General features: G+C 44.2%; 7 protein-coding genes across 12 annotated transcripts in view; 4 read left to right on the top strand and 3 right to left on the bottom strand.

The window, feature by feature from the left end:
- Nucleotides 1–8,567, bottom strand: part of aspa (aspartoacylase) — a 10,137-nt gene extending 1,570 nt beyond the window's left edge. The window contains exons 1-5 of the mRNA XM_007900718.2: nt 7,852–8,567; nt 5,022–5,217; nt 3,344–3,437; nt 1,438–1,545; nt 701–810 (exon numbers count right to left, since the gene is read on the bottom strand). Coding sequence (XP_007898909.2) covers nt 701–810; nt 1,438–1,545; nt 3,344–3,437; nt 5,022–5,217; nt 7,852–8,267 — 924 coding nt within the window. The 5' untranslated portion in view covers nt 8,268–8,567. The remainder of the gene's footprint in view (nt 1–700; nt 811–1,437; nt 1,546–3,343; nt 3,438–5,021; nt 5,218–7,851) is intronic.
- Nucleotides 1–26,585, top strand: part of LOC103183307 (spermatogenesis-associated protein 22) — a 37,519-nt gene extending 10,934 nt beyond the window's left edge. Inside the window, exons 1-10 of one of the 5 annotated variants that reach the window (XM_007900714.2) lie at nt 11,367–11,423; nt 11,953–12,003; nt 15,177–15,308; nt 16,126–16,276; nt 16,642–16,743; nt 17,847–17,948; nt 18,910–19,219; nt 21,242–21,371; nt 24,130–24,227; nt 25,671–26,585. In XM_007900714.2, coding sequence (XP_007898905.2) covers nt 11,961–12,003; nt 15,177–15,308; nt 16,126–16,276; nt 16,642–16,743; nt 17,847–17,948; nt 18,910–19,219; nt 21,242–21,371; nt 24,130–24,227; nt 25,671–25,862 — 1,260 coding nt within the window. In that variant the 5' untranslated portion in view covers nt 11,367–11,423; nt 11,953–11,960 and the 3' untranslated portion in view covers nt 25,863–26,585. The other 4 variants (XM_007900716.2, XM_007900715.2, XM_007900713.2 and 1 more) reach the window with 4 other exon arrangements.
- Nucleotides 26,586–32,398: 5,813 nt separating this feature from the next.
- Nucleotides 32,399–135,408, bottom strand: LOC103183310 (transmembrane protein 211). The gene is made up of 3 exons (XM_007900720.2): nt 134,886–135,408; nt 83,054–83,192; nt 32,399–33,851 (listed from the first exon to the last, which is right to left on the bottom strand). The coding sequence occupies exons 1-3, from the start codon at nt 135,198–135,200 to the stop codon at nt 33,625–33,627; spliced, it is 681 nt and encodes a 226-aa protein (XP_007898911.1). The 5' UTR covers nt 135,201–135,408; the 3' UTR covers nt 32,399–33,624.
- A 7,982-nt stretch (nt 135,409–143,390) lies between these two features.
- Nucleotides 143,391–186,746, top strand: akap10 (A kinase (PRKA) anchor protein 10). 2 transcript variants are annotated; one of them, XM_042338658.1, is made up of 16 exons: nt 143,391–143,532; nt 152,815–152,865; nt 158,509–158,694; nt 161,390–161,959; nt 166,215–166,313; nt 168,592–168,676; nt 174,144–174,267; nt 177,765–177,901; nt 178,198–178,342; nt 179,277–179,453; nt 180,335–180,444; nt 181,228–181,310; nt 182,067–182,119; nt 182,770–182,865; nt 182,951–182,995; nt 185,986–186,746. In XM_042338658.1, the coding sequence occupies exons 1-15, from the start codon at nt 143,478–143,480 to the stop codon at nt 182,963–182,965; spliced, it is 1,986 nt and encodes a 661-aa protein (XP_042194592.1). In that variant the 5' UTR covers nt 143,391–143,477; the 3' UTR covers nt 182,966–182,995; nt 185,986–186,746. The 2 variants fall into 2 exon arrangements, with proteins under 2 accessions (XP_042194592.1, XP_042194593.1); XM_042338659.1 differs by lacking the exon at nt 182,951–182,995.
- Nucleotides 186,747–194,924: 8,178 nt separating this feature from the next.
- On the top strand, nt 194,925–199,604 carry LOC103183312 (zona pellucida sperm-binding protein 4). Its single transcript, XM_042338556.1, has 8 exons — nt 194,925–195,024; nt 195,865–196,005; nt 196,352–196,536; nt 196,673–196,770; nt 197,237–197,364; nt 197,441–197,630; nt 198,325–198,472; nt 199,545–199,604. The coding sequence occupies exons 1-8, from the start codon at nt 194,925–194,927 to the stop codon at nt 199,602–199,604; spliced, it is 1,050 nt and encodes a 349-aa protein (XP_042194490.1).
- Nucleotides 199,605–205,225: 5,621 nt separating this feature from the next.
- On the bottom strand, nt 205,226–227,161 carry si:dkey-54n8.4 (coiled-coil domain-containing protein 92). Its single transcript, XM_007900800.1, has 4 exons — nt 226,984–227,161; nt 220,408–220,553; nt 209,562–209,609; nt 205,226–205,935 (listed from the first exon to the last, which is right to left on the bottom strand). The coding sequence occupies exons 2-4, from the start codon at nt 220,535–220,537 to the stop codon at nt 205,226–205,228; spliced, it is 888 nt and encodes a 295-aa protein (XP_007898991.1). The 5' UTR covers nt 220,538–220,553; nt 226,984–227,161.
- Nucleotides 227,162–260,198: 33,037 nt separating this feature from the next.
- LOC103183313 (rap1 GTPase-activating protein 2) overlaps nt 260,199–288,358 on the top strand; it is a 107,759-nt gene continuing 79,599 nt past the window's right edge. The window contains exons 1-2 of the mRNA XM_007900723.2: nt 260,199–260,300; nt 267,912–267,947. Of these exons, the coding sequence (XP_007898914.1) occupies nt 260,257–260,300; nt 267,912–267,947 (80 nt within the window). The 5' untranslated portion in view covers nt 260,199–260,256. The remainder of the gene's footprint in view (nt 260,301–267,911; nt 267,948–288,358) is intronic.

The following is a 288,358-nucleotide window of genomic DNA, read 5'->3' on the forward strand; positions in this document are numbered from 1 at the left end:
ATTTCCAAATACACAATTTATAACTTTACTTATTGATGAATACAACAACAAATTACATTCATACAGTGTCTTTCATGTCGGGAGGACGTCCCAAGGCGCTGTACAGTCAGGTAATTGGACCCAAGCTGGGGGTTGGGATCAAGAGTGGTGGAGGGCAGGCAGCGTGGGGGTAGGAGGATGACCGAAGGCGTGGTCAAAGAGGAGGGTCTTGAGATGTGCCTTGAAGGAGGCAAGGGAAAGAGCAAGGTGAAGGGAGCAGGACTGTCTACCCGGGGACTGTGGGATGGAGTTCCAAAAGATGGGGCTAGAGAGACTGAAGGCCCAACTGCTGATGGAGTAAATATCCTCTAAAGAAAACATCAGTCACAGGATTATCAGACAGCAGCAATGAAAAAGTAGAAGAAAGCAATAAAAGAAGATTCCTGCTCATAGTTAACTGCTTAACAGTTCAGATGAGATTATTAACTCAGTGTGTGGGGAATCACGGGTACATATCTAAATTCTGGAGCTCTTTGGCACAGTGCATTATCGCACAAACAATTCCAGTATGGTGCTACGTTGAAAGTGGACCAAAAATTAATTCATTTGCAGACTCAAATCCACAGCCTTCTGAGAGGAGCATAAAAATACTTTTTTTATTACTGAGCAACCAAAACCGCAGCTAAAAAACAAACCCCCGTAACCCCAAATAATACCTCACCTGCAGCTGAGGATGAATCATAGCAGTAATCTGTCCTTCTGAATCCCTGGGGTAATTGATTTTCTCAAAAGCTCTATAAACATCAATGGTGCAGGGAGGGAATTCTTTACCTAGATAACAATAAATATTGCATGAGAAGACTCGTGAATCGCTCAAATTATTAAATATTGCATCACTGTGAGCTGACCTTTTTGTTCCACCACAGATGACAAATTCAGTGAAAATATTGGTGCTGTATTTCACTGATGAACTCCTCTGAAGTGGAGATGGACACATATCTGTTTAAGAATAGGACTGAAAGTTATAGTACTGAGTATAGCAGAACAAGCGTTGCAATTTTAGGACACCAGGAAATATTTCTTTACCCAGACGGTAATTTCCTACTGGAACAGATTATCAGTAAACATGGTTTAGACCAGGACATTGGACTAATTTTTTTAAAGAAATGGTCTGATGCTATAATAGGAATGGTTTTTTTTGGAAACATGAGATCGAATGGACTGAAGGGCATTCTTCATCTGAATCTTTCTCGTGATCTTGTGATAACAATACTGAAACATTGTGGTTTCAGTCTGTTTGTAACTATGCAGATATTATGTATGGAATGCAATCAGACAAATAATGCAAGCTGTAATATCAGATTGATATCCTGGAGCACTTACCCCATACCCGAGTGATAAAGACAGTGTTATAATGTTTGAGTAAACAATATATCAGTGTGTTATTGAGATTCCCACCTTCATTATAGAAATGTGTGAAATCCAACGCGCTGTTGATTAGCTTCCGCATGTTTTCCAGGATATTCGCCTTGATCACTCCTTGAGGTTGAGGACCTATTTCCAAACCTGGGTGAAAAAACAAGAAAAAATGGAACTTATCTTCTGCAATTGTAATTGTCACAAGATGGTTCTGGGAGTGTAAAACTTGGATATTTAAAACATATTTAGTTTGCACAAAGGCAAAGTAGAGATTTGCACACAATAAATATAGAAATTCCATGCAAACTCAATGAATACCCTAGCTCCAAACTATGTTAGTATTTTCTTAAAATGACACTTGATCAATCTTGACAGAGATAATAGACTTGCTATCTCTTGATGGTGGCACTACTGTATTAAAATTTGAATGGGGAATTCATCAGTAGCTTTCTTCCCTAGGTAAATCTTTCTGAGGATCCAATGCATAATTGGAAAATACAATTTAAAATTTGCTCTCTCTTTCTATTCTTGCATCTCAGTTATGGAATAGAATTTTTTAAACTGCTCCAAATTTTACGGTTGAATAGCCTAGGTTGTAAGTTTAGAAAAATGAGTGTCAATTATTATGCACTTCCTTCCTCTCACCCCGTCTAACCCACTTTCCTGTCTGAGAAGGAAGGCAGGAAACCTGATTCCAGGCCTCGTCCATTGTCCTCTAAATAGGAACAGACAATGACTCAGGTTAACTAGATTTCAGTTTTCTTCTCCCTGAGGAAGTCTTCACAAGTAAGTCCTCCTCATTGTGAGTTCACCATGTTTTGACATCACAAGGGAAGATGTGTCCTACCACTGTAATGTGCATTGTGTTAATCCATCAACATATTGCAGCACTGAGTTGTCAACTATTGGTTTTAATTATTTATATCTTTATCTTTTAATGCAATACATCCCGGGCATGTGTGCTATCTTGGTGAAGCTTATAATCAATAAGGCCCTGAATCTAAATAATTGCTAGCAGAGCCCAGAAAAAGGCTGCAAATGTATAAAAATACCTGACATCATCTCCATAGAAGTCATACTCCTGGTATCCTCACAGGGATAGTGTAAACTCAGCAATGGATGTCTTGATAGGAAATATTTTACACAGTAATCTACTGTAGTTATCAGCAAGCACTATTTATGATAGGTGCTTTAAGATAGACATGGAAAAAACATAGGCAGTGTTGCATGGAAAAAAAATGCCTGACCTTAATGTCATGTTTATATTCTATTCAGGGGTACTGTTGAGCTGGCTCAAATAGGAGGAAGGCTGCAGTATCCTGAGGTTACAGTTGCCCTGCAAAGCATAAAAAACTCTTGGATAATTGTTTCCAAGTTGGAAATTACTAGTTTATTTTCTGGCCTCAAACCTGAACTACTTGGGAAGACTAGATTGGCCAGCAAATCAAATAGTTGGGCCACAGTATTCCTGACTCATACGAATAGCTTCGGGGGAACAGGAACAAGAATGCAAAACATTCCTCATGAGATAGAGTGGGTAGAGAGTCCACCACTAAAGGATAGAATTTTCAGCCTGCAGAAGGAATGAGATTGACGTGCCTTGAAATGCATTGCATGCTTTATGTTCTTAACATGTAATAAAATGCTTCATCTTACTGAAACGTTATTTGTGAAATGTTCTCTATTAAAATGGTCCATTGAGGGTCTACAATGGATACGAATGTTCACAAATGAATACGTTGTTAAGCAATACATTTGTTTCTTCCAATCTTACGTTCTTTAGAATTCTGGCCACAAGATTATGAAGTGACTGGTTATATGTAACCTGAAGAATGAAGAATAAAATGATTACATTTCTTCTACCAATTAAGGGCAGTTTTCAAAACTGTAATCATTACCTTTATTACTGAGTTGTTTTGACACTCATCTTTGGCTTGATGCTTACCAATAGAGTGCTTAGCAACAGTTCGTATTGCACCATATTTTACTGTAGAGTTTTCGAGAACCAGCACGTGGCAAGTACTAGGTGACAAAGTATTCTAGGAAACAGGAAGAAAGTTCATAGAAATTTTCAAAATTGTGCACATTTTAAGAACACTAAATCGTTGCACAAATATATTTTATTTACACACCAGAACAATCTCATCACTCCCTTTTTAGAAGCACATTCCTCTGAGCAAAGATCAATGACTTTGAATAGTTGTAGAGTAGTTACTTATTACCAGGTCTTGTTAATGCCTCTCTGTACCTTGTCACTGACCAGAGAAGATGAAATGTGCAAGTCAGTTACCCCTTCATCAATGATCTGGACGAGGACATTGAATGTAATGTGTCTAAATTCGTGGATGATACTAAACTCGGCGGCAGAGTGAGCTCTCAGGATGATGCAAAAAGATTGCAACAAGATAGAGATAGGCGAGGGGAGTGGGCGAGTAGGTGGCAGATGGAATTCAATGTTAGCAAGTGTGAAATTATTCACCTCGGTAGCAAGAATAAAAGAACAGGTTATTTTCTGGAAGGGGAGAAGTTAGATAGTGTTAGTATTCAAAGGGATTTGGGTGTCCTTGTACACCAGTCCCAAAAAGTTAGTTTGCAGGTGCAGCAGCAACTAAGAAGGCGAACGGCTGTTAGCGTTCATTTCAAAAGGTTTAGAATATAAGAGTAGGGAAGTCTTGCTGCAACTGTATAGGGCTTTGGTGAGACCGCACCGAGAGTATTGTGTGCAGTTTTGGTTTCCTTATTTAAAAAAGGACATACTTGCCCTCGAGGGGGTGCAGCGTAGATTCACTCGGTTAGTGCCTGGGATGAGGGGACTGACCTATGAGGATAGGCTGAATAAACTGGGGCTGTATTCTCTAGAGTACAGAAGAATTAGGGGGGATCTTATTGAAACTTATAAGATTCTTAAAGGGCTGATAAAGTAGACACTGAGGGTCTGTTTCCCCGGTAGGAGAATCTATAACCAGGGGTCACAGGCTTAAAATTAAGGGTCAGCCTCTTAGAACAGAGTTGAGGAAACATTTCTTCACTCAGAGGGTAGTGAACTTATGGAATTCACTACCCCAGAAGGCTGTCGATGCTCAGTCCTTGAACATTTTCAAGGCTGAGACTGATATATTCTTGAAAAATAGAGGGATTAGGGGATATGGGGACAGGCAGGTAATCAGAGTTAGGTGAGAAGATCAGCCATGATCTTATTGAATGGTGGAGCAGGCACGAAGGGCCGAATAGCCTACTCCTGCTCCTAATCCTTATGTTCTTATGTTCTGCTTTTCCCATCTGAAAAGAAAATCTGTTTCCCAAAAAAACAGAAGCTTCCCCAAAGGGGGAACAGAAAACTAGAGGGAGGAACAGTTGTACCTGGGAGACTCTTGTGTATCTCCTGTGAATGGCACAGGCAGTCTTATAGAAGGCCATCCACCCCCATTCTCTGCCATAGATAGTGCATATCCAGAGAAAACAGGGTAGAATTTCCCCTTAAAGAGATTAAAAATTAGATTTAAATGTCTGAAACCTTTGACATGTCCCTGGGATTCAGAGCACAGATTAATAGGCTACAATCTTATCTGATACCCCTGTTTCTCCATATCTTTGTTATTTACAATGAGCTGAATAGTACCTACCTTAATATAATGAATCATCTGGATGGTAAAGTCATCCTTGGAATTCTTCACAATTAGACAGTTTCCCATATTGGAGGTAGTGTTGTGGAGATCTAAAGCTAAGTCATAAGCATTCTTGCTGTCCTTTGGTCCAAACAAATTATTTATTTCTTGGGCTATTTTGACTTCATAAGGCATTGACTCATTCTGTGGCATGCTGTTGTGTGCAAAATTGAAAAGAAAGTTTCATAAAATATATTTTTTTGGTCAGCTGGGTGTCTAACACATGCGGAAACCTATCATCATGCTTTAGAGTATTCAAACCAGACTGAGTGTTCCACATATATATTCCACCTACACAACGACATTTCCTTATGATTGACATTGAATATATCTTGTATTAGTAGATAAAGCTCATATAAACAAATTTAGTATTATTATCCATTAACCTTTAAAAGAACAAAACTAATTTAGTTAACAGTACTGATGAAAATACTCTTCAAGTATCTCTCTTATCTTTTTTATACAATGAAGTCTCACTGGAAAGCTGCTGCATGTGTTTTGGAGTTCTCTGTTCTCTTGCACAAAGCTTAAGTCAATATTTGTTGTATTTTTACTTTGGTTTAAGTGTATTTGACAAATAGGTTTTGCTTTAATCTGTACTTTCTGATATCAATGGATAATACTGTTGTATGTTTTACTGGTGACTGCACATTGTTAGTAACATTGTTAGTAACTGAAGACAAGTTTAGGATTTTTGGCCTGAATGACCTTCTCCGCTGTAATTCCTATGACTATTATAAGAATCCATTAAACTTACAAACTTGCCTGAATATCTCTGGGATTCAAATGTATGAGTCAGGAATACTGTGGCCCAACTATCTTTACATTGCTATTGGAGTTTCAAATGTGCTATTCACCAGTGCTCCTGAATCCTAATGTGTTTCCTATGCGCATCTATCGTTGAGTGTATATCCAATTGCTTATTCCCATAACACATTTTGATTTCAATAAATAAACTCTTAAAAAGCAAAGAAACAGATTTAGCAGAACAAATACTGTACTATATAGAACACAACAAATTCTGATCTTTTGGGAGAAGGGGACTAAGTTGCCTGTGAAGGGAGGAGGCCAGGGTTCAATATTGGTGATGGATACTTTCTCCAGGGGATCAAGTGGTTGGGGTGAAGTTGATCATGAATAGGTTTTCTGCGATGCACTTGAAAGGCATTAGACAAATATAATTTGTTGTTGTTGACTGTAGGCCGAATGTTTTTCCCATGTTTTCTTATTTTTCTTGTGCTGTACTAAACCCAAAAATAATAAGCAGAGTGGTAGGAGGGCGGCTGGAGGCACGGTCGAAAAAGAAGCTCTTGAGTTGTGCCTTGAAGGAGGCAAGGGAGGGCGCAAGGCGAAGGGATTGTGGGATGGAGTACCAAAGGGTGGAAGCAGAGAGGCTGAAAGATGGTGGGGCGAGCCGGGCAGGAGACATGGAGCAGGCCAGGGCCTGCTGAATAAATGGAGCAGACAGGTTGATAGGGAGTCAACAGGTCAGAGAGGTAGGAGGGGGGGGGAAGGCCGTGGAGGGCCTTGAAAGTGAGGATGAGGATTTTATCCTTTGAGGGATGGGGAGTCAGTGGAGCCGGGTGGTGGCGATGGGGTCAAGGAGTCTGGTGCAGGAGAGGACATGAGCTGCAAAGTTCTGGATGATTTGCAACTAGTGGAGGGAAGAGTTGGGGAGGCTGACAAGGAGGGAGTTTCCGTAGTCAAGCCTTGAGGTGATGAATGTGTGTTTTGAGGGTTTCGGCAGCTTGAGGGGTGAGGCAGTGGTGGAGATGGGCAACGTTGCAGAGGTAGGGAAGGCAGAGCGCGTCATGGTATGGATATGGAGGAGAAAGGACAGTTGAGGGTCGAACCAGATGACCATGTTCCTGACTGACTTGGTGAGGTGGAGTGTGCATCCATGGATGCTGATGCTACCAGTGCCTGAGGTGCAGAGGTGCTGGCGCGAGCCCATCAGGAGGACAACGGTCTTGCTGACATTCAGCTGTAGAATGTGAGCTCTCATCCAGGCCTTGATGTCTGACAGACAGTTTGTCAGGACATCAGTTGTCCTGGAATCGAGGGTGGAGGCAGAGAGATAGAGTTGGGTGTTGTCCATTACATGTGGAAGGTGACCCCATGACTGCGGATGATGTCACCAAGGGGGAGCATGTAGAGGTTATTTCCCCTGGAAAAGCGATCTGCCAATCGACTTAACAACTGGGTTCCTACTTATTGCTAAGTAAACAGAGGAGTGTGGAGTAAGGAAATTTGTCTAACGTTTCCCCCTGCCCAGGAATCGAACCCCGGTCCTCTCACTTGCGAGATGAGCGCTCTCACCACTGAGCTACAGACTGCACCGTGAAGAGGAAGATGCGAGTAGGAGAAATATACACATTGAGCTTAACCAAAAGAGGAAAATAAAAAAGCAGATTGCAAACAATACTCAATTGCACGGTGCATGCTGTGCGACAACACTCCCACCCAAAAAAAAAAACCAAGTGTCACAAAACTGCCAACTTGACAATAAAAATTGATGTGGAAATAACAGATCACGAGGCAACGATTATCTCTGGGGCAGTAATTTCATGTTAGATTACAAACTAGTGATGATTAGCATTTGCATCTTGCTGCTTGATGACCATTTGGTGATGTGCCTGTTCAGTGACATTACTATCTTCTAAATCGTAGCCCCTGGTGAACCCAGATTTGCATGGGGTGGGTGGGGTGGTTTGGGTGTGTGTCTCTTGTCCACTTTCCTTCGCCAATTCAGTAATAACGCCGCGCACTCCACAGTAATTCTTCTTACCTGAGATTTTCCTCGGTAAAGGTGCGGTTCAGGTCACAGTCCACGTACCGGACACACTTCTCTACAGCGGCCGGATTGCTCAGGTAGGGCTGCACCTCCAAGCTTGGGCGCTGGATCTCCGATCTGTCCTTAAGCCAATGTTTGACCAAGAACACCCCGGTCAACTCGTTACCGTGAGTGCCACCGAACACAGCGATCCTCCTGACTGCGGGCAGACACGCAACGCCAGCAGAAGCCATGGCTGGTGGTGGTGGTGGTGGTGGTGGTGTGGGGGGAGGTGGGTGGAACGAAAGTCTTGCAAAATCAACACTTCCAACAAACTTTTGGACAGAGCTGTGCAACTTCCAGTGGCGACAAGTCGATTGAGTTGCAGAAGCTGGGCTTGCTGTGGATTCTGACAACAAGCCAGCTTTCATCTGTGTGTAACCTCAGTGTGTGTGAGTGAGTGAGTGAGTGTGTGTGTGTGAGTGTGTGTGTTAAATAAAAACGTTCTGCACTTGTCCCCACAGCCTTCTTAAATATTTGGGCGTTTCTTGGCACGCCTTGGTAATGAATATGGATAGATTTTGACTTCCTGCATCGTCGCTGCTAACTAACTAACTAACTAACTAACTGACTCACTCACTCACTCACTGACTGCAACGTGCAAACCACGCAAAGACTTATTGCAAACCCCACTGGGGAAACCCCGCTCACTCACCGCAAAGCTAATCCAGTTGCCCAAAGGAAGAAGGGGGTTTGCAATAAGTCGTGTGTTTGCAGTGGGTCGGTCGTAACCAGTGCCAGTCCCACGTTTAGTTCGGGTCAGCAAGGCACGGCTGAAACCTGCATATGTATATATATGTATATATATGTATATATATGTATATATGTGTATTTAACGCAGTCGTTGCATTAGGGGAAAATATATATGTATATATATATATATATATATATAACGCAGTCGTTGCATTAGGGGGAAATATATATGTATATATATATATATGTATTTATATATATATATATATGACTGCGTTAAATCCCATTCGAATAGCGACCGCCTGTGCAGTGGCTTCAATGACCCCTTTTCGAAACGATCGCCATCGGGAATTGCGGAGCAGCTCCGAAGCGACACACACGTTCGGAGTTGCGCCACTGCGACCGACCAAAGGGGATTTAAAAAGGAACCTTTTTTTTTCCCCCCTTCAAAAGCGTGGCACGTACTTTATTTAAGTTATCATTTAGTTTTTATTTTATTTAGTTCACCGAATGCACACGATCCCGACGGTCGGGTAATCCCATCTTTGTCGCCTTTAATAGCTCACAAAGCCTCAAGTAGTTGCACTGACCCGCACTTCCTTCCCTGTTTTGCCATCGAAACAATTCCGGACACTGATTTCTTTTTGCAAAACTTTTTTTGTTAATCAGAGAACGAGGGGTGTGGGGGGGGGGGGAGGGGGAGGGGGGAGGGAGCGAGTGCTTCCTTTTCAGCATTTTACAATACAATAACATCACTGTTCAGTGCTTTAGCTCTGTGAAATATTTCCCCACTGTTGTCGGGATCCAAGTTATAAAAAAGGCTCACGCGGTGCAGAAATATTTTATACATTGTGCATTATTTCAGAGACGTGGACAGACAGAAAAAAGTTTGCACGTTGCACCTCGACTGCTTAATGGAGCCATTGCGCAAATTTAGGCTGTGTTCATCTGGTAATTTCGCTCCATTTTACCACAAATAAACTGCCCATCTCACCATTTCATTTTCGTTTGACATGAATCGGAACCACCAGGAGGTTTCATTCTGGTGCCAATGATTTCTCACATGGTGATGCCTTGGACACAAGGACCTGCCTGGAGTATCAATCAGTACATGGGTTCATGACCACAATCTCTAAATGGTGAGTGTTCACTTGTCAATTTTCTATGTTACTGCATAAAAAGCCGAGTGGAGGTCTCAGAGCGGAAGACAAACTCAGTGGAAAATTTGTAGTTACAATTCTCTTGGTCTGTGTCCTTCCCGATGAAGGTGAGCGGTGTGAGGAAATGTTGGAGGAGGAGGAAAGGAGGAAGAATTTTTTTTAAAAATGCATTATTGCTAAGTTATATGCAAGTTATATAAGTTAAGTCTCGACCTTGCGTGCAAAACTGAGTAGGTTTTTAGAAAGAGACATTTAGACTCATAAAATTATATAGCACAGAAGGAGGCCATTCGGCCCATCGTGTCTGTGCCCACTCTTCGAAAAGAGCTGTCCAAATCAATCCCACTCCCCCGCGCTTTCCCTATAGCCCTGCAAACTTGTCCTCCCCAAATAATTATCTATACTCTTAAAAGTTGTTATCGAATCGGCTTCCACCACCCTTTCTGGCATTTTGATTAACCAAAAGGGCCTAAGAATCAGCATATTCTGTTAATAATTGTTTGAAGCGTACAATTAAAGCTGGATAATCCTTTCCTTAACAGATTGATTAAATTGCCTACATACTTTCCTATTTGCTTTGAACTCAGTGACCTGTTGGCAAAGCATTCCACATCTGTTACCATGACACATCTGTCTGCTTTTTGGGGAGTAATGAAAAATTAAAAAAAGAAATACTGTACTTCCATACATCAAATTTCATCTGCTGTGTGAATTGGCGTGCTTTGCTCTGCTTTGGTGAGCTCGTTCTCCTGCGGCCATCAGGAATCATTCCTTTGAGATCGAGTCTTTATAACTTACAAATTTACCACTTTCTTTGGTTTAAGTACAAGGGATACTGCTGTGCGCAATTGGCTGCCGCGTTTCGCCCGCGAATTTACAGTCAGTATATTCTGTGACGCGCTTTAAGACGTCTCGAAGTCACGAGAAGGCTACATCAAATGCAAGGATTATTATATTGTTATTATTATTATTAAGACCCGGTTGCTGTGCCAGGTCGCGGCAGTCACGTTGGACTTTGTCAAACAATGGGGCTCCTTTGTTGGGAGCATTCCAGGTCGCATTGAATGCCGCTCGACGCGGTCGTAACTTTTATTAATCAAATCTTGCTTCATCGCACTGCGGGCCGTGTCGGTCTGGGTTTTGGCTAATACTTTAAGTGGATTAGCTGATCTGGGGTCGGGCCACAGTGAGGGAGATGGGCAATGCCTGACTTGCTTTGGTTACACAGTGCTTTGGTTACAGCGTCCAGTCAGACCTGTGGGCGGGGTTTAGGATGAGATTGGATGACGTCAGGCTCACGCCCCGCCCCGCTCACGGTCGGGTGACGTCAGGCTCACGCCCCGCCCCTCCCTCCCCAGCGGTCGGGCGACGTTAGGCTCACGCCCCGCCCCTCCCTCCCCAACGGTCGGGTGACGTCAGGCTCACGCCCCGTCCCCCCCGAACGGTCGGGTGACGTCAGACTCACGCCCCGCCCCTCCCTCACCAACGGTCGGGTGACGTCAGGTTCACGCCCCGCCCCTCCCTCCCCAACGGTCGGGTGGCGTCAGGCTCGCGCCCCGCCCCTCCCTCCCCAACGGTCGGGTGACGTCAACTTCACGCCCCTTCCCCCCCAACGGTCGGGTGACGTCGTGGTCCATCGCCAACGGTCTCAAAAAAAACCTCCCGACCTCGACGGTGGGAAAACGTGTCGTCGTTCCTGCCCCTCCCTCCCCGCCCTCCCTCCTTGTCGGTCGGGTCACGTTGCTCCCCTGCTCTCCCCTCACCAGCATCGACAGCGCCGTCGCCGAGCCTCACCCGCCTGACCCCGCAGGCCCGGAGAGCGGGCCTGGCACGTGAGGGCCGCTCGGCGGCGGCGACAGCAGGTTTGGGCGGGAGGTGATCCCTTCGGGGTTGTTTTTTTTTTGGCTTTTCAGCCGCTGTGTAAGTAATTACCGAGTGGCCGGTGTGGCGTGAGGTGTCAGCCGGAGGCCTCAGCTGGTGAAGTCCCGGTCACCTTGGCGTCCGGAGGCTGTGGGTTTGAAGCCCCGGCATTGGCCCCGACGGCTTCACAGTGCAGCCCTGACGACCCCCCCCCCCCCCCACACACATACACAGTCGCTACGCTGTACAGAAAAAAACATCGCCAAACATCAGTGTTTCGACGTGATAGATACTGTCATCAAATGCAATTATTATTTTATTATGTATTTGTGACAAAACGTAGATTGGATCATGAAGAGGAATAACACAGAAAATACAACGAGGACAACGGCGGGTAATTTATCTATGTTGACTGTGCTGTATTTGAAGGACTTACAATGTTCTTAACGTTAATTTCTCCTAATTTTAAACATTTAAATTGTTTTCCATTTCACTGTGAATTCCTGCACCATTCTTCAGAGTAGATATTCAAACTGTATTAAGGTCCGTTTACAACAACCACAACAACTTGCATTTATGCAGCATCCTTCATTCGGGGTTGCATCTCGGAGCACTTATTCAATGATACAGTCTATACTTAACACATTGATTATACTTGGATGTGTGGGTAGTGAACCTCCTGATGGGATTCTCAATGATGAAGCTGATGAGCAAGCTGTAATCTGGCTTCTCAGTGCCACAGACCGAGCTTCGTGGGCTTTGCCATTGAAAATAATGTTGAATGTCTTCCTTTCATAAACCTGGTTACATTTGATGCACTACACTGCAGAAAGCATCAGTGGATAGTGATGAGAAGTGATTTAGGCCTCCATTGTTCAGGGGCGCTGAGCTCAATTGAAGTATTTCTTCGGTTGTGATTGTCTAATTCAAATAAACCAGAGATTGAATCAGAAATCATCCAGAATTATATAAGTCAGTTCACACAAGCCAGTGGCTTTACCAACTAAGCCATCAGGAGATCATTTTGAGCTTATACTTTGATCAGTCATGTTTCTGTGTTTCTTATTAAAATATAGGAAGCATAGTCACTGCGTGACCTGTAATCAGGTTCTCTTAGATCTGCAGAAATCACCTAACTACTATCTAGACATAATAACTTACCAAACTTTAATTGTTTGGCAATGATTGGGAAATGTGTACATTGTACTAGGTTGCGAAACATGAGTGATTTAAACTTTAACTGTGCAGCTCAGCAAAACCATAGCTAATTTAAAGTTAACATCTTCAATTCTTCCAGAATTTTCAAAAGTGAGAGGGTAGACAGAGAGACAACAATAACTTGCATTTATATAGTGCCCCTCACTCAAGGTATTGTCCCAGACCACTTGACAGTTGCGAAGAATGACGCTGAGCCAGGGGGAAAGGAAGGTGATGGTAGGCATGGTTGAAGAGGAAGGTCTTCAGGCGGAACCTGAACGTAAGGAAGGGTCAAGACGGCGGGATAGAGGAAGAGTGACCAGAGTTTCGGGGCGTAGTGATTGAAAGCGCAGCACCAATAATGGAGGGAACGGGGGACATACAGGAGGCTGGAGCCAGTCGAGTGGAGGCCGCGGGTGGTGGGCTGGGGAAGAAGCAGGTTGTAGAGGTATGCTGGGCATGAAGGGATTTTTAAAATGAGTGAGGAGCTTGAAATCGATCCGATCGGCAACAGGGAGCCAATGGAGCCTGGCTAGAACTGGTATGGGGGTACGTACAGTTGAGTATGGTGACGGCAGTGTTTTGGATCAGCTGGATTTTTTGGATAAGACTAGAGGACATTTGGTACTTTAAACTTATCAGTTAAGTAACCAATCAAATGGGTAGGCAGAAAGACCTGTTATTTTCAAATTGCCTTTGACATCACCAAATAGTGCTCAACTAACTTGGTTTTGTGGAGTATCCCCTGCATTATGTGTCACCATCAGTAGCCAAATGTTCAATTCCTGTACCATTAACCTCTGGAACTCCCTCCCACAACCAGTTTATAGTACTCAACAACAACAACTTGCATTTATGTAGCGCTCTCCATGCCAGGTGGCGTCCCAGAGCACGTAACAATGGCGGAGCCCGATGCTGAACCAGGGGGAGGGGGAAGGTGACCATAGACATGATTGAAGAGGAAGGTCTTCAGGCACACCCTGAAAATAGGGGAAGAGAGGGCATGGTAAAGGTATTGAGGGAGGGAATTCCATAGCTTCAGGGTGTAGTGACTGAAGGCATGGTTGCTGATGGTGGAGCGGAGGATTCGAGGGACAAGGAGGCAGTGCTGTGAGGAGAGATGAGGTTGAAGAGATGGGGGCGTGCCAAAGAGTGGAGGGATTTAAACACTAGATTGAGGATTTTGAAGTCGATCTGCTCTGACAAGGAGCCAGTGGAGTTTGGCAAGGACTGGGGTAATCAGGGTGTGGAGTTTAGTGCGGGTATTGTATAGTACTATATATTCAGTTATCTTCGCAATGTACAAAAATATTGTCATTTTATGGCTAATATCAGGTGTCAGATTTCCCCCATTGTTGTGGAGATTAACACCAAGATTTAGGGAAAGGTTACAGTGAGGACAATGAAGACAAACAAAATGCAAATAGAAATGTCTTTCATCACCAGAATTTCCAGTATTTGCAATTGTAATATGTGCTCATTCCCTTTCTGTTAAACTGTATGCTTTCTATTCTGAAACCAAAAAACAGGTTTGGACCTTGGACCAATGTGGCTTCCAACCTTTGGTCACAGAACCTGCAATCTGAATTTAAAAAAAAGTGGTAATCTATATCTACTGATTAATGATTTGTCACATTAAAGAAAATGATTTTAAATAGTCTTAAATGGTTCATTGGAGATACAGCATGTTTATTCATTGAATAGCAGATAGGTTCAGACAGTCTAAGAGGGTTTCAGGTTTGTGCTGAGTGAGCTGATCTTAGTGGCATGGCGCTAAAAGCACGGAATTGGCGAGTTAGGGAGATAAAAACATCAAACCAGGGTGGTTGCCTGTGATTCAGTACTACCCACTGACCCCTGCTGGAGGTCTGTGGATGTCGATGTTGGGTGAGAACAGGGTAAGATTTGGCTGTAATGCCTCCCCATGGTCAAAGAGTCTGTTGCAATCACTGATGAGGCTCATACATTATTAATACCCTCTTGAGTGAGATACATATTAAATTTGTGTTAGCTTTTAAAAATAACTGTTTTGAAGTGGTTGTTTTTTGTTGCTGTTTATTTGCTTTTTAGTGATCTTTACTTGGTATTTATTTTGTTAACACAACATACAATTAAACATGAACAGCATTATATTGTCTCCATAACCCTTAATCAATTTCTTTAAATAAGTCTTTTTTAAAATAATTTTTTTGAGTGGTGTGGCCCTTCTCAACAAGAGGTAGTTGAGATTGGAGTGGAGGTTGAATTAGAACAGCTGGAAAGAGATGCAGAGTTAATGCAGCAATTTTCCAGTCTGTTTGATCATTTGAAAATTCTAGATAAATAAATTAAGTCTTGATTATCAATTGTGATTCGAATTGTATCTTTCAGGATGTCTTCCTGTTCTGCTGTTCAATCAAAAGAAAAGAGCCCGACTACCACTGACTTCCAATCCTACAGAGCATGAATCAAGCTCAAGTAGCTTTTTCCTTACACCTCAGAGTTTTGATTCTGCACCAGCAGGTAATTAAAGTGATTGATTTCCCCAAATCTATTAACAGCAAAAAAAAAGCAACAATTTTGCCACAAAATTTTATGTGGAGAATTTTCTCCATTCACTTCCTCCTGTGTTGAAGCATTTTGATTTGCTTTCCCTTCGCTGCAATACAGCTACATGGGGCAGCACACAAGCTGTGTGATCGAATAAGCCTTCCGGAGAATTTTGAGGACACGTTTGATGGTCATGTCTAATGAGCACCTTAGGGTATTGAGCTGTGTGTTTATAACAGTTACGTTTTTTTTAAAGTTCATTCCCGGTATTCACTACTCTTGATGCTTTATTTTTCAGTGTTTGGGATTTTGTTTTCCCTTTATGTTTTTCACTGTTCTTTACATTTTCCTCTTTTTGGCTTCAAGGCAACTTCTTTAAATGTGGAGTACATTTTTATCCAATACTGTTAATTCTCTTACTCTCTAGCCTCTACTAATTCCCTTATGATTTGGGTTTGTGACTTTGGTCTAGGGTGACCCTGTGGGCAAAAAGGCAGCTTACACTTGATGTCTTGGCTGCCTTCCACTTCATTATACCATTTTGAGTATATTTCTTTGTTCTCGCTCAGAAAATGCACTATTTTGCATTCTTTACATTCAATTTGATGAGTTTGAATTCCATGCCAACTGAACTGAATTCCAGTTTGTCATGCACCTAATTTGATATTATCAGCACATTTCATATCACATTTGCCTATGTCCATATTACTTCTATAGATTTTACTTTATGATTTTGCATATACAAATTGAATATTTACATTTTTATTGGTTAAACATTACGGAAACAAAGGATTGACAGAAACAAGAGGAATAACAAATCAGACTGCAGTACAGAACAGCCCTCGGAACCAGTTCCAATTTTCCAATTTTAGACCCAGTATGGATAATGGAGGCTGTGGTGCATCACCACAATCTCACCGTTCACAAAGCTTAAACAGTGGGTAGGTTGTATAATTGACTATAATTTGTATATTTTGTGCACGTCTTTATTTTTTAAAATTCTTCTGTTCTATCTTTTCCTTCTGTATCTTGTTATCTCGACTTTCTACCCCCTCCTCGCTCCCTCCCTTCCCTCCCCTCACCCTGACCATTTCCCCCCTGCTCGGGTCCCGACCCAACTGTCCAGCGCCTTGGGACATCCTCCCGACGTGAAAGGTGCTCTATAAATGTAATCTTGTTGTTGTTTTCTTCATTAATGTCCATCTCTAGATTTTCTCTAAAAGTTCCTTGGTTGAATTGCCATTTCTTGTTCATACATTTTAATGTTTTACATGTTAATTGCTATATATAAAATGCTAATTTTTAGCCAACTTCAGCAACAAGCACCACAAAATTACCGAAGTCAAGAATACAAGAAGTTTTCCAGTGACCTGAGTACTGTGGGGCAAAATAGTAAAACCAGCTGGAAGTAAGTGGGTTATATATTAGTGATATAATTTGAGAACAATGGGACTTTTTCAGATTTTGTAGTTCAAAGATCAAAATTACTATGCTCTATTGTGCATTTTTATAGTTTGTTTTTTAAGATGAGGGGATCTGCAATGCTAAATATGATGCACTTTAACAGCAACTAGATAAAGTCTGAGTCCTTTGTGGATGGAATTTCCTTCCAACACAGGAATGTAATTCCTCTCTGAGACTGCTCTAACTGGCCTGGTTCAGAACCCAAAACCTGCTCTATTCCTTTTGGAAAGTGATAGGAAGTTTACTACAATCAAGGCTTCAGATGAAATGCAAAAGAGATTGTGCTGCAAATTTGTAACATGATTCAAACCAGCTACTGCTTACAATGATGCAATTTATTTTGTATTTGAAAACTCATTAAGATTACTTGCAATTCCCTGGTGGGGTTAGCAATACTTGTGGTAACATTAGTGATATTCTGTAACTTGTTAAAATGGAACAATTTATTTGATACAAATATGTGACAGAAAGAGGTTTTGTAATAGGTGTATTGGTCTACATGCAATATCAAGCAATAGGAAAGCAGTGTTATACTAAAAAAAATCCTCCACTTAAGTTAAATTTAGATTATAACCTTTGTATATTTGTGATGTTCTATGATTTGAAACACCAGATTGTACTGTATTATAAAATGCTAACAACATACATGCATAAGTAATTTACAGTTTTGTTTTCTTCGTTGGTAGTGGTGTCATAGTGGGAGGGCAGGTTTCTGCATTTAAATCACGTGATTTATCAAGCAGTGGTATCAGGATTAGCTGTTATAGGTGAAGATCATAACTTAGACATGTTTCCATCATTTTAAGATGATTTAAAGGGAAAGTTAGTCTTGAGAGAATACCTATAACACAACACTTTCCGCAAGTAAGGAAACCTTGTAACGCAATATCTGGTACTTGGTCTGTTGCATTAGGTGACTTATGTTAAATTTAATGAATGTCGGAATTTGAGAACCAATCTAAGTCTAGTAGGAGTAATTTGAACAAAAAGTAGTCCTTTTAGACTTTATTTCTTCTTTGTTTTAGTTATTAAATTGCTCCTTTCTAGTCAGTTCCAGCAACAAGTATCTCAACAGCAGCAAAGTCAAGAACAGAAGCAATTTAATAGTGCACCCAGCACCATGGCGCAAAGCTGTAAAACAAATTGGAAGTAAGTGATTACATCTTAGTGATGATATATGCCTTTGAAGTAGATTTAATTGATAAGGTTGATTGGTTTGTTCACAAAGTATGACTGTTTCTTGCTCAACATAAATTTTTTATTTTGGGCAGCCGGTGTCCGACACATTTGTCATCACCATGTGTATCCAAACCAAACTGAGAGTCCATGCATCCGATCTATCCATGGAAATTCCAGAGATAGATTGTTGGATTGGAATGCACATTCTCTCCCTGGAGGGGCGCATTCTGCTTACCTGATTGCGGAGAGTATTACGTGCAGGATGGCAAGAATCAAGGCTTGTGGACCCCAGAGTGCAGTTGGGATGCACCTGAAGTCTAACCAGCTAAAACCTCATAGCTTGCCATTGATAGCACTGTCTGAATAAAATATTGTGCCACAGTTCCAGGATGTGAGTTTGATATCTGAACTCGTTTGCGGCAAGTTCCAAATTTTGGTAGGGAGGCAAACCACTTTCCAATGTGGAAGTGAGGGGTGGGGAGAATGAAACTTGATTCTTCTATTGTTCCAGTTCACTTGTGGCTGTTTATCGAACAGAAATGTATTCCCACTTCCAAAATGAACAAAGGGAATCAGAAAGAAGACAGAAAAGTAAAAGATTTTAAAGATAATTGGGAAAATTAGAGGCAGAGCATATAGAGGTGATCGGGGAAAAAAAAGTAAATTGAAGTTTAAAAAAAATAGAATTAGAACAGTGAGGGAATGGGAACAACAGAGTAGGAGCTTTACTAAAATGTTTATTAATGTTTGTTTGAATGCACAAACTATTTTGCATGAGTTAAGAAATGTGCACAAGTGGTCGATCTAAGAAAGTAAAAATTTCACTGCATCAGATCACTTTTTGGCATATGTATATATGAAAATATTTAAATGTAAAATGTTTTTCTGAAATTTGTATTAGGTTGTACTAACTTACATTTTTCAACTTCAGCACAGGTCTTGGGCCACAGTCTGCAAATACTTGGAAAGAAAATACTAAGCCTATGAGTAATCAGAGGAAAGAATTTGGTTCAATGAGAGGAAATAATTACACGCAGAGTTCTACTACAAGTAATTTCAGGTCACACGTGGCACCTGAATCTAATATAGAACATACAAAATCTGCTGAGCAAATGTATCAGGTTAAGCCACAATGGCCCAAGAATACACCGCAGAATGCAGCAAGGTGCAGACCAATCGTTCAACCAAATCAATTTGCTGAAAAGCGGTTTGATTCTAAACCTGGTGATGGTACAAATCAGGTACATTTTTATATATTCTGTTTAAATAAATTGAGCTTTGTTGAATTTGGGCATTTGAGATTTTCTTATCCCTTAGACCACTGATGGGCCCAATTTTGAAAACTTGGACTGGATAGTTTTTTTTTCACCTCATTCAAATATAAGGGCAGCTTTATGCTGAGCAGGTCTCTATCTACAGAAAATCAGGGCCAGTGACTGCATTGTGTACCTTCTCATGTCTTGTTATTGGATGTTTTTGCCAGTGGCCTGGAAAAACAACTGCAACCCTTCCTGTTATCCTAGGATTGAATAAAGTATGGGATGATTTCTATACTTTATTTGCTGTTCCTATATTTTGTAGCTTTAAAGGATTAATGTACAGTAAATACACTACCATAGGTTGTTTTCCCCAAATTCAAAATGTTTGCTTTAAATTGTAAAACAAGTTTGATTTATGGTCATTCTGATTTTTGTGCTATGAGTTTCAGTTGTATTCTGTATTCACTTCATAAATGCTTGATGCAAAGGATTTTACCAGTGACATTTCTCCATTAATATGGGATTCTTTAAAATGTTAATGCTGATTTGTCTAAGTCAAGCCATTAGTTTCCTTTTTTCCTGTTCTATTTTCCTACATGTACTTCTATAAAACCCCACAACATTTAAACTTGCTTTCAAGATTTGGCAATTAATTCTGTTTTCTTATCCCAGCTTCTCAATGCCTACTTTTCTTTTTTTAAAAAAAACAACATTCTCTCTTTGCTTCCTTTTAATTTGTGTTAATGGGAGTCTTTTCAAAAACTCTTGCTTTGCACTCCTTCTTTCAAATCCCTTCCTGTTTTTCTCAAATAGTTCTACTTTCTTTTTGTTAATATCTTCAATACCGTTACTTCTCATTGTTTTGAAATCAAGTCTTGTATTGAGGTTAAATTGAAACACAAATAAGATGCACAAAGAGGCTAAAGATTTAACTTAGCAAATCAACCATTAGTATTCATTACGTTCACTGAAGATTTTTAATAAAATAATAATGATTCAAAATGCAGAATCTAATTACTTTGAAACAATATTTAGTTATAGAACACCTGACTTTTTTGAGAATAAAATGAAAATAATTTACATTGGTGTAGACCACTGGGCACACACTAGTTCTTATCAAAGTTTCATTTTATCAAATTCAAATATTTTTAAGAACATGAGTCGGCTATTCAGCCTCCGAGCCTGTTCCACCATCCTATTAGGTCATGGCTGATATGCATCTCAAGTCTAATTAGAGTCCTGTAGTCCTGTAGCTCAGTGGTTAGAGCACTCGCCTTGCAAGCGAGTCACCTGGGTTTAATTCCAGGCAGGTCAGGGCGAAACCTTGGGCAAGTTTCCTTACTCCACACAGAGCCTAATAATAATCCTTCCAAAACAATAATAAATTGGTCATTTTCAATCCACGACTGTTTGTGTGACGCTGCTGTGCGCAATTGGCTGCCGCGTTTCGCCCACAAATATACGGTCAAATTCACTTTACAGTCTATTCTGTGAAGCGCTTTGAGACGTCGAGAAGACGTGAAATGCGCTATATCAAATGCAAGGATTATTATTATTACCTGCCTTTTTTCCATATCCCTTCATACCCATAGATATTTATCGACCTCAGTCTTGTACATTCCAATTGAATTTTTGGCAATTATAATGGACTTCAGATGGGATTACAGAAAAAAGCTTCTATTAAATTTGTTACAAGGCACTTTATGCACTCCACCACATTTTCTAATCAACTATAATCCAAATACTATATCAGTTTCTGTATTTTATTTTTATTATTAGATTTTAACTGCCAACATAGGTCAGTAGATATGGATTACCATTAATTATACTGAACATAATTTAACAATAATATTACATTTTGTTACTTTTCTAACATTATAAAACTAATTTACAATTATAAATAATAACGCATTAACTGCAATTGCAATACCTTAATTTTTTATAGTTCCCACTAGTAAGTCCTCCTGTACTTGCGGATATGTTTAACTTTTTTTTTACAAACAGAAGCATCAGTCAGTTCAAGTGAAAGTTACACAACCGGATAATTCATTGCGTGTTATAACTACAACCATAGAAGGCATGAAGCAATGGAGTCAGTATAGCCACAGAGTTACAATGCTCTTTGAGGTCTTTGGTATGTCCCTGAATAGTGATTTACAGTTTCATCGTTTTTTTTAAATAACAGAAGTTTGGATTTTTTCCCAGTAATTCTGTGTGTTGCATACGATAACAGCATCTTGTATGGCATGTAGTGCTTTATCTCATTTATTTTCTAGGACTATGAATATGTGATTTTGCAAGCAATAATTTGAATATTATTTTAAAGTCCCATGTTTGACTCCTTGTCTGTGCTGTTAAATTGACATCAGCCAAAATGGACATTTCCCAAATGGGGGAGCGTTACAAGTGGCTCAAAAAGAGTTAAGGATGGAGGGAAAAATCAACCAGGATTCCTCCTCTTGATTAGTGTACCAGAGGCTACTGCTGGAGGGTGCATATATGAGAAGAGGACAAGTTCGGCCACAGTTGTGATGTAGCTGCTGACACTGACCCCTTTGGGTGAAATACTAGAGATCAATTCCTGCAGTCTGATCGTATTCAGATCACCAAGACCCTCATCTAAGCTTTCATCACGTCCTCTTTTAAAGCCCTACACGGTCTTGCTCCTCCCTACTTCTGCGACCTACTAAAGCCATATCAACCTGGCCACTCCCTCTGCTCGGTGGGCACTGGCCTGCTCCATATCCCCTGCCTACCCCACCATTGGCAGTCAGATCTTCAGCCTTTCTGTTTCCACCCTCTGGAACTCCTCCCAGAATCCCTTTGCCATGCCCCCTCCCTTGCCTCCTTCAAGGCCTGTGTCAAGACCTTGCTTTTTAACCATGCCTTCAGTCATCCTTCCACCCTCATCCCCTTGCCCTCCCCCCTCTTGATTCCAACCCTTGGTGCAAACCCTTGACTGTCCAGTGCCTTGGCATGGCCTCCCGATGTGAAAGGCGTTATACAAACGCAATTTTTGTTGTTGTACTAGCTGGAGGTGGCTGAGCTAATGACTAGGTTATTTGTACTTTGTTAGTAGGTAATTAGACTCGCTCTCGTCAATGACCCAGTTTTACATATTGAAGATAAATGGAAGAAATTAAGTAAAATGATAATTGGCTGTTAACAATACTCCGTTAAAATTGTTGAAAGAAAAAATATACTCAGAGAAGTGATGAATAAAAATGTAATCAGTCGGTGGAACACTTGGGGCTTTTTAAAAACGTACAGATGGTGATATTTTTAATGAGAGAAAACAAGAGAATGGTGAAAATGTGATTCATGGTCAATCATCAAATCAGGTTAATTATGTCCCAAGATGATGCTGTCAACCATGGTTATTTGCATTTACTGTCACAATATAGAGTGGAGCCCTGTTATAATGAGGTAATTGGGGGGTTCACAAAATCCCAATCAGTGCTATAATAGGAAGTGATTGCCAGTCAGATCTTCCATGTTCTGCTGGTCAGATTTTCCACCTTCCTAAAACTGCCATATATGTGCTTGCACAGGAAGTGACATTGCTGATGACTTGATGACCTGGAAATTAGCCTTTTTATTTCTTTATGCTGGCTGGTGTTTCGTTTTTCGGTGTACTTGTGCGCAGCAGGCCCTTGTGCTTGGATGTTTTGGGTAGATAATTTCAGGATTTAAACCCCAACCGTGCAATAAGTGAACTCACATTCTAATGAAGTGTTTTGTAATGGGTTTCCACTATATAATGACCTTGGTGATTGGAGAGAGACCAATTTCTTCACGTAGGGTGTGAAATTAATTACTTTTTAAGTATATAGTACCACAGTAAATCATTGGGGTCATTATTTTAGCAATCCTTTCATTTCATGTTTGTTCAGGACAATTCTACTATTAACAAGTTTTAAAAAAGCTGCTTTTTGTAATTAGTTCATGATTACTTTCTTGTAACTACCTCTCTAATAGAGAAATTATATACTGTAATACAGTTCGTCTCATCTCGGGTAGCTCAGTCAGTTGACCTGATGAATTTACAATGTATAAAATGAGTAAATAACCAGTGGATTGTGGGATAAGTAAATGGAATCTCTGTGGATGAACTGCTTCTAGATCTGCAGTAATATTGTTGATGTCCACCTGACTCAAAGGCTGGTTCACAGTGGACAAGCACTATTCTGACAGTAAGCACTATATGACAGTAATACAGCTCATGCTTTGACATACTTTTAGAGTATCTTCCAAATAAATCAATTTGGAACTGATCTAGTGTACTGCATTGAGAATTCCCAAGGGTTTCAGGCTATACCTTTGAAAGATACAGTATATAAATGGTTCGGCACAATTGTTGCTGGTGAGCAGGCACTTCATGTTTTTCCCTCTATCTTGTTTGCCTCTAACATTAGCCAGTTTTTTTAAAATGTTGGTGTCTCTTGCTGTTGTGTATTCTTATTTCCTGGTTGGTTTGATTTACAACAGTATAGTATTGAGAAGGAAATGATTGATTGTACAGTAATTAGACCTGTTTCATTTCTAGGATGTTTATTACTCCAGAATGATGTCAGTAATACTCAGGAAGAATAACATATTGCCTGTGGTTACTGACCAACAATGCCCTAACAAGATGTGACAGACTCTCAATGTTGAGTTTTGTGATTATACATCTCATTAATAATAACTCGTGTCACATAACAGTGAAGATGAAATGTTACGATACAGCATTTGGAATGTTAGTCTGTATTAAGCAAGCGTAATGTAGGATTCATTACACAGTTGATTGCTGAATTCTGAAAGCCTTATCACAGGAATTTATCTATTTGCACAACAATAATAAAATGAGGAATGGTCTGAATCCTCATCAACATTTTGGATTATTTTCACAGCTACTCTAGATTCTGCAGTTGTAGCTGGAGATCAGTGTGCTAAACATTTTCTTCTCAGAGATAGAAAGGATTCAGTACCATGTGTGTTCTACGAAATAGTAAGTTTATTGCTTTATAATTTTAAGACTACTGTGAAACATGTCACGACTGAATTTCTTAAGCTAAAATTGTATTGTATGCTATATACATGGAAACATTGCAATTTATCCACTGGGCCACATGGTGGGGCACACTGCCTTAGAAAAAATCACTTTCTGTACAGAGAATTTAGCTCCTTTACACCATATATGATGCTGGGGAAAGATATTTGGAGTCCTGTAGCTCAGTGGTTAGAGCACTCGCTTTGCATGTGAGAGACGTGGGTTCAATTCCAGGCAGAGGGCAAAACCTCGGGCAAGTTTCCTTACTCCACACAGAGCCTAATAATAATCCCTCCTAAACCAAAAATAATAATAAATTGGTCATTTTCAATCTACGACTGTTTGTGGAACATTGCTGTGCGCAATTGGCTGCCGCGTTCGCCCACAAATATATAGTCAATTCACTTCACAGTGTGTTCTGTGAAGCCCTTTGGGACGTCCTCCCGACGTGAAAAGCGCTATATCAAATGCAAGGATTATTATTATTATTTACTTCTCATTCTAAATCAATGGGGGAGAATAGTCTCCTTATCTTTCGAAAGAAAAATGGAATATGTCTAGATCTATTTGATTAACTCCAGTAGCTTTTACAATAGCTTTGCCTTATTTAAGTGAGGAATAATTATACTGGGCGTTGAATCTGTGTTTGTGGAGAGTAAAATACCATTTTGTAGTTTTTCTGGAGTGTCGCTGTACAGCCCAAGTCAATAGGGACCAGAAGAATGTCGGTTCAAATCCTGGAGAACCTCCTCACCCCTTCCTTTGCTCTATTAAGGCTAATGAACTTGATAGGCGGGGTCTCTCTGGCTCTGAAGACATTCAGTTTACTCACGGGTCTTTGTCACTGTGTCTCCTGTGCCAAACAGGTGGAGGTGCTGGAGAATGTTCCTATGATTTTCTCTCTCTCCCTAAGGAGCACCACAAGACTTAAATTCAATGCCTTTTCTTCAAGTCACGATTGAGGTTGAGAGTTGACTCGTGCAGAGTTGTATCCTACCACTCTGTGGCAGTGTGGTGTTGCAGCACTGCATCATATCTTCACTGCTCCATTTATTTATTCTTGTGCAGTGACAACACAGTCCTTTAAGATATTTGTTACTTTAATTTTAGACACTGCACAATAAGGTGCTAAAATCTATATGTTCTGAATGTTATGGTTATTTAATTTTATATGATCAACAGAGGCTTCATTTTTATTTTAATCTATGCCTTGACTTTTGTTCCAGTGAATAAATTATGGTACTTGGCAGTAATTTATTTTAGTATTTGATCACTCCTCTTGCTATTATAATAGGATGTAGTGCTGGTAAGATTGTAGCATACAAAACATAATGAAAACATTTTCAACAGATACTAATGTGGTAGCAGATGTGTCAGATCTTTATTTGCTGTTCCCAACAGGACCGTGACCTTCCCAGACTAATCAGAGGACAAGTGCACAGATGCATGGGGAACTATGACAAGAAAAGAAACCTCTTCAAATGCGTGTCTGTCAGACCTGCTTCAGTTCTAGAACAGAAGAACTTTGTTGAATTTGTCAGGGTAGCAGATGATGAAATGAGACAGGTTGTTCAGACACTAAGTGAAGTCTGAATGTTTTTTTGTTAGCACAACATTAATATTTTGTCTGTTCTCATTATTGGACTCATGTTATGTAGGTAGTACACAGAAAGCGTATTGTGCGAATCCAGTTTGCTGTTTTGTTATAAAAATCTTAATTTTGAATTACAATTGCACAGTGGGTTTGTTAATGTATTTCATATTTTGAAACCTCTGTATAATTCAACAGTATTTGTACCTTTATTTTTACATTTAAACTATGCAATGTAAGTGAGTTTCAGTCAAACACCATGAGATTTGAAGGGATGCTGCGATACAAAAACGTCATTGTGGGGTTCTTTAAACTTTAGGATCACTTTACATGTATAATCATATTTAATTTATATGGAAACATTTTTTAAATAGTACACTTTCAGGTTTTCTTGTCTGTTATTCAATTCTTTAAAGTTGAATTCTTTAAACCCTTATAACATTTAAATCACACCTTGGAAGCATGTTATTCATCTATTTATCTGTGTTTATTGTGCAGGGAATTTGTTTAATTTTTAGTGAATTTTGTGTGCCAACTCGCTGCGTCTCCATATCCTTGAGATGTAATAATTTTACACAAGACAATTGAAAGATTGTGACATAATTGGTACAAGGTTATTGAGAACTAATCTGCAGTTAATTGTAAGGAAATTCTATTGTCAAGTGTATTTATGACGCTAAAATCAATAACAATATAGGATACTATACCAAAGTCCAGTATTTTCATTTTTCTTTTCACTCACGTCTACATAGTTGAACTATTGTAACAAAATACTTTTCACAAATAGGGCTCGTGATATGTAAAAAAATGTGTATAGGATCAGACGCGTGTATTCCCAACCTTCTGTCAGAATTAACCAAAGTTTTAATGAAACTGCATTTTTCTGATAGGAATTAACTGTTGACCCACAATTGTCCTATTTAGCAAGTTCACAATTTCAGCTGAATTCTCTATACAGAGAGGAAGGTGAATCTAAGAGGAAGTGAAAACAATGTAGTTTGTAGCTATTTTAGAAGCAAGATAAGCAGAATCCTAAATACACCCTGCTTAAGCAATAACTGTTTTTGAGAAAACATGGGATGTTTTAAGATAAAAGAATAAAAAGTATATGTGGGCTTTTTCAACACAATTTTATTTGATAACTAGTAAGATACATACATTTATTAACATTGTGAAAGGTGTAGACAATTCAACTAAAAACACATAACAAGTTTGGTAAAATATTTTCAAATTCATTTTGTACTTGCCAACATAAAATGTTACATTTAGAAGGAGGAATGAACCCTAACAATTAGTTTATTTACAACAAAATCACTGTACAAAATTGAATTCACAACAAACACCAGAAAGAGGACCAAATAGAGTGGTTGACCAGTCTTCTAGTTCAAGATAAGAGTTTGAAAGTAATTTTTATTTTAAATTGCTTTATTCTCTTAGCCTTTCTTGGGATGGATCAAGGCATCCACAAACTTGATTTATCACAACACTAGCAAATTGCATTTACATAGTGCCCTTCACGTCGAAAGGATGTCCCAAGGCCCTGGAAACACATACTGGCAGTAGAAGCATAATAAGGAAGATCTTTGGCAAACACAAATTCCATAACATAACTGAAGAGTGATTCTTGTCTCTTACAATATCTTTATGTCGGCTCAGTTCAGTTTGGAATTCACACACATTTTGAATCTGATGCTGATGAATCTGATGTAAAATTGTCGAAGAGAACTTAAATGATTATTTGAGGGTTTTGACAAATGTGGCCGGGTGACTGACTAACATTTAGTTGAGAGCAGCAGGTAATGAGCTAGTGAAATCTCTCTTAAATGTTTTTATAACCCATCTGGCAGGGATGTTTTGAACGGATGAGTAATCTATTTCTGTTTCTTTGTATTTTGTGTAGGTGGGACGGAAACATTGTTTTAGCTGATTAGGATGCAGAAATAGCTCACGCAGTTTTCTGGTATTTAAAACGGTGGGAAAGAGCACATATAAATCTAGTTTTACCCAGGGCAATATGCATTTTCCTGCCCGCTTGCTTGTTTGTCTGTCAGAGCCCCTGCTGGGCTCAGTTATAAATAGATTATTTATGATGCCTGCACATTAGAGTTGGCCAACAAATCTTTTATGACTTGATGCAACCAGAATAATATCGAGGCAGGAAAATGTTCTAAATAGCAATTGTGAGTGAGTGTGTTCTACGTGAAGTCTGTTGTATAGTGCTTCTCTGCTGACGGCATTTGATTCCAGTTACCCTCCAGCACTATACCTGAGTGGCTTTTATTCCTGTGGAAGCCTCGAGAATGAGTGTTATTTGATGTGGGGGGTGCGGAGGGAATCGGAATCACACTGAGTTTTTTTGGGGTCAGCCGGGTGTTTGCTATGCAAAAAAACAAAACAATGATTAAGAGTGTCCAAACCAAACTACTAAGAGTTCCACATGGATATGAAAATTTCCATTCGTCTGGAATTGAGTGCGGCCATAAGGACTCCCTGGATGGACACACCGTGCTTACCTAATCCAGGAAGGTATTTTAGCAGGTTGGCAAGAACCAAGTCTTGGAGGAGCCCCCAGTGGGCATTGGTGTGCTGCTGGAGTTTAACCAACTAAAATTGTTCAGCTTGCCATTGTGAGCAATTATCACACAGAAAATAATAGAACGCAATTAAATTATTCTCAAGGTATATTGGTGAAACAGTGACCAACTAAATGTCATTACTGTTTGAAAACCGCCGATATGGTTTACTTTAGGCCTTGACATTTGGTGACTTTTGTTGTCTGTATTACAGCGTCTTGCCTTAAGCAGCCAATTTAGTTGAGACCCAAATGTGACTGCTACATTTTCAAATATTTTAGTGGATCATATTTGTGAGGTGTTTGCCGCAATGCCCCCCCCCCCCAATCTTAAAGCAGAAACACTGGTGTTTGATCACCACTCTTGTTCAGCTGCAGAACTTTCTGAGCAAAACGAACAATCACTTTTTGCACCAAAACATTTAGAAATCAGTTCACAAAAAGAAAAACAGATTTCAAACATAGAACATATACTTTTTTGTACACAATGTACAAAACCACTTATAGTAATTGTTAAGACGAAAACCTGGTTATCTCATGGTTGAATTTTCTTACTGTTAGATAATAAAAGGCACGAATTGGTTACGTAAGAACAAGGTGTAAGACAGAGGAATAGGATCAGTTTGTAAATATTACACAATATGTTCATACAGTAAAATGCATTGAAAACGATTTTACTTGAGGGTTTAGCTAAAGTTCTGCACTTTATACTGCACACACTGGCAGTAGGACTTGATTCCTCTTCAAATACAATGTGGAAAAGCATTGGGCTCCTACAGTGAACCTTGAAATATTTGCATTAAACAGAATAAGAGTTTACTTCACCACCAACGGTTGTGGATTTAAATCCCAGGATTGTTTGACGTAGTTCTGGCAACCTCACGTAGTGTTTGTGGTTTTGCTGAACTTATTCAGTTGGGGGTGTTATCCACGAGCTGAATATCTCACCTAGGCTTCTGAGGGTATGGAGGTGAAGACAGAAAAAAAAAATTGCAAAACCTCCCACCTCCACAATGAAACTTGCAGAGAAAACTTCAGAATGTTCTGTCCACCCTGTCTAAGAAGGATGTTTACTGAGGTAAATAAAGCATAACCATGATGGAAGATATCCAATGTAATGAATGCTATTCATTGCCACTGATCCAATGGTTGTCAATAGTGAGGTTTGAAAGCAGACTAGAACTAATATCATGCATTATAATTCAGATCGCCTCTGAGCACTAAAAATAACAATCTTTTGTTACTTGTTCACAATGATATTTGCCACTATAAATAAGCAACCAAGACACCACACCATTTTTGGTGGTGATCGGCGCACATTATAACGTGGTGACAGAAGAGTCCATTCATTGTTAAGTGCTAAAATTAGTTTCGTTTGTCGAGTAAACATGATGTTTGCAACCTCAAATTTACCTTGCTTTGATTGTATTGATCACATGATAGCACTGTGAAAAGCAATACGATTGCATGACCTTCCTTCAACAATAACTTGGTACATATCTGCCAGGAAACAGTATTGGACAATACAGTGGTAGATACAGATCAGCAAATACTACATGGACACAAGGGTTTCCTTCTGCAGCTAGTGATTGTGCAGGGCAGAGGGAGGGGTGGAAGCAATTGTGCGGATGGCAGTACGTTAGAATTAAATTAGGGTTGAATGAGTACTCTGTCGGCTTTGCTCGGTTGCATTTGGGGATTTGAAAGTATGTGGTGTTTTTCCCCAGAAGATTGGTGGGACAGAGGGAGTAGGTTTGATGGGAAGACCTGTGAAAATGGGTTTAATTGGCTGAATGACCACTTCTTGTAATAGTAATAACCCTTGCATTTGATATTGCGCTTATCATGTTGAGACGTTTCAAAGCGCTGCACAGAATATACTGAAAGTATAGTGACTGTTATTTTGTGGGCAAAACTAGGCAGCCCATTGCACTCAGCAATGTCCCGCAAACAGTTGTGGATTGAGTGACCAGATTTTTTTGTTTCGGAGGGATTATTATCCCCGGAAAGCGATCCGTCAATTGACTAAAAAAAACAGGTTCCTACTTACTGTTAGGTAAACAGAAGCATGTGGAGTAAGGAGACCTGCCTAAGGTTTCGCACCGGCCGGAAAACCATCTTTATGTTCAAATTTCACTGCTGAAACAAGAATCGGTCCTGATTTTTTATTTCTATTGCTCTAAAGGTGCATCAAATATGCTTAATATAGGTGCAATATTACAACTGCTATGTACAGACATTACAGAAACAAAAGTACCCATAAAGATGGCTGCTGAAAGCTTAGTATAAAATTCAGAATTCAGTATTTATATGTAACCGATATTGATTGACCCTGTGTAAAATGTTTTTTTTTTTAAACGAGTGTATACTATGGTAAACCTGTAGCTCTGAAATGAACTGAATGTTCACAGGATGACATTATCTACATGTGCAGTAATTCATAATGGTGGTGCTTGAATGCATTTTGGCAGCACAGTAGACAGAAAGGTCTTAATTATACCTCTAATTTGGTCGAATCTAATTCCATAACTCAGAATAATGTAAAATGTAAAGGATTATTATTTTGCAGCTCAGAGAACTGCTTGGCTTTGGAAACGTTAATTTGAGATTTTAAAAAAAATAATAATACGCATAGGTCTTTTTCAGTGAATATATTGATTGCAAAATAATCAAAACCAACCTCATGGAACAGTCACAGAACCTATCCGGCTGGACCTAAATAGGCTATTTGTGGATCAAATTGGTTAAATTATGTTTCGGTGTGAAAAATTTGAACCATTCAGCTTTTGGAAAAATGGGGCGGGGAATCACAAATCGCTACCAATGATATGTACTTCACTACTGTGAATGATAAAATTAATGTCCTGCTATTGTGGAGGCTTGTGTCCCGAGCTGATGTCATTAAAAGCTATAGATTTTTCACAAATCATTTCAGAGTTACAAGGAAGCAGAGGGATGGAGGAAGCCTTGCAAATTTAAGATGACAGTTTAATCAGTGCTTGATCAATACAGGTGTAAAAGGAGCGGAGCGTTTCATGTATAAAGTGTTTGGTTCCAGATTAGACCAGCACCATGATGGCAAGTTTGAAACATGAAACATTTGGTTAAAGAATAGCTTATCACCATCAGGTATTGAATTAAGTTATCACTTATAACACTGATTATAGTAAAACAAATTTGAGGGATTTTTTTTTCCTTTACAAATCCTCTAAAAATTAATTGCCCACAGTTAAGTTATGGCATAACCATTTCAATTAAAAAAATAATGAAATAGATAGCTTCAGTACAAAGAATTGTAAAAAAAAATCAATGAAGCTTCAAAAATCTTATATCTAGCACGGGCACGATAAATTTCAATCTTTTGTAAAAATCAAATTAATTTTGCAGAAATTGTGAACACGTTATTGAGCGGAAATATATCTTACTAAGGAATGAAACTAATGAGCATAATAGATTGAGAGGAGTCTTTTGGAAAAAAAAAAGAATGATCTCAATTCATGTTGGTTTGGTTTGGCAACATTTCCACTGTAGTTCCTTGTCCCAGAGGGATACGCAATCATTATTGCAGCTGTGCAGAGTGGACGTGGGTTATAACAACACACATCACAATGGTAATGTACAGTGAATGAGTCAAGAGGTAAGTGACCGACCTCATTGTATGTTTAAAGGGCACCATTGTATTAAGTATTGGGAAATAATGAATGATAATAGCTGAACCATATGGAGCAAACTGTTTATCCAGATGTCTATTAAATGTGTTTCATAATGGCCTCTACCGCACTAGACGTTCAGGTGTATTTTTATGAGCTCATTTTGAGATCCTTTATAATAATAATCCTTCATTTGACGTAGCGCCGTATCACGTCTTTGAGACATCTCAAAGCGCTTCACCGAATATACTGCAAAGTGTAGTGACTGTATATTTTGTGGGCGAAAAGCCAATTGCGCACAGCAGTGTCTCCCACAGACAGTAGTGGACTGAGTGACCAAATTATTCTTTTTATTTTTCGACAGAATTTACTGGACCCATGCCCACTCACACGGACTCCTCGACATCATAAAACGACATTAAAGTCATCTCCAATGTAACATCCATCAATGGAGATTCCAGTCTTATCATAAGGTTTAAAGATACTATGTATGCATGATTACCGTCACCGGATAGGATTGCATTGGTATGAGATATCAAACATACCACACTCAAGATTTTAGTCTGTCCAAGCCCCATCAGAACTCTAAACTCAATATTAAACCTCTTTAACATATGTTGTCTGTTCTCCTTGCCATTCATCTTGATCCTTTTTTATTAGTCTGCCTACTAATGCCTTGTTAAATGTTCATGTCAAGGTCTGCCACTGGAGCGCTCCTCTCACTGCATGGAATAAGCCTTCATCTCCAAGCATTAGGTGGGATGCTTTGTGTTTAAAATGGAGACAAGTTGCATTTTCCAGCATTGTTGTCGTGGCCACTGAGTAATTCTGATTGGTAACATTGCGATGTCTCTAAACATTATTAGTCACATAACAGTTGTGTGTGCTAGTAACGTTTTACAGCTCTTGTTCTGATGCAGGTGTTGAAGAAAGCAATATCGTTAAAGAAAGAACTCTATAAACACAGCACTACTGTTCAATTTCTATCCTGTTCCCAGTTCCTTGCCCTAAGGCTGCATTGAATGGCACAAGGTTTTGTTGCCTTGTTATTAACTGGAGCAAGCACAAATCATGTTTTGTTCTTTAACTGTGATATCCTCACTGAGCCCATTCCTGTTGTTCACAATAGCTGAAATACTTCAGCGCGCAGAAATTATATCTGACTATTGCCCAACCCAACCCAGTTGCTTTCTTAAACCCATAGATGACCTGGTAGATAGTAAGAATCTTCTCAAATTAGTAGTTATATTGGGTCAGGATAAAATTGGCTGTTATACATTTAGCGCAGCAGAAATACTGCACGTAGGACATATTACTTTCCTGATATCATTGTTAGTTATATAAATTGCTCATCTCAACTGCTTTGTTGAGGAAATCGGGAAGACGTCATGTAATGCACTTTGGGCCACTTCAATAAAAATGACCTTTATTTTCCAGCCATTTTGTAGCTTCTTAAAAAAAAATTGCATTTTTTTTACCTTGTGTTAGTTTCTGAAATTGTAAAAACGGGATGTCATTTGATTGTCCCTTCTCTTACAAGTACTATAAGATTGTGGGGATGGGAGTTGGTGAGACGGATTCTTTAGGTGCATATCTTGAAAAAAAAGGCAGAAAAACTGCAAGCATGACTCCAACTATGGCCAACATGTAGCCCCATCCGATCTGGCAATCACCAGCATTGTAGATGCTGGAATTTCCACAATTCTTCTTCACAATGGGGGAATTCAGACCAAACGGGTAGACCAGAAGTCCAGAAGCCATGATGAATACTGCAACAACAAAAAAACATTTTGATTAAGTTAGGGAATCATTTTACGTTACAATAACATTATATTGGCTATTAGTGTTTTTTTGGAATGCATTTATTTTCCATTCACGGGGGAGGCAATAAAGAAGAATATTCTATCACTAAAGCTGTGAAAGTTACTCAGTGCACAGAAGCTACTAGTAACTGGAATGGTTACAGTTATACTTCCCACGCACTTTATCACAGGTGAACTTGACCTTATGTTTTTGTTTGGGATGCTTTTGTGTTATAAGCGTTGCATAGGGAAATGAACAATAAAAGCACTTTACTGCCACTTGTGATGATGGTGTCGAACAATCCCTGGGTGTTTTAAACATTTTCTCAGTTAGCTAACAGCAAATCATAACCTTTATTAAATTCAGTGCCATCTAAACCTGCAGTCTGCGGAATCCAGAAGCACGCAGTAATAATAATAATCTTGCATTTGATATAGCGCCTTATCATGTCTTTGAGACGTCTCAAAGCGCTTCACAGAATATACTGTAAAGTCCATTGACTGTATTTTGTGTGAGAAATGCGGCAGCTAATTGCGCACAGCAGTGTTCAACAAACAGTTGTGGATTGAATGCAGTACTCTGCTAATCCTTAGAAGACAATATTTACCAACACATGTAGTTAGCCTTAGGTGCTCTGGGACACTGCCCTGCGTGAGGGGCACTATATAAATTGCAAGTTGTTGTTATGGAAAAACAACTTTTGAAACTCTATTGGGCTGCAATCCAACTTCTTGATCAGATTCAGTTTCCAGCGCTCTTTAATGGGTAAATCTTTCTGTCACAGTGGGATGAGCTTGATAATTTCATGGCCAGGTAACAACACTCCATGGTAGTGTTCTAGTGTTTGATGGTGGTGGTGAGGAAATGGGTGTCACTTCATGCAGAAAGACATTCCATTGGCTGATGTTCGAAAGGCATTGGTGAAATTTGCGATGGGTAATGTTTATGATTTCAAGGGGAGATTGAATAGCTTTTTGATGGTGGTGTGGATTGGGGATATGGGAAATCGAGAGTTGTGATCTTCAGCAGATGGACTGAATGTCCAGATATGCCATAATGTTCTTTTTCTGGTCTAATTCTTGTGCACTGTGCTGGCGTCCTGTAGCTCAGTTAGAGTACTCGCCTCGAAATGAGAGAACCATCTTCCTTCTCCCCATCTTCCCCCTTAAGAAGATCACTTATTTAACTCGTACAGTATTATAAATTTAGTTATTTTTAAATGGAGGAAATTAGAACAATAAGCAACTGTAGAAATCTGATTTGATAAGCACATGCAAAAACCTTCAAAATCATTCTGGAGATCATGTTTGTCACTTTATCACCTGTGGTACCGTCAGACATTTAATCACTTATCTGGGATCTCCACACGGCTCAATTGTGTAACAAAATAGACTTTAGCACCAAGATTTGAAAGTTGGATGAATATTAATTTGCAAAGAGGGTATTCCTCCTTCCTATGCTGACAGCTGCTGCAAAATTCAAGCAGCACTGTTTAATGGTGAGTCAGCCCATTGCGCCGCATCGCTACAGCTGACCAGAGGCCAGGCAGTGTCAGAGGCACGGGTATGAGATTGAAGTCCGTGACTCGTCCCTGAAGGCATCAGAATCAGATGCCATTGTGCAAACGCAGGGCTGGGCTGGCGTGATGTAAATAATAATATAATAATAATCCTTGCATGTGATATTGCGCCTCATCAGGCAGTTGAGACGTCTCAAAGCGCCTCACAGGATTTATATATATAAAGTGTGGTGACTGTGTGTTTTGCAGGCGAAAATTGCGAACGGTTATCTCCCAAATTCCGCAGTCACTACACTTCATGGTACAGTGTATCCGGCGAAGGGTTTTGTGACATCCTGACGTGAAAGGCTCCATATCAAATCTATGGATTATTGTTATTATTTTTCCTGCAGCAAAAGCGTCCTCAATATCTGGAGGAAGGCCTATCCAAGCCTGCGATGGAGAAACCTGATTGATGGCTTGACGGGGAGGGACGAGAGCTCAGGATGTCCTTGAACAGAGAAGCATCAGTGAGGTACTGCTGCCTCTGGAGGATTCCAATAAACCACTCTTCGAGGTGGGCTGTAGCCCCTGCAGAGGGGACAGTAACATTCCCTTTATTGTGTGCCCACCTCACTAAAGCCAGGCAAGGGCGGGCGAGATCAGTGACAGGTTAAAGCAAAGAGGGTCATTAATATGGATACACTATTCTGATGCAGTCTTTCTCCTCCCACGTGTTTGCTTTACGCCTCCCCTAACACCCCCACCCCCCCTCTCCGTCCTATTTACGCTCTGAATGCATATGCACTTAGAACAGTCAGTCGCTGAATGAACCCGTGATTGATATGCTTCTTACAAACTCAATTTCAGCTCCGCAAAAAGGAAGGACCCAGCAGCTATTAAATGTGAATCTAAAGCAGTGCATTTTTCTTAATGTACTTAACTGAATTACTGATGTTGCGAAGGGTGAAACCATGTTCCTATGTATATTCTTTCCAAAGAGAGAAAAATAACGTTTGCTGTCACTACAGGAGATTGCAATTCAATTGCTAGAAATCAAGGAAGTATTATCTCTTCCAGTACTTTTATTTGTGTTTTTCAATTTTCCAGTATGTTGCCTTGCAAAGGACAAAAAAATCATTAAAGTGTGTCTCACAAAGATATTTTCATGATGACTATTTAATTGTTCTAATTTTCTTACAATTTGAAACTGCTCACGATGGGAGTTAGCGTCATATTGCATCAATTTTACCAAAGTCCTCTCTTGCCTCTTGTTATAATAATGCTTGCATTTTTATAGCACTTTTATCACGTCTTTTTGAGATGTCTCAAAGCGCTACAGAGAATATACTGTAAAGTGAATTGACTGTATATTTTGTGGGCGAAACGCGGCAGCCAATTGCGCACAGCAGCGTCCCCGCAAACAGTCGTGGATTGAAGTGACAATTTTTTTTTTAATTTAAGCAATTATTACCCCCGAAAAAGCGATCTGCCAGTCGACTAACAATCGGGCTCCTCCTTACTGCTCAGCAAACAGAGGCGTGTGGAGTAAGGAAACTTGCCTAACGTTTTGCCCTGACTGGGACTTGAACCCAGGTCCTCTCGGTTGTGAGGTGAATGCTCTACAGAACGCCACGAACATTTAAACCAATTGCAAGTTGCAGTTGCAAGTGAATCATTCAGCCTTCCTGAAGAACAGTAGGCTTTACTGTGACAGTAAAGGGCACAGAATATTAAGCTTTGCAGTATATTCTAATCCACTGGATATATATCTGAGAATGGAGAGCAGTCAGGCCTGAAAGTCCACCGAGCCTAAGCCTCTAAGACCATTTTGTCTTAAAATAATTTAAGTTTGTGGAAAATTCCCCCAAAACAAAGCCAAAATGAAACCAGCTTCCAAATCAATATAATAATACAATAATAATCCTTGCATTTGATATAGCGCTTTTCACGTCTTCTAGACGTCTCAAATCAAGACTATTTAAGAGTTTTCTGCAATTCTGTGCGATCTTACAGTTTAAGACAAAAATGATGTTGCAGAGTCGGACTGAGTGGGATTTCAGGTCTGCATCGTTTACAAGCAAAGCCGAGCCAGTGTGCAAGGACTCAGTTGTTCATGTGTTTGAGGTGTCAGCTAAGGATACCACTTAAGCATATCGAATGACTCATTGACCTGCACTTGTACAGAGAGCTCTCCAGGTGCGAGTGTTTGGGAGAGGGCAATATAAATGCTCTTTCCCCGCCCTGGATTGCAGCACCGATGGACCCAATGACAAATAACTCAGAAGTACAAATGAACCAGTGGGCTGTTATAGACGATACTTATAAAAGCTGCTTTGCATTTTGAAAGCACTCCAGAATATTGGTCTTCACTGAAAGGAATCTGAGTTGAAGTATATTACAAAGCCATCGCTGTGCCTTTTTGCTCTCGTTTACTATATCTAATGGATTTTCAGAGGTGCAGGTAGGCTTTTTGTTTCTTATTCTGAGCATGTGACTTTTGACAGCTAAAAGAATGTTTCAGCGACAGGTTCAGCGTTTTCATTCACTTGAAATCAATTCAATTTAGGCCACCTGTGCAGAATTTTACCCCCACGCAATTAAAAAGCGCTGTTTCTGCAACCGGCCACAGAATAACCTGACTGTTGGATCTATATTCAGGTTTCCCTCTATTTTGTGTGGTTGTCCCCCTTCAAAATCCATTGGTGAAGTGAAACTTAGCCTTTGAGACGTCTTGACATTATGATGAGGCGCTATATCAAACGCAAGGATTATTATTCCAGGTGTTCAATAGTGATCTGTTCTGAGTCAGCTGATCTCAGCCAGGGCAACACTAGAGATCAACTAACTCGGAACACATCGGAATTAAACCTTAGAGGTGCCATCATTTGCTTCAGTGCTTCTGGGCTGCAGAGAGGAAAATAAAATCAGCAAAAAAATGTTCCCAAGTGGAGTTTTGTTACAGACTCGGCTGTGATGCTCGTCGACGGTTGGGTAACCTGTCACCGTCCACTGGAAAAAATTCAGTCGCGCATTCTTTGAGCGTTGAGACGAGACCAAAAATGAGTGAGCAAGGATCCGTTTTATTTTTCCATGTTGATAATTTAAGCACACGACTTACATTGTTTATTGCTTCAAGTCCGCAGTGATGCTTTCCTATTGAATTCCGAGATGGATCTCGGTCAAACTAGGTGCATGGTACATGCATGGACATGCAATCCTCAAAAAAACAATTGCACAGAATCCACAGCCATTAATAATCCCAACATCAATCTCCATCAAACACCCCGCCTCCCCCCCACACCTTTCATGCCACCCCCATTCCCGGCTTGAACGCAATCCAGGAATAACATCGGGGGTGGTGGTGGGGGGGGAAAGGCTCGAACGGGAACAGTCATTTGACCATCAATTGCAGTCACAAAAATGCATTTTACCTGAAGAAGGATGTTGTTTCGATATCTATGACATTTTGTTTGATAAATACAGTACCAGACAAATAGAGAGAGAGAGAGAGAGAGATTGGCACTGTTTCTAATTAAAATTCACAAATCACAAGGAAGATGAAACTAAGGCTCAGCTGCATTTCAATAGCATTTGCTGGTTATCATGTGTATGTGATGAATGCCGGTTAAACAAATGAATGTGCCTGGTAATTCAGGCTTGGGCTATTGTGCTCTAAATGATTGCTGGTTGTTCTGAAAATGTACCTATGATAACAGGAACATCGCAACAGCTGTTTGCAATGGATAGGGGTCTAGTTGTTCCCATCGGACTGATCTACCCTTAATGTTATCTGCTGTGTCTCATGCATAAAAGGTTTTCCTTCCAGTCAGTCTCTTTCCCCTCCCTGCATAATAACCATCGCTTATGCAAAGTGAGAACACCAATAATAATAATAATCCTTGCATTTGATATAGCGCTTTTCACGTTTTCAAGACATCTCAAAGCGCTTCACCGAATATACTGTGAAGTGAATTGATTGTATGTTTTGTGGGCAAATCTCAGTGCACTGCGCATTATGCATGATGGTTAATTGGATTTCAGTAGCAGTGTCCCACAAACAGTCGTGGATTCAAGTGACCAATTTTATTTTTTTTTCTTGAGGGATTATTATCAGGCGAGTGGAGTAAGGAAACTTGCCCAAAGTTTCTCCCTGGCCGGGAATCGAACCCAGGTCTCTCGCTTGCGAGGCGAGTGCTCTAACCACTGAGCTACAGGACTCCGGTACATGATGGTTAATGAGAAAACATGAAGTCTGTGACTACCTGAGCTGCTTCTGTGCAGTGGAATTGAAGAACGCTTGGCACCCAAATGGATTGGAGGTTGCACAGATAAGCAATGCAATACCAAGTAATGTAATACTAGAAATTGCAGCTATGGAGAAAGTGGGGAGTGGGGGGAAGAGAGGGAGGAAGGATTTATGATTTTTATTTGCAGGCATCTTCTTGGCAGCTTAACAATAGATCAGGGCAATGCATCACCCTTGTTACAAACGTTGCACCAATGAATCTTTTTTTATGTGTATGAGTGACCCAGCTGAGAATAGTTTCTGGAAGATAGATCTTTGACAAGGGATGGGTGGAACGTGTATCCGAACTAAACTAATAGCTCAATGGGAGATGGACGTTTTAAAACCTACCTCTTCAACCGCACTTATGGTCAGCTCCCCCCTCCCCCTTTGCTCTGCATCCAACCAGTTTAGACATTATAGGTACTAACTAAATGACAACCGTTGTAACGAGAGTGGAGATTTTCATGTACAAAGGAAATGGTAACCTGCTTCTTGGTGTGACTTACAAAATACTGTCTCAGGGAGTTTCAGATGACTGTCTATCTATGACTATTTTGCATTAGACACGCTGGGTAGGTTTAACAACTCCACGGTGTTGGCAAGTCTTTTTTCATCAAATGTTAATCTTGCTCAGGTTCTGTCAGGTCTGTGATTGATTACTTTATCTCTAAATAGTGGTCTTCAAAATCCTGACAGGTTATGATGTACTCGGCTGTCAGAAGCTCTGCGGGAGATTTCAAAACAAAAAATCTCGTCGGTGGGTAGATTTGTTGAGTTGAGGATTTCCCGTTTCCACTGTTGCTAAATTGCTGCACGACTGATCCATTCTGATCAGCCGGTGCTCAAACGTCCACGCCAGAAGCCCCTCGAAATTAGTGCTATCTGGGGGTAATAGTTCCTTCAAAATAGACAACGACAAAAAATTGGAATTGTGCCATTTGAACGAAAGAAAAAAAACTGGCTTTTTGAAACTGTACAAGTGGTGAAATTATTTGATTTTTAAAAACGTGCTTAAGAAAGAAACCGCTTGCGAGTGAAGTGAAGTAAGCCGAAGCAATATTTCCTGGTAATCTGCTGACAGAAAACAAGCAATGCAGGGTATTGTGGTGTAAGAACAGAAGGTGCCTTCCAGCTGTGATTGCTGCTGGGCCGTTTTGTTGCCCTTTTACTTGTGCTCCCGCGTGCCTCCGCTAAGCTTGGAGAACGTGCAGCATTACCACTATCGCACTAACAACAGATTACAAAGAACGGGAAACGTTTGCGTTTATTATAATAATTCCGTCATTGATATTGCGCTTATAACGCCTAAACGCCTCAAAGGATGTCTGACTGGCTCAGTCGGTAGCACTCTAGCCTCTGGGTCAGAAGGTTGTGGGTTCAAGCCCCGCGCTGTGACTTTGAGCTCATAGTCAAGGCTGACATTCCAGTGCAGTGCTGGGGGGGGGGGGTGCCCTGCCTTATTGGAGGGGCCGTCCTTCGGGCGAGAAGACCGAGTTCCTGTCTGCCAGTTTAGGTGGATGTTAAAGATCCTGTGCCGAAAAGGAAAGCAATATTCTTACAATATCCGGGTCAAAAATATCCTGGTCAATTCGCTTTGTAGCAGTTTGTGGGACATTGCAAATCGGCTTCCGTGTTCGCCTACAAATGCTTTACATGAAGTATATGGAAATTTGTGAATTTCCTTTGGGACCTTCTTGATGTTACAGGCCCTTTACCAAATGCAATAGAGTGTTTTACAGTAGTTACTCTTAAGTGAAGTTGCTGTGTATTTGTAGGCAATCACAGCAACTGATTTGCAACACCAGTATCCCCCAAAACAGCCAATATTTTGGGAGAACAAGCAGGATATGGGGAAGGGGGCGCCGTGGGGGTGGGGGGGAGATCCCTTCTGTTTCAGAATAATCTTTGCAGTTGATATAGCGCCTTATCGCGTCTTCGAGCCACCTCAAAGCGCTTCGCAGAACATGAAGTGAATTGACTGTGTATTTTGTGGGCGAAATATCTTCCGGGAGGTTGCTTATTTTTTTTTTAGAAACTACAGTTTCTGCTGCTGCTTGTGACATAGTCAGTGCCTCTTGATTGAATTACAATGTTGTAACTTACTGTTCAGTGTCCATTATCCCACATTTGTGCATGTTCAGGGCTGTTGCGTTGGTAGCTGAGCAATGCCTGTTCTATCAGATTACTGTGAAAGATCTTGTGAGAGACTCTCCTTTGTCTCTGACACAATTGGGCTGACTGGACAGAAATCTGCATTTTGTTGGGAGAGCTCATGTGGGACCTGATGCTGAATGGTTTATTGGATTCTAATCAAGAAGACTGTGAGGCAGATCGTGTCATTATTGACTTGAATGACACGGGCTAAACAAATCTATTATAATCCATCGCTGTGTGGACAATTTAGCCGGGGGGGAGAAAGGCGGCAAGAGCAGTTCTGGGCTATTCCCATGGATCGAAGGGCACATCCCATTTAATCACGGCCGTATTTTGCACATTGACAAAGAAATAAAACTGTTCTATTGTTTATGTCCTACTTGAGAGGCGTCCAGACAGAGCGAGAAAGCACATGAAGCTGAAGGAAGACAGAGGTGGGCGATAGCAATGTGAACATCGACAGTTTATATAATATAAACCTTGCATTTGATATAGTGCCTTATCACGTCTTCGAGATGTCTCAAAGCGCTTCACAGAATATACTGTAAAGTGAATTGACTATGTATTTTGCGGGCAAATCTCAGTGCACTGCGCATTATACATGATGGTTAATTGGATTTCTAACTTGTTCCTGGCATCCGCGCTGTTATGTGTGCAGCACATGGTACAAAAGAACAATCCACACTTAATTCAACATCTAACTCCGAACCACAGGCATCGATCCCAAGGGAACCTGTGCAGAAATTCTCATTACCTAATCCAGGAATAGGAGCCAGCAGAGCATACATACTCACTCGCGCAGTTAAAAAAAAACAAATGTCAAAGGTATGATGCAGACATTAACACCTCATTACTGAAGAGCACTAATGTACAGTCTGGGAAACTTTTAATGCCGCATTTTATATTCACAGTTTGGTGCTGCCTGCATTCCTAAAGCAGTTAGCAAACGTACATTCAATGTAAATATAAAAAGTAGACACAGGGTATTTTTGTAGATGAAAGACAATATCTGACGGGTATGAAAACAATATCTGACGGGTATGAAAACCCAGAGCAGGTCTGGGTGACTTAATGAGCTATTGGAGAATTCATAATAATATTATTATATTTGATATAGCGCCTTATTATGTCTCCGAGATAATAATAATAATAATTGCATTTGATATAGCGCTTTTCACGTCAGGAGGACGTCCCAAAGCGCTTCACAGAACACACTGTAAAGTGAATTGACTGTATATTTGTGGGCGAACGCGGCAGCCAATTGCGCACAGCAATGTCCCACAAACAGTCGTGGATTGAGTGACCAAATTATTATTATTTCTTTATTTTGTTTTTTGACGGGACTATTACTCACGGAAAAGTGACACGCTAATCGACTAACAACCGGGTTCCTACTTACTGCTCGGGCTTGGTAAACAGAGGCTTGTGGAGTACGGAAACTTGGCTAACATTTCGCCCTGCCCGAGAATCGAACCCAGGTCCTCTCGCTTGCGAGGCAAATGCTCTAACCACTGAGCTACAGGACTCCACGTGAATGGACTTGTGGACCTGTCCACTCCCTCAGCTCAACCCGCTCCATCCTGCTTCACCCCACCATCGGCAGTCAGGCCTTCCGCCTCTCTGCCCCCCACCGTAGCCAATTTTCCCTACAGTCGACAAACCTGCTTGGTGTTGTCTACCCAATTATTTCCTCAGAGAACTCATCTTTAATCCACAAGTTTTTCAACCAAAGGGCCTTGGCCTTTGATCACTCACCAGCTCCAAGATAGCTGATAGTCAGTGGATCAAAACTTTGGATGAAATGAGGCAGTTTTATTTTTATTTTTCCCCTTAGTCAACAGCTTGGCTGACATTACGGTGCTAGTCTGTCTGCCTGGTCCATTAACCCCCAAAGCACCAGGGGACACGGACGGCAGCACACAGCAAGACCCAGAGCATCTCTTGGCAGGCTGGTCTCTCTCGCTCTCTTGATTCAACTGCTCCAATGCAATAAACGAAGGGAGATCAAGATGGCATGTATCACAGTCGATAATAAAATTCCCTGACAGGGTCAAAGTCAGAGGGCTGCATTCATTAAATGTACTGCGTGAATGCCAGCATTCAGGAGAGAGTGTGCGTGGGAGTACTGTCACTTTATTATGAAACCCCCTCGGTATAGAAGCCTCATTTCACAGCACTTGTGCTTTGAAAACTATAAATCTGTGTACTGACTGTCATTTTCTAAGAGTTATTGTCAAGCCTAAAGGAGTGTGACCCCTGCACACTGACTGGTGGAACTTGGTATGACATTATCTTTATTTGTTTTAGTGAAACGACCCCGTGAAGCAGTTGGTACTTATTTTATTAAAAAAAAACTGCAAAGAAAGAGTAAAATGTTAAAGACGTACATGTTGCTTTTCTGTAGCTTTTCGTTAATATTTTATCCAGTAATGCAAAATCTTTGGTTGTCTCCTAAGATCTGTTTTGCCCACAGAACACAGTCAATTCACTTTACTATATTCTGTGAAGCGCTTTGAGATGTCTTGAAGACTTGATGAGGCGCTGTATCAAATGCAAGGATTATTATTATTATTATCTGTGGCTAACAGATTAGTTCATACTGTTTAATTCAGTATAGACAGAACTCTGAGCTCTATTGTTGTTGAAAGACCTGAGGTTTGCCCGTGGCCTTAGCCTATATTTGGGACTATTTTGCATTTAACTTACAGAATCTCGGAAACATTTTTAATTCCGCCTTAATCTGGAAGCCTTAAAGAATGATTCTTCTGAACCAAGGCAGGAACCAACAATTCTTTTCATGAGCTAACAGCATTACGCCAAAGTGGTCGGGCAGGCAAAGTCCGGGATGAATTCAGTTCCTTTCCAAACTAACTAAATTCATAGCCCTGCGCTGCCATTAGCATTCTGGCACAATGCTAAATCACTCTGAGTAGCACAATCTTCAGGTCAATTTCTTTTTGTTTTGTATTCTTAACCTGCAATCAGTCAACATTTTGCTGGTGGTATGGAGAGCGATGGTGGTTCTGTTAAGGTAGAATAGAGCTATTTATTTACTTACACGCGCATTACCAGCTGTGGCAAGGAAATCAATTTTCAATATATCACGGGCTTATCTGCTTGGTATGCATTGGTACTGTGTGCCTTTCCAGGCAGCAGTGGCTCTGATCATTTCTCTAATGTATTCCTGAAACTGAAATAATGACATTTTCTGGCAGAGTGCCTTTATTGTCACAGGGTAGAGTTTTAAAGTAGATAAATTCTTTCTCGAAATTATTATTTTTTTAAGTAAAAGATCTCCCCACTGATACACTCTCAGGTATTACACGCCCGCTATGTATTTTTTTTTTGATTTTTTTATTTGATGCAGTGTCTGTGCAAAGTGAATTTTCTTTTTTGTTCTCTCTCTCTCTCTCTCTCTCTCTCTGTTACATTTTCTACTTTGGTGCTTTACGCCGTGCGAGGGAGGGTTTTCCTTGACTGATCAATTTGTACCTTGGTGATTGAGGTTAAAACGCGCTGGAATTATACCAACTCATTTAAGCCTTTTGTTTTCTTTTACAGAATAAAAACAAATCTCGTTTCAGCTCCGTGCATTGTATCTTCCCCACCCCACCCCCTTCCACATCCCTGAGGGCCCATTGTATAAATGTACCTCGTGGGACCCAACTAATGCGCCATTCTTTGTCAGACCTTCGCTGAAACATTCTGATATTAAAAAAAACAGTATCTCTGAACCAAATAAGCATTATTTGTGGCTCCCTCGTTAACCTTTGAATCGTGTCAAGCCAACCTCAAAATCACGTCACATATGGCTTTCAAACCAGGGTTACAGCACTAACAATTTTATATTTTTGTGTTTCGCCCATAAAATACACAGTCATTTCACTTTACAGTATATCCTGTGAAGCGCTTTGAGACGTCTCGAATGCGATGTCAAATGCAAGGATTATTATTATTTTGTATAGTGTAGCATGTTTCACGCCAGGAGGATGTCTCAAAGGATCACTAAGGCGATCTAGCATCAACTATAAGGTTAGAAAACCTATTCTACTGTAGTCTAGGAAAGAGTGATAATAAATGAACTTGTGTCCTGTCATATTGATTTAAGAGCAGGTGTGCAGATAGACCTCAAGCAAGTTATTCCAGTAAACCTCACCTAAGTCATATCATTTGGGACCATCCATTTAGTATGATTCAGGTAAAGAATGCGTTATGTGAAACCTATAAAGAATAGGGGATTCAACGGACAGATGTATGACTTAGGCGATGATACGATTTATACAGATCAGACTTATGTGAGTTTTACTTTACCGTTGCTTTCAGTGGCTGAAGGGGAAAAACATTTTTTCCATAAGGTAAAATGAACACGTGTACTAAGGTAGTGCTGGTTTCAGCCAATGGTGAATTGAAAGGCACATTGTGACAGCCTGTTGTTTGTGGCTTCGCTTAATCATGTCATGGGGATCCTAATTGTTTCTTCAATTGCGTCAAGATATTTTCAGTCAGCACCTGACAACTGGCGCTCAATCAGAATCTGGAATAGTTCACCGGAGCAGTCACAATGACTGAGTATTGTACTCGATGAACGTAGCGAAGCCAGGATTTTCTCAGTAAGAACGAAAGCTCTCTGCCTTCGGAAGCCATAAAAGGCTCGGCATTCTCTATAACGACAAACACACTGCATTCCAGCTGCTGCTTCGATTTACTTTGAGCCTTTGAGCCCTGGAGACCCCAAATGTCTTGTGTTCTCAGCATTCAGATCGAAGTGTTAAAAATGAAAGATGACGCAGACATTTCAGAAAATTCTTGAATTACTCACTGGCTTCTAAATGAAGATTGGATAAGATATTGTGGGAATTGCTCTCTCGCTATGTCTCTGGCTCTTCCCCATCCTCCACCGTCTGAAAATGCAGCACTTGCCACATTTAGAGCAACTGCAAAATCGTGCTCGAGATTCACTTGTATATTGACATGACTAATGATTTTAGTGGTCTGTACCTCCAGCTAAAAAAAAACACACCATGTACAGACCTCACCGTATTATTGAGCGTTTGCCGTTAGGTCACTGGAGAATTTGGATAGATGTGGCTCAGAAAAACAAATTAATTCTGTCTGTCTTTCTGGATGATGTATTAGTTGGTGACTAACTGTGATCCTTTTGTATCTATCTATCTGTCAGTGATAGGACCTCAGCCAAAATCCTCTGCGTAAATTACAGGCAGCCTGAAGCAATACTGAACTGACGGCAATGCAACAGCTCAGCTTACCCCTTCTCATAGCATTTTCCTAAACAAAGTGACGCATTCTTGTTTCAGGAAGAAAAATAGCTTGCGTCTATCTATATAGCTGCGTCCAACTTAGGGTGTCTTGGAGTGCTTCACAGAGTCACAGGTGAAGAGAATACAAAATTACATTTGTACAGCGCCTTTCACGTCGGGAGGATGGCGCAAGGCGCTGGACAGACAAGGATTTGGACTTGAGCAAGGCGGGCGTTGGGATGGGAAGGCAGGGGGGTAGAGGGCAGGAAGGGTAGGAGGGTGGCTGATGGTGTGGTCTCAGAGCAAGGTCTTAAGACGTGCCTTGAAGAAGGCAGGGGAGTGAGCGAGGTGAAGGGTCTGTGGGATGAAGTTCCAAAGGGTGGTGGGGACGGAGAGGCTGAAGGCCTGACCGCTGATGGTGGGGCAGGCCGGGCGGGGCTCATAGAGCAGGTTACAGCCTGCTGAGCGGATGGGTTGATATGGGGTTAGCAGGTCACAGAGGTAGGAAGAAGGGAAAGATGGAAGAAGAGTGGGGTAGGAGAAGATCACAGAGATTGGAAGGCACTAGGGTATTGAAGGCATTCATAGGTGAGGACCTCGAAATCGGAGCGTAAGGAGCTTGTGGAGCCTGGCGAGGACCGAGGTGATGGGCATGCGGACTTTGATGAGGGATGGGGACGTGGGCAGCAGACTTGAACTCGACACTCCAGCGTTCCACACAGAACAGTTTCAGAGCAATTGTTTGAAGTACCTTTTTTAAGATAAAAATAATAAAATGGCTAATAATGGCATGCGGAGTCTCAAAATAGGGAGGATTAGAACAGGCCATGTAATCCCTCTCTCTCTCTTTCGCTCACTCTCTCGTCTTTCCTCTTTATAGACAATTTTAACCGACATGTTTCAAAATCGCTTCAGAGCGAAGTATTCAGGTGCCAATCAATTTCTGCTGGGAAGCCAGAAGAAAAATATTTGCTTGAACAACAGCAATTTGTACAGCTTGCCCTTCCGTGTAGGATGAAAGTCTCGGAAGTTTCCAAAGAGAGGGGAGATATTCTACCTGCAAAACCAGATTTATTCTGTTTTCTGAGCGTTTTGATAGCGTGCAGAAGATGGCAAATTGTTGGTTGCAGTCTTAATGCTGAAAAGGGGGCGAGGGAAGCTTTCCTTAAAGGTGAGAGTTGCTGTCGCACGTCAGTTTCTTACAGAAAACTCATCGACCTCTCCCACATTCCTGCTCGCTGGTAATGTGCCATTGTGGACTCCTTTGCCAACTCCGCACATGCGTCAAATGTATTTTAAGTTTCCTGGGCACCTGTTGGCTATACATTAAGAATTTATTGCCACTTAGGCTTGCCAGCAGTTCAGTCTCTCTGCTGGGTACAATGCCAAACTCACAGATCCACAGATGGCAGCAACTATTCGAGCTGAACAAGTCGAGGAAATTTTTTTTTTTCCTCTCCTCCCACCCCAAAAATAATGGAGTTGGAGCTCTACAATTCGGGAGAGAATAATTTCCTCCTGCAATCGTGTGTGAAAATGGGAGAGGACTTGATAGATCACAGGGCCTTTTTTTTACCTCTCCTTCCTGTCGCTGTAACTCTATAATTATATAATAAAAATGGCAGCCAATTGAGCACATCAGTGTCCTACTAACAGTCGTGAAGTGAGCGTCCACATTTTTTTTGAGGGATTGTTACCCCTGGAGAGTGATCCACCAATCGATTAACAACCAGGTTTCTACCTGTTGCTAGTCAGACAGAGGTGTGTGGAGTAACTAAACTTGCCTAAGGTTTCGCCCTGCCCGGGAATCGAACCTGGGTCCTCTCACTTGCGAGGCTACGCTACAGAACTCCACATCCTGCTTGGCCACACCTTGTCAGATGAACTGAGGGGAAAAAAATGGACCAATATTGTAAGTAGCAGCAATAATTATGAACGAACTGTGCAAACGTGGCTTGTGATTGCTTCGGAGTCTGCGACTCTTACAAAGCAAGACTCGACTGAGCAGGTCAACCCGCTGAAGAGATGCAACGGGTTACAGGAGCAATTACTGTGCTTTGTGAGTGGAAGGGATTCAGAGGAGAGAGAGAAACTAAACCTTATGGTGAACTGATACGTTCTTGATAAGATTGAGAAAGGCAGGTTGGAAATCAGTCACACATACACACTTTTAAGATTCACCAAACCACTCCCCTCCCCCTCTGAGGAATTACTGACCACAAACCCCTCCATAACACCCCCTCCCCCCCCACCCCATCCCCAGCATTCACTCTTTCTCTGACTTTACCACGAATATTGGTTCTTGTAGCTTTTATGCCGAATCAGTACGTAACAGGTTAGCAAACTGCAAACCATACTGACTGTTCAGAAATAATCAGCGAGAGAATGGCTGCGTTAAGCATGAAGAACCATGTCAAGAGTCCAGATCCAAGTGGCATTAATCCTCAATTTACTAACAGTGCCTAATGACACAGTATAATGGGTAATTTAACATGTTTTTTTTTCTGTCGTGTTCCATTTTGCAGTAACTGGAATTGGCCATGTTTCGTGCATACTTTGGGGCTGTTTTTAAGAGTGATTTTTCTTTCTCCCCCACCTCCCCCCCATACAAAGAAAGCTATATTTACTTCTCGGAATATGTTAATGTCCTTCTGATATTGTTGGCTTCCAAGTTTATATTTAGTTGACCTTTTTAATCAATTTTATTTCAAGGGACTGTATTCATTCATCGTGATTAAGGCACAGCCAATTGTATAAATCGCTAACAATCGTGGAGGTAGAGGAATGCACGGATGTTTTATAAGTATCCTTGGAGGGTGGGGGTGGGGAAAGAGTGTGGGTCAGCCTTCCACCTCGCACAAGCTCAGTAACGGACTGCGTCTCTGCTTCAAGAAGTTGTAGGAGTGAGTATCAAGAGTAGTTGCGTTCTGCAAGTGATTACAGTACAACGGTGCAAAGCACCACAGAAAGCAAACTCGCACAACATTGGGCTTGCAGGACCATGGACAGCTCTAGGACAGATGACTGCTCACCTACGGGATGAAGGCCTAACATTAAACTACGAACGATCCTTGCATTGGATGTACCGCTTTTTCAAGTTGTCGAGACCTCTCAAAGCACTTCTCCGTGCTGTTAAGTGTTAAGGATATCTCGAGGTGCTGGACAATTGAGAGCTCACACCGTGAACCGGGCTCCCTCTTCCATGAAGTACATTTGAGACGTCTCGAAGGCGCGATAAGACGCTTTATCAAATGCAAGGATTATTATCATTATTATTCTTGCATCCAAATAAATCAGCGTCTCCAAGGGAGAGGAGTGGAGGAGATTGTTCATCCTCTTTTGCATTCGTTTGTTTTTTTCCCTACAATCACGATTCAGAAATTGGCAGTTATCATACGACCTGTGGGAAAGGGGATAATGAGCCTGGGTGAAACGAGCCGTTGAAGATGCCAGGCTGCAGCCTGCACAGAATAGCAGTAATGGTATTAATTAGCGCTGGGGTGACTAAGAGAGAACGACGGGCTGTGCAGTGTGCAAAAACACATCATAAGGTCCTTGTAAAAATGTGACCTTCACAGACTGGCCATCCAAAGGAACCTTCAGCACCCATTTCTCATTAGGGTTGGCACACGACTCTTTGCGTCCTCGTGAGGTGTCCAGGATTGGCACGACTCTGTGGGTTTTTTTTGCAAACGAGTGTCGAGATCCAAGTGATGCGTTTATCTCTGAATCTCTGGATGTTTTTATCTTGTGGTTTTCCCTCCCTCTCCCAGAATTGACCAAACGAGCGCAATGATTTATTGGGAAGATGAGAAAGTAATGAATTTAAAAAAACTGGCTGGTTTGAGGTTGTGTGCAGCACCTTTGGGATGTCAGCTGCTAATGGGATTTCCCCCGTTATAACCGCACCTCACCTAAAGCGTAACACCAACCGGGATTTCAGTTCTGTGCATCCTCAAACTGCATCCTCATCCTCTCCGCCTCTCTATCTTTGTGTCTCTCCGTGTGTCTGATTCCACTGACTGCTCTCGCTTTGACTATTTTCCACTCCCAGCTGTGGTTTCACCTCGCACCCAGTGTGAGTGGGATCGCTTAATTAACACATCTGGGCACGAGACCGTGTTGCCTCTGTCTGTCATGAAACATGAACTCGCATTATATTAAAAAAAATCTATTGTTGAGTGAGAATAAAGTGTGGCAGAAATAAAAAAAAACCTCGGGGGAGGGTTCTCCGTCCCACCGTGCCTCGGCACAGAGCTTGAGTGCATCAACACGCTATCATCTGGGTTAAGGAGATTAATTATAATCCTGATACAGTGCCCTTTCATATCAGGAGGACGTCTCAAAGCGCATCACGGAATTTCTACAAAGTGGAACAACTGCGAGCACTTTGTAGATGACAATAGGGATCCAATTTGCGCAAAGGGAAGTCCCACAAACCACAAACATCTGGAGGATGGCCCCTCTGACAATGCGGTGCTCCTCCAAGACTGTACTGGAGTCTATGCCCTGGTTTGTGAGCTCTGAAATCCTCGATCCAACTATCTGACTCGGAGGTGAAATTTGCAACCAGCTGAGTCAGGCTTACACCTCCAGGCTTCTAATCATTAGCAAAAACAGAGAGCTGGTGTGTGTTTTTTTATTGCGTTTCTGTTTAACAACAAAAACAACACCCTGCGATTTTACATAGCAGCCTTTGGGTAAGATAAAGACTTGACTTGCTTCAAAGAGGCTGACAAGCAGGTGGGGGGAAGGTGGGGAGATGAAATGGGGAGGTGATAGTTGTCGTGATTGAAGAGGTAGGTTGATTGTCATGATTTGAAGGGGGGGAATGAAGGCGCGAGATGCAGGATGATAATAATCTTGCATTTGATATAGCGCCTTATCACGTCTTGGAGACGTCTCAAAGCGCTTCACAGAATATACTGAAATGTTCATATTTTGTGGGCAAACACAGCAGCCAATTGCGCACAGCAATAGAAAAGCGATCCGCCAATCGACTAACAACCGGGTTCCTACTTACTACTAGGTAAACAGAGGCGTGTGGAGTAAAGAAAGTTGCCCAACATTTCGCCCTGCCCAGGAATATAACCCAGGTCCTCTCGCTTGCGAGGCGAGTGCTCTAACCACTGAGCTACAGGATCCACGATAGACTTGAACCAATATGATCGAGAACAACATCTTATCCGGAGTCTGTTCTCTACATCAGGGCCTTCGTTGTCGGATTGATGAAAAGAATATTTTATATTCACTTAATTTTTTTTAATGTTTGGTTTTAGAAAAAAATCAATCGACATCTTATATGATCGATGGAACAGAAGAAAAGCAAATGGATCTTTCAGTGATTTTTGGACTGAGATTCTGATTGAGAAATGCTGTCTTGACATCGACCTGATTCTGACGTAATTGATTGAGCGGGTGATAAACGATGTTAAATAAATAAAAGTGGTTTTAGCTCAGGTGAGATGAGTTAAAACGACAAGGAACTTGCATTTATCTCATAGTTTATAATATCAAAACCTGCCAACGTGTGCATCTACTGTCAAGTGTAGTGGCTGTCGTTTATACTCAAATTCACAGGGGTTCCTTCAGCTACTGTGCCGCTAATCTCTGGAACTCCTGAGCTCAATCCATCCTCCTCGTCTACCTCTCTATCTCTCTATCTATCTTTAAATCTCATCTAAAAGCCTGCCTCTTCGACTGCGCCTATGGTCACCTCCCTCCCTCAGTATCCTGCGTGAAAGATGCTATCCTGCATGAGAGACACTCTGTAACTCTAAGTCGTTGTTAAAAAGCAGTCAATTTGGACTCTACTCTAATTGGTTATCAGGCAAATGGACCAATTGATTCAGGGAACTGTTGACCAGGAAGTTTTTGCATAGCGTCAATGGCATCTTCAACATCTTTGCCCGTGCAAGCAAGCGACTCACCCAAAAGTTAGGAAGCGCAGTTTGAACACATAATAATTTGAAGTTCACGGAGATAACAGTACGTATTCAAGGCCTTCAAGTGTATGTTCGCCTTCATGGCCCTTCACGGGCTTTCCCCCTCCTATCTCTGTGACCTGCTAACGCCTTATAAACTTGTCCGTTCCCTCTGCTCAGCAGGCTCCGGCCTGCTCCACGTCCCCCGCCCGGCCCGCCCCGCCCCACCCCAGCGTCGGCGGTCAGGCCTTTAGCCTCTCCGTCCCCACCCTTTGGAACTCCATCCCACATTCCCTTTGCCTCGCTTCCTCCCTTTGCCTCCTTCAAGGGCTCTCTCGAGTCCCTCCTCTTCGACCGTGCCTTTGGCTACCCTCCTTGCCCTCCACCCTCCGCTCCCAGCTCGTTTCCAAATCCCTGACTGGCCAGCGCCTTGGGATGTCCTCCTGACGTGAAAGGCGCTATACAAATGTAATTTTATATGGTATATACTTTGGAAGGAAGCAGGAACTAAGAACTCCAACCTTAAATGTTAAATTTCCAATTTTTTTTTGCAACTTCTAAATAAAAGATAGAAGGAAAATATCCATTTTATATTCATGCTCAAAGTATGTCTTTCCAAACCACAAGCTCTTTGGTGGGCTGTCGGGGCGGGAATTAAAAACGAAGGTTAGGATTCACATTAAGCGTGTGAGCGAAGCCAGGCTGTGAATCTTAGAACGGTGCTTAAGATTTAAACGCTGATAAAATAAATGTTGTCGCACGACTGTCTGTTGCTGTTATGGAAACATGTCTCATTGCCCCTGTTCGGGGGGAGAGGGAGAGAGCGCCCCATGGAGATTTAATAATGGGTTTTGCCACTGACTTAACGCTTGAAACTGATGCATTCAACAAACTAATTCCCATTTCCCCACATCCTTCCCTCCTCTCTTGCCCCCCCACCTCTCTTCACCCCACCACCACCCCATCCTCCCCCCCCCACCCCCACCCACCAACAGCTTGTCATGTAATCCACACCAGGGCATCAATGACCAACACTGACATCTGACGGGACGAGAGATGATGAATGAATTTAATTAAGTTTTGATTGAGCAAAATGCAAAAGAGTAAAATGCAAATATACTAATTGAATGACTATCAAAAATGCAAACACAGGGGAAACAGTATGAAGTTTTAATTTGCTGTGCACCCCTCTTTCCCCACCCCACTCACCCACCCACCCAAACTCCCCCCTACTGTCTAGATGCCTTCAGCAACATGAACAATGCAATCCTAAATGCATTCACAGCAGCTCAATGAGCTGAAGAACACGGTTTCGGATCTCTTCAGCTTGTATGTGTCTGTGTGTGTCTATCCGACCAAGGAAAGTTCAACTAAGCATGAATAAACAAAGGACTTATGGAGCCAGTCGTTCGATCCGTGTGGATACATGGTGGGAGTGGAATCTTATGGAGAGGCTTTAAATGTCAATTGTTCTGACCTTCCATGTGTCAAAGGTGTTGACTCTTTTAGTGTTTTTTTTGATGTTACGAAGTATGACTTGGTGATTATCAGACCCCAGGGTTTTCTCCTCTGCAATTTGTGCTCCGGGTTTGACCTTGATCAATGCACCTTGAGCACGTGAATGATTACTGTACGTTCTACAAGACCAGCTCATTACGAGCTTATTTGCTCCTAATGATAGCTCGGTGGTTTGATGTAATGCTCTCCCCGTGTAGCATTGACTGCTGACTGATAGCATCGCACACTATTAACAAGAGTGGGTCTTATCTAAAATGAAATAAAATATCCTCTCCCGACCATTCTGCTATGTCGGCTCGAATCCAACTCTACTCCCGCTGAACAAGTAGGAGCTTTGTACGGCCACAAAACACAGTCACTCCACTTTACAACATTGTCCTGTGAAGCGCTTTGGGAGGAATTCCTGGTAAGGTGCTGCACAAAGTGTAAGGATTATTGTTAGACGATTAATTTTGTCCAACAAAGTAAGTGTAACTTTAAGGATTGAAACCAGTCGATATATAAACTCTCCAGTAACATCTCAATTTATCTCAACGTAAAGTATAATTAAAGAAGAGAATGATAATACAGCAACAAATCAGGCCCTGTTCATTTTACTTGATCGCTGCAGACTGGTGGGATATTAGTGGAACATTATGTCTGGACTCATGTAAACATCCCTCAAGTCATCACAAAGACTGGGCGTAGGAAATATTGACCGTCAGTCATTGGCCACAATTCGTGAATAATAATTTCCTCCCATTTTTTTTAAAAATGACACAGTCTGACACTACAACATCCAGGCAATTAATTTATTTGCTTCTCTTTGGCCAGCTACAATTATTTATTGTATCCAAAAGCAGATTTGCTTTGTTTCAGCAAACTCCCAAAGAAAAATCCACCGGACAAATCTGCCATAAATATCAAGAGCACGAATAAAGGCAAAATACACACACACACACACACACACACACGCGTGCACAATGACTAAGAAATTGCCATTCCCTGAGAGTGTTCATAAAAGGTGCTTGCTACCAATTCATTATTACATCTATAAACGAGAAGACCGTTGCAGGCAGCTACAGCTATCTGAATTGATGATATAAATGACTTTCAGTCCCCTCTAAGATGGATTGCTGCATTCAGCTATGTGAGGCTAATGCTTACTTCGCAAGATCCCTTCGTTTTGGGAGCTTGTAGAGGCGGCGGATGGCGGGAGGGGGTGAGGAAAGACTGTCATGGAGATGAACAAAGCACCAGTTTAGTAATCCATTTCTCTCCTTGGCCTTTTGCTTCTTTCTGCCTCCTCCATTCCGCAGCTCTCTAAAGCTCTCATTTAATCTGAGTCTGTTCGCGCTGAGATTAGGGAAACACTTTGCATTTCAAGTCTCTTTCATTCTTCGTCCGGTGATGGATTTGGAAGGAAATGTTCCGTGGCTCTTGTAGAGGGAAACGGGGGCGAGTTCTCAATACCAGCACAAGACATGGTTTTCTTTCCTTAATGGGTTAGAGTGAAGATACCAACCTTGTTGGCCTTGTCAGTATGATCTATTTTTTGTGCTCAACATCTGGAGTTTTATGCATGACAGTTTGGTGCCGAAATGCAGGAAGGTTTTCAACCACATATCAACGCACATCAGACATCGGTAGGACTTGAATTTCCAGCTCTGCAGTGCATGTAATTCGGTATTTAGCGTGTAATCCTCACCAGGGAAATATATGGATTGCAGGTGTTAGGCAGTGGAACCCGCATTTTGATTTCATAAATGAGAGAGATAGGTTCCTGTAAGTCAGTCGTGAACCTAAACCCAGCTTCAATCCTGACCCAAGTGTCCTGGCCAACAATTCCCCCGCAAAATAAAAATTGGTTACGCACTTCACGCCTGTTTGGGGAACATTGCTGTGCGCACATTGGGAGCTGTGTTTGCACTCAAAACACACAGTCACTGCAGTTTATAGTAAATCCTGTGAAGCGCTTTGTCCTCCTGACAGGAAAAGCGCCGTGTCAAATGCAAGGCAGATGGATTCGAAGGACTCAAACCTCCAATGATACATTGCATTGGAGCATCAGCTTAGATGATATGAATTGCAAGTCCCGGCATGGGGCTCGAACCCACAACCTTCTGACTCGGAGGCGAGAGAGAGGGCTACCGACTGAGCCATGCGGACACATTGAAAGACTAAAGCTGAGTTGGTGAGAATGCGTATGGAGAGACCCGAAAGAGGAAGAGTGAGTATGGGTGAGCTCGCAGAAGGGCAGAGGGCGAATGGAGAGCCCTTGTGTCATCTACAGCTCGTCTGGTTACTCGTCGCGACTGACTAAATCAAGCACTTTGTGGTACATTAAGCATTTATTCATCATCCTGGGGTGAGGCGGAGGAGAGAGATAGAGAAAGAAGCTGCTGGCAGTTCTGAGCAGCTAATTGGAAATATCCAACAGCACGAGTGATCGAAAAATAAGACATTTGCATGAAATTCAACACGTTATGGCTTTCCTGATGTTATCACGCTGTTTAATTCCTTTAAAAGCTCAGATGTTTGAGCCCGGCGCTATTTATTTCTTCAAATAAAAATCACTTGAGCACCAGCCTGGTCAGTCATTGTCTCCAGCAGTTTCAATGTCTGGGCCTCTTTCTCTCCAGCAAAGTCTTCATAAATAAACCATCGCAACTACCACACATGGGTAGTTTCGCTCGTATAAATCATGCAAATGGATTCTAAATGCAATCCTGTCCATTCTTCCACCGGGCCGGGGAGATGACATTTAATTGGATTTCTGATATGATTCATCCTGTTGAACATTGTTTCGCTATCATTCCTGTACTAAGTGACTGGCCACAGCTTACTTTCTTCTCTCCCACACACGCAGAATTGTCACGCAAAGCCTTTTGTTTTTCTTTCTTACCTTCTTTCTTCACTACCCCCTCCACCCGCCCGCCGGCCCGCCTTCGCCTTAGTTCTCTTCTCGACACACTGAATAATAATAATAATCATAAATAATTTGATATTGCGCCTTATCACGTCTTCGAGCCTCACGGTTCAAAGTGCTTCACAGAAATGACCGTAAAGTGAATTGACCGTACGTTTGTGGGCGAAACGAATGTTGCCCAAAAAAAGCTTTGATCAAATGCTGGTGTTTAATTTCAGGTAACGTGTAGAATCGGCCTTTGTTTTTCCAAAGGCATGTGTTAAAACTCGACAGCAGTGTTGCTCTCTTTCTGTAGTGCATCCGGTAATGGCTGTCATGCACTATAGAACTGTCAAGCGCTTTGGGACATCCCGCCGTCGTGAAAGGTGCTATATAAATGTAAATCGCATTGTATCGCTGATTTACTGGATTACCCGCACTTTTCTGAGTCGCTAAGGCTCACAGTAGATCCTGCCAAGCGCTTTGAGACGTCCTCCCGACGTGAAAGGCCCTGTATGAAACGCGCAGATTATTATAGTAATAATATTATTGGAAACAGAAGATTTTAAATTGGATTTGCCACCGACGCCTGGGGCTGTGACAGCAGGAGCTCCCTGATCAAAGTCACTCGCACTGCGGTGGGTAGGTCAAGAGGGGAGCTGGCGAGGAAGACGACCTGTGAGGATGAAATGAAATGCAAGGGCATTTTCTTTGTTCGGATGTGAATTGCTTTTTTTTTATATAAAAGTCACTCAGGGGCTCAGTTCCTGGTGAGTGCGGGCTCACTAATTGATAGTGTCATTCGGAGTGTCAGGGTTAGGAAATGTCACGCTGATACCGTAAAGGGAGGGAGAGAGAGATAGAGAGAGGAAGCTTTCGCCATTTGGATTTCAGACTTATTGTTAGCAGAGTTGGCGGGCGCTTCAGTCTGCGCTAGACAATAATAAGTTCCCACGCGGGAACATCTCACGTTGACAATAGTCGTTTCATATGGGAAAGCGTTATAATTCCCTACTACGACAATTTGAAGAGCGTAAAATTCAGCCTGACAACCGAGTGCAAATCATTGTCATCCCAGGATTTAACGGCAATCGCATCCCATTCAGATATTAATTATTAATAATCATGATCATAATCATTCTTGTACAAGGGTGACCAAAGAGCCGTGATATCCACCCTATTATCTAAAAAAAATTGTTTGCTTAAGACTTATTAAACATTGTAATGGTATCACGACTTTTTGGTGACCCTGTATTTGATAATAATGCCTTTCACGCATGGAGAGGAGGTCTCAAAGCGTTTCGAAGGATTTATAGTAAAGTGTAGTGCCTGCGTACTGTGTAAGTGAATGCAGCAGCCTCTTGCACGCAGCAAGGTCCCACCAACAGACATGAAGTTGACCAATTTTATCTGGGGGATTGTTAGCCAGGAGACCGGGAGAGAAACTCTCTTCTCGTTTCAAATAGCGCCATGGGATCTTTAACGTGCAGGCAGACGGGACCTCAGTTTGAGTGCATTGGGGTGTCAGCGTAGACTCGGAGCTCAAAGTCCTGACTTGGGGCTTGAAACCTTCGGAGGTGAGGATGCTACAGACTGAGCCAGACTGGATTTGTGTCTAATGCGCAGTCCAATAACCAAGTTGAACGATTGACCCAGGAAGGCAACAAACAAAAGGGAATACCACAGGGGAAAAATCTTTAGTTTTAATAAAGTCTGTCATAATACGCTTAGAAATATGTTACCATTTCTCTTCCCAATAGAAGCTGTGCTCCATTTATTTATATTATTAAAGACTCATCACATGAAGTCACTGGTCTGGAGACGACCTGCTCTGTGTAGATCTGATTGATTTCATTGCTTGCCGCCATCTGTTTAAATGGTAGTTTAAATGCATTCTCAGGTACAGTCACGTTTGACCATCCCCACAATGATATTAATCATAAGGATAGCGTTTCACGAGAGCTATCCGGGCTCCAGAGACGAGGGAGCATCTTTTAGTTAATAACGAGGAGAATTTATTAAGGCAAAGCTCAACCTTTCTCCGAGTGCGTTCTTCGAATGCACAGAGGACAGAGTTTGATCATTGCATTCCTTCAGTAACCTGGACAGCCACACAATGAGCAGCTACACTTATTAATCTGATGGTTTTAATGATCTCTCAAGCGCGTCAGCCGAGCAGTGTCAATCTGCCCATGTCTGTCTCTGAAAGGATTAGATATTGCAGGGAGGTGCCAATATAATAACAATCCTTGCATTTGATACGGTGTCTTATGTCATTGAAGCATCTCAAAGCGTGTTACAGGATTTACTGTGATGTGCAGTGACTGTATTTTTAACACAGACCGCAACGTCCCACAAACAGCCATGAAGCTAAAGGCCAATTTTATCTGGGGGATTGTCGGCCTGGTGTCTGGGAGAGAGAAACTCCCTTCTCCTTTTGAGTGGTACCTAATCTTTAACCCCCACCTGAACAGGCACCCGGGACCTGGGTTTAGCGTCTCATTCAAAGGACGGCTACCCCGACAATGCAGTGATCCTCCAAGCATTATATTTGTCGTCTCAGCTTAGCCTGTGAGCTCAGAGTCCCCTGGCTGTGGGGGGGCTTGTGTGTGTGTGGGTGAGTGAGTGTGTGTGTAGGTGAGTGAGTGAGCTTGTGTGGGTGTGTATGTAGGTGAGTGAGTGAGTGAGTGAGCTTGTGAGTGTGTGCATTGGTGAGTGAGTGTGTGTGGGTGAGGGAGTGTGTGAGTGTGTATGTGGGTGAGTGAGTGAGTGTGTGTGTCGGCTTAAACCTGCAGCCCCAGACCTTAGCTGGATGACAGGAAATTAGTGTGAGCTGGCGGAGAGCATCCCTTTCCCAGCTCCACATGCCACAGCGTTTCAAACCAATGGCTCAGCATGCCTTCTTTCCAAGGACAGCTGGCACAATAAGGATCAGCTGCGTCGGGAAGATGGAAGGAGCTTGTGGGGTGGGTGCCAGGTCAGGCCAGGCCGGGGAGCCCTGGCAGTAAGCCAGGGGGTGAGGCTATGCCTTTGGCGTGCGAGAGAATGGGACGTGGCTTTAATTTAGTGGAACTGTGGTGAGAATGGATGGAGCCCAGGCCTGTGAGGAGAGCTGTCGTGATGCTGACAGAAGCTCTCCCTCCTTACTCGCACACACAGGGCAGCTGAGGAGTGTGTGGGAACCAGCTACGTTCAGGTCAAATGAGTCAATGATTTCCAACCCCAGCCCACCGCCTTATTCCCCCTCTTCTCCCTCCCTCCCCACTCCTCTCCCTCCCCCCCATTCCTCCAGCAAAGCATTGGGTGTGAGCTGGGGGAAAAAAGACTCTTTCATTCACACTCTAATGCAGCAGAGCCAAGTTTTGGTGGGGGGGGGGGGGGGGGAGTGGGAGAAAACGGAGCGGGGGAAGAAAAGGGAGGGGGCGAGGGGGAAGAAAATGGTGGGGGAGAACAGGGAGGGGGAGGAAAGAGAGGGGGAGGAAAGGGAGGGGGAGGAGAGGGAAGGGGGTAAAATAAACTGATGCAGCACGATCGGCGTGTCATCCTCGAGTACGTGAGTTCAATCTCGGACATGGGACTTGAATTCATAACCTTTTGACTCAGAAGCGAGAGGGCTACCCACCCAAGTTAGGCTGACACCTATGGAATCCACAGGCCATACATACATTCAAGATGCTCATTGAGTGAGTGGAAGATCCTTGACTGAGCAACGAGAAAAATCCAAAGTGGCTGGAATTCATTCAGTTCCATTGGGTGTGGAGTAACGCTCCATTGAACATAAGCAGAATGCGGTTTCATCATGCACTGTTTACGAGCTGCGGCGAGTATTTTTTTTAGTTGTTGTGTGTACATCAAGGGAATATGTGTCAGCTTTGGTTCAGTCGATGCCATACTTGCCTCCGGGTCAGAAGGTTGCGAGGGTTTGAGTCTCGCATCAAAGCCTGAGCTTGTGATGTCGGGTGACAACTCAGTACGGTACTGGATGAGCGCTGCATGGTTGAACCTGCTGGCATTCGAGTGAGATGTTAAACCGAGGTCACCTCTGCTTTTCAGGTGGATGTTAAAGACTCCCCTGATGCTGTTTAAGTCGAGCAGATGTTCTGACCGATGTTCCTCCCTCGTCTGTATTGCAATCTGGTCCAGTTATTATCTTTTATGTTCCAGTCTATTCAAAACGCTTCTTGGGGGGAAGGGAGATGAGAGGGGAGCTCATGGGATTGATTTCAACTGAGAAGCAGAGGTTCTAGCGTCTAGCAGAGCCAAGTATCTCCATTGTAACCCAAGGCAAGCATGCGTAGACAAATGCTGCCGCTTTTCGCCCACAAAATATACAGTCAATTCACTTTACAGCGTATTCTGTGAAGCACTTTGAGGCGTCTCGAAGACGTGATAAGGCGCGATATCAAATGCAAGGATTATTATTATTTATACAGACCCTTATCTCGTCCTCGAGACGTCTCAAAGCGCTTCACAGGGTTCTTTTTCAACTGTGGAGTGACCGACTATTGATTTATAGGCAAACACGGCAGCCAATTTGCTCACACGGCAACGTCCCACAAACAGCCATGATGGGAATGACCGATTCAATCTGGGTTCCTAACTGGACAAATAGTGTGCTGTGGAGTTGCCTTTTTTAAAAAAAAAAATTATTTTGATTCACGCTGGAGTCAAAATGTACTTTTGCAAACCCAACATCTCCTTCAATTCATCAATATTGGCTTTACCTCCAAGGCTGGCAGGGACATGCCTACTCTATGGATTTTCAAATGATATGGTGAATGCCCGAGACAATAAATTTTCAGTGACTGCAGGGCTGGAAACTGTACACTGATCTGCTGAGCTGCTGCTATGCTTTGCCGATAGATCAAATGTCTCCGTGTGTCTCGCTGATCTGGGCGCACGGGCACATTCCTGTTGCAGTCTGTGCCTGTGATTAAAGGGGATGAAATGGTGGGCGCGTTTTGCCAAATCAACATCCTTTTTTTTTTACCCTTAATTAATAAGAGAGGGGGATCCAGAAATGAACCGTCTTCTGTTTACATTTGCCGTCCCTGCTCCACAGGCCACTTCCCACTCGCAAATTGGATAAGGGTTTTTCTAAATGATTGGGATATGAAGAGGCTTGCTTGCTTGCTTGCTGGGTTGAAGGGGTGGGGAGGAGGAGGAGGAGGAGGAGGGGGGGGGTTGGGGTTGGGGGGGCAAAAAGCTGCTTGAGAAAGTAGCTGCTCTCTATTCCCCTCTCCAAAGCTCTCAAATTTCCATTGAATCTCAGCCTGTGAGATTGCGTTGGTCTTAAACGTTTAAGATTTCGCAGGCAGGAGCGTGAAAAATGTCTTCATTTAGATGCCGTTTCTTTTCAGCTCTTAAAAGAAATGGGTCCAAATTAGCAGCAACAACAACAGCAACAAATGACATTTGTATGGCGCCTTTCGTGTCGGGAGGACACATCCCAACGGGCTGGGCGATCAAGGTTTCTTCACCCGAGCTGGGGTTGGGATCAGGAGGCGTGGAGGGCAGGGAGGGTGGGGGTAGGAGGGTGACCGAAGGAGTGGTCGACGCGGAGGGTCTTGAGAGACTAATTGAGAAATTAAGGCTGAAATGACAGGCCTGCGCGATTTAAAATTGTAAGCACAAAGTTTCTAGAGGCCAAGACTAGGTAGAATTTGGGGCTTCAGGTCGGTGACACAATCCATGACCACTTTATTATAGGTGCCCTTCTCACAGGATAAGGTACAGAGAGGGAAGGCAAGCAGAAACACAAGACAAACAGTTAGCGAAAGGATAAATAATTGCAGCACTTGTGAAGACATTCTGAAGGAAGAATTATAGTACATCACTGACAAGATACAAAGCTAGTGGCTTGAGTGTGACTGTGCATTCATTACGAAACTCCACGTGCACTATATATAACTCCGAACCTCTGTCTTCATGAGTCTAATTGCTGAATGAATAAGTTATAGTAATATTCTTCATCAACTCTATTGATCAACCGAACTCCTCAAATGAAAATGGAACGGACTAATCTTGATTAAACCTAATAAATTGAAAGGAGACGATGGACTTAATGCCTTAGCGGTTCGCTAGGTTGAATGAATGATTTACCAATGACATGATTGCGGGTAGGTGCGAGAGTTGTTGATGGGTAGGACCAGAGTTCAGCGTGATGCAGTGAGTTTAGTCTAGGTCAGGAGGTGTGTGTGTGTGTGTGTGTGTGTGTGGTGGGGGTGGGGGTGTGTTTGTGTGGGTGTGTGGTGGGGGTGTGTGTGTGTGGTGTGTGTGTGGTTTGTGCGTGTGGTGTGTGTGTGTGTGGTGGGGTTGTGAGTGTCACTATGGTTGTGGCCAGGGATTGATGGTGTGAGTACAGCGCGAGGCCAGGTAATCACTGCATTCACAGCCGGGGATCAGCCACTAAACCAAGCTGTCATCACACGGCCATTGAATCACTAAAGGCCATCACCTCGGAAGCTCGACACTAACGCACAGAAATTTACTCAAATATTAAGTCAGGGTCACTTAATAGTGTTAGGAGCACCATTAAGAACAGCTACAAAGACTTGTGACTGAAACACTCATTGTTTTTCAAGTTAGTTTATGAGTCAGAAGGTTGTGAGTTCAAGCCCCACATTGGGAATTCTAATGGGATTCCGCATTAAGGAAACTCATTAATACTGCAAAATTAGATCCGAATGTGGGCAACGATATGAAGAAAAACAAGCTGGTTGGAAGTGTATGACAAGCCCTTTGTTAATAAATTCCTTTTAAAAGCAGACTGATTTTTTAATAAAAAAACACCCAGATCTGGGAGTGTGGTGAGAACCCAGATCTGTTCTAATCTTCCTGCACCCTGGGACCTCCTCTTCGACCGCGCCTTCGGTCACATTCCCACACCTACGCTCCCTGCCCTCCATCCCCTCTGATCCCAAACCCCGATCGGATCCAAATCCCTGACTGTCCTGCGCCCTAGGACGTCCTCCCGACATGAAATGCGATATATAAATGCAATTTGTTGTTGTCGTTAATCTTAACCTTTTGATCTTTTGGTGTTTGACGAATTGCGGAAATTCCCAAATTGAGTCTCAATCTGGAGGTCGGTTTTCCGCAGGACCTAAATAGGAACCTGCTCCCAAACTGACACAGAATTTGAGATGTTTTCCGCAACTGTTCAAAGTTTAAGCCAAAAAAGTCTTGCAGGCTAAGACTGGGTGGAATTTTGGAGCCTCACGGAGGTAGGGAATTAAAGGCAAACTGCCTGGTGCATGAGATAGTGCTTGGAATTATCCGTGATGGAATGAAGTAATTCAAGTTTGTCCGTTCTTTGTAGTCACAAGCCCCAAGTCTTGCTTTTTGAGAGATCCTTTGTACTCCACAGCAAATGTCAAGCCCACACACGTTAAAAGCTGCTAAATAGTGTGGTGGGTGTTATCGGCAGTGTATGTCACCTGCTATTACTCATGTTGTATAGAGAACCATTTGGAATGAAACCTCTGGGATTTGCAGCTACTTGGGAGTGGGAGGCAAAATTATTCATTGTAATTTTGTCTTTTTTGCAGATAAGAGACTTTCTGCGAAATAGATCGACTTAAACAATGGTTTAGAATAAAGGCGTGTTTCAGAAAAGAAGCCACCACCTTTAACGGGGAGCTTAGGAGGTTCTTCTTCATACAGAGGGAGGTAAGAATGTGGAACTTGCTGCCGGGAGCTATGGTTGAAGCAAAAAGGATCAAAGTATTTAATAGGAAACTTGATGCGTGAACAAGGTATTAGAGGGATAGGGAAGAGGAGAATGTAGTAATAATATTTGATATAGAGGCTTTCACACTGGGAGGATGTCTCAAAGCGCTTCACGGAATATGGTGGATATGGTGCAAAGTGCAGGGCCAATTTGCCCACAGCGATGTCTCGCAACCAGTCATACAGTGAATGACCAATTCGATTTGGGAGATTGTTGCTCGGGACACCAGGAGTAATTCCCTTCTCTCTGTATACAATCGTGGGGGCTTGTGTGGTGAATACAAACTGGGACAGAAGTGTCGAGCCAAATGGCCTGTCTCCGTGCTGCATCTTTCTTTCTGTGTAATTCTATGTAAATCTTGCATTTCAAGGATTTCTTGTGTCATTGTGAAGACATGAAAGGCGCTCTATCAATGTAATTTTGTTGTTGTTGTTGTTGGAACTGTGCACGGCAGATTAAAGTGAAACCAATTCAACCTGTTTTTTCCCCGCCTCTCCTCCTCTGAAGTAAATTGTTCCGAACAATTTCAGCCACTGTCATCCAGATGTCTCCTCACAGATATGGAATTTGTTTCTCAGTACCCAGAGGAAAACAAAGGGATTTTCTGTGACTACTTGTGAATAAGCACAATTTACACAGAAATCCCATTAATCCAACAGAAAGTGTAAAACTCAAGCATTGCATCTACAATAAACGTTCATGCGTATGGAAATGGCTTCGAGATAAGGAGGGTGACTTCAAAGTATTCACCAATGCTGGTCTCAACAATATCCAAATGCATTCATTCTCTGAGCCCCAGCCCCACGCACTGGTTTGTAGTTTGGGTTCTGCGTTAACCCTTCTCTTGCTGCTGCCCAAAGCTTTCTATTGAGAATAATGAAAGCAACAAGTGCAATAATTACCGAGAGATTCTCCCTCTGATGAGAGGTTCTCATCAGCAAAGCCCTTTTTTTTTTACACACAGCTTTCGCTCTATTATGGCCCCGCTCTTATCACCACTGAACCAAGCCACACAAACTGAGGCTGGCGTTTCTGTCCCAGTCCGTGCTGAGTTGGCTGACCTCAGCCAGGGCAGCAGTTTATAGGAGGACGCAATAGGTTTGGATGAAGAAGGCCCTTTGGCCCGTCTGATCTCATCCCTCCAGAACACCCACCCTACTGTCCCCCCGCCATCACAGCATCAAGTTGCTTGATAAGTGGGTCCAGTGCGCTTAGGGATTCTACATTTGGCCTCATTGTCCCTTTGCTCTTTGAAGACGGGTGAAGATATCATTGGCCCCAGTGTTGGAACATTCCACTGTCTCAACACGCTGCCAGAACGTGCATCGACGTTGGCACAAAATTTCACCTATTCTTAGCCATCAAGCTAATTCAATTCAGCATCGAATTCAATTTGGCCTCGTTGAAGTGGGAGCTGGAGATCTGGAGCTCTTAGGAGTAACCAGCTTGCTAATCAAGGCGGAATCGAAGAATTCCATCCTTCAACATTATGTGTAGCAGCTCAAGTGTAACAGAATGAGGTCCTTAATCAAAACGGCCTTCAGGTCAGCATGTCAACAATTTTTTTCTCCATACATATCCAACATCAGTTGGGTTTAACCAGAGTCCCTGGAATAATACCCCAGAATGTGATTTTTGTTTTATATATAAAAAAGTCACCCTCCAAATTTCTTCCCATATATATATATAATCACATATGTAAACATATAATACATATACTGTAGATAAGTATTTTCTTTACACACACACATACATACACATATATATGTAAAGAAAATGCTAACTTTCAGAGGGATGCGGTGTATTGCGTACCTGCATCTTAACCGAATGCACACAGTGCAAAAGAATCAGCAAGGCCTGTAGTGAAATAATTTAACAGCCACTTCCTTCGTTGCTCCGCAAAGTGAGCTAACAACACCCTATCGACGGGCGTTAACATGCGGCCAGGAATGAGCTGAACTGTGTCGAGAGCTCTAATGTCTCCCGTCAGGTTCAATAAACTTCAGGAGGTTCAGGACTGTCACAGAGAGTCTCCCAGGGCTGGTGAATGAAAACCCACTGTAGCAAAGGCAGCCATGAAATCAATAGTTTCCACCTGAGAGATAGCGACAGAAGGATCACTCCTGTAATCAGTGAAGCTCCAGGACTTACAAATGCCTGCAGTGTTGTGGCTTTCCATAAAGTACACAAACCTACCCTGTTTGACATGTCTCAGTCAATGAGATCTCACCCATCCCCTCTAGCATTTGCTTACAGCTGCTTTGTTTCCACTCAGGCATTGTGGACACACACGACACAGAGCTTTGCAAATTCCCATTGATCTTAGCCTTAGGACTGTAGGATGTTAGCAATTTACAGCGCAGAAGGAGGCCATTTGGTCCATCCAGTCTGCATAGGCTCTCAGAGCAAGATGTATTTTTCAATTCCACTGCCCTGCCTCATTTCAGGCCTCGTTTAATAAATAGTAATTATCATAATAATAATATTAATAATAATTCTGTGTCATTTGATATAAGCGCCTTATCACCCTTGTCATGTATGTGGTGATGGGTTTTTGCGTGTGTTTAAAAATAAATGCCCGGAAAAATAAAGCTTGAATTCGTCATGAATTCCTGCCGTGGATATACAACGATGTAATTTGTGCAGACTCTTATATGTCATATGTACCGCTAACAAGGAACCAGTAATGGGGCAGCGGTGTATAACCTTAACCCCGTCAGCACGATTGGTTCCAGTTAAACTTGTTGGAAGACGAGAAGTGTGTCCATAATCTCATGGTCAAAATAACTGTCTCACATGACTTTTAAGCAGGGCGGAATGCGTTCCGATCAACGCACTGCAAAGTGCTTTGGGATTTAAGGGAGATCCCAGAAGGACCTTGATTCACTCGATCCTAAACCTCTGCTCTGCCCCTTAGTCCCAAAACAGTGCAAAATGCGTCAATCTATTATAAATGACCTCGCTGCTGCACACTGTGTCAGTTTGCTATCAAATGGATACCGTGGATTTTCCTTCCGGGTGTGGGGCGAACGGAACGGAAAGAACATAAAATAACCATAATAATCTTTAAGTTTGATACGGCACCGTTCACGTCGTGAAGACGTCTCAAAGCGCTTCACGGGATTCACTGTGACGTGCGCTGTGATTGTGAGACAGCCAACTTACGCACAGCAATATCCCCCAAAATTTTCCCCGGGTGAGTTGATGGCCAGGACACTGGCTCGGTTGGAAGCACTCTCGCCTCTTGTGGGTTCAAGCTCCAGGTCGGTAGAAGCAGAGGACACGCCGTGCGATCGAAGTGGGATAAATTCAAAACAAATCTGTGAAAACACTATTTCAGTGAGCGAGCGGTACATATACGGAACAGGCTCCCTAGGGAGACGGTGGAAGCAGAAAGTGTTGATTCTTTCAAAGATGGATTGCTTTTAGGAAATAATATTTTGGATACAGTATATGAGTAGTTCAGGACCTGACATGTACATGCGAGTGCCAGGATGGTGGATGGCGAACTGGACGGTCTTTGGTTCGTCTAGCATTGCCTGCCTTCCAATGTAACCTGGAAAGAGAGTGGAATGCACGTTTCCACCATTAAATCTGAACCTGTCAGTTTGTCTGAACTCATCCAAGATAATGCAGTACCTCAGACCCTGCTCCCATCCCCCATTGATTTTCCGTTAGATAAGGGCTTTTGTAAAGAGCGCAACAGCCCTCTAGCATTAAATATCACCACCCTTGATACTTTGGGAATAACTGATACACCTTAATACATCATGATGTTTGTTTCACCAAAGCATTTTTTTTGGAGGGATGGGCAGGGGGGGAATTGAGTATTTTTAGTCGAATTTAATAGACAAAAAGAATGTAACGTGCAGGTTATAAATCTTATCGGCGTATAATCTGTGGTCGAAACATTTGGTAAATAATAGTCAGCTGTGCAATAAATTCTTCAGAGGGCAAAGAGAGTGGCGGCAAAGTTCAGCCAACACACGCGCACACACATGCACTCTCTCGGTCCGAGGATTCTACCTTCCGCTCCGAGATACAAAAGGAAAAAATGCTCTGAAATTCTCTACATTTTTTCATCAACCTTTGGTAATTCTCACAGTTCCACTTTGACCGACAGTTGGTAATGGTCAGAAGAGGTCTACAGGCACTCAGTGCTCCGAAGAGGGTTAGTGCAGCCAACAAGGACCCTTCACTAAACCAACTTGGCCAATGTTTTCTAAAAGGAAGAATGAGCATTGTGCTATCGAGAAGAGTGTTACATTGAGGGTAGGGATATACAGGAGAATGTTGCAGTAACGGGTCTGATATAGTGAATAATGTGTTTCTTTGAGGAAAGGTTTGGGGGTATAAAGAGAAGTGGTTTTAATGGCATTTAATTTTTAATATGATCAAATCGGACACATTTTGGGGCAATTTGGTGCTGGTTTGTTCGGGCCTGGAGTGCGTTAATCTTCCATGTTTTTACTCATCGTAATCGTCATAGTTTCACATCGAGAAAATGTTTTTCCCTCGGTAATGGGGGTGGGGGGAATTTCATCTGTTCTAATCTCACGGAAGGTCATTGCGCGCCTCGGGAGAACTGGGGCATTATAGAATTTGTTGAAACTTCATTAATCTTCGGGGTTTTCAGCCGCGTGAGTAATGAGAAGCCCTGAATTAAGAGTGTGATCTGTTCCTCAGCTCCACAGGCATCGAAGGCAGGACTTTATAAGACGCTCAGGAAAGCCCTCAGACGCAATCCGAATGTTAAAGGTCGGTGTGCAACCTATCAGCCCTCTCCCACCACCCCAAACACCCCCCCCCGCCCCCCCCCCGATTCCCCCACCCTCACCACCTTATAATAGTAACAATCCTTACATTTGGTTTCACGTCGGGAGGACATCCCAAAGCACTACACATGATACACCGTACAGTGTAGTGAGTGACTGTATATCTTGTAGGCAAACGTGGCAGTTAATTTGCGCACAGTCAAGTCCCGCTAACAGCTATTAAGTGAGCGACCCATTTTATTTGGGGGATTGTTGGCCAGGACACCGAAAGAAACTCCATTCTCATTTTGAGTAATGCCATGGGATCTTTAACGTCCACCTGAACAGTCAGACAAGGCCTCGGCTTAACGTCTAATCCGAAGGACGGCACCTCTGACAATTCAGCCTCCCCCACCCAGTGCTCCATCAGACCGTACGAGTTCCAAATCCTGAGACCATACGGATCTCCCCTGTAAAATAAGTCGAAACCCCCATTTTGGAATTCAAGCCAGCAAGTAGCTAAGCTATCCCATTAGGTCTGAATGTAAATTGTTGTTGTGTTTGGCTCCAGATCTATTTACTGTTAAAACAATTTTACAATTACTGATGAAATGGGTACTTGGCTGTGGAGAGTGCAAAGGGCAAGATGTCTATTGATTCCCACGCTCAAAAAAAAGCCTTAGTTAGGCTGTATTTATGGCTGCTATAACCCTGCCTGGAGATTATTGGCACAATTGCGTTCTTTGTATGATCCTGGGAGTGACAGGACATCTATGTTAGACACCAGACACTCGACAGCAAAAGGTCATTCTTTCAATATTAAAGGTCACTTTTTGAAATTACATCCCGTTTCCCTGCAGTCCAGCAGCAGATGGGTTCCGGTGGCTCACGCACACGCACGCACGCACGCACACACACGTCTGTAAAATACATGTCCGTGCTTTCATCTTCCCCACCTCCCCACCCACCCTCTTCACAGCCACCCCCTCCTCCCCCCCACATTTTGGGTGCCAGGCCAGCAGTGGTAATGACACACTGCCCGGCGTGAAGGGCGCTATATAATGTAAATTCTATTGCATTGCATACGCAATACGCACACACACAGACACACAAAGGCACAGAACTGCTGGGGCTAATGTTCCTCTGCGATTATCTTTAAATGGAGGTGATTTTTGGCCTGGCGCAAGGGAAAAAATGTCTTTTGTAAACATCTTTATTATTGCGCGGTTTAGTGCCAGGCGTCTGGTCTGGCGAGACGGCAGAGACCCCTCCTGTAAATCACCCCACATCGCGAGGAGGGGCAATGGGTGAGGCTGGTGTCTCCTCACATTCCTCCCAGTAGCTCGCTGTTCAGGGGTCTTCAACTGGTCCATCACCGCTAGTTGGGGTGCTCTCATGCATGATGCACACAATATATAGTCACTAGGCTTTACAGAGAACCCTGTGAAGCGCTTTGAGATGCCTCGAAGACGTGATAAGGCTCTATATCGAATGCAAGGATTATTATTATTATGATCGAAACGAAAAGAGGAAGGAACGATCGAACTGGGTGTTCATTCAGTCCAATTGAAAAGGAAGCCAGACGCACAAAGTTTTCATGCATCTCGAGATACGAATATACATTTTATTGTGTAAACTGCGGTAAATATCGCTCCTCTTGTTTTTATTGAGCGTGTGTGAGCTGCCAACTAACACTTGGACGGATTGGAATCCCTGGTCTACTGGGTGGCTTGCTCTCCTCTCTCTCTCTCTCTCTCTCTCTCTCTCTCCCTCACTCTCTCTCTCTTTCTGCTAAAGCATCTTTTATCCATTCAGGGCTGGCGTTGTCACACTTCCTAGAAACGTACAAGTTTTGTTTGGTCAGTAAAGTCTTTGTTTGGTCAGCTTTGTAAGCTCCAGTAATTCAATTTAGGAGAATTTATGGTTATCAATTTAAAATTAGTGTAAAAGCAGACTCTGGAATGAGACTCCGCTACAAAATTCCCCCAAATCCTATAACTGCTTAATGGGCTAAAAGCATTCCTGGCTTCAAAATTGATCCGAGTGTCTATTCTCTCTACGATGGTTACAACAGGTTATGTACAACCATCAACTGAGGCTAAAACTGTTGAGCATCAATCTGCTACTTTCATACACAGTATATTCTCTTTTCCAACGTATTGCATTGAAAGTTTCAATGCAGTTTCAGAGCTTCCCAATACACCTCACGACATTGTATACTGAACTCCTGAAGTGTATTGGTTAGAACGCTTGCCTCGAAGGGAGGTTTTCAGCATCAGTATTCATAAGTTTCATTACTCCACATGGGTCTGTTTACCAAGCAGTAAGCAGGAACCCGGTTGTTTGTCGATTGGCAGATCGCTTTTCTTGGGGTAATAATCCCTTCCGACTTTTTAAAATAATAATAATTTGGTCACTCAATCCACGATTGTTAGTGTGCGTTCTGTGAAGTGCTTCGAGACGTCTCGAAAATGCGATAAAGCGCTATATCAAATGCAAGAATTATTATTATTATTATTATTGCTGGTGTTGTTTAAAAAGGCCTCTGGTTGCGAAGAGGTTCCGTGATGGGATTGGGAAAAAGGGGATAAGATTCAGGAGAAGACAATGGGAATAGAGAGAGTAATAGGATTATATAGTATATGTATTGGGTTTCCTATAGGGTTGCTTAGTAACATAGCTGCGTTCACCATCAATAAATCCTGTGGCAGGTTTCAGCTTCAGAGCTGAGCAGTGCTGATGGTCAGGTCAGGCTCTGCGCGGGACGTAACATTTTACTGAACTGGTGTAATTGATTTATGGGGCATTCGCTAATGCATTAACCTTTCGAAGAGTGAGTTTCCCTCGGCCACTGCGACGCAAAGCAAACAAGTTTACTCGATGGCGGTTCTGGCCGCAGGATTGACATGGTGCAAAAAAGCAAAATAAATAAATTAACCCGGCAGGGGCGAGTTTCTGAAATACTCCGAATAAAAGGAAAAAGGTTAACCTCGCGTATTCCTGACACGGAGCCGCGAGCAGCGAGAGGACTTTGTTCCAATGTATGCGTTTGATACGGGTGGCGCCTTTCGTATCGGGAGGACGCCTCAAAGAGCTCCACAGGGTTTAGCGCACAGTGTAGTGACTGTGCGGTGATAGGCGAATGGGGAGCAAGTTGAGTTGGTCGATGGAATCTGGAAACGTGGTTCCGCACTCAAGTTACCATTCTTCACGTGATTATCTGGACCACAAGGGCCCTCCGTATTTGTGACCTTCTCCACTCGCGCTCTCCTGCTTGCCCCCTCCGCTCGGCAATCTCACACCTGCCACGTCTTCCTCTCCCGCTCTGCCCCACCATCAGTGGCCGAACCTTTGGCCCTACCTGTGGGGCTCCTCAATCCCTCCATCTCACCCCCTCTCTAACTTACTCACATAGTCTAGGATGATATTCCAGTGCAGTGTACACCGCTGCATTGGTGGGGTGCCATTCATAAGATGTGACCTTAAACTGAGGTCCCGCCTGCCTGTTCAGGTAGACATAAAGATCCCCCAGCGCTGTCTGATGTCCTGTCCAACAATCATTTAGTTCACCGCTGTCTGCGTGACTTGACCTTACGCATCTTGGCTGTTGGGTTCCCCTACAAAAATACACAGTCACTCCACTTCACAGTAAAACCCTTTGAAATTTCCATCTGATGTGAAAGGCGCTGCATCAAATGACAGGATTATCATAATTAATTTTAATCCCCTGCTCGTTGATAAATTGTGGAAATTATTCAAATCTGCAGAAGTGGACTGAGTGTAAGCCGGGCCGATAAAATATGTAATTCAGGCAATAAATAATTAATTAAAGAGGATATTACGGTTCCAGAGCTTTAGTTGAGAGGGATAAATACAATGGAAGGAGATAGATAGATGACTGGAAACCCAAATGCACTAAGAATATTTTCACAAGGAATTTAGCCTAAGGGAGGACCGTTGTCATGGCAAAGTGTTTTTGAGGACTGTTTTTAACACCTCTGGCAAAACTAATGGTGCTCCAACAACTGGGTGTTTATATCAACCTATTTGGCGTGCAATTGGCCGCCGCCTTTCACCCACAAAATATACAGTCAATTCACTTTACAGTATATTCTGTGAAGCGCTTTGAGTCGTCTCACCGCTGTGACGTGATAAGGTGCTATTATCAAATGCAAGGATTATGATGATTATTATTATTATTGGATAAACCCGGGCGCTCTGATAGTGGTCAGCCAGAGAAGAGGGCCATTGCATTGATTCCCAGCACCCAGATGTGGTCCGGACACAAATGGACCACAAGATGGAGCTCTTTCCAGCTCGGGAATGGCAAGGAGGGGAGAAAACTCAATTGGCCTGTGATGTGGACGTGGTCCATTCAGACATTGGTCGTTTGATTCACAGTAAAATCCCCCCAAACGAGACATTGCAGTGATGTGATAAGGCCCTCTGTCAAAGAATAATACCAATAATAATCCTTGCGTTTGATATAGCGCCTTATCACGTCTTCGAGACGTCTCAAAGCGCTTCACAGGATGTACTGTAAAGTGTAGTGACTGTACATTTTGTGGGCGAAATGGAATAAATAAAATACCAGGATTATTATTAGTATTATTTCTATTATACCTAGCAACGAAGGAACATGACAGCAGAAGGACATTAATCCCAATCCAGTTTGTTCCACCATTAGTTCAAGCACTTTGAGAAGTCCTCTTGACACGAAAGGCGCTATTTAAACGTAAATTGCATTGTATTGTGTTAAGATCCTTCAAATTCCCATTTTCCCTCTTTCTTTCCATTCACTATAAAACCCTCATTTTCCATCAGGTGCATCCATCTATTTGGAGAGATCAACTTGGACTAAATTAACCGTAACCATAGCGCCAACGCAATTACCAAACCCCACCCCCCCCTTCCCCCACCTCTTCCCCACCATCACAAAGAACAAAAGACAATTTTTCATTCCAAAGGCAATTTATCTTCACTGAAAGCACGTTAAAAAATCCCATCAAAGCCGCCTGTCACTTCTGGCGATTGTTTTAAACAGTCGCAAGGTTTATTAATCATTTGTAATTAAGTTTTCTTTTTGCTGACTTCGTTTCGAAACCCCAAATAGGATCGCGGGGGAAATCGATCACGGTGATTTATCTCCGTGGCGACGTGCAGTGGTACCTTGCGTCTTTAATTCGGACCACAAAAACGTGGAGTTGAGGGAGGGCGAGGTGAGGTGGCAGAGATGATGTACACTGCTTTACGTGCAGCTTTTGTAGATTAATCAGCACTTGCTGTTTTTTCTCAGTGATGTTTACAGGGCAGAGCAAGGCTCTTTCCTGCCATTGCTAATCCCTTGGTATATCAACAACAACAACTTGCATTTAAATAGCACCCTTTATGCAGGGCTGGGTCTTGGAGTGCTAGTTTTAATGTAAGTCGGTAATTCACTTAAGTGCATCGAGAGGTGGGGGGGGAGAACTCAATTCTATAGGCATTATTTAATTGCCAGCCATTTAGTAGGTTGAAGTAAGTCGTTTGTGAAAGTCAGACAGTGGAACATAGCAAATTACTGTTCCTCTGAGACCTTATATACGTCTCCTGCTCATAGAGAGAGTGAAAAAGATTCAAAACCGGTTAATGATTCTTTTGGCAGGTGTAAACTGAACCCAAACTTCTCCTAACCTTTTAACATTCCAGGTATATTACACTTGTGTTGAATTAGGGAAGTGATACCCAAGTCCGTATTTATTTGCCGAAGTTGCTGATGAAATGATAGGAAGTGTGTGTAGTGTGTGTGTGTGCGTGCGTGCGTGCGTGTGTGTGTGAGTGAGAGGTTCTTGTGCAAAGTCTCATCATCAAGGGAGATAACAGGGCTTGGGAAATGAAGCATATTTCCTCATTTGAATCATTAATAATAATAATTAATTATCCTTGCATTTGATATAGTACCTATCACCACGGGTAGAAGTCGCAAAGCTCCTCACAGGATTTACGGTAAGGTGTGTTTTCTAGGCAAACGCGGCAGCCAATTTGCTCATTGCAAATCCTTCCCCCATGTCAACATCCCATCGTTTAGGATGAATAAAGTCGTTGCAATCCTTTCGGAAAGTCAACACTACTCTCTTCCCGTCTTAAATGAATCCAATTTGCTTGTCTCAGTCGTTCTCCAAGTTAGTCCCTTCCGACGACTGACAATAAAAATACTTCCTGGACCTGTCCTGAAATTGCCCTTTGCAACCCTGAACCTGTTTTCCTGCTTTATGGAGTCTCTGAAAATGTTGTTCCGGGTTTATTTTCCGTCTCCCGTTTAACACCCAACGGAAGCTGGAAAGTCAGAACAGTTTTTACAGGAGTGGGGGCACAGTGACTGGGAAGCACACTGGGCTACATTGTTTAGAGAGCGTAGGTCGAAATTTTAATGATGACAATTAATAACCCTTGCATTGGGTATAGCGCCTTTCACGCCAAATTCCTTACGATGTAAAGTGTAGCGACTGTGTAATTTACAACAATAATAACCATAATCCTTGCATTTGATATAGAGCCTTATCACGTCGTTGAGACGTCTCAAAGCGCTTCACAGAATATACTGTATTGTAAGCGAACAACAACATCTAACCTGCCCCATCCGTTACCCAACTTAGGAGTTGATAACAATCCTGGTTGCAAAATAGAGGAATTAGGATTTCTGCACCATCAACGTGTTATTTTGTGTAATATCCGAACATAATATTTGTTTTCAATATATCAGTTCCACTTGGCGGAAGATAACAAGGGGTGCCTCATGGAAACGTGGCTGGTTTTAACAAAAAAGCACACGACCGGTCGAATAACACGTCCGAGAACAATGGGAGCATTAATGTTCAAGACGTGAGCGCTTGAAGAGAAAAATGAATCCTTCACAACCGAGCGTGCAATTGACACTGTCTACCTTTACGGCTTCCCTGGCATATTTTAACGAGATGTAGTCTTGAGTAGCTACAGGGGTTACTCTTAAATGGATTAGATTTTACCCACACACCTGTCTCCTGACCATGTAATACTTTGATCCTGATGGTTGCTGGAATTATCTGAGAAATGGTCCACGGCTAGGGATCATTTTTTTNGATCACTGTGGCTAAATAGGTGGTGTGTCGCAGGTTTGATGCTCGCACTTTCATAGGCCAGGGATTCTTCCCACTTGGTTCCTGATAACCTTGCAAGCCAAAGCCCTCGTGGGTAAGGTGGTCCCAGCTGGACAAGCAGTGGGGAGTCAGACGGTGCTCTCAATGGCAAGTTGTGCTGTTTTAGCTTTTAAACTCCAGACGTTACCCCAACTCAACCTCGTGACCCCTCGTCCTTTCGGCTCTTGCCAACCTTAGCCAGCGTAATACTGTCTCAGTCCATACCTTTAAGCCTGGTGACAGGTGAACTCTCAGTCCATACCTTTAAGCCTGGTGACAGGTTTCCACGTGAGAACCCTCACACTTTTAAAAGCGGTGATAAGCTTCCGCTTGTGTAAGACTCCTTCCTGGCTGACCAAGACCAAATTGGGTAGGTTTAGAATGCTTTCCTGCTAGTTGGCTCGTTAGCATAAGTTAGCGTAAAGTCCTCAACATTGATCAGTGAGAGAGTTTTTAGAGGCTTAATGTCTTTCTCTTCTCCATTGTCCAGTCTCCCAATGCCTACGAGTGTCTCCTCCATCCCTCTCTGAATGTTGCATTTGTATGCGAGAGCACTGATCTACATTTACTGAAGAGAGACTCGCAAAAATACACACACAGCCCATCATCTGAGGCTCTTACCCTCATTAAAATTTCATATCTTGTAAATGTTTGTGTGGATTTAAATATCCTGATTACAGTACGTGCCAGAAAACAGTGGCTTCAGAGATGCAGGAAACAGCTGCTGCCGTATGATAAAACAAACCAAACAGAATCTTCCCATAACAAATAGCCACATCTGCTCATTAACAGATGTTCCCTTGGCGTGATTGGGCTCTTAGCCAGTAGCTTTATGTCCAAACCAAAGGTGACCCCTACACCCCCACTCCTCCTCCCATTCATTATTTAAGGTGGATTTCAGCAAATGGGGTCAACTATACACGAGACCCAAAACAAGATCAAATGACACGTCGAGAAGGGTTGCAGTTATGGTGGGGCGTGTGTGTACGCTGGTCACATCACTCATTCAGTCAAGAAAGTGGAAAACCAGGGGATTATAAATGGAGATACCTAAAGAAAGCGTTTAGAAAAGACACCGGGGAAATTTCCTTTGGTCCATAGAGTGATAAATATCTGGAGTAATCTAACAAGCAAGGTCATTGAGGCATGAAAGAAACTGAAATTACAATTAGACCCCGTGCTGGGAGGCTTAAAGCGATGAGCTAGAGAGTCGGATTTTGCTGGGTTGAATGACCTTTTCTTCCCCCTGACTTAAATGTGCTCCGGGACGCTATATAAATGCAAGTTATTGTTGTTGTTCTTAATGTGCGTGCTGAAATACAGGCAACCATCTTAATCTTAATCTTGGCCCATCGAGGTCCTGACAAAACTGTGGAACGTCCACTTTAAGATTAATGGTGTTTTAATGAGCCTCTCAAATTAGTGAAGCCTCGATTAACTTCGAAAAGGACGTTGATCACAGGGGAGGCAGAGACCCGAAATCCCACCTAGTCTCAGACCGTAAAACCATTTTCGTCTTAAAATTCAAGACCGGGCAGAATTGCGGAACTGTCTTCAACTCATTCTAAAATTCCGAAGTCGTTATTTTCAGCAGTTCTTTTAAAAAAACAAAGTGAAAATAGTTTCTCTCCCGGTCGGGGTCTTGGCTGACAATCCCCCCTCCCCTCCCCCACACCCTGCACCCCCCCCCTCCCCCACCCCCACCCCAGGATAAAAACTGGTCATTCACATTGTGGGACATTGCTGTGCTCCAGAGTGTTACAAAGATCCACGTTTTACTGTAAATCCTGTGCAGCAGTTTCGAGACATCAATCCTGCCGACGGAAGAAATGCGACATCAAACAACAGGATTATTTTGTTGTTACTTTGGGAGGCTGAGAGGAAACCAGCTTGAATCCGCCTGTTGTGCTATTATTGATTTCAAACGAGTTTCCACGCCTGAAACGCTACAGGAAGTCCATTCATTGAGGTGACACGCATCTTTTGAAATATGTTTCAGAGAAGCTGCCAAGTAAATTACTGGCTATTGTTCCTGCAGAAAATGGAGGTTTGGATGTCGAATATGTGTGTGTCTGTCTCTCTGTCACTGATTTCAGGCTGCTTAGCAGCTCTGGGGAGGAAACGCCCAACAAACGAGGGATATTTTTTCATCCGAACCTATCTTTGTGACCTCCTCAAGCCCTGCTGACCCAGATGCACCCTTCTTCTCTCAGTTTAAGGTCCGCCTCAAGACTCATCTCTTTGACCGTGCTTTCGGTCACCTTTCCCCTCCCCAGCTCTCCTCGGTTCCCACTCTCAGCTCATGTGCCAAGCCAGGATTGCTAAGCGTCTTCCCGACATGTAAGACTCTGTATAAATGTAAATTTGTCCCGTGCGGTGATCTATTCTCGTTCTGTGACTAGGAAGAGATGGGAAGGACTCGAGATTACCAGCAGTGTTGTGTCTCTTCTCCAGCTCACGGGAATTTCAATGCGATGTAATGGCACATTCCCATTGACAGGGAATTCAGACTAACCCTCACGAGACCACTGTGGAACATGAAGCATGACAGATCTTGTTGCTGTCTGGAAAATCAATATTTGTGTTAATAATTAATCCATTTTGAGGTGATGTACCTGGGACGCCTAAGAAGATTTATGAGGATGAAAGAAGCAGGCTGTGTTTTCTTTTTGCAGGATGTGAAATGTCTCCTCTCATATGCACACACGCTCCATTTTATCTTTACTTATCCAGCGTTAGTCTGTCGGTCATTAAACACACACTTTATCAGCTAATGTTGGACTGCTCGTATGACAGAGACGGAAGGGGACCAAGTGTTTATTTAATATTTACTTAATATTTAAATACACAGACAATCCACTTTAAGTCAAAAGGCACTATATTATCATTATTATAATGACTAAGTGCTGCAGATGAAATTGGGAAGAAGTTTGTTCAGTAATTCTGTGGCCAAACTTGAGAACAAGGTACAGGTGGCAATCTCAAATGGATCTGTGACTGGGAGGGAAAAGTAGAGTTCAAAGCGCAGAAAATAATACCATGAAACTAACCAGAAACTGACTTATTATGATTATATTTGTTGCAGCGCCTTATCACCTTGGCTGCAGATTTGCGCATAGCAATGTCCCACAAACAGCCACGGAATGAATGATCAATTTCATTTAACATCCATCGTACAACGTCCACGTGAGCAGACAGGCAGATGGGACCCGATTGAATGTTTCGCTGACCACCCCCCCACCACGTTTCTCAAGTAGTACCTCCAAAGCACTCGCATGTCAGGACGGCATTTGGATTCACGTGAAAATCCTCCCGAGAAACAGTTCAAAAGTCTTCAAACCCCGACCAACCCACCCGTCCGTCAGGACACAAGCGACAGAAGGGAATTAGCGTTCAAATATCCCGTCTACGATAAAACGCAGGAAGCTCGCTGCAGATTAAAGCGGGATTAAAGAGGCTCAATACTTGGCGAAAACGAAATATATGTATATTTTTAAAAGAAGGCACCGTCGCAGAGATAGAAAGTGGATTAAGATACTGCTGTTGGCTTTTGCACAGTCTCACCGTGGCTGCAAGTCACGGATTCAGTTTGACTGACGTGACTGCAGACTGACCACTGCTTAGCCCGGATGAACACAACAGTATCCTTGAATGGGAAGGTATCGCTGGCAAGTGCCCAGCCTCTGCCCAAAAAAGGATTGTCTGCCTGTCACCAGATGACGATGCTGTGCATTCCGCCCCCAAATAATAATCCTGGCATTTAATAATAATCCTTACATTTGATACAGCGCCTTGTCACATCTTCAAGACTTCTTCAAGAGCTTCATAGAATATACTGCAAAGCGAATTGACCGTGGATTTTGTGGCCGAAAAAACGCACGATACACCATCGCTACACGTTGCGGTAAAAATTCCCGTGCCGCACGTTAAGACGTCCACCTGATGCGAAAGGCAGCCAATCTGCCCGTGACGTTGTCCCACAAACAACCACGGAGCGAGTGACTCATTTTATTTGGGGGATTGTCGGCCAGGACACCGGGAGAGAGAGAAAAACTCCCTTCGCTTTTCGAATAGCGCTGCGGGATCTCTAACGTCCGCCTGAACAGGCAGACGGGACCTCGGTTTAATGTCTCCTCCGAAGGACGGCATCTCGGACAATGCAGGAAAGTGTTGCAACGCACTGTGCGAGACAGCTGAATCTGAAGCCGCCTCTGCAAATACTGAGCAGGTGAATCCTTGCACCTGAGTGCTTACTGCATTCCAGCATATGTTGACGTGCTGTTAATACAAACGAGGAACAGTTGTGGAAGGTCACAAGTCGCCGAATCTTTATGTCAGCACCTCGCGTTCTGTGTAAGAGGCGAAGTAATAGTAATCATAATAATCTTTGCGTTCGGTACAAGGCGTTGTGTCAAAACATCTCAAAGCGCTTCACCGAAATCATCTGTAAAGTGTGGATTTGTAGGCAAACACAGGGGCCAATTTGCACACAGCAATGGCCCACAAACAGTTGTGAAGTGAATGAGATTTTTTTTTAACCTGGAGGTAAAAAACACCCTTCCTTCTTATAAATAATAGCATTGGGATGGTTAAACATCTGTCTGAACAGGTTTGAAAGCCTCGGTACCTCAGACAATGCAGTACAACCACCGCCCCCCCTCGGCCCAGCCTTGTGCATGATTGTCAGCCTAGACTCTGTGAGTTTGAAATCCTGACGTGGGGCTTGAACCCACAGCCTTCTGACTCGGGTGGCGAGAAGGCTACCATCTGAGCCGGGCTGAGACCAAGTGAGCAGAACCTATCATTCTGCTGTTGTTTTGAGACGAGTTACAGCTCGACTCTTCAGTCCCTCACAATAAGCGGAGGCGTACAATGCGGTTTACCCTCAGAGGAAATCTACTGTTTCCAAAATACAGCGTCAGTGTCAGCCATGTGATTGCTTCCCCTCCTCACAATAACACTGAACCAGCGCAGGAGGATTTGGGTCAATGGGTTTTCTGTCTCATCCAGATGCGCAGTCACTGCCCCTGACAGTAATTCCCTTTGTGAGCGCTTTGAAATATCTAATAATAATAATTCTTGCATTCGATACAGCGCCTTATCATATCTTCAAGATGTCCAAAGCGCTTCGCAGAATTATACTGCAAAGTGGAGTGACTGTATATTTTGTGGGTGAAACACGGCAGCACAGCAGCGTCCCCACAAGCAGTCGTGGATTGAGTCACCGATTTATTATTTTTTTTTGATGGATTATTACCCCCGAAAAGCGATCCGCCAATCGACTAACAAGCAGGTTTCTGCTTACTGCTAGGTAAACAGAGGAGTGTGGAGTAAGGAAATTTGCCTAAGGTTTCGCTTTGCCCGGGAATCAAACCCAGGTCCTCTCACTTACGAGACGAGTGCTCTAACCACTGAGCTACAGGAATCCACAACGGAGTGGGGAAAGCAGAGTGGGAGATAGCTGGATATTCTGAGAGGGGAGGGGGGGGAGGGAGAAGGGGAAAGAGGAGGAAATGCTTCAACGTTAAATGTGCTAAATCAGATGTGTGAATTAACACCATAATTATCACTGTATTATTTATCGTGGTTTTGATTGCATTTATCTACAAAAAGGCAAAATGCTGCCGACGCCGGAAATCTGAAAATAAAAACAGACGTCGCCGGGAAAACTCACCAGGTCAGGCAGCATCTATGGAGAGGAAGGTGAGTTATCGTTTCAGGTTGATGACCTTTCGTCAGGTTCTGAGACGTTAACTCACTTTCCTCTCTCCGTAGGGGCTGCCTGACCGGCTGAGTGTTCCCAGCCACTTCTGTTTTATTCCCTCTACCTCTATAGATGACTTCCTGCCCATTCCTCTCCCCAAACCCCAACAGTGCATCAAACAAACCACCGTTCCTCAGTGAAATATCGCTCATGTGGAAATCTAACCCGGTGCTCTCGCGAGACGCTGTTCCATGTACAACACAGACACTGATTATTGAAGCAAAATTCACTCACCCGCCGTGGTCTGCATGTAGCCGGCCAGCGTGCAGACCCTCCTCTCGCACACTCCGCTGGGCAGAAAGACGGTAACGATGGCAAGTAGAGCGCTGATAGCCAGCAGCACACAGCCTCCGGAACACAGCACGGCGCTGGTCTGTAACGTCAACAGAGACAGGCACAGGGTTCAGTCGTGTCCCGCACAAACCCCTCGACCGCTCAACCAGGTGCTTACGGTCACCTCCTCCTTTCCCCCTCCCACCACCACACCTCCCCCAGCTTCAGCTTCAGGTTCTGCCACTGTTAAGCGCTCCGAGACTCTGCCCCGCGTGGAAGAGCACGATATAAATGCAGGTTATTGTTGTTTGTTGCTGTTGTTCCCCCTGGAGAGGACCCAGGTTCGATCCCTGGTCAGGGCAAAACCTTCCTCAGGTTTCTTTACCCCACACACCTCTGTTTACCCAACGGTAAATATAAACCTGGTTGTAAGTTGATTGGTGGATCGCTTTCTGGGGGTGGGGGGAATAATCCCTTCCCCTCCCCCAAAATTGGTCACTCAATGTATGTGGGACACTGCTGTGCGCAATTGGTCTGTCGCGTTTCGTCCGCAAAATACCCAGTCAATTCACGTACAACAAAATCTTTGAGACGTCTCAACAACCTGATAAGGTGCTATATCAGTGCAAGGGTTATTATTAATATAACTTGCAGGGGTTGCGAGTTCTGCTCGTGTCTCTATGTTGCGATGGAAATGGCCTTTCCTGCAACGGTGACTTAACTGTTTTTTAAAAAAAAAAACCACGGCTGATTCTCCACCTTAATCGCAAGGTTAATGCTTCGATTAAATTTATTCCGCAACTGGGAAATCTCCTCCGAAAAAAAAAAATCAATATTAAGTTAGCAGTAACCATTTATCTTGCGATTACAGCCCTGCATTTAGTTTGAAGGAGACATTAACTGGCTTTTACATGGGATTTCTTCCTCTAAATCTCGAAGCGTGCACGGAATTCGGAAGCTAAAGACTCACAGACTGGAAGTAGTCTTGCAGAGATCAGCTGAAAACCTCCTGTACAGGGAGCTAGCGGGCAGCCGCCTGTTATCAATTCATGTTGCTACAGATGCCCCGCACGGGTCGAGATTTACTGCATTGGTAGAGCACTTTGGAGTATCCGGAGAATGGGCAAATTGTTTTGGGCAACGCGAAGTTCGAAGCTGGTGTTCTCTTGAGTTCGATCGAGTAACTGCGGAAAACAGCTTTCAAAACGAAGGCTGAATTCAACAGTTTCTCCCGATGGGCTGAGATGTTACGTTCGTCAAGTAAACCTCGACCCAGGTCGGATTTGTCCCCACGTGTGCCAGTGCGGATCGCAAAGCTCGGTAAAAAACGATTCTACCCCGCTCCCCACCTTTGCGATGGTTTAGTCAGGACAGTAGTGCCCAGAATACTAACTCAAATAGGAATAGTAACAATGAAATTCCTTCTCCAGTCTACAGCAAGCACATTTTCTGCTTTATTTATTGGAAGGGATGGAAATCGCAGGCCAAGAAGTCCCAAAGAAACAATAATAATACTTGCATTTGACACAGCGTCTTATCACGTCGCCGAGGTGTCTCAAAGCGCTTCACAGAATATATCGCAAAGTGGCTTTATTCGTGAGTGGGTGAAAAGCGGCTGCCAATCAGTGAAAAAATAAAAATGATTCTTTTACAAAACCAAAGTAAGCTAATCACCTCTCGTGTGTCTGCTGGCCACACGTGCCTATCGAGCTACGCCTAATTCACCCAGGTTGATAGTTAATTTGTGATATTGTCAAAGCTTATTCTTTCAATAAAAGATTATTTGGAGCGTGTTGGCTCCGACCGACCCCAGAACTGGATCCTGTTGCTTCCTCATTGCCAAACAGCTTTTCCGTCTGAGTACATTTTAATTAAGCAGCTGTCAGGCGTATTTGGTACGAAGGTGCGTTTTCGCTCATAAGCAGAGCTGCTGAAACACTCTGAAGCTTAATGACACGTGTATTAGTTACATAATCTCCTCATGCATGTAATACATTTGCTATTAACAGTGCTGTATGAATACTAATAACTCCGGGGATTACCAGGAGGCTGGGTGACAGTGAGAACAGCAAGCAGAAAGTTATCTCTCTCACATAACACTGGAAATATGAAAGGACAAAGTGGAAATATTCCTCTCACTTAGGCCAATGAAAGCACCATTGGCAACGACTCAATCATTCTCAAGACTATTGCGTTCCATTCCTCGTTCACTTTTGTGCCCACCCACCCACGCGGTGGATAGCAGACTTGAAGGGTAGAATGCATCTGCCTAGTATGTGTGTCAAGCTGGCTCAGTCGGTAGCGCTCTCGCCTCTGAGTCAGAAGGTTCACACCCCATGTCGGGACTTTGAGCTCATAAGAGTCCAGGCCTGTTCAGATGAATGTTAAAGATCCCACGAAGCAGTTCCACACGAGAAGCGAGTTTCTCCCAGCGTCCTGGCCAACAATCCTCCAGAAAAAAAAACATTTGTGGGACAGTACTGTGCGCAAACTGGCTGCTGTGTTGGCAAATACACTTTAGAGTGAATCCCGTGACGCAATTGCAGAAATTTTGACGAGGCGTTCTACAAGAAAAATGCAAAGATTATTATAATTATTTATTATCCCTGATATAGTTCTGGGAGGTAGATGCAATAATAGTAATAATTCTTGTATTCAATCGGCGGCGATCTATTGAGAGTGGGGTGTGCTTGCTGTACTGTATATATATGTAGCAAGAGACGAATGTTACTGTGGATTTAGCGGACTCCCTAATGTGTAGTGGAGGCTTTCATTCTCAGGCTTAGGTGGTGGTGTAGTTGAGTTCTATGGTTCTAGGTCAGTAGGGTTCAGCCCCAAAGCCCAGGGAAAACCTTTCCTTTGTCCTTTACTGTTCGCTAGACTTACAACAAGCAGCTTTAACGCAACGATATGCAACATCCAATCTGCAAACAGAATGGCCTTTTATTTAATTTAACACAAAGCCTATCCATGTGTACAGCGCGCGATAAAATATGATCCCAGTGGAAAAACTGGACCATTTGTCACGAGAAAATTTGCGGTGGTTAAAGGATTCTCCCTCAGGCAATAAATAGGGCTATTGATCATGACTAAATGATCAGGAGAGCTCGATTTCTGTAGCATTTATGCACAGAGAAGACAGGATTCATCTTTATTCCCTCTCCCACCCCCAACGCCACCCTCCCCCCCCCCATCCCCGCCGCTTGACAAGAGGAACAAGACAGTTGGAAAATGCCAAGACAACACAGTGCTTAATGTGAAGCAACGCAAAGAGCACAGGCAGCTTAAAAGTCACATACTTGATCAGCCCAGAACAGACAAGGACACTCGGCAGATTCATTACAATTAATGGCAGTCTGTTTGATGAAGTAAGAAGCCTGCAATAGAACGTACAGCAGAAGAACACTTAGCAATCACTTAAGGTATTTCCTACCTAATACAAACCCACTCTAACATAAGAGAAAGTGATGGTGATGTATTCGCTCTCTAACTAACACAAGTACATAAGAAATTGCCAGGCGAAAGAAGACCAAGGTCCATTTCAGTTAGCTTCCACCATCCTGGCAGTCACACGTACATGTCAGGTTCCACACCATATATTGTATCCCGAGATATTATTTCCTAACTTCTCCTTTAATTCCCTCTCGCCTGATGAGCGTTATTGCCACTTGTTTCTAACCGGTGCAGTTTTGCTTGGCTTCGGGTTGGTTGGTTGTAAGCTTTGCTAAATATATTGAACCCGCTGCCTCTCTCTCTCTCTCTCTGGTTCAAGATCCTCACACCCGTTTTCAAAATCCCTTCATGCCCTCGTACCTCCCTACCGATCCGAACTGCTTACCCCCCACTCCTCTACCGCCCGGTGCCTCCCCTCGGCTGGCTCCAGCCTCCCGTTTGCCCCTCGTGCCCTCCGCTCCACCATCGCTGGCCGTGCCTTCAGCCACTAAACCCCTGAAACTCTGGAACTCTCTCCCTCGATCCATCTGCCTTGTCCCCACCTTCGAATCCCGCCTAAAGACCTTCCTTTTTGATTGTGCTGACGGTCATCTCCCCCTTTCCCTCTCCCCCTTGGCTCAGTGTCACTTTCAAGCGCTCCGGAACTCTACCCCCAGTTGAAGGGAGTTATATAACCGCGAGTCGTTGCTGGAAACAAGCGCGGGCCTGGCTGGGTAACAAGTAAAACATTTGTCTGTGCAACGTCTGTGAGTTAGAATTTCAGCAGCCAGCTGGTGTGTTGTAACAGAACGTTCAGCATCCGCATTGACATGGATTACGCTAATTTCCTTTGCTCTGGCACCATAGCCCCGTGCCCTCCGGAACTCCCTCCTTCGACCCGCTCCATCTGCTCGGTCTTCATGTTTAAGACGCGGCACGGTTTAGGATGAGGAGGAATTAGGGGCCTCCTGTGCCAGGAGCACGGGTTTGGGATTAATCCTGCCCCAGTCGCTATTCATACTGTATTCTGCACTTGCTATCACAGTGGCTTTGGACACTCACCAAGGATATTCAAGCTCAAACCCACCTGTTTCATTTTGGGGATCGTTGGCCTGGACACCAGGAATAAACTAACTCACTTCTCTTTTTGCTCCGTGCCACAGGAATCTTTAACATCCACTCGTACAGGCAGATGGGACACGGTTTAACATCTCATCAGAAGGACAACTCACTGGTAAGTCACCTTGGACTATGAGTTCAGAGTCCAGACGTGGGGCTTGAACCCATAACCTTCTGACTCCGAGGAGAGAGCGCTACCAACTGAGCCAGGCTCACGCACAAGGGTCTTTCATTGCCTTCAGATCTTTGAGGTGCAACATCTGCTATTGGATTTTACCTTGCCACGGGCTACAACAACAACAACTTGCATTTACACAGCGTCCCTCAGGCAGGGCAGCGTCCCAGAACGCTTGACAGTGGCGGAGCACGAGGTAACTGTAGGTATGGTCGAAGAGGAAGGTCAGTGCTCCAAAGTTTCGGGGCGTAGTGGTTGAAAGCACGGCCACTGAATGGTGGAACAGAGGGCAAGAGGGACATGCCGGAGGCTGGAACCAGTCGAGCTGAGGCAGCGGGTAGTGAGAGTAAGCAGGTCGGAGAGGTAGGAAGGTGCCAAGGCATTCAGCTAAGTAAACACTGATGTACCTTGGCGACAAACACTAGAATTCACCCAATTTCTATTACTGTTCTGGCCGAGAAATCACTTCAGCATTCCTCTCGGGTTGCCTCTCTGACAGAGAGAGAGCAGAAGGTGGAAGGAGCGTAGCTCGAACGAGATTGAAAAGGCAGCCAGACTTAAGAGTAAGATGCCCGAACCAAATAGCCTCATTTCTAATGAAGCTGTCAGCCTGGTTTGTGAAGAAATGAGTTACTTTGGTATACAGTCAATTACATACAGGATAATGGGAGGCTGGCAGCGAGTTAGAAGGCAATAATTCAATTGAGGTGCTCTGGTGATATCATAAACCCCAAGAGTGACCCTCAAGTGGTTTGTGAATGTCAGCTGGATGCTGCAGATTGAATTACAGCCTTGAGCAAAACTATCAGATGTTTGTTACCCCTCACCAGACACGGGCTCCAAGCTTATTGTGTTACTTTGATTTTCTTTGTAGCTTTCTTCCAGCAGCAGGTACAGCGAAGGTAGCATTGGCCAACTGCTAGAGGTCATCAATTTTAGGATCATTAACCCCAAAAAACATAAAGGAGAGGCTGGAAGATTTTGTTTTACGCACATAAACTTGCCGTTCCTTCAGCCACTACGTCCAGAACCTCTGGAACTCTCTCCCTCAATCACTTGCCGCCTCCCTCCGCCTAAAGACCTTCCTTTTTGATCGTGCTTACGGTCACCTTCCCGCGCCCCCCTATCCCTGGCTGGGTGTCAGACTCTGCCACTATCACGTGCTCCGGGATGCTACCCAGCCTGATATAAATGCAAGTTGTTGTTAACGTTGCTAAGGCCTGGAATGCTCTGTCACAAACAATGGTTGACACGGAATCCGTGAACAAATTTGCAAAAGGGAATTGGACCAAAGCATAAAAAGAAATTATGTGATGGGCACATTGTGGTTGAGCCACTGCCTAGAAGGCTCCAAGGCCATGGTACCTGGGGATCAGTGGGACCGTTCTACCCATAAGGAGGTGAGTTGGAAACATGGGACCAGATCAAGGTCCCTTACCTTGAGTAAGGTAAGTTCAAGCGCCGAGTTCAGAAGCTCTGGGATGCTGCCCTGCGTGAGGAACGCTATGCAAATGCAAGTTGTTGTTGTTGTTGAGTAATCGTTACATCCGGTTGCAATTGATTCAATGAAGTTCATGTATTTGCCTCGCTAATGACGATCGTTCCTTCGCTGTGCTTGTGTCTTACACAGCAGTATGTTACTGTGAATGCTGTACTTACTAGACTCTTAGTTCATTGGGATTCCTGCACCGAGTCTGCTGATTCCAGGTGAACAAAACCAGGTTTTTTTTTTTGGCTTTCAAAATGTGCCCAATGCCTCCTGGTACAGTATCTGGGGACATGTCCCAGTTGACCGCATTACAAAACTTGTGATGAATGCCTTTTCAATGAAGGCTGTGCGGAGCGCAGATTTCACAGCACAGGAGAGAATTGGCGCAGGTTAGATCCCTGATGGTTTAAAAAAAAAATCCATCGCATCTACAAGCAGCCAAAAATGTATGACATCTACTTTCAGTCATCGTTAGCATAAAGTTGCACTGTGGTGCGATTACAGCTTTGAGATGATCCAGCTTTTGGCCTTTTAACTATCACAGGTTACATCTTGCTACTTTCAGCGTAAAAGGCAGTGAAACATCATTTCCTCGCAGTCTTAGTGAAATGCCACACAATGGACTTCACGTGAGCACGAAGCAAGCTTTGCATTCTGTATTGTATTTTGTGAACCGAATACAGGACCCGCTCGGGAGACAGCTACAGAACGACCGCTGTTTGTATTTATAATAATAATAACAATCCTTGCATTTGATATTGCATATGGCTTTCAAACCAGGGTTACAGCACTAACAATTTTATATTTTTGTGTTTTGCCCACAAAATATACAGTCAATTCACTTTACGGTATATCCTGTGAAGCGCTTTGAGACGTCTCAATGGCGTGATAAGGCGCTATATCAAATGCAAATATTATTATTATCACGTAGGATAATTATCACTTCATAGCACATGCTGTAAAGTGAATTGGTTGTGTATTTTGTGGGTGAAACGAGACAGCCAATTTCACACATCAAGGTCCCACAAACAGTCGTGGGTTGAGTGATCACTTTTTTTTTGTTTTGGAGGGATTATTACCCCGGAAAGCGATCTGCCAATCGCTGAACAACCGGGTTTCTACTTACTGTAAGGTAAACAAAGCCGTGTGGAGTAAGGAAACTTTCTTAACGTTTTGCCCTGCCTGGGAATCGAACCTGGGTCCTCTCGCTTGCAAGGCGAATACTCTAACCAATATGCTACAGGACTCCACATATTTGTGTGTGTGGGGGGAGAGTGGGGGCAGGGGGGAATCAATAGGGGAAACCAAGCAATAAGTAAAATCTCTCAAGCCCAGTAAAATCAATTCTGTCCAAATAACTGAGCTGCAGCATTAAGCAAACCGCAACAACAGGGTCTGTGGGCGGCAAACAATGGGCTGCTTTGTTATCACATTATTTACCTTTTCTGAGTAAAACTACATTACTGTACTTTTTGTTGGTCAGCCGGGTGTCTGACACACGCCGAAACCCATCTCCATGTGCTTAGGAGTATCCAGAGTCCAAACCGAATCACCACCTACACATGGAAACTCACGTTTATTGCAATATTGTACTGAAAAGAAAATCGCAGATTAGCAAGTGAAATGTTTGCAAATATCAGCCTGGTCTTTCTAAGACTTGAGGGTCTTTCTGTGTTACTTGGTGATGGACACCCCACCTCACCACCCACCCATATAAGCCTGTCCAACCAGGAATTAGCCGTGTCTTGTTCGGTGATATCTCCACGTGAAAGTCTGATGGAGAAAAGCCAGCGAAATGTATCTGACCTCCCAAGTCTTGTGAAACCGCACTAAGCCAAGGCAACAATCCCAAAGCTCTGCTTTAATTCCCCTCCCCCCTCCCAAGGCAGAAATTTACAGCAGACGTGAATAAAGTTCCTTGAGATTGGCAAGTAAAGCTGAAACCTTTCAGCTCAGTCACGCTGTCTGTTAAATCCCCCCAAATTCCTTGCATTTGACACAACGCCTTTCACGTCGGGAGGATGCCTCGAAGCGCTTCACGGGATTCACATCTGCTCTTCCCTAGAGCTGGGAAGGCACGATGGGCCAAATGGCCTCCTTCTGTGCTGTAATACTCTGTGTGATTCTATGATTTACCATCGAGTGGCTGTATATTCTGGAGGCAAACACAGCAGCCAACCTGTCCATAGCAACATCCCATGAAGCAGACAAGCAACTTTTGAGTTTGAAAATGCCCTGTCACAACAGGGGATGGGACGGTTCATTTATGTAACCAAGTTCCTGGGATTGAGTCCCACCCAAACCTGGTTGACGGTCAATGGATGAGACTGGAGGCAGTAAGTGGACAGGTTGACTTGGCGAAATCACATTCTAGGGTAAGCATAATAATAACAATAATAATAATAATAATCCTTGCATTTGATACAGTGCCTTATAACAGCATTGAGAAGTCTTCACAGAATATCCTGTAAAGTGTAGTGACTGTGTGCTTTGTGTATAGGCTCTGGAAAAGCTCAGCGAGTCAGTGACCTGCCCTCACAGCTGAAGGTGTTTGACTGGAGAGAAGGGTCTTTAAGTAGAATGGGCAAGTTGGGCGGGGCTGGGAGGTGGAAAGAATGACAGTTAAAGTACTGTAGGGTTTTAGGAGTCTGTACTTGTTGCTATCTGTTCTGCTAACACTGATCCGAGCACAATTTGGCTGTTATTTTGGTTTTGCAATGCGCCTGTGATCCTGAGTTGGTCAATCTGTGATATGTTTTAGCTCTTTCAGACACTGCGGTACTAATAATTCTTGGATGACCAATTGAGATGAATGTATCTACCTGTGCCAGCAGCGGCAGCTGTTTGAGATCAAACTCTGGCAATGAATAGCTGGGAAAAACTAGGGCAATTCATCACGTTTTTGCTCAGCCACTCCTCACCGGATGACACTGTTATACTCTCCCTCTCGGTATTCTGGAGGTCCTGTAGCTCAGTGGTTAGAGCACTTGTCTCACAAGCGAGAGACCTGGGTTCAATTCCCGGGCAGGGCGAAATGTTGGGCAAGTTTCCTTACTCCACACGCCTCTGTTTACCTTGCAGTAAGTAGGAACCCAGTTGTTAGTCGATTGACAGATCCCTTTTCCGAGGGTAATAAATATCTTCGCAGCACGTGATCAGAAATCCTGCTGCGAGTTCTCAATAGCCGTAATTGGAGCCTTTCAGTTCAACACTAGAAGGAAGGGTAGAGAGATGACAGAGAGATGGTTCTCTGTCTGTCCAAGTCACGCCTTAAAACCGAACTCTTCGACTGCACCTGTGGTCACCTCCCGCTCCCCTCCCCGCCCGTCTCCATCCCTGTTAAAAGCTCTCCGTGACGTTATTCTGCGTGAAAGGGCGCAAGTTGTCGTTGCTGTGGAATAGTGAAGTGTTTCTGTGTGTGTGTCAGCGTCCTCACAGCCATTATTGGGAATGCTGTGCTATTCTACCCTATTCTGTTCCTTACAATCTGCTGTCTGGTCTTGACAAAAGCATCGGCGGTGTTTGGAACCAATGGACCTGTTAAACCACTCACTTCTCCTCGAAAAGAACCGATTCACAGGCTTCAGTATGAAAGGGCCATTGCCTTGTCTCATCATTGACCGCAGTCTGACCCGCTCATTGACAATTGGTGGTTCATCATTGTAATTGGTGCCTATCGAGACGGTTTTCCACGCCAGAGTGAAAGTTACCCGTAACCAGAACACTGATGCTTCCCATTTATTATGTGCCTTAGCGTGCGATCGACTGAAGGTCATTGTGGCCTGGAACATTAGTTACCGCCTCGCCTCGCCTTACCTCTGTGATCGTACAACCCTACCACCCCTCTCGCTCTCTCCGCTCAGCCTGCTTCATGCCCTCCCCACTCCCTCGCCCACCGCACCACCGGCGGGCAAACTATCAGCCATTCTGCAACCCCCCCACCCCCCCAAACCCCCCCCACCCCCTGAAACTCCAAATTCTGCTCACTCTGAAATGCAACGTTAGTTGATTGAGTGAATCTGGAATTTTTACCCTACAAATCGCTGTGTGTCTGTTCTGTTTGTGTGTTAGTTTGTTATCGCAGAGTTCTTCCTGCACAGCACGCGTTAAACTTGACAAGGCACAACACACTGCAAACGTCCCTTCTTCGGCTCGTCAGCCGCAGAAACTAATATCACACTTCCCTGCACGAGAGGAGCCGCTATTCTTATCAAGCTATTATTTGCGCAGAGGGATTCCGGTTAATGTAAGGCTTATTTACAGTGAGCTTCTGCCTAGAGGCAGGTTACGGACTCGACCGAGACAAAAATGGGTACAACACAAATCAGAGTAAAACATGAGCATTGACATTTACAATTACATAGCTCGCCTCAGCTGTCACGTTTATATAAAAATCTAATCTTTCGGCAATTTTTAAAAGAAAAAAAATATCCTGAGACCGTCGTGAAGACGGTGAAAGCATCTCCCTGGTGTCAATCTTCAAGTGAATGAAACCTGCTGCGGTTTTGCTTTGAATTATAATAATAATAATAATAATATAACGAATCCTCGCATTTGATCACAGCCCCCTTTGCATCAGAAGGATGTCAAAGCGCCTCACAGGATTTTTTTTTACTCAAGTGTAGCGACTGTGGAATTTGTAGGTCAATGCGTCCACTTGGACATGTGTTTGGTTTCGTCTCACACGAAGGCCCATATACCTAACACCTAGCACTGGAGTGTCAGCCCAGAAGTTGAACTCAAAGTCCCGGAGTGGGACTTGAACCCACAACCTTCTGACTCGGAGGCGAGAGCGCTACCAACTGAGCCAGCCCCGATGTCACGGCTTGGCTTGGCTCTTGCCAACCTATGCCTAAACCTTTCCGGAATTAGAATGTGTCCCTCCGGTGAGAGAGAGTGCTCATTCCATTCCAACGATCTATCTCTGGGATTTCCCGGTAGAGGTGGGACGCGTGAAATTCTCAGTCTGGTTTGGAAACTCTTAAGCAACGGTGACGGGTTTCCGCATGTGTCAGACACCCGACTGACCTCACCTCCCCCCCAAAAAAAAAGTTGTCACAGTGTGGACACTCCGAGTTTCCAGTGGTTGAAATGATTAGTTAGTAGGAGTTCGGATGACAGCTGGGTTGTTCCATCAGTGCTGAGCTGAGCTGATGTATCCTTGGAGAGCATCACTCAAGGATGAGAGAAACAGTTGTGTCAGAGCAGAGACAGGCCGCCAATGTACTCTTTGGATCACAAGCCTCAAAACCAATTGTTTTATTCTCAGTGCTGCAGATGAAATCAAGGCTCTGTCACAAGACAAACCGCACCGTTGATCCACATTTGTGCAGGCGTTTGATCTGCAAAGGCAACATCGTTCTCCTAAGACGGAAAGTTAGTTCAGCACACAGTGTATTCCAGGAGGGAAAAGCCCTACGGTGCACAGATTTGTTGTGGACACACTACAAAACCTTTCACGTCTATCCTGGCCAACAATCCCCCAGTTTATTTTTTTTATTTATTTAAAAATTTAACTTTCACTTTAGGGCTGTTCGTGGGACATTGCTCTGCTGCCGTGTTTGCCTCCAAATACACAGTCACTACACCTCTCAAAAACTTTGTGAAGTGCTTTGAGACGTTCAACATCATAATTTTCAGACTGGGGCCCGAAGGCTACGGTGGGAGGAATGTAGGACGTCTGAGGTTGTGTCTTAATGAGCCAGGACATAGAAACAGGAGAAGGCCATTCAGCCCCTTGAGCCTGCTCCAGCCTGTTCTATAAGATCATGGCCAATCAAGTCCAATTACCCGCCCTTGCCCCAGATCCCTTAAAACCCTGACCTAACAAACATCTATTTGGACACCAGCCATGTAGATATATCACACAAATCGGGGTGTGGTTTCCTTGGTTTGTTCTAATCTGCACCTGGCCCATGCCCAACTAGGCCAGGCCTGTGCCCAACTATCTCAAACATCTCTCCTTCCCTCCTCTGCTTTCACTACTTCTCATTTGTGAAGCAACGTTTCGCCCCACAAAATACACGGTCAATTCACTTTACAGGATATCCTGTGAGGCGCTCTGAGACGTCTCGAGGACGCGATGAGGCGCCGTGTCAAACGCGAGGATTATTATTATTATTATCATTAACGTACGGCTGAGTAAATCGGACAGTGCTTCTGCTGCGAGTTTTTCAAAAAGGTTAGCGATGGACAGAGACCATAACTGCTGGCTGCCAGGGCTAAGCCCTCGTGTGTGCATCAGCCCGACTCCCTCTGCCCACCGCCTGGCCAAGGAGTCCACGGTTTTGAGTCGTTTAAAAGCCACGAGGAAACGTACGAGCGGTGAGACGGGAATGAGCATCTTTTGTATCGCTCTTTAGCTTCACCGTCAACTTGCTGTGAGGATAATTGTGACACCAGACAACAAGTCGAGGCTAGTAAAGGTTTGCCAATCCTTGCTTCGGGCTCTATGCAAATGAAGGGCAGGAGGCAGATGTTTGGCATTAAAATGCACAGCGGCGTTCCCTACCGGCACCACTCGATCTGCACTCGAGGTGTGAGGCCCGATAATGTGGCTGCGCTTAAGATTAATTAGGGTTAAACGAACGAGCGTGAATAACATTGATTTACTGAAATCTCCTCCCAGCAGCAGTGTTCCCATTGACCCCACGATAAACGCCATTCATCGCTCTATTTAAGGCTCTCCTTCGATCCCACGATTAACTTGGGAAAGGATGGAGCTTTACGGTTTTCGGGATCCAATGCTATTTTTGAAAGGACTATTTAGTAAGACTTGGGGTTGAGGGTAGCGAGGGTTTGCACACCAGCGGCTGACCTTCAATTAAATAGAAATTAGAGTCCCTTGGGGAACTGTTCTTTCAGGAGATGGCTTGGGGGTGTGGGTGGTGGGGTGGGTGGCGGAGGCGGGAATAATTTCCTCACGTCTTTAGAGTAAATAATACATCAAAATGGCAGATCTAAGATGAAATTATCATTTGAAATGTTACGGAGTGCAGACAAAGGCTATTAATAACATCCCACCTGTCAGTGAGGAAGTCACTCTGACTGATGGCCCTCACCCACTGAAAATATTACAGTTTATTCATATTAATGTGGATGCTGAGGGATTAATTTTACGGCAAGCGACAAACTGAACAGGGGGCAGAATTATTAGGATTTTGCTCTCGCGGTTCCTTGAAACCGCTCGTTTTTTTGGGGGAAAAAAAAACCTTACTGTTAATTTATTCAGTGCAGTATTTTAACTATTTATTTTCCAGCCTAGGTATGTAACAAATCGGAAGACAGAAAAGCACACAGGAATCTAGGGAGGAAAGATGTCAGTCGATCGGAACACATTGTTATATATAAAATATATCCCGTGATTATCAGGAACATTCAAAGCTGCCTTTTGCTTCCTGAAAGGTGAAGGGATGTGGGAGAGTGTGTGTTGTGAAGCTTATGATAATAATAATAACAATAATAATCCTTGCATTTGATATAGCGCTTTTCATGTCTTCGAGACGTCTCAAAGCGCTTGATGGTATATGCAAGTGTAAGATTATCAATCATGAAATTACATCAATTCACTCCCGCTCACACACAGGCACGCGCAACAAAAACAACTTGCATTTATATAGGGCCCCTCATGCAGGGTAGGGTCCTGGAGCGCTTAATAATAATAATAATATATAATAATAATCCTTGCATTTGATATAGCGCTTTTCACGTCGGGAGGACGGTGGTGGAGTACGACACCAAGCTGGGGGGTGGGGAGGTGACTGTTTGCAGTTAGTCAAACAGCCTAGATTTTAGGCTTCAGTAAAATGAACCCATTTCTGTGCTCACTCCTGTCCCAGTGACAGGGAGGGCGGGAGGAAGCCACACGACACTGCGCGAGGTGAAACCACAAGCTCGAACTGTGCCTGCGTCAGACTGCTCTGCACCATCAAATCAATCCCATTTCTCGCGTTACAGTATTCACACGCTATCATAAGTAGTGGAGGATTTCAAAGTTACGGTGGCGTGTACAAGTCAAAGCACTTGACATGTGTTTCAGTGCTGTGGGCGGTTGAGAAGGGAAATTATACACTTGACAATCAGATTATTATACAGCGGAAAGAGGACTGCAATTCACGTCCACATCACATTACCTACAAGTTACGATTCGGGAATACGGGGAGGCTGAATGGATATTTTTGACGGATCCCTAACAATGGAGCAAAAGCGCTAACTCTGAGCTGAAACCCTTTAAGTAAAATCACAATGGACCCGGAAAAAAAATAGGGCCTGTGTTATTTATTGCATGTTACTCTCCACCTGCTGTGGCAAGCTTGGCGGAATGTGTAGCCAAACATCAAGGCTTGTCACGACTGCTGTAAACATGGGAGGAAAGAAATGTGAAACCCGGACACAGAAAAACAAAAAAGAGGAGTTTTCACGTAGCGGGGAATTTCCATCTGAATTATTCAGTTAACAGTCAATTTGTCAGTCGTCGAGCCTGTGCATAAAGGTTGATGAGCAGCAGATTCCAGAGACAAGACACATTCAATGTATTCAGAGGAAGGAGCTGAAATGGAAATTCGGGGCAGAATTAGCTAGAAAAGGTCGTGGTAGTTTTTTTTTCCACCAAAAAAAATAAGATCCGAAAGAGTCAAAGCATCAGAATTAAAGACACCGTCTAACTGTGATAACGAGCACCGTAATTGTGACCTGGAGGAGGCTTTGGGAGCATTTAATGAGGATGTAACACATTTGAGGGCTTTAGATAAGCACTTAAATTGTAAAGGACGTGCATTGGAACACAAGATGGTGGGAACAAACAAAGATGTATGTTCAGCCTATCTCGTTCACTGTTACGGTCCATACATTAATCCCTTGGTACTAGAAGCCTCTTTCTCTCTCTCTCTCCCTTTCAATTCAAACCACAATCCACCCTTCTGCAAATGCTTCCACCAAGGTTTCATCCACTAAGCCGTGTGCAAGTCCGTTGCATGGTTTAATAATAATGATAATAATCCTTGCATTTGATATAGCGCCTTATTACTTTTCCCCCCCAGCTCAACACAATTGCTGTATCCACAACCATCTCACTGATTTCAACGCATGAGCTCAATGCACTCAATCTGTGTTGGCTAAATTGACACGACAACAACAAAATTGCACTTGTAACAACAACTACAACAACAACGTGGTCATTTGTAACGTGCTTTTCACGTCGGGAGGACCTCCCAAGGCGCTGAACAGTCAGGGATCCGCTTCCGAGCTGATGGTTGGGACCCATATTTCAATCAAATTCAGACAACTGAGAAGATAATCTCCAGCTGTTTAAGGACAGAGAACCCGATGAACACGAGCCCACAGAGTAGAGAGCGCACATTTGGCCATTTAAAGGTACTCAAATAATCTTATGGCGATATCCGCTGTCGTAGTCTGTCATAACCTTGACACGTTGTCCTGAATAACAAAGCGGCAGACTAAATAGTTTGTCATTTCCCGTAGAACTGTAATTAATCACTTCAAAACGAAGCTTATAAAACTCTTCATGCATAAAACAAACAAATGGATTGCTCCACTGTGGGTTTTTTGCTACCAGACAAGCAGCTGTCTCTGTTTGCAGAGATGAACTTTGAGCACACAAAGACTAATGCATCTTAAACCTGATGTACATGAGCTGTCATCCTCCTGTAGTCTTCGGGTGGGTGGGGGAGGTGGGGGGGAGGAGGCGTGGTCACAGGCATCTGCCATCAGATAAGTGTCTTAAGCACACCTTCATCCTGGTTGAAGATGTGCTTCATGTTTGTTGTTGGTGAGATGGTCAAACGATCTCCGAGGCCGGGTTAGAATCTATGCTCCAGTGGCTCTGATCAAATGACTCTTTGTCTGTGTGAGTGGGTGTGTGTGTGTGGGTGGGTGTACATGTGTGTGTCTCCCTCTAATTGGCACTGCCACCTACACTATCTTGTCAACGAGGATCCTTAAAGCCCACTTGTCTCACCATTTGGTCTTGAAGCTTCAGATTGTGCAGTTGAGCCGAAAATACCTTAAATTCATTCTTAATTCAGAAGTGGGTTTTTTGTGCAGCTCTTATAAATAAACTGGTTTCCCAATTATTATTAATAATAATAATAATCTTTACATTTGGTATTGCGGCTTTTGCATCGGGAGAATGTCCCAAAGCGCTTCACAGGATACGCACTAAAGTGGAGTGACAAGGGGTTGCAATCTGAATTTCAGGAGCACCATTACCCTAGGGAATCGCGGGATCTCACGAGGTAACAGTGTTCCTGAAATCCTGGGATTGCAACCTCTAAGAGTAACCGAGTGTGTTTAGTTGGGCGAACGCAGTAGCCAAATTGCCCCCAGCAATTGAAACGAGTGACCAATTTTACTTGGAGGATCGTTGGCCGTGGGATCTTTTGACGTCCACCTGAAAAGGCAAAGGGGGCCTGGGTTTAACGTCTCACCATAACGACTGGATTTAAGCGTTTTCCATTATTCTTATGTTTTCAGACAAAACGGCCTTGTAAGGATTATCCAGGATATTTATCGTTAAATCGATGGCTTATAGTGACAGTGACAGTGTCGCACTGTGCCCGGTATTTGTTTGTTGAGGGTTATCTAATCACGTTATCCCTGGGCGCTCATAGTTTGGGAGACATTTACCCGACATGCGACTTGATACAATCTGACACGGTGCTGTGATCGATACTGGCCGCCTCTGGCACACTGTCACTGTTAGCAGCTAATTAAGGGCTCGCGCTTGCTTCTCCGCCCGGACAGAGCGGGAGACTGGGAGGTCCGTCGAGGAGGAATCCGAACTCACCCTCGCAACGTGCTAGCAGAGAATCCCACCAGATCCTGTGCGATTGATTAACCTTTTAGCTTAGTTATTTGGCTACAGTTTGCACAAGCGCTGTCATCAGACAACACCAACGACAACAACTTGCATTTATATCGCAAGTTATATTCACGTGGGTTAGCGTCCCGGAGCGCTTGACAGTGGCGGAGTCTGACCGTCCCGCCCTCACCTCCCCCTGTCAGCACGATCGAAAAAGAAGGTCTTTAGGCGGGATTTGAAAGTAGGGAAGGAGGGGGCAAGGCGGAGGGATTGAGGGAGAGAGTTCCAGAGTTTCGGGGCATAGTGACTGGAGCGGAGGGATGAGGGATGAACAGGAGGCCGGAGCCAGCCGAGCGGAGGCAGTGGGTTGGGGGATATGTAAATCGGATCGGTAGGGAGATGCGAGGGCATGAAGGGGTTTGCTCGGCGAAAGAAGACTAAGGTCCATCCAGTTCGTCTTCCTGGCAGTCTCATGCACATGTCATGCTCGTCTACTTAGATTCACTACCAACAACCTACAGAGGATTAAAGTTTAAAAATTTATTGAAGCGGTCCATGCAATTTTTGTTAATCTCCTCTCCTCGCCCCCTCTCCTCCTCCTCCCTCCACCAAACCCCCCCCCCTCCGCCCCAACTCCGCAGGCTAACTCAATTTAACTCTCTTTATTGGTATCGAAAGCAAGGCGGTTGTAATATCATTCCGACAATGGGTTCGTATATGAAATGCAGATCGAGGTCAGCTAGGGGGAATAGGGAGCTGAGCTTAACGGCTGAAAACGGCAACTTTATAAAAAAAAACTAATCGTGATTTGCATTATTAGACCCCAAGGGTTAAGCAAGCAGATGTGACGCTTTATTATAATGTTGTGGTATTGAGAACAACGGGGCACTGGGGGTTGGGCGGTTCTCGCTGGGGGAAAGAGTTTGAAGCTTTTGTTTGAGGCTCTGTTGTCCTAGCGTCTCTGGTTCTCTCCAGGTCCTGTCAGAATTAAGTGAGGCTGAAAGCTGATAGACATCAGACGCTGTAAGAGGAGGAGAAACGAGACCAAATTGCTTGTTAATACAGGCAAGCAAAGTCTGCAGGTGGGAGCAGTATTAGGTCACGGGGGGAGTGGGCAGAGGAAATCAAGCTCATAGGGAAGATCGGTTACTCTTTGGGTCAAATACTTCAGTTCCTGAACATGCTGGAGTCCTGTAGCACACTTGCTAGCGCACTCGCCTCACAAGAGACAAAACCTGGGTTCAATTCCCGGGCAGGGCAATTCCTTTAGACGTGTTTCCTTACTCCACACGCCTCTGGAAAAGGAACCCAGTTGATAGTCAATTGGTGGATCGCTTTTCAGGGGTAATAATTCCTTCCCCCCAGAAAAAATCCACGACTGTTTGTGGGGACACTGCTATGTGCAATTGGCTGCTGTATTTCGCCCACAAAATACACAGTCAATCCACTTTACAATATATCCTGTGAAGAAGCGCTTTGAGACGTCTCAATGACGTGATAAGGCACCATATCAAATGCAAGGATTATTATTACATTCAAGAAGATGAAGATAGGAGGGTTTCAGTAGAGATAATGTCTACAGAAGATGCGTTCAGGCTTGAATGGCCCCCCCTTGGCAAATGCCCAATCCTATTACATCCAAAAGCAATGATCTTCTGGGAAATGAAGATTGACCTTTGCAGAACTGAAGTCTCCAATTGTTTTCTGCCAATGTCCGGTTGGAAATAATAGATAATTGAGAGCTGCCAATCAGTATCTGTGTGTGTGCGTGCGTGTGTGTGCGTGTGTGTGCGTGCATGTGGGGTGGGTTGGAAAGGAAGGAGAGATGTCACTTCTGCTCACCAACACAAGCATCGCAACAGCCAAAGCTCCAAAGAACTTCCGTTAAAGAGAGTGGAAGATGCATCGAATTAAATTAGCAGCGAAATCATTAGTAATTATCGTTGATTTAATTAAGGGAGACATCCCCCTGACTCTCTCGAAGGAAAGCCGGAGCCATCAAATTACTGCAGCGAACCTAATATTTAGGGCATTGCCAGCGGTACAAATTCATCACAACATGAAGCATCCACCTCTTAATTTATCTTGCTGTTAATGAGCGCTTTTGTTAAAATGTCAAAGCATTAGTTGTCGAAATGTCAGAAGGCGGTTTAGCTTCACTGGTCTGTTTCGTCCGGGGACTGGCTAAATTTAGCACCTTTTTTTCTTGAAGCGTCAAATGTTTTTTTTTCTTGTCCCCCACCTCTTACAACGTCCTGGGTGCATTGTGGTGCGACCTGCCTGTCCGAACAGGGCATGTTACGTGCTCCGAGTGATTAGAACACGCTTGTCAGCAACTCCGCATACCCCCATCGTGACGTGGGGCTTGTATTTGGGGAAAAAAAAGGTCTGACACAGAGGCGAGAGAGTGCTACCGACTGAGCCAAGTTGGCACCTGTTAATGGAAGGGTGCTGAGATGGGGAAAAGAGAGTGGGTTTGCTGGTATGGAGCCCACTTGTTTGTGCAGCAAGGAAATAAGCTACCAAGCTCTCTTTTGCTCTCTATCTCTCTCTCTCTCTCTCTCTGCCCTGGGACCTTCAACAAACCGCCCCGGCCGAGAAAAGAGGCTCTTTAAGTGGTTGCTTTAGGGGTTGATTCCGAGTAGAGACAGCAGCACAGCTCACTCGCGTCGCAGAAGTAATAACTCGGAAAGGCACAGAGCGGGCAAATTGCTGGGATCACGGCAGCGAGATGGAGAAAAAGCACTCTGAATCCTGCATTATTCATCGCGCACTCAGCAAAATAGCTCATTTGCGCTGACTCGGCTGGGTCTGTAAAGCCTTTGAAATGGCACAGCGGTCCCGGACAGATACGACAGTGTCAAACCCAACTCCCTTCAACTTCCAACCAACGTGGTCTTTTAACCGCTCAGGCGCCTTGATCCAGCTCTCTGACGAACGATTCCATCGATCTGGCCTTGATAGCCCACATGAATCCCGCAATTTTCAACCCTCTTAGTGGTGAAATTCCTTCTAACGTCTCAATGAAAAGGAAGAAACCACCAGCCTCGCAATTGAAGGATGTTTCTGTTCAACCCCTCTCAGCCCTGTGAGGCTGTCCGGGTGACATTGGCTACGAAAGTGAGCGAGCGGATTCCCTCTTCATATGCTTACGATCCGAGGCTCTCACCACCTTCTCATGCTGCATCAAAACAGTTCTCTCATCACCCATTGGCCATTATATTGTCACGCGGTCTCCATAGCTCCAGGGGCTATCCAACAACAACAGCTTGCGTTTATATAGAGCCCTTCACCCAGGGGTAGCATCTCCCTTGCACCTCGGGAGGACATCTCAAACGCTACGCGGGATTTAAAGTGCAAAGTGTGGCCATTGCGCATTTTGTAGGCGAATAGTGGGGAAAGAAGGGGAGGACGAGGAAGAAATTTGACGGACTGATTAAATGCATTTGCATTGCTTTCCCTCCTCCTCCCCCTCACCTCTGAGAAAGTCGCCTTGCGAGATGCTCGCGAGGTGGGTGACAGGGGTCCTCAGTTGCCTTTGTGTGCTCGTGGGAATCATGGCGCCTGCTGCCAGGAAAGCTACAAGCCGAACCCTGCCTTATTGTTCTACCTCTTTGTTTGCTTTTAAGGATCGAATTTCCTTTTTTTGAAAAAAGAAATCTGTTCTGTGTGTGAGAAAAGCTTTTCCTGTTGATTCTTTTTACCTCGAAAGGTGACACCCAACGAGGGAAACCTTCACCAGGGGCCCGATCCTTACCTTCATCGGGAAAACAAAGTTGAATTAATAATAATTTAATAACCCTTGCTTCCGATAGAATGGCTCATCCCCTTGTCTGAACGTCTCGAAGCACTTCACGGGAATCGCTGTAAAGTGTCGCGACTGTGTAATTGCAATGCATTGGAGTCATTGAATAAATCTGAGGAAATGCTACTTTGGTCAGCGAGCAGTAAAGGTATAGAACGGACTCCCTCGGTGGAGGCAGAAAGAGTCAATTCTTTCAAGAACAAATTAGATAGATTTCTGTTTGGAAATAATATCTGGGGATACAGTATATACTTTGGGACACGACATGTATATATGATCGCCAGGACGCTGGAAGGTGAACTAGATGGACCTTGGTCTTCTTTCGCCGAGCAAATTCTTATGTTCTTCTAAATTCCTGAGTGGGAAGAAATGAGTCAGAGTTGCCCTCTGTGTATGTGCGGTGGGAGAGAGAGAGAGAGATAGGGGACCCTGGTTTCAGTTTGGAGAGTTCCAGTTTGGACTTGACGTGATCAAATGCAATCTTTCGGATCTGAGCTTATAAAACGCGGTTTAAGGTTTCAGATCGGGGGCAAGATTCTCAAGTGAAGTAAACACCCACTCATGTGGAACCTCGAGCCAGTCGTGCAGTAAAGCCATTTCCCGATGAATTCCTATCTTATTTTCTCCCTTTTTGCAGATCTAAACTAGTCCATCCGTCAACTTCGCTGCTATCTAACAGCAGTAATAAACTGCGAGTGTAAGGCTCCACTGGGTCACACCGTGCGACATAATGTATCCTGACGTGGGAAGGTATTGAGGACCTGAGATTCATCAGAGTTCCTTCAGGGAAATTCACTCCTTGAAAGTGGAAACATTTTTTTTGAATTTGTTTTAGATAATAATACACGTACAGTTCTTCCCAGCAAGACACCAGTGCGTTCAAGGCCAGTGTACACAGCATCTAGTTGCCAGCAGTCTTTAACTCACCAAGCCTCGTGCTTGTGCCTCAATGATACACATACAAACCTTTTACAGGACGTGTTTTTTTGGGGGGGCGGGGGTTCTTACATAATAGCATCATAATGATAGTCCTTGCATTTGGCACAGTGCCTTTCACGTCGAGAGGACATCTTAAAGCGCTTCACAGGACTTACTGTAACAGGTAGTGGCTGTGTATTTTTATAGGCGAATGCGGCAGGCCAATTTGCACACAGTAATGTCTCACAAACAGACTAATTCTATCTGGGGCCGCGGAGGTGGGGGGGGGTGTCGTTGTTGGCCATGACCGCAGGGGAAACTCCTTAGTCTTTTCGAATTGTGCCGTGGGATTTTTAACGTCCGCCTGAACAGGCAGACGGGACTTTGCGTCTCACCCGAAGGACGGCACCTCCAACAATCTAGTGCTCCCCCACCAATACTGGGAATGTCAGCCCAGACTATGAGTTCAAAGTCGCAACGTGGTGCGTGAACCCACATCCTTCGGACTCAGAGGAGAGAGTGTCATGCAAACCGTTGTTGCTCTCCTTTTCTGGTAAACAGATTTTACTTTTTGTATCGTGTGAATTGATTAAGTTGTACCAAATACATTATGCAGAAGAGAAAATGAGCGCGCGTTAATCATGGTGAAATATTTATGCCACGTCTGTAAGTTGTTTCATCTGATGGAAAAATGACAGAGAGAGAGAGAGAATTGGGCTGAATGTCGTAAATACGTAAATAAGAGTAAATCTAGGCCCAGTTACGATTTCTCCCCTCGCGCTATGTCTTATTCTACAGGTTCAGTGTAAGTCTAACAACTTCCATTTACATAGTGCCCTTCAAGTGGGGGGTAGCGTCCTGGAGCGCTTGACAGTGGCGGAGTCCGATGCTGAGAATGTGAGGGAGGGAGGTGACCGTAAGCGCGATCAAAAGCAACAGCAGCAACAAATTGCATTTTTATAGGGCCTTTCAGGGCAAGGAGCCTCCAGTGATCTAAGAGCCCCAATTGTTGGAGGTGGATCCAATTAGTTTAAGTAATGCTGCTTGTTCCTGTGTTTGACAAGATGTATGACTGTAATGCCAAGAGTCACATTAGACGAACTTCTATTGCCATTACGCGGCTGAATTTACAATCCGAAATAAGGATTTAAACCTCGCTTACGCACTATGATGCACCATGAGGCAATAAATGAGCTTTTCTAACGCTGACGCATGGTCTGATAGCGGGTTACAAACCTACTGCGTGACATTATATCTCTGCAATGTGCTGAGTGGACACTTGAATGAAAACCTACGCGAGGCAAACTGTCAGGACAGAAAGGAAATCGGACAGAATTGGCCCGAGCCAAGACATCATCTGCAGAAGTGCATTTGCTTCAAACTCGTGTAGCCTGGACTGACAGACCAGTGCAGTGCGGAGGGTGGGTGGGAGGTGGAGGGAGAGGGGCTGCATTGTTGGAAGTTCTTCTTCAAACACTCATCCAAATTCCTGTTAAATAAATATGTGTTGCCAAGAAGGGAGACCTTGAGTGCATGTTAAGCACTTCCCAACCCCTCTCTCTTTCCTCCTTTGCCCCTCTCCCTCCCTCCCTCCTTCGAGGCAGGGGATATTTGAGAGAGAAGTAGCTCTAAGTGCACTTCTTCCCAGTGGGTAAGTGGGCAAAGACAGGGAGCGAGTGACTTACCCATCACCCTGGGTGTGAATGTCCCTCAATTTGAGAAGTCAAAGAGAAGGCCGGGAGCCGGAGAAAAGTGCCTCATCCACGATAAAACTACCAGGTGGAAATCTCAGACCAGCTGCTATTAGATTCGTGCAGTAGAGCAACCCCAGCGCTACACTGTAGTGTCGGCTTATAATAATAATTAACAATAATCCTTGCATTCGATATAGCGCCTTATCACATCAATGAGACGTCTCAAAGCGCTTCACAGGATATACTGTAAACTCAATTGACTGTATACTTTGTGGACCAAACTCGGCAGCCAATTGCGCACAGCCCCGTCCCACGTACAGTCGTGGATTGAGTGACCAAGGGTTTATTACGCCCTGGAAAGCGATTCACCAATCGACTGACAACCGGGTTCCAAATCACGGCTAGATAAACAGAGGCATGTGGAGTAAAGGAAACTTGCCTAAGCAGAGCTCAAAAGTCCCCGATGTAGGGGCTTGAAGTTTCTGACTCAGAGGAGAGAGTGCTAACAACAGAGCCAGGCTGACAGCCTTACATCAAGCAACTGAATCAAATTTAGACGTTTGCTTTTAGCAAGGGTTGTAAGACTTCAGAACATATATATTTTGTTAAAATTGCACGATGGGGCAGCGAAAGGTACCAGCGCCTTATTTTAAAATCTGCGCACGTTCAAGCATTGAACTGCGCCCGTTTCAAGTGCTCACTGCTCCTGGAGTGAAGTGATGTGATGTGAAGCTGGTGTGAAGCTTTACTGATGTAGAGAGAGAAAGAGACAGAGAGAGAGGGAGAGAGGAAAGAGCAGCACGGGCCTAAAAGCAGGGTAATTATGTCCCCCAGGCTCTATTCTACAAATAGAATATCAACGCCAGTGGATGTGATAACCAGCAAATCTTAGAGGAAAATGTGAAATATTAAAAGATCCCGCAATGATGATGTGGTTTAATGTTCCTGCATAATTTCACTAAAGTGCTATATAAATTTTCCAATTCAAATTTTGCAATTAAATTCCCTCCTCTATTTGCGTAACCGCTACCTGGCTGACAAAAGGCATTTGCATCCGTCCGCAAGTGTGGAGCACTGCTACGGACCTGACTTGATGGCCATTCGAACGCAAACGCAGTACAAAGGGTGAGGTATTCTACTGCCCATTAATGTGGGGATCTGTGAGTGGAAGTAAGTTCTGTGTAAAGCTCCCCCTCACCCACCCACACATACAAACACACACAAACACTTTGACCATCCCACAAGAGAAGTTTGAATGAAGAGAACCCTTCGGCCCAATTAATCTCATCTATTAAGACGTCTCAAAGTGCTTCACAGAATATACTGTGAAGCGGTGTGACTGTATGTGTTTTGTGAGCAGATGTCTTGGATGGGTGCTCTGGAAGGATGAGATGGGCTTCCTCATCCGAATTGATTTTGTGAGGGTGTGTGGGGGAAGAGTGAGGGGAAGGGAGGGATGGCTACTTTTAGACACAATGGACTTCCACTCACAGAACTACAGTATTCCCCTTTAGATCTGTACATTATTTAATCTGCAACCTACAAACAGCTTGTCTGCCGGACCATCGGTCATTTTAATCTCGTCTCTACAATAATAAACAGACTTTCCTTTCGCCCACAAAACATATAGTCAATTCAGTATATGCTGTGAAGCTCTTTGAGACGTCTAGAAGACGTGATAAGGTGCTATATCAATGCAAGGATTAATATAGTATACGCACAGATGTTTGTTTGCCTGCATCTGGCAACCGTTTGGTCTCTGTTACGGGGGTAGCACTCCGAGGAAGATGACTCTTTTTCGTCTCGGTTGGCTATTGATCTGATTTCAGTTCACATATTCCAACCAACAAACTCCGTCAATCCAAGCAGCACGAGAAGCAGTCCTGCTCACAAACGGCAGCCTGAATGATTGACATTGGAAATTACATAGGAATGCAAAGGATGACTGAACTCTGAGCCAGAGCAAAACAATGTAAAACATGCATCACCTCCCTAATGGGGCCGTTAGGGGCCATATTTTATTCACTGGAAAGTTCAAACATTTGCTTGTCACCGCGGAGCTAAATAATGTATATACCCTGCAGTAAGCCATACCATGGTTTGGTTTTAGCTTCTGTCCATTGTTGAGCCTCGAGACAGTTCTTTACGCTCCACCCGGCCTTTGGTATCTTCATCGAGATGTCAGCACATAGCGCTGCTTCCAATTTGCGGACAGCAATGTCCCACAAACAGCCATGAAGTGAATGACCTGGGGGGGTGGGTGTTATTGTTGGTCAGGACACCGGGTGAAACTCCCTCCTTTCTCTTGTCGAACAATACCATAGGATCTTTAAAGTCCACCTGAACAGGCAGACAAGACCCGGACCTCTGAAACCACTCATCTGTTAGTACAGTGTCTGTCCATAAATAATCAGATCACAATGTACATACAGAGCCTCATTATCTCCAGTCTAAGTTATTGTATGCTGCAAAGTCTTTGCAAATTCCTGTGCGCAATTATCTGCCGTTTCACCCAAGCAATACAGTCAATTCACTTTACAGTGTAGGCTGTGAAGCACTTTGAGACATCTCAACGACATGGTAAGGCACTACATCAAATGCAAGGATTATTATTATTAAGTCTAAGTTGGAATTACGGGATCGGAGCCTGCTTTGCTCACGTGCGCTGTACATTGTGTTCAACAGGAAGCTTGTTCAAGGAGTGCTCCCAAACACTTCCCTGTTTACATTCTTCCCCAACTCCACCCCACTCCACCCTCACCCACCACAAGAGCAGGATGTTCACGAGAATTGCTCAGTATCTACAAGATTGGATCTTCATGTGATTAATAGCAAATGGCTGCATCGATCAGCCATCGATTGGTCTTTCCGTTGTATATCGCGCTTTGAGGTAATTAATCACACTCATCTCAGCGGCCTCACATCTGAACCACTGGGCCAATTCCATTTCCATGCAGACTCTAATGAGGTCGAGCAGCATAAATTAGGGTCTGCAGAGGGACAGTGAGACATCGCGGATTAGAGCACTGGTTTTCCACTTCTGTGACCTGGGTCTCGATCCAGTTCGAATAATGTCATGGGATCTTTAACTTCCACAGGCAGATGGGACCTCGGCTTAACATTTCAGCCGAAGGACATCACCTCTAACATTGCAGCACACGATGAGGCGAGAGTGCTACCAACCGAGCCGGGCTGACATCTCGCATTGAATGCTTTTCCGGGTTCGAGTTAAAAGGCGCAATGCGGGTAGGGCGGAGGAGAAGAACGGTAGCCGTGACCAAACTATACCATTGTGCGCTGACATCGGACGGCAGCAAGTGAAATGAACAGCTTCAGATCACGTTATAGCCTTTCATTGTGCTTCAAGTCTTAACTCAAAGCACCAGTTAACCAAGAGAGCGCGTGAGAGTTATGAGCACTTTGTTGACTGGGAGCACAGGAGCTGGTACAGGACAGCTGATGGATAGCATCCCTTAACAAATGCAGGTGACATGCAGCGTGCGATATTTCACGTCAACTCTTAAAGAAACGTGGAAAACAAGACCATAAGTAAAACCCCACACAAAGCTAACAGATACATAGCAGTGGTGAAACAGCAGTCTTTCACGCAAAAGTATCTGCTCTCCACCCATAAAACAAAGCCACAGAGCTCATGGCAATGAACGTAGATGTTTATTTTCTGACTCTCAGTTGGAAAGTTCGAGAAACTGAGAAGGAAAGAAAACTCTGGTTGAAATAAACATTCCCTCCTTTATTATCAAAATCTCCAAAAAGCTTCATAAATTTATGAGAAAGTGCTGCGAAAAGTTGCTGATGCAGATCCAGATCTTGCATAACATTCCTTCCAAGTCATCCAAAGTTCCCAAGTGCCAGTAATAACACACAGCTCGCCAAGAATCCCTATAAATCTGGAAACATTGATAGGAATAGTATTGTATCTCTTGAAAACTGCTCTAGTCCGATTCCCAGCAGGGTGGGTCGTTCTTTTTCTCGTTTAAACCTGCCATTGAGTCATGTAAGGAACCAGATAATAATAATAATAATCCTTGCATTTGATATAGCGCCTTATCACGTCATTGAGATGTCTCAAAGCGCTTCACAGAATGTACTGTAAAGTAAATTGACTGTATTTTGTGGGTGAAACGCAGCAGCCATTTTGCGCACAGCAGCGTCCCACAGACAGTCAACTGCCACATTACTGTTGCTCTCTTCCAGGCGAGACGCAAACCTGAGATCCTATCCCACTGGTTGAGGCGAACGTTAAAGATCCTACCTGCTATTTTGGAACATAGAAGAGGTCCTTTCCGATGTGCCGGGTAATGACCCTATCCATCCAGTCACCGGAAAACAGATTAATTACTCATTCTGCTCCTGCCATGTTACTGGCCCGGATTAGCTGTTGTGTCTGGATAAATCCAACTGCTTTGAGACGTTTTGAATTGCTGAGGCATGATAATAAGTGCACGGATTTTGGACAGTATTGACCTATTTCAAAGACCACCAACTACAGGTGCACTCCCCACCCAACCCCATATGAAATGCTCCCCCTAATTGCTGTTGGATGATAGTGCTCTCGTCTCAGAGTCAGAAGATTCAGGGTTACAGCCCTATTTCAGGACTTTGACCACATAATCTAGGCTGACACTCCAATTCAGTGTTGGGGGACCCATTGTATTGTCAGAGGTGCCGTCCTTTGAGAGAGAGACATTTAACATCTGAGAGAGACATCTGTTCAAGTTAAAGATCCAGGAACACTATTTGAAGAGAGAAGGGAGTTTATACAGAATATACTGTAAAGTGAATTGACTGCGTATTTTGCGGGCAGAACAAGCAACACTGACTTGTTTGTGTTAGTCCACCTGGTCTCCACTGTGCCTTACAATATACAACTGCAGCATGTTTATTTGGGGAGTTGGGGGGGGTTGGGGGAAACAGGATAGGGTTCAGTTAATGAGAGTGGTAGAGACGCCTTGGGACATCCTTCCGACATGAAAAACCCTATACAACTGCAGTGTGATGTTTTTGGTATTGAGACCGGAGGAATATATAAATCGGTGGGGTGGTGGGGGGGGCTATTCAGACATCTCTCAAAGGGTTAATAATTTCTGGCCGAAAGTCTAACCTAATTTTTGGGAGCCGGCCATTTATTCAGCACTGAAATTATATACGTGTCCACGGAGCCAAAAACTACACGGTGCGACCAATTAAAGCAATTAGCAGTTATTTAAGGAGCGGGAAGGAAGTAAAACGATAACAAAAGGGTTGAGTCAGTTCTGGAATCCCTTGGCTTTAAAGAAACCAGAGTCTTTCCTTTCAGGTTTGAAGCTCATAATATCATAAGCGCCACAAACTGTGAGGATCAGGAATGTTCTATTTGCACGTGAGGCTGCATATCCAGGGTTTTGACCACACACACCCAACCAGCCCCATTTGCTCAAAGTAGCCCTGAGCAAAGTAGCCACAGAGGCTGAAATGTTGTTCCTGTTTTATTAGCCCTTTCTGTTCAAATGCGAGAGATGTCAACTTTAAGCTGAGTAGGGTGGAGTCCTGTAGGTATTGGTTAAAGCACTTGCCTCGCAAGCAAGTGGACCTGGGCTCGATTCCTGGGCAGGGTGAAACCTTAGGCAAGTTGCCTCACTACACACACACACACACAAGCTCTGGTTTACCCAGCGGTACGTAGGAACCTGGTTGTTAGTCGAATGGTGGGGGGATAATATTCCCTTAAAATCATTCGATTCTACCACATTCAAGTTGGAATGAAACCTTATAAAGTAGCAGAAGATTCAAATGAAACTTCTCTCCCACCCCTCTTTTTATATAAGGGCAACATCCCACTAACAGCCGAGAGGTGATTCACCAGTTTATTTGAGGGATGGTTGGCCGGGACTCCAGGAGAAGCTTCCTTCTCTATTTGAATAGAGAATTCCTTCTCGGTTTAACGTCTCATCCGAAGGACAGTCCCTCTGACAACAAGGCTGTGTTGTACGCAAAATTTTCCTGTGCGCAAAATGGCTGCCGTGTTTGCCTACAAATGCACAGTTACTACAATGGACAGTAATTTCCCCGAGGACCGTATTGTACGACGTTTGGATGTTAGTCGCAATATCAAACGCAAGGATAATTTAGCGTGAACTGTTTATTGTTACTCAAATGCCAACCTATTTAATGTCACCTCCACAGGCGACAATTCCCTTCCCTCCCACAACAGCCTCCACCCCACCCCCCAACCACCACCTTGATGGAATCTCGCTCTCTTTGTTTTCCTCGGGTAATATTGCCCGATGCTGTCGCTCGCAGCACATTCTCACAGCTCACAGCTGCACGTTCCCATTATAATCAGGTTCAAAAAAAATACAGTGCGTTAAGGACCACTTTGGAAATTTAGGAAGAACTTATCCCACCCAGTTATTGTTGTTGTGTAGCACGGAGCCCACTCAAACATGCCAATGCTCCACTTTCATCCTTTAAAATGTCACCGAGAGAGAGGTCTGATTTAAATAAAAACACACAGACACACACACACACAGACTATTTTAAAACTGCATTATGCATGTGTACAAGAAGTAATTCCCTGTCTGGGTGAAGGAGGCAGGAAATTATTCATAGCAGGAGATGAACTATTTAAATTTTTAAACAGATTGCATCTTGCTCCGTTGTTTGCCACAAGCGCACGCAATCATCCTGCCAGCGTGCGCGTCTCTTGTCGTTGGGCGATTCTCTTTGGGTCCGTTTGGGCTGCTATTTCCCCTGAAAGACGGAGACGGAAAGCGCCGGTCTAGGTTTTTACCCCTCCCGCTGAAGGTGCGCGCTGCTGATTTACGTTTACCGCTGCTCATCTGCCAACAACGAGGATGGAACTGCGGTGCAAAATGAATAAAACATCGGCAACTTTGGGACTGTACATAAATTATTCAGACTGGCGCTGTTTAACCCTTACCCTGCTGAGCGTAGAGGAAACGTTGCACGGTTGATGCCAACGTAACTTACCGAGAAAAATGGCAGTTTTCGCTGAGAGAATGAGCATCCTCTCAAGGCTCGTGGCTGATCTGACCTGGCGCCGCGAGCGGGGATAAGGAAGGGAAAATTAGGATGCAGTGTTTAGAGCACCCGCCTCGCAAGCGAGAGGACCCAGGTTTGATTCCCGGGCAGGGCAAAACCTTAGGCAAGTTTTCGTCCTCCACACGTCTCTGTTTATTTAGTAGTAAGTAGGAATTTGGTTGTTAGTCGATTGGCTTTCCGGGGATAATAATCCCTCCCCTTCCCCCCCCAAAAAAAAAAAATTGGTCACTTCAATCCAGGACTGTTTGTGGGACACTGATGTGCACAATTGGCTGCCGCATTTCGGCCACAAGATACGCAGTCAATTCACTTTGCAGTATATTCTCGAGGGCATGATAAGGCGCTATATTGAAATGTAAGGATTATTATTATCATTATAAATGATAAAAGCACTGTTGTAAAAGACATGTTCTTGAGAACGGTCATGAAGTCAGTGAGAGAAGAGCAGCGAGGCATTGAGCTTTAGTAAAGTGGAGTGGTTAATATGGTACAGTAAAGTAAAGCAGAGATAAGGAAGAAGAGATGCAAAAATGGATTGAGACAACACAGGAGACCCAATTACTATTCCAGTGATGCCTTTTATAGTTCCTGCTGAATTGAGCCTATGGTTGTTGTGGGTCAGACAGCATCACTCAAAGGGTGATTATAAAAAGAGCTCATGCATTTAGATGTAGGGTTCCTCATTACGTTGATATAATTTTCCCTTATTCTCCTGCTTCAAATACAGAAGTTCATCACTATAATATGAAGCTAGATATTGTTTAGTGCTCCTTAATTAATACAGAACCCATATAAACTCTCGCTGCAGTATGTACCTCGCTGTAACAGCCTTTGATACATCAAGGAAATCACATTATTTACGGCTCCTTAATTAATAGTAAAACCATATAAAAAAAAACCTTTGCTCCTCACTGCAACAGCCTCTGATATGGCAGGGATATAAAATCGTGTATTATTTATGAGTACTTAATTAATAGAGAAACCATATAAAACCGCTTCTCTCTATGCCATGCCTCCGCAGAAACAGTCTCTCGTACAAGCACGGCCCGTGACACTACTCGTTGTTTATGGCTCGTTCATTAATAAGGAAGCAGCGTAAGTAAGTAAGTAAGCTCTTCTCCCTATGCTGGTCGCCCCTCACTGTAACTGTTTGATATACCAGTCATTATTTATGGTCCCTTCAGTCGTGGACAACCAATGTAAGCCCCCATCTCTGACTGCAATAGATTTTATAGCTCCCCCGGGTTGCATTGTGGAGCTGTTCTGGTTTATTACATCTACATGTGCCACTACGCCCCTTCATCACTGCTATCGAAATGCCTGTCCGTGCCTTCAGCACCTCTAGGATACATATCTCCAACGCTCTCCTCGCGAGGCCTCCTTAACCGCACTTTGCGTGCACTTCCGTCTCACGAAGAACCCCCGAGACCTAAGTCTTGGGACAGTGCAAGGTCCCGCACACCCCCATCTCCTGCTTACCCTTAAGACTGGCTCCATATCTCTCAGTGTTGTCAAGGCCCTCACCCTTACTTTCAGAAGCTAACTGGCCTCCCTCCATCTTAACCGTGCAGTGAAGCGTTCCGGGACTCTAGCACACATGAAGGGCGCCGTATAAATGTAAGTTGTTGTTGTTTTCTCCAGCCCTGCTGGTGCTGTTACGCACTTTAGCACATCCTCCCAATGTGAAAGATGCTCTACGAGATGGGTATTGTATTGGTGTTGTAACCTTTCGCCCCAGCCCACACTCCTATCCATTGGAATTCTTTCTCTTTCTCTCTCTTTCTACCTCTCTCCCTGCTGCGAAACCCCTCTGAACACTGACTTCTACGTCAGCGATTGCTTCCGACCGCCGGAACGTTCCCACCCCGTGTGGTGCCTGATGGAAACTCCCAATTGTGAAGGTTTGAGACATTCCTTACACTTACAGGAAGGGCGTTGTGTCGTGACAATACAAGTCATTGCGACGTCGCTCAACTTGACCTTTGAATGACTCTCAAATTGCGGTCGGTCAGCGAAGAATACAGAATGTCTCGAAGGCTAACAAAGGTGTCGAAAAATTACCTGAGCGTTTCCGAATGGCCTCTTTCTGCGCTGTGACCGTTCTGCGGTTCCAGAACAAACGAGTCAGTTAATTCCAGAAAAGTCGAGCGCACCCCCGCTCCGATTACAACCGCGATCGTACGGGCTGGCTCAGTGTTATTCCCCTTAGGCAGCTTTGCAATACGACGTTCGGAGCGCGACTATGAGAACCCAACTCGAAAATGAAGATTGATTTATTTCTGCACGAGGACAACGTAAGTGATATCCTGGAAGAAAAAAAGCGTTGTGATAAAAGGACCGTTCATCCCGCAGAATTCCTGAGTGACTACAGCTCCAAAGCAGTGGCGGCGGATGGAATCATTTTGCGGCGAGCCGAGCGCAATCGAGGGACGTGTAAATCAACGTGATTTGAACGGTGTCGGCTGCAAAGCGTGGATCCTTCCGGTCAACTTTGATCTAAAATGACATTCTTTTTCGGGTAGCGAGAGCCGCCTAATGAACCGAGTTAGCAGATGGGGGTTTGTTAACGAAATGACAATAAATCAGAATTAGTTGTCGGATAACATATGGGGGAGTCTTTTAACGAAATAACGCATTGCCTTTTTCATCAAAGCACCCGCACACGCAGCACTGGGAATTAATGAAGGAAACGCTAATGGAGGCACATTTTCATAAAATCAACATGATTAGCTTGGATGAAGAAGGCCCTTCGGCCCATCTGATCTCACCCAACAACAACAACTTGGCACTTATATAGTAGCGTCTCGGAGCGCTTTACAGTGGCGGAGCCTGACTCTGAGCTGGGGGGTGGGGGGGGTCACCCAAAATACCCACCTTGCCATCTTCCCATCACATCATCGAGCCATTTTTTTTAGAATGAGTTCAGCGTCCTGACCTCAACCACCCTTTCCCAGCAAATTGTGCCTTTGTGCCTGTTATAAACCCTGAGTGTTGTAGTTAGTCACTTTGCCCAAAATACCCCGATCCTCGCTGTAGCCATTTGACAGCTTTTCTTAAATGTGCGTCACTGTTTAGTTTGAATTGGATAAGATTTCAAAATCCTGCGTCTTGATTGATGAGCCTCTACCGCAGCCAAAAAAAATCTATATTTAGATTTGAACAACTGTCGTACTTTATCCTCTTTGTCTAATCAATAGTTTCCAATCTGTTGGGTTCTCCATCAGGAAATCAAAGGCAGCTCTCCGGCCTCGGGATTGAGTGCATTGCAATTGCCCTCTGCTCTCCCTTCAATATCTGTGCGCAATTGGCTACCGCGTTTCGCCCACAAAATACGCAGTCACTTGTCAAAATATGCTGTGGAGCGCTTTGAGACGTCTCGACTATTGTGATAAGGTGCTATATCAAATGCAAAAATGATTATTATTACAAACAATGTTTTCAATCCTGGCTTTCCTTTGCATTGTGAAAAATATCTACAAAATAGATAGGTATTTGGGGAGGACAAATTTGCAGGGCTATGAGGGGAGAGCGGGGGAATGGGATTAATTTGGACAGCAATTTCGAAGAGCCAGCACGGACATGATGGTCCGAATGGCCTCCTTCTGGGCTGTATAATTCTACGATTCTATGATTCTATGAATTGAGTGTAACGTATTTTATCAACTAAAACCCAGATTTGCCACACCGAGCCCTGCAACTCTTAATCAACTGCTCTCTCCGACCAAACTGAAAAAGTTGTCAGGTGTTCATTTATAAATTTGGCGTGAAAAATACGAGCCTAAATCTCAGGGGTTAATAACAGCGTTCGGATCAGGAATTATAGCGTAATGAGATTTTTTTTTTCCAGTAGCGTTCTGCCATTTATTAAACCTCGGAGTCTAATCTCGCAAACTAACCTATAGCTAAAACCTGCAATACAACTGGTGGCTTCAAAGAGTCACTGCCTCGTTTATATTCACCTCTAACGGTCAAAGAAAATTCCCTGCTCCTGAATGTGGCAACAAGAGCAATTAATCAGTTTTCTGCATTACAGTAATGTACGGTGCTTTCCAACAATATCCTGTTTTTGCCCGCTTTCCTTCAGCGCATTGAGAAACACAGTGCCCGTATAACATGTTGGCAATCATTAACAATCGTTCCGCTTGATATCCTGTTGCTCAACCGTTCCAGTGGCTGCACATAAAGGCACAAGGCACAGCTCATAAGAAGGGAGTGCGCATTCCGTCCCACCAATCTATCTCCAGGATTCCCCCGTGTAGGTGGGATGCGTGGAAACCTCAGCTTGGTTTGGATACTCTTAAGCAACGGTGATGTGTTTCCGCAATTGTCAAGACCAAAACAAAGAAAAGCTTGGAGGACAGGGAGACCTGTGTGTTCGAATAACAACAACAATCATCGTCCTTGCATTTGATAAGCCTTATTATAATAATAATCTTTGCATTTGATATAGCGCTTTTCACGTCGGGAGGACGTCCCAAAGCGCTTCACAGAACACACTGTAAAGTGAATTGACTGTATATTTGTGGGCGAACGCGGCAGCCAATTGCGCACAGCAATGTCCCACAAACAGTCGTAGATTGAAAATGACCAATTTATTATTGTTTTTGGTTTTGGAGGATTATTATTAGGCTCTGTGTGGAGTAAGGAAACTTGCCCAAGGTTTCGCCCTCTGCCTGGAATTGAACTCAGGTCTCTCACTTGCAAAGCGAGTGCTCTAACCACTGAGCTACAGGACTCCACTTATCACGTCTTCGAGACATCTGAAAGCGCTTCACAGAATATACCGTAAATTAAATTGACTGTATATTTTCTGGGCGAAAGGTGGCAGCCAATTGTGCACTGGAGCGTTCCACAAGCAGTCGTGGATTGCTGTCCTTTCACCGTTGAAGTGTGTTTTGCATCCAGTCCAGACAGAGAAAGAGAGAAATCAAGGTCATCTCCCGCAGTCGCCTGCAGAGGTTGAAATGAGGTCGGGTGTTTTCAATCTAGTGAAATGGCCTTGAATCACACAGCGATTCAATTCCTGCTTCGCACGTCTCAAAGTGGAAGCACCACCTGCGAACATTTGCTTGCCAGCCAGTAATCCTGAAATTAAACTAACACTTTTGCAATGGAACAGACAGCAGTCACTGGGAACGTTTCAATCATGATGATGAGCCTTGCATTTGATATCGGACCTTATCACTTTGTCGTCGACACATCTCAAAAGGGCTTCACAGGACCTTTTTTTCCGAACTGCAAAGCGCAGTGACTGTATTTGTGGAGTTCTGTAGCTTAAGTGGTTAGAGCACTCGCCTCGCAAGCGAAGAGGACCTGGGTTCAATTCCAGGTTAGGGCGAAACATTGGGCAAGTTTGCTTACTCCACATGTCTCTGCTTATCTAGCAGTACGTAGGAATCCGGTTGTCAGTCAATTGTCGGATCGCTTTTCCGAAAGTAATAATTCCTTGTAGGCGATAACGCAGGTGTCAAGTTTCCACTATTTCTTCAATAAAGAATCTCGTTAGAATTCCTGGAAGTAGATTGCGCGAGAGCGAGGTTCCCACGAGTCAGAGGTCTGTTTAAGACGGATTCATAAATTGGGGAAATCCCGTTAAGAAATAATGCAAATGAAGGCACTCTGTGGCTGAATCCTGCTTCGTTTTTTTAAAAAAAAAATCCGGGTCCCTAAAACTCTTTGATATTTTCTCCAAATGAAACGATTCAGAGCAGCGCTCACCCGGTCTGAGCTGAGCAAACTCTTGGCTAATCCAGAGCAGGTATTGATCCGGAGCCTGGGACTCTTTAGCGCTGCACTGGAAGGTGTTGTTGCTCTTAGTAACAGCTTAGGCAGTTCCAAAGTGTTAACAGAATCGTTCACCTCCTTAGCCTCCCCAGAGGCATGTGTCTTATTATTTATACCTGTCAAAAAGACTCACAAAATTTCTGCACATTCTACAGATCCCCTTGGAGTCATCGGAGTTTTTAGGGGATCGTGTGAACCCAACATCACAAGATTAGTTTGGACGAAGAAAGCCCTTCGGTCCTTCTGATTTCACCATCAAGAACACCCACCCCACCACTCTCCCATCATAGCTGTTTGCTAAACAGTGTCCTGGTCTCAACCAAACTTCCTGGCAACCTGTTCCAGTCGTTAATCACCCTCTGAGTGAAGAAAAACTTCCCGGTGTCTATCCTGAAATCACCCTTTGCGACTCTAAACCCGTGTCCTCTTCTTCTACTCTCTCAGTGCAATCACATTTGGAGTCCCATAGCGTGGAGATTAACGTGCTCGCCTCGCAAGCGAGAGGACTCCAGGTTCGATTCCCAGGCGAGACAAAACCTAGGCAAGTTTCCTTACTCCACCTGCTTCTGTTTACATAGCAGTAGGAGTCCTGTAGCTCAGTGGTTAGAGCACTCGCTTTGTAAGCGAGAGACCTGAGTTCAATTCCAGGCAGAGGGCGAAACCTTGGGCAAGTTTCCTTAATCCACACAGAGCCCTAATAATAATCCCTCCAAACCAAAACAATAATAAATTGGTCATTTTCAATCCACGACTGTTTGTGGGACATTGCTGTGCGCAATTGGCTGCCGCGTTCGCCCACAAATATACTGTCAATTCACTTTACAGTATATTCTGTGAAGCGCTTTGAGACGTCTAGAAGATGTGAAAAGCGCTATATGAAATGCAAGGATGATTATTATTATTATATAGGTAAGAACCCAGTTAGTCGATTGACAAAAAAAGTCTGGTTACTCAATTGATAATTGTTTGTGGGACACTGCTCTGCGTGTTTTGCCCAGAAAAACAGGCAATCCACTTTATTTACTTTATTTATCCAATTTTATTTACTGTACAATACTGTACTTTACAATCTATTCTGTGAAGCGCTTCGGGAAATCTCAACCATGTGATAAGGCGCTATATCAAATGCAAGGATTATTTTCATCATTATTATCCTAAAATATCTTTCCAGGTTTACTTTTCAATCCCGTTTATAATGTCGTAGACCTCTATCACGTCCCCTCTGAGACGAATTTTCTTCAAAGCTGATCTGGAAAATGAATTTAAAACTAAAAGAGCTGTCAGCACCCGGTCTACACTTAGTTCTTGTCCACAACATCAGATCACAAACGATCACAATAGGAGCTCGTAAGAACACGAGAGAGAGAGAGAGAGAGGTTTGTATCTCGAAGGTCCTTCGGCTGATCTCATTTGACCTCATCCTTCCGAAATTTGCGATCAAGAAATCGCCACAAATTTTCCTTCGATTTCCTTGATAAATGTTTCACAACCACACACACAGGGCACGAGGAATACAAGTGTCTTCCTATCTGGAGGGATCATCAACAGCCTGATTTAGACCATGTGTTCGTCGTATTGAATAATATCGATTCGGAGTGAATCACTCCAGTTCAATATTCTGCTGTGTTTATTGCGTAGCAGGGGTGAGGGGAGGTGACGGGGGAGTGGCCCGTGGGGGGAAAGGAAAGGATAGGAAGGGGGGGGGAGGGAGGGAGGGAGTGAGAGAGGATGGGGAATCATGGCTTTAATGCCACGGAGCGCCTCTTTCTTCTGTAACATTACAGAGCTCGCTTAATTAAATGTTAGGAAATGCCAAGTTATTCCATCAAGGTATTTCGCCCGTAGTGTCTTTACGTTGTCAAGGTCACCATCAGGAGTATAAAGTGTTTTGAGAAATCACTTTGATCGTGACTTATTATATCAAAGCAAGCCAATTTATTTTGCCCCTGATTTCTTTTTTCACTCTCCAATTACAGCACACCTTGCTTGAGAACTGACACGAGTGCGTACATCATGCTGCGTGCCTTAAGCCATTTGTACAGGAAATGTATGGCTCCTGCAACCTCCCCGAGATGCTAAGGAGATGAATACTTAATCCACTGCCAACGTAGCTTAGCTTGCTCTTCAATGCTGCTCTTCTGCCATAACTGTCCGAATTATTCAGCCTATTCAGAGGAACCTGCTGTAACACACTCGAGAATCATGCGTTACCGTGTTTCACCCACAAAAGACACAGTCAATTCACTTTACAATAAATTCTGTCAAGCGCTTTGAGACGTCTTGAAGACGTGATAAAGCGTTGTATCAAATGCAAGGATTATTATTATTATTTTATTACCACCCAGTGTGAACAAATGGTCAATCTCTACCTCTGCAGCAGACTTTGCCGGTGCTGCCTTTATTGCAATAACATGAATGATCCTTGCGTTTTACAAGGGGCGACTTTCACGTCTCAGAGCGCTTCACAGGATTCACTGTAACGTGCATTTTGCCGGCGAACGCAAGCGGCCGATTTGCACGCAGCGATGTCCCCGCAAACAGCCACGGAGTGAGCGACCAATTCAGCAACTCAGCAAAGAGCGAGTGAACATCTCAAAGCACTTCAGCCTGTGCCAAGTTAGCAGGGGCGGGGGGGAACTACCAACAGGACGTTTAACACGGGTTAAGTTTGGAGCCGCACAGTATGTATTTTATTATTATTTTACATTGCCTGGAAACAACAGACAAAATGCCACGTTGAGCATACAGTAGAGGGGGAGGGAAGGAGCGAGTTGTCCTGCACATTACCAAAGCCTGTTAAAAGAGAAAAGAGTTACTCTCGAAGTCCTGGCCAACAAATCCACCAGATAAAATTAAGTCATTCGCTTTGTGGCTGTTTGTGGGATATTTCTGTACGGAAAATTGGCTGCTGTGTTCGCCTATTACTACTTTGCTCCACGGTAAATCCTGTGAAGCGTTCTGAGATGTTTTGACGACACGCTAAGGCACTACATATGACCGATTCATAATCCTTGCATTTGATATAATAATATTAATAATCCTTCCATTTGATATCGCACCTTATCACGTCTTCGAGACGTCTCAAAGCGCTTCACAGAATATACTGTAAAGTGCATTGACTGTATATATTGTGGGCGAATCATATAGCGCCTTATCATATCGTTGAGATGTCTATACAGGGCTTTTACTCAGGGCTTTACTGTAAAGCGCAGTGACTGCATTTTGCAAATATGGTTTTGTTATTTGCCTGACTGGAATCTCAGCAAGAGCTGGCATTCTGACGTGCAGTGGGAGCGAAATGAACACTATCCACAAGGAAGCATAAACCTTCCGCTGGTTGATTAATAGACAAGCCAAGCCAGTGTAGGTAATCAAGTCTGGAGAGAGCAAGCGTGTAGCTAACAGCATTACAGCAGGGAGGCATAAATGGTCTGAAATCATACAACCAAATGCCCTGCAATTGCGAATCCTTTGTCGTTCTCATTCCACTGGCAAAGGACTTGATTCCTTCAAAACTGGGCGCTGACATCTAAATAAGTGAACTGCCTGCAAGAAGTTCAGCCAAATGCGAAGAGCTTAATCAGTGTAAAGAAACGACACTGAGCAGCATAAATCAGAGCTATCGAGGGTATTTTTTTGCTCTCGATCCAGGAAAACACGGTTGCTAATGGCTTTGTTTTATCAAAGGGGGATCGTGGAGACTGGCCGGAAAGACATGTGAAGAGAGAGAGCGAGAGGGAGCGAGAGAGAGAGAGAGAAAAGCCCTGAAGAATTAGCACATCAATGCAGGGCCTTCTCAACAGTGATAGATTGTAATGGCGCTCATGAAAATTTAACAGCAGATAACACATTTGCTGCATATTTTCCATCCTGACACTCTACAATCAATGACTCTGGTCCTAAATCTATGCCCTAGTGCCTCGATAATAACCATTTCGCAAGGTGTTTTTCATTTAAAAAATACATATACATAAAACAGAGGCTCCATCTCACTTCTTTTAAAAATAAACGAGCTTTGATTTGTTTTGTGCTCAGTTGTTTCCAGCAGGAAAAACATGTTTTCAGCACAATACCAGTAAACCGATCTACAGTACAGTTCTGCCATAAGGGGAGAAATTCCAAGTGGGCTCTAGCCTTACCTTCTTAGCATCGCTGAATGAAATGCTCTGGGACTCTACCCTGTGTGAGAGACTCTATACAAAGGCAAGTTGTTGTTGTTGAATTCAACCTTAACTTTTAAGACTGAATTTTTCCCCCCTGTAGTTTCTTAAAAGAACTTACAGAAAACGTACAACTCTATTGAAGAATTTTCACAAATTCTGGATGCGTTGAAACGCCAAGCAGGTAAAGGAGTTTGTCTGGAGCCCAGGTGGAATTTCTCTGCACGCTCACTTCAACCAGCCACTGAGAGGGCTGTCTGGCAAGCTTCCCTCTGCTTTTCCAGCGAGGACCCGTGACAACCAGTTAGGGCTTTGGCTTTCAGGGTTAACATGTGCAAAGCGAGCACCTGCAAAAGGCTCGCTGTGAAGAAATAATTCTTTGCCCAGCTTATTCAGGAGAAGCTGTGCTCGATACCACTAAGAACCAGTTGCTACCCAAAGCTGCTTTGGCTACTTCAAACCTTGTGAAACTACTATCTCCCCACCCCCGCCAGCTGGCAGCATGCCTCAAGTAATGGTATATTAATAAAGTCTTTGTGTAGTACGCATTGTCCTCATTTCCTATGAAGTCACCTGGCAAAGTTACGGTTCTTCATTCACAAGTTCAGTGCATTGTGGCACAACTTCAAAAACCTTAACTTAAGAAAACAAACACATTTTTGTTTAGAAAATGCTTTGAAGCCTTCTGCCAGAGAGAATTGCTTTGCTATGAGTCCTGGAGAACAAGCATTCAACAAGGTTTTCAAGAAAATTGCACATTTGGTTTTAACGATTTTGTCTCGTATTGGAAGGCTTTCTGGAACTTTTCTTGACAGAAGATTCGAACTTGCAAGCCTTGCAACGGAGTCTTTACGTTAACAGAGTGGGCATTAAGAGATACAGTGACCCATACCCAAGATAAGCCATTTCAGGACATTCAATGTTCCTGACGTGGTAAAAAAACACAACCCTAGTTCAGTTCACTAAGAAAAATAGGCTAATAGCAAGAATCCATCACCGTTCAGTAACGTCACTCAGGGTTCATGTTTTCAACCGAGAAAGCTTTAAAGCCCGTCACCAGGGCTCACTGTAGGGTCATCAATTGGAATAGTTAGCGGTTAGACATCTCAAACACGTAACACTGCACACTGAAACTGAACTAAAAAGTACCGATCGGCATTATCACGGCTGCACTGAAATTGCTGATCGATCCAGAGCAGTCTTGTTATTGTCAGGATTGCTCTTGAAACGAGGGTCTTGTGTGTGCTTACTAAGGTCTATACATGAAGCTGCTATGACCTTCAGTTACAGTAATACTTAGCAAACCTATCTGCAGCAAAGAAATGCTGGAGATATCATCCACTCTCTTTAATGAGTAGGTTTTTTTTTCCAGTTTTAACCTCTAAGTGAGCGTCGGTTTATACAGTGTTGGTGATCATGCTTCCCTGCTTCTGAAACGACTCCGATAAAACTGATCAGCCCCTTTTGAACCCCAGTGCTTAGTCCTACGACTGAAGATCTCCCCCTCCCCAGCCTCCCACACTTGAAAGGTGCATTAACCATGCAGGTGGAATCTTTACCAAGGCCGAATAACTAAGTATCCTTAGGCACTGTCTGGGACATTGTTGCTCCCTCCCTCATATCTCTTTCAACGTCCGTCTCAAGACCTATCTCCTTGACCACTCTCTTGGTCATCTTATGTTAAATGATCCTTAGATTTGATACAGCGCCTCATCATGTCGTTGAGACGTCTCAAAGCACTTCACAGCATATACTGTAAAGTGGATTGGCTGTGTACTTTGTGGGCGAAACGCGGCAGCCAATTGCACACAGCAGTCGTGGATTGAGTGACCAAATTATTTTTGTTTGATGGGATTATTAGCCCTGTTATGCAATCCGCCAATAGACTAACTAGCAGGTTCCTACTTACTGCAAGGTAAACAGAAGCATGTGGAGTAAGGAAACATGCCTAATGTTTCGCCCCACTTGGGAATCGAACCCGGTTCCTCCAGCTTGCGAGGGGCGCGTGCTAACCACTACACCACAGGATTCAACGAGGCTCCATCTTTTCCGCTCCCTCCCACCTCTCGACTTTCACTCCGAGCTTGGGCATCCAGCCAAATTGTCAAGCGCCTTGCAAAGCCCACCCCCCCCCCGCCCCCCGACGTGAAATGGAGCAATATAAATGTAAATTTGTATTGTATTATATTGTGCATTTGTGAACAATTTCATTTGGCCTCAGATGGCTGGAAGGACACTTTTTCTTTAACAAAAAAAAGCAAGTTTGGACAGCTCCAACCAATTACCCAACTGGTTCGAGCCCACAGCTCAAAGCAGCCCGCAATTCGATGTTTAACTGGCACTCGATTGTCAATCTCATCCAGAGTTGGAAAGCACAGCCGAGAGATGGAAACGCTTCGACGGAAATCTTAAATCTCAACCCTTTTTTTTTAAAAAAAAAGAAAAAAATGCCACTTTCTCTATTGGGGACATTATAGTGATGTATCAGATATTAAATAGGATTGGGAAATCAAACCCAGAACAATATTTTCAGATGCGTCAAGAGAGCAGAACAAGAGGGCATAGGTTCAGGGGCTGCAAATGACAATATCAAGACAAAATACTGAGAACTATTCCTTTCCCCCAGAGGGTAATTAATAGCTGGAGGTGTTTGAGGCCAGGACCCTGGGCTCAGTTAAAAAGGTTGCTTGATGCTGAAATAGAAAAACCGGCGTCTGCATTTTTCCCCCATTTTCAGGTCGCGCTTGAGGACCTTCCTCTTCGACCGTGCCTACGGTCACCTTCCCCCTCTCCCCTGGATAGGCATCGGGTTCCGCCACCGTTAAGCGCTCCGAGACGCCGTCCAGGGTGAAGGGCGCTATATAAATGTGAGTTGTTGTTGTTGTTGTTGATGGATCCTGGAAAGACGGGATCAAATGGGCCCGAAAAGGGGCTTCTTTGACTGAATCAATCTTTTGATCTCAAACTTGCACGACATCAAATCATAATTCTGGTGACTCTCGACATGTGTGTCACACGGCGATTTTTGGGGGGGGTCAAGTATGGGGCGATTTTACTCGAAACAATATCTGCCGAGGTTATGAGCACAAAGACAGGAAACATAAATAAATTACTACTTGCAGAATTTGGTTCAGCACAAGATTGTAATACCAGATTCCCTGACCTATCGAAAAAACACGCAACTCCTGGCTGCGGGATTTACCTCAACTGTTTTTTTGTTCTCTCCGGCAATACGTTACCAGATAAGCCTTGAATTGTATTCAGAGGCTGCAAGAAACAGACAGAGGAGTTGTCCTACAGAGAGACGTAATAACTGAATGCGGCATCAGTGAACTGTAACTAACATATTCACTCCAGTTTAATAGCACGAGTATGTTTACTCGACTGCACAATTACAGACACTACGCACAGGTCTGAGTGATACTATTGAGCTCTCAAGCGCAGCTGCCCTCCTTACAATACCTTGCCCTTTTTCTTTTGCTTTTCTATCTCTTACTAACCACCTTCCCCCCCCCCACCCCAGCCACCACCCCTCCACCCACACCCCACCCCCACCCATCCCTCAAACACCGCTGAAATAAATAATTCCACAAACCCATGCTCCGTAACCTTTCATTTGTTTCAAGCAGGAGATAGGCCCAGGAAAACCTCATTTCTTTCTCGCCCGTGCAATGGAATAGATTGTGTCCTTCGCAACGCCTTTGCGCTTTGTAAAATGATAGCGTTTTTCGGATGGAATCACAAATCCTGCTTTTATTAGTATTTGAACGTAAACAGCAGCTCTGTGTTTTATCTCAACCCCTCTAATTGAACTGGCACAGGCACGATGGGCCGAATGGCCTCCTTCTGTGCTGCAAGATTCTATGAACTGCCCTTAGTGTTGAGACTAACCCGTATATACCAAGATATAGACCAGACACTGTGAGAGCTGTTTCTATGCACAGAGCACGTTTCAACACAAATATGATATGTAATTTCTTGACCCTCTCACAAGTACTGTGTGATAATGTGTTGGTATTGTTGGCTGCCCTCCAATGTAAGGAATATATATATATATACACACACACATAATATATAATTTTCCCTGTTCTTCCCCTTCAGTTCGCCTACAAAATATACAGTCAATTCACTTTACAGTATATTCTGTGAAGGCGCTTTGAGATGTCTCGAAGACGTGATAAGGCGCTGTATCAAATGCGAGGATTATTATTATTACTATTATTAAGAGTCTCAAAGCGATCCTGCCCAGCTGACAAGGCTGAGGATTTTCAAAGCATCTCAGTTTCTGTGACCGACTGGAAGACATGATTTGAGAGGGTGGAGTATTGTAGTGGTTTTACCATTTTCCCATGAAAGCAACAGCTTTATTATCGAGTACCACATAGAACTCTGCAGCAGAGAAACAAGCCAATCAGTCCAACTGGTCCGTGCATGTATTTACACTCCATATGAGACTCCAACCCTCCTAATCCCCTCTCTCACACTCCTTCATTCCCTTCTCCCTCATGTACACTGACAGATTTGCCCAAATCTGCCGCTCCTGTAACAAGGTTTCTTTACATCCATGTCCTCTGGCTAAACATCACAGCTAATGGACTACAGCTGTAAACCTCACCCACCTGAGGCAAATCCACTCAAATGACGAACAGCTCTGGGTCCCGAACCCCTGACCTTCGGGTTCAGGAACAAGGGAACTTGTACAGTCAGCCAACCAAACGTGGGGTTTTTTTTTAATAAAAAGACTTATTGATGTATTGGAAAACCCAATGCACGTGTTTCAATTCTGCACGTTTTTTGCAGGTTCTGCAAGTCTGCAAGGCAGTGAGGGTAACCGAGAAATTACAATAATCCTTGCATTTGATACTTATCTTATTTTGCCCACAAAATGTACAGTCAATTCACTTTACAAGATATTCCCTGAAGCGCTTTGAGATGTCTCGAAGACGTGATAAGGGGCTGTATCAAAATGCAGGGGCTATTATTATTATCATGTCGTCGAGACGTCTCCAAGCGATTCACTGTCAAGTGTAGCGGCTGTGCGTATGTAGGTGAACTCGGCAGCCAATTTGCGCCCGGCAACGTCCCACAAACAGCCACGAAGCGAACGATCAATTTTTTTCAAGCATGAAACACACAAACTCATCCAGTGTTTCAGTCAGAATTTTTGCAGCCGACTTTCTTTTTGCAAGGAGGCTCTGGCAGTTTTCAGAGGCACGGACAGCAATTTGCGAAATCTTGCAAGGTCGATCCAAAATATTCTGGCCAAGGTTCTCCTTGATGGATGGTCTGACGTTTGGATTAAAAGACAGTTCGCCCCATTAGGATTAAGTATTTACTACAAATCATTGCAACATGACAGCAAATATATGTACTTTGGCCATCCTGGAAACAAACCGATGCTGTCAGCCCTTTTTTTTTTTGGTCCCTCTGTTTGGGCTATCAACAAACAGATTTATCTAGACGTGATTTAATTTATATTTACTTAAGTGTTCCCTGAACTCTCTCTGATTGCTGCTTCACAGTGTTTACCCAACGCTATGCTGTTAATGCTTACAGAACCACAATTATGCCAGTGTGTGTTGGTAGCACGTTGAGTGTGCAGAAAAGGTTATTCTCATCCTCCTTAACAATCTCCTCGCATCCAGCACGCATGACGAAAGGCTACAATTTTCTCGTAACAAATATGCCAAATAAATGAATAAATAAATCCCATTTTAGACACCGGTTTTAAAAAAACACAATGATTTTGAATGCTTGCAGGGTCTCAGCATCCGTGGAAGTTTTTCTGGGGATAATAATCGCTCAAACAATTGCAAAAAAATAATTTGGTCGCTCAATCCACGACTGTTTGTGGGACGCTGCTGTGCGCAATTGGCTGGCGCGTTTCACCCACAAATATATAGTCAATTCATTTTGCAGTATATTCTGTGAAGCGCTTTGAGACGTCTAGAAGATGTGATAAGGCGCTATACCAAATGTAAGGATTATTATTATAAGTAATATTCCACATTCAGGAGGTCATAATAAAACAGCTAATGAACCCTGCTGCACTTGCCAAAAATAGGTGCTAAAACCTTTTTTTTTATTATTTTCTTTTTCTTTTAACTTCTACCAATTTTCTCCCTTCTCCTGAAAGTGCTGACCTGTGTTAGGGTACGTTGCCAACAGCTCTCTTGACCCCATTCAGCACTATTTCCTGACTGACAGCAAGTGTCAGTTGGCTATTCAACTGTTGAGGTCAAATCTGTCTTGCATTTGATACAGCTCCTTATCACATCATCGAGACATCTCAAAGCGTTTCACAGGACACACTGTAAAATGAATTAACTGTATATTTTGTGGGCAAAACATGGCAGCCAATTGCGCACAGCAGTGTCCCGCAAACAGTTGTGGATTGAAGTCACCAATTTATTATTTTTTTTGAAGGATTTATTACCCCCTGGAAAGGCGATCCACCAATCGACAAACAACTGGGTTCCTACTTACTGCTCGCTAAACAGAGGCGTGTGGAGTAAGGAAACTTGCTCAACATTTCATCCTGCCCGGGAATCGAACCCAGGTCTTCTCGCTTGCGAGCCGAGTGCTCTAACCAGTAAGCTACAGGACTGAGCTTCAAATCCCTTTGAAAGGATTGTATTGTAAAGAGAATACTGAATGAGAGTGCATGGTAACAGTATTTGGCTTTCACTTTATCCAGACATTCCGACCATAACTCACTGGCAGATATAAAAGCTATTTAACACAGTGATCTATCTGTTCGGTGCAGTGTTCTGCCTGCTTAAAACGATCAGCTGCAAATCATTTTAATAATTCAACCACTCTACACTTAGCAGCTTTCAAGTAAGTTCTTTTATATCAAATCGTCCTTTTGAAAAAAAAATCTACCGCCTCGCCACCAATTTCTCCGCACTCACAACAGAAACTGTTTGCTGGTCCTCTCAACATTGACCCTAACAATATTGTGGGAAGGGGTTCTAACTGCATTCTGAATCTTCAGAGAATTACAGGTGCTTTGAAGATAAGGAGCTCTTATTTTCCTCTACTTTCTCCGTTTAGCAAACCGCTTGCCAACAGTACTGTGTGGATGTGAATCTGAGAGATTAATCCCAGAGTATTGATGTGAACATTTTGCTTCAATTTAGACAGTATTCCCTAACCGGCTAGTCTTTTTTTTAAATCTTAGACTCACAGGAGTTAGATGTCCTGGAGTGTGAAATAGATTCCTTTACACTGTGTGTCTACACCCTTGTGATTTGCGCATTGATGGCTTCCAGGCTGATATTCCAGCCAAGACATTGGAAACCCATAACATCCCTAGTGGGATATCTATTGTACTATGTCTATGTGAGCAGATATACTTAATACCAATGGATCTCCACAAGATAGGTCAGCACAACTTGTGGGAGACTGTTGAGATAGGTACATACTCAGGAAGTAAGGGTGTTAAGGAGTATGGAGAAAAAAGCCACGATTGGATCTCCCTCGATCTAATAAACCAAATGGAACAGGCTCGATGGGCTGAATGGCCTCCCCCTGTTTATGTTTTCCTCGCAGATTAATTGTACACCTCATCACGAGTAAAAAGGCCACAAGTGACACAGATCACACTGGAAGACAAATCCTACTATGCAGAAATGCAAACAAATCACATAAGAGGTGTCAAAGGGATAGAAAAGGCCTCATGATTACTGGCATAAAGAAGCCAAGAGGGTGACATCCTCTGGAGGCCAGAAAACCACCTGACTCCGTTTCTCTCCTCTCCGGATGCTGATCGCTCACCCATTGAGATGTGCTTCCACCGGTAGGTCACCCACGCCAAATACTCTCCAGAATTAAGTGAACAGAATGCGCCCACCCACCCCACCACACCCCCCCACTCTCCCCACTTGGATTCCAATTTGCCCACAAAACATACAGTCAATTCGCTTTATGCTATATCCTGTGAAGCACTTTGAGACGTCTCGAAGACGTGATGAGGAGCTGTATCAAATGCAAGGATTATTATTATTTTTGTCTTGTCTTATTTTTTTCTAATACTGCGTGTCACACCTTGGGTTTTACTTCAGGACAATCCCCGAAGTAGCCCGAAAGGGTAAATTCAACTCAGGCAATTTGATAAACAGACGAATAGCCCAACAGTCAGATAAGCAGGTGATACAGAGAGATAACTTGCACTCATCACTCTGAGAAGTCCTGTCAACCCAAGATAACCGCACTCTCAATCCAAACGCAGCAAATCCAATACACTGAGAGAAAAAAAAACACCCTCATCTCATTCGCTCCAACAGCGCATCATTCCTGATCCACGTGGAGTAGTCGAAACGCACTTAAACCGAGACTGAAATAAACGATTTTCGTATCGGTGTGCCTTGATACTCAGGAGCAACCAGAGCCAGATTTCTTTCTGGGCAGATGCTGTCTTGGTTAAACAGGCACCCACTAGTCTCCATGAAAGTGTTTGTGGGGAGAGAGGAAAAGGAGGGAGGAAGGGAGGGAGAAGGAGAGAGAGAGAGAGAGGGGAGGGAGGGAGGGAGGAGCCGTGGGGATCTTTTGTTTTCACGACACGTAAATCGGGGCGATGATCTGTTTCAGCACAACCTTCAGAAAATTGGTCACTCGTTTTCACGGCTGTTTGTGGGACGCTGCCGCGCGCGATTCTGCTGCCGCGTGCGCCTGCAAAAACCCGGAGTCGCTTCGTTCCCGCAATAAATCCTGCGAAGCGCTTTGAGACGCCCTTCGACGCGCTAAGCTGCTGTAGCAAATGCGAGGAGTACGATTGTTATTACCACTCGACAATCGCGCCACGAGTTCGCGCTGACGACGTTTTCCAAAGGGAACGGAATCGATGGAGACAGAAATAGCTTTTGAGACAAACGAGGAAACCACGGAACCTAATAAATTATAAGGTGTTCCCCCCACTCACCCACCCACCCCCCACCCCCCCCCCCAAAAAAAAATAGGTACCCATTGATGATCATGATCTGAGTTTGTCAATGATTAATGCAGTGGAATGAGTGAGTACCTGAATTGCAATGAGAATGCGCCACCTCTCGGTGACAGGTGTAATTACCGCACAGATACATTGAACAGGTATACAGCAACATAATATAATAATAATAATAATAATAATAATAATAATAATAATAATCCTAAATAAACCCAGCCAATTCCTATTAGGATCCAATGTCCTGAAAGAGAGCGACCAATATATGTATATCTATATATAGGTATATCTATATATATAGATATATCTGTATATATATATATATGGATATATAGGTATATCTATACATATATACACAAATAGATTTGGCTGTAACAAAGCACTGACAATTCTCACTAAAAATCCTCACTAACTTGTCAAATACTATTTTCCCCACCACTTAATCGAAAATATCCTTTTATATCACCACTCCCCTCCAAAGCCACATCTACCACACACGTTGGTGCATATATATATATATGTATATATATATATATATTATGTAAAACTCAACCAACCGGGGAGCAATTTTCTCTTTCACTTTTAAAATAAAAGCCAAATAAATCACTGGGGTGAGGGTGGTGGGATATTCAAGAATGGGGCTCAGAAGCCTTAGCATTTAAAACTGAGCTGCAGCAAAAAATAACATTCGTTCTTGTGTTGTTGTTTTTTCCCCAAAAAGATTCCCCACAGCTTTTAATCTTGCAAATCTAGGTCAGGGAGAAATGACACACAGCCAGGGCTGTTAGGATCAGAAAGCTGGAAGGAAATCCGTTGTGGAATTGCGAGTATGTGTGTGGGTGTGTGTGTGTGTGCTGGAAGGGGCTTTAAATAATATCTACTTTTACTGACTATTTTTTCGTGCAGAAAAAAAATACACAGCCATTGCACTCAACAGTCAAATCCTGCAACCCTTTCAGACTTCTTTCCGACCTTTACATCCAACCCTACAGCCAACTCCAGGATTATTTAGGTTTTATTCTTATTGTGGAATGAGGCAGACAGCAAACCATGTAATTAATCTCTGGAGACAATATTGTATTAAAGGCAGTCCCTCCCTCCCTCTTCCTTGCCTTTAAATCTCTTTAAGTGTTTAAATGCCAATTAAATGCAACTGCAAAATATACATTTACAGCAAAAATCCTTGCGACGTGAAAAATGCTGTATCAAATGCAAAGGATTACTAATATTATTATTAATGTGACCCCCAAAATGTGCAGTATATCGCCCTGAAAGGGTTTCCCTTCCTGCTTTGTCCAGTGTTGGTTGAATTCTTTACTGTTTGGCTCCACACACACACACACACACACATACACACACAGTGTGTTTGAAGGCTCAGGTACCACTGAAGAGTTAATCTTCAGTTATAAAGGCTGCGTGGGGCTATATTATACACCCACAGCTCTCAAAAAACACAATCTGGTAATATTACACGATCTGCGGGTATTATTCTGGGGATGGGGACGTTTCAAACACATAAGTAGTTTGCTTAAAGAAAAGATTTTTTCAATAAAGAAGCACATCCAGCAGCACCCTAGTCTGCAGACTGTTTTTTTTCCTCCCAACACACAGCAACCAGCCAGCGTGGCTCTGTCTGCAACTTGGGAATGGAGTAACTTCATGAAGGCAATGCCAATCCCTTCGCCTGCCTCCCTCCCTGGCCTCCTTTCAAGGCACATCTCAAGAGCCTCTTCTTTGACCGTGCCTTCGGTCACCCTCCTGCTACCCCCACCCCAAACCGCCTCCACCACCCCCCAACCCCAACCACCCTTACCCTCCCCGCCCTCCACCCCTCCTGATCCCGACCCCCAGGTCGGGTGCAAATTTTGTGCGCGATTGGCTGTCGCGTTTCGCCCACAAAATATACGGTCAATTCACTCCACGCTGTATTCTGTGAAGCGCTTTGAGACGTCTCAACAACGTGATAAGGTGTTATATCAAACAATGCAAGGATTATGATGATGATGATTATTATTATGAAATTCTCGGCTGATCAGCCGAACGCCTTGTGACGTCCTCCAGACGTGCAAATATAATTTCTAATATCAATAACAATAATAATAATAATAATCCTTGCATTTGACATAGCGCCTGATCACGTCTCGGGAGACATCTCACTGCTTCACAGAATATATGACGACGACAACAACAACGTGCGTTCGATACAACACCTTATCGCGTCGCGGAGTACGTCTCAAAGCGCTTCACGGAATATACCGCAAAGTGTATCGACTGTACATGTTGTGTGCGAAACGTTGTGGTGGTGGTGGTTGTCAATGACCAAATAATTGATTGATTGATTAGCTGATTAATTGACAGACTGACTGACTGATTGATTGAGTGCTGTATTTACCTGCCAGGAGGCTGACGCGATGTCGGCGAACTTGCCCAGCCCACCGAAAGTGTAACAGTTGTAAACGCTCCCGGAGCAGTGCCAGAGCAAGCCGAAGCTCACCGAGTCTTTGCTCTGATCCCGGACGATCCAGGCCGGGGAGATGAAGCTGAAAGTGCAGACGGCCAACAGGCAAGAGGAGAGCAGAACCCACAGGCAGCTCACGCAAGACAGCATCCTCTGCGCCCGCAGCAAACTGCCCACTGGCAAGTCCAGGAAACCCAAACCCAATTCCACTCCGCCTTCTTTCTTTTTCCGATCCAAGAGCGAATGCATCTGGAAACGACACCTGGATTTCGGATACTGGATGTCTCCCTCTCTCGCTCTCTCTGTGTGTCTCTGCCTGTCTGCCTGTCTGTCTGTCTCGCTCTCGCTCTGTCTCTTCAAACCTTCACATCAGAAACTGACAAGAGTCCAACGATGTATTAAAGTAACCCTCTCCACACACACCCACCCACCCCCACACACCCACATACATACATACACTCACTCACTAACACACACACACACACTAGCTATTCTCTCCCTCTCCCTAATACCAGACTGTGACAATGTTCTGTCTCTCACTCACACTAACACAGCAGCTATTCTCTTTCTCTCTCTCTCTCTCCCCAACACCAGATTGTGACAATAATCTATCTCACAAACACATACACACACACACACACAAGCTATTCTCTATCTCTCTCTCTCTCTCTCCAACCACTTGACTGTGACAATATTCTCACTGGCAACACACACACTCACTCACTAACACACACACACACACTAGTTATTTTCTCTTTCTCTCCCCAATACTAGATTGTGACAATATTCTCTCTCTCTCACACACACACACATTAGCTATTCTCTCTCTCCCCAACACCAGATTGTGACAAATTCTCTCTCTCTCACACACACACTATTTCTCTCTCTTCCCAACACCAGATTACGACAATATTCTCACACACACACACACACACTGTCTCTCTCTCTCTCCCTCTCTCTTCCCAACACCAGATTATGACAATATTCACACACACACACACACACACTGTCTCTCTCTCTCCCTCTCTTCCCAACACCAGTTTATGACAATATTCTCACTGGCAACACACACACTCACTCACTCACTCACTCACTCACTCACATAGATGCTCACTTGCAAAAACGTTCTGTAGAGGTCGTTTATTTGCAATGCACAATCCTGTCGATCTGGCTCTTTTTTTTTAAGGAAATTGCTAACATTTGCAGTTAAATCTCCTGGATCCAGAAGTTGAGTTGGAATTGACTACTGGTGAATAGTCTTGCGAGACAAAGTGTGTTCTTCTTCCACTCTCCAGGTCTCCCTCTCTCTCTCTCCTCTCTCTCTCTCTCTCCTTCCCTTTCTCCCTCCCTCTCTGGAAAAGGGGGAACAATTTCAGTTTGCTTATCAGATTGGCTGTGGTTTCTCTTTGCATTGCTTGCCAATACCACTAGGAGACAGGTGCCTGCTCTATGTGAACTGAACAAGGAAAGGAGAGAGAATGAGTGAGTGAGTGAGTGAGTGAGTGAGAGAGAACCACAAATCGTCTTGCAAACCCCTTACGAATTGGAATTGGACTCATATTGACTCCCCTGCACAGCCCTGACAACGAGCCCCCGAGCCACATCAATGGGAATAATAACAACAAACAAACAAACAAACAAACAAACGAACAACAATCCACAAATAACAATTTGGTCACTTCAATCCACGGCTGTTTGTGGGGACGCTGCTGTGCGCAATTGGCTGCCGCGTTTCGCTCGCAAAATAGTACAGTCGATTGACTTTACAGTGTATTCTGCGAAGCGCTTTGAGACGTCTCGACGATGTGATAAGGCGCTGTATCAAATGCAAGGATTATTATTATAATGGTAATAGCAGCAACAATAATTTGGTCACTCAATCCACGACTGTTTGTGGGACACAGCTGTGCGCAATGGGCTGCTGCATTTTGCCCACTAAGTATACTCTGTGAAGCGCTTTGAGACGTCTCAGTGACGTGATAAGGCGCTATATCAAATGCAAGGACTATTATTATTATTATTATTATAACAACAAATTGCATTTATGTAACGTCTTTCACCATGGGAGGACGTCCCAAGGCGCTGGACAGTGAGGGGCTTGCATCCAAGCTGTGGGTTGGGATCAGAGAGAGGTGGCGGGCGGAAGGGGTGAGGGGGTGGGGATGGAGGAGGAACGATGACCAGATAACATTAAATAGAACATCAATGTGGGGGAGGGATACTGGGGTAAGGGATCAAGACAGAGCTTTAGAGTTACAGTGAATCTTTCCTGCACTTTCAAACCACTCATCTTTCCTGGCAGACTCCAGTGTAATTTCCCATGCAGGAATCAATGATCTCCCTCCTAAACTCACTCACACAGATAATGACGATAATAATGATAATCCTTCCTTGCATTTGATGCAGCGCCTTATCGCGTCTTCGAGACGTCTCAAAGCGCTTCACAGAACATACCGTAAAGTGAATTATTTGAAAGTTGTTAAAACAGTAGCTAGGATTTGACCACAGCACACGGAGCCCAGGGGATTGATTGACATTTGGACTCGAGAAGCTGTTAGTTCCTTCGGCCTTCACTTCCCCAGGCTCCTGCCTCTGCCTGTCCGGTTCACAGAGGAAATTGGATAAAGTGCAAAGGACGTTGGCACAAGGACATGCTGATCACTTTGCCTGTGGTATAAAAGAGGAGCTTTGCATCCAGATTTAATGTTCGATTGGCTCGGAGCCAATTCAGCAATCCACAGTTGGTTTCTGGAAGGAACAGCAAATTTGACTCGCAGCTAGAATAGGTTGGTGACTCCAGTTTGTCCGACTGATTATGTTGTTAAAATACATGATAAGGATGATGGATGCTCTTAATGTATTGAATTTTTTCCAAATGAAGGCTGATGCACAAAAGGACCAATTACTTTAACTTTAACTCATGAGCTTCCTGGTAGAATTGACAATAATGTTAGTGCTCAGTCTACAAAATGCATAGTCACTACACTTTACAGTAAATCCTTTAACATGTCCTCCCAATTTGAAAGGCGCCATATCAAATGCAAGGAATGTTATTTATTATTATTATTATTATTATTATTATTGCAATCCTATCAAACAAGTCACAATTAACAATATTTAATTAATACAGGTTTGTCTCATTTCTGGTTAACTGTTGTTGATTATCACTGGATAAATTTACTGAGTTCACATTTGTGACTCCTCCGGGTGTGGTGCTCTCATAACACTGAGCTTACTAAACATTGACACCATCCATGGTAGTTTCTGCCAGCAGAAAGACAAATGAGTATGGAATCAAAACCCCTCTATTAAATTCACCATGGATATGTCAAACAAAGCAAATAGATTAATATCAGATCTGAAATCTCATGCGGAGGTTTACAAATCGGAATGGTTCTGCTCTTATAGTTACAATGTCAGGGACTCAGAGATGAATTGCTGGCAAAGGCTTTGTGCTAATTTCCAAAGGCAGAGCATCATAAGCTACTTGACCAAGACTCCACACCAGGGCCAGTTATGGTGCTGTGGTTGGCACATGCCACAGCTCCCACAAACATTCTTAGAAAGTATTTGCGGGCATGGTAGAAAAGTGTTGCTTTCATTTGAATACCCATTCATGTGTGAACTCAGACATCATGCCATAGGAGACATCGCAGGCAAGCTCGAGCTTGTTCTCAGGCACCAACCACACACGCACACGTTTCAACAGGGTCACTGGGTAATGATTAGAAGTCAAAGCCCCGGTTGAATTTTTCCTTTCCCTTGCTCTTGCACACCGAGGCCAATTATGTCGGGCCCCATTACTGCCCCATCATAGATTAGCTTGCTCAGCACAGGCGGGGAATTAAATCTGGGTTTGTACGTCTCATTGAGTAGTCAGGGGAGTCTGGATGGGGTGGATGGCTTCCTTTTGTGTTGAAAACACGAGATGATGCCATAACTGTTGTACAAGAGCACTTACATAATCACCAATAGAGTGCAGCACTGGGCAGAGATGCCCTGTCCCCGAGACAGGAAGGAAATAAAATGAGCACTACTCTGTGTGTGCTGAGATACCGACTCCTCGCCTTATATCTTTTTACATTTGCTGTTACTTTAGACTTAGAGCGTAAGGTTTTCGGAGTTCATGTTGTAGGATAGTCATCTCTTTCCCAATAATGAACTTTTATCAATGGCTTGCTAAAGAAGCCACTTTTCATCACAAAAGACTAAACTAATCCTGAAGTATGTTACAGGGAATTGTCTGAACACTGTTAGCGATTTTGAGGTTACATTCTGAAATTCATGAGAAATTGCGCCACAATTCGCTTGATAAAGCGGCCTATAACTGAAAAGGTTATGAAAATGATCAACATTGACAGCGCTCATGTCTTCATTTTATAATAACGTTACAAAGGCTGTTGCATACTTTTTTCAACATAGCTTTCTGGAGAATTTTGGGGGACATTATGTCATTAAACATTGCCTTGTTATTTTTCTTGTACAAAGTGTCTGCTCTGAAAGTATCCATTAAAACTGAGCCACGTTTTTTTTGTAATTGGACAGAGAAAAAGGGAGATGCAATAGGCGTTTGCCTTTCTGATACCAATGGAGCATATACTGGAGCAAATGCTAGGAATATTATTATATGTCATCTACAATCAGAGAAGAGACAGGAGGAGAGGCAGACGTATATACTTCCTTTAGGGACACCCAATTATTGAGGCACATCAACTCACATCAGGACAATGCATTTAATTACCAGTGGGATGCAATGCAATGGCAGGTCAATTAACTCCTTCACAAAAGAACTGGCTAAGTATCTGTTTGAGAACAATATTGGAGGATATATGCTTTGGTGCAGACTGAATGAACATATTCACATGCAGTGGAAGGAAGGCCAGAATGGTAAAGAAAAGATATTAGAATAGTTGAATATTCTGGAGTTTGTGCTTGATTGCCTTTGAATTCAGGGAATATCTATGCTACACATTCCCAGGAGATACAATGCAGTGAAGATATGATTTGCTAAATGCTGTTGTATTTTTCCATTGGTACAACAAAATCCCATGTGATTTTTAAAAAAATAGAATATCAAGTTTCATTATCTCCAACCCAGTCACTTATGTTTATTAAAACAGTTGTTATTTTATGCCATCGTAATTTTATTTGTTAGCAACTTCTTTGTTTCACGTAAGAACGTGTATTAAATATACAGCTATGGTACCCAGTTCCAGAAGAATTGAAAATGCTTTAAAAGATATATACACTTTTATCTAAATCTATTCAGCAATAGTTTATAAAGACGTCTTTTAAAATAGAACATTGAATGTTCTATGTTACAAGGTGATAAGGATTAGCTTGCCTTAGCTTTGCTAAGATAGAGGTTTACTGTACATGAGATTTCACTATAATTTGATCTGTAATCATTTTAATTTTCACCCCCAAGCAACTTCTGTTTTGAAACAATTTTCTTCCAATATAATTCTTGATAATAATAACAACAATCTTCTCATTGGATACAATACCTGAAACATCTCACAGTCCTTCACATGAAATTGCTGTCAAATGTAACGACTGGGATTTTTGTAGGTAGAGGACCCCACAAACAGCTACGAAGCCAATGACCAATTATTTTGGAGGATTATTAAATGGGACACAACTGAGCACTCTTTCTAGGCAGGTTTTGCATTTCTCAATACATATTCCTTCTTTGAACATGAGAGAACCATTCAATTTGTGATGGTGACACAGCCAAGTTTGACACTAGATAGACATTGGAACATAAGCATTCCGAAACACTGCCCCAAGTGAAGGGTGTTATATAAAAGCAAGTTGTTGTTGTGGTTGTTGTTGATGGTGGACAATGGTTCCTTTATACCTGGTTGTGAACGAGTCTATATAGAGTATCCGAAACAATAGCATTTTAAAAGTTTGCTAGCCCTTATTATACATTAGAATACATTAGAATATACAGCACAGAAGCAGGCCATTCGGCCCAACTGGTCTATGCCGGTGTTTATGCTCCACATGAGCCTCCTCCTGCCCTTCCTCAACTAAGCCTTCAAGCATAACCTTCTATTTCTTTCTTCCTCATGTTCATATCCAGTTTCCCCTTAAATACATCTACGCTATTTGCATCAACAACTCCTTGTGGTAGCACGTTCCCCATTCCCACTGCTCTCTGTGTGAAGGCATTCCTTCTAACTTCCCTATTTGATCTATTTGTGACTATTTTATATTGATGGCCCCGGTTTTGGTTTCCCCTACAAATGGAAACATCTTCCCTATGTCTACTCTTTCAAAACCTTTTCTTTCCTTTTTTTTAACAAAATAGCAGAGGAGATTTCTTTTTAATTCTCACAGTTTCACAGTGGACATTAAAGATTTTTCTTTCTATTTCTTGCTCCGAAGTGACTCTACATCTTTTTTGAACAGTGCCATGGGATCTTTAATGTCTGGTTTGCGATTGTTCATTCTGGGTCAGTCTGAGCTTGTTATTTGTGGCTATGGGAAATCAGTGCCCACCGCATAAGGCTTGAGAAGAGTGACCTTAGGTGAGGCTGAAAGTAGTGGCCTCTTTTGATAATAATCAGACAACGGAGGACATTTGATAAGATGAAACCAGACAAATATGTAAATTTGTGAGACCGCCTCTGAACAGGCAGATGGGACCTCACTTTATCATTTCAACTTTACTACTGTTTTCTGATTCATTAATATATCGGTAAATTTCTGCATTTATAAAAACATTGTGCATTTATATGTAACAGTAACTCAATAATATAAACTATAAATTTATATTTATAGTTACATATAAATGCGCAGTCCTCAGGAAGTTATCAAATGTTCATTTATATTTCTCTGTATAATAAATGTCACTTTTGTAGAGGAAATCCTGGCCGGAGTTATCAAGTAAGGACATTTCTTTTTTATTGAAATAGGATTCACAAAGGAAAATATGATATGCAAAATGGTTAACAAAAAGCAAAGCTAATTGACCCTGAAAGTAAAACACTCCTTTTCAACATAAAAAAATCACACTGGTTCAAGTTATGTATTTAAATGTCAAGTTTGCATATCATCACTTGCCTGTTTATTCATATCTGATAATACAATTTCAATTCATTATATACTGTTACGCGCTCTGAGAACACTACCCTGAATGAAGGGCACTTCATGTAAATACAAGTTGTTGTTGTTGAAGTTGAAACCCAACTAATCTGGTTACGTTGTCCGTAATCCATCCATCCAAAAAAAAATGTAGTCACCCGACGCACAGCTGTTTGTGCGACATTGCTGTGGGCAATTGGCTGCCGCATTTCACTCCCACAAAACACACAATCAATCCAATTTACAATGTGCTCTGTGAAACGCTGTGAGACAGCCCCACGAGGTGATATGGCACTATGGAAAATGCAAGGATTATTATTATTATTATTATTATTATGGAGTCCTGTAGCTCAATGGTTAGAGCGCTCGCCTTGCAAGCGAGTTTCCTTACTCCACACGCCTGATAATAATCCCTCCAAAAAATAAAAGAATAATAAATTGGTAATTTCAATCTACGACTGTTTGTGGGGACGCTGCTGTGCGCAATTGGCTGCCGCGTTTCGCCCACAAATATATGGTCAATTCACTTTACAGCATGTTCTGTGAAGCGCTTTGAGACGTCTGGAAGACGTGATAAGGCGCCACATCAAATGCAGGGATTATTATTATTATTATCATTTGCCATCAAGAACGCAAAAATTTGCTCGGCGAAAGGTCCATTCAGTTTGCCTTCCACCATCCTGGCCGTCCATGCACATGTCATGTCCCAAAATATATTGGTGGGTGGGATGAGGGGGCTCGGCAATTGGGCTACTTGGGCAGTGGGAGGATGGGGGGCTTGGCAATTGGGCTACTTGGCTAATGGGAGGAGGGGAGAGGGGGGCTTGGCAATTGGGCTACTTGGCTAATGGGAGGGGGCTTGGCAATTGGGCTACTTGGCTAATGGGAGGGGGCTTGGCAATTGGGCTACTTGGCTAATGGGAGGGGGCTTGGCAATTGGGCTACTTGGCTAATGGGTGGGGGCTTGGGCAATTGGGCTACTCGGGTAGTGGGCGGGGCTTGGGCAATTGGGCTACTCGGGTAGTGGGCGGGGCTTGGGCAATTGGGCTACTCGGGTAGTGGGCGGGGCTTGGGCAATTGGGCTATTTTGGGGCGCCTTCGGGGCTATTTCCGCGGCGGCGCGCGGGGCGGGGCGGGGCCGTTACCCGTGATGCTCCGCCTGCGAGCGGAAAGGAAAGGAAACGGAAGGCTTTCGGCGGCCGATCGCTCAGTCGCTGGTTCCCCCCCTCAGCCTCCGCCTCCGCCTCCGCCTCAGCCTCCGCCTCGCTGATGGCCGGCGCCGCGGGCGGGCGGGCGGGAGTATGAGGAGGAGGAAGTCGTCGCCGCCGCCGCCTGACAGCTCTCGCCCTCCTTCCTCCTCCTCCTCCGCCTCTCTTCCTCCTCCTCCTCCTCTCGTGCTGTCAAGTGAGCCCCGGGAGACCGGCCATGCACTGAATGACCCGCGAGGGGGGGAACGGCTTCCGCACGATGTCATTTTTTAGGAGGAAAGGTAAAGGTTGGGGGAAGGGGGTGTGAGGGGAGGGGCTGAGGTGAGGGGGGGCTGAGGTGAGGGGGGGCTGAGGTGAGGGGGGCTGAGGTGAGGGTGAGGGGGGCTGAGGGAGGGCCTCAATGGCGGCGCGCTGTCTCGAGGCCGCTTCGCAGTCAGCTTGTAGCTGACATCTCTTCATCTCCCTCTCTCTCTCCCCCCTCCCCCTTCTCTCTCCCTCCCCTTCCTTCCCTCCCTCTCCTTCCTTCCCTCCCTCTCTCTCTCTCTCCTTCCCTCCCTCTCTCTCTCTCTCCTTCCCTCCCTCTCTCTCCCCTTCCCTCCCCCTCTCTGCCCCCTTCCCCCTCTCTCTCTCTCCCCTTCCCCCTCCCCTTCTCTCCTCCCTCCCCTTCCTTCCCTCCCTCCCTCTCTCTCTCTCTCCCCTTCCCTCCCTCTCTCTCCCCTTCCCTCCCTCTCTCTCCCCTTCCCTCCCTCTCTCTCCCCTTCCCTCCCTCCCTCTGCCCCCTTCCCTCTCTCTCCCTCCCCTTCCTTCCCTCCCTCCGAAAAATCTGGTGCATTTCTCCCCCCCCCCCCCCCCCGCCCCGTGTTTTATTTCTCTAAACACAACCGACATGTTATTTACTCTGTGGGGTTTCCCGTGCACATCTTCTTCTTCCTCCCCCACCTCCCTCTCATCCTCCTCCTCCTTCCTTCCTCCCTCCTCCTCCCCACTGTGTGTCCCTCACACAGGGCACATCTCCAACCAGGCCTCGCTTTCTGGTCTTACCCTCAACCCTCCTCCACCCCATCCCCCCCTTTGAGTTGTATCACAACAAAATAGTTGTAGCTCATTCCACCCTGTGTGTCTGTCTGTCTGTGTATGTGTGCCTGTGTGTGTGTGTCTATGTGTGTATGTGTCTCTCTGTGTGTCTGTGTCTGTTGGAGGAGGAAAGGAGAGATAGAGTGGTTGCCAATGGCAAAGGTAGGAGGGCTTCAGGGTCACTGGTGTCCTCTTGTGCTTGAAAAGAGAGTGTGGCCGTGCTGCCTTGTGGACCGCACATTATGCTTCGGAGCTCGATTGTTTTGGATTCCCTCCTGGTTTTAATTGTACTGTGATTGCTCTCAGAGTGAAGCAAAACATATTGGGTTGACATAAGCTACACAAGCACTCGAAGGCATCTTAGGACCGACCTGTACAAAGACTATTGTGGACTGACAAAACTGAGCATGACAAGCGGCACATGGTATTTCATCGAATGGTGAAATACAGTTTTATGGGTGCCTGTAGAATGTACAATGCGCCTTGATAGAAATAACCTTCTGACCCTTACCTACCACCACAAGGAGTGCATGTGGATCCTTTGGTCCACACTGACCTACATAAATACCCGCTCGGATGGCAGTAAGATTCAAAACTAACTAAGGTTAATTTAGCCAGCTAAAATTTCTGCTCCTGATCACTATCATTGACCACCATCGGAAAATTCACACGTGTGCATGTCAGGTGAAGAGAGGATATGGCTTGGCTTGTGACACTCTCATCCTTGGTCAAATAGCTCAATGACACTCAAGGTTTGCTTGTGTAAAGAAAAACACCATTGACGGAGGGCTGTCTGTGCCCATCGAACTACACCTATCGAGAGATACTGCCTCCAGCAGAAAAAATTGGGTGGAGCCTAAAAATGTTTTGAATTTGATAACAAGAATACAGTTTGAACAGTTGTCGTTGCATGCTTTTCTTGAGTGGGAATTTTATACACCAGGTCACCAGAGATCTAAGATGTAAATCTGCCTACGCACCCCCAACTCCCCTTGAAATCCCTCACTGTTAATAACAAATGATAAAATCTCTTGGTTGCTGGGTCTTTCCAACCCATTGCGTGATGTAGTTGTAAGCCATTAGTCCAGAATCGTTCTATAGATCTGATAGATTTAGTGCATCATCAAATTTAACATTTTGGAAGACTGTTTCTGTCAGCCAACTTGATGCCAGTTGAAGTGGAGTGCTGTAAATGTTTTTGGATATATTGTGAAAGATGGGTCAGTGCCGAAGTAAAGTTGACATATATTTCACATGTAAAAATAGCAACAGTGTCTTGCCCTACAGCAATTTCACCTGCTGTCAGCTGAACATGAACACACATGAGAGGTGTTGGGAGAAGTCTTTTGCTTACTCATCCACGCTCACAGCTGCAATTGTGTTTATGTTTTCTTTAGGAAGCTGCAGGATGGTGTAAAAGCAATACTTATACAGTAGTTGACTACAAATTGGAGTATAACAAGGTGCTTTTAAGTGCAAGACAGCAAGAAGCAATTTGATGAATACTTATAGATGTCTATTTATTTTTTTGGTCCATTAAGCTGCGGTCTATCTATACACAAGCACAATTTAAATTATGTTTGCGGTTAAATCATTTTCTTTAATGCCAAGCAAGTGTGATGAAAAGTCATGAAAAGTCCTTTGTGGCTTTACATTTGCTAGAGACACGTTTTTAAACTTTTGCACTTGTTATTCAATCAATCACAGATTATGGCCTGTGTCTTCCTTTTGTAGGTTCCATTATATACTAAATTTAGGCATGTATGAATTGGGATGAAATTTGTGCATGACAGTATTACCCTATTCTGTAGCTATGGAGAGATTTAGGTGTAGAGCTGCTCTGAGCAGTTTGCTTCTTAAATGTAGTATGCAATATCCTCAAAGCTTTTTAATGTTATAGCAGTGTTTCGCAGCTTACTCTTTGTTTAGAGATTCTGCCAAGAAGCCTATCAACCATAATGTGCATATACTAGGCGGGATTGTTTACTTGGGGAGTGTTGGTGGGTAATTATTTTTGTCAGTTATTTTCTACTTTCTCTTCAAGTCTCCTGGCTGTGTCCTTCCGATGAGCAGGCAAGTTGGCAACCCACTTCCAGGCCTCTGCCAATGCCTCTCTTAGTCTGTCTAACTGCCGCACAGTACTTCAGCTACACTTCAACTTGTGAGTTCATCAATTCCCTAATAATTCCTGTTCATTCTTTGCCAAAATGGAACTACAAACCTCAAAACATAAAGTAAGACTCAACTAGAAATCTGGGCATAAAAAAGCAATTCCTCTACGGGGAATTGGCCTCATGTCCTCACAAAAGATGGTTCTTTAAGTATTTTCTATTGCAAACGTCTCCATTTGATATGCTTTCCCATACGATAAGGAATATTGGACTGATGAGGACAAAATGCGGAGGGAAGGGAAAGAGAGTGAATAGTGCTCAATTAGAGATGGTTGAAAGATTGGAGAGACTAATGCAATCAAAAGAAATCCTGTACACAGAATTATTAGGAGATAGCCTGCTAGAAAACATCCTCTGTGCCCTTTAAAGGTGCAATTCTTAAAGTTCACTACAACAGATTTGTCTTGTTATTGTGTAACATCACTTTAGAAAACCGATTTGTTCCAGAAATATTGCTGGTGCTTCAAGTCTGTATCCCCTGTTCAGCAGTCCCAGTGACTGACTCCCTAATTTCCATTTAGCAGTATCCGAAGAACAGCATCTGTGCTTTCAAACTATTTAGAGCTTTATTGAAGAATGCTAGATAGTGTTTCTCAACTTGGATATGATTCAATGCCTGGTTTTATAAGTAAAGCTCATTTTCATTTGAAAAACTGACAAGCTATTGGTGATGATCACCAGAACAGTTTGATAATTGTAATTGCAAGAACAAGAATACTTCTGCTGGCTATACTAAATTCTGTCTGTCCAGAGATGGATCAGGAAAGAGGTGCAAAATTGATAGTAAGAGCCACAAAGTCTATGGTTACTGACTGGTTATGGGCTTTGCCATAAATGGAGGTACAGGTGGAGTAGATTATGCATTTTACTCAGTGCCGCCACAAAATATATGCTCAATTCACTTTACAGTGTATTCTTTGAAGATGTCTCAACGGCACAATAGGCCCTATATCAAATACAAGTATTATTATTATAAATTGAAAAATAATCCAAATATATGATTATTAATAGTGATCTGTACCATTCCAAAGTTACTGTTATAATAACGATGCGTTCAATAGTTGTGTGCCTGTTAGTGTCACAAGGTCTGTTGAGATATTGGGTAGTTTCTTTTTTTCAAGGAACTGGAACTTTCGTAGAAAAAGCAATTTTTGGTGAAACTTTTTTTTGGTAAAGTTACATTTTTGTCTTAGTTTTCGTTCTGGTCTATTAGGAATTTAGTTGGATGCTGTGACTCTCATACTGAGCTTTCCATTTCAACTGGACCATGTAGGTGAGGCGTCAAAAGTTTCCTTCAGAGGCAGGGAGAGAGGATCAGAAATAAATCAACCCTGGACCTCTCTCTTAACATTTAAGATCATTTATCCTGCAACTCTTGCCATGAATGCTGAGTGCAGTATAAATCAAGGGTTAGGGAAATTGATTCAATTTGAAGGCAACTTTTTCCCAAAAATAAGTATGAATATGTTAGACAGTCTTTTGACCTTCCCGGAAGCCTGTCAATGTTTTTGAGAACTGTCCTCTCTTCTGTCTTTTGAACAGCAAAATGTAACTTGTCCATTGCTGATTTTGAAGTGCTCTGGAAATAGGAAAAGGGAGTCAGTAACACCAACAACAGATTACACTTGTATTGCGCCTTTTACGTCAGGAGGACATCCCAAGGCGCTGGACATTCAGGGATCTGCACCTGAGCTGGTGATTGGGATCAGGAAGGGTGGAGGGTAGGAGTAATAATAATAATAATCCTTGCATTTGATATAGCGCTTTTCACGTTGGGAGGACATCCCAAAGCGCTTCACAGAACACACTGTAAAGTAAATTGACTGTATATTTGTGGGCGAATGCGGCAGCCAATTGCGCACAGCAATGTCCCACAAACAGTCGTAGATTGAAAATGACCAATTTAATTATTGTTTTTGGTTTTTTGGAGGGATTATTATTAGGCTCTGTGTGGAGTAAGGAAACTTGCCCAAGGCTTCGCCCTGACCTGCCTGGAATTGAACTCAGGTCTCTCACTTGCAAAGCGAGTGCTCTAACCACTGAGCTACAGGACTCCTAGAGGAGTAGGGGGGGTGACCGAAGCCACGGTCGAAGAGGAGGATCTTGAGATGGGTCTTGAAGGAAGCAAGGGAGGGGACGAGGAGGAGGGACTGTGGGATGGATTTCCGGGGGAATAGTAGGACTAACAGTAGGATTGGTAAAGAGGGAGATATATGACAAATAAGATCAAGATGCCTCAATTTGTCAGAAATGCTGCATGACAATTTAATGACTGGCCGAAAGAGCAGTTATGCATTGTGACAGATTAATTGTGGGTGGGGTTCGAGGAGAGAGTTGAAATCGAAAGTAGTTGGAATTAATTTGGTTTATTCTGATCTTCACTGCACATGTTTTTTTTAATCAATCTTTATTTAAAGTGAGACTTGGGAAATGACCTTGTTTTACTTAGCTGGCCTGTGTAAATGTCTTGCTCAGTCCTCTGTCGAGCTGAATTTCAAGGACACTGAATTAGTTAGGATTGTGCAACACGTACACACATTACAAAGCCACCACACAAAGGCAACATAACAATCCTGCCTTTAGAATGAATGTTTAGTTATAGGTGTAACCTTTTTCTGGATCACCTTAATGTTTATGAGCCATCTGAAAATTGCAGGTTGTATGTTCTTAACATTTTGCTCCAATTAAGTGCTTACAATACATAGCTGTTGGTTTGGCCTTGCATTTTTTTACATTTAGAAAATGTATTTCTTTTCGGTAACTACAGCAGCTCCTAAGACCTAGAGCCATTTAGAAGTTAAAATCAGGATTTAAATCAAATTGTGATACATATCCTCCAGTGAGCAGCTAACATTTTGCCTTGGCCTTCATCTATCAAACAGATATAATGTCAACTGAAAGACCATGTCTTTCACACTCTAGTTATTTGCCTCCAGTCAAAGAGCTGCTGGATGTTTGATGTGAGTTGACTGCTAAGCTTGACACCATAGTTCTGGTAGTGGTTCATAAAAAGTATTTGCAATTTATTTTCCTATTTGTGTCCTTCAGATAAAATATTGGATAATTTAAAGGGTGTTGCATCTGGTTCTGCAAAATGCATTGGTGGGTCTGAAATAGAAGGAATGTGCAGTAACAAGATTGGTGGCTTTATAGCACCTTTGTATTAATGATTGCATCACCTTATCTTAAGTTTACCTTGCTTACAGTCTCCAACCACCCACACTCCCTTAAATCACTATAAAAGTTCACTCAATTTTTCCAAAGGCCAAAGGTTAATGATTTGGGAGCAGACAGTTTTATCTTGTGTCTAAAACTGAATGCTATTAAAAAAAAAGCACTTGAACTTCAGGTGTACCATCCAGAACTGCAGAGTAAAGCCCTCCCTCTGTACCTCCAACTAAAGTGCTGACTGTTACAAATGTTAGTTTTGATTTACCCACTGCCTGTCTTTGGGGTCTCTACATTGTGCAAAATTATAACCAGGCTTATTCAATGAATGCTATCTCATTAGGATATGTTGAACTTGTTTCACCTCCACATAGCTTAGACTCTTACAGGCTGCAGCCATGAGAACCTTTCATCCCTTTGGTCCGAGTTGGATTCAAATACAGTTCCCAGGTGAAAATGTCATGTTTTAAGCAACTGAGTCAAAACAGTTCTTGTGACATTGTACCTTTACAAGAAACCAAGACAAAGCAGAATCACCCAGCTGGATGGTTCTTAGTTGGAAGCTGGACAGTAAGACTAACTTATATAGTGCAATTAATAGTCAGTGCTGAAAAGGGCTAAATTAAGGACACACACTAATGTACAGTGAAGTTGTACAATAACGTTTCTTACTGGGTTGCTAGACCTTGTAACTTGAGTGTTTTTTTNATATTCCTGTCAGTGATGTACTAGCAATGCTGGCTAGGAGACGCCGTATTTTATGGCCCAGTGCTTTTATACAATAATCTTTTTAATGGTGTGCTTCCTCCATTCTGTTCCCCCTCCACACTTCTCCCACCTGTCACTGTGCTATTCTTCTACAGCAAGAAGGTTTGAGAGAAGCATGACTTCCTCTAGTTTAAATGTAAATAATTCACTGAATTAATTTTGGGCAGCTTTGCTCAACTTCACTTAAATTTATTAGTTATCTTATAATGTTTGTTTAACTTGTAAAAATGGATTTAAGAATTTATATTCTCCTTTATAATGCCTCTTGACACTTTACACTTCAAGGAAGTGGTACATACTTTATTTTATTATTGGCAACTTGTGTACAGAATTACCAAATACCCACGTGGCTGGTTGGGAATACTGTGGTTTTGAAGTTGAACTTTATGTCTGCCATTTGTCACAGGATGTAACATTTCACTATAGATATATGAATCATGAATGTTGCAGATGTAGAAGTGTTTAATTATCCACAGCATAAGTGGAATAAATGAGCGGGTATAAAACTGTTTGACAAGATCACGAGAGAGTTTTATAGAATATGACAATTACATTGGGATTCCAGTGTTTTGGTCAGACCACACATAGGATTAGTATTATTTTCTGGCCACAATACCACAAAAAAAGAGTGCTTTAAGCTTCGGAGAGTGGACGTACAATTAGATTGATTACCTTGTGTTTGTGTATAAGGATTAAGGTGTGAGAATGAAGAAGCTGCACGAGTACTGTACTTGCTGAAGGAAAATTGTTTCTTGAATTAAAAACATCTATCTCAAAAACATGGAATAAATGCTTATTGGTGAAAGAACATATTCAGTGATCTGGCAGAACAGTGCACTGCTAACAGTCAGTGATCTGTTACTGAACTTGCTGATCTTGGTCCCTCTAGTTTAGAGCCTTGCCTTTAAGATCATTTGAACTACTCCAATTATGGCACAAAACGGGTCAAGGTCACTATGTTTAAACCCACTGGCATAGGACAAAAAAAAGTTACAGATGTACTCAATATTCTAAAGCTTTGGGTTTGTTTGATTATCAAACATCATACAACCTATCCATACTGTGTCAGCAAAACCACTGGCAATAACAGAGTAGTATGGATAAGTGCCAGCAAAACAGCAGCTGGCATGATTTATGGTCCTAGAGTTATGGCAAGGTAATTCTGTGCTTTTATCAGTCGATCGTATTGTGCTTTGATGTAGTCAACATTAGGAAAATATTGATAGAAATAGTATTGATAGAATTCAATGGCAATATAACCAAATTAATGATGCAGGTGGTTGTGACTTTCGAGAGGATTGGGCAAACCCTTTGAGCAAAGGGACTCAGTTGACTTGATAAGCATTGGTCCTCATAATGTTAAATGTCTCTGTTAGAGACAATGACGACCTTACAGACATCACACCAAACATAAACCTTCTTTCTCTTTCTCCCTTGCCCTGTATTGTGCGATGGTGCATCCTGAAATATATGTTATAATTAATAGTTATATTATTTACTGTTTAGAATAGTGGAATCGTTGCAGATAATCAAGGTAAGATCTGCACTGAACTGTTGTTGATCAAAAAAAAAGTGTGGTAATCTCATCCATGGTGGATCTATTTCAATGGATTATCTTGTAATAGAATATCCAATCTATTATTGAAACATTCAGCCAAATTAAAATTACAAACCAGGTACCAATTCCTGGTCAAAGATTTTTCAGTTCATTGTGCCGTACTGTAGTACCCAAGTGAATGTATTCCATTGACTTAGATAATATTTTTCCTTTTATTCACCGCTAATAAAGTATTGATTCAAAATGAATCCTATTTTCCTCTGAACTCTCTTCACACGAAATGCTGTCTCCAGCCTGGAGAACACTGTGACTTACCCTCTGAAATCTGCAAAGGAGTAAAAACCCAAATAGTTGTCAGATATATAAAGAAAGGAATGCGTGTCCAATACCACAATCTTTGCATTTGGTATAGCGACTTTCACGTCTGGAGGACATCCCAATGCGATTCACAGGATACTTAACATCCAAATGGTGAATTTTCTTACTATTTGACTCAGTGGCAGAAGTCAAAACTGCATTTACTAACAGGTTTCCTCCCAGTGAGTAGACTATCACACCTATTGACAATACATCCTGTGTAAAAAGATTGAGATCTCAGAGTTCAGATCTTTTATATCATTGGTTTACGAGGTTTATTCTAAGTAACATCTGGCTTGTTGCACTGAAATTACAAATGGCTGAAGCCATGCTTTGATGATTTTCAAGTGATAGGTGAGCAAGCAGTGCTTTTGCTGCGCCAGCAAATGTTTATGACTGATGTAGAGCGACTGGTCGTTCAATTCTGATCATCATTGAAATTCTTCAATACATTGTCTTTTACACAGGTAAAGCCAAAGGAGAACAGGAGAAACTCACAGAGCCACAAACCAATAAAGGTAACTCAATGGATTACATTTAATTAAATCAAATGGTGTTGTGTATTGTACTCGTAATGTAAGAGAATTCTTGATAAGATCTAGTGTGATACATTTTATCACTCAGTGAGGCTTAGGGAATAATCACAAGCATAAATCAGTGTGGAGGCTGCGTTCCTGAAACTTCCTGGAAGAGGTGATTTCAGGAGCAATTCAATTTGTACCCTTGACTAGAGCATTATTGAGGTCCCAATCGTGCAAAGTAGGCTGTGTTTTCGGCTGGCTCAAATCAAAGTGACATGAAGAGGGCAGCTTCACATCTGTGCCCTCCTGGGAATAAAGAGCTACATAACCACAATGTGAAACTCTGCTGATATAGCTCATTGGTTAAAATGCAAGCAAGTGGATTTCAGGAATGTTGGGAAAGGATCTTTCCATTTCACAGTGACCCAGCTGACATCAACAAATCTGCCACTGAGAGGAACCTTATGTGTAAATGTCAGTTGAGACTAAGAGACAATCACCATTTATATAACTTATTACAAGAAACTGTTGCCTCAGACTGAATTTCTATTGAGCAGTTTGGTTCTACAAAGTGCCTCCTACTTTGAAGTACAGAGAAATCCGAGACCTATTTGCTTTCTCCAATACTAGGCAAATTTTGTAACTTGTTTCACTTTCTAACCAGATTCAAGAAGTAGGTGATGGAAGTATTCATGTGAGAGACAATTTCCGGTATCTGTGGGCACTTTAACTGTTTTGGTTTCATGAAATGAGCACAGTGGTTAAGAAGTGAAGGCTGTAAGCACAAAATAAATAAAGATGTTCTGTTTGCAGTGTTTGTGTGTTTTGGGCTCATGGTGTTATGTCGCTTATTGCCTTTTAAATGATTGCCCTAACCATCTCTTTGAATATAATTTGCAGTAGATTTTTATAAAGATTAGCCGTAGTTATTCAGGCTTTTATATTGAGTATCAAAAGACACCTCATTGGACTAATTTGAGTTGGCTTTATTTAAAAATTCTTGGTGTCTACATGTGCAGAACGTGTTGCACTGTTTTTTGTAAAGCTTCCTTGAAAACCAGATAATTATAAATGACTATTAAGGTACACTGATTGTAGCATTAAGCCAAATATTTAGCAACTTTTATATAAAGCTTTCAGGATGATTTGACTGAGATGGATGAAACAAGATAATGGATTGTTACTATCTGGAGAATTGGGCTGTGCATCATTTCCTGATTGATTGATTTAAAATGTTCTTTCTTTAATAAAGAAGATTCTTATATCTCATTGATCTGCTCAGAGTGCATTGAAATTAATATTGTGGCCCCGTTAGAACAATTAATGTGGGAAAGCAACTGGAGATGTGGAAGCGGAAGATGTAAAATAGAATCCAAATAGAATCCAAAATAGAATCTGAAGTTGATTTTCCTCAATGGGCTGGTTTGGTTGGTTTACAGACGAGCTGTTTGTTAGAGCAATTCACAACAGTAGAACAAAAGGTGCAAGACTTCTCCATCTCTCGGTTGTGAGTCACTAAGCGGCATTGACGATGACTGAAGAGAACTCATTGGTCACTCAATCCACAGCTCCTTGTGGGACGCTGCTGTGCACAATTGGCTGCCGCGTTTCGCCCACAAGATATACAGTCAATTCACTTTACAGTATATTGTGTGATGCACTATGAGATGCCTCAAAGACGTGAAAAGGAGCTATATCAAACAAGGATTTATTATTATTAAGTCTGCACTTGTTCCATTCAAGTAGGAACAGCAGCAGTGGGTGGCAGCAGCGGGGATCTAACTGGAAAGGATAGATTATAACATCTCTTTTACTTGAGATAAAGAAAAATATAACTTTATGCAAATCCTCCGTTGGCTAGAACATGTACCAGAAACATTATGCAGAGTAAATTATTGTACTCAGTGTTATTAAATAATTTACATGGGATGCTTTGTGCAGGAGGTTCAAGTCATACAAGCTCTATTTGTGGCTGCTAAGTCATTTGATTATATGCTGGGAAGGCCAATACGCCTGTGTTTTTTCTCCAAAGCTTCTCGTTCCCATTTACTGAAATAGTAAGTCATGGAAGGCTTTGTAACCTGTGAAAACAATGTTTTTGGTCTGGCCCCTGATATGTGTATGGTGCAGTGAATTATTGATTAACTCACTGGTTCGGGGGAAGCGTGGAAATAGATTGCTTTAAATTGAATTATGCTAACTTCCATCTTAATGTTTCCAACAAAATGGATTTAAATTACATCTGTTGATGGAATTTCTTATTTTGACAAGCTGTATAGAATTGGTTTAAAAAAAAATTGTGTAATTAATGGAAAAATGCAAGGTGATGTAGAACCCAGTGAATTCGAAATGTCTAACCATTTACAATATTATGGCTTGTGAACCTTTAGCATATTTGAATTATGACACGATTGCATCTTGGTGCAGCACATTTTCTGCCACCTGACTTTAAAAATAAAATGATGATTTGGATAGATTTGTGCTTTCTTTTAAAACTCAGTGGATCATACAAAGCCTCTAGAGACCACGTGCTGGAATTGTCAGACCCCTACGTTTCAAGAAATTCTCCTGGTTGTTCTGTTTGTTCGTTTCATGAATTTCCATAATTTCCTGTTGGAATTCACAGCTGTTTCGGGCACTTTGAGTGGGAAAAGGTTGCCTCTCTGCACACAAACGAAAACCTTTACAAGAAGTGGTGCTGGACCCATTCATCACCGCAAATGTAGCTGGAGCGCACAACATTTGTAAATAATGGGTTCCCGCCAGGTGATGTTGTCTGCATTTCCTGTTATCATTTGTAAACTGTAAACACTACAAATGTGGTTAAACCTGTCCTTCTGCACACCTTGATGGAACAGCTACAATATTTGTACAAACATCGACTTTTCTGCAGGCGTAAAATTGTATTTATGTTAATATACACCTGGTTAAAATGGTTTTCTGTTAGAAATGTGCCTGCAGCTCGCGCTAACCAAATGCATTAGTAAAATAGGTAAATGAATCCTGTTTATGTTGATGAATGGAAGCATTGTAGTTGGATTCATGGCATATTGATTGAATATTCATCACAAGGACTCCACGGCAAAACTCAGCTTCTAAGCAAATAAGTTGATTCACGAAGAGAGTGCAAACAAATAATTTGCCCCTTTCTTTCCCTCCCCTATTGCATGCACGTTTTTCTTTTTTATTGATACTATTACTATGCTAATTTTTACAAGATGTGGGCAGTTAAGCACTGAGAATAAACCCGTAGGAATTTATTCAGGAACCTTAGAGTGAGTGGTGTGTATGTGAGAGAAATCCCAACAGTCTAGGTACGTTTGAGTTGTTCCAAGAGTAAATAGAACAACGGCACAACCTCCTGCCCCTTAAGATTTGCAGTAGCTAGAGCAGGACTTTAAACAGGTCAATCATATAAGGTAATAGAAAGTGTGATGTATTGGTAACAAAACCAACTAGTTCCAAAGTGCCCACTAAATTCTTTTAAGTAACAACGGCCTTGATGGAACTGCTTTCAAACAGTAAAGAAAACTGGGGAGGAAGGAGGTATGGAATGGTATGGAACATTCTCCCTGAAATTCTAGCTGTGTGTGGGGGGGGGGGGGGGTTAGAAAATGTAATTGAGTTCATAAATGTCAACCTTTTTGGGCAGTCAAATTCCAGTGTGAAACGAGATAATCTTCTCCTCAAGCACCATGAGGGACTTCCTTTGTGCTTGAAGCATTTTCCATGATCTGAGTTCAAGTCAACAACATTGGGAAGAGAGCAAGAATAATGACATAAACGGCATCTACTTCCATCGCATCACTGCCAAAACATCTGGACTTTAATTCTCCACATTACAAAAGGACACAAAACATCTTTGAAGTTAGTCATTTATATCATTTAGAGCTGAGTTTTGAAGATTATTTTTAAATTTTTTTAATAAGGAATATGGATTCTTATCAGAGTTCAATTTAAATAATTAAGGGACACAGATTCTGCTCAGACCTCAATTTAAATAATTGCACTATTAATCTATATTTCCTTAACAAATTATCAGCCCAAGGCAAGCTATCTGCAATTAAATAGAAAGCTACTATTTAATACATTTTTACATGAACATTTCTGTGTTATGGTATTTGTAATGCTAATAGATTTTTTTAAAAAACGTTATTAATGCGAAGAGGAAAAGAATTAAACAATGAAGCATCCTTTCTGCTCAGTGGCACAGTTGTGTATTTAATGAAGCTTCGCACATATTCTGTTTCACTACAGGATACTTGGTACTGATAGCAGAACTAGTGTTTTATTGAATAGTGTATCCTACCTGTGGTAATTGATATTATTAAAACGTTATTGCATATTTTATTTATGATCCCAATCGCAGTCCTAATCCATTTTTTGTTAATATAAACCCATTTAATTTATTCATTCATTAATTCATTCAATACCTTCATTTGTGGTTTAATAACATAATCTTTTTGAGGCAGGATTGTTTGAGTGGAATAAGAGCATTGGGTATATAGAGAAGGTGAAGTACCTTTCATCATTTGTGTTTAAGGACCTGAACAAGTGAGAAGCATGTTTGTACAATAATGGAGCATAATGATTAGATTGTAGGCTGTTCCCTGGTTTATTTTTTGCCGGTCAATTAGACTTTACATATAAACCATAGGCTGTAGCAATAACAGGTAGCTCTATTGGGCTGGAGGAACACTGCGCCTTGGAAGATTTTATTAACGATGTCTGTAAATTTGCCATTACATTTCAAAAGTAAAAAGTAGTATCGGAGAGTGCATTAATGCTTTCAAGTTTCTGATTTTGACCTCTCTGTGTGATCAAAGATACTATTCTCTGATGGGTAGTCACGTGTGTGTCCGTCATTCATAATTAAAAAGCACCTTGTGACTACGCACATCTATATGATTAGAATCCTAAATGGTATTTTAATGAAATTGAAATCAGAGAAATTTGAACTTGTCAGATTTTGCTCTTTATATTTGGATGTATCGCAATATTTTTTGTACATTTTATATTTGTTTTCAGTTGGAAATAGCCAATAGTTTTAATTTCTATTTGTAAAAAGTAATTTAATAATAATCCTTGCATTTGATGTAGTGCCTGCCTTTCACATCAGGAGGACATCGAAAAGTGCTTCACAGGATATACTATAAGAGTGGAGTGTCAGTCTCCTCGACTGTGAAGCACTCCGGGATGCTACCCCAAGTGAAGGGTGCTATATAAATGCAAGTTGTTGTTGTTGAGTGACTAGTGACTATGTACCTTGTGGGTGAATTTGTATGTATTTATGTTTTGGAAAAAGGACAATTTTGTGCTGTGGACTTGGCTCCTCCTTTGGGAAGTAAACGTGCTGCCCAAACTCATTTTGATTTAATATCTTGAAACGCATCTAAACAAAGAGGCTTCATTCTCTCTTTTTGTGGATATAAGTTCTCCCAGAATTAGACTGTGGAGTCAAAGGGAGCAGAGCAGAAGGTCCTAGTGGCAGTGTGCTGCCTATCGTTCATTGGTTCAAGTGTTTTAAATGGATCGCAAATTAATTTTATCCATAATGAATAATTACCTTTTGTATTGGGCTGTTTAAAGTAATTAGCTTCCACTTTATTTCTCGCAATGCTTCTTCTCTCTTTTCCACAGCCCTGGCCCTAATTCCAGTTGCATCACCGTCCCCAAGCAGGAATTATGCACCTCTGGAAGCTGCAGGACCAAGCAATGTGGCCATCAATGCAATCTCTGCTAACATGGACTCCTTTCCACGTGGCAGAACAGCGGTCCTTAAAAAACAGCCGAGTCACATGGAAGCTGCTCATTTTGGAGACCTAGGTAAAGTTTTAATGCGTTATACTTTTTTCAATCTATGACGTACACTCAATGAACCGTAAAGATCCAATGATATGGTATGAGTCAACGCTCAACATTCGAAGGTATGGTTTTCCCAAGGCCTTGGGATGTCCTCCCGACCTGAAAGGCGCTATAAGAGTGTAATGTAAAACAATTTGAAGAGTAGAGAGCAAACCAAGTTAGAATAGCTCTGCAAAATGCTGTGCCTCTACTTCAATCTCATAGAATCATAGAATTATACACCAAGGAGGCCATTCAGCCCATCATGTCTGTGCCCGCTCTTTGAAAAGAGCTGCCCAAATCAATCCCACTTCCCTGCTCTCTACCCATAGCCCTGCAAACTTGTCCTCCCCAAATAATTACTCTTTTAAAAGTTGTTATCGAAATGGCTTCCACCAGCCTTTCAGGCAATGCATTCCAGATCCGAACAACTCACTGGTGAAAAAATTTCTCCTCACCTCCTCTCTGTTTCTTTTAACAACTATTTTAAATCGGTGTCCTCGGGTTACCGACCCTCCCGCCAGTGGAAATAGTTTCTCCTTATTCACCCTATCGAATTCCCTCATAATTTTGAAAACTTCTATTAAGCCTCGTCTTAACCTTCTCTGCTCCAAGGAGAATAATCCTAGCTTTTCTAGCTCTCTCCTGATAACTGAAGTCCCTCATTCCTGGAAGCATCTTGGTAAATCTCCTTTGCACCCTCTCCAATGCCTTGACATCCTTCCTAAAGTTGTATATGTTGTAAAGGGCGCTTTTATAATTGCAATTTGTTGTTGTAGCTGCACAGTGCTGTTGCAGATACTAAAAAAAATCCAGATTTTATTTTTGTTGGTTATAATCAAACTGCTTAATTCAATTGAGTGTTTCCAATGAGGACGTAGGTTTTTGTCTTTCAACCTTCCCCTGATATCTGCGGAAGGCTTGTACAGCTCAGAATGTCAGACCCGCCATTACAAGCCTCTGTGAATGCAATGTCCGTGACCAAATAAATGGTAATGGGTGACAGTAATGGCAAATGTTTATACATTTACTGCCTTCAAAGGAACTCTGAAAAACAGCTATTGAGGGATGTCTCAGCTGAGAGGGAAGCTTTTACATCAGTGTTGCTACTGAAATCAGGGCTCTTGTTCGTGGTTGCCCTAAAGGGGTATGAGACTCTCAGATGAGTGATTTGTTATCTATCCCTACAGGATTTAGGGTTATTTAGGTCTTTTAGTAAAAAAAATTAGTTCTCCTTTAAACAGCTCAATTTTAAAAAGAATGTTCCTTGAAACATTTCCAATTAAAACTTGAGCATGTTTTTTTTTGTCTTAAAAAAAACCTCTGCAGAAACTTGACGAATTTTAAATACAAATCAGTTCTCCAGATATTTTTAAGGTGTTATAAACTCAGAAGTGGAAAGCTTGCAATACAGTTGATGCTTGTGGAACAATACAATGCATCCTGGCTGCCCTCTCAAACCTCCTCGTCACCCTGTTACAAAGGCAAAGGCCTAGGAACAGGTTGTCTTCTTGTGCCTACTTATCAGGGATTGGTGTCCTATGATGAGATTTAACAGTATGAGGCAAAAGGGTGTTGTAGCATACCCCAAGTTCTGTTATCATACGGTTGGAAACTCCTTTACAGAACATCTTGTTTTACCAGCACCTATCTATTTTGCATTTTAGTAACTTGAAGACGGTGATAAAAAGTACCAGTTCTTTTATCCAATCTTTTAAATTAAAATGCAGAACTAGTACGAATTAGTTTTTTTTTCGTGCATCAGAAAGCAACTTCCCTGTTCGCTTTCTTTTGTACTCTTTTGTACTTCATTAGTTTAGTGACAAACTGGAATTTCTTGTTCACTGGGTCGAATTATTCAGGTTTCGACAACACTTTGCAACAGTACTCTGGATAGCGTGTCCTACATTCGACAATCTCTGTTGAGATTGATTTACATAATGCAGTCGGACAAGCAGAAAGAAGGATAAGTGAGACTATAGGAAAAAGCATTGTTGGGATAGCTCATTCTTTTCTTTCACGATATCCAGATTTTTATGTGCTTAATTCCCTCTAGAATTAATTTATAACCTTTTCACCCAATAGTGCCGCAGTCATAACTGCATTGTCTAAATTTTTAGAGGCTTCTTCCACACTCCAGGCAGCTGTCTATGTAGCTGCCTGGAGAGTTGAGATTAACAAGTATTTTCTGTTGAGGGATGTATGTATATGTAGACTGTTGTTTGCAGTGTAGGGTGATTTATGGTTCCAGCAATTCAGACTCTACAGAATAATTCTTGCAAGAATAAAGGGTCTTTACCATTAACTGACTTATTGTTGCATTGAGAGGTGTTCCACCAACATAATGTAAATACTCCATTTGAAAATGCTTCACTTATTCGCTAATAATGGAATTGGTTCAATCTCATTGAGAGGTGTGGTAACATTTGAGCCCATATCTTAACTGACTGAAACCTTTTCACATTTTCTTAACAAATATGTCAAACCGTTTTACGCAGTCCTTCATTTTTCAACCAAGTAATATTTGGGTGCAGTAGGCCAGGTTGGAATCCAGAAAATGTTCACTAAAATATGTTCTGAAGACTCAGGATTACAAAATAACATTTAACTGGTGTAAATATACTATTGTGATCATCAAGAGTTCGTTCTGCTTGTAATACATTTTTGTTTCAAATAGGTCACTCGTGTCTGAACTATAACTCTCAAGACACCAACTCCAGGCTTTCAAAGACTCTCGAACAGGTCTTGCAGGACACGACTGCACTACCGTATATTATCCAGTTTATGCAGATGCAAGGAGTTGGACATTTAGTCACATTCTGGTTGGAAGCAGAAAGTTTCCGCACCACAAGCTGGTCCCGCATCAGGGCTCACAGCCTGAACACTGTAAAACACAGCTCTCTAGCAGAACCTACTTCGCCTGCAAACAGACATCATGATGCTAATGTATTGGCATCGTTTGACTCCAGTTCAATATGCAACCCGGAAGCAAAGGGCAATGTGGTTTGTAGTGGAAAGAAGCCAGGTTTTGCAGATCCCAGAAGTCTGGACTCTGTAGGTAGAACTAACTACTCCCCCAACCAATGGTTAAATCAGGGTGTTAGTGAGTCGAGTACACTGCATGACGGGACTTCACGAATAGTAACCTTTCAGACAGAAACTGCAAATCAAGAATCTTCCAAGCCTGCGTCCAAAGGAAATCGACAGCCAACAGCACTGAAGGATCTATCAGGCAAGCTGATGAAAAGTAAGTGTGCACGTACCATTTCTCTTCCTAGGTAGTTACTCGATCCAACTTTCTCTTCCATGCCAAGTATTCATTTTGTGGTCCCAGATTTCATTGAGCAGTTACTTCATTGTGATCATTGTGTTGGTCCCTGAATAATCAATAATTGTTGCTGACTACTTGTAATGGAGTAACAGGGCTAAGGAAACGATCATTGACTTTTTTTAAAAATCCATGATTTCTAAGGCTGAACAAAGCCATATGAATTAATTAAAGAGTTGCACAGATTTAAAAATTGTAATCTCTACCAAACGTAGATATGTTCATTGTTTTTGAAATTGGTTATTTTTAATGCATCTTTACATTTTTACCTTTTTATTTAAATAGCTAGACTGAGACTTTTCTCTCCCTTCCTCCCCCCCCTCCCCCTCCCCCAACCACACACTCTCACACTTATTGAATAGAATCTTCAGTATTAAATCAGCAATATATTACACTGAAACTTCACTGGTTCATCAGCTGCCACCTGTATGGGAGTCCTGCAGCTCAGTGGTTAGAACACTCGCCTCGCAAGCGAGAGACCTGGGTTCGATTCCTATTAGGGCAAAACCTTGGGTAAGTTTCCTTCTCCACATGCCTGATAATAATCCCTCAACAAAAAAAATTAAATAAAATAATAATTTGGTTACTCAATCCACAACTGTTTGTGTGACCCTGCTGTGTGCAATTCGCTGCCGCGTTTCGCCCACAAATATACAGTCACTTTACAGCATATTTCTGTGAAGCTTTGAAACGTCTAGAAGACGTGAAAAGCGCTATATCAAATGAAAGGATTATTATATTGAAGACATTTTTGTATCATGCATAAATCTAGTTAAAAAATAGTTTAGGCACTATTGTGTTCACATGAGTAATACCTGTATGACCTTGGGAATTTGAAAGGAAGGAAGATTGCTGTAACCCAGTGCTTTTAACTGACGGGTAGCTCTAAAATAGTGGCAGACGTTATTTGTCAGGGAACTGCACCTGTGAACCTTTTGGAAGTGAACAGGCATCTAGTCTGACGTTTCATGTCTTTTGGAAGAGTGTTTATGTTCCAGTGTTTTTAGATGTTATAAAAATGAGATTTCTCAGTTAACTGGGCATTTATTTATGATGAGAATGAGTGGTAAACTTGGCACCGAGATTAAAAACACCTGTGTAAGTAAACCTTGAGTAAAAGTTCAAATGACAAAGTGAGCAGGTGACTGATTGAAATTGATGTTTTAAGCAATGCTAGTTCTTCTTTTGGAAGGCCAGTGTCGTTTATAATTGAAAATGATATTTAAATCTATTCATTTCATTTTCAGGGTTGTGCCATTATACTTTGTAAAGTAAAGGATTTTGAAATTCCCAAGCCATTGTGTGGTATTGAACTATTTCAATGTAGGGCCCTCAGATTCCTCTAGATTTGTCTTTCTGAAGGGTAATTCTGGTAGAATCATTTGTACGTACATTACTGTACATACATAATACCTTGGGCCTTTTCAATTTGCTCATATTAAGTTCAAGTAGAATTTCCCTGACATATTTGTAAAATTAGCAGTGTTCTGTTCAAAAGCATATATTTTCTCCCTTCCCAACCAGTACATTTTATAACAATTTCAGTATAAAAAGGGGGGAGGAGGGGTGCAGGAAAAGACTTTTGAAAGAAACCCATATAAATCTTTTGAGAGTAATGTGATCTTCAGTCATTGTCATATTATGTTTATAAGTAGTATCTTTAAACCGCTTCATAATTGCTGTCAAAGAGGTGTTCTTGCATGCAAACACAGCAGTCATTTGTGCGATTGAGATCAATCAAATAGGAGGAAGATTAATTATGTAGCCAGGAAACTCGGAGAAGCTCCCATTTCTTTTCACAGCATCGTGGCATTTTTAACATCCACCTGAACAAATGTTGGTTTGACATCTCATCCAAAGCAAGGCACCTCTGACAATGTGTTGTCCTGCAGTACTGTAGTAGGTTAGCTGGATTAGGAAGTCAAGTTCTGACAACAGAGTTTAGCTCACTCTTCAGACCAAGAGGCTCAAATGCTATCAACTGAGCTATAGCTGGCTTAAAATAATGTTTCCTATTTTAATTGTAAGTTCAGATCTGCACATTTGTACGTATTCATCGATACATTCAATTAATTCTGTATGAAGCCCAGTTCATTATGATTTATTTGTTAGTTAGTATTCCATACAAGTACGCTATGGATTTTTCAGAATCCATTTATCGCAAACATCTGTAAAATGTGCAGCTCTGTAATACGCACAGAGTAAGCAGTTAAAATAGCCATCCTTGGGTTGGCATAAATATTTCCTTTATGCATATTATGAATAGGAGATTTAAATCTGTGTTGATCACACTTTGTAAATTACATAGAACATCACAGCGTAAAACAAGCCATTTGGCCCAACTGGTCCAGATAGCTCAATGCATTTATGTCTGTTAGTTGAAATAGGATTGTGAACTCTTAATAGTCCTCAAATGCAAATCAGTCAACCATCTGATTCAACTGACATTTCCTCACATGAACCCATTTAATGTCACACACTCTCACTATGTGTTTATTGTATGTAATCGTAACAGGAGCCTAAAATGTCTTACATACTAAAACATTTTCACCTTCAGTACAGTTGTGTTTTCTGAGCAATGCATTTTTAATGTTTCTCTTTGACCGTGCCTTCACCTCCCCTCTCGACTCTCTACCCCCTCCTCGCTCCCTCCCTTCCCTCCCCTCACCCTGACCATTTCCCCCCAATGCTCGGGTCCTGACCCAACTGTCCAGCGCCTTGGGACGTCCTCCCGACGTGAAAGGCGCTCTATAAATGGAATCTTGTTGTTGTTGTTGACTGGATCCAGCAATTCCATAGCAGTGGCTGTCTGTTGTTCTTGTACAGCAATGGTAGCTGTTCCTGGGTCCTTGCTAGTGCAGCTGGCGTCTCCACATGCCTCCTTGCTCAAGCACTGCATGGTGAAAACGACAGCTTTCTTCTGGGTGTCGTGTGGCAGCAGACTCCTGCATTGATTCTTAATCCCACACTAACGACTGGACTAAACTGGTGGGAATTGTTGGGACTGAGCCAACTCTGGGCACTTCCCACAGGTTCTGGGAATTGTTTTGTGCTCCACTTCCCAACAGAAAAACAAACCAGATGTATGAAACTAATGTTCATCTTTGTGTGCTATGGATTTTGTTTGTGAAGCCAATCGTGGTTCAAGTAGACGTCTAATGTGAAAGTCTTGTGAAGCTGATATTAAAGCTTGAAAATAATGTTTTAATACAAATTGGACGCTTAAGACGCATAGCTTTGATGCAATATCTATTGCACAACTGTTCTGTTAGAGGAACTTGCTTTGAAATGTATCTTTATATTGCAAAATGCTTTGTAATTCAGCTTTATGATCATTTCCTAGTGCTGTAATAAGAATACTCTGACACGTGCATAACACGCTTGCAAACCCCTATTTTCTTGCCCACAACTAAACTCTGGAGCTATTATTCACCCAAATGAAGTGCTGTTTACTGGATGAAATGAAATAGGCTTTTTTTTAAAAAGAAATACTTGTATCTAGAAATTTTTTTTTAAATTGAGTACTTTATGGGATCGACATATTATAATAAAACGGTATAGTTAACAACAGATGGACCAACAAGTTCAACCAATCTGCTCCACGCACAAGATTCTTATAAAGCTATTACAGATAATGTTGAAATTGAGTAGCAATAAAGCATTGAAAACTAAAAATATTTGCAAGCAAAAGACCAGCCTTCAGGTCCCTCAGTCTCTGTTGGTGAATTTCATGCACATTATTGTTTTAAAATACTAGTTTTTGTCGTGAAATTCAAAGGGAGAATTAATCTATGATGAGGTATAAACTCAAGTGGGTCTGACTGACAGAGTAAAAGGCTTTGGAATTTATTTTAGCAGCAACTAATATTCATTCTGGTTCTGTAAGTTGCTGTTTCTGCTGGGATTGCACACTGCTGATGGCACTTCAGTTTGTGGAGGATGCATAATACATGCTACATTCTTTTTGACCTGCTATGCAAAATTGATTTTATGTAATATGGCATCCTCAGCAAAAACCCGCTGATCAAAAGATTTTCCTTATTTCATGCTCTTCGTTGAATAATAAAATCCAATCTTCGTAATAGGCTTGAGAAAACATTTTTGTATTGCATTTACTCACACTTGAGGAGTTTCATTTTATACAGCAAAATTCATGATTTTTTTTTCTTAACAGGTATAGAGCGTGATGCAGTTAATATATTTACTAAATACATTTCGCCAGATGCTTCAAGACCAATTCCAATTGTAGAAGCAATGAGAAATGACATAGTAGGTAAGAAATTGATTGCATTGCTTTTTTAGAATTGAGTGGGTGGAAATAGCTGATGTATTAAGGTGAAGGACATCTGATCTGTTTTGCAAGTCACGCGATAAAACCACATCCTTAGGTTTTCCTGTTTTTCTCTCTTACTTCATTTCTTCAGTTCTTTTTGTGGTATGGTTCTGTGCTGCTGAGAGCTCTTCAAAATGACTCTTTATGTGTGAGCCTTGACAACCAGTGAATGTTGGTGGGCCGTCACAGCTGAGGTCATTCCCATCATCAGTGAGTCTTCACGTGCACTTCCAACAAAGGGTGTGATTTGATAGAAACAGTGTGCAAGATAATTGATACTGAGTGCTCTCTTTAAACAAGTATATATTGTGAACATAAACTGTTAAGTTTGCTGCATTTCTTTGTTCTCACTTGCTTTAGAACTCCAGCTTGAAGGGTCCTCAGAGCAGATTGAAATCCTCCCTCACTGATATAAAACGAGGAAATGCCCCAAACTGAGTCTTCCGATCACTTTGGAGCAAAATTTCATGAATGTCACATCAGGACAGTACCACCCTTTAGGTCTGCTTCCAGTTAGGCTTTAACTGTGAAACACATGAACACAGAATGAGTGAGACGCTGGAACGACATGACACTTTTGTCAGCAGACGTTTCTCTCTTGTGTGCACTAGCTCCAGTCATGAGGATTGATGTGCAACTGTTCCCACCCTTTGGCAATTCTGTTCTGTAGCTACTCACTAGAAGATTCTTGAGTTCGTCTTCCTACAATTTTCCCTTCCTGTGGGACAGTTTATGGCTTTTGCATGACTCCTTCAGGTAACTGCAGTAGAACTCTGTTATAGCACGCCTCGTTATAGCGTGCGCTTATTGACATTTACTTACCCCCCAAAATCCCAAGTGCTCGCCAGTTCCATCGACATTATAAAATGCCAGCTGATGCATCGGAAGCAAAAATGGCCAATTTGTTCCACATTCACTGTAAGTGACATCAGCACAGTGATCAGGTGATAAACCTGTGTTCCATCACTCCACCACCTGTGATGAGACCTGCATTTTTTTCCCCCCTCCTGGTTCTTTAAGATGGGCTTGTTTTGTTTCTGATGTTGCTGAGACATTTGAAGCCTTAGCAAGGTATTGTTTTTCGAATGTGCATCCCGGATCACTAAATAAAGCAAGCTTGAATATGCAAAACACTTAATCAAATGCTTTGAACAAAAACATATTTTGATTTGAATATTTTTGAATCCATAAAGCCTCCCTGCTGTTATTGTGAGCTGTTTCATGGCAAGACTGCGCTTTGATGTTACCACACGTATTTCATGATGATACTAATTTGAGCACAAGGCTATTACCACAGTCATTGCAATCTCATGATTATGTGGCACTGAAATCGTTATTTGAAAACGATTCTAAATTTTATATGTTTTGGTAGAAATCAAGTGATGCCAGCGCTGAATCCCCCTCTTTTCACTTGAGCATGCTAAAGGAAAAGCTTCCAATCTTAAAACAAATGAAAATTCAAGACTATGCTAAATATTGTATCACTTGGCAACACTGCCAAATTGATAACGTCAGAAGGGGTTGACCAGCTGTTGCAGTGGTTTAGAGCGGTAGCCTTTCATTCCTGAGCATCAATTTATGGTTTGTCCGAGGAGTGTGATAATAGTAGCCTGCTAAAGAAATGCTGCAGCTCTGAAGCTGGATGTTTCCAGGAAGCTATTTGCTGAGGCTGTGTATGTGTTCTTAACCAAGCAGCAAGCCGACTGTGCTGGAAAATTTCCATTTTATCACTTGGACCCAAGTGACAGCGTCAAACAGGACAAAACAGCAGATGTGTAACGTATCCTGACAATGTGGGTTTAATAGAACCTTTGAGCAGTCCTTTTTTTTATATACGTCCATCGCTCCTTCAATCCTGTGAGCATAATTATCAGGACTGCCAAATCTGAATACGGTGTTGTTCCCTGGAAAACTGGGCATTGTAACTAGTTCTACTGATTTTTCTCCCCTGCTCCAAACCTTGTGCCCTATAAGTAGATGCCAGTCTCTTTATTTTCCCCTTTAGAATTCAATCCAGGTAACGCCTTGGTGTCAGAAAATGCTGTTACACTGAATCAGTATTCTTTGGAAGTTTATTTTTAAGCTTTCCTACAAAATATACAAGAGCACAATGGCGTACTTTGCTTGCAGTTAAATTTTACATATTCCTACTGTTGAATGACATTGCTGACTGACCGTTTGGCTGTTGAGAATGAAGAGCTCTTGTCTTGTTTAACAGCTATGATATGCGGAGAAGATGGACAAGTCAATCCCAACTGTTTTGTTCCTGCACAAGCCGTGGTGTACATTATAATGGAAAACGAGTGAGTAAATCTGATTAACGTGAACCATTCAAAGTATTGGGTAAGCTTGCTCAAAAAGACGTATTGATAATGAAAGTGGGAATTCTTAGAAAGTTATGAGGGAAAGGAAGCAGGCCTAGGAGATGGGTCTGAAATGAGAATTTTGCCTGGTATCAGTATTCTGAAATTCGCACAACACTGTGCTGATCATTATGCTCCTGAGGTTTAAAGAGACACATTATCAAAAATGTTATTAGTTTAAAAGGCTTCTCAATACGCTTTTGGGCGCAGTGACTTTTTTTTAAGTCAGGTCATTTATTTTCATTTCCATCTTGAGTGGATTCAAAAAGATTGAAGAAAAACAAAAGGAGCTAGACTTGTACCCCAGGCCTGTTAATTTCACGCGAGCAATTTCTTTACAGTGGCAGAGAGCCCACTATGAATTGTATGCTCAGATAGATTGTGTGTTTGCATTCTGCCCTCAGCATGATGACCATTGTGAGAGGAAAATCATTTTTTAATAATTGTTCCTGACCTTTTCAAGCCCTGAAATTGACTAGATTATCAGGGCAGAATGATTTTTGATGTGTCACGTGGGAATCCAGTGAACATATTAATTTATTAGTCTCTCCATTTTGGCACAAAACCCTCTTTCCCTGCCATAGAATATCAGAGAAAGGCACAGTAAGTTTGGGTGGGGAGGGGGTGCAGTGCAGATTCAAGGAAGTGACTATCTCTATGGAAATTCTCTTAAATGCTATGGATTCTAAAATTCCAACAGTGGTGTTTAATGTCATTTGTGTTTGCAAAAGGAGATTCCTTTATCTTGTTCTGATGTGAATCGTACGTTTTTTGGAATGCTCGGACTGTTCACCATCACTGTCTCTCAGTCTCACTCTCTGCCTCGCTCTCCGTTTCTCTTTCCCTGCCTCTCCGTTTCCGGCTTTGTTCACGTCTGTTTGTAGGGCACTGCTGTGCACAATTGGCTGCCGCGTTCTGCCCACGAAACATACAGTCACTATACTTTACAGTATGTTCTGTGAAGCGCTTTGAGACGTCTCGACGACATGATAAGGCGCTGTATCAAATGGAGGGTTAATATTATTATTGACCAACGCTGGAGAGACATCTTCATTCCTGTTTTAATGCCTGTGGTGCCAATATATGATGTGGTGTGACCGTACAGCTGGCCCCTCCGATCCACTCACAAACAGCAGCATTCACTCTCGAATCCCCAGTCACACTTCAATTGCATATTTTACTTAACGAACATCATTCAACCCACATCAACATGGATTCTTTCATGTAATGAAAAGCACTGAGAATACTGTTTAAAGCCAAATGATATTAACAAGCCTGTGCAGCTTTCAAACAATTGCGAGCAGTGTTTTCAGTGGGCAGATGTGAGGGGGAGGGGCGTATCATTTTGTCATCACGTACTGTCCTTTCATATCACAGAGTACCAAAAGCCAAGTACGAATACCAAAATGTTTTCCCACAGTTGTTATAATTGTTGATGCTATTGTTGTTGTCACTATTCCCACAGATGGTCCGATAGTTAATGCTACACAGTCGATAAACTGTGAACGTTTAACCTTTTATTGTGTGTTTAGTCCCTCAATGGCTGAATGAGTAAGTGACCTTCATGGTTTGATAATGAAAATACAAAGCAGATAGGTTCCAGGTTCCATCCCTGGTCTGTACAGTCACAAAATACAGTCACACACTGCTTTACAGTAGAACTTTAGTGGTTGAAGTGCTTTGAGACGTCTCGACAATGTGATAAGGCACTATATCAAAAAGGCAAGGATTATTATAACTGAGTTAACTAATCCCAGCTGGGACAGTGCTGGGACAGTCCAGTTGGGCCTCAGTTTCCCTGGAAGTTGGACTAATGAGTTGAGGATTCCCCTCCCTCCTAAGGAAACACTGTAATATTCTTGAGAATACTATTTTTTTCCTGCAAAATTTTAATTAAAGATAAACAAAGCAACAACATATCCTAGCCTTCATACCTGTCGTGCCTTCAGCCATCTTGGCTCCTCTCTCTAGCACTCTTGCTACCTCCATCTGCCTTGCACCCTCTCTTTCCAAACCCGCCTTAAAAAGCCTACCTCTTTGACTGTGCTTTGGTTATCTTTCCCCCATCCAGCTCTCACCCTGTTTGAGCTGTCTTGGTCTTTGAAACACTCTTGAGATATTTTCTGACGTGGAAGGCACTGTATAAGTGCAGGTTGGTGATGGTGTTGATGCAGTAGGGGTAATGTGGGCTCAATACTATTTGAAAAAGCCTGCATTGACATCAGTTACCTGCCCGCAATACAACTGACAGGATAACTGTCTTCAATAATGAACAATGTATTTTATAGCTTTTGTGTGAAAAACTGTTATTGCATCCATTGTGTGTGTGGGGTGGGGGGGTGGTTCCATTTTACTGGAAAAAATTCTTAAAATTGCAACATTTATCTGAAGAAACCAATACAAACTTCACTTAAGCTGTCATGGGGACAATTTAAAAAAAAGAGAGAATAAGAGAATTTCAAGAAAAAACATATCTAATCTTTTAGAACAAAGCAGTGTCAGACGGCTTAATATATTCAGTGTCCCTTTGTTCTCACTGCTACGCTGCGCTGTGAGATCTTTCACTGTAAGAAGAGATTGACAGGTTGTCATATTTGACACCAAACCTTTCTTTGTATTAGAGCGGAGACAGTGTTTGATGGTGAAGGTGGGGAGAAGAAAAGGAGCAGAGAATAGCAAAGCCACCCCACCTCCTCTCTCCCCCCCCCACCCCCCCCTGTAACACCCGTGTTCCTTGTCAAGGGAAGAATTTCTCAAATAGTGTTAATTTCTCAAATAGTGTTATGAAAGGGCTAAGGTAGAGCTGCTTAAGAATGATTTACAAAGGGTAATCGGAATTATTGGTTGCGTTCCCACTGAGTCCAGCATTGTGGAATGATGTGATGCCGCAATAATAACCCATCGATGAGTTTAGAAATGTAATGCTTTTCTGTTGTAGTGTAAAAGGACTAAGTGGTAAAAGGGCATAACCCGCTAATGAAGCTGCATTGCTGCCATCTTAGTAATGGTCACTTTAGTGCTGTCACTAGTACCGTTGTGCACTTAGCTGCACAATAATAAATAAATCTGCGCTCTATGTGCCTGGGTAATGTACTTGCGTTTCCTGAAGTGCAGTAGGATCAGGGAAAGGTGATCACTTACAAAATTTTTCCTCAACGGTTTCGTAAAAAGTGGGGTTCATTGTCCCCGTCACGTGTACAGAAAACGTTGCTTACGCAACGATCCCTGAGATGAGATGGTCACCAGCAATAGCCTTATCAGTAAACTCTGCATTCGTAAAGACAGCAGCTTAGCTCCCGCTGGACTGGCATTCCCTGCTGCATGGTCATTCTCCAGTTATTTTTATTTTATCTCGGAGTCGATCAAGATAACACTGGAAAAAGAGTGCTTTTGGACTGTGATAATGTATCGCCATCGTGTGGTAGAAGACTAAATTGTGGCAATTAAGAATAAGCATTATTAATATTGTTTAACTTCCATTTACATACCGCCCTTCACGCAGGATGATGTCTCGAAGCTCTGCTACATATACACAAATTGTTGTACATAAAAAGTTGTAATGTTAATATAACGCGCACATTGCTCAATATATATTATAATGTATTAGTGTGAGAAAATTGCTGTAGAAAATGAAAATATCTGCTCTCCATTTGTTCATTGATGGATTCAGAGCTGAGATTTTATTAGCTTCAACATTAGCCAGAGGTTGGTTCCACAATGTCTACTGACTCTAAAGAGGTTGGTTGGCAGATACTACTTCCAACCCAGCAATAATGAAAACCTAGTACACACTGAATGTTTCTGCCATTCCTGTTCTTTACATCTATTTTTTTCCAGAGCAGTAGATACTCCATGTGGAATAGACTCCTTTCAACCAATCCAGATTGATCTTGTCACTGTGATTATTGGTATCCATCAGAGGAGTCCTTGACTTTGCAAATTATTCATATTCCGCAGAAGAGAGGGCTTGTTGATGGGAAAATTACCTTGTCTCATCCCAGTTTCTTTTAGTAACGATGATTCCTGAGTGTAACACAATAGAAGCAAGCACTCCATTAAAGTGCGAGGTCGAAATATTATTTTTGTAAAGCAGCGTTTTATTATTCAGTAAAACCTTCGTTCCCTGTCAGTTGATTCCGTTTGTGCTCCCAATTCCACATGACAATGTTATACAGCCTGTAAGCCTCTCCTGTTGGATGATATGGATTGCGTTATTTCTCATCACTCATCATTTAGCAGCTGCAGAAATAGATTAAAAGAAACTCCTTGGACCTGTGGACAATGTGGAACTTTTATATTGTTTTAAAATATATATTTGGTGGGTTCGGGGCTCTTACAGACTCTTGGGGTTTGAAGACTAAAACATTTGCATAATCTGCAATGCAGTTTGGACCTTTTTGCATGTGTTGGCTGCAACACTGCCAAACATTGCTGTCCATTATAAGGTAGGGGTGCTGGATTTGTGGTTTCCTTATCTACCACGGCCTGTACCATGAAATCTATCAACAAACTGACCTCTCTGTTGACATGTCTGTAATGGTCGCCTGCCTGACATCCTTCCATTTAATGCGAATTTACTTAGACTTGAATCCTCGTTAGGAAATCGCTACAAGTTTGTCACGTTGGTGTTCGTTACAAATGGATTTCACTGCAATGTGGTGCAAGACATGTGATACCTCCCAGTACTGCAAACAGATTCATCATAAGATCACATAGGTCTCTTATGTGTTGTAAATAAGAATGCAGCATCTATTATTGAGCAACAATAAAGGAGGAAGGCATTTATTCATACCACCATTTAATCTCCAAGGAAATGAGTGTTAAAAGGAATAACTTCAAAATGAAACAGCTGTAGCAAAACTAAAACAAGTTTGAACCTTAAAAGACAAATGAAATGAATGTTAGTTTCTATTTCTGTTTTGTTAATGATACAAAATTATTGTTGCCCTTTACTTTGTAATGTACTTAAATCATAAAATATCAAATGCAAGGATTATTATTATAAAGGAGTATATTCATTATACCTTAAATTTTGCATGTCCTATATATAGGTTTTTTTTAAAAATCGGTTTTAGGCAAAGGAAGTATGATACATTTTGAAATTGGAAATTGCTAGTGATATCAAAAAGGGGCTTTTAAATATAAATATATAAAATATTCTCTTTCAGCTAATACAGAAATTAACACATTGTTCAAGACACTTATCTTCAGAGAAGGTTTTTTNAACAGGACAGTTGTTAAAATAATAACTCTTACATTTGCAATAGGGCCTTTCATGTCGGGAGGATGTCTCAAAGCACTTCACAGGATATACTGGAAAGCGTAATGACTGTATTTTGTGGATAAATTATTCTGTGTTCACCACATAAGATGAATACTTATGGTTTCCTTGTTCGTTTTCCAACAGGCACTTTACAGAATTTTTACGGAGTCATCATATTTGTAAATACCAGATTGAAGTGTTGACCAGTGGTGTTGTTTACCTATCTGATATTCTTTTTAATGAGTCGGCGCTCTTCTACTTCTCTGAGGTAAGATATAACACACTTTGCCGAGACATTAATTCCTTTACTGCCGGGAGTTCGGCTGGCCATTTGCTAGTAAACAGAGTAGATTTGGTGGATTATCTTGAATTAGAACGCTATTTGTGGTGTAAAATAGCTTACATTTCGCAAGTACTCCCAAATTTAGTCTTTGGTTTCCCCTCCATCCTCTCACTTTGACTTTTCCTGCCAAGATATCAAGTGGATATTCAGGCCTCTTGACAACGTCACTAACAGGCGACTGCAGAAGTGGGCTGGAGGCAGTTTTGCCTTTTTTCTGTTGGCCATGCCTTTGCCACTCGACTGAGATCCATCGAGAATCCATGTAGTGTGAATGTCACTGCTTTAGCAATAGTACAAGATACCCAGCCTGCGAGCACAGAGCCCAAGTCACTTCAACGGGAATCAAGTGGGCAGTTTGCAAATGAGAAACCACCTTAAACAAAAGTAAATATGAATAGATTTTGTCAGTTGCTCTCTCCATTTTAATGCTCTTCCATTCCTGACCTTGTGTCTAACTCTAATTTTCAGCTTTCCGCTTATCTTTACTTCTTTTCTTGACTTTGTTTACTTATTGTTGAACTTCCACTGCATACACTAACCATATTTTGAAGGTGGGGACGATTTTTTAAAGGTTTTTTTTAGTGGCTGAAATTGGCTACGGATGCAGGTTTTGCAGCTGAAGATTCACAGAGCTGTATCATAAAAATTGAGTTTCATGTATAACCTGGAAGCAGAGTTTACAAACAAACATACACTTAGATGTCCTTCATAGGGTGTACTTGGATGAAAAAACTCATGTGGTAATTGAAAGGTTAATGCAGGAAATGATTCAAGTATCTGAACCAGAGAACAAAATGAATAATATAGTTGCATTTTGCGTAAAACCAGGATGAGAAAATCAAATGAGACTATTATGTGCCAAACTCAATTTCAGCAATACTTTCTTAATGCTTGAAGACATTGACGTATGGGAGACACTGAGACCCAATATAGCAAATAATGACTCAAAAGTATTCAAAGGCAATTAAATTGCTGATTTAGGGTGAGATGGTTATGGGAAGTGAAACGATGAAAGCTGGTTCATCATTCAGAGTCTGATTGATTCATCAAGATAACCGCGATTGACCTTGTTTCATTTCTATATTTTACGTAGTTCTAACTACTTGACCTTGCTGGGTCATTTGAGAACAGTTTTTTTTAAAAAAAATAACGGTGACAAATGTCTCTGATGAGACTGCGAGGTTTTCCTTTCTGATTCTGATTCTTTTCAGGAAGGTTTGAAGAGCTTTTACATGACCCACATGGTTGTATTTCCAACTATTCACCATTTGGACTTTGTTTTGTCAAATCACTTTGTATTTTTCTGCATCTTGCATGCTTTTGCTATGAAAAACATCAGCAGCGTGCTAAGGTTGTGCATAATATACTTTTATTGTAGTACAGATCACACCTTTCAGCTGCACAATTGGACATGTTGTAAAGGTGCCTTTCGTTTCTTACGCTGTGAAATTCCTGTTTTATTAATAATTCATGAAAATTGTTGTTCTACTTCGTAAAGATTGAAAACATAAGCTTGAGGTTTTTTGAAAAGGTTAATGGATATTTATTGATCACTTAAGCATAGCACATGAAGTGGCTTTGCTTTTTCTAAACCTGACAACCTGATCGATAGCAAGCAATAAGAAACCACTAAAACCTGTGATTAGTCCTGAGTCTCTGGGCTGAGAGATGCAAATATAAACTTTAAATGGAATTGGCAAACCATTTCAACAACAGCTATAAAGAACCAAGTAAATAATCTCTTTGGGGAATTCAACTTCAGCTGCGATCTTGCTATAGCAATTTCAGAAGATGTTCTCAAAGGAAATCATCTTTGCCTGCCTCTTCTCTTCCCAACCCCCACACCCCACGCCTTCCCAACAAGGAGCAGATGAAAAGTATTCTGAGTGAAGCGTAAAAACCCAAATGAAAAGTGGGGAGCGATAAAACCACTTTAAAGAAACTTACAGCACAAAAAAGGCCGTTCGGACCACCATGTCTGTGCTGACTCTTTGAAAAGAAATCCTTTCAGTCCCAGTTATCCTTGCAATAAAATATAACTTTACATTTATATAACGCTGTCGTTCACATTGGGAGGATATCCCAAAGCGCTTATCGTCTCTGGAGATAATGCAGGAAACAGTAAAGTATTTCTCCAATTCTTAAAATAATTGGCAATACTGGCAGAAATTCTCTTACATCCTCTTCGGGGTGATGGGGGGGGTGAGGGTGGTGGTCACATTCATATTAATCGGATGTTGTACAGTAATGGATGTTCAAATATTACTGCATCTCTACTTGGCAGCAGAATGTCACAGTCAAGCTAATCCTCTATGGGATTCTTCCTACTCAGCTCCTGTTAACCCTGCAAAGCCCCAATGGGTAGGGCGATCCTAGCTGGACAAGTAGTCGGAAGCCTGTCAGACAGTACTCTCAATGGCAAGCTATGCAATCTTAGCTGGTTAAATTCCAGCAGTTACCCCAAAACACAGTCTAGGGTATCCAATCCTTGGCTCTTGCCAACCTGCACTAATACTCCCCATAATTTTGTAAGCAAATGCTTGCCTCTTATTATTTATCATCTTATTTAGGTATTTTAAGTGTGGTGATGGGTTCATGCACGCTTTAGACATCCATCCAGTTGACTAAAAGAAAAGGCTTTCCTGGCACACGGGAGTAGTTTTGATAGTACATTCCTGCCGATTAGTTTGCAGAGATTACTTTATATTTGTGATGCATCGCACACGTTTTATCTGTGAACAAAGTAGAAAATAAACCCAATTCTGGCAAATGTGAAGCGTTTTGGATTGCCAGTTATGTCAGCTGTGCTAAAATGAGATTTTACGTAAATCTGTTTTGATACCTAGGAGTATCTACATCAGTATCTCTACACTATGTTTAGGGGGTACGTTTACAGTAATACAGCACATCCTGTGTTGTCGGACCTTAGATCTTTAGTGTCCCTGTGTAATCCACTGAAGTGAGGTGAATGTTTCTGTCACTGTACTGTGTGACATCCCTTCAGCTTCGCACAAGTCATGCAACAGCAACCAATTCAAAGCTACATATTTAAACTTTCATTCTGACATCCAGCTGGAACTTTCAATTAAGCTTCATTTTTAAAGATTGGCAAAACTGTCAGGAAATTCATTCACTTAATAATCCTTGTGTTTTTTTTAATAATGCCTTTCACACTGGAAAAACGTCTTAAAGCGCTTCACAGGATGTAAAGTGCAGTGACTGCATATTTTCTAGGCAAACTGTTGTAAGTGCGGAGGCTGAGCGACACCACTAGTTCAGCTGAGCAATTAGCTTTCCGTTGTGCCTTGACTTCTCTGTGTTGAGCAATTCTAAAATGACCCTTTTTTTGTACAACTGTGTTGGTTTGATCTGATCTTGCCTACAGTTACTGCTGTGTGTTCTGACCTCTTTCCTCTCTGTAGTATATGGAGAAAGAAGAAGCTATAAACGTCCTGCAATTTTGGTTGGCTGCAGACAACTTCCAATCTCAGCTCGCTGCTAAGAATGGGCAATACGATGGTCAAGAAGCCCAAAATGACGCCATGATCTTGTACGACAAGTAAGTGAAATAAATCAACCAAAAGTGGTCTTTAAGGTTGTGAACAATTTAGCATTGTGTTTTATTAAGCAGCTTTTCTGAAGTTAGTTCGATACTAGCTGATATCAGTCGACTAAAATATTAAAATTCAAGAAACGTATTAAAAATGATTGTTCCCTAGCGTTTACACCTGCAGTTTTGTTACATCTCATAGTTTTTCACATCTGGGCCTGCTAAATTATTCCATTTTAGTAGCAGGTGTTGCCACTGAACAGATCTCCAGTGCTGCTTCTTTAATGGCTGTACTTTTGTTGTAGGTACTTTTCACTGCAAGCCACAAACCCACTAGGATTTGATGATTCTGTCAGATTGGAAATCGAGTCGAATATCTGCAGGGAAGGTGGACCGTTGCCTGATTGCTTCACTACTCCATTAAGGCAAGCCTGGACGACAATGGAAAAAGTACGTAGGCTTGCTTAAGCTGATGGTTACTGTTGTTGATCCAGATTTAGAGTAAAACATTGTCTGGTCTATTCCTAATATGCTGCATTCCTTTTTTTTGCGCCCTATTGTAGCTGGGCTATGAAAATATTTATGACAGGGAGGTTAATGTGCATCCTGCCTGCACTGAAGCAGTCTTCCAAGTCCCATTGAAATAAATCTTTCCCTACACCCCCTCCCCCCCCCCCCCCCCACCACCACCACCCTCATTTGTGTAGTATTATGTGTAAGACATCAATAACACTAGCACTTGGGCTACAACAGCATATGTTTAAGAGTCCATGGTGCAATTTTACAAGCAAGGCGTTTAATCACAATTCTGGGAGATTTGTCTCATTTTGTTATGGAAAACAATATTACTTTCACGGTTCGCTTGTCCACAGATAACCAGCGTGAGTGAGCTAAAATGTTTTCCTTAACCTATCTGTGTAAATAGAATTGGTGTACGAGACTTCAAAGGTTCAATGAGTTTCTCTTCTACTGAATGCTTAATAGAAGTTGGGCAAATAGAAATCTAAAAATGTTAAACATTAGAAATTCTGGAGGAGTCTGGAAAAGGGGGACTTGGCTGAATGCTCTGCAACACAAGAAGAATTCTGGAACCTTTCACTTTATGTTACAATCCTAAATATCAAAGCAAAGTTACTTCTTTTTTTGTCTGCTGCAAATACATAATACAATAATAAATTGGTCACTTCAATCCACGACTGTTTGTGGGACACTGCTCTGCGCAATTGGCTGCTGCGTTTCGCCCACAAAATATACAATCAAATTCACTTTACAGCGTATTCTGTGAAGCACTTACAGACGTCTCCAAGACGCAATAAGGCGCTACATTAAATGCAAGGATTATTATTAGTTTTACAGCTAAGCTTGTTCTTTTCATATGTTTCAGGTTTACTTACCTGGTTTCCTGTCTAGTAATCTATATTATAAATACTTGAACGATCTTATCCATTCGGTGCGAAGTGATGAATTTACTGGAGCCAATGCATCCTATCCTGGCCAACGGCCAAGCAGCCCTCATGAACATGACTCCATTTCAGGCAGCTCTGATGGTACTGTGGTACAGGTAAAGACTCTTGTAGATCAGCAGGTGACAAGTCAACACAACACAGCTCATATTTTAGACAGAAACCCATTAGCAGTGGTTATTGCAGCAAAAACAACAGTCACTACCCTTTACAGTATATTCTGTGAAGCGCTTTGAGACGTGATTAAGGTGCTATATCAAATGCAAGGATTGTTATTTTTATTCACTTTACACTATATTCAGTGAAGCGCTTTGAGACGTCTCAAAGACGTGATAAGGCGCTATACCAAATGCAAGGATTATTATTATGTTATTACATATAACAAATAACCAGTTTAATATTCTTACATTTAATAGTTTGTTGAAAAATCACTTCAAAGTCGTTGGCGCTTTTAGAGTTGATACAGTACATTGATCTAGAATCAGATGCGTGTTGTTCTTGCTTGGGGGGAAAATTACTGACCCTTGTAATTTGTAGGCCTACATTGGCAATCCATTCTCTTTTAGATGTAAAATAGAGGTTCCCAATTTTATTCCGATAAGGTCCACTTGCCTTGTTCAGCATGGGATGAAAAGAATTTAATTTAAACGAATTGATTTAGATTGTCCCAAATCAGCTGTTGGCAAATGTGCAGTGTGCAAAGCTGCACCAGAATCAATATGACACTCCTCAGTGGGGGATAACATAAGTTTACATCAAAGAAATGTTATACTGGGCAAATGATTGGAGGTTTGCTCTGTTCTGAGCTGAAGCGGACACATTTTTGATGTACTGAATTGGATACGTGAATGCAAAGGCATTGTACGCATCAATCAGCATTGTAAGTTGTCACCTTGTTTCAAGGAAAATGCAAGCAAAGCTATGTTTTTTTTAAAATTCTCCCTACCCCCACTTAACCGCCAATGTTTTTTTTTAATAGCCAGGTGTCAAAAAGGCCACCGTAAAAATCCTGAAAAACTTTGACGAAGCAATAATAGTGGATGCCGCGAGTCTAGACCCAGAATCTTTATATCAAAGAAACTTTGCAGGGTAAGTCATTGTAACTGCTGGTCAGAATTTGTTAGTCACAATGCTACTTCACCTGTGTGGCACAAAAGTGACCGACTGTGGAAGGATAATACAGAATTGTGCGTAAAGAAGCATTGGGGCATAATTCAAATCATTAAAACGTTGATTTGATGTCCAGTCATTGAACAAAGTTGCAAAGTTTTGTTTAGAACATAAGAATTTTCTATAAGTCAGAAGACGAAGGTCCTACCAGTTTGCCTTCCATCGTCCTGGCTGTCACGCGCACTTGTCATGTCCCAAACCATATAAGAGTTTGTTCTTATTGATGAAATTCATCATATTCTAAACAATGCTGGGATTGATTAGAGTGTTTGTGTTCAGTAGTGCGAAAAGCATCATATATTTCTTCAAGGACCTACTGCGTAATGCTTTTATTTATAATATTTATAGTTTTGAGGAAGATGCGTCCTAAAATGTACAGTAAGTATTTAGTGTGAGCTTGTCAGTAAAAGCTTCAGGTAACAAACTGGATTTCTATTCAGTGTCTTTTAAATAGTTTGGAATTGGTCAAATATTATTTGCCTATGCAAGGGCTATTTCTGTGCAATTTGTACGTTTATCTCTTCCCCGACTTCCAACAAAGATAATTTTCTGTTACAGGCATATTGTCCCTTAATTTAATAATGACTCATTTTTCACAGAAGCCTGCAATATTACTTTATAAATGAAGTGCAAGCAGCCAACTTAACAGCACATTATTCGTTTTTTTTAAATAACATTTTTACTTTTGGATTTACTTTGCAGGAGAATGACATTTGGCAAGATAAATGAACTGGGCCAATTTATCAGAGAGTCTGAGCCAGAGCCAGACGTGAAGAAATCAAAAGGTAAGTTTTCAGCCAAGTCGTTCTACTTGAGGACTTTTCAATCTCAAAACAACGGCATTTAATGATAGCCGTTGAGGTCATACACTGCACACTCCTGCATTGAACTTCTGGGGAGGCTCTGCTATGAGAGCTTTGGTGAGAGGTGTATGTGAGTAATACATGGTTCTGTCCTCTGTTGTTCCCTCTCCCCCCCAACCCCCCTTATTTTGCTGGGGAGAGGACAAGCCTCTCCGCTCAACAGTATTGCCTGGACAGTCAGGGGAGCACGACAACAAGTTTACATTCGCATAGTGCTGGGCAGTCAGTGATCTGCACCCGAGCTGGTGGTTGGGATCAGGAGGGGTGAAGGGCGGGGAGGGTAGGGGTAGGTGGATGACCGAAGGCACAGTCGAAGAGGAGGGTCTTGAGACGGATCTTGAAGGAGGCAAGGGAGAGGGAGAGGATTCCCAGCTTTATCTGCACTTATTTAAAAATTGTACTGTAATATCTAATACCTTCAAAAAAATGTTTTAAAATAATAATTTGGTCACTCAATCCACAACTGTTTGTGGGACACTGCTATGCGCATTTGGCTGCCTCGTTTCTCCTACAAAATATACAGTCAATTCACTTTACAGTGTATTCGCGAAGCGCTTTGAGGCATCTCAAAGACGTGATAAGGCACTAAATCAAATGTAAAGATTAGTATTATATCAGATAATTGTGTGACGATGCCATGCTTTAAAACCTAAAAGAACATTTGTTTGTTTCACACAGGTTCCATGTTCTCACAGGCCATGAAGAAATGGGTGCAGGGAAATACAGACGAGGTAAAGTTTAGATTTCCTATTTCCTAGGCCCTCTCTCAAATCCTCCCACAAAACATCCATTATTTTTCATGGAAGTTATAGCTGGAGTTTTTGGTGTAAGTGATTAAAGTGTTGCAAAGTTATTTGCACAAAAACAGTCACTGCACTTAACCCGTGTAACTGTAAAGGTACTTTAAGTTGATTCAGTGTAACCAGGCATCATAAAAGTGCAAGTTCTTTCTCCTCATTCCTGCCCCTTGATTCATTGAGTGATTTTAAGTACCTTCCCCCTTCCATGAACGTTAACATTTAGCTAGTTCCATTAGACGCCAGCATTTGTGTCTTTTTTTAATACCCTGATCGTCCCGTTGATGTAAAAGCAAACTCTCCTGATTTATTGATGTGGATGTTATTTCGTCACCTGGCTCTTAATCCCGTGAATTTGTACTTTTGTCGTAATTGTCTCTTCGGCTTCAAGTGATTCAGTGCCAAGTGGACTTGATAGAGCCATTTTCTTATGATCTATTGTGAGTTTGGCACATAGTTCGATACCCAAGTGAGAGAGGGACATGATGTGAATCAAAAATACTCGGGTCACTCTGTACAATAGAGTTACATTGGGCTCCTAGGACTGGTTACGGTGTAGGATTTTGAAGTTGTTCGTGTTTTAGGCTCAGGAAGAAATGGCGTGGAAGATCGCTAAGATGATTGTTAATGACGTCATTCAGCAAGCACAAACTGAACCACTCAGTGTCAAGTCAACAAAGGTAATGTATTGGACCTGAACTGTTCTGTCTTGTTGACATGTATCACACGAAGAATGCTTGAAATAATTCATTGTGTTATTCGCAGTGGTCCAGAATGTAAAGGACACATTTATGATCATTTTCTCCTCAGGTGAGTGCTTATTATTCAGCTGTCAACAAAGTAAAGGAAATAATGCTGACCAAAACATTGAATAGAAAATGCATCATGCAATTCAATTGATGGTTTGGATTGTGTAGCAACCTGGAAATTGTGCACTGGTCTATCGGACAAAACATTGGCCGTGTTTCTACAAATGACGCTTCTGTGTCGAGGAATGATAATGAAGTCATTTATGCCTCCATATAGAAGCAAGTAGGACAGAATTGAATATGACACTAAGGTTTTGCGAGGCACTAGATAGAATTTGTGTTGCCCAGTTGCGTAGGAGGCCTGCAGGAACCTAACCCCATAAAGTTATTACAATAGATTAAAAAAAACTATTTCAAATGCAAACAACAGCAACAAAATTACATTTGTATAGCGCCTTTCACGTCGAGAGGACGTCCCAAGGCGCAAAGGTATAGGTTAGTGCCAAATTTGGAAACGGGAGGTGATCAGATGAGATGATCCTCGGAGAGCACTGATGTTCAACCCTTTTGTTTTAACTTTATCCTTGAAAACTCTGAATTGATGGAATTAAAAAAAATTGGAAAATTAGCGAATTGATGCAGCATTTGCCAAAAAGCTCCAGTAGGAATACAATTGAGCTGTTGTGTGGAACAAAGGAATGAATGTTTTCAAAATGTTATTCATTACTCCGTGCCATATCACATCCCTATATTTCGTAAGATTTAGCCATGATCTTTTCCTTAAGGAATGTGTTCTAAGCATTTTGTTCCATCGTCGTCATAAAGTACTGTACGTACATAAACAATGTTGTAATATAATAACCTGACACACAGCACAGGATATTCTGTTTGAAACAAAGTGTTATGGACCAGGTTATTTAAATTTATTTATTAGTTATTTAAACCGGTTTAAATTATTTAAATTATTCCATTGATGAGTTAGGTATGAGTTAAATAATTAATGAATTAAGTTATTTAAGCAGGTGTTGTCAGCTTCTATTTAAATGACGAGTGAAAGACTGACATAACTTCTTCCTCTATGGTCAATGTTAAAGTCTATTTTTTGCATCATTACACTGCATCTTTCTTAAAGTCGCTTGGGTTTGCTTGACCTCTGTTCCTTTGTCATTACCTCTTTGCATTACCACTGTATTTCGATGGTGTCACTGTTTCACACTAAAAATTGAGGACGGAATCAATGTGCACAACTCAGGGGAAGAAGTATTATTGCAATAACTGATTTAATATAGTGCCCTCACCCATGGACCCTCAAATATTACTGAGATGCATCTTAATAAAAGATCTAATTTAAAGGAACTTGTCTTTTATATTAATCAAAGTGAGATTATCAGCATTCCATGTTAGAGAAGTCAGGGAATCATTAATGAAGAGGATCAATGCTCATCGAACTTCAGACGGGCTATGAGACATTTGGGTTTGTGAAGCTGAATGCGTACCTAATTCGTACCTAACTCATCAATGGAATAATTTTCTTGCCCGTATTATAGTTTTTCACAAGATGTAGAGGATTCAAGTTCCTCTGAGCTTACGATGAAACTGAATTAAACTGGCATTGATATAGCGCAGTGGGTCTGCTAATCATAGCTGCTATGCCCCATACATGAGTTGCTTGTTCGGTTTTGCAGGGTAACTGAAAGCAATAACCACATTATTGTTTCTGAATGATGCATCAGATTTCAGAATTAGTGGGCATTGAGATCACGGTGAGCCATTAAAAAGCTCACAGCACTGATTTGCCTTCACTCAGCTCTGAACTTGTTAATGGGCCATTATGATCTCAGTGCCCACTAATGCAGAAATCTGATGCAAGTAATGGAAACGCATATATGTTTGTGTCTAATAATAATATTAATCCTTGCATTTGATATGCGCCTTACCACTATATCGTCCAGTCGTTTCAAAGTGCTTCACAGAGCATGCTGTAAAGTGAATTGACTGTATATAAGAACATAAGAAATGCTAGACGAATAAAAGACCAAGGTCATATTTTATGGGCGTATATTGTTTGACTTATTTGGCCTTCCAGTCCTGCAAGGCTGAAGTTTGTTGAACAGCAGATAGATCACTTTGTAAAATCTTGCCAACCTAGATGAATTAGGAATTTAGAGTCTGCATATTATACAGTGAGTGCGAAATAAAAAAAAAAGTGTGAAACCAGCAGGAAAGAAAGATCGTGCTCAGCAATTCTCTTTTTAATGTTTTTCAAGAGCTGCAGCTGTTCGCAGCAAAGTTAGTATTCTTGCTACAACTATTGTTTTGATATTGCAGCCATTTACCCCTACGCACATTCACTTGGCTGTGCCAAAGAGGTTTAAATATGCCACTGTTTATTATTTTTGGATATTGAATTCACTATGATCATCTCAGAGGACTGAGGGAAAGGGGAGATTACTGCTTTGTATTGTACAATAGATAATGTTGTCTATCCGAGTTGTTGGGATCAGGAATGCACTGCCTGAAAGGGAGTTGGAAGCAGATTCGATAACAACCTTCAAGCGAGAAGTGGATAGATATTTGGGGAGGACAAATTTGCAGAGCTATGGGGAGAGAGCGAGGGAGTGGGATTAATTTGGACAGCTCTTTAAAGAGCCGCACGGGCGCGATGGGCCGAATGGCCTCCTTCTGTGCTGTATAATTCTATTATTCTATGATATTGTTTTGAGTCTCCTCACCTAGGCTGCTCTAGTAATGCCACCAACATAAGGTAGCTGCTTCGGAGCGCATACAACAACAACAACAACAAGATTACATTTGTATAGCATAGGAGCCACTTGACTCGGGGAATATTGTACTAGCGAGTTATTACTACATACTGCCTTCTCCTTTAACTTGCAGTGGTTTTTAGTTTACTGTGTGTTACAAGGGAATGTGATATCCTGTATGTATTACTGAATATATTTGAGTTACAACAAGAGTTCTGCAAATTTTCCTTGTTTCGTTGCCTGAAACAGTTTACGAGCTTGAAGGTCTTATTGTGTGTTCTGTTTGCAGTTATGACCCATAAGAACAACCATCTTGTGCACTCTTCTCTCGAAGTGACTCCACTCTGCACCGAGCAGCGAACACCTCCTTTCAGTTAACACAGCCATGAAAAAGCACTGTACTTTATATGATCTGATCTTACTCCATTATTTGTATGAAGAAAACTATGCATTCCAGGATCTCCAGACTCAAATTGTGGGTTTTATTGATCTTGACGCTGGACCGGACGTGATGAAGGTTTTCGAGAAGATGCTGCATCAAGCAGAAAGCAAAAGGACTACAGGGCACTCTTTTTAAACCTGGATTCCGGTTGTATGGTTTCATAAGCATTGAAGTGATGATTATATAGATCTATATTGTGTTCCAAATGTCACTCCATTGATTTGTTCCTGTCTGTTTGTTCGTTTGATTGTCGGCCCTTACAAAATACCTTCTGGATATTTGTTGGAAAAANTTTAGCACAGAAGAAAAAAANTATATATATATAGAGAGAGAGATACATATATGATTTTTGTAAAAGGTTTGGAAAATCTCAGAGGGGTTTCTTGATAATATCTGATAAATGGAGGTACTGTATTTACGCAAAAGATGTTACCTAATTGTATTGAGATTGAGTATTATCACAGAAAGAGGCAAATAAAAGCTATGTCCACGTTTTTTGGTACTATGTACTATTTCTATGTTTTCTGATGGATATGTGTTCATGTACTTAATCCGAAATCATACCTATTTAATTGTGTTTGATTTAAAATACATATTATTGAAAACTGCTTTTGCTTCCTTCATTTTCTTCGTGGGGCAGAAGGTCGTCTTGCCTGTTGGTTGGTTAAGGATTGCAATGCATCTTCTCACTCCATCATTATTTCTGATCTGGTAAATACGTGTGCAGACTCTATTAAATGCCCACATTGCCTTATTAACTCTAAAGCCCGTCCATTGCTTTGCGGTCTGGGCAAGCCGAATATTCAAGTACAACAAGCCAGGGAGCGGAAATTAAAAATGCTATTTTAATTAATAACTCAAACCCGGTAACATAACTATCATCCTTATTACGCCTTATCACAAAGGATTATATTAATTGGATCTGATTTGCAAATGCACTTTAAAATCAGAGCTTGCCTCCTGCATTCTAGATACAACTTACAAATGGCATTTATTATTCTGTTAAGGTTTATCTGTCAAAGAATTATTCTAGTTTAGCCCGGGTTACTGATGAAGGCAAGATTAAATGTAAATACTGTATTTTTCCTGTGTAACACACGTGTAAAAACCTGTTATTAAAGCAAAGTACTGTGAGAAGCACTGTTTAAAACCAGAAAGCAATGCTATTTCTGGGAAAAAAAAGTTCAATTATGCTGTATATTTTCATATGAAGATAATGAAAAATTTAACAATTACATTTGCATTAAAGTATATATTATTTCCTGATACTGAGACATTACTTTGCCCCTTCCAACACTAAACCCTTTTTGGTAATCAGCATAAATTTCTCAAGACGTGCAGAAGAACTGACCCAAATCCAACCTAATTGTAATTAAAATACCTAAATTATTCTCTCTTGAGAACAATGGCTGATTCAATATTGCAACTCATTTTTCAAAAGTCCTGTCACTTGGTGAAAATATCTTGCACCAAATCAGCAGCAGAGATGTTAAATCCCACTTGCTTTGTATTTTTCCTTGTAGTCAATACAACAGCAAATTACATTTATATAGTTCCTTTCATGTCGGAAGTCACACCAAATTGAGATTGCCAGCAGCACCTTCCACTAATGTCTCAGGCGCAAAGTGAAATCAAAATTCTAGGCTGCAGAACGGGGATAACAGGAAATACATTGAAGAACAGCAATGAGCTAATTTCATTTGATTTTTCAGTCTCACTTAATTACCTGGCTCTTCGCTATATCCTTGACTCTCAACCACTTCTCCCTCCACGAACGCACTTAGTTGCCTCTTGAACTCTATTCTATTAATACTCTTCACGCCAGGGGGGTAACTTGTTTCGTGATCCCTTTTCCCTTTGAGCAAAAGCGTTCCGTTTGACTTGATTGAAATGCAAGAACTTGCTCGTAGCTTTCTGTATTTTAACTTGTGATCCCCTGGTGCTGTTTTACATCCGACTCTGTAGAACTTACAAATTAAGATACACGTTTTTTTAAACCATAGAACCAGATATTAACACATCAAATGTAGGCTTTTTGAAACCGCTTTCTGGAATCTTGAGAATATTTACACTATTACTAAATGTATAAGGAGAACTGGACTGTCTGTAATCAAGGGATGGTGAGGAATAACCCACTATAGACAGGTTATCAACAACATGATAAGGCGCTATATCAAATGCAAGGATTATTATTACTGACATCAGTAATGTCCATTTTACGACTGGTTCGAGGGTTGTCAAAGTGTACGATTCTCAAACTGAATGGATTATACGTTTAGTCTATTGAGTCTCTGAAAATGAATTGGGTGCAGTGCAAAAGATGTGTTCAGGTGCGATGTAAAGACGGATTGGGAGAGGGAGTTCCGGAGGTTACAGGCGTATTAGCTGAAAGCCTTGGCCACAGGAATCCCAAGTTAGCTGAGCGGGGAGGGTGCGCAGAGGAGTAGGGTAGGAACTTGGCCATGAAGGGATTTATAGGAATAGCTGTTGGGGGGAGTTCTGTTGAACAAAGACTTCGTAAAGAGTTGCTTACATTTGGCCAATACCTCACAGCTTGATTTACACAACTCCTTCCCCTCAAAGAAATAATGTTAAGACTGCACTTTGTGATTTGCTGGACATTTTATATCACTCGTGAAGGGCAAAACCGTGCTTTACAAAGCGTATCACCAACACAAATAACAGTAGAAAACAAACCATCCCATACAAAAAGTCCACAGACAAATAAAACATCGACGTGCTACTTCAACGTGAAACAAGCAACTCGTCGGTGCGTCAGAAAACGAGAGCAATGGATTGCAAAGAAGGTAGATTTGTTCCAGAAAATGAATTTACAGCACAGTAGAGTCACCATCGTGCATTATAGCACAAAGCTTTACAGCTAAACTAAGGCAATAGGAACATATCATCCCTGACTGCTACCTTGTTGGAACGCTGGCCTTTGGGTCAGAAGATTGGGTTCACAGTACATTCTGTGAAGCAAGTTGGGGCTCACTACCCCAGGCAGACGTATAAGATCCCCACGGCACTATTCAAAAAGGGGAGGGAATCTCTCTCGGTGTCTTGTCCGACAATACCCCAAATAAAATGGGTCATTCACTTCATGGCTGTTTGTGGAATGTTGCTGCGTGGAAATTAGCTGTGGTGGTTGCCCACAACAACAATAATAATAATCTTTGCACAACTGTAAAGTGAATTGTGTGTTTTGTTAGCAAAACCTGGCAGGCAATTGCGTACAGCAGTGTCCCGTAAACAGTCGTGGATTGAGTGACCAAATTGCAATTGAACAAAAATTTTTTGAAGGGATGAGTACCCCTGGAAAAGCGATCCGCCAACTGACTAACAACCGGGTTCCTACTTACTGCTGGGTAAAAACAGGCGTGTGGAGTAAGGAAACTTGCCTAACGTTTGGCCCTGTTGGGAATCGAACTACAGCAACTCATCGGTGTGTCAGAAATCAAAGCTACCTTGTCCACTCCACAAAATACACGGTCAATTTACTTTACAGTACATTCTGTGAAGCACTTTGAGACATCTCAACGAATGTGGTAAGGCACTCTATTAAAATGCAAGGATTATTATTGTTGTTATTATCTGTGCGTACTGCCAGTGATCGAAACGCAGACATAACTGCGAGCACTGCCTTGCAACGAAATTCATGTTTATCACTTTGAAATAAAATAAAATAGAAATAAGCCAACAGCACCAAATAGGAATGCCACACTCCAATCCCCTGATGGTTCCTATCAGGCGCTAGTTAATTGCTTAGTTTTGCCGAGTTGTTTCATTGGCTTTGTCACTAACCAGCTGATAATACAGCTGCATCTTGTTTGAACGCTGGCAGTATAATTGGACCTTGAAGGTGAGGTTGGGAATCAGTATTAAGTGGTGGGGAATAGAAAAGGAGAGAGGTAATCTGGCGACTCAGGATGAGGTTTGGGTTGCTACTGTTGTGGGTTTGGTGGGACCTGTTGGGCGTTAGGGCGCAGTCACAGCCCAGGCTGAATGAACAGCCTGCGGCTGTCCAATATGTGGATTATCCCGAGGAGATTGCTTGCACGCTTTTTGGTGTTCAGGTGCGCATTCGTACGGATTCATTCCAGGGCCTGACCAGCAAGGTTTCGATACTGGGTAAGTGGTGAGACGTGATGACAACATCCCCCACCCCTCTTGCTCTATCACGTTTACCGATCCACCCTGGGAGGTGCTTTGCAATGACTTCAGACAACTTTAGTAACTTTTTTTTAGCAACAAAAGTTTTTTTTTATTATATATATATGTACTCACTCTGCATTCCCCACATCTATTGTGCTTTCACTCAGATGGGGGTGAAATTCCACTTGAGTGTTAGGTTTGCTCTTACTTTTTTTCTTTCTTTCTGAGCATCCAAGAGTTGCAAAAATGATTAGTTTTTTTTAAACTTTGAAGTTGCTTATCAGTGGTTCTTAAAGAGCTTACAGAAAATTGGCTTTAAAATTGTACAGTTGTACTTGTGTAGATCATTACAGCAATAGAAACGGGCCATTTCCTCCCCTAAATGTCCATATTCCATTATCAGCTTACAACTTGCCTGAGATGTTCATGGGCTGCGCTCTTGATACAGAGAGTAATTGGCCAAGTGGTCTGAAGTTTCCCAGAGATGCTGAACAATCCAATTGCAGAGCATAGGATATGCTGAGCTACTTGTGCAACTCTGTACACCGCACTGATGCCATGCGATTGGCGAATGCTGGAAAAGAAGCCGAGAACGCTGTCGTTGAAGGGGTTTGTTCCACCTATTGAAGTTCCAGGCATGATGTACTCCAATTGACCATAAGGAGCAATGGACAGTCTGATGACTGTTGTGCGAGGACATGCATAGAAACAGGAGTAGGCCATTCAATCTCTTGAGCCTGTCCTGCCTGCCAATTTATAAGACCATGGCTGATCTGACCTGGATCTTAATTCCAATTACCTGCCCTTGGCCTATAATCCCTTGATACCCTTAACTACCAAATATCTATCCTCCTCAGTCCAGCGAGGTGCCCATGGCCTTAAGGATCCTCTGGTGCTCATCACCTTCTGAAAAATATACACAGATCTCCTAAACCAGGGTGTAAAGCAACTAAGAGTATCTTTGCCAGGGAAGCTAAGCTGAGTGCACTCTGCCTTACACTGTTGGTAGGTTTGGGCAAAAATCAGAGACACAACATGTGCACCACTTGTTTCTGGATGATATTTTAATCCTATTTCTCTGTGGGGAGGGTTTTTTCCCCTCTGTGCCTATTCATACTCTTCCCAAGTATCTCCCCTTTGAATGTCTCAATTCTCAGTTTTTATTTTTTTTTGCCTGTTCACAAAGACATTTTACCCCCTGGAGCATTGCGTTAGGTCATGCACGTTCTTTGAGCAGAAAAGGTATTTTGTTTTCCTCCCTCCCACCCCCATTTGTAGATGACTCTGGTACATTGAGAGAGCTCTCGTCGTTGTCGAGCTGTGGATACACAATCGCACCCCAAGCAGATGGTTCTCTGCTCTTCACAACTCCATACAATGGCTGTTACGTTCATGTAATGGTAAGTGAAACGACTTGCATTTACATGGCGCCCTTTGCATAATAATCCTTGCATTGTTAGAGAAAGCTAGAAGTGATCTTAGGCACAGGTGAAGAGGTAAGCTTTAAGGTGGGACCAGAGGGAAGGAGTTCCAGAGGAGTGTGGAATCAGAAAGCCTGTGACATAGGGAACCTTCGGCAAGTCTACGTTTAGCTAATGTGCAGAATGACACCGACCGCAGGAATTAGTAAAGAAACTGTGATATGTTAAAATATTGGGTCTAACTTTGTGTGTTGCAGAGGCTGTAAACTAATGGTATTCCATGTTTTTAGGGTAACTTGGTAGACCTGGAGCTGAGGATTGATGGACATGATACGACTCAGAAGATTATGGTACTGGAACGTATTCCAGTTTCCTGTACCCGACCTTCAGCACTGCCTCCGATCATAGCTTCATTGCCGCCCAGGCTCTCTCCCTCCCTCCCACCCAGGCCCTCTCCCTCCCTCCCACCCAGGCCCTCTCCCTCCCTCCCACCCAGGCCCTCTCCCTCCCTCCCACCCAGGCCCTCTCCATCACCTGCTCCCTCGCTGGCCCTCCAACCTAGGCCTGTCCCCTCCCGTTCCTTTCTGCCCAGTCCTACTTCCTATCTATCCCTCCCACCTAGGCCCCCTCCCACCCTCCAGCCCAGCCCTGTTCCCTCGCCCATTCCCTTGCCGGCCTTCCCACCCAGGCCCGCTCTCTCACCCGCTCCCTCACTGTCCTTCCACTCCAGTCCCTCTCCCTCCCTCCTGCCCAGCCCTGGTCCCTCACCCATTCTCTTGCCCAAGCCTGTTCTCTCGCCCGCTCCCCCTCCCACCCTCCTGCCCAGGCCTATTCCCTCACATGCTCCCTCACCCTTTCCCAGACCTACTCTCTCATCTGTCATCCCGTCCAGATCCATTGCCTTGCCTGTTCCCTCATCCAATCTCTCGCTTGTTCCCTTACCTTCCTTCCTGCCTAAGCCTGTTCCCTCTCCTGCTTCCTCGCCCCTTCCTGGGCCTGCTCTCTCTCCTGTTCCCTCACACACCCTCCCGCCCAGGCCTGCTCTCTTGCCCATTCCCTCTTCCCCCTTCCTGCCCACGCCTGGTCCCTCACCCTTTCCCAGGCTTGCTCTCTCATCCGTCCTTCCATCTAGACCCGTTGCCTCACCTGCTTTCTTGCCCATTCCCTCACCCTCCTTTCTGTCCAAACCTGTTCACAGGTCTGTTCCCTCACCTGTCCTCCCACCCAGGCCTGAACCTTCAACCACTCTTTCACTTGCCCTCCCACCCAAGGTGACTCATTCATCCATTCCTAGGTCTACTCGCTCGCCTGTTACCTTGGGCCCCCTCCTGCCCAGACCCTCACCATCTCCCTCACCCCTTCCCAGACCTGCTCTCTCATCTGTCCTCCCATCCAGACCCATTGCCTCACCCGCCATCCCATCCAGACCCGTTCCCTCACCCGTTTTCTTGCCCATTCCCTTGCCCTCCTTCCTGCCCAAACGTGTTCTCAGGCCTTTTCCCTCACCTTCTCCGTCGCCCCTTCCCAGACCTGCTCTCTCCCCTGCTCCGTCCCGCACCCTCCCACCTAGGCCTGTTGCCTCACCCACTCTCTCATTCGTCCTCCCGCCCAGGGCTGTTTCCTCACCTGCTTCCTCGCCCCTTTCCAGACCTGCTGCCTCATCTGTTCCCTCGCCCATCCTCCCACCCAGGCCGGCTCCCTCTCCCATTTCCAGACCAACTCACTCACCTGTCCCCTCAGGTACCCTCCCACCCAGGCTCTCACCCTCTCCCTTCCTCCTGCCGAGTCCTGGTCCCTCACCCATTCCCTCGCCCAGGCCTGTTCTCTTGCCCGTTCCCTCTCCCACCCTCCTGCCCAAGCCTGTAACCAAATCTACTCCCTCACCCCTTCCCAGACCTGCTATTTCACCTGTGCGCCCATCCAGACCAATTGCCTTGCCCGATCTCTCACCTAGTCCCTCACCCGCTCTCCTGCCTAAGCCTGATCCCAGGCTCACTCCCTCGCCAGCTCCCTCATCCTTTCCCAGGCCTACTCTCTCATCTGTTCCCTCACCAACCCTAGGGCCTAGGCCTGTTCTCCTGCCCATCCCTGTTCCCTCACATGCACCCTCCTCCCTTCCCAGACCTGCTATCTCATCCGTTCCCATGCCCGCTTTCCTGCCAAGACCGACTCCCTCACCCACTCTCTCACACCGGCCTGCTCTCTTGCCTGCTCTCTCATCCGCCTTCCCGTCTGGGCCTATTCCCTCATCTCTTCCGAGACCCACTCCCTTGCCCCTTCCCTCGCCCTCCCTTCCTTCCAGGTCTGTTCCCTCACCTGCCTCGCCCTTTCCCAGTCCCGCTCTCTCATCCACTCCCTCGCCCGTCCTCCCAACCGGGGCTGTTCTCTCACCCCTTCCCAGGCCTACTCTCTCACCTGTTCCCTCAGGCACCCTCCCATCCAGATCAGTTCCCTTGCCCATTCCCTGGCCCTCCCACCCATCTAGGTCTGTTCCCTTTCCCAGTCCCGCTCTCTCATCCATTCCCTCGCCTGTCCTGCCAACCAGGGCTGTTCCCTTACCCTCTCCCTCACTCTTTCCCAGGCCTACTCTCTCGCCTGTTCCCTCAGGCTCCTTCCCACCCAGACCTACTCCCTTGCCCTCTCCCTCTCCTTCCCTCCTGCCCAGGCCGGTAACCACACCTGCTCACTCACCCCTTCCTAGACCTACTCTCTCGCCCGTCCAGCTGCCCAGACCCATTGCCTCGCCTGCTCCCTCACCCGCCCTTGCGCCCAGGCCTACTCCCTCACCCGGTAAGTATTCTGAAGACCTTGTATTTGTTTCTGTAGGTGTGGGATATTTGGTTGATGTGGTTATGATGCAGTACAGCTGTGCATGTTAAGCTCCATCATCCATTGGAGCCTTCAAGATGAGATCGATAAGATCCCATCTGATTGAAAGCCGCCTTCATTTCAACTAAGGCTTTGATTTCTTGCAAACCAAGAGAGAGACCTGCTCTCTTTCCCTTCTTATTTAGCTGCTCTCAACGGGGTCGGCGAGGGGGCTAAAATACCACGGGGAAAACTGCTCGTGCACGTTGATGTAGGGTCATTTCCCACTCTGTCCACCCGGTGTCGACATTGAGCTCACCGAGGCTGGTCGCATTCATCAGATTGCAGAAGAAAGCTTTCTCTGTGGGTTTCCCTTGTTGACCCAGTTAGCTGAAGGATACGATGGTTTTGACGGGAGGAATAGCGCGGATACACTTGCCAGTAAATGGTGTCAGCCCCGCACAGTTGGAAGCACTCTCGCCTCCGAGTCAGAAGGTTGCGGGTACAAGTCCCCATGTCGGCCTGGACTGCGTTTAAATTCCTGTCACTGCGCTATTTCGTAAAGCGAAATGAGTTTCACCTGGTGTCCTGGCCAATAATTACCCCCCCCACCCCCACTGCCCACACCTGGTCCAATTGGACTTTAACATCATGGCTGTTTGTGGGTTGTTGCTGCGCGCAAATTAACTGTTTGTCCACAAATACAATTGCAGCATTTACAGTAGATCCCGTAAATGGCTTTGAGACATCAACGATGTAATGAGGCGCTACATCAAACGCAAGGATTATTATCTGGAATAGAAATATGCACGTCTTTGTTTATGGGTGGGAGAGGCACTGAATCTCTAAGTGGTTTATTGATTGTTAACATGGAAGTGTACAAAACTAGAGGCTATAATGTGATTGTATTACCCCAGTCCTTGCTTAGCTCCACTGGCTCCCTTGTCACAGAGCGGATTGACTTCAAGGTCCTCACACTAGTGTTTAAATCCCTCCATTCCTTGGCCACCGCCCCTATCTCTCTAACCTCTTCTCTCCCCCGCCCCCACCTCCACAGCAGTACCCGCTGCCTCCGTTCTAATGGCTCCGGCCTCCTCCGCGTCCCCCGAATCTTCCGCTCTACCATCGGCGGCCGTGCCTTCAGCCACTACGCCCCGAAACTTTGGCATGCCCTCCCTCAACCCTTTCGCCTCACTCCCTCCTTCCCATCTTCAGGTCGCGCCTGAAGACCTTCCTATTCGACTGCGCCCCACCTTCTCCCATCCCCCCCCCCCCCGCCAGCTCGGTATTGTCCTTCACTACTTGGAAGCCCATCACTCTGTAACCTTTTCCTTTATCGCAGATGAAGGCGACACTTGTGATGTTGATGCCCAGCACCGCATAGCGTGTGGCAACCCCGCCATCAGCGAGGTGGCGTGCCACTTGAAAGGCTGCTGCTTCGATGCCCCGAGCGCAGGGACTCCTTGCTTTTATGGAAGAACAGGTTCGTGGTTTTTATTCTTGCGCTGTAGAACGCTGTGGTGGGTGGTGGAGAAAGTAGATTTCAAAAGTTTAATGGGTGACTCTCCGGGTTCCGGAGCTAAAGCGAAGGGACCTGTGTCCTGGCCAATAATCCACACACCCACCCCCACCTGATGCAATTGGGCACTCAAATCGTGGCTGTTAGCAGGGCATTGCTGTGTAAATGGACTGCCCACAAATACAGAAGGGACTGGCTGGGCAAGCAGTCGGGTTACTGGAGGTCGGGAAGCTGTTGACGCGGATTCTTATTAATCCTTTTGCGGTGCTTTTCTTTATATAAAAAAAAAAAAATGTTTTGTTTGTTTCAGAGCGTGTTGAGTGCACGAGAGACTTGTTTAGCATTGTCATCCCGAAGGATGTGACCGTTCCACCGTTGAACCTTAGTTCTGTGTCTTTGGCGAATGGAAGAGCTTCTGAATGTTCCCCTAAAGTCAGAACAGCGGCATTCATTGTCTTTAGATTTCCCGTTTCTGCGTGTGGCACAACTCAGGTGGTAAGGTGTTTTTTTTTTTTTGGGTGGGGAGTGGTGGGGGGGATTGAGGCAGTGGCAAAAGAGCAAAGAGCGGGAATCGGACGAAAAGTGTAAATACTTTACGAAGCGCGCTAAAATGTATTTACTTTTAACATAGTTTGACGGCCAAACCATCACTTACGAAACCGACGTGATAGCGGAGAGAGAGATCCTGGATGGTCCTTCTGGAGTGATTACTAGAGACAGCACTTATAGGTAAGGCTGTGAGTGCTAATGGAACACTAGTGGCTGCGCTCTGCACGGGTTCAGAGACGAGATCTCTGTACAAAAACCGCCCTTTTATTTTCTAGGAAATGAGATCCTCTTGATGAAATGGGATGCTATTTGGCTTGCGGCAGCTGATTGGTGAATTTGTAATTAATGTGTTTTTTTTGATGGTTGGCTAACAAAATACATTTTTCTTGGTCGAATATTTCTTGCTTTTATCTGTAAACCAAGAGAACTGTGAAAAACACACTACCGAGCGAGCGTGGACTTATCTAGACTCGTGCGAATGTTTTGGGGTGGGGGGCTTCTTGAGAGCTCTGTGGGCCACTTCCGGCCCGCAGGCCACAGCTTGGCCTCTACTGATCGAAGCAAAATCCCATAACAAATGATATTAGACCTGGTCTTCGGAAGTCCTCGCTCGCTGTCAATTAACCTGTTAAGATTGGTCTCCTAGGTTACATGTGGAATGTCGCTTTGCTGGAGATGCTGAGCTCCCCTTCCAGGTGCTGGTGAACACTCCAGCGCCCCCATCTCTTGTAGTGAAGGCCGGTGTCCTGAACATGGAGATGAGGATCGCGAAAGGTAAGTGGCTTGGTAGGAGGATCATCTGAAGGCTGCTCGGGTCTGTGCTTCTTGCTGATCTCGTTTTTCTCCACAGAGCAATTGTACAGCACTTGGTATGCCAAGGCGGACTACCCTGTCCTGAAATTCTTAAGGCAGCCGGTGTTTGTCGAAGTCCGAGTCCTTAACCGAACTGACGCCCACATCAATTTGATGCTGTACGACTGTTGGGCAACTCCATCCCCTGACTCTGATCACAGAACCCAATGGAGGATTCTGGTGAATGGGTAAGTCCAATGCTTTTTTTTCTCCCCCCCCCCCCCAACTGTTGCTTGTTATACTGCCTATCTCAGTTGGTTTCAGACTCTCGTCTCTGCAACAGCAGCAACAAATTACATTTGTATAGTGCCCTTCGTGTTGGGAGGACGTTCCAAGGTGCTTACAGTTAAGGAGATGCAGGAGGTTTGGGGTAGGAGAGTGATCGAAGGCACGGTCGACGAGGAGGAGGGTCTTGAGATGGGCCTTGCAGGAGGCAAGGGAGGGGACGAGGCAAAGGCATAGTGAGACGGAGTTCCAAAAGGGTGGGGGCTGAAGGTCTGACCACTGATGGCGGGCAGGGGACCAGGAGCAGGCCAGAGTCTAAGACTGAAGGTTGTGGGTTCCCACGTCGAGACTCTTGAGATTACATGGACTAGGCTGACCCTCCAGTGCCACTCGGGGTGGGGGGGGTTGTGGAAAGATGGCTGCATTGCTAGAGGTGCCGTCATTTGGATAAGGTGTTAAACTAAGATGATGATTAATCATTCTTGCATCCGTTCAGGTGGATGTTAAAGATCCCCAGGCACTTTTCAAAATAAAAGGGAGTTTCTCTCATTGCCCGAGGAAAGAATTAGAGTTGATATTCTTTGAACTGTTCCAATGAAGTAGTCACTTTTGTTTGTTCCCCTTTTTTTTTTTCTCTCCCCATCCCTCTCTTCACAGGTGCCCGTATTACGGAGACAATTACTTGACTCGATTGCACAGGGTTAACCGAAGTTCAGAGGTTCCGTTCCCAACTCATCGTAAACGGTTTGAATTGAAAACGTTTGGTTTCTGGGATTCGAAGATTCAAAACCTTTTGCATGGGAAGGTCAGAGCTCTACGCGGTGCTTGGGTTTTGTTTTAAATTTAAAAAAAAAAAAAAAAAAGTTATTGATTGGATCTGTTGAAATTTTTCAACAAGTGCTCTTTGTTCCCCCCTGTAGGCCTACTTCCATTGCAGTGCCGTTGTCTGTCACACATCTCGGATGGAAAGCTGTAGCCTACCCTGTGCTGATGACAAGCATAATGGTCTCTATTCGATATAAACTATTTAATAATAATCCTACATTTGATACAGCGCCTTATCACGTCTTCGAGACGTCTCAAAGCGCTTCACAGGATGTACTACAAAGTGGAGTGACGATGTTTTATGGGTGAAACGTAGCAGCCAATTGAAGCCGTCATATGTTTTTGTTCTCTCTCTATCTACTGCCAGTCAAAAGTAAGGCATTTTTTTGTGGGGTGGATCCTTGACTAAATTTTAATCCGATAATCATGACAGAGAAGGCCATTCAATCGTGTTGTCTGTGACTCTTCCTTTTAAGAGCAATCCTTTCAGTCCCATTTTCCTGCCATTCCCCAGTATCTGACTTATTTTCTATCATATTTATCTTTCCCTTTGAAAACTGATACTTCTACGGAGTCCTGTGTACTGTATTGGGCTAAATGTTCAGTTCCCAACCCTGGATGACATGATAATATGATGATAAATGATGTGCAACAGAAGTTACTATTGAGTTGATTAGGGAACCATCCCTAGGAAATAACCCCTTAAAATAGCTTTAGAAATCTTCTTCGGACTGAAGTGGAGTCCTTTTTTTTGTAGCCTTTTTTTTTGTAGGCCTTCATCTACAAAATACAGTCACTACACTTTACCCTGAGAAGTGCTTCGAGATGTATTTCTGACATGAGAAACATGGTATCAAATGATGATTTTAATAGACGGTTGATGGTGCTTTTCATTTTAAAGCTTAAACGGGAAGTACAGCAGTCATTAAACTGAAGAAAACTGTAAAATACAATCTTATAGTTTAAGCCTTTCCTAAAAGATGTGGATTTTTTTTNCCGTGTGTGGAAATATTATAATTGTGTGTGGTTTTTCTTTTTTCTTTCGTCGCCAGGATTCAAAAGAGAAGCAGAAGTTGATGTTCAAAGTGAACCTGTCCAAAGACGACTGGTGACTCTAAAGTCACCCATAATCTTCGCTCCTGAAACTGCAGCAAAGACTGTCTCAAAATCCTCTCAAATACACGGTACGGACTGTAAACCTACACCTCGAATGCACGTGAGATCGAACTCCAGCCTCTCAGCCTCGATATACGTGCAAAATGTTATATCCCAGCTGATCTGGCAATGAGCAAGTAACTACCAATTGAAATAAAAACAGACGGCGCTGGGAACACACAGCAGGTCAGGCAGCATCTATGGAGAGAGGAAAATTAGGTAACATTTGGGTCAATGACCTTTCCTGAAGCATTAACTAATCGACAAATAGTCCACTTGAGACCAAGACCAGAGCTCTATAGGGGAACCTGACATGTGGAGGAGCTGGTTGATGTGTTCAGGGAGGGCACTAGTTTTCCAGGTAAAAACTTGTTCATTTAGGAAAATGACTCTGGCCATTCCTGGATCTTTTGTCTTTACAGAAAGCCTCTCTGGTGTCATTCTGCTGGGAGTAGCTGTGGGTTCGCTGCTGATAATCTTAATGTCGGGAGTGACCATGTGCTGGAAATGTCGGGAGTTGCAGCAACATAAGTCCACTGGTTCTCGTTCTCCGTAACCAAACCCATTGCTGTTGCGGTGCCGTTTTTGTAAGTTGGCGTGGGAGTGAGTTCTCAGTTAGCCGGACGCTTGACTATTGCAATTAATTTCCTAGAGGCTCCCCCCAAAAAAAGACGTTTATCTGTAATTTTTTTTGATATTATTATAACCGCAACAGCAACCTTTCATCTTAAGTTCTCCCCCAAACTCTCTGTAAACGTGTCCAGGAAATTCCTGTGGAACGGACACGGTTTAGTACCGCACCGAGGAATTCGGGATGGGTCAGGGCTCTGAATTTTAACCCTTCTGTTGAACTGATGCGTTCCTCTCACTAGTGAGATGTTTGCCTCCTTTGCAAATCGACCACCATTGCTCGTCTGGTTTCAAAGGCAAGTGGTTGCCACCAGCTGCATTGAGGGGGGGAAACCAAGAGAAGGATAGAGAGACTGCTGGTTTGTAGATGTGCCCTTATTGGCAGTGCATATGCGGTGGGGGGGTGTGTGGGAGAGAAAAGCGATGTTCATAAGAACAGCGAGAGACTTTTCTCACTAGATGGAACCCTACTTTAAGCAATCTGATCGTTGTAAATGTTGAATTTGCCACCGGATGGCACTGCACAGAGTTGAATCCAAGCCCTCCATTGCTGTCAAAAGCAAACGTCCCTTCTGCACAAAAACTGCTCACGTTGCCCTTCATTCTGACGTTAGTAGATTTGCTCTTTGAGAGAAACCCAGGCGCAGGGTGCTGTTGTGCTCTGTCACTCACTCAAAACCTCTGGAATGAGTAGCTCAAATGCAGAATAAACTAGTTGTGTGAAACGTGTGCGAGTATGTGGTTTTTTTTTTTTGCTTGTTGAGTGTCAGGGAGATTTGAGGAATTCTTTGAAGTGTGAGCTTATTAGGTGAATTCTCTCCTACCACTCACTTGGTACTCATCCCAATATCTTCTCTGTCTCCTTTCTCTTTGTCTTTATTCTTTTCCCTCCCCGCCATTTCCACAGTTGGGTGGTTGGTTGGTGTGCAACTAAACTGAGTGGCCTATACCAATCTATCAGTGTATGTTCTTCCCAGTTTACCATTGTGTTCACTATCCTTTGGCAGCAGAAGGGAGGCAACAAAGGGTCCATCTGTGTGTGTGTGTGTGGGTGTGTGCATCACAAAGGCAGACGACTCTCTTTTCTTCAATGTTACTTTATTGTAAAAAGCGAGAGAAAAGGCCATTCTGGAGAAGCAGAGTGGGGAGGACTGTTGGGAGAGGGGAGAAAAGTACAAGTGAAGCTGCCTCTAGGGTTCAATTCCAACTGGGATGAGTGAGCCGAGCAGTAAACAGCACTGCAACTGATCTCAATGCCCCTGAGTTGAGAGGAGACAAAACCCAGCCAGGATTCCTGCACCTGATCTTCCTCAGTCACAGCTGCTGGATGTGTGTAGGGATTGAGTGGAGCTCTGAGGTGACAAAGCTGTGATGTCTCTCTCAGTCAACCATCGTCCAACCACTCAATGCCCAGAGGAAAGGGCACATCAGCCAAGGCTCCCCAAATGCATTGACTCCTCGAGGAGAAAAAAGGTGGAAGCTAATTTATTTATATATGTTTATTTTTAGAAAAAAAGCTTGTTAAGAAGATTAAAGTCCAATTAACTTCCGTCCCTGTACTTTGTCTTCAGGTTTGACCTTCCAGTGCTCAGCACTTGTCTCGTTGCAACGAGTTTCTGTTGAAATATGTGCACCTGACAAAGTAGGTGGCTCTTCTCAGCAAAATCCATGTCCTGGGCATGCTGAACTCTTAGCGAAAAAGGGAATAGAGCGAGAAGGGAAATGGGTTGAGGCTTGAATGGATTATATTGAAGAATTAGGCCAAATTGTCTCGTTTGGATCCTGTACAGTTTGTAATATGTAACCCTGGCAAAATACAGACACACATCCCCAACCCCATCCCTTCCCTCTCTCCCCCCGCCCGCCCGAAGGCTTTCACCCCGGTTCTGACTGTCAGTCACAAAGTGTTTTTTAAAACCGGTTCATGACAATTCTACCGCATGGACACACGCACTTCAAAGAGGTGGAGTGGGCTGATGGCGACGGAAACCTGATCTGTTAAACAAATATATATGTATATATTAATCCATCTTTCCTCCACAAAGAAAATGAGTTGGGTCAATGTTAACCAAGCCAAGGCCAAGAGAGTCTAAATATGCTCTCTGGGTGGACATGAAATGTGATTTATCAGACTGTTAAGACCCTCTTGACTAGGTCACAGCAATGTAACTGTCGAGGATACTTGACTTTCTATTTAAACCTAATAACATTTTATATACTTTATTTAAACCTCATGGCTGGTTGCATTAGACACTTTTGTGTGCAAATCTGTTTCCTCCCCCACCACCACCACCACTAGCCTCCAAATACGCAGTCATAAATTTAACAGCCGTTACTAGAAAGTGCTTTCAGATGTTCTGATTTAATAAGGACTGCATCAAACTGCAAGGATTATAATTATTATTACCATAAACCGATTTACCATCAGGATTTTAAAATGTTTTCTAGATCGAACGTATAAAATCTTTTTTTAAACCACGGTGCTGCTCACAGACCAGCCTGGGAAACCTCCAGCAAATTATGTTTAACTTGATTTTTTTTTAATGCAGTACAGGTTACATGTTTCTAGGTCTCATCTGTATTCTCTTGAGGATTGGAATAAATTTTCATGGCAGAGAGAAAGAGAAGTCAGTGAGGGTGACAGTAAAGGGAGCTTTCAATGAGACTGGCTCCTGCTTTGTCCCTCATGCCCTCTGTTCCACCATCAGTGGCTACACTTTCAGCCACTACACCCCCAAAATCTGGAACGCTCTTCCTCTATCCCTCCACTTCACCCCCTCCTTCCCCATCTTCAGGTCGGGACGCTACCCTGTGCAAGGGGCGTTGCGTAAATGCAAGTTGTGGTTGTTTGTGATCATTAGGAGCTGAGCAGAGTTGGGTTAAAATTCTGCTTTTATGAAGGAATGTTTGCGTGCTTGCTCACATCGAGTCTTACCAGTGGAGCTGAAATCAACATAGTGAACTGCAATGCTATTTACTAACTGGTCCCTATACTGTACAAGCCCCAAGCATTAAACGCAACAGGCTTGCCAGCTGGTGGGGAGAATCGGTAGGGAGGGTGTTCTGGAGGGGATGAGATCAGATGAGCCAAAGAGCCTTCTTCATCTGAGCTGATCTTGTGGTCTCTGGATATCGAGCGGGAGGAGGAACCTTGGCTAAGCATTTCTCACTTCCCTAACCAAGGTTGTGGGTGGTCGATTTGGAGCATCACTATATGGTCACAGGCCCCTTCCCCGCTGATATCAGCACAGGTCGGGCAACAAACGTGGGACTTCACTGCTCTGTAGGGCTTGGCCGAACATTTGAGCATCTACCATCGTGTGTCTTCAACTAGGATGCGAGGGGGTGGGTGAGGAGGCTATCAGATGTTGACCAACGCTGTTAAAGGGGGCTCAAGAATCATCGGGGCTGCCTGCCCTTCCCACATCCGCCCGCAACTTTGAATGAACAGGATATTGCTTTGGTTTTGCTGGGGGTTGAGCTTGGCGGTGAGGGTGGGACAAGCGGGTTCACCTTCATTGTCGAGAGAAAAATTAACAACCGACTGCACCTCTCAACTGAGACTCTGTGTCAGGAAACTCCACGTTAAACCCCAGAGCTTATATCATGATTTAATACAGTATCAAAGCTGAGCCTGTACAAATAGTTTGGTATCGCAGTTTGTATATAATACTATGCAAACAATAGGAAAAAAAAAGGTGTTAACCCATTGTCGGGGCTTAGTCATTAAGGGGCTTTGCCCCAATCGCGCTAAAATGCATCGGGCAGGTCTGACTTTTGAAACGTCTTTTAACCCCTCGTTGTCCTCACCAGATTTCCCAGCCAACCGTTCTGCTCCCGGTGGAAAGTTTCCCGACTGGAAGATTTTTTTTTGTGTGTGTGTATGTGTTTTTTTTGAATCGAGGACGAATTGCGATGCAGTTCAGAGTTAAGGTTTTCAAGGTTAGCTGGAAAGGGATCAGTATTGGGTACATACGGAATATCTGGTTACCTGTCGTGTAATTCAAAGCTCACCCCTCAGACATTCCCGTCTCTCTCTCTCTCTAAACAGTAAATATGTCGACAATGTACTGTTTTATTAAATCTTCCGAGAAACGATAGATTTTCAAAAAGATTTATTATCAAAATAGTTTCTCCCGGCATTTGACAAATCCCTTTGTCGGTCTTTACAGGATTCTGACAAGAGCTGGCACAGAGCTTTGTGCGTTTATCCCCCACCCCCCCGCTCCACCCCCCTCTCTCTCTCTCTCCTCCTCTCTATCAAACTCTCTCTCCCCCTCTCCCCACAGTTAAAATGTGGAGTCCCATAGTTTCTGACCCGGGTTCAATCCCCGGGCAGGGAGAAACCTTAGGCAAGTTTCCTTACTCCACATGCCTCTGTTTACCCAGCAGTAAGTAGGAATCTGGTTGTTAGTTGATTGGTGGTAATAATCCCTCCAAATAAATAATTTGGTCACTCAATCCACCGCTGTTCGCAAGAGACTGCTGTGCACAATTGGCTGCCATGTTTCGGCTAAAACAAATACACAAGTCAATTGACTTTGCAATATATCCTGTGCTTTGAGACGTCTCAACAACGTGATAAGGCGCAATATCAAATGCTGTAAGTATTATTAATTAAGGGGCTGCGTTTCCACTTCCCAGTCCTAGTTACACAATAGCACTACTTTCAGAAATTAACAAAAAATGTGGTTTCAGTGCAAATAATACCAAATGCAGGAAAGCCTTTGCTTGGTGGGGAATGAGAGAGGGGGAGGAAGGAAGTTTACTGACACAGAAACCCAACGGGGAAGAAGGAGCATTCCGCTGACCTTGAAAACCTTGGTTGGGGGTAGAGAGAGAGGCAAACTTTTTTTTTGTCCCAAACTCGTTGTTGGGTGACTCCTTTGAGCCATCTGGTTGGAGGGTGATAAGGTGCAAATATCAAATGCGAGTTTAATTATTACGGTTAATCTTTATCGGCCTCCTCGTCGGTGAGGGGGATCTCCGTCTCGGTCAGAGGTGATGTGGCGGTGTCGGTGGTGGTGGTGAGGAGTGCTGGTACAGTTCTGGGCGTCTGGTAAGAGGAGCCCAGGGCAGAGAGGCCAAGTCTGGGCTCACGAGCGCTGGTCTGTTGTTGTTGTTGTTGTTGTTGTTGCCCATATCGCCACCTCGCCTGCAGGAACAGCTCAGGATCTGGCATTGGGTCCAGTTCATCCCAGCACACGTCTCTCCTTTGCCGTCCGGTTTCCCTCCCCGCAGCTCTGTCGGCGCAGCCCAGCTCGCTCTTCCGCGAGTGCGACTTGCAGCTCCTCTTCTGCGAGACGGCCACATAGACTGGGGAGGTGGGCAGGGGTCTGTCCCACACGGGGGGCTTGTCTCTGGGCTGGCTGCTGGCCCGCGAGCTGCTGAGTCTCTGTTTCGCGCTGCGCAGCTGGAACGAGAGAGAAGCCGCCGTGTCGGACTGTTTCTGCAGCTCGGAGCTCAGCACAGTCACCCTGTGACTTCTCTTCTTCAGTTCCTCCAGGAACATCCTCTCCCTCTTCCTCATGCTGTCCTCCAGCGCGCTGATCAGTGCCTCCTTGTGGTACAGTTCCCTCCGCAAGGCCGAGTTCTCCAGCTCCTTCTCGCTGATCTTCGCCTCAAGGGGCTCGCAGTTCACCTCCCACTCTGCGGGGTCTACAAAGAGACAATAATAAATAATAATAATAATCCTTGTATTTGATACAGCCCCTTATCACGTCTTCGAGACTTCTCAAAGCACTTCACAGGATACACTGTAAAGTGAATTGACTGTATATTTTGTGGGTGAAATGCGGCAGCCAATTACGCACAGCAGCGTCCCCACAAACAGTCTTGGATAGAAGGGACCAATTCATTTTTTTTGAAGGACTTATCACCCCCGGAAAAGCCATCTGCCAATCGACTAACCCAAGGTTTCGTCCTGCCGCGGAATCGAACCCAGGTCTCTCGCTTGTGAGGCCGGTGCTCCAAACACTGAGCTACAGGATTCCGCAGTTAAATTCAGTTGAACACTTTGCCTCTGTGGCCTTCCAAAGCCGGATCAACCTGCCCGCTCCCTCCGCTCGGTGGGCACTGGCCTGCTTCACATTCCCCCGCACTGCCAGCCCCACCGTCGGCAGTCTGGGGGGAGGGCATTCACCCTTTTTGCTGCCACCCTCTGGAACCTTGACCCTGTGTCCTCTTGTTTTGCTGCCTTGGCACATTCCCTGAAAGTACTGTCCCCGAGTTCACTTTCTCAGTCTCATTTAAAAGTCCGATCACGCGGAACGATGAATAATTCATAAATGCCGTCTTTATCTGAATGTCAGCTCTGTTCCTTGCTCTACTATTTCCCCAGAACTTTCCTTGCCTGCCTCGATCCTCCCGTTGCTCCAGGTTAGCAGTCCTGTAGCTCAGTGGTTAGAGCACTCGCCTCACACGCGAGAGACCTGGGTTCGATTCCTGGCCAGGGTGACCCAAGTTTCCTTACCCCACGGGCCTGATAATAATCCCTCAAGAAAAAGCAGCAATAATAAATTGGTCACTTCAATCCACCACTGTTTGTGGGGACGCCGCTGTGCGCCATCGGCTGCCGCGTTTCGCCCGCAAATTATTACAGTCAATTCACTTTACGGTATATTCTGCGAAGCGCTTTGAGACGTCTCGAAGACGCGATAAGCCGCTGCATCAAATGCAACGATTATTATTTATTATAAGCTCGCTGGCTCGGTGTCGTGCTCCGCCACGGGCCAGCGCTACGAGACGCTACTCTGCACGAGTGGTGCTATATGAATGTAAGTTGTTGTTGAAACCCAGGCCTGATCTCACCTGGTTGCTGCTATTCACCCGAGCTCCTTTCCTGGACTCTTTAAGGACTGACCATTCAGTTTGGTTTGACGACTCGAAGAAAATTTTCGCACAGTATTATTAATCACTTTATATTCCGTTTACAAACTGCGCATGTATAATAAATAAACACATGGTGAATAAAGAATGCTTGCATTTGATACAGCGCCTTTCACATCGGACTGATAGGGTAGGATTTACTGTAAAGTGTAGCGACGGTGTATTTTGTAGGCCAACGTATAATGCTCTGCTTATAGATTTATTATGCAAACTCCAGGCACTGCAGCTCACAGTCCCCTAAACACAATAAAACCAAAATAGTTGAATGGAAAGCGAAACACTCTGCAGTTTTCTCAGCAGGCGTGACTAGAGTTGCCTGATAAACGGACAGTGAGTTAGATGCTGGCTGCATGTAGTCAGACACACAGAAACAGAGCGATGCATATTCAATATAATGACTATTTTGTGGGTGAAACACAATTTTTTTTTTTATCTGAGACACTTTATCTGCAGACTTGTTGGCCTGGCGTTTACCTGGATGATCTGCCTTTGCAAGATCTCCCAAATACGATCCACTGACAGGCCAGTGGTACGGGATGAATATTGCTGAAACCTGAGAGCTAGAGATTGTGCATCATCTTCAGATCCTGGCTAATCCGGGAAGGTGATCTCTAAACTGGGATTTAACAATCATATCATGTAATGAAACCTCAGCTTTTCCAACTGAAGGTCAGAGAAGGTTCCCGCAAATGGCTCCCAGCCAAACAGGCAACGTGACCTTCAAATACAAATTTCTGGAGCCTATAATTTCCACGTTTTGGGTTTAGGTTACCAAGAAAACAACGAAGTGGCTGTAAAATGAGACGCTGTCCTTATTTATCTGTACTGTACTGACACATTGTTTTACACGTTGATTGTAATTTGGGCTCTGGATAGCATCTCGTTTCAGTGTAACGGTAGCTGTGAGAATTAGAACGCAGGTATCAGTCAGCCTCGCTCAGTTGGTAGGTCGCACTCTCTCTTCTGAGTGAGAAAGTTGTGGGTTCGAGCCTCACGTGGGGATTTTATTGGAACTCACACACACACACACACAGTTCCGGGGATGTGCTGCACTATAGCAGGTGCCGTCCTTGGGGTGAGACGTTAAACCTGGGTACCGTCTGCCTGGAGGTTAAAGATTTTGAGGCAGTATTCTGAAGGATAAGAGATTTTCTCCTGGTGTCCTGGCTAACAATCCCCCAACGATATCGGTCATTCACTTTCTGGCTGTGCACAAAATGGCTGCCACGTTCACCTACGAGATACACAGTCACTACACTTTGAGACAAGCAAGAGGAAGATTTTCAAATGCCGAAAAGATTTGGTTTAGGCTTTGTTTCTCATGGACGTAAATTGTGGTTGAAGCAAAAAAACATTAAGAGGAAACTTGGTGCATTTTTGAGGGAGAACGGAATAGAGAGATCTGGGTAAGGGATATGGAGGGGTGGAGGCTTGTGTGGGGTATAAACACTAGTGTTGTTTATTTAATAATAATAAACCTTGCATTTGATATCTCGCCTGTTCGCGTCTTCGAGACGTCTCAAAGCGCTTCACAGAATACACTGTAAAGTGAATTGACTGCATAATTTGTGGGCGAAACGCAGCAGCCAATTGCGCACAGCACCGTCCCACAAATAGTCGTGAATTGATTGACCAAATTATTATTAATAGTAGTAGTAGTATTAAGGGATTATTATAGATAAATAACTCCCAGAAGCACAGCACCAGGATGGTTGTTGTAACTTACAATTTGGATTCTATTTTGTGTTGATATATAAGGATTTCCAATCCAACCCAACCAGATCTATCCTGGACATTGTAATGGATGATTCACTTTCCCACTAATTGGGTGGAATCCTTCAGAGCAGTGTATTTTTCATAATTATTGATTGCATTGGACTTTTCATTACTTTAAAATGGGAACTTACATCATCCTCACGAGAGCAGCAAATTGTTCATATCGGTCATAACTTCGAAGTGTGTTTGGATTATTATTATTCTCATTAACTTCGAAGTTTGTTTTTTTGCTGCGCTTCAAAGGAACTTCAAAGCTGAAAACCATCTTCAAAATTAAGGCTGCATTTAATAATAGTAATAATAATTAATGATCCTTGATTCTGATGCAGCGCCTTATCACGTCTTCGAGGCGTCTCAAAGCGCTTCACGGAATACACTGTAAAGTGAATTGACTGTGTTTTGTGGGTGAAAAAATGTAAGTTTTTAAAGCCAATTTCTGAAGAGCTGGGTGAAATATTTTCCCCTCTACAGTGCCACCTTACGCTTCTCTGATTATTGACTGACTACTTTCGAGTGCTGTCCTACAAACCGTTTCTTTGACGATGTCTCTGGTCATGAAAGCTTGGTGGAAGCCACTTGGACAGGTGGACTGTGTACTGGGAAGGAGGAATGTTCCTTACCTGACTGATCGCTTTTCGGTGGCTTGAGGGCGAGTTCGTACGTCAGCTCTGTAAAATAGGGGCAACGGCATATCTCAGTACAGTGGTCGTCAGTGTTAGCTCACCCTGGTAGACACAGCAGAGAAGACCATTTGGGTCCACGTTAAAGGGAGGAATTACAACAACAATGACTTGCATTCATATGGTGCCTTTCACGTGGTATAGCGACTCGAAGCGCTTAATGGTGTTGTGGCTTGATGCCGAGCCAGGGAGGGAGGGGAGGTGACCATAAGTACGGTCGAAGAGGAAGTCTTCAGGTGCAACCGAAAAGAAATGCAGAAACATCGAAACAGAAGTAGGCCATTCAGCCCCTCGAGCCTGTTCCACCATTCGAAAAGATCATGGCTGATCTGTGCCTCAACTCCAATTACCCTCCAACTCCAATGGGCCCTTGCCCCATATCCCTTGATATCTTGACCTAACAAATGTAGAAACAGGAGTAGGCCATCCAGGAAGATGGGCAAGATGGGGGTGAGGGAATGGGGACGTTGGAGGGGGGTGGGGATTGAGGCAGGGAATTGGGTAAGTTGGGTGCATCTCTGAGGAGAGAGCGCTCATTTCCACTTCCAGACGCAGGAAAATTTCCATGCGTAGCTAAGGTGGCATGTGTATGTGGAACTCTCGGTCTGGTTGAAATACCCTTTAGCACAAAACACAGTCAATTCACTTTACAGTGTATTCCGTGAAGCGCTTTGAGACGTCTCGAAGACGTTATAAGGCGCTGTATCAAATGCAAGGATCATCATCATTATTATTATTAAATTCAGCCTTCATTTTGATGGGTTTCTGCACGTGTTGCACGGAGGTGGGGGGGGAGGGGAGGAGAATTGTATCTCCCGCCGGCAATTCTCTGCAGTACTTCAGTGCAATGCATTGAAAGTTCAAACATTGGCAGAGGCGAGACTATATTTAGGTTGGAATAGATGCCCCATGGCAGCATTAACCCACATTTCTCTCTGTGCTGCCGGATCTTGTGGATGTTGTTTAATTCGGTAGCGTCTCGTGGCTTCCCCCCCCTCCCCCCACCCCCCACCCCACCCATGCGATGAGACCGAGCAGTTGGCGAGACATCACCCTGCAAGATAATTCCTGCCGAGTTATCATCAGACACAAAGCCATGTGCTGAGGGCAGCAGGGAGGAGCCTAAACACACTGACAGCTGTGGCACAGTGGGAGGGGGGGGGTTTAAAGGGCTGTTATTCAACCAGCCACAAGGGTTCTGCAGCCTCAACACATCCAATCCACCCACGCAGAAACTCCCGTCACTCCCGCCACCGAGAAAGACAAACCCCAGAGTGCAGACTCGTGGAAAAAGTCGGAGGTCCAGAATGTCACTTAGTTTTAGTGACCGCAATACTGATAATAATTGTGCTGCTGCTTTTCCTGACAAATACACAGTCACTTAATTTCACAGTAAATCCTGTAAGGCTCTTTGAGATCCACTTCCGACGCGATAAGGTGTTACACCAAACCCAAGGATTATTATTAAAATTATTTATAGGTGCAAATTTCTTAACTGTCCAGCGCCTTGTTGTGGTTACAGTATAATAATATATAAAGCGCCTTTCACATCGGGAGGACATCCCAAAACGGCTTCAAAGGATAATTGTGGCATGGATTGACTCTGTGCGCATTTTGTGGGCAAAAAAAATGCTTCTGCTTTTGAAAAAAAAAGGCCTTGCAACATATTGCATTTTAATTAACTTCTTTCGTGACCCAAGTGATTTAGTTCAAGTGTTGCTGACACTGTTCCTGGTCCAACAAATCACTCAAATGGCTCAGAGAGGCATTCACTGGTTCATCGAGGCTGTGTCCAGTGGGAATTACACTGAAAATCCAACAGGTACGAGAGGAGCCGGGATATAATAATAATAATTATAATAATAATCCTTGCTTTTGATATAACGCCATATCATGTCTTCTAGACATCTCAAAGAGCTTCACAGCATATACTGTAAAGTGAATCGACTGTATATTTTGTGGGCGAAATGAGGCAGCCAATTGCGCACAGCAGCGTCCCCACAAACAGTCGTGGATTGAGTGACCTAATTATTCTTATTTTATAAGGGATTATTACCCCCGGAAAAGTGATCTGCCAATCGCCTAACAATCGGATTCCTACTTACTGCTAGATAAACAGAGGTATGTGGGGGAAGGAAACTTGCCTAACATTTCGCCCTGCCCGGGAATCAAGCCCAAGTCGTTTCGCTTGCGAGGTGAGTGCTCCAACCACTGAGCTGCTTGACTCCAAAGCCAGACCCAGGACCTCGTCTTTTTATGAACTGAAAATGTCCCAATTAAATAAACTTGTTGTGACGTCCTTAGACCAAAAGTCAAATGGTCTAACTGAGGCCCTCCTCGAGTCAGAAGGCGGTGGGGGGTGTGGTTAGGAAGGGACTGAAATTCCAATTTTAGCTTTAACGCCAAGGTCTTAGATTCAGGTTGTGCAGGATTTGGGAAAATTCCGAAGTCCAGCCTGCCTCCGTTTGAGAAGCTGGTTTTCCGCAGTTCATAAAAAGACCAGGTTCCGGGTCTGGCATTAGGCTGAAAAGTTACGATTGAAATGACGGGTCGTTTCAGAACATTCTGCATCTTGTCTCCTCCCATTCTTCTCCTCTCACTACCCTCCCACCCCTCCGCCCTTCTTCATCCCCACTAACCAGATAGAGGATGGGACTTAAAATATTATACTCGCTGAGAACCTAATACAGCGAGAGCTGAGAGTCAAACGTACCACAGCAGACAGAGTGGCTGCTGCTCTGTAAGCAGGTCCCTGGGGGCAGTGAGAAAGCTTTGATGGATCAAGCGGTCTCTGATTCTCTCTCTCTGAGCTCAGCCCACTGACGTATTGTCCCTTATTTCACCTCTGTTTACCTAGCAATAGGTAGGAACCTGGTTGTTAGTCGATTGGGGGATCACTTTTCCGGGGGTGATAATCCCTTCCAAATAATAAAAAATAAAAAAAAAGTGGTCACTCAATCCACGGCTGTTTGTGGGACGCGGCTGTGCGCAATTGGCTGCCCCGTTTCGCCCACAAAATGTACATTCGATTCACTTTACCGTATATTCTGCGAAGCGCTTTGAGACGTCCTGAAGACGTGATGAGGCGCTGAATCAAATGTAAGGATTTTCAATTTAATAGGTGAAATGTATTGATTTATAACCACAAGGCAAGCACACCCACACAGTCTCTGGCCTTTCGTGTCCTCTATAATATATTATATATATATTATATTACATTATAAATTATCATATTACATGTTATAATGTATAATAATATAAAAAATATATAATATAGCTGCGTATCTGAGCTCTGGCTCTCAGTAGCACCTTTTTAAGAACTGCAGATAAAGAGCATCCAGGTTTAGCCTGAATTTATGAATTTTGCCCAATTTCTGCACCGTCTTAAACCCTGAGTCAAAACGGTCTCACGGGCTGAGGGCGATGGAGTTTGGGGCCTGTGTTAGCCGAAAAGATTCAGCCGGGGAAGTGTAAGACGTTCTTTTTCACCCTCCTCCCGAAACAACCAGATTTATTAAACATGAAGGTGCCCCAGATACTGAGTGTCAACACTTCATTATCAGTCCTGTCATCCGAGGGCCTTTTACTGCTCCCACAACAACAACTTGCATTTATATAGCACCCTTCACGTGGGGTAGCGTCCTGGAGGGCTTGACGCGGCGGAGTCTGACCTCGAGTCGGCGGGGGGAGGGAGGGGGGCAGGGAAGAGGGAGGGTGGAGGTGACCGTAAGCACGATCAAAAAGGAAGGTCTTTCTCCTGCAGCCAGACGCCTAACGCAAGCTGACACCTGAGAGCTGGGATGAGTGTCTGGGTTTGTGAGAAGCAGCAGAGCCCAGACTAACCCAGAGAAGCAACTGTACTTGTCGCTACTTGTCACACTGTTTACTGGGGGCTGTCGTGGCGGCAGGAGTTGGGATTCCAATCAATAAAATCTAATCATTTTCCCCCAATTTTTATTCCAATTCGCTCCTGCTTTATTTGCTGCGGCAGAAAATAATAGTACCGAGCTCTGAGACCATCCAGGTACTCTCTGCTCATCCCTGCTCGGTGGTGACAGAACAACTCCCACACGCAGCGTTCAAACATCAGGCCTGCCAGCTCTCCAGTCACCTGCCCATGCCCTGCTCCAGCCCCTCCTCAATCACAGTCCCATGGAGCCCTCAAGAGCTGCACAAAAAAGGATGTCAGCGCCATCCATCAGATGAGACGTTGAACCCGAGGCCCCTTGTCTGTGGGTGTGAACCTCTCTTGGGTAGTGTGGAGCTCTCTCACCCAAAGGCATGTGGATTATGGCTGGATGCATTCACATTTTCGAGACCGAGGTGGACAGACTGACGTCCCAATCCCTGACTGTCCAGCGCCTTGAGACGTCCTCCTGACGTGAAAGGCGCTAAATGGACGTAACTTTGTACTGTATTGTATAGATATTTGTCAGGTCAGGGTATTAAGGGATACGGGGCAAGGGCGGGCAATTGGACTTGAGGTAGAAATCAGCCATGATCTCATAGAATGGCAGAAACAGGCTCGAGAAACTGTTTCTATGTTCCTAAGATGATTGCTGCTTGGATAAGCAGACAGCTGGGGGCAGATTAGCTGCTTGTTTTGCCTGAGTGACCACCTCACTGCTCTTACCCCACATTGACATTCACCTTATTATGGCCAAATGGTTTATACGTTCCGTTTGAAGTTTCAACACGAATGTTTCATCTAAACGCTGGCTGGCTGGCAACCCGCAGCCCATTTGGAGTATGTTCTGATTAGTATAATTCTTCTTGTGGAAGGCTTTAAAGTAATGAGTAATTTCCTACAGGTCATGCATACGTATGATCCCATTTCCATCTCGTGGATAATATTAGATAATATTCTTAAGCTGACAGCCCGGACATAATGTGCGGCTTTGCTTTGCTCCTCACAAGACCTCGAGTGTCCCTTCAAATAAGTGGGGTAACATGTGGATTCGGGGTTTGGGTGAAGGTTAAGGGTTAGGGTTTAGGAGGTCAATGTTGGGCTGTAGGGGTTATGGATTTGGTTAAGGCTCGGACTTAGGTGTTAGTGTGGGTTAAGGTTTAAGGGTTAGCGATTAAGGTTTGGGGGTTTAGGAGTAAAGGTTTGGGTTCAAGTCAGGGTTAGTGAGAAATAATCATGTCTTGTCATTGATTTGCACCTTCAAAACCCACCTTGATACCAGTCCTTTTGACTATCACGTGTGTGAGACACTATGTCCAAATACTTGTACATTAACATAGAAGTTTTGAGCAAGGACACATGCTCTGATGACAAATGATTGCTTGCCAGCCACCATTAACTGAACTGTGCTGTACTGCACCATCTTTGCATTATATTTTGCTAAATACTAAATGCTGTGCGGTGAGGCTCCCTCCCATCCACTCTGATTTTAATTCAGGATTAAATCACAGGGGTATCATCACTGAAGCTCAACTGCTTAATTGAGGATAATTTTCAGGCTCTCGGTCATATGACTGACATCACCATAGTAATGAAGCCACTGAGCTTTCCCACAGCTGAATGAGGCAACAATGCAATTATAAATACAGGGAACGTCATGGTTCGTTGGCCAAAACATGTTCTGCTTCATCAGGGCTTCTGTGAACTACAATCAACCGGAATTGCCAGTTTGCTACACTTCAAGCTCAATAATAATAATAATCATAATAATCCTTGCATTGGATATAGCGCCTCATCAAGTCTTCGAGACGTCTCACAGCGCTTCACAGAATATATGTCGAGTGAATTGGCAGAATCCTTTGTGAAAAAAAATAATGACTGTGTCTATAGGCGAACGTGGAAGCCAATTTGCACACAGCAATGTTCCACAAACTGAATCATTGATTTATCTGGGGGATTGTTGGCCAGGATACTGGAAGAAACCCCCACTTGTGTATCAGATTAGCGCCTTTAACGTCCTGGATCTTTAACGTCCACCTGAACAGGCCGATTAGTATCTCAACCCAAAGACTGCACTTCTGATGATACAGCACTACCCAACCACCCTCGCAACTCCTCCGAACACTGGGCTGGAGTGTTAGCCTAGACAGTAAGCTCAAAGTTCCCATTATATCCCAAGACTGAACCCACAATCTTCTGACCTGAGGCAGGAGCGCAAGCAACTTAGCCAAGCTGACACACTCACCCCCTCCTCTCTCTCTACTGCCGGCAAACATAATATATTTGAAGTCTATCTCTTTGGGCATCTTATTGTCCCTTTCTGACCCTTGCGTAAGCCAAGTGACTGTATTCAACCACGTTCTACAGCCATATCACTACAGCAACATGTCATTCCAGAACATAAATGTAGTGAGGGATTTTTTTTGGCCTTTTCCTTTCTCTTTCTATTAGATTATTCATCCATTGTGTTCGGGCTATTGGTTCCTTCACCCGTTGTGGTATTTATCACACACCCTGCTCTTTATGTACTTCTCAAGGATTATTATCATATTATTATAACACCTGAAGAGAGAGCGGAGGGAAGGCAGGTAGGCTTGAGCTTGTGGAGGCCTGGGCTCAGGAGGCTGGATGTTTGTGTGATGGTGAGAGCCCCTGCGGAGATGTGAATCAAGGCATCAGGGTGATGAGTGTGGGAGGCTTATGTGCCTGCAGTTGTGTGGGAACTGCACTGACTTTAATGCAAAATTAGCATCACACGTTCAGGAGATACAAGAGTGACTCAGACAACTGGATTCCTCATAGTGTGGTAGGGGTGAGATGGGGGGTGGAGTTTGAAATCATTTGGGATTTTCGCCCACCAAATACACGGTCAATCCACTTTACAGTGTATCCTGTGAAGCGCTTTGAGACATCTCGAAGACGTGAAAGGGCGCCGTATCAAATGCAAGGATTATTATTAGTAGCGTTACTTTTTTGTTTGTGTTCAATGATCAGCAGGTATACACGAACACGGAGCCAACTGTAATCCGGACGCACTCGGCCTAACAGCCCTGCCTTGCATTAATTAAAATCCTTGTCTTTGATTCAGCGCCTATAATGGTGAACGTCTTCGTAAAAGTATCCCCGTAAAGTGCGGTGACTGTGCATTTGCGGCCAATTTGCCCCACAAACAGCCGAATGACCGATTTTTACCTGGAGCATCTTCGGCCAAGACACAGTTCCCTCTTCCAATAGAGCCTCTTTGTGCGTCTAGATCTCCTCATTGGGAGCTTTGTGAGAGTAGAGTGCATGCTGTTCATTGCCAACACATCGGTTCAGCATTATCTCAGTCTGTCAGCTGTATTCCTGTACGTACTCAGTTTCAGTCAATAGCTTACTGGCAATGGACTGACCTTCTGCCATGTATTGAAGTTACACTAGACCTCATTTCTACCTTGAGAATTCAGTGTCTTTGAAAGCCCAGTATTATATTTTGCTGGAGACTATAGATTATTTAGTGCCTGTGTGCTCAGATTGTAAACATAGCCACTTTTCATAATCGTGTTGGTTAGGACGCAGCCTCTCACTTCAGGGACAATTCTTCGGAGGCAGAAGGGCAGCGCCTTGGGACGTCCTCCCGACGCGAAAGGCACTATACAAATGTAAATTTTGTTGTCGTGGTTGTTGTGAAACTCGTGCCTGGTGGAGTGGGTTCGGAATTCTGTCTCTTTACACCTCGCCTCTCTGAGCACTTTTGGGAAAATATTTCTGGGGCTGTGTGCTGTTAATCACACTTCACTCTTTCTCCAAGAGAGGCCGACTGCTTTCTCTTTACTGATTCTCCTCCTCAATGTCAAACACGCAATCAGTGTTTGCTTTTGCTATGCTTATTGGGAGGTGGCTTATATATACCGTGTGTGTGTCCCGTCTGTGAAATACAGTTACTGCACTTTACAGTAAATCTTGTGTAGCACTTTGAGATGTCCTCCTGTTGTGAAAGGTGCAACTGCATAAGTAAGTAATAATAATATTAATAATTCTTACATTTGATACAGCGCCTTATCACATCGCTGAGACTCTCAAAAGCGCTTCACAGAATATACTGCTGTGTATTTTGTGGGCGAAATGTGGCAGCCAATGTTGCACAACAGTATCCCACTAACAGTCATGGAGTGAGGGAACCAACATTTGTTTGGGGGGCAGAGAGGGCTTATTACCCCCGGAGAGCGATCTGCCAATCGACTGACATCCGAGTTCCTACTTACAGATGCGAGTGGAGTAAGGAAACTTTCCTAAGGTTTTGCCTCGTCTGGGAATTGGACTTGGATCCTCTCGCTTGACGAGGCGAATGCACTAACCACTACCCTACAGGACCAAATAAGTATTATTTATTATATATTTTATATCCACAAAAAATAGTCACTACACTTTACAGTGTATCATGTGAAGCGCTTTGAGACGTCTCGAAGGCGTGATAAGGCGCTATATCAAATGCAAGGTTTATTATTATTAAAGTTCTCCTGCGATAGTTTAACATTTCAGATATCCCTCAGTGTTGGCTGAGATCTAACGATGTAAAGTTGAACCAGGGATGCTGTCCCTGTTTTCAGTGGTGGGGTGGGGAGGTGGTGGTGGGGACGGGGGTTTGGAACAACAACCTTTAAATTTGTGCAAGCCAGCTGCCTGGGAATGGACTCAGGCTTCAGTGAGCAGTTAATCTGGTTTCAGTGTTCAACAACAGGACGCTGCTGGAAAGCTGAGCGATCGATATGAGTGATTAACGGCTGGCCAATTGGACAGAGAGTATTCTTGGCCTGGTGCCCGGTAATGACATCTTTTTAGCTGGGATAAGGCGTTGGGAGGTTCGATGAGATCATAATAACATCATTGTTTGTTCTGCCGCTGTCTCCCTTATCGTTAAAGGCACTTCAGATTGATGATGGTGGATGCGCTGTGAACCGAACAGTAATAACGGCCCGTGTGAGGTTGGTAAAGAGACATGTTAAAGAGAGGACCAGGATTTTGACGGAGCGAGATCTAAATCAACGGGAAACCAGGTTTGGTTTCGGTTTTGGCCGTGGTGAATAATAAAAATAATAACCCTTGCATTTTGATATCGCGTCTCAAAGCGCTTCGCAGGATTTTACCGCGAAGTGTCGTGACCGTGTATTTTGTGGGCGAACGTGGCAGCCAATTTGCGCACAGCAGTGCCCCACAAACAGCCACGGAGCAAGTGATCAATTATATCTGAAGGGCTGTGGGTCAGAACGCTGTAAGAAACTCCCTTCGCTTTTCGAATAGTGCCGTGGAATCTTTTTCGGACACCTGAACAGGTGAGAGGGACTCGATTTAAAACGTCTCATCCGAAGTACAGCACCTCCAACAGCGCAGCACTCTCCTAAGAAGGCACTGGAGCGTCAGCCTGGACTATGTGAGTTCCGAGTCCGAGGTTGGAGCTTGAACCTTCTGACTCCAAGGCAAGAGTGCTACCAACTGAGCCAGGCAAAGAGTGCAACAGGGTTAAAACTACAACGAACACAGTATCAAACAACAGTAATCCTTATGTTTGTAAGTGGCGCCTTTCACATCGAGAGGACGTCTCAAAGTGCTTCGCAGGATTTATTGCATATTGCATAATCAATTAAAATTTTCATGTCCGAGGCCGATAGATTTTTGTTAGGTAAAGGTATCAAGGTGCACGGGGCAAAGGTGGGTAAATGGAGCTGAGATACAGATCAGCCAAAGAATGGTGGAACAGACTCGAGGGGTTGAATGGCCTACTCCTGTTCCTATGTAAAGTGGAGTGACTGCGTTTTGTAGGGGAAAGTGGCAGCCAGTTTGCTTCGCCTCTACCCTGGTTAATCATATATTGTGATTTACTGAGGTTGAGCGTCTGAGAGCAGAAGTGCGGTGATTGTCAGGACCCTCAGTCTTTGCCAGCCCAGCGAGGCTGGGAATCTCCTTCAGCAATTCTGCTGTTGACCTGATTGTCGACGGCATTGGAAAGGGCTTATGGAAAGCAATATCATAAATGTCCAGGAGTATTACTGGATGGCAGGCTGCCTTTACAACACTGCCTGGCGGGGAGTGGGGGGGGGAGAGAGAGAGAGAACGTTTGCAAGATCTAAAAGGTTATCTGTTCCCTGCTGCCACTGAAAGATCGAGTTTAAGATCCTGAAACCTTACCAGGTGCTGTATAAATGAAATTTGTTGTGGTTTGGTGTAAGTGATGTTCGTGTTGTTTTTAAACGGGCTTCCCGCTTGAAGTGCGCGGGCGAAAGGAGGGGCACGACTGCAGTCGGGAGTGAAATCGTTACGACCGGGAGAAGGAAGGGCACCACCAAAGTCCAACTGTGCGTGGTCTGAAACGACGCCGGGTGGATTAGGTCTGAATGCTTCCTCCCCACCTCCACACATTCCCCTCCAGGCGTAACGCGCGCAGACACACGGATGTGCAGAATGCATCCTCTTCGAGCTACGTCGTGTGTTTCTATCGTCCGCCCACTGCTGCCACGGACCACCGCGGAGTGTCGCTCTGCGGGGCATTGCATATTTGGGCTGAAAACAATTGGGAGACAATCGGGGCCCCGTTGACAGCAGAAGGTGCGTTAAAGTAGGACGTGTGAATCTGGGGTATCCATCTCCGTGCAGCAAACCCTCTGCTAAATGCGGTTTAGACACAGACTCACAGGGGCATTGACTTCCGGTTGGCCGCAAGACGTATTTTGCCAGTGCTATTTCTGTCTCCCAAAACAGCCAGGAATTGAAAGTCGTGGGGAGGGGAGGTGACCGTAGGCACAGTCGAAGGGGAAGGTGTTCAGGCGCCATCTGAAGATGGGAAAGGAAGGAGCGAGGCGGAGGGAGGGAGTAAGAGTGTGACCGACTAATTGACTGACTGACCTGTGCAGCGTTTTTGCAGTTGAAGGATCTCCATGTGTAGCCCATGAAGCAAGTCTACATGCTCTCCTTTTAAGAAGGTGATGTTTCTCTGGACGCTCTGCAGTTGCCGGTCCAGAGGGGAGGTCTCCATGGTCACGGAACGAACGCTTCGATCCCAGAGGGGAAGCACGGATCAACAAACAGGAGAGACAAGGTTACAGAGCGTAAGTCAGACATTCAGAGACCCGGAGGGCTGCAGCTCACATTCTCTCACGCAATAAAGTCCTCATCGGGGCTGGGAAGAGTCCTTCATGTTAACCTACTATTTTTGTTTAGTGCATCCCATAACTTCTAACTTTCTCCCCACTGGTTGATTTCATCCAGGCAACCCCACCCCACCTCCCACCCCCCACCCCACCTCCCCACCCACCCCACCCCACCCCACCCACTTGGCTCCCTCCATAACTCGTAAATGATACGTTGTGCCTCTTAAATATCGCTTATGGGCCCCTTTGACCTTTCTCAAATAGGGCATCTGCTACTCAACAACCAAAAGGTTAGACCAGCCCGTATTACACCATTGGGGTTTTCTCTCTCACCCACCCCTCCCCACATACCTCAACCACCCCCCCCCCCCCGCCCGCCCCCACCACCACATGTTAATTCTTTTGCATTAAAAAAAAATGCTAGAAAAGCAAAATTAAAACCAGAAAAGCTGAAATGAAATCTGAAATGGTTTTAAGGCAGATTTTGAACAAAGGGAGGCAGGGAGGGGGTGAGGCACAGAGACTGTGGGATGGAGTTCCAGAGGTGGGGGGGGGGGGGGTGCAGCACGGTTGAAGGCCAGCACAGCCAACAGGAGCAGAGTAAAAGGTTGGCAGAGTAGGTTGCCAACGCTTCTATTTCGTCGCTTATAATGACCGCAATTTATTTTTAACTGGGAACAGCACTTGAATCAAACAGTGTTCGTGCATTTTTATTAGGTTAGAGAATTATCTTGGATTGTAATTCTGTGCCGAGAATCAAAGCGCTGCTCTCGCCTCTGCATTGAAAGTGCTTCCAACCCCCTGAAGGCAGTTAGGGATTGAAAATGTATTGTCAACTTAATAGCCGCAGTCAAACACTCGGTAGCCAAATCCCACACTAACGTGTTGTGTGCCTGGAAGTCTGTGGTTGAAAGCGCAGTTGAATAAATGGAGTTTGAGGCAGGTTTTGAAGGAAGGAAGGAAGGAAGGAAGGGAGGAAGTTCTAGAGAGCAACAACAACAACGTGCATTGATATAGCACCCTTCACATGGGTTAGTGTCCTGAAGCATTAGAAAAGCATCCCAGGAAAGCTGGAAATCTTGAAATCTGAAAGGATCTGAGGCAGGTTTCGAACGGAGGGAGCGAGGAAGGGGGTAAGGCGGGGGCCAGAATGGCTGAAGGCTCGCACAGCCTTCAGCCAAAGGGGGAAACATTTTTAACTCCAGAAATGCGGATATCACTCCGAGATTCAGGCTCAGAAAATCCAGTTCACCTCATCCTCCCAGAACTAAAATAATATAATCCTTGTATCTGATACAAAACCTTTCACATCAGAAGAGCGTCTGAAAGCGCTTCACATGATTCACTGTAAAGCGTAACGACTGTGTAATCTGTGAGCAAAGCGGACAGCAACGGGACACTAAGTCCTAATGCTCTGTATCTTACGCCATGGACATATTCAGCACTATGTGCATCAGTGGTCATGTGTTGATTTCTGCCTACCTGCTGACTTTACGTGGTAAGCTTTCTCGGTATAAAGCATTATCGCAGCTGAGATCATCCTGTTAATATCGAATAGCATTAGAGGAAAGAGTAGAGCGCTGCTGGCTGATGCGAGGGCAAAGCATTGGCTGTTACATGAGAGGAGACAAAGCACCCGGAGTCCAATTTGTGTCGCTGCAGCGGATTGCTCGTGTGCACGTGTCCCCATCTCAACTTTCACTGTGGCGAAACTTCCCCACATCGGCCCATCAAGACAACTGTCTCACTCCTCCTTTCAGAGCACTGTGGGCAGAAACCTCACAGTGCGCATCTGTAGTGGATCATCAGAGTCAACGTACAAGTAAATCCTTTCATTTGATTTACGCCCTTCATCGGAAGGACATTTCAAAGCGTTTCGCAGGATATGCGGTCAAGTGTAGTGACTGCGGATTTTGTCGGCAGCCAATTTGCACACCGCAATGTCACGCAAATCGCTGTGAAGTGAACGACCCATTTTGCTGGGGGTGCTGTGGGGCTGTTGGCCAATACACAAGGGGAAACTCCCCTCTCTTTCTGAATAGTGCAAGGGTCCACCTGAGCTGGGACCTTGGTCTAACATTTCATTTGAAGGTCAGTACATCCAACAATGGAGTGTCAGCCTGGACTACATGAGTTCCAAGCGCTGACTTGTGTCTTGAACCCACTACCTTCTGACTCACATCTACATCATGTGTCCACGTTCCACTCATAATGATCTTTTCATTTGGCTCTGCAATGTACAACACTAAAATGTTTCACTAGCACTTCCCACACAATTTCTGTCGAGCATAGCGACTGTGTATCTGGAGACAATTCCGCTCTAATAATAATAATAATATTCCTTGCATTTGATACAGCATCTTATCACGTCGTTGAGACATCTCAAAGCGCTTCACAGGATATATCCTGCTTCCTGCTTGACCCTCGCGCCCTCCGCTCCATCATTGGAGGTCGCGCATTCAGCTACTTTTAAAAACGCGGTGGACGGGTATTTGAGGAGGACGGGTTTGCAGGGTTATGGGGAAAGGGCTGGGAAGTGGGATTGACATTAATTGCTCTATTCAAAGAGCCGGCACAGACTCGAGGGGCCGAATGGCCTCTTTTTGTGCTGTAGAATTCTATGATTCTATGATTCACTCAAAACTCTCAACCCCAATCCCTCCACCTTGCCACCACTCTCCCCTTTTTCAAGTCCCGCCTGAAAATCTTCCTTTTCGACCGCGCTTACGGTCACCCCTCCCACCCTCCCCACCCCCTCGGCTCGGAGTCAGGCTCCGCCACTACCCTGCGTGGAAAGCGCTATATAAGTGCAACTTGTTGTTGTAAAGTGGGTGGACTGTGTATCTTGTGGGCGAAACACGCTCGTTGTGATAAACTAGCAGGAAGCTCTGAAGGTTAGAGCCAAAACTTGCCCAGACCTGGCAAAGCTTTTTTCTGCCAAAAGATTCTTTCCATTACTGGAAAGATGCTCACTCCAGCAACGAGCTGTAGAAAGTCTACGTGATCGATAGATTGACTGAGCCAAATGCACCCGAGTGCAAAACAAGACTTAGACAAGAGCCAGGGGCTGAGAGCGGCAGTTCATAACTTCCCCAATTAGCTAGTGTTTCAAATCTGGACAATATAATAGATCTTTAATTTGCAACATCCATTTAAGTCAACATTTGATTGAGCCCAAAGTGTCAGCAGTAGTTGTACAAGTCAGGGCCTCGGGTAACCTCATGCACCATCATAGCCAACATCCCTATCATTCAATGCCCACAAAACACACAGTCACTCCACTTTGCAGTATATTCTGTGAAGCGCTTTGAGACGTCTCAACGATGTGATAAGGCGCCATATCAAATGGAAGAATTATTATTATTATTATTATTATTCTCACAATCACTCCTGTTTTAAAATAACACTTAAAAGCCTGAGAGTAGTATTAATGAAATGGTGTCAGACTCCACTGACTCCAACCCACCCCCCCAACCACCCTCCCACTGACACTGAACCCCCAACACCAACATCCCCCCCCTCCCCAACAGAGAGCTTCCCCTTCACTACTGAGAGTCTGCCCACCCCCTTCCCACCACCACCGTGACCTCCCATCAACTACCGAGAGACCCTATCTACTGCCCCCTACCCTTCCCACCACTGAAAGCTTCTTACTACCAGCAAAAGTCATTCCCCCTCCACCACCCACAACACTAATGACAACCTCCTAACCAATGTAAGGACAGAAGTCGATGGGAACCCACAGCAGGTCAGGCAGCATCTATGGAGAGAGGAAAATGAGTTAACATTTCAGGTCGATAACCTTTCAGCAGACCTGAAACGTTAAACTATTTTTCCTCTCTGCGTAGATGCTGCCTGACCTGCTGCGTGTTCCCAGAGACTTCTGTTTTTATTGTAGATTTCCAGCATCTGCAGTGTTTTGCCTCTCTCCACCCCACCCCCCCCCCCCCCCCCCCACCACCGCAACCAATGTATCTGCTAAGGATGTTCCTCTAATTTGCTCTCCTGCTTGACAGAGCAGCAGCAGGATTGGGAAACCAGGAAAAATCTTATTACGGTGCTAAACTATACACTGATGACGTCAGTCAGTCAATGTGCTCGTTGCATGGGATGACATTCCTTTCTCTTTAATTTCTACCCAGGATGGATTGGGATTCGATTTGTGTGACTGTGGCCTGGTTTGAACCATTGAACCCGAGGTAAGGGTTGGAGAGGGAAGAGATGTGCAGAGGTGATAACTACACCCTAGCGCTCGTATTTGCCCGCATGAAGTACACAGTCACTACGCTTTACACCACAGTATGGTAGTGATTCATATCAAATGCCAAAAAAAAACAGAAATGTGGGCAATCCACAAGAGGATTCTGAGGTAGAATTACGGGTTAGTGTTCAAAAAGAGTTTCTTGGCCAACAATTCCCCAAATAAAATTGGATCGTTCGCCGCGTGGCTGTTTGTGAGACGTCGCTGTGCGCAAATTTTGACTGTTGGGTTCGCCGTACAAAATACACAGTCGTCACACACCTTAGGGTGAGTCCCCTTGAAGCGATTTGAGAGGTCCCCTGGACGTGAACATGCGCATTGTCCAGGAGGGAAGTAACCCCAGAAACAGTTCCGTTCAGGAGACTGTAGAGCTTCACCCTTCAGTGGTCCAATCAATAACGCTTGAACTGCCAGTGAAAACCTAGTGCCTTTCGATGTAGTTCACTTGTATTCTTTTGATAGCGTTCTTGCAGTCCACGTACATTGTGTTTATTTGTGCTGCGCTACATTTATGGGATACAATAGCTATCCAGTCAACAGGAAACCGATGCCTACATCTCTGAGGAATCCATACTCAGTGCTTCATCTCTTAAAGATCACTCCTTGGCTTTATGGAAAAATGTTAAGAGGATTCAGTTTGCACTCTGACCTCACGGCAGGACTTTTGAGTTCAGTCTGAGTTGATACTCCTGACCCCGATGGTCGGAAGCGTTTCATCGTTGGAGGTGCCGTCCATCAGACGGGACGTTAAACCCAGTTCCCCCCCCCCCGTCTGTTGTGCCCGTTCAGGCGGGCGTCAAAAAGATCCCGAGGCGCTATTCGGAAAGGAGAAGGGACTTTCTTTCTCCCCCGGGGCCCAGGCTGACAATCCTCCAGTGGGGGGGGGGGGGTTTGTGTAAAAATAAAATTGGTGATTCAATTCACGGTTGCTTAAAGGGTTCGCAAACTGGCTGTGGGGCCCGCCTACAAACACAGTCACTACACTTTACAGTGAAATCCTTTTGAGACGCTCCTCCCAACCTGATAAGGCGCTGCATCAAACGTAAGGTTATTGTTATTGTTGAGCAAACTTCTCTGGTTTTGAGAAATATATTACTGTACTTCAACTGTTCTCTTGTCACCCCCCCACCCCTTTCTCTCTCCCCACCATTTAGAGCTACAAACTCTCAATCCACTGATGCTCCTCAGGCAATAGAATAGGAATAGGGAGAGAAAGAGAGAGATAGAGACACTTAAAAGTCTCCAGTCTGGTTTAGAAAGGCAATTGATTTGCATCGAGTGCCTGTGTATTGGAGTACAGGATAGACTTGGCCACATCTTGTCCCCAGTTATGAGGCTTCCAGCATCTGTTTGCAGATGATGGATCTTTCAGAGGGGGAAGGGGGAGAGAAAGGGGGAGAGAGTGGGGGAGAGGGGGGGGGGGGAGATGGAAGGGGGAGTGAGAGGGGGTGGAGAGAGAGAGGGGGGAGAGTGATAGGGGGGAGAGTGATAGGGAGAGAAAGAGAGGAGAGTGAGAGAGGGGAGAAAGAGGGGAGAGTGAGAGGGGGAGAAAGAGGGGGGAGAGAGATAGGGGAGGTGAGGTGGGGGTGGTGGGGGGGGGGGAAGAAAAAGCAATGGTCGGTGCATCTCAACTAAAGTAACGCAGGAGCTTTTAAATAAATATTCTGCTGCAGATCAGAGAAAAAAATTTTTTTTTTGGGGGGGGAGGGGGGGGGAGCATCGTTTCTTTTAATTTAAATCAACCAGAGAGAGAGAGAGGATGTAGGATGCAGTATATTTACTAAACCAGACAAATGTTGCATTATATATATATATATATAACAATATCATTGTATTATAAGAATATTATTATCATATATAATATGAACAAAAATAAACTAAACAGCAAAGATCAGACACATTGCAACCAAAATAATCAAACTCATGGTGTCAGCAAACATAAATCTGAAACCATCTTAAACAGAAATATTCTTATTTTCTGCAAACCAGCAAAAAAAAACACAGTCAACTGTCTATCTGTCAGTCTATCCATCTACATTTACAGACTATACTGTATGTGGGGTAACTCACCTATACAAACGGATCACAGGGTTTAGAAAAGGGTTAAGAAAATACGATTTGAAGGAAGAATTCTCCTGGAAAAGGACTTGAAGGGGTGACCAGGATCACAAGATATCCCAAGGACAAGGTCGGGCTGCCACATAGACACAGATGAACGATGTCCTGTGTGAAAAATAGAGGGCTCCAGTGCCTGGGAAGGTGGGACCTGGGAACCTCAGTGTCTCCCCCCTCCTCCTCCTCCTCCTCGTTAATTTATTTCACCCCTCGACTTTCACAGCCTCTGTTATTAATTTGCCCACTAACCATCACTTGCAGTCCGCAGTGGGTCAGGGCTCCCGACTGGTCCCCAGTGGTGAGGGTCTACAGCCCAGAGAGGAGAGGAGAGGGGGGAGAGAGAGGGGAGGGGGAGGAGAGAGAGAGAGAGAGAGAGAGGGGGAGAGGGGAGAGGAGAGAGAGGAGAGGAGAGGGAGAGGAGAGGAGAGGGAGAGGAGAGAGAGGAGAGGAGAGGGGAGGAGAGGAGAAGGGAGGAGATGAGGAGAGAGAGAGAGAGAGGAGAGAGATGAGGAGAGGAGAGAGGAGAGAGAGGAGAGGAGAGGAGAGATGAGGAGAGGAGAGAGAGGAGAGATGAGGAGAGGGGAGAGAGATGAGGAGAGAGGTGAGGAGAGGAGAGATGAGGAGAGAGATGAGGAGAGAGAGAGGAGAGGAGAGATGAGGAGAGAGAGAGATGAGGAGAGAGAGAGGAGAGGAGAGATGAGATGCTGAGATGAAGGATGTTCCTCCGAACAGCTGATTCCCCAACTCGCATAAACACAAGGCAATGTGACCGGAAGAACAGATCAGATCCCAGAGAGATAGACACAGATAGGGAGAGAGAGAGAGAGAGAGAGGATGAAGAGAGAGAGATTGGAGGGGGGAGGGAGATGATGGGAGAGAGAGAGAAGGGAGGAGAGAGAGAGAGAGAGCGAGAGGATAAGATAGATGAGGGAGGGAGAGAAAGAAATTGGGGGGAGGAGAGATGAGGGGAGAGAGAAAGGAGGAAAGGAGAGGATAAGATAAATGAGAGAGAGAGAGATATGGGGGGAGGAGAGATGAGGGGAGAGAGAGAGAAGGGGTGATGGGAGAGAGAGACAAGGAATGAGGAGAGGGAGAGAAAGGGAATGAGGGGAGAAAGAGATGAGAGAGAGAAGGAATGAGGGGAGGGAGAGAAGGGATGAGGGGAGAGAGAGAGAAGGGATGAGGGGAGAGAGAGAGAGAAGGGATGAGGGGAGAGAGAGAGAAGGGATGAGGGGAGAGAGAAAGAAGGGATGAGGGGAGAGAGAGAGAAGGGATGAGGGGAGGGAGAGACGGGATGATGAGAGAGAAGGGGTGAGAGAAATAGAGAAGAGAGCGAGTGGGGAAGAAATGGGGGAGAGAGCCGGAGAGAGAGGGGAATAGAGTTAGAGGAGGGGGAAGAGAGAGGGAGAGAGATAATAATAATAATCCTCGCACTTGACATAGCGCCTTATCACATCTGCAAGACGTCTCAAAGCGTTTCGAAAGAAAGATAGGGAGCGGAGGGGGAGAGTTAAATGGAGAGAAGGGAATGGGGACGAGAGGAGAGAGATGAAGGGAGAGGGGAAGGAGAGAGAGAGAGAGAGAGGGGGAGGGAAAGCATTAGCATTAGCACTGATGTGACCAAGTAAAAGATTATTCCTTTCAGGCCGTCGCCTGGTTTAAAGGCTGCTCAGTGTTCAAATATTTTTGTACAGTATTTTTTAGTTCAGACAATGTTCACTCTCCATCTACTCCTGTCCCCTCCTCTCTCCCCCCACACACACACAACTCAGAGTATGCCCCCCCCACACACACACACACACACACTCGCTGATCTAAACATAATAATAATAATAACCATTGCATTTGATACAGTGCCAATCGTGTCGGGAGGACATTGCCAAGGATTTACCGTGAGGTGTAGTTTTTTGCGTACCTCTTCATGCGTGTCCTTTCCATCCGATGTAACTAATGAGTGCTCAGAGCTCTAAAAGCGACTCTAAAAGTAGACGCCATTAAATTGCGTTGGTGAATTGATCTCCCAGCTATTTCAGGCTTACTTAAATGCAGACAATCTATATTTAGTTGGATTTTTTTCTAAATGCAGCAGATTACCATTTAGATCAATATCCTCAATCCCTGCTGCATTTTCCTTAGTGGCTCAGTGGTGCTGTTTTATGTGGGGGAGTTTGGTGGGGTGGGGGGTGGGAGGGGGGGGGGGGGTGATTGGTTCTTTTGACTTTATTCGTGTGGAAAGTCAAGGAGAGGTTCAGTAATGAGGGTTCAGTCTGTGTCGTGGTCAGAAAAAGCAGAGAAAGTGTGTCCTCACAACACCCACATTTATTACAATAATAATAATAATAACCTTTGCATTTGACGTAGCGCCATATCGAGTCATTGAGGCGTCTCAAAGCCCTTTACAGAATATATTGTAAAGTGGATTGACTGTGTGTTTTATGGGCGAAACCTGGCAGCCCATTGCGCACAGCAGTGTCCCACAAACAGTCGTCGTTTGAGGGATTATTACCGTCAGAAAGCGATCCACCAATCGACTAATAATCGAGCTTCTACTTACTGCTAGGTAAACAGAGGCAATGTGGAGTAAGGAAATTTGCCTAAGGTTTTGCCCCACCTGGGAATCGAACCAGGACCCTCTCGCTTGCTGGGAGACAAGTGGGCTGACCATTAGGCTACGGGACTCCACAAATATACATTTATATAGTGCCTTTTGCATGAGCTGGGGGACATACAGCAAGCTGAATAGAGGGGGCGGCCGGGGTGGTAGAAGGTCACAGGGGTAGGGTTGGCGGCAAGACTGTGCAGGGATTTGAACGCAAGAACGAGGAACTTGTACTCGATCCGTTGGGGGTATGGGGCACCAACGATTTAGACTTTTTTTTTGCCCGAAAGCACAACTAGGATTTGCGCAGCACGCGAGTGAGTTTCCAAAGGTGTCGTTGTTTGCCCACTATCTAATAATCATCCATCTGAAGACCCGGCTTGCCTTGATGAACTGGGAAATAAAAAATATGTGTATAAATCTTTAAAGAATAAGTCGAGAGGGAAAGTTTTAAGAGTAGAGTAACTCTGTTTGGGTAATTCAGAACCCTGGACAGAGCAATAATAGCCCCATCTGGTGTGCCCTTAATGTCACTGCAGAGAGACTGAAAGATAAAGTAAAATGCTTTTCACCTTCTCATTTCCTATAAAGGTCATAAGGAAAGCCTTCCAGCCCATCAAGGCCCTTCATTCCACAATCCACCTACCAAACCCATTCTATCGTGCACTGTACCCGCTTTCCGGGGCTAACAATACCTTCCGAAAAAATAAAATAATTTGGTCACTCAATCCACGACTGCTTGTGGGACGTTCCTCCCGATGTGAGAGGCGCTGTACAAAAATGTAATCTTGTTGTTGTTGTTGTTGTTGTTTGTGGGACGCAGCTGTGTGCAATTGGCTGCCGCGTTTCGCCCTCAAAATATATACAGCCAATTCACTTTATAATATATTCTGTGAGGCGTCTCGAAGATGTGATGAGGCGCCATATCAAATGCAAGCGTTATTATTATTATCCAGTTAATGGATTGAGATATCATTTGAACTCATCTGTCAGATCACTAACTTTAAACAGTTAACCGATTCTCATTATCCTCTGTCAAGTGCTCTTACCATTGTGCATGTCAATGACTAAATGCTTTGCCACTCGCTGTAACACATTTATAACTCCACATTTACTCTTTTAATATGATTCCAGTAAAGGGCTCGGGAGTCACTCAACCAGGTTAATCGCATCGACTGAGCACGGAGCTCGCAACTGTAATGGGCAAAAAGGCATCAGTGCCAATTACGGACTGAGCTCTTTGTTGTTAAGAAGTTACATGATACGCAAAGGCAGATTCTCATGCACACTTGCTGTGTAACTTTCCGTGCATTTGAATCGCTCGTGGACAAAAAGTAGTTTACACTGAAAATTGTGTTCGCCTGTGAATACACAGTCACTACACTTTGCAGTGAAATACTTATAACGTCCGGTTGGGATTCAATGGACTCCCCCCACTTCTCCCAACTACCGTGTTACAACAGGACGCCACTGTATTTTGCTATTTCATTGAATGTTCTCCTTTTTGCTGCTTAATATCGCCTCGCAAGCACTCGCCTCGCAAGCGAGAGTCCTGGGTTTGACTCCCGGCCAGGGCGAAACCTTGGGTAAGTTTCCTTACTCCACACCCCGGATAATAATCCTTCAAGCAAAAAACAAAACATTAATAATTTGGTCACTCAATCCACCAGTTGCAGTCCTGATGGTTAGAAAGCATGAACGGTGCTTTTTTTTTGCTTAGTAAGTAGCTTTGCCAGGCTCCCCATCTGCAAGCAATGAACAGAGTGCATCAGCTCTCTCGCTCTCTCTCTCTGAGCGTCAGAGGGAAAGGTCAAGCTGCTGCAAATCCATCCAGTTGCCTCTTCTACCTTCCTTCCACCCAGTAATAGGACCTGGAGGGTGGGAGGTGGGGGAGTAGCAGAGACTCCCCCCAGACGTGTAGGTAGGTATCTGATGGACAGTCAGCCAGTGTTGCGGTGGGGGCTCACTCACAGTAGCTGGTTAGGTGTGTGTAGAGGCTGGCACTGCAGCGAAGAAGCAAGAGAACTCCCTCTGCATTGATGGCAAGCAAGAAGCAGGCGGGCGAAACGAAATGGGAACTTGTCAAATGGTGAGTAATTGCAACAGACGCCCCACCTTTCAGCCTTTTTCCTTTCCCCACACCCTCCAGCCGCTTCCTTTTCTTGGTATTGGTTACAAAAGGGGATTTGCACCAGATTCAGGAAGGGAAAAGGGGGGGGGAAGAGGAGAGAGCGTGTGTGTGTTTGTTGTTTGTGTGTGTGTGTGTGTGTGTGTTGGGGGGCAATTAATAACCTCAACATGATGCTGCGTTGGTCTGCAAATTGTCTTCTCTCCCCCCCCCCCCCCCCCCCCCCCCCCCACCACCATCCCCGACTTCTTTTGGGTTTAAATGAACTCAACATTAGAGGATTGGAAGTCAGAACAGATATGTATTCGGCGAATGAGAGTTCTTTCTCTCTCTGTCTCTCTCTCCCTCTGTCTGTCTCTCTTTTTCGCTCTCTCTCTCTCTTTCCTTTCCTTTTTCTTTCATAATATATTCTTAAAAGCAATGAAAAGTAGGCGAGGAGTCAGGTAGTCAGAGGAAACCCAGGCTCGAATGTTAACCCTTTCAAGGTTGCATTGCACAGGCTGAAATGTGATACCAGTGTTTCTTGTTTTAGTGATTTTCTTTTGCAGGAAAAGGCAATGGTTTTTTTACTTGTTCTGTGGACCTTCTGGTAGCTCCTAATGGAAATGAACTGATAGTCAATTTTGCGATGCAATAATGATAATAATCCTTGCTCTTGATATAGCGCCTTATCACGTTCTCGAGACGTCTCAAAGCGCTTCACTGAATAAACTGCAAAATGAATCCACTGTATTATTTTGTGGGTGAAACGCGGCAGCCAATTTCGCACAGCAGTGTCCCACAAACAGTCGTGGATTGAGTGACCAAATTATTATTATTATTTTTTAATTAAATTATTTTGGAAGGGATTATTACCCCTGGAAAAGCGGTCCGCCAATCGACTAACAATCGGGTTCCTACTTACTGCTGGGTAATCAAAGGTGTATGGAGTAAGGAAACTTGCCTAAGGTTTTGTCCTGCCTGGGAATCGAACCTGGGTCCTCTCACTTGCGAGGCGAGTGGTCTAACCACAAAGCTACAGGACTCCACATAAATGATCAGTCCCACGGTTAATAATTATAATAATAATAAACCTTGCATTTCGATAGAGCACCTTTCACGTCAGAAGATACTTGAAAGCACTTTCATAGGATTTTACTGTAAAGAGCAGTGTATTTCGTAAGTGACCGGAACAGACAATTTGCACACAGCAATGTCCCCAAACCACCTGAAGTGAGTAACCAGTGTTATCTGGGGAATTGTCACTGGCAGGAAAACTCCCTTATAGTCTCGAATAGTACCTTGGGGTCTTTAACATCCACATGAACAGCCACAGATGGGACCTCAGTTCAATGTATCATTAGAAAGATGGCACCACTGACAATGCAGTGCTGCCCCCCAGGCCCCCAGCACCGGCACTGGAGTGTCGGGCTAGACTTGGATGTTCATAGTCACAAAGTCGATGGAAAGGTTTTCCATTTTACAAACCAGTGTACGACAATCTGCCGAACTGTTCAATCTCACGCATGGCTCACCATCAATCCACCGATCAATAATTTCCATGTGTCGCAAGATATTAAATTGATCCAAATCGCACCGTAAGCTATCAGTATCCGAGTGATTATCGTTTCTAGGGCAACCTTTAAGATATTGCCGGCGACCAATGTTGAAATTTTTACCCCTTTGGAACGTTGCCATAATAGCAACAACAACATGCATTTGTGTAGCGCCCTTCACGTGGAGTAGAGTCCCAGAGCGCTTGAAAAGAAATATAATTTGTGCTCATAATTCTCTTGTCCTGTTTGTTTGGCAATTACATTTATATGAAAACTGAGCGAGACAGTGACTTGATATGAAACTTTATTAAAGATAGTCATTTTCACATTGCTCCTTGACAACTGATGCAGACTATACAGGTTTTTATATTTTGTGTTATATTAATCCTCGCATCAGAGGGAAGCAGTGAGTCTTTCTGAATGCGAATGTATTAAATTCTATATTACCCCTCCTCACCCGTTGAAATTCACGTTGAAATTAATCAGATGCTTGTTCCATTGCTTTTTGTAGAATGGAATGGGGTTGGGGTCGGGGAAGACAGGAAATTGGGATTGAATGGAGAGCCAGCAATGATATGATGGGCTGAATGGCCTGCTTTCTACAGTCGTGTAGTTGTGTGTGTGTTGGCAGGCTGTGGGGGGTGGGGGGGGGGAAGGCGAGGGGCGAGGGGGCCACAGCAGGGCCAAGACCATCCTCGTCTTCACCCAATATCCACACTTCAGTTCTGAAACTTATTGTCTGTGTCTGTGCACCTTTAGTCTTTTGCACCAGATGGCACTCAAAACAGCACAGGTTAGATCACTGAAATGCACAGGAGTTAACATGAGTCCTGGAGCTCAGTGGTTAGAGCACTCGCTTTGCAAGTGAGAGACCTGAGTTCAATTCCAGGCAGAGGGCGAAACCTTGGGCAAGTTTCCTTACTCCACACAGAGCCTAATAATAATCCCTCCAAAAAAAAACACAATAATAAATTGGTCATTTTCAATCTACGACTGTTTGTGGGACATTGCTGTGCGCAATTGGCTGCCGCGTTCGCCCACAAATACACAGTCAATTCACTTTACAGTATGTTCTGTGAAGCGCTTTGGGACGTCCTCCCGATGTGAAAAGCGCTATATCAAATGCAAAGATTATTATTATTATTATTATTATGAGCACTGACTCCACTGTTTAGAAAGAATACATTAGCCTAAAGAGAATAAATAGCTCGTCTTTTTCTTCTCTGGGATAAATAGAAAATGACAATCCTTTCATTCGATATAGCGTCTCATCACATTGTCGAAACATCTCAAAGCAAGATTCACTGTAAAGTTTGGTGACTTTTTTGACCCACTAATCGACATGAAGTGACTGAATTTTCTCTGGGGGACTGTGGGCCACAACAGCAGGGAGAAATTACCATCTCTTTTCAAATAGTGCCATGAGATCTTTAGTGTCCACCTTAAATTGTCAGATGGGACCTCCGTTTAAACGTCTCATTTGAAATCGCACGACTTTGAACCCACCACCTTTCGCTTCTGGCTCAGAGGTGAAAGTGCGACCAGTTGATCCAGGCTTAACAATTCAACAGTGAGAGGTAATAGACTTTCAACTGTACTCTTGTTACTTAAGTCGCTTGTCCTACAAGAATACATTGGAAGCGGATTTGACGTGTGTTGGAAATATTTGCGGTGGGAACTGGGTACAGTTTGTGAGGACGTACCCGAGAGTGCTTCACTTCCCCCGCCATTGGCGGTCAGGCCTTCAGCCTCTCTGCCCCCACCCTCTGGAACTCCATCCCACAGTCCCTCCGCCTCGCCCCCTCCCTCGCCTCATTCAAGAACCGTCTCAAGACCCTCCTCTTCGACCATGCCTTCGGTCACCCTCCTAACCCTACCCTCCCCGTCCTCCACCCCCTCCTGATCCCAACCACCAGCTCAGGTGCGGATCCATGACTGTAAAAGGCGCTATTACAAATGCAATCTGTTGTTGTTGATGGTGAAACGTCACAATACTTATACACGCTGAGCAACATCTGATGCTGGTGCCTACGTCACATTGGTTCTCATGGGAGCTGTCAGCCATTTACACTGGAGATGGATGACGTTCTTTCCAGGAAACTGTGCACCATTAACCACACTGCAGTGCCTGTCTGAGATGCTAGACAAATGAGTATTGCACTTCTCTTGTCAGCGCATCTTGTTGTGGTCTTAAATATCAGCATTTGGCTTCACTTGGGAGGCATCTGTGAAAAACATGTCTTCCCCTCCTCTGCGTGAAATGCATTGGTAAAAGGAAGAAGGAATCCAGTTCGCTTTCATTTTCTTTTTCTTTGTTTGATCAGCCGGGGCATCTGACACACGCGGAAACTCATCATCATGCTTAAGAGTATCCAAACCAGACTGAGTGTTCCACATACGTACACTTGGAAATTTCATTTTCCTTTCCTTTGAGCTGTTCTTATGCTAGGTTTCTATTAGGTGCCCTAAGGTTTGTTCGGTACTGAGAGCAATTACATCCGTAATTGTGCAATATAGGAGTCCTGTAGTATGTTGGTTAGAGCACTCGCCTCGCAAGCAAGAGGATCCGGGTTTGATTCCCGGGCAATGCAAAACCTTAGGCAAGTTTCCTTACTTCACACACCTCTGTTTATTTAGCAGTGAGTAGGAACCCGATTGTTAGTCGATTTGCAGATCGCTTTTCCGGGGGTAATAATCCCTTCAAAAAGTATATAATAATTTGGTCACTCATTCCTCGACTCTTTGTGGGGACGCTACTGTGTGCAATTGGCTGCTGCGTTTCGCCCACAAAATGTACAGTCAATTTATTTTACAGTGTATTCTATGAAGCGCTGAGAGACAACTAGAAGATGTGATAAGGTGCGACATCAAATGCAATAATTATTATTATAGCAAACGCAAGGATTATTAATATTAAATCAAGGTTTATCAATGATAGTGAAAACAAAATACTATATTGTTGCCGCTTTTTTTTGGGGTGGGGATTGAGAAAAATATTTTGTTTTAAAGTAACATTTTGGGGTGGGAGGTGGGTTGGGTCAACCCCATCTTGCTTCTCATTGGACCCAATTTGCTGGCATGGCACCTCCTCTCCATTCGGATTGATCCTGCCTCTACTAATCCAGTTCTCTATTTGTTACTCAATCTGTCAGTCATCAGCCCCTGCCCTCCCCCCCACCCCCCCAACCCCCCACCCACCACCAGCAGTCAATAAGGGAACAAGCCCTCATTTTTCAAGGTTGGTTGAGAGACCCATAAGTTTTTCCCCATTGATTGGAATCGTAAAGAGTACTGCTCAAATCTAATAACATGCCTCACAGGATGAATTGACAAGACTGAACATCCTCCTCCTCCTGTACCTGTATTCCTAGTAGCCTCGGGATCTTGTTCTCAGATGGCCCTCAATGCAGTTCAATATTAGATTCCTTCAATTTCCAAATCAAATATTGTCCGAGGACGTAGACAAGAAATTGACATTGGCGAAGCGTCTGTCTGCAGCCTTGGAGCCTCCTGTCGATGGGAGACCGCTTGTTCCGCATACAAATGTTATTTGCCATCCCAAATTGGCTGACTGGCTGAGCGGTTGTCATCCCTTGCGTGCTTAGTCATTAATTCAGTGGCATCGGCACGGTTTACACGGTTGACACTCTGTGGTGGGTAAGGGGGCAGCATCGCATTGTCAGAGGTGCCCGTCCGTCAGATGAGATGTTAAACCGAGGTTTTATCTGTATGTGTGGGTGGATGTTAAAGATCCCCTGACTCCATTTGACAAGAGAAGGGAGTGTCCTCCCGGTGTCCTGGCTGACAGTCCCCCAGATAAAATTGGTCATAGTTGTTTGTGTGGTGTTGCTGTTGTGTTGACCCATCTCAACCGATCCTCCTCTTCGACCGTGCCTTCGGTCACCATCCTACCCCTACCCTCCCGCCCTCCACCCCTCCTGATCCCAACCACCAGCTCGAGTGCGGATCCCTGACTGTCCAGCGCCTTGGGATGTCCTCCTGACGTTAAAAGCGTCATACAGATGTAATCTGTTGTTGCTGCGTTCGCCTATAAAATACAGTCACTCCACTTTACAATAAAATCCAGCAAAGCACTTTGAGACGTCTCAATGACATGGTAAGGCGCTGTATGAAAGGCATGGATCACCATTGGATATTATTATCGAATGGAATGTGCCTTAAGCAGTTGAGCACTTGAGAATTTCTTCGACACAAAGTAATTTTCAAGCTAGTTGTTGGAAATTATATATATAATCAGAGATTCCTATCTTTTCTGCTTTAAAATAATAAGGACTCCGCTGGCTGAACATCCCTCAGCAGATTGAAGGCAAAATGCTGTACCCACCATAGCACCATCGGTGGACAAACCTTCAAGCCATTCTACGCCACTCTCTGCACCAACAACAACTTGTATTTATGTAGCACCCCTCACACAGGGTGCTTGGCCCAGAGCGCTCATTTCTGCAACTCCATCCCAGAGTCCTTCCGCCTCTTGTCTTCCCCACCCTCACTCTCCGCGTCATCAAATCCCACCTTACGACCTATCTTTTCTATTGAGTTATTGGCCAACTTCCCCCCCCTCCCGCCCCCCCCACCCCTCTCCTTTTTCTCTTCCAGTACACATTGCTGCTATTTGCTTGAATCCACAATCTTTTGACCCTGAGGCGAGATTGCTACCGACGGAGCCAGGCCGAGAGAGGGGAGGGGGGGAAAAACAGCTGAACTCATAAAATCATAACCGCAAAATATATGTATATCTTTAAGCTTTAACTTTAACAACAACAACAACTAGCGTTTATATTATGCCCTTCATGTGGGCTAGTGTCCCAGAGTGCTTACCTTAGGGAACATGTGAGCACTTGGTTTCCAAGCAGTTCAAATGTGAATTAAATTTTTGGGGGGAGATGTTGTCTGTCATTAAAATTAGAGTGCATTTTTGACTGCAGCTGTGATATTGCACTTAAACCTACCTTTTCATCCTGAGGGACAACTACATGTAAAAAAGGATTGATATGTAGCGCTCCCTTGGCTTTGAAAGCAGTTTAAGTGGTGGGTTAAGATGTTGCAGCCTTAGTGCAGCTCAAAGAGCTATTTAATAATGGAAAAATAACCGGTTTGGTGCCCTGTGCACTTCTCTATCTTCTCGAGTCGACGTATCAAAAAAAGGGGGCAGGGTCAGCAGCACTGGATCAATATTGTTTGAACGTACAAATCATCCTTACGTTTGATGTGACGCCTACACCATCAGGGGGAATTTCTGTAGAGTGTAGGCAAGCAATTGACGCACAGCACTGTCCCACCAATGGTCGCAAGCTGAATGTCCCATCTCATATACGACAACAACAACTCGCACTTATGGAGCGCCCTCCATGCAGGATAGCGTCTCAGAGCGCCTAATAGTGGAGGAGCCTGACTATAGAGGATTGTTGGCCAGGACACTTGGGAGAAGCTCCCTTCCCATTTTTTTTTGAATAGCTTTGAGCAGTTTTTTACATCCGCCTGAACAGGCAGAGGGGGAGTTAATGCCTTATCCGAAGGCCGGCACCTCTGATAATGCAGCGCGCCCCCAGCACTGGGCTGGCGTGTCAGCCTGGGCTAGGAGCAAAAATCCTCAACGTGGAACCTGAACGCATAACCTTCTGACCCGGAGTCTACCAACTTGTCTCCCAACACCAGACCATTTTCTGGCAGAAGGTGACACTGCTTACATAATCCCAGCGAGTATGATGAACGGGTTGGCAAGAGCCAAGGCTTGGAGACCCCAGATTGTGCGTTGGGGTAACTCCTAGAGTTCAACCAGCAAAAAATTTGCACAGCTTGCAATTGAAAGCGCTTCCCAGCGAAGACCAAACTACCCGTTAGGGCTTTGGCTTGCAGAGTTGAAAGGAACCGAGTGGGAAGAGTCCTTGCTCCGAGTCACTTACCTGTCTCTTCTCCTCTCCTCCAGCCACAACCGTTGTGCGTCCTCCCATTCCAATCAGCATTGATGCACCAGGTGGTAAAATGTATATTAATATACAAAAACCTTGCAGGTTCAGGTTTGCACTCAGACTAATACCTTCTGCTATTTTTGCAGGTACGTGAAAGGGGGTAAATTTAAGATGGAAGAAAGGACTCTCACCGCCTTCAACTGGCTGTACACTCCTTACCAGCATCGCATTGTCAGCCGAGCGGACCTGGAGTCTCCCAACAGGTAGGGGAGGACAACCCCAGGAAAATAAAGGGACGATTCCCTCCTTTCCTCCAGTTCTGAATTCTAATTTGTTGAGGTATTTCTTACAGCGCACTGGCAAATTACATTTGTGAAGCACCTTTCAGGTTGGGAGGATGTCCCAAGGCGCTGAACAAATCAAGGATTTGTACTGGGTGTGGGGGGGGTGTGTGGTGGGTTGGGATCAGGGAGAGTGGGGGGCAGGGAGGGGAGGAGGGTGGCCTTTTGAAGAGGAGGGTTTTGAGAAGCGCCTTGAAGAAGACAAGGGAGGGAGGGAGCGAGCGAGCGAGGGGAGGGAATGCGGGATCTAGTTCCAAAGGGTGGGGGCACAGAGGCTGAAAGCCCGACCGCCGATGGTGGGGGCAGACCGGGCGGGGGACGTGAAGCAGGCCGGAGTCTGCTGAGTGGAGTGAGGGGACAGATTGACCGGGCATTTTTTTTTCTTGTTGGATTTTTCATGGAACTTGTCTAATCCAGAAAACCTTTGTGGTGCTTTTTGAGAGCTCTTCCTACATGAAAGGAGCTGTATCAAATGTAAGCATTATTCATATTACAATAAAGTGCTTTGGGCACCGTAACAGCCTGTGTTTCTGTGCCAGAGCTGCGAAGCTTTAACATTCTCTCGGGTCAAAGCATTTCTGTTGCATCTTGTGCAATGAGAGAGAATGAAAGAGAGAGAGGCTCCCACAAGGATTTGGTTTCAGTTCTGTTGTATTTTCTCTCTCTCTCTCTCTCTTCTCTTGTTTCGCCCTTAACCCCCACCGCCCCCTCCCCCTCACGAAAAAAATTGCATGTGTATTTGTTTTTGGCGCTAGTCGTTCTGTCACAAGTGACAGCTGAGAAATAACCGTGAAATTTAGTGGATTAGGGAGAGCACCGTATGATTAGCATTGCGATCTGGAATGCACCGCCTGAAGGACTGGTGGACGCAGATTCAATGATCACTTTCAAAAGGGATTTGGGTAGACACTTGAAAAGAAAAAAGACTCGCAAGGGCAGCTATGGGGAAAGAGTGGGGGAGCGGGACTCATTGGATAGCTCTTTCAAAGAGCCGCGATGGGCCAAATGGCCTCCTCCTGCGCTGTCTGATTCTATAGGGAGAGAACAGTCTCCAGACATTTGCAGTCGCTAACCCTCCAATAACTGCTGATTCCAGAAGTCAAGAGGGATGTGGTGTTGAATCCTAGTCTATGTCGACTCTCGTTTTACTCGCTTGCTCATTTCCTCTCACGTCTTCCCTCTATCTCTATCTTCCATCACCACCCCCACACCCCCCCCCCCCCCCCGAAAATACAGTGTAAGCTAGCACTGAGCCTAGAAGTTGCCTTGTGACATTTACAGACATTTACCACTGACAAGTTAGTCCTGTGCTGCAGGGTTGCCCTTAAACATTAGCGGCAAACTGTGATCGGAGCGGCCTTGCACCATATTAATGCCCAATTGTGTTGCTGTAAGGTTCCTATTTTCCTGTAGGTTTTCTGACAGTGCGGCTCAATGTCTCTAAACTGCACTTGGCAGGACTACGGGGAGTTTTATTTAGCATCCTCACATTGTTTTTGATCGGCATTGGTAAAAACCATCTCCTCCACCCCCGCCACAACCCCCGGTAAAATGGTCTGGTGACAAATTACTCTACTCCTGTTAAGTGACTGTTACGAACACGTGCTTGCAACAGGAGGTAAAGATCGCTGCCCCTGTTAGCAAAGCACGGGGAGGAATTCCAACCCGGGTCTACGTTTACTCTGGTCTGGGTCACATTTTTGGACTCCCATCTCCTGGACTTTGGCAATCTGGTAAATACAGAACTTAAGTTTGAACCCGGTTTTCTGTAAGTTTCTTTTAAGAAACCGCACTTAAAAAAAAAAAAAATCATCCTTCGGGATTGAGGGATCAGACCACATAATAATAACAATAATTGAGGCTGAATGCAACAATTTGCCACTATGCAAATAGAGCCAACTTAGACTCGGGTGAAACTTCTTCTCAGCCCAGCCGTAAGCAGTACTCTGCCCTCTTCGCGTCTCTCTTCAAGTTGGTTCTACGAGCCTCTGAACGGGCAGGCGGGACCTTGTCTAACGTTACATCCGAAATACGGCACCTCCGACGATCCAGAGCACTCCCCCAGCACTGCACCGGAGGGTCAGTCAGTCTAAAAATAAAAGCAGCTTGATGCTGTGATGAGAAGATGGTAGGCCGGGTATTCTGGAAGGATCAAAGGCCCTTCCTCACCTGTTTTAAATTGCTTTTTTACACTATATATTATCTATCATCTCACCTGTTACCTCCCTTTCCCACTCATGCACGCTCCAAGTATAAAGTGGCGGCTGGCTTAAAGGTAGCAATCTTTTTGCTTAGTCTTTAACCCTGGAGCTTTCCCGTTGTGGAGATGTAACCCGTAATAACGACAACGTGCATTTGTATATATCCCCCTCACTGCAGACGGGGTCTCAAGTTTTGCCGTGGGGGGGGCGGTGGGGGGGGGTGTGGACGCTAGTTAACTATAATCACAATTATAATTGGAGCCCATTATCGAGACCCTAAAGAAAAGTTATTTCGGCTTAACGTATAGAACGCACTGCGCGAACCACTGTGAGACGTTTTGAGGGTTTGATCGAGCGCTGTATCAGCGCTCCGGGACACTACCCCGCGTGAAAGGCGCTGTATAAGTGCAAGCAAATTGCTGATCCGTTTACTGCCTCAGTCAGTCTGGTACAGCTCAACACTATTATCCCGTGGGTTTCGTCCGTTTGGACTTCAGGGGCTTTTTAATGTGAGACCCCCTGCCAATGGAGGTCTGGCCTTATCGTGTCTTGTCGTCAGAGGGAAAGGCAACTGTGTCCTGGCTCAGTGCCTGGAGCCATCAGACCACATAGACAAGTTGCAGGAGCAAAAGCCCTGTTAATCTGTTTTTTTTTAAAAAATATTCAACACATGCAGTCAGTGCCTGTAGCTCCACCTTAGGAGAGCGCTGATACTGAGAGACTGCATCAGACAAGGGCTGTTGTCATTCTGGTTAGCTCTTTGCTGCTTCCCTGCTGTTACTATCTGAAGAAATATTTTATGAGGAGCTCAAGGTAAGGTATTAATTACGCTTATCCCTTCGATAACCAGAAGCTGCCTCTTCTCGAACCTGCTCGGAGTGATTTTAAGGTAACAGTTTGCCGCACCCATCCACACTGCCAGCCCGTGATGTGCTGGAGAAGCAGATGGGTTAAGAGAGCGAGCCACGGAGAGCAGTAAGGCAGATGGGGAGTGATCGACCGAGAAAGCCTGTGTGCGACCACGGTGGTGGTGGGAGAGTGGGGGAGGGGTGTATGTGTGTGTGTGCGTGTGTGTGTGTGGGTGGCGGGGGATATTGTGAGAGGCATAGAGAAAGCGGGGTGGGGGGAGAGACAGAGAGAGACAGACAGGCAATGAAAAATAAGATTTCTATATAAGCAATGTGTACAAGGATCGCCTCATTTGAATTAATTGAAAAGAAAATGATTTTTGCTTCAAAGTAAAATAATAATAATAATAATCCTTGCAATTGATATAGCGCCTTATTACGTCTTCGAGACGTCTCAAAGCGCTTCACAGAATATACCGTCAAGTGGATTGACCGTATGTTTCGTGGGGGAAACGCGGCAGCCAATTGCGCACAGCAACATGAATTGCGGTGGGCGGTGTGGGGTGTGTGTATTAAAGAGACTGTATCTAAGATTCTTGCGCGGCATGCGTGAATTTTGATCGTACAGACGGTCACCTACCACCCACCCACCCCTCACCCCCCCCACCCGGGATCAATCTCGGGGTCAGTCTCGGCCACTGTTCTCGGATCTCGGATGCTCTGATCATTTTGTTACACTGAAGCTTGAGGATGAACAGTTTTCCTCAATCCTCCGTTACATTGCAGATAGGTGGTAAGCACTGGTCCTGACCTCATGACTGTTATGAGGACTTCGCTGCCTACACATTGGCTTTTGCCTTTGTCTACGAAATATGCGGTCACTGCACTTCGCGGTAAATTCTGCAAAGCACTTTGAGACTCTCTCCTGACGCGAAAGTTGCTATCAGCTGCGAGGATTATTATTAATGCGAATACAACACCGAAACCAGGACTTGCGTGAGAGTGCAGATCATTCAAAAGTTCACGAGAGTGGTTTGGATGAAGAGAAGGCACATCAGTTTATCTGATCTCATCCTTTCAGTTAGTACAACAAGAGGACGTGGGTTTTCAGTACGATACAATACCAATTACATTTGTATAGTGCCTTTCATGTCGGGACGATGTCCCAAGGTGTTGGTTTAAAGTTACAAAGGGCAATTTCAGGACAGATACCTTCTCCTCCCTCCTTCCCGCCTTTATGATCCATCTCTTAAACCTTGCTTTTGGCCATTTTTCCCCTTGAATCCCACCCCACTCCCCCACAGACCCCAGTTCAGTCTCCCAGTTGGTTGCGTGAAACGCTTTGAGATGTCCTCCCGCTGTGAAAGGCTTACACACGTGCCGTATGTCCTTACAAACCCAATAACTCAATCCCTTAAAATTGGACACTGCAATCTGAGTGAACAGCATCCGAAGATCCCTCAGCCACATTAAGTGACTGTTGAATTCAGCCTCAAGAACCCAGCTCTCAAACGAAGAGCATGTCTGATTTGTCCTGTACCCGTTAAAACAGCCTGAAAGTGAAATGTTTCCTCCTTCCTCTTGAGGGTGCAATTTTCTATAACATTATCGCAAGAGAAATGTGTGGTTTTTTTCGCAGTGCAGCACCCGATCCTCCTATTATATAAATAATGATTAATGATGGCTGGATTTGATACAGCGCCTTATCGCGTCGGCGAGACGTCTCAAAGCTCCTTGCAGGAATGTACTGCAGGTGAAGCCAATATCACCTGCTGAGTCAGGTCGGGCAAAATGATGGAGGTGGAAGTGAGATAAATATGTTTGTCAAGCCCCGTGTTGAGATTTTGACCTTGTAAGCCGAACGCTTCAGTGCAGTACTGGGGGGGAGCACCACACTGTCGGAGGTGCCATCTTTCAGGCGCAATATTAAGCCGAAATCCTGTCTGCCTGTTCAAACGGACGTGAAAGACGGTTCGAAAAGAGAAGGGAGTTTCTCCCAATGTCCTGACCAACAGTCCCCCAGATAAAATTTGGTCATTCACGTCATGCTTGTTTGTGGTGCATTTCTGTGCATAAATTGGCTGTTGCATTCGCCTACGAATCAAGTCACTACACTTTACAGTAATAACCTATGAAGCACTTTCAACATTATCGGAGCCGTATCAAAACAGCAAAGGTTATTATTATTTTTATTGTATCACGCTCTGTGATCTACCAGCAATTAATGACTGAAATATAATAATCGGTCAATAATTCAGCTCTTTTTCAGCCGAGGTGAGAGATCTGTGGCACGTGACTGTACTGGCGAAATGCGGTCGTGACTCAGAAATAATACCTGCTGCGATAATGGTGCAAGCCATTCGGGGGTTAACAGAGATTGTTGCCGACAGAAGTCAGCGGCAACGAGCGCGTTGGTCTGCGGTAACGCAATGATTTTTCCAAAGGAAGCGGCGCTTTTAGCCACATGAAGGAAGCTACAAATCTGCTTTAAATACCGAGAGGCTTTGGTTAGTCAAAGGTTTGAACAAGATGCTTCCTGCAGTGCAGCGATGCGGTCCGAGTTCATCTCGCTAGCTGGACCAGATCAGGCTCGCTGTGTTGCTGAGAAACAGTACAGTGGGCTTATTCCGGTCTTTGAGCCTGGTGCGGGGAGAGGGTGGGAGTGGGGACGTGGGGAGGATAGTGCCCTATCATGCCCTCGAGACTTCTTCTCGAGATGCTGTATCGTGATGGCCAGGGAGAGGGAGTAGGGGCATGTTTGTTGGGGAACGGACCTCATAGACTTTGGATCTTTTTTTTTGACATAGAAATTCATCACCACCAGTGGCGGCTTAACAACAGGTGTCAGGTGGTGGAAAAGGGGACATCTCTTTGATGGTCTGACCAGAAAGCCTGGAGCAAAGCTGTTAACTCACAGCTCTGTGAATCATCACTCAGACTCTACCTCAAGGGTGACTGAGGCAGAGACCAAACTGCAGTACAGTACAGTATAGAATCATAGAATATTACGGCACAGAAGGAGGCCATTCGACCTATCGTGCCTGTGCTGGCTCTTTGGAAGAGTCCCACTCCCCTGCTCTTTCCCAATAGCCTTGCAAATGTTTCCTTTTCAAGTACCTGTCGAATTCTCTTTTGAATTTCCATCTGTACAGCATCTTTCACATCAGGAGGTTGTCCCAAAACTCTTAACGCTCAAGTTAAGGTCTGGGCACCCAAGAGGGGGATGGGAGCCGAGTAGGTGGGGAGGAGAAAGACGATCAAGAAGTAGTCAAAGGGTGGTCTTCAGGCCTACTTGTTTTCAAGTTAATAAAAATTAAGTAAGATAATTAACTCAATTCATTTAGCCGCTGGTTAAGATGAGGGCGAGTGAAATTACGGAACGAGAGAGAATAAAAATGTTTGCATTGCTCTGCAAATAGTTTGGGTGTGTAAATCTAGGAAGTAGATTAGAGTCCCAAGTCAGGATTCATAACTCACACAGTCTTCGCTGAAACTCCAATCCAGTGCTGGGGGTATGTTGCTCTGTTGGAGCTGCCGTGCTTCAGACGTGACGTTAAACAAATAAATAATAATCTGGTCATTTCAATCCACGACTGTTTGTGGGACGCTGCTGTGCGTAATTGGCTGCCACGTTTCGCCCACAAAATACGCAGTCAACTCACTTTACAGTGTATTCCGTGGAGCGCTTTGAAACGTCTCGAAGACGCGATAAGGCGCTGTATCAAATGCAAAGATTATTATAATGATTATTAAACTGAAGCCCCCACCACCCTCCCCCTCCACCATCAGCCTTTTCGGATAGACGTTAAAAAATCCCATGGCACTATTTGTAAAGAGAAGGGAGTTTCTCGCTGGCTATTGATAAGTGCTCTGAGACGCTACCTGTGTGAAGGGCGTGATATAAGCGCAAGTTGCTGTTGTCGATTCCACCGCTACGGCTTTTGGGGAGCAGGTCACCTTGCGCAGATTGGCTGCCGCGTCCGCCTACAGAATACAGTCGCTGCATTTCGCCGTGAAATCCTACGATGAAAGGCGCTCTGTCAAGATTATTATTATTATTATTATCATTATTACATGGTATGTCAAAAAGTTTCATTTTGCATTTGTTTTTATTAGTCTACAGCTTGCAAATTGTTAACCCGCTTTGCAACCCTTTACGCAATAGGTGAAAAAGGAACGGTGAGCCTCTGGCTATCTGATTTTCTTTCCTGCTGCGCTGCCCAGGTAGTTGGGTTGTGGTGTGCAATCGTATTAGCCGTGAAGGTCTGGCAACAGATAGCGCCCGCAGCGTGATTGCTGCGATAGTGCAGAAGGAGTCGTAATCAGAATCAGCAGCAGATGGTGTGGAGGACTGGGGGGGGGGTGGGGGGGGGGGGAGGGCGAGACTGAAACGATCATATTGCACAAGTCTTGAGATGAATCAAACTTCTGTTTTTTCCCAAAGCACCACAAGGAGAAGCGGGGAAATAGGAAGAGCAGGAGGCCATTTAGCTCATCGTGATGATAATAAGTTGGTCACTGCCATCCACGACTGTTTGCGGAACGCTGCTCTGCGCATTTGGCTGCCGCGTTTCGCCCACAAAATACGCAGTCAATTCGCTGTGATACGTCTCAACGATGTGATAAGGCGTTATAACAAATGCAAGCATTATTATTATTATTGTTATCAAGTCTGCTTTCCTAATTGATTCGATCTTTGTCAGATCATTTAATCACAATGCCCCTACCGTTTCCCCTCAATACCTCTCCCACCCAAGTCTCTGTCGCTCTTTCAAACATCCCTGTTGAGAGGCGCTCTGAGTCGTTGCTGTGGATTCCAACTCTACGGCTTTTGGGGGCAGAACGCTTCACAGCTTCACGACTCTCTGCTTGAAGATATGGCTGCGTTTGTGAGAGCTGGCAGGACACCCAGTGAGATGAGAGATCAGTGGTCCGAGTAATTGCGGTCGAGGAATCCTGTAGCGAAGTGGTTAACACGCAAGCGAGAGGACCCAGGTTCGATTCCTCGGACGGGGCGAAACCTCAGGCGAGTTTCTTTTCTCCACCCGTCTCTGTTTACCGAGCAATAAGTAGGAATCCCGTCGTTGGTCGATTGGCGGATCAGTTTCTGGGGGTAATAAACCCTTCAAAAAAAAAAATGGTCATTCAATTCACGACTGTTTGTGGGACGCAGCTGTGCGCAATTCGCTGCCGTATTGCGCCCACAAAATGCAGTCAATTCACTTTACAGTATATTTATTCTGTGAAGGGGTTTAGGGTCTCAACGACATAATATCAAACGCAAGGATTATTATTATTATTATTCTCTCTGAGTAGTAGGGTAGGAAGACACACATGGATATGATGTGCTTTGCTTTCACTCCATGAGCCAATACCTCAAGGCCTGAAATATTCGAGCAGCAGAATTCTGATCAACGTTCTTTTTAACAGATCAAAATGATCTGCCAGGTGCAATTTTAAGAATATCTGGCTGCTAAGTATTTGCTCATTCAATCACTCCAAACAAACCCAGCAGATACCATTTGGCGCTAAATTGCTGCTCTCACTTGGTAAATTTTTAGCAGTCGGATGAATATATTTATTGAGCTGAGTATGAGTATTTTGTTCCGTCATTCCATCCATGTGACAGAGACGATGTCGCATGTAGGAAAAACAATAATAATGATAATAATACTCCTTGCATTTGATATCGCGCCTTAACACGTCTTCACGTCTCAAAGCACTTCACAGGATACACTGCAAAGTGTAGCGACTGTGGGTTTTGTGGGTGCTGTGTGTTTTGCGCCTGCAAAAACCCGTTCGGGAGACAGATGCGAAGTTGAACTAACTCACTCTGGCGCGGCGCTGGCCTTTACTTGCACTCTCCCTCGGGCCTCGGGGAGCAGAGTTTGAAAGAAAAAAAAAACCAACCAAACAAACAAATGACACCGCGGCAGGCAGGCGGATTTCATTAAAAATTAAGCAGGAAAGAGAGAGAGAGAGAGAGAGAGAGAGAAAAAAAAATGCTTCAAGTATAAAGCGATTTCAATTCACTCGGGAACTCGAAGGCGGTGGCATCGGCCCTGGCTGGCAAGGCGGATTAAACGCGAGCCATATTTTCGCCCGATCTGCGAGCTGTTGCATGCTGGAGGGTAACGAGGTGCCCGTCGTCTGGGGGCTGCCCTCAGCTGGTCTCCCATCAGAGGCTGCATGCCCGGCTTCTGTGGGTCAGACCTCCTGGCTTGACGTTGACGTCGACAACAACAATGTACATTTATAATAATAATAATAATAATAATAATCCTTGCATTTGATACGGCGCCTCATCACGTCTTCGAGACGTCTCAAAGCGCTTCGCAGAATATACTGTAAAGTGAATTGACTGTGTATTTTTGGGGCGAAACGCGGCAGCCAATTGCGCACAGCGGTCGTGGATTGAGTGACCAAATTATTATTATTATAATAATGCGTGTGCACGGAGTAAGGAAACTTGGCCGACATTTCGCCCTGCCGGCTATCGAACCCTGGACCTCTCGCTTGCGAGGCGAGAGCTCTAACCACTGAGCTACAGGACTCCTATATATTGGTGCCCTTTTACACAAGATAGCGTCTCGGAGCGCTCTCTCTCTTCAAAGCTGGAAATAATAACCGTCATAATCTTTCGGGTGCATTCCACGTCAGGAGGACATCTGAAAGCGCTTCACAGGATCGGCTGTCAAGTGCGGTGACTGTGTGTTTTGTCGAGGAATGGTGCAGACAATTTGCACACTAACGTCCCATAAACAGCCATGAAGCTAAGGACCAATTTTTTTTTCTGGGGGATTGTTGGCCAAGAAAGCGGGGTGGTGGGGGGCGTGGGGGGTGAAGGGGGAGAGAGAAACTTGAATGGCGTCATTGGATCATCCCCTCCCTTGCCTCCTTCAAGACCCATCTCAAGACCCTCCTCTTCGACCGTGCTTTCGATCTCCCTGCTTACCCCCACCCCCTACCCCACCCTCCACCCTCCCCGACCCCGATCCCCAGTTCGGATCCGATTCTCTGTCTGTCCAGCGCCTCGAGACGTCCTCCCAAAGTGAAAGGCGCTTTACAGACGGAATTTTGTTGCTGTTGTTGTGGTTGAAGACCACCTGAACAGAAGGTACCTCAGTTTAACATCTCATCCAAAGGACGGGTACCTCTGATCACACAGCGCTCCGCACGTCACTCTATTGGTGTGTCAGCCTGGACGCGAGGCTTGGACCCATCACCTTCCGACTCGGAGTGCAACTGAGCCAAGCTAATGTGCGAAGCAAATCTCCCCACAATAGGTGCAAAGGGGTGTTCCTACGCCCTCAACATGAAATGCGTTCGCCGTGAGCACTGTGCATACAGGCGTCCTGTAGCTCAGCGGTTAGAGCACTCGCCTCGCAAGCGAGAGACCTGGGTTCGATTCCCGGCCGGGGCGAAACCTTGGGCGGGTTTCCTCACTCCCCGAGCCTGATAAAAAGCCGGAAAAAAAAAAACCAACAATAAAATGGGTCACTTTAATCCGCGACTGTTTGCGGGACCCGGCTGTGCGCGATCGGCTGCCGCGTTTCGCCCGCAAAAATATACGGTCGGTTCGCTTCAGAGTACGTTCTGTGAAAGCGCTTTGAGACGTCTAGAAGACGCGATGTCAAATGCAAGGATTATTATTATTATTATTATTGCAGTTCTGTATCGGGGATCTTAACGGGAAGCTCCCTGCTCGCACGGGGTGGGAGGAAGCACAAGGAGTGGGGTTCAAGCGAATCCCTACGGCTCGCTCATTCGCTCACTTGTGCCCCCGCTCGCTCAATCACTGACTCGCCCACCCGGCCACTCGCTATTCACTCGCGCACGCACTCAGGATGACACAGAGTCAGCAAAAGAAGTTTGACGGTCTCCGAATAGCTCTCAGGCAACGCAGCATCTGTTGCCGTTTTCTCACCCTGAGCCGAGAGGAGATGGGCGGGGATGGGGATGGGGATGGGGAGGGGAGCGGGGTTGCTGGGGGAAGCATGACTTAAAACCAGGGTCTGCGGTTTCAGCAGCAAAACAGTAAACATGAACTGGGCTGAGGGGAAAATGGCAAGTAATAGCAGTTTAAATAAAGGATTGGACCACACCCAAAACCCTACTGAGATGTCAGAACTGTTCAGCTTCCGAAAACAAAAGGCAAATAAAGACTCTCTTCAAATATAATATTTCACAGATTTCCCACCCCCCCCACACACACACAGACACAAACACACCTCCCAAGAAGGATTATTGTTATAAATTAAACCACTGAAGTGAGAATGTTCCTTTGGCTTTTGCCCATTTCACTCTCCTCTCTCGTGTGTGTGTGTGTGTGTGTCTCTCTATCTCTCTTTCTCTCTCGCTCTGTCTCCTCTCTCTATCACGCCTGAACGCAAGGGTGCAGTAAAATGTGTGCCTGCCCTTGATCTCCGAGGGCTTCCTGTGATGTTTGATGGGGTTCTGCGGTGTTTGTGCCTGTGTGTTTGACCTCTTGGTTCCCACCACGCCCTGCTAGGCTGCTGCTGCTTTGAAAAGAAAAACTCACAAGTGCCTGTTTTCGGTTAACCCTACCGATCCAACTATAGAGCACAGGAAGAAGCCCTTAGCAGCTCCTTTCAATTACCCAACAGCTACACACATCTACTTCTGCTTTTACTATTTTTTTTTTCTTTGAGATACAGTAAACGCCCAACAACACGACCCTGCCTCGACTTGTCACGACCAAGTAACCGATCGTAACCAGTCGATATCTCCGGACGCGTTTATCAATGTACTTGTAGGTATGCCTAACTCATCCCGATGACTCGCCCCTGAGCCCTTTCTTTTGCCTTGCGGCGACGATGAGTTATCAGGAGTTTTATAAGGAAATATAAGGTGGGAGTCTTCCATTTTGATGGTAACTTGAGCAATGCGGTGGAGGACGGGGTGTGAGGGAGTCGACTAAAAGGGCAGTCATAGGGGTAGTTTTAATTATTATAATAATAATAATCCTTGTATTTGATACAAAACCTTTCACGTCAGGAGGACGTCTCAAAGCTCCTCACTGGGTTTACTGTTAAGTGTCGTGACTGCGTGCTTTGGAGATGTAACAGAGTGCACGAGTGCAGAGAGAGATATGGTGTGAGGCGGAGGGATGCAGAGAGAGTTTCAGAGGGGGGGGGGGGTTGTCGTGGCTGAAAGCTCAGCCATCAACGATGGGATGTATGGGGTAGATTGGGCGGCGGGGGGCGAGATGGATGTGTGTAAGGCCTTTGACTGCGGATTGCAGTGAGTTGGCATTGCCTTGAGGGTCTACGAGTAGGAAAGTGACCTACTGCTCACTGCTCACTAACCCCCCAACCCCACACACACACACATACACACACCAAGATAAACGTGGGAGATTAATTTCAGCAAGACAAAGCTGCACCAGATTGACCCCAGATAATGAGGCCTTTACACAGGTGCAATAACATCAACAAGCTCCATCTACCAGCCAGCATTTTGGGTTTCGCTAACTAGAAACCATGAAGGGAGTCGATAAGCATCTGTACATGAGGCTGTCTGGTTAATTAATGAGTAGCAGAGCCAGCGAGATTTAAGAGAATATCACATTTCACAGCCAGCCATTAGCCATTCTGTTCAAATAACAATCCTCGCGTTTAATACGAGGACGGAAACGTTTCAAATCCTTCACAGTCAATTACTACAGAATGTAGTGACTGTATTGTGTGGTAGAACACACGTAGCAATTAGTTTTCACACAGCAACGCCCCACAAATAGCCATGACATGAATAACTAATTTTATCTGTGTCCACTCGCTCACTCTCTTTGACTCTGACTCACTGACTCACTGATTCACTCACTCACTCACTGATTCACTCACTCACGCACTCACCTTCAGTTCCTATAAACATGTACCTCCCACCATTTGTAAGTTCTATTTTTCAACGTCATAAACTTAATAACAATAATAATCCCTGCATTTGATACAGCGCCTTATCACATCTTCGAGACGCCTCAAAGCGCTCCACTGAATGTACTGTAAAGTAAATTGACTGTACATTCTGTGGACGAAACCCGGCAGCCAATTGCGCACAGCAGCGTCCCCACAGACAGTCGTGGCTTGAAGGGACCAAATTATTATTTTTTTTGAAGGAATAAACTCTCTTTTAAACAGCGCCCTCCACGTAGGCTGACGTCTCGGAGCGCTTAAATGAGCGACGCAGCAGGCTAGCCAGGCTAGTGTCTAATCATTAACCCTCAGGAACAGCCGTGGACCGGAACAAGCAAGGGAACGCAGACTGCATCCCCGATCTCACTTCGGAAAGAGGAAAATATTAGCAGCAAAAGGCAGCTCGAATCAATGACATTTATTTATCTGAATAGATAAAACTTCAGGAATAAACACTGAACTAATACCGTACACGAGCACACAAGACACAGATAACGGAGATCAATATTCACACTGTGTTTCTTACAGTCCTTCCTCGATTCCGTAGGCCAGAACAACAACGACAACTTGCATTTATATAGCACCCCGTCACGCAGGGTAGAGTCCCAGAGCGCTTGACAGTGGCGGAGAACGACTCCGAGCCGGGGTGGGGGAGGTGACCGTAGGAAGGGGCGAGGTGGAGGGATAGAGGAAGAGTGTTTCAGAGTTTCGGGGGTGTAGAGTTAGGCTTGAAGAAGCTCTTTGTGGTTTCTAACACAACTGTAAAGCTCTGCTCACAACACCACTTGATAATCTTGTATTAGAATTGGTGCTTTTTATTTTGATATCACATCATCGGGTTATACCGTCGAGACATCTCAGAGCACTTCACAAAGTTTTTTTTTAACTGTTATTTGCAGTGACTGTATATTTGCCGAGTTTTGCACCCAAAAATATCCCACAAACAGCCATGATGTGAATGATTGATTTGATGAATTTTATCTGCAGGGTTATTGTCCAGTACACCAGGAGAAATAGGGCCATTGGATCTTTAATGTCCACCTGAACAGGCAGACAAGACTTTGGCTTAAGATGGATGTTAAGATGGAGTTTCTCCTGGTGTCCTGGGCAGGTAAAATTGGCTGTGTGGGACATTACTGTTCGCAAATTGGTTGCCGCATTTGCCTACAACATTCACAGTCACTACACTTTACAGTAAAATCTTGTGAAGCGCTTTGAAACTTCCTCCTCGCGTGCAAGGCTCTGCATCAAATGCTAGCGTTATCATTTTATATTAGGACTCCAAAGATCTAGATTGGCTATTGGTGGGAATAGAAACTGAATTAGGGAAGGCAAGTGAGAATAATTGAATAGTGATTCAGCTCAAGATTAATTCCCTTAAACTAGTTCCCCAAAACTGTGGCACAGTGAAAATTCCTATTATTTTTGCCTGAGTCTCTTTGTAGTGATCCAACAAAGGCTTTTGGTTAAACACGGAAGGTTAGGGTTCAGGAAAAAGCAAAGTATTTATTTTCCTACAGTAATGTCACAGAACAATACCAAGATGATCATTTTAATAATAACCTTTGGCATTTGACGCAGCGCCTTTCATGTCGGGAGGACGTCACAAAGAGCGTAACAGGATTTGCTGTAAAGAGTGGATGAGAGTGCAGTGAGTTTTTTCTTATTTAGACCGTAGGTGAAGAACTGAGGTTGATAGTGCAGTACATCCGCTAAAGTCAAACGAATAGTCTTTGGGTCAGAAGTTTGTGGGTTCAAACCACGCATCAGGGTCTAAGCTTTCAACGTCTAGGCTGATGCTCCAGTGCAGTCCTGGAGAGGCTTGTGGGGTACTGCATTGTTGCTGGTGGCGACTGCAGGTGAGATGTTAAAAACAAGGTCCCATCTTCCTGCTTGGGTCGATGTTAAAGATCCCATGGCACACCTCGGGAAGAGAAAATTGCTGCACCTCAACATTTGCACCAACTCAGATCAGTTAACTCAGAATAGACCAGCGATCGGAGGTGGAAGTTCACGGGTCTGTCTGGATCCAGTCTCACCCTAACACCTGCCAATGGCTTTGATCATTGACATTGAAAGGAGCCACTTTGAAAGCCTAGATCCTGATGCACAACCTAGGAGGTTCGGATCAGGAGGGGTGGAGATAGGAGGGTGACCGAAGGCACGGTCGAAGAGGAGGATCTCGAGACGGGCCTTCAAAGAAGGCAAGGAAGGGAGGGGAGGGGGAACAAGGCAAAGGGACTGGGGGCAGAGAGGCTGAAGGCCCGACCACCGATGTTTAACTGGGGTTAGTTTATGTCTCTGCTGTTTTGTCCAAGGTGAGTCACCAAAAGTAGGGCCAAAGAGTTTCAAAGAACATTTGCCTGAGGCACCCACAGCAAGTGCATATTCAAACTATCTTCATTTCAACACAATGTAACCCAAATAATCCGGCATGACGTGTCCTGAGCAGCGTGATAGAGCATTCATTGTTCTGCTTCAATACGTCGGCTGATAGTAATTCAGTGTGCTGGGGAGGGCTCAGATATTCAGTGCTGAAGCTCAAGGGATTCAACCAAGTCAGGAGAAGCTTCAACATCCACCAATATTAACAAATAAGATAGAAACTATGTTGTAACCGGGGCCTAAATCATAAAGAAGATCCATTTGGGATTGACTAACTCTTGACAGTCACTGCCAACATTCCTGTCCTTCACAATACTGTGTAATAGCTCGCCTACAAAATAAACAGTCACTGCACTTTAGAGTGAATCCTGTGAAGCGCTATGAGACGTCCTCCCCACGTGACAGGCACTGTATCGAATGCGAGGAGTATTATCGTTTTTGGATGATGTACGGATTATATAGCTTAATTTACCCTTTGATCGCATTGATTGCTCTCGTACTGAACAGAAGCCTTTAGCTCTGAATGAGACTGCAATATGTGTGGGCAGATATCAACAATTGCAACATGTTTCATTTGTACAGCTACAATTTCTCCTTCTCTATAGGATCGCATTATAAATAGTGTAATTTAATACTAATAATTATTTGAGTTTGATGTAGCAGCGCCTTTCTCGTCAGGAAGACGTCTCATTAAAATACTTCACACGATTCACTGCAAAGTGCAGTGACTATGTAATTTATAAGTCGCAAACGACTGCTCTTAAGATTTACTCACTTTTCTCAGCATTTCAGAGCATTCGGAAATTGGCAAATTTTCAAACACGGCCTCCGTTCTGAAGCCTGCTTTCTTGCACGTTTCTTTCAAGAAACTTCAAGTTAAGTACAGACTGAATGCATCAATTTGCCAAACGCTGGATGCTCAGAGAAGTTACGTTAATAGAGTAAATCTAGACCCGGGTAGAACATCTCCGGGTGACACTATAATAACAATAAACCGTGTCCTGAGTTTGTCAGGTTCACAAGGTATCCAGAACAGTTGGCAGCTATTTAATTTAACATCCTATGTATAATAGTAATACCATGCTATTTTGCTAGATATTATCGTTCATAGCTACCCACACAGATGTGCTGCATCACAGTGTTTCGTTCAGAACTGAAATCTTCTTTCACAGAATGAATCCCAACCCTTTCCCTCCTCCTCCGCACCTACCCTTCGCCAGATTCTCTATTTGGAAACAACTTGACCTGCTGTAGAAAAACAAGCTTGACTACTTGCACGGTATGTAAAATCATTACAAAGTGTATTGTGTTACACCCTTGTACTGTTTCAGGCTGTCCCTGTCACCAAACATTCACATTTACATTGTGGCTGGCTGGAGTTTCTACCTTTCTAAATCGGTGACGTGCATCAGCCTGGCTCAAAGCTAGCGCTCTCGCCTCTGAGTCAGAAGATTGTGGGTTCACGCCCCACATCGGGACTTGAACACACATTGTCTAAGCTGATGCTCCAGTGCCACTCTTCGGATGAGCCGTTAAACAACAGTCCCGTCTGCCAGTTCAGGTGGGACGTTAAGATTTCCCACGGCGCTATTCGAAAAGAGAAGGAAGGAAGTCTCAAAGCGCTTCCCAGGAGTTACTGTAAAGCGCAGTGACTGGGTATTTTGAAGCCACACACCTACAATGGTAGGCGTACAATGGTAAGGCATCAGTCTTAAAGATGACGTGCTTTGTGGTAAAGCATTCAACATTCAGGTAAATCTCCGCCAAAAAGTGTCTTCTGACTTCCTCTTAACTCTTATGCCCCCTCTTCGGACGTCCTCCCGACGTGAAAGGCATTATACAAATGTAATTTTGTTGTTGTTGTTGTTGTTAGCGATTTACCAACCAGCGGGGAATAATCTTTCAGTATCTCGCTTGTCAAAACCATTTTGGAGATATCTGATAGATCCCCTCTTAAGCTTCTCTGATATTGTGCAATAAACGAGAGTCAACATGGGCTTAAAAAGAGTACGTCTCACGCCAGATCAACCTCATGGACTTCTTTGAGTAGTTGACAGCCCGCGTTGAGTGTGAGAAGCCGTATGATGTAGTACATCTAGGTTCCCAAAAGGCATTTGACAAAGGCAGTTGCCTTAAGAGCTATGGATTCCTGTAGCGTAGTGGTTAGTGTGAGAGCACCCGGTGTTTGATTCACCGGCAGGGCGAAACGTTGGGCAAGTTTACTTACTCCGCATGTCTCTGTTTATCTAGCAGTAAGTAGGAACCCGCTTGTTAGTAGATTGGCGGATTGCTTTTCTGGGGGGTAATCCCTGAAAAAAAGATATAATAATTTGGTCACTCAATCCACGACTGTTTGTGGGACGCTGCTGGGCACAATTGACTGCCGCGTTTCGTCCACAAAAATATACAGTCAATTCACTTTGCAGTATATCCCGTGAAGCGCTTTGAGACGTCTAGAAGACGTGGGTTCAAGCTGAGCAAACGCCGCATTGTCGGAGTTGTCATTCTTCATTTGAGCTGTTAAATCGAGATCCCGTGACTGTGCACAAAGAGGGGGAATCTCTCCCAACGTTCGGGCCAACAATCCTCCCGGTAAAATTGGTCATTCGCTTCCTGGCTGTTTGTAGGTCGTTGCTATCGGAAAATTGGCTGTTGCGTTCGCCTGCAAATACACAGTCGCTAGACTTTACAGAAACCTCATGAATCTCTTCGAGATTTTCTAGGCGCTATATCAAAGGCGAGGATTATTATTATAATTGACTGCCTTTTTCGTATGTTAGTGGGCTGTGGCTTTTGCATGGTCCCAATTTAACAGCTCATTTGATGGCCTCACGTTGGCTGTGTGCTTGTAATCTGCCCTGAGCTAATTTGGCAGAGAGACAGAGAGATGTGGTGAAAGTACTACTAATAATAATAATCATCCTCGCATATGGCACAGCGACTTTCATGTCTGGAGGACGTCTCAACATGCTTCTCAGGATCTACGGTAAAGTCTAGTGACTGTGTGTTTTGTAGGCAAATGTGTCCCACTAACAGCCAAACGGACAACAACAATTTGCATTTATATAGCGCCCTTCACGTAGGGTAGCGTTTTTGAAGTGAGTGACCAATTTTATTTGAGGGACTGTTGGCGAGGACACCAGGGAAAACTCCCTTCTCTTTTCGAATAGTGGCTGTAGGGATCTTTAACACACGACTGTTCGCGGGACAGTGTTGCGTGACAATTGGCTGCCGCGCTTCACCGACAAAACACACAGTCACTGCACTTTACAGTGTATCCTGTGAAGCGCTTTGAGACGTCTCAACGACGCGATCAGGCGCTGTATCAAATGCAATTCCAAATAAAGATTATTAGTAGTAGTATTAAGATACACCTGAACAGGCACAGTTAGGATGTCAGGTTTATGTTTCCTCCGAAAGATGACACCTCTACCAATGCAATGGTTCCCCCAGCATTGCTCTGAACATCAGACCGTATCTCATGGGGACTTGAGGCTTAAACCAACGACCATCTTGACTCACCGGCTGAGCCAGGCTGACAGCAAAAATGTTTTGGGTTTGGACATTCCGCTTTGATGCTAGAAGGAATTATCCTGAGCGTGCAGTAACCGAAGGAGACTCTGTGCCCTTTTTCTGTTTAATTATATCAGTCCTGAGATAATGCCAAAGGCAGGATCACGCAGAGACTCTGGAATGATCCAGACACACAACAAACTCAATTTGGTCAGAGCTCAGGGCAATCATTCAGACAACGTCGCCCTTTTTTGTTTGATTGTTTGGAGAAGTGACACTTCCTTAATTGCATCATATCGATTGCAGTTAAAACCATGTATGCAGGAAAATGATCTGAAACTTTAGTGCAGCTCCCGGGAAAAAGGCAGATTAACCAAACGTCCTCTAGCCTTCAGCCCCATCTCTCCGCTGTTTTCTTGTTATAAAGTTATTTTAGTAATAAATACTATTAATAATAACAATAATAAAAATCCTTTCATTTTATAAAACGCCTTATCACTGTATCAAGATGACTCTTTCTTCACAGCACTTCACAGGATCCAATTTGAAGTGTAATGAAGTGTGCGTTTTATAGGCAAACACAGTTTGCCCACCGTGCAACGTATCCCCCGGATAAGGGAACTATTCTTGTTAATTACTCTATGGGATTAAGGAGTTAATCCCCCCACCACCGAGTAAAAGTTGCAAAGTTTATTTTTCCATTGGCTCAAACAGTCATGATGAGCTTCCAGTGTATTCAGCTCAGCATGTGCAGAACCTTAGATAGTCCTCAAGCTCAACCAATGCAAAATATACAGTCAATTCACTTTACGGTATAGTCTGTGAAGTGCTTTGTGACATCTGGACAAAGCGCTATATCAAATCCAAGGGGTATTATAAAGGGGTGTTCCCCAGATTCGCCCAATATCCCCAAGGTTGCAAATACATGACTTCAGAATCCCCTATGGAAACGGTGCTTCCAAATTCCTGGGGTTCCATCCCCATCAATGCAAGGCTTGATATCCTTGATAAGACAGCAATATCCCCCGCACGGTCGTGAAGTGAATGGCCACTTTTATCGGGGCGGGCGGTGGGGAGGGTTTGCAGGAATTGTTGGTCAGGAAACCGGCAGAAATTCTCTTCGAGTTTTGAGCACCGTGGGGGTCTTGGCAAAAAGCCTTAAAAGCCTTTAAAATTTCTGAAAAGAAAAGCCTTTTCTGTAAGTTTCTTTTGAGAGCAAATTCAACGATTTTATCCAGTTTTCGCACATGAATCTCGACACAGGTAGAATTTCTTCCTCCCTCCCCCGCCACTTGCATTTGAAATGGACCGGAACCCTTTGCCCTCTGATTGTACTTCATTGTACCAGTCTTGCACATAGCGCTGGTAATGGTAAGGGGGAGTGATGTATGATCGAAGATCCAGGAAGTGGTGTGAATGGGTTTCCTGCTTGACTGCCTCAAGTAGTGAGTCGTTGGAGGTTTGCGTACAGTTTGTCAGCAGGAACATTTCTTGGCTGACTTCAGAGCTCGCAGGTTCCCATATACATCTACGCAGACACCAACTCATGCTCTCTCTCTCTCTCTCTCTTACTCATAGCCAACGACACACTCAGTCCCTCTCTGACACATAACCACTCTAGTGTTCTCTCAAACGCAAACACCCGCTCTCACTCTCATATACATACACACAGATACACGCTTTACTCCTGTACCTATCTCACACACATACACAGATACACCTTCTACCTCTTTCTCACACACACACACACACACAGAGATACCCTCTCTAGCTCTCTTGCATAGACACACACACACACACTGAGTTGGCAGCAGTGATGTTTCGGAGAAGACGCAGTGTTTCGTTTGGTGGTTTTGGATGGTGAGTTGTTTTTTCAGTTGACGTATTTGATTCTTAACTCCGTTGAACGATTGGGATCTGTCCAGCTGTTTCTTCCAGCTGTTACCAGAGTCGTGGTGGGGCAACAAATCAATACGTTGCAGGTTTTATTTTATTTTCCCCGAAGCTAATTTAGCTGTTTAAGAATCCAGTAGGGAGGGTTTGCGTCAAGACATCTTTCGTGGTTTGGAAACTTGTTGCAGGGAATAAGTTTGAATCGTGTTTCAAAATGCCTTCGGCTTTTACTGCAGCATATCAATCAGGTAATATTATTACCTGCAATTACGTGATGAATAAATAAGCACACAGGGAGTGGACGCAGTGTGGTGTGGAGCTAAGCCGTGCAGAAAGGAAGTCTCTGGTGACCGGCAACAACAACAACAACAGCTACTTGTATTTTGTATAGCACTCGCCTCGCAAGTGAGAGCCCTGGGTTCGATTCCTGGGCAGGGCGAAACGTTGGGCAAGTTTCCTTACTCCACGTGTCTCTGTTTACCTTGCAGCGATAGGAACCCGGTTGTTAGTCCATTGACGGATCGCTTTCCCGGGAATAACAATTCCTTAAAAAAAAATTGCTCACTCGATCCACGACTGTTTGTGGGGACGCTGCTGTGCGCAATTGGCTGTCATGTTTCTCCCACAGAGGAGACACAGTCAATTCAATTCGCGGTCTATCCTGTGAAGCGCTTTGAGACGTCTCGAAGACGTGTTATGGGTTACAGCGCTATAACAAATGCAAAAGCAAGGATTATTTTTATTATTATCATTATTATTATGATAGGTGGATTGAGTGGAAACCATCTCCCTCGGGCATAGATATGATGGGCTGAATGGCCTGTGTCAGTGTCTGTGTCTGTAAAAATCCAATGAATTATTATATGTATAATATGAAACATAAGATTACATTTTGGTCAATCACTTCACGGCTGTTTGCTGCGCGCAAATTGACTGCCGCGTTTCGCCGACCAAACAAACAGTCACTACACTTGACGGAGAACCCTGCGGAGCGCTTTGAGACGTCCTCTCGACGTGAAAGATGCCGTGTGAAATACAAGGGCTTCAAAAAAAATTATGATCGCCATGTCTTATATACTGTTAACAACAACACCTTGGGATGTCCTCCCGACGTGAAAGGCGCTATGCAAATGTATGTTGTTGTTGTTGTTGAAGTGCGGGCTCGTGTAATACCAGGCCTCTGCCCGCAGGTGGCGAAGTTGCTTTGTGTAAACTGGTACCACAAACCAGTTTGGGGCAAATGTTTGATGCCCTGTTACTGCAGCTCAAGCGGTTACTACTCTTCCGAGAAAAAGGAGTTGAAACGGCTTTGGAATACGCAAGGACAAAATGGCACCACTGGCCACGGCAAGCGTGGGAACCATAAGGAATTTACAGCACAGACGGAGGCCATTCGGCCCATCGTGCCTGTGCTGGCTCTTTGCTAGAACCCCATTTACCCCCACGTAGTGCCTCTTTAGGTATCTACCCAGTTCCTGCTCAGAAGCTAATGTGGATCCAGTCTCGAATTCACCGCACCCCCTAACTCTTCTCTGTTAAAAAAAAACATTCTCTTAAACTCCCTCCTTTGCCCTCTCGCTAACCACTTTAAACTGATGCCTGATGACATCTGCTGGTTAAAGTGCTGTTCATGCGATGGAGCAGAAATGATGTATTATTGACTTGCAATCGGCTGTGGGCGCATGCTCTTTGCTAACCCATTCTGCTCCACTGCTATCCTGAGCTGAGGGAAGGGAGGGCGTGAGATAGAGAGAGACAGGAGAGAGAGAGAGAGGGTGAGAGGCACATGAACCTCATCTCAACAGCAAATGGTGCGTTACCTCGAGCGGGAAAATCAATCTTCAGGAATCGGAGGCTGGCTTCCTTCGGAGAAAAAAGACCATTTAAGAACAGCCTGGCTCTCGCCTCTGTGGGTTCAAGCCCCGCGTAGGGTCTTTGAACTCGCTTTGGGACGCTACCCTGTGTGAGGGGCGCTACATAAATGCAAGTGGTGGTTGTTGTTGTTGTTGTTGTCAACCGGTGCAGCGTTGGAGAGGGCGAACGCTGCATTGTTGGAGGTGCCGTGCATCGGATGATGAGACAATAATCGGAGGTCCCATAGGCAGACATTAAAGATCCCATGGAGCTATTCAAAAAAAAAGAGAAGGGGGAGATTTCAACCAGTTCCTTGGCCGACAAACATTCAGATAAAATTGGTATTTCAATTTGACGGGGGGTGGTTTCGACACGGTTTCGGTAGGCGTGATCAGGTGTTGTGTCAAATGCAAGGATGATTTTTGAGGTGATGGTAAGAGGCTGGTTCTCGAGGGGTTAAGTACTTTCCCCACCAGTCGTCTGACCCGATACGGACAGATTGTTCCCCTGGCGCTTTGCTTTGTGTTCCTGATGAAGTCGGTTCACTCCGGTCCAGAGAACTCCTTAAAGATAAGGCTTGATCGTTAATCCTTAAAGGAATGGAGCGTTCTACAGCGGGTGGGTGTGTTTGTGAGTGCGTGTAGGGTGGCGGGCGTGGGGGCGGGGCGGGGGGGTGTGGGTGTGGGAGAGGAAGGAGAAAGTGACGCATTATCGGCGTAAAACCTTTCGATTGGAACAGCGGGTGAAAGAAACCCCCTTTTCTTTTCGAACAGTGCCATTGGGATCGTTCAACATCCATCCAAACAGATGGTCGGGGGCTTGAGTTTAAGGTCTCAGCCGAAGGACAGTGCCCCCGACAATGCAATGCACTCCCCCAGCGCTCTATTGGACTGTCAGCCTCGACTGTGAGCTCAAAGCCCTGACGTGGGGCTTGAACCCACAACCCCCTGGCGTCAGAGGCTGACACGTGGGGGAACAGCCACTTGAGACACACAATGGGTTCAGTGGAGCCAAAGAAAACAAAACCCTGAATTATTGGAACGCGATAAAAAAAACGGAGCAATAAAACAAAATGAATATATCCTCTGAAGGCTTCGCAAGCTCTAATCATATTTACCTTCAAACATACTGCAGCGAGCTTCGAAGCTCGGAAATATTTATACGACACCTGTGTAAATACATTACGAGGCAAAGCTGCACGTAATCCATCGATTGATAAAACCTCGACGTAATGAATAAAAATAAAGAGATCACGGAGGGGAAACGAGAAGGGGAACCGTTGATTCATTGATGCAACCATGGCACCAGGTTGAAGGTAGGGTCTGTGCACCTGCAAATAAGAATGGATGAGCAGGGAGATGGAGTCCTGTAGCTCAGTGGTTAGAGCGCTCGCCTCGCAAGCGAGAGGACCTGGGTTCGATTCCCGGGCAGAGCGAAACCTTAGGCAAGTTTCCTCACTCCACACGCCTCTGTTTACGTAGCCATAAGTAGGAACCTGATTGTTACTCGATTTTCCAGGAGGAAATAATTCCTTCGAAATTTTTTTTTAAACTAAGCATTTGGTCACTTCAATCCGCGACTGTTTGTGGGGACGCTGCTGTGCGCAATTGGCCGCCGGGTTTCGCCCGCAAAATGTACAGTCGATTCGCTTTACAGCATGTTCTGTGAAGCGCTTCGAGACGTCTCGAAGGCGCGATAAGGCGCAGTATCAAGTTCCGGGATTATTATTAGCTTCCTAACTCCAGTCGGAATATAACAAATGCAAGGACTGAGCTCAATTTGGCACAGTTATCAAGAACAAATCGCATCACCGGCATTGATTGCCAAATTAGGTTTCGGAATCGCCCTTCGTCAGCTGGGTCGATCATCAATGCGCTTCGGTGACTGGTTGCCTCGCCTGATAAAGAGCTGCAATGGCTCATGGCGAGATAGTGCATTGCTTCCATTTCTCACCTTGATATCAGAGGGTTAGCAATTTACCTGCTCTGCCTGTGACTCATTTTAATAGTGTTTTATGGATGCATTAAATCACACGCGGGGATATAACCTGTAACGTACCGTTTAACTTTAAACCAGCCAACAATCGGCCACTTTACAGTAAAACCCCCTCGAAACGCTTTGGGATATTTTGACGAAATGATAAAGGCACTGAATCCGATGCGAGGGTTTTTAATGAGAAACCCAATCCTGTCCAAGTGGTGCGAGATTGGACTAAAGGAACAATAAATAGCTTTCTCGTTAATGCAGTAAATTGGCAAAATACACGCTGTTGGTTTCTAATAGCAACTCACAGATCTTAAGGTTGGTTACTTAGCAACCGACACGAAAGAACTTGATTCCACAAAATAACCAAGACATTAAATGAAAGCTTCACCCCTTTGAGAAAGCATTCTGCAGTTATCACAAGTCTGATGTTTCTGTTCATTGAAAATCGATTGTTTTGTAAAGGCTCGAGCTGCAGACAGGCTGTCTGGAATATTTGCTTAAGGACGAAAAGCACCATTGATGCAACAATACGCATTATTAGTACGTAGTCTGCTTTTCCAATGAGCTTCAGAATGAAGGCGGGCTGTTTAGAATGAACCTGGAGCAAACATTTACTCTCACACTTCAAAGCGATCCACTAAGGGCTTCAAAAAAAAATCCCCGCTGAGCATTATAACGTGGAGCTAGAGAACCTTGACAGCAACAAATGACATTTCTACAGCGCCTTTCACATCAGGAGGACGTCCCTGCTTTAGGTAGATTCACATGGATTGTGCAGCATGGAAACAGGCCGTTTCGACCCAACTAGCCACTAGTGTTTGAACTCCACATCAATCTCCACCCGTTCCTTTCTCCCTCCTATACCCAACTGTGCAAGCCGATGTGGCATTTCTTTGTTCACAACATTTTGGCAGAAAGCAATTCCGCTTTTTATGCAGACGTTCCGCGCAGTTCATTCCTTTCCATTCCATTTGCACATTTTCGCCCACAAAATACGCAGTCTTACGATGAGTCCTACGAGATGTCCACCTGGCGTGAAAGGCGCTGCATCAGATGGGAAGGATTATTATTTAACTGAGTGTGTGTCAGTTAGATGGCCTATATCAGCCGATATCTATGTTTGGGACCAAGAGCTCTGGAACCCTATCCTGCGCGAGGGGTGCAATTATAAATGCAAGTTGTTGTTGTTGATGTGGGAAATGGAGACTGCTCAGTGAGAGCTCAGTGAACTTTTTTTACGAAACCCCTTTTACACAACACTCACTTGTTAAAGGTCACCATCACCTAAACACACAGGCGTGCAATGGGCGTCAGCACGAACACCTCAACAAACAGTGACCCGCTCTCTGTAACATAACCTCATCCAGTTATAGCTACCCAGGCTATATCACACGATGGCTGTGATGGCCACACCCAATCTGCCCTTACACATGAGCAGTAGCTGTGAATGAACCTGCAGTCACACTCCGGGCAGGTGTCAAAGTCAATGTGGTCGCTGAGGTATTTATTATAATATTATTAATAACAATAATCCTTGCATTTGATGTAGCGCCTCATCACGTCTTCGAGACGTCTCCAAGCGCTTCACTGTACGTGTTGTGGGCGAAACTCGTTGTAGCCAATTGCGCACAGTAGCGTCCCACAAACAGTCGTGGTTTGAAGTGACCGATGTATTATTATTTTATTTATTTATTTTTGAAGGGATTATTACCCCCGGAAAAGCGATCCCCAATCGACTAACAACCGGGTTCCTTCTTACTGCCAGGTAAACAGAGCCGCTGTAAACAGAGTAAGGAAACTTCCCTAAGGTTTCGCCCTGCCTGGGAATTGAACCCAGGTCCTCTCGCTTGCGAGGCGAGTGCTCTAACCACTGAGTTACAGGCCTCCCGATACAGTGTCAGCCTGGCTCAGTTGGCATCACTGGATGAATGGAATGAACGAACGGAAATGAGGTCGATTCATTGAAGCGCTCCGGGACTCGACACCCTGGATGAAGGGCGCCATATAAATACAAGTTGTTGCTGTTGTTTTGCCTCCCGAGTCAGAAGGCTGTGGGTTCAAAGCTCCACGTTGGGATGTGGAGCTATACAATCTAAGCTGATGCTCTAATGTACTGGTGGTGGTGGGGGGGAGGGGGGGAGGTGTGTGCTGTTTTGTCGGATGCGACTTTCTTCTGATGAGATGAAAGTACATCAAACGCGAGGATTATTGTAATTAATACAACAGCAGTGGAGTGCTTGTCAAGGCAGGGCTCTGCGATGGCAGGCTGTGCAATTTTTAGCTGGTTAAATTCCAGCTTTGCCACCGGTGCCTTTGAAATAAACCCCGCGCGAAGCTGCACAAGACCCTTAGCGCAAACAGACAGACGGGACCTTGGTTTAACGTCTCGACCGAAGGACGACACCTGCAACAATCGCCGTGTTTGGAGCGCGTCAGCCTGGACCGTGAGCTCAAAGTCCTGATGTGAGATCTTGAGCCCAGGATCCTCAGATGGGGGAAAGGGGGGGAAAGAGTTTTACTGACAAATGGGTCACAAAGCATTTGGGAGATGCACCTGTTCTCATTCAGCTTCGGAGTTGTCTGATTATCAGTCTGATTATCAGTCAGGCTCTTCGACCAGTGAATGGAAACGAGGTTGACTCATTGAAGAGATTGAGTCAGGGTTGTGACAAGTGGCGAGGCTGATGATCCCCATTTCTCATTGAATACCTGACCGAGCTGCCTGCATGAGGCTGAGAGACCACCCAGGTGATGATTGTTGTGTTGCGTTAAAAGCTTTGCTCGTATAGAGCCGGTTCAGCATTGAAGGGCTTTGGGCGCGATGACTGAAGGTAATTCTCCACACGGTCAGGAATGATCCATTGGTCCGGCCTGCTTCACGTCCCCCGCTTTGCCCCCCGCACCCCACCATTGACGGGCGGGCCTTCAGCCACAGTGCCTCCGTCTTGCCCCCTCCCTCACCTCCTTCAAAACCCTGCTCTTCCACTGTGCCTTCGGTCACCCTCCTTCCCCTACCCTCCCCGCCCTCCTGATCTCAACCACCAGCTCGGGTGCGGATCCCTGACTGGGATGTGAAAGGCGCTCTATAAAGGTAATCTTGTTGTTGTTGTTGTCCTCCTGACTTGAAAGACGCCATGTAAATGTAATCACCTGAGCCGCCTAGGTAACAGGAATGGTTGCTCATTGCACTCGTTCTTCAGCCGATGTGTAACACCACGTTTCACTGTACACGTTCCCTCATCGTTCCTGTGCTCATCGATCCGAGACCGAGTGCGTCGGATTCTCCCACAGAAATCCTCAAATTGATCGTTTGCTTTTGTGGCTGTAAACGGGACATTAATTACCGCGCACAATTGCTCTGTCTCACTTGCCTACCAGCGTACACATCGCTACACTTGACAGCGATTCCCTGTGACCTGCTGCTGATCGGAACATCCCTGCATTGGGTCCAGCGCCTTTCGTGTCGCTTTACAAAGCGCTTTACGGGTTCGAGTGTAAAGTGGAGTGACACTGTGTATTGTGGGCGAATGCCACAGACAATTTGCGCACAGCAACATCCCACAAACAGCAACGAAGTGAGCGACCGGCATTGGAGGAATGTTGGCCAGGACTCGGGTGATGGGCTTTGTAAGGATTGTTTATCTTACTGTTGGATTAAAAGGCTACGTTTTTTTTACAATGATCCTTACTTATTTACTACACAGATTGACTTATTTTTACCAATGCTATTTCTTTCAGGATCGACAAATCTTCTTTGGCTGCCTTGAGATTGAAGTGAGTACTTTTTTTGTGCTTTGTTGGTTGACCTCCTTGGGCAGGCGGGGGGGGTTAGGGGGGGAGGTAGAGCATTACCTTGTGTTCTGATCGTGTCCATCTCTACCAATTTAGTTGCGGACAATCTACCTGCGTTCAGTGATCTTTCTATGAGTTGTTGAGCCACTGCCTGCATTTCCAAGTCTTCTGACCGGTCGTAGGATGGTAGCGCAATCTTTTTATTGTTTGCAAGATGTTTTTGAAACCCCAGGGTTTTGAGGGAGGGCAGATGTAACTCACTATAAGTTGTGATATCCTTTAACCAATGCTTTTGATGGAACCGCTTGCAAGAAGAGTGATGAGGTACAAATTTCATGTCAGTCCATCTGTGTTGGGTCTTTGAAAGAGCAATCCATTCGGTCCCATAGATCTCCCTGTTGCCCAGTATGTCTGCAGGTTTAGAGGTCAGTGGATTGTGATGCTTCCTGTTCCACCATTGGTGGCTGTTTTTTCAGCCACTGCACCCCGAAACACTGGAACTTTTTCCTCTACCCTTCTGCCTTGCCTCTTCTTCATGTCTACAGTCACCTCCCCACCAGCCACTGTCAAGCGCTCTGGGACACTACCCTGAGTGAGGGGGCGCTGGTAAATGCAAGTTGTTGTTGATGGAAACCATAGAAATGTAGATTTCTATCTAATTCCCTCTCGAAAGCTAAAATAGATCCTGCCTCGACCATCCTACCCGGAAGAGCTCTGTGTTTAGCTCTTGCCTTGTCCACACGCGATGTTTAGCACACACAGTTTTATAAGTACAACACAAAGCCGCATTTATACAGCTCCATTCACGTCGGGAAGGTTGAGTCACTTTAAGTGCTTTGATCCTGGCAGCTCAAATGAGTGAGTGAGTATGTGAGGAGTGAGTATGTGAGGAGTGAGTAAGCAAGTTGAATGTTGAAGCTGATGTTTTCCCCCACTTCCCTGACCAGACGTTGATGAGGTAATGGTTATTGGAGGCCAATTCTGCCCAGATTCCTTTCCCGAGTCCAATAGGCTATTGATCGGATCTGAAGCTCTTTGCTGCATTGCAACCGCAGATGTGTGGTCAGTCCAGGAGCTCACATCTCACCTTGGAATCTCACCTCATGTGGGCACCGAAAGCACGGCAGGTGATAAACCAGGTCAGAGACACATGAGTGGAGTGTGGTGGAAACCGTAGATTTTTTTTACAGCACAGAAGGAGGCCATTCAGCCCACCCCGCTGGCACTGCCCACGGCAACTTGCCAAGTGGGTTGTGCCAAAGTGATGTTTCCGGGGATAATAATTCCTTCAAAAAAAATGACACTAATTCGGTCATTCAATTGCTACGACTGTTTGTGGGACACTGCTGTGCGCAATTGGCTGCCGCATTTCGCCCACAAAATGTACAGTGAATTCACTTTACAGTATATTCCGTGAAGCGCTTTGGGACATCTCAAAGACACGATAAGGCGCTATATCAAATGCAAGGATTACAACAAGAACAAAATTACATTTGTAAAGCATCTTTCACATCGGGAGGACGTCCCAAGGCGCTGGACAGACAGAGTTACGGACCTGAGCTGAGGGTCGGGGTGGGGAGGGTGGAGGGCAGTGGGGGAAGCAGGGAGATCGAAAGCACAGTCGAAGAGGAGGGTCTTGAAGTGGGTCTTGAAGGTAACGAGCGAGAGGACGAGATGGAGGGACTGCTGGTTGGAGTTCCAGAGGGTGTGTGCAGAGTGGCAGAAGGCCTGCCCACCAATTGGGCAAGTGGGGCGAGCAAGGTGGAGGACGTGAAGCAGGCCAGAGCCCGCTGAGCGGAGGGAGTGAACAGAGTGGTAGGAGCTTAGGAGGTTGGAGAGGTAGAGGGGAGCAAGACCGTGGAGGGCTTTGAAGGTGAGGACCAGGATCTTGAACTGTATCCTCTGTGTGATGGGAAGCCAGTGGAGTTGGGTAAGGATGGGAGCGATAGGGTCGTGGAGCCTAGTGCGGGAGAGGACACGGGCTGCAGAGTTCCGGATGATCTGCAGCCTGTGGAGGGAGGAGTTGGGGAGGCCGACAAGCAGTGAGTTTGCATAGTCGAGCCTCGATGTAATGAAGGCGTGTATGAGGGTTTCGGAGGCCTGCGTTGTGAGACAGTGCCAGAGCCGAGCGATGTTGCGGAGATGGGGGAAGGCAGAGCGGGTCATGACACAGATGTGGGGTAGAAAGGATAATTGAGGGTCAAACAAGACCCCAAGGTTCCGGACTGGCTCAGTGAGGTGGAGTGTGCAACCATGGATGGTGATGCTGTCAGCACTCGAGGTGTGGAGGTGCTGACGGGAGCCAATCAGGAGAGCCTCGGTCTTGTTGATGTTCAACTGAAGAAAGTTAGCTCTCATCCAGGACTTGATGTCTGACAGACATTCTGTCAGGACGGCAGTGGTCGGAGTCAAAGGTGGAGGCAGAGAGGTAGAGTTGGGTGTCATCCGCATTCATGCAGAAGTTGACCCTGTGTTGCGGATGACATCACCAAGAGGGAGCATATAGATATTGAGGAGGAGGGGAACTAAGGACGGAGCCCTGAGGAATGCTGCATGAGACAGTCCGGGGGTTGGAGGAGAAGCCGTTTGAGGAGATGAAGTGCAGGTGGTGTGAGAGGTACAATCTGAACCAATCAAGGACAGCACCATGGAGATGAGAGGAGAGGAGAGGCGATGGATGAGGATAGAGTGGTCGACGGTGTCGAAAGCAGCAGAGAGGTCAAGGAGAACGAGGAGGCAGAGGGAGCCCTGGTCGCAGATGGACAGAATGTCATTTGTCACTTTGACCAGGGCGGTTTCTGTGCTGCGGGCGATGGAAACCCCGATTGGAGGGTTCGAGGAGGGAGTGGCGGGAGAGGAAGGAGCAAAGCTGAGAAGCAATAACTCGTTCCAGGACCTTGGAGAGAAAGGGGAGGGTTGGAGACGGGGCGGTGGTCAGGGAGTAGAGAAGGATCCAGGGAGGGTTTTTTAAGGATAGGAGCGATGACAGCGGTTTTTAAAGGGGTGGGAACAGTACCAGAGGACAGGGAGAGGTTTACAGTGTAATTATTTGCTGATTATTATTATTTGCTCCCCTTCAACACTGTTTTTACAATCCATCTCTTTTCCTTTTTTTTAAAAAAAATACTATCTCTTTGACTGTGCTTCCAGCCACCACCCCATCCATCTCAGACTCCCAATCAGTGTTTGAAAGTGAGAGGTGCTTTCTAAGTACAAATAATTATTATTGTCAGCTGAGGGGCAGTGCATCCAAGGCCAGTCTAAATCGATTGAATCTCAACTCACAACTGCTTTCGCTCTCTATCTCTCTCTCACTCACTCACTCTCTCTCGCTCTCTCCCTGAAGACCATTCAATAGCTCTTTCAAGGCGAAGGGCGCTATATAAACGCAAGTTGTTCTCGTTCCGGAGACCGGTTCTTAATGTTATTTTGTTTAAGACGAAAAACTGCTGAGGTCAGGGTTACTGATGTGTAATGCTGAACAAAATATGTGCCACTGAAGGGAAAACAACTTAATTTGGGGAAATGGCTGAGGAAAGCAAAGCCTTTCACTTCTCCTTATAGCCGACACATTTGCAAGTGGTCACGCCCTCAGGGTTCTCCCCCCACTCTCCCTCCCCCCCCCGCTCTCCCTCCCCCCCCGCTCTCCCTCCCCCCCCGCTCTCCCTCCCCCCCCGCTCTCCCTCCCCCCCGCTCTCCCTCCCACCTCCCCCGCTCTCCCTCCGCCCCGCCCCCCCGCTCTCCCTCCGCCCCGCCCCCCCGCTCTCCCTCCCCCCCCGCTCTCCCTCCCACCTCCCCCCGCTCTCCCTCCCACCTCCCCCCGCTCTCCCTCCCCCCCGCTCTCTCTCCCCCCCCGCTCTCCCTCCCCCCCCGCTCTCCCTCCCCCCCGCTCTCCCTCCGCCCCGCCCCCCCACTCTCCCTCCCGCCCGCTCTCTCCCTCCCCCCTGCTCTCGCCGCCACACCCCTCACCCCCCACTTCTCCCATCCCCTTCTTTCTCCCCCTCTCTTTCTCTCTCTCCCTCCCTCTTTCTCTTTCTCTCTCTCTCTCTTTACAGGGTTGGAGCACTTCCCTGACCAACGTACACAGATCCCTTGTTACACAAACTAAAGGGCACAATAAAAGCCATCTCTCTCCCTCTCGCTCACCCCATCTCCCAAACCGAGCAAGAGACAGCTTTGCCTCAGTATCTCATTCCTGGAGCTGCTCCTCTCCCAGTTACATTGCACTGCATTCGCTCACACAGGAGAGTGTCGGCTAATAATATAATAATAATTAATTATCGTTGCATTTGATATAGCGGCTTATCGCATCGTCGAGACATCTCAAAGCGCTTCACAGGATACACCGTAAAGTAATTGTAAAGTATTGTGAAGGATGACAAGAGAGGTTAAGTGTGTTATCAAGAGGGCTGCCCTGTACTTTATTGCTGTAACTAATGAGGTGTTAACATTCCTCGCACGGTTTATAACCAGGGCTGACTTTTGTCTTCGCCACTGCTACTGTGTAATCTCCACTGCCTCATGACTCAGTTTGTTTTTCTCGACCAAGGTCCTGCAGTGTTCTGCTCTGTCATATCTAATGTGATAGATAGCCCAGCTCACAGCTACACAACCAGACCACAGGCCAACCATGACCCAGCAAACGGAAAGAGATTCATATTTTGCCAAAAGATATGTTGGGGCATCGGGTGGTGGGTGGGGGGGAGGGAAAAGTCTCTTTACTATAGCGATCTTGCGTTTGTTTACTCTGAGCCCCCGTTACCCGTCAGACGCTGCCGCGTTTCGCTCGCAAAATGCACAGTCGCTACACTTTAAAGTGTTTTCCGTGAAGCACTTTGAGACGTCTTGAAGACGTGATAAGGCGCTGTATCAAAAGCAAGTATTATTGTTTAGTAGTATTAGGATTCCTCCTTCAAGGCCGGTCTCAAGACCTTTCTCTTTGACCGTGCCGTCAGCTCCCCTCTCGACTCTCTACCCCCTCCTCGCTCCCTCCCTTCCCTCCCCTCACCCTGACCATTTCCCCCCAATGCTCGGGTCCCGATCCAACTGTCCAGCGCCTTGGGACGTCCTCCCGACGTGAAAGGCGCTCTATAAATGCAATCTTGTTGTTGTTGTATTAGTGGGTGTATTCGGTTGGCGAAATCTTGCCGATAAAACACCGAAAAGCTCATCTGAAAAATTGGGTGGTTTAGGTTTCATAAAATCGCAAGATTATTCTGGACGAAGGAAGTCTTTGAGTCCAGCTGATCTCATTCCTACTGTCACGCCCCCTCACTGCATCAAGCTGCTTTTTAAATGAGTCCCAGTGTCCTGACCTCTGTTATCTTTCCTGGCAATCAGTTCCGGTCATTGATCACCCTCTGCACAAAGAAAAAAAATAACTTCCCCAAATTGCCCTTCGCAACTCTATATCTTACGTCCTTTTAAACTCCTGTCACGATGTATCCTAAAGTATTGATCCGGGCTTACTTTTTCAATCCCATTTAACATTTTCTGCACCTTCTGTGTCGTCTTCTCTCGAGACCGATAGTTGTGAGGAATCTTGTCTCTCCCTTTGCTCTAAGAGTTTGCTGTGATCCTCTTAATTCTTACTCTGAAGCTCGTAATTACATCAGGCCAGCCCTCTGTGGCTGTAAGAGCTTTGCAGGATGCGATAAGGCACTATCTCAGATGCAAGGATTATTATTATTATTAGGAGTATCCGAATCAGACTGAACGTTGCACATATGCACGCTTGCAAATTTCATTTTTCTTTGCTTTAGGTCTTCTTACGGTCGATAGACTTTTTTTGTTAGCTCAGGATATCAAGGGATACGGGGCAAAGCTGGGTATTTGGAGTTGAGATACAGATCAGCCATGATCTGATAGAATGGTGGAACGGGCTTGAGAGGCTGAATGGCCTACTCCTTGTTCCTATCTTCTATTACATGCTGTAAGGTGCGTCGAGTATTAGGAGCAATTATATCCATAACAAGAGAGAGAAGGGAGTTTTTCTCTCTCTCTCTCTCTCTCTCTATACCGGTGTCCTGGCTGACAATCCCCCAGATAAAATCAGTCACTCACTTCGTTGTTAGTTGCGGGACGTTGCTGTACGCAAGTGGCTGCCACATTCTCCTACACAGCACACAGTCGCTATCCGTGTACAGTAAATCCTGTGAAGCACTTTGAGACGTCCTCCTGATATGAAAGGCGCTGTGTCCAGTACGAGTTGGCATTTGATATAGCAGCTTTCACGTCGGGAGGAACATCCCGAGGTGTTTAAATTTAAGCATCAAAGGCTATTACCTCTGAGGCTTTCAGAAGGGAATTGGATGGGTACTTGAAAAGGAATAATTCGAAAGGATAAAAGGAAAGAGAGGGGCTGTGCGGCTGATTGGATAGCGCTTTCAAAGAGCCGACACAAGCAAGGTGGGTCAAATGGCCTCTTTCGGTGCTGTAATATTCTATGGCTCTATAACTAATGTAAGGATAATTATGATTATTATTATTATAGGAGCTGAGGCACTCTTGTGAGTGAACCTCACCCGTATTAAATGGTCTTTTATCGCAGAAATGTGATGGTAAAGCAGGTCATTATTGTATCATTAGCACAGATGGAGGTCAGCACCCTCTCCCTCTCCTTCTCTGCGTTTTAATCAACTCAATTACGCAGAGCGTCAACTTGGAAGACGATTCGGTTTTTATTAGTTTCCATGGTAACTGGCCAAACGATTGTTAAGGGATTCGGATGCAGAGAGCGAGAGAGAGAGAGAGAGAGAGAGCAAGAGGGAGACGGAGAGAAAGAGAGACGGAGAGAGAGAGAGAGAGAGAAGAGGAATTATTGCAGTGTTTTTTGAGTCCGTCTCAGACTGCCGTGCTCTTTGATCCACAAAAAACTGCTCGTGAAGGAGAGAGAAGAAAAATTCTCCAAAGTCTTCAACTCCGAACGATTCACCCCAGCGCTCTTTGTGCAGTTTGTGGGGTTTTTTTTTTGGGTGGGTGGGTGGTGGGGTGTTGTCGTGGGGGCGAGGGGTTTGGGGGAAGTGGCGATAGAGAGTTGAGGCAATGAGCTGCTCGAGTACCAGACACCGGAGACCCAGGATATTCTGGTGAGTTTTGCTGTTTTTCCTCTCCCTCTCTCCCTCCCTCTCGCCCTCCGTTCCTCTTCCCCCCCCTCCCCTACTCCCACTCCAAAACTCCTCGGGATGAAACCTCAGGCAAGTTTCCTTACTCCACGCTCCTCTGTTCATCCAGCAGTGAGTAGGAACCCAGTTCTTAGTCGATTGGCGAATCGCTTTTCCGAATCGCGGGTAATAAACCCATCAAAACAAAAATACACTTTTTTTAAAAAAAAGATAATAATTTGGTCACTTCAACCCACGACTGTTTGCGGGGACGCTGCTGTGCGCAATTGGCTGCCGCGTTTCACCCGCAAAATATGCGGTCACTACACTTTACGGTATATTCCGCAAAGCGCTTTGAGACGTCTCGAAGACGCGATGAGGCGCCGTATCAAATGCAAGGATTATTATTTGTTCAAGTGTTGCCAGGGAAGGCAGACGGGAAGATCAAATGGCTGAAAACTAGGACCAGAAGAGAGAGAGAGAGAGAAAGATGTTAATCAGGGATAGTCTCTCTCTGCATATTTTCCTGAATCTTGATCGAATCCCAGTGGCAGGTTCCCGCCGATGCTTTGCTTAGATTTATTGACGCGGAACATGACTGTTGGGGATTAAAATCGATGCTTTTAGCGTAAAAAAAAAACATTGCCCCGTTTGTCTGCACCTTTAGCTGCAACTTTTGTGCATCCGATGCAGTTTGGGAGACGCAAAATATCCAGTCGCTACACTTTGCAGTGTATCCTGTGAAGCGCTTGGAGACCTCTCCAAGAGGTGATAAGGAGCTGTATCAAATGCAAGGATTATTAGTATTATTATTATTATTGGCTGTGGTTTTTTGCGCACTTTCTGCCACCTTTGGTGCAGTTTTACACACTTGCTGCTGTGCTGACAATTCAAAGGTTTGTCAGAGAGAAGGTGCAGCCCAGAACGAATGTGTTACGGGAGATCGAACCCAACCCAGACTTGCTGTCCAATTCCAGTCTCACACCCCCGCTCTCTCCCCAAAGCCCTGCGAACTTGTCCTCCCCAAATAATTATCGAGAGGGACTATTTATCCAGATAAATAGTCTTGTGGCAATGGCTTGCATTGCTTCTCGCTCGCTTTAAGGCTGCAGATTTAACTCCCAACACAAGCCCGATACGTCAACGAGACCTCACTTCCGGGGAGCATTGAGCGAGCAGGACCTAGTCGTTCACTTCACGCCTGTTTGTGGGTCGTTGCTGTGCTCAAATTGGCCGCCAGGATCCCCTACAAACACACGGTCCCAATGTCTCTGGGGCGGGTAGTTTTGCTGCCCTTCCTCTCTATTACATCTCCTCTCCTCCCTACCCCCACAAGGGAGAATATCCCCACGCCTTAAAAAATGGCTTCGCAAAGTTTTTCGGCGAAGCGAAGTGACCGTTCGTTTTTTTGCGGGCGAACGCGGCAACCGGTTATAGTGAATGACCAATTTTATCTGAGGGATTGTTGGCCAGGGCACCAGGGAGTGTGAGGGGTAGGGCGGGGTGTGTGTGGAGAGAAAGACAGAGACAGAGAAAGAGAGAGAGAGAGAAACTCCCTTTTCTTTCTGAATAGTTCCACGGAATCTCTAACGTCCGGACCAAGTGTGGGGATCTGGGGTTAAGGTCTCATCCCAGAGGAACGTCATAAAAATAACAACAACGTGTGTTTATATAGCGGCTCGGAGCGCTTGATACCGGGAAGGACTGTCGGATGAGCCGGTTGGCCCGTTTCTGTGCTGCGACACCGTTAAGGCTTGAGATCAGAGCAGAGAGGCTGCTCTGGGCCGGGCAGGAGATGAGGTTGCAACCCAGACTCGTTGGATGGGCTCTGATAAAGATCGAGGTGTGCACCACACCCTTCACACCCTCGACCCAGAGCGAGAAAGCCCCTCGACTTGCAGGCTGGAAGAAAAGAGTACAACCTGCTCCCCTTCTCAGGTGGAAGCTCTCGCTGTGTGAACAGCCTCGGCTGTGGTCAGCGTCGGTGTGCGGCAGAGCTACACCCTGCATGTTTGTCACACATCGTAGCGACGCCTGTTTGGCCTCTGTGTAACCTCCTGGGACGGCTGAGGTGCCCACAGCTTCTTTATTAATAATAATAATTATTGTTGCACTTGATATGGAATCCCCCTCTTTTGAATTAGAGCCATGGATTTCCCCACATCCCTCTCCCGCACCCAAGCCCTGAAATTAATGTTCGCCTACAAAACACGCAGTTACTACACTCGACGGTGAAATCCCGCGAAGCACTTTGAGACGCCTGGACCGTGCGACGAGGTGCCGTATTGTACGCTGGTTATTATGACGCACGCTGCGGAGCGAGGGCAAAGGTTCCTGAGCAAAAAAAAAAGTGCCCGATGCAGAGGAGAGATCAAGAGTCGGAAATCTGATGCAGCAACTAACAGACAGGAAACCACAAACTCCTGAGATCGTGACGATGTACTAACGATAAGCTCAGAGGTCTTAAAGGCAAAGTAAACAAGTAGGCGGGGAATCAGACGTTGCGTTTGGCCCACAAACTGTACAGTCAATTCACTTTACAGTATATTCTGTGAAGCGCTTTGAGACGTCTCGAAGACACACACACACAAACCCATCGCCTGACTTAAGTGTATCCAAACCAAATCGATCACTCGACACGTCTGCGCCACTTGCACATGGAAACTCCCCTGTGACTGGAATAGAACTCGTACCTTCTCTGCCCCCAGAGAGACACACGCACTCTGCTCACCTAATTCCGGAGAGTGTTAGGTGCAATTTGGAGAGCGAGCCAAGGTTTGGGGGGGGTGGGGGGGGTTGAGGAGCATTCGGGGGACCCCAGTGTGTGGGTCGCTGTTGGAATCTAACCACATACGAACCGCATAACTTGCCGTTGAGGGGACTGTCTTGCAGGATTCCCATCGCTTGTCCAGCCAGGACCACTCTACCAGTCAGGAGCTTTGGCTCTGTAAAAGTGCGCTTTAATGATACTTAAGATGGATCAAACATTTGCATTTCTGCACCCGCCTACAATGACACGGCACAGTAAGCCGTGCTTTGAGACATCTCAGTGACACGGTGAGCTGCTGGCTGTAGCAACGCAAAGATTGCACGTATTTATTTGTTTGAATGTCAACAGCACCCTCCTGTGGCGTTTAACTATCACAATGCAAGTGAATCAAGTGAAATAGCCGCCCCTCGAGCTCCCGAACAGGGCTGTCAGCCTGTACAGGGACAGATCGACATTCTCAGGAGATTTCTCAACAACAGACAACAAACCGGGGTGGAATTTCAGGTCTATTTGCGGAAACCCGACACAACCTCAGAGGTAGAATAATAAATAAAACCAAACAATAAACCTTGCATCTGATACAGCGCCTTATCACGTCTTCGAGACGTCTCAAAGCGCTTCACGGGATATACAGCACTGTAAAGTGTAGGGACTGTATACTTTGTGGGCGAAACGCGGCAGCCAATTGCGCACAGAATCTGTTCAATAAGATCTTGACCCCCTTTTGTAATTAGACCTGATCCTTAGTTCCAAATCTGGGAATGTTTCCCCCCCCCCCCCCCCCCCTCCGCCGTTCTTAGAAAGAGAGCAGCTTCCAAACTACGACTGAATTGAGAAACTTTTTCTGTACCATTTCTACGTGAACTCTTAAGACTCGGTGGAATTCCTGGCTCTCAGCTAACCCCGTCTGTGAGGACTCTTCGGCCTATTCTGGTAGACGTTAAAGATCCCCACGGGATTAATCGAAAGAGGGAAGCAGTCTCTCTCTCTCTCTCCCAGTGTCCTGACCAACAATTCCCCAAATAAAATGGATCGTTCACTTTGGGGCTGTTTGTGGGACATTTGCTGTGTGTCAAATTGGCTGCAGACACAGAGTCACAGTAAATCCTGCGAAATGCTTTGAGACGTCCCTCTCGACGCGAAAGGCGCTGCATCAATTGCGAGACGTATTATTATTTTATTTTTAATGTTGTTTGCTGGCTTTCGCTTACTGGGGTGCATCGAGCGTACACTTCAAACCAAGCCTTTGCGCGCCGATTGCTTCTCTCCACGAGATGGTGCCAAAAGACAGCCAAACCCAAAGGCTTATGTCGTCTTAATGCAACACTTGCTGCGCATGAAATAAGTCGTGAACATTTTTGCCGGCTTCAATAATGGACCGGTTCGCTTACTGCTCATTGTGGGGAGGGGGAAAGGGGATGGGTGGGTGATGGGGATGGACGGGAAACAGATACACAGGTGATGCGCTTCATTTGTTTTTCTCTTGGACACACGTACAACAACGAGGACAGCAACGTGCGCTTGTATAACGCCCTTCAACAATAACAACAACAGCCACGAATTATACTTGTTAGTTCTCAAACTCCCAGTCCCACTCACACGCACCAATCGCTGATTTGACAGACAAACAGATGCTTTGCTCCAATTATCTTGCGACTGTGCAATGATTACTGAGCTGGAGTGGGATGGAATCAGCGTCATTACTTGCGGCAGGTATTTCAGTGGTGGCAACTGATGACTGAACGATTTGGGCTTGATAATGTCAAGAACTTTAACTGTAAGGACAGGAGAAGACCACTCAGCCTGCGCCGCCGTGTCTTTACTCTCAGCCACAAATAATAATAATAACAATCCTTGCGTTTGATACCGCGCCTTATCACGTCGTTGAGGCGTCTCAAAGCGCTTCACGGGATACACTGCTCGGTGAATTGACTGTGCAGCGCTTCGAGATGCTGTACTTGCATCAAGGCCACTGTATAAATACAAGTTGTTGTTGTAGTTGTTGCATCAATGGCTGTTCTGCAGTTTCCCATTCTCTTTCACCGTTTGATGCACAGCCAGCTCAGCCCCAATGAGAACCTTTCCAACCTGCAATAACAACAACAACTAGCACTCACATAGCGCCCTCCACACAGGGTAGCGTCTCAGAGCGCTTAAATAAGTTTTCTGTTCACACAACGTGTCTTTATTTAATCAGAGGTAAGGTGAGGGGCCAGGGTATCATTGGGCCTGTCCTGGCTCTTTATTAGATGGTGTGAAAAACAGCGACTTAGCCAGTTGTCTTTTCTGCTCCGTGTATCGCTCTGAGACACAGACATCATGTGCTAATGACTGGGAACTTCAGGCTGAATCAATACCTGTTGATAAGTCTGATCGAGGCCCCGTGTCTGGTGCGCTGTGGGGAAGAGATGCCAGGAATCAAGCTCCTCTTGATTCACTTTACAAGGCTGTAGTGGCTGTGTATTTTGTGAGCCAACGTGGCAGCCAATTTGCACACAGCTAATGTCTACAAACAGCCATGAAGTGACTGATTGATTTGATTTGGGGGGATTGTTGGCCAGGACAGCGGGAGAGAGAAATTCCTTTCTCTTTAACGTCCACACGAACAGAGACTCGGGCCACTTAATTAATGTCTCAAAAGTGGTGGTGGTTGGGGGGGACAGAGGAGAAAGGGACCAAACCTGTTAGGTGTCACCTTGCCCTTCTGATGAAAAAGAATTGAAATGTTTAATGGAGAGAGACACAGATATTTGACACACACGCACACACACACCCAATGCCTGTGATCTTTGCCCCTTGACTAGATTGTGTCAACGGCGACTTGCAACCGTGTGAAAGCTCTGGATTCTCTCCAATGAGCCTGGAAACGGCAACCGGTAGCAGCTCTGTCCTCTCTGGGCGTCAAAGGGAATTTAATCCAATCATCTAATTTTAAACAAAATTGAGATATACTGTGACCCTGAGCCCCCACTGTAAATCAGACGCAGATCAGGTCAAGGTGATGTGGTCTGCCCCGTATTTCTTCCTGGGCTGTGAATGAACTTTCCGAAGCTCAGAAGGGTATTTGTTCAGCAATAAAGCCCTCTGATCCCCTCTCATTGATTGTGTAGATTTCATGGTGACATGATGTCATCCTCCGCTTGTGCTACATGCCAAGAATCCACAAAGTTTCACTGTGTATTCCCTGTCCCTCTCCCTTTGCATGTTCCTCTCATCCCCCGCGCACCCCGCCCCCTCCCCTCCCCCAGCTTCTCAGTCACTACGTCCCGAATCTCTGGAACTCTCCCGCCCCAATCCCTCTGCCTCCTTCCGCATCTTCCGGTTGCACCTGAAGACCTTCCTCTCCGACCCTAGTCACCTCCCCTCCCCTCTCCCCGGCTCATTATTCTTATTCCCTTGACTTGGCATCAACTCACAAGCCTGTCTCGTACACTGTGACCTAAATACAAGACTTACCCCCAAAAAAACATACCAACAATCACGATCGACAGCAACTACAGCTTGCATTTATGTCGCGCCGGTGTTACGCACGTTAGGATAGGGCAGCGTCTCACAGCTGCAATCGCTGTAGTATCTTCCCCCCTCCCCTTTCTCCCCCACCCACTACCATGTGGGTGTTTAATGTCAGCTCTGAGATTTGATTTGCTCAGGTGTTATTTTTCAATCATCACATCCCACTGTCGTAAGTAATTCTGTGTAACTGAGCGTAAGGTCATGAGGGGAGAACAGAGGCAGCTCGGAAATGAACTCACCTCAGAGCTGAATCTCTATCACACGTTACAGCAATCGACCCCCACACCCCCTGTATTGTCGAGACATTTCTGAATGATAATGGTTATTTGGGAGGATTGTGAAAGGAGCCATCGAGGGGTTTGATTCCAGACCATCTCTTCCTTTCCTCCCGCCAAACTCCCTCTCCCCCCCCCCACCCCCACACCCGCCTTCATTCCCCTCCTCACCCAGATAAGTAACTTAATTAATAATTAATTCAAATATAAAATATTATCTATAGCAATAATTATAAGAATCCTTCCATCTGATGTAGCGTCTTACCGCACTGTCGAAATGTCTCAAAGTGCTCCGAGTGTTTCACTGTGTCGTGTAGCGACCGTGAATTTGTAGACTGACTGCTAACGTGTGGTTACCTACAAAACACACAGTCACTCCTCTTCGCAGTGTATCGTGCGTGAATGAAGGGCTTTGAGACGTCCTCTCGAGGTGACAAGCGCTCCATCAAACGCAAGGGTTGTTAATTGGTTAGTTGGTTGGTGATTTGTTGAGTTAGTGAGCGAGTTAGTTAGTCCTATGTCTGTTTACTATGGGAAGGGAGAGGGGCACAGTAATAATAAGTATAATAATAATCCTCGCATTGGTTATAGCTCCTTATCACGTCTTCGAGACGTCTCAAAGCGCTTCACGGAATTTACCGTAAAGCGAATCGACTGCATATTTTGTGGGCGAAACGCGGCAGCCAGTTGCGCCCAGCAGCGTCCCGGAAACAGTCATGGATCGAGTGACCAACTTATTATCAGTGGTATATATTTTTTTCGAACGGACTTTTGAAGTAACCTCCTGCTTAGAGTTAGGGGCTAAGCTTTGACGTTAAGCACTTGTGATAAGTTCCTACACCTAAAGTGGACGGGTTGTTGAAGCCCTTTGTCCTCTTCCTCCACCTTATTGACTGGCTATTCAATCCTCCAATGTTCCGTTGACCATGACTTGCAGAGAGCTTGACATAACGAGTTCCCCTCCATCTATCTCATCAGCAAGGTTGAACCACGTTCTGGCTTTCCGGCATGCGGATCGGAAACAAAATTAGCTTCCTTCGATAGTATTTATTGCGAGCCTTTTCTACTTATGGGGCTTTCTGTAATTCATTTTGCTACAGTGCTTTAATGAGGCAGATCCTCAGGAGCCGGCGAAACATGACTGGAATCCAATAAACTGCAGTGGTTACGGGGCAGTGTTCTAATGCGGAATGTAATGAAATGTTATTGAATCACAAGCGTCGCCCTGATTTGCTTAATGAATCGGTGAGTCGAAGAAGACCACTCACTGGTGGCCAAAGTCTGGCCTAAATAACAACAACAACAACAAGATTTCATTTATAGAGCGCCTTTCACGTCGGGAGGACGTCCCAAGGCGCTGGACAGTTGTGTCAGGAACCGAGCATTGGGGGGAAATGGTCAGGGTGAGGGGAGGGAAGGGAGGGAGCGAGGAGGGGGTAGAGAGTCGAGAGGGGAGCTATACCTAGCAGTCACACTTTAATGGTGTTAGCCTCAACTAGAAGCTCTTGAAGACTGGTATCCCAGTCTACGTCCACACACTGGAGTTCTGTAATGCGGTGGTTAACGCACTCGCCTCGCAAAGCGAGAGGATCTGGGTTCGATTCCCGGGCAGGGACAAACTTTAGGCAAGTTTCCATACTCCACACGCTTCTGTTTACCTAGTAAAGTACGAATTGGTTAGTCGATTGGTGGATGGCTTTCCGGGGGTAATAATCCCCTCATAAAATAAATAATAATAATAACTTGGTCACTCAATCCACGACTGTTTGTGGGGTGCTGCCGTGCGCAATTGGCTACCGCATTTTGCCCACAAAACATACAGTCAATTTACATTACAGTTTATTCTGCGAAGCCCTTTGAGACGTCTAGAAGACGTGGAAAGCGCTATGTCAAATGCAAGGATTATTATCATTATTATATTATATTATAATTATAGGATTATTATGTATAAATATGAAATAGTTGTTGTCGTCGTTCAGGGGCCGGAATCTTTGTGACCATCTCGGTCTTTGAAATGGCTGTCAGATCGTCGGTAAATTGGTAAATTTAGTCTTCGTTTGGAAGTGGCTTTTCTGGAGTTGGTAAACAGCCTGCAGTCACTTAGCAGCCCAGTGAAACCCGGTTACCGTGAACCTGTTCTCGCTAATTGCTGGTGGTGAGTATCGGATTTGCTTATTATCTAACGGAGATCAAGGAATGTGACTGGTGAAATTCGATGCCGGGTTTATGACTGCAAGTCACAGTAATGTCACACGAGTGTGGCGTCAAGCCTGGCTCAGTGGATAGCGCTCGCATCTCTGAGTCCGGGGGGGTTCAAACCCCCCCCCTCCCCACGTCAAGACTTTGAGCTCATACAGTCCCTCAGCACCGCACTCGATCCCCCCCTCCCCAACTCTCAAACCCCAGCCTCGATCGTGGTTTATCTCGATCATCGCAGGCATGAACCATCACCACCAACAGCAACAACTTGCATTTTTACACTGCCTTTCACATAGGATAACGTCTCAGAGAGCTTTACAATGGTGGACAAGCACAAGTGGGGAGTGGAGGCGGGGGTGGGGGGGAGCGGAGGTGACCGTAGAGGTAGGGAGGAACTGGGGAGTGAAGGAAGGGATTTATAGCCAAACCCAACACGAAATGCAAGCCATTAAAATGCCGGGCGTGTCAGACAGACAGCACGTGAGAGAGGCTGAGGCTTGGCATGTGTCAGGTCATGGGGGTCTGGAATATCACTTTAGTCCGCAAGGAGAGAGGTAGCTTGTAAGTCGTACATCAATAACCGTGTGAAGACTCAATCTGTCCGTATCACTTCTTAGATCTATTCATCTTACGGCTCCGTGTCTCTTCGCCTAACGTTGTGTGTCTGTCTTTGCGCTCTTTGTATTAACACAGCTCGCAATGTGTGACAATCCTTCCTGCTGTGTGTGAAAATTACGACGACAACAACAACAACTTGCTTTTAAATAGCGCCCTTCGCGCAGGCCAGCGTCTCGGAGCGCTTAACAGTGGCGGAGCCAGACGCCGAGCTCTGGGTGGGTGCGCGGTGGGGGGCGGGGAGAGGGAGGACGTGACTGTAAGCACGGTCCAAGAGGAAGGTCTTCAGTCGTGATCTAAAAGAGGGGGAGGAGCGGGCAAGCCGGAGAGGGTGAGGGTGGGGGGGGGGGAGAGAGTTCCAACGCTTTGGGGCCCAGTGGCTTAAAGGAGGGGAGGGGACGAGCGACAAGCAGGAGGCCAGCGCCAGCCACGCAGAGGCAGCGGGTAGTGAAGTGGGGAGCGAGGAGGTCAGAAAGGCAGGGAGGTGCCTTAAGCTGAGAGGGAAATTAAGTTACTAAAACAAACCACTCATTGTCCTCTGCGCGGCCTGCAACTATAACACTCGTTCGTGTGTTTGTGCTGAATAATAGGCTGCCTTTGCCCTGCAAAAGTTGACCCGTTAATGCCTCACCCCCACCCCCACCCCCGCTCCTGATGTCCATCTCCAATGATGTCTTTCTCACACTTCACATCCAACTCAATCACCCGAGCCCCCAAGTGACCGAATGCTATAAAAAGCTCCGCAGCCATGAAAATATCGCAGCCATGAAAATGAAATGCTAATAGCCTTTCTTCAGACTCTCTTTGGCTGTCTCTCTCTCTCTTTCTGTCTATCTATATCCCTCTCTCTCCCTCTCTGTCTATCTCTCGCTCGGGTTCTGAGTGAGAATTATGGGTTTAAGAATGGGAATCGGAATACTTCTCGAGATTCCTTGATGTCCTTAAGTGCTCTGAGACGCCGTCTGGTGTGAAGGGCCTTATATAAATGCAAGTTGTTGTTGCTGTTGTCGTCGTCCAGACCGCAATTCTACACAGTCTTAAATCGTAAACCAAAATGTTACGTGGAGTCACAAAGAGTGCTATGGCACCTGCCACCTATGGCAACAGCCATTTGGCCCATCTAGTCCATGCTGAGGTTGCGTTGCATTGTTGGGAGGCGTTGACCTTTGGATGAGACGTTAAACTGATGCCCTGTCTGCGCCTGTTGAGGCGGACTCTAAAGATCCCATGGGTAGCATTCAAAAAGAGAAGGGAGCTTCTATCTCCCCCAGTGTCCTCGCCAACAATCCCCCAGATAAAATTGGTCACTCACTGCAAGACTGTCGGTGTCTGCTGCGTTCACCTACAAAAAGGCACAGTCACGACACTTCACAATAAAATCCCCTGAAGGGCTTTGAGACGGCCTTCCGGCGCGAAAGGCGCTCCATCAAACGCCGGGATCATTGCATTGTTACTCCTGGCTTCTGTGAGATGTTACTTTGAACCACGCAGGAAAACTCGGGGCTCAAAGTGTTAGGACGGGCAGACAAATTCTAATTCGAGTAAGATTTTGTAGCTATAAATTTGCGATGTTATAAGAACCAGCGTAAATCCGTGTCCAAGCTCCTGTAGGTATCATCGCTGAGCGGAGTAACTCACTATGAATTACAGTGATCAGCTGAACATTGAGCGGTGTCCTGTGCTTCAAGGTCACAGAGCTGAAGGCATTGAGTGTATTGCAACTGTGTGTGCTCAAGCTGGTTAAAGTCAGGCTCCGCAGAATGGAACAAGTGCCTTTGTTCCTTCCCCCTGATGGAAGTCAAGTGCTTCGATGGCAATTTACTCCGGCATTTACTACCCCGTTTCCCTTGGGCCCGTGTTTTTCAGCTGAAGAAAGCAAATGACCAGACTGTTGTCTGTTACCTGTTTCCACAGTGGTGGTCGGCGGGGGGGGGGGGGGGTGGTTGGGACGGGGGAGGACAGAGACAGAAACCGTTTGTGTTGAGAATCGTTACCTCCCAAATGGTCCAGCGCTGGATCGATTGCACTGTAGATGCTGTGCCTGACTGCGCTGGGATGCCCGAGACGGCAAAATAGCCGATTTCCCAGCTCTCCCATCTTCCCTTCACCTTGACGTACACAAAGTTGACCTCCCCACCAACCCCCACCGCACTGCCCCCCTCCTCCCCACTCCCCCCCCCAAAAAAAGTTTTAAACAAACAAGAGTAACAGCCTCACTGTGCTGCGATCCCAGTGATTGACAATCCACAAGCGAGATCCTAGGAAGAGAATTAAATCATAAAATCATAGGCCCCGGAAGATAAAAGATTGCTTGGTTGCCTGGTACGGACCTTAGTTAACTCTCTGTTGCGGTCACAGCCAGTCGACAACAACAACAACTTGCATTTATATCCCACCCCCCCCCACCTCATGCAGGGTGACATCCCAGACAGGGCAGTGCTCCCCCAGTACTGTGGTGGAGTGTCATCTTAGACTACGACCCCCCAAAAAATATTGGTCACTTCAATCCACGACTGTTTGTGGGGACCTTGCTGAGCGCGATTGGCTGCCGCGTTTCGCCCGCGAAACACGCAGTCACTACAGTTTACCGTTTCGTCTGTGAAGCGCTTTGAGATGTCTCAATGACGTGATCGTTCGCCCTATGAAATGCAAGGATTATTATTATTATTATTATTATCATAAATAAATCATTGCTCGTGTTAAGACCTTTGCAGACAGGTTGGAAGTTAAAATAAAACGTGGTGGAGCTGGAGACACAGTGTCTAGTGTAACATGGACTAATCCCAGGGCAGCTGTGTTTGAGCTACGAATTAAACGGAAAACATGACTCGCCGATGTCAACACGTTCAGCCATGAAAGATCACCACGCAGTACAGTACAGTTAATCCCTTCAAAACAGCTGACCACCACCCTGCTCCTGACTGGATATTGGGAAATAATCCCCGACCTGCTAAATAGGGGGAAATGAGCCGCGGCCACACAATCAAAATGTCACGGCGCGAGGAATCGTTAAGAAAAGCATCATTAACTCTCCGAAACCTGAAGCCGACAGGAGACTCAGAGCCGTGCCAGGTTTAACACTGAGCTGTTCTGTTTAAATGTTCTGGATCCAGAGACGGGCTTCAGTTTGGTGCTGAGGCTCTGCCTGACCTCTGGAACTCCCTGACTGTATCTCTCTTTAATCTATCGTTAGCAACATCAGCCACAGAAAATTATACTTGTGTAGCGCCCTTCACGTCGGAAAGACGTCCCAGGGCTCTGGACGATCAGTGGTTTGGGACCTGAGCTGGGTGGGTTCGGGAGGGTGGCTGAAGGACCAGTTGAAGAAGGTCTTCAGACGTTAAATCTCACCTTAATATCCATCTAGCACTTCGACAGTGCCTACGGTCCCTCCCCCCTTCCCACTTGCTTGGCACCAAATCCTGCCAGTGTGCAGCCCTCCGAGACACTATCCTGTGTAAATAAATACAAGTTGTTCTTGTTGAGAAAGTGGAAATCTATGGGTGAGCACTGCATGTTTAAGCGATACAAAGCACATATGCTTGGCCTTTTATCTCCGTTTAGCGTTTAATTAAGTCTTAGCAGGTTCCGAGTTTCGCAACAGTGATCACAGGCTAGAAAAAAGGATAGTTTGTGCGGGCTCTTTGGAGCACAAAATTCAAAGTGAAATTGGCGTCTGTGGATGCATTGAGCTGTTTTGGGCAGTGTATTGCTGTAGGTATCAAAGGAAAATATCAGGATAGCTTAACCTTGACTTCTGCGTGACTCATGCAGAAGACATGATTCAGTCGATCCAAATGAAGCCGATAAAATAGAGTTAAATATCAAAGGTGACATGAATGGTCTCAAACCTTCAACTGAAAGTCTTAATTTCACATTCATCGCCATCAGTCTATCTGTATGAACCTTTCTTTCTCT

Source organism: Callorhinchus milii, unplaced genomic scaffold (assembly GCF_018977255.1).
Source record: "Callorhinchus milii isolate IMCB2004 unplaced genomic scaffold, IMCB_Cmil_1.0 Scaffold10, whole genome shotgun sequence".
Classification (NCBI taxonomy): domain Eukaryota; kingdom Metazoa; phylum Chordata; class Chondrichthyes; order Chimaeriformes; family Callorhinchidae; genus Callorhinchus; species Callorhinchus milii.

Excerpts from the sequence above, each read along its gene's own strand:
- si:dkey-54n8.4 (XM_007900800.1), bottom strand. The coding sequence starts at position 220,537 with ATGGAGACCTCCCCTCTGGACCGGCAACTGCAGAGCGTCCAGAGAAAC. Across the intron at positions 209,610-220,407 it reads ACTGCAAAAACGCTGCACAG|AGCTGACGTACGAACTCGCC; the intron begins GTCAGTCAGTCA and ends CCTATTTTACAG. Across the intron at positions 205,936-209,561 it reads ACCGAAAAGCGATCAGTCAG|ACCCCGCAGAGTGGGAGGTG; the intron begins GTAAGGAACATT and ends GTCTCTTTGTAG.
- akap10 (XM_042338658.1), top strand. The coding sequence starts at position 143,478 with ATGACCCGCGAGGGGGGGAACGGCTTCCGCACGATGTCATTTTTTAGG. Across the intron at positions 161,960-166,214 it reads ATCAGGCAAGCTGATGAAAA|GTATAGAGCGTGATGCAGTT; the intron begins GTAAGTGTGCAC and ends TTTTCTTAACAG. Across the intron at positions 182,120-182,769 it reads TGCAGGGAAATACAGACGAG|GCTCAGGAAGAAATGGCGTG; the intron begins GTAAAGTTTAGA and ends TTCGTGTTTTAG.
- LOC103183310 (XM_007900720.2), bottom strand. The coding sequence starts at position 135,200 with ATGCATTCGCTCTTGGATCGGAAAAAGAAAGAAGGCGGAGTGGAATTG. Across the intron at positions 83,193-134,885 it reads TCGCGTCAGCCTCCTGGCAG|ACCAGCGCCGTGCTGTGTTC; the intron begins GTAAATACAGCA and ends TTGACGTTACAG. Across the intron at positions 33,852-83,053 it reads CTACATGCAGACCACGGCGG|TATTCATCATGGCTTCTGGA; the intron begins GTGAGTGAATTT and ends TTGTTGTTGCAG.
- LOC103183312 (XM_042338556.1), top strand. The coding sequence starts at position 194,925 with ATGGTTTTGACGGGAGGAATAGCGCGGATACACTTGCCAGTAAATGGT. Across the intron at positions 195,025-195,864 it reads TCCGAGTCAGAAGGTTGCGG|ATGAAGGCGACACTTGTGAT; the intron begins GTACAAGTCCCC and ends CCTTTATCGCAG. Across the intron at positions 197,365-197,440 it reads GGAGATGAGGATCGCGAAAG|AGCAATTGTACAGCACTTGG; the intron begins GTAAGTGGCTTG and ends TTTTCTCCACAG.